Source organism: Strix uralensis, chromosome 18, assembly GCF_047716275.1.
Source record: "Strix uralensis isolate ZFMK-TIS-50842 chromosome 18, bStrUra1, whole genome shotgun sequence".
Taxonomy (NCBI): domain Eukaryota; kingdom Metazoa; phylum Chordata; class Aves; order Strigiformes; family Strigidae; genus Strix; species Strix uralensis.
The window spans coordinates 14,360,577-14,607,500 of NC_133989.1; the positions used below are offsets into that span (position 1 = coordinate 14,360,577).

General features: G+C 50.3%; 6 protein-coding genes and 1 long non-coding RNA gene across 14 annotated transcripts; 3 read left to right on the top strand and 4 right to left on the bottom strand.

Annotated features, from left to right (window-relative positions):
• The first annotated feature begins 46,441 nt into the window (after positions 1 to 46,441).
• MTCL2 (microtubule crosslinking factor 2) lies at positions 46,442 to 77,555 on the top strand. Of its 2 annotated transcripts, none has more exons than XM_074888030.1 (15): positions 46,442 to 46,837; positions 55,043 to 55,267; positions 56,839 to 56,997; positions 59,642 to 59,704; positions 62,638 to 63,870; positions 64,875 to 64,994; positions 65,179 to 65,304; positions 65,670 to 65,900; positions 66,078 to 66,185; positions 66,500 to 66,667; positions 67,743 to 67,994; positions 68,169 to 68,240; positions 68,599 to 68,669; positions 68,923 to 70,372; positions 70,468 to 77,555. In XM_074888030.1, exons 1-15 carry the CDS (start codon positions 46,706 to 46,708, stop codon positions 70,615 to 70,617), a joined length of 4,560 nt encoding a protein of 1,519 aa, XP_074744131.1. In that variant the 5' UTR covers positions 46,442 to 46,705; the 3' UTR covers positions 70,618 to 77,555. The 2 variants fall into 2 exon arrangements, with proteins under 2 accessions (XP_074744131.1, XP_074744132.1); XM_074888031.1 differs by having other exon boundaries at positions 46,465 to 46,837; positions 64,878 to 64,994.
• Positions 77,556 to 85,534: 7,979 nt separating this feature from the next.
• On the top strand, positions 85,535 to 120,592 carry ACSS2 (acyl-CoA synthetase short chain family member 2). 2 transcript variants are annotated; one of them, XM_074888737.1, is made up of 19 exons: positions 85,535 to 85,705; positions 86,012 to 86,207; positions 105,655 to 105,746; positions 106,299 to 106,402; positions 106,684 to 106,756; positions 107,521 to 107,596; positions 108,987 to 109,101; positions 110,681 to 110,719; positions 112,545 to 112,682; positions 112,932 to 113,102; positions 113,965 to 114,098; positions 114,663 to 114,795; positions 115,240 to 115,296; positions 115,579 to 115,659; positions 116,088 to 116,196; positions 116,331 to 116,399; positions 117,619 to 117,795; positions 118,595 to 118,669; positions 118,878 to 120,592. In XM_074888737.1, exons 1-19 carry the CDS (start codon positions 85,582 to 85,584, stop codon positions 119,003 to 119,005), a joined length of 2,091 nt encoding a protein of 696 aa, XP_074744838.1. In that variant the 5' UTR covers positions 85,535 to 85,581; the 3' UTR covers positions 119,006 to 120,592. The 2 variants fall into 2 exon arrangements, with proteins under 2 accessions (XP_074744838.1, XP_074744839.1); XM_074888738.1 differs by lacking the exon at positions 110,681 to 110,719.
• A 588-nt stretch (positions 120,593 to 121,180) lies between these two features.
• Positions 121,181 to 132,607, bottom strand: GSS (glutathione synthetase). 3 transcript variants are annotated; one of them, XR_012631482.1, is made up of 14 exons: positions 132,570 to 132,607; positions 132,009 to 132,145; positions 130,554 to 130,699; positions 129,062 to 129,137; positions 128,380 to 128,519; positions 128,108 to 128,224; positions 127,573 to 127,653; positions 126,275 to 126,352; positions 124,888 to 124,954; positions 124,057 to 124,251; positions 123,780 to 123,861; positions 123,366 to 123,555; positions 122,429 to 122,641; positions 121,181 to 121,429 (listed from the first exon to the last, which is right to left on the bottom strand). XR_012631482.1 is itself a non-coding variant. In XM_074888739.1 (13 exons), exons 2-13 carry the CDS (start codon positions 132,135 to 132,137, stop codon positions 122,518 to 122,520), a joined length of 1,425 nt encoding a protein of 474 aa, XP_074744840.1. In that variant the 5' UTR covers positions 132,138 to 132,145; positions 132,570 to 132,607; the 3' UTR covers positions 121,181 to 122,517. The 3 variants fall into 3 exon arrangements, 2 of the variants coding, with proteins under 2 accessions (XP_074744840.1, XP_074744842.1); XM_074888739.1 differs by having other exon boundaries at positions 121,181 to 122,641; XM_074888741.1 differs by lacking the exon at positions 132,570 to 132,607 and adding an exon at positions 132,432 to 132,548 and having other exon boundaries at positions 121,181 to 122,641.
• A 1,585-nt stretch (positions 132,608 to 134,192) lies between these two features.
• On the bottom strand, positions 134,193 to 136,308 carry LOC141951722 (uncharacterized). The gene is made up of 2 exons (XR_012631436.1): positions 136,226 to 136,308; positions 134,193 to 134,714 (listed from the first exon to the last, which is right to left on the bottom strand). It is a non-coding gene; the product is annotated as an uncharacterized LOC141951722 (long non-coding RNA).
• Positions 136,309 to 145,079: 8,771 nt separating this feature from the next.
• On the top strand, positions 145,080 to 173,427 carry MYH7B (myosin heavy chain 7B). Of its 3 annotated transcripts, XM_074888272.1 has the most exons (42): positions 145,080 to 145,235; positions 146,195 to 146,298; positions 148,056 to 148,199; positions 148,304 to 148,460; positions 148,564 to 148,591; positions 149,732 to 149,828; positions 150,681 to 150,704; positions 152,609 to 152,701; positions 153,458 to 153,521; positions 153,643 to 153,741; positions 154,800 to 154,903; positions 155,444 to 155,582; positions 156,563 to 156,681; positions 157,502 to 157,651; positions 157,992 to 158,162; positions 158,878 to 159,057; positions 159,145 to 159,277; positions 159,773 to 159,849; positions 161,290 to 161,377; positions 161,838 to 161,955; positions 162,575 to 162,698; positions 163,215 to 163,351; positions 163,792 to 164,047; positions 164,601 to 164,843; positions 165,232 to 165,408; positions 165,755 to 165,900; positions 166,484 to 166,574; positions 167,188 to 167,577; positions 168,013 to 168,139; positions 168,585 to 168,703; positions 168,951 to 169,147; positions 169,330 to 169,679; positions 170,238 to 170,362; positions 170,636 to 170,751; positions 170,879 to 171,071; positions 171,164 to 171,367; positions 171,472 to 171,597; positions 171,754 to 171,924; positions 172,238 to 172,342; positions 172,724 to 172,819; positions 172,977 to 173,114; positions 173,298 to 173,427. In XM_074888272.1, the coding sequence occupies exons 1-42, from the start codon at positions 145,139 to 145,141 to the stop codon at positions 173,304 to 173,306; spliced, it is 5,826 nt and encodes a 1,941-aa protein (XP_074744373.1). In that variant the 5' UTR covers positions 145,080 to 145,138; the 3' UTR covers positions 173,307 to 173,427. The 3 variants fall into 3 exon arrangements, with proteins under 3 accessions (XP_074744373.1, XP_074744371.1, XP_074744372.1); XM_074888271.1 differs by lacking the exons at positions 145,080 to 145,235; positions 146,195 to 146,298; positions 148,056 to 148,199; positions 149,732 to 149,828; positions 150,681 to 150,704 and having other exon boundaries at positions 148,348 to 148,460; XM_074888270.1 differs by lacking the exons at positions 145,080 to 145,235; positions 146,195 to 146,298; positions 148,056 to 148,199; ... (1 more) ...; positions 149,732 to 149,828; positions 150,681 to 150,704 and having other exon boundaries at positions 148,310 to 148,460.
• A 1,107-nt stretch (positions 173,428 to 174,534) lies between these two features.
• Positions 174,535 to 212,644, bottom strand: TRPC4AP (transient receptor potential cation channel subfamily C member 4 associated protein). The gene is made up of 19 exons (XM_074888152.1): positions 212,507 to 212,644; positions 202,539 to 202,667; positions 202,161 to 202,277; positions 199,134 to 199,191; positions 197,960 to 198,015; positions 196,541 to 196,669; positions 195,188 to 195,389; positions 192,969 to 193,157; positions 191,166 to 191,308; positions 186,746 to 186,877; positions 186,004 to 186,062; positions 183,502 to 183,603; positions 181,656 to 181,739; positions 181,225 to 181,315; positions 180,723 to 180,863; positions 179,055 to 179,163; positions 178,735 to 178,847; positions 178,261 to 178,467; positions 174,535 to 176,612 (listed from the first exon to the last, which is right to left on the bottom strand). Exons 1-19 carry the CDS (start codon positions 212,642 to 212,644, stop codon positions 176,475 to 176,477), a joined length of 2,337 nt encoding a protein of 778 aa, XP_074744253.1. The 3' UTR covers positions 174,535 to 176,474.
• Positions 212,645 to 217,259: 4,615 nt separating this feature from the next.
• Positions 217,260 to 225,551, bottom strand: EDEM2 (ER degradation enhancing alpha-mannosidase like protein 2). 2 transcript variants are annotated; one of them, XM_074888130.1, is made up of 11 exons: positions 225,422 to 225,551; positions 225,213 to 225,323; positions 225,034 to 225,073; positions 224,502 to 224,607; positions 223,357 to 223,482; positions 222,444 to 222,655; positions 221,257 to 221,398; positions 220,838 to 220,962; positions 219,971 to 220,115; positions 218,724 to 218,845; positions 217,260 to 217,899 (listed from the first exon to the last, which is right to left on the bottom strand). In XM_074888130.1, the coding sequence occupies exons 1-11, from the start codon at positions 225,526 to 225,528 to the stop codon at positions 217,408 to 217,410; spliced, it is 1,728 nt and encodes a 575-aa protein (XP_074744231.1). In that variant the 5' UTR covers positions 225,529 to 225,551; the 3' UTR covers positions 217,260 to 217,407. The 2 variants fall into 2 exon arrangements, with proteins under 2 accessions (XP_074744231.1, XP_074744232.1); XM_074888131.1 differs by lacking the exon at positions 223,357 to 223,482.
• Positions 225,552 to 246,924: the final 21,373 nt, after the last annotated feature.

Here is a 246,924-nt window from a genome sequence, read left to right on the forward strand (position 1 = left end):
AAATGCCACTTTTCATTCTTACTTTTATGATTCTTTAGCCAGTTATGGATCTATGTAGCTGTGCTTATATCAAAGCCAGTTTTAATTTATTTCGAGATTAAAATTTTATGAGAGATTGCATCAGATGCTTTTCTAAAATTCAAATAGACTACACCCACCACATTCCCTTCAGCTAGTAACTGTAATTCTATTTTAATAAGATATTGAATTTGTCTGCAAGATTATTATTTCTTCTGTACAAAACCACCCTCAAAGAAATATTTATCTCCTAATATTTGTTTCAGAATTAGAAATTCAGTGTATGGTAACTGACTGTGTCATTCTTTTTCTGATTTTCCGATAAGTAGGACAATATTTGCATTTCTCCCTTCTTCTGGTGCTCCTCAGATATCTACCTATAGTTTCTCAGAAATAAGTCAAGACAAGTAAGTGACTCCATCTGGTAGTTACTTTATCATCCTGGGATGCATATCACTTCTCTTAGTTGGTCTCTGTGCATTTTAAATTTTCCAAGGATTTCCTTAATTTGCCTTATCTCTTTTTCTTTTTTTTTTTTTTTTTCTCCTCTCTCTTTTCATTTATATTTAAAACCAGCTCTAAACTGAATCTGGATCCACTACACAGACATACACGTCATATATTCTACTACGCATCCTGCGCAAACCCGTGTACTTGCACAGAGGCGTTCATCGAAATGCAAGCAGTTTTGTTCAGCAAAAGGGATGTCCCTTGAGCTGTGCCACCTGCGAGACTGAATTCTCCCAGCTAGCTGGGACATCTCCATCTCGAAACAGTGCTCTCAGAAAGAGGCATATCGAGAATGTCACTCTATGGTAGCCTCTTACTGCCTGACAAGAGACTGTTTTAGCTGCAACATATAGTCTGCTGCTAGGATGTACATACCCCGTGTTGTAACACCTCCTCCACAGGAGCTGAACCACCTCTTTCCAGAGAGACTGAATATTCACCAGTGCGGAAGGATGTCCGCAGCCCAGCCTGTGGCCACCTCATACCCAATTCCCTGTTGCCTTGCTTACAGCAACATCTGCCTCATCTTAGTGTATTCTCTTCTCAGGCAGCCAAGTTGTTTCTGTCAATAATAAAAATAAGTAGCAGAGCATCCAATGTATTATTGATCAGATAAATATTTTACTGTTTTTCAATAATTCAACATTGTCTTAAAAAAAAAAAACATACCCAAAGCCCCACAAACAATGGAGAAAATTCCCCAAGTCCTGAGAGGGCTTTGGGAAGAATGTAAAAAGGATAAAATCTGTGTTAAAAGCAGATACGCCTCTCTCATTTTAAAAATGTTTTCAGATTTGATAAAATAGTTGAGGGTTTGATGCACTTAATGCCTGAGCTGGTTGGAAGGGTAAAATATCTTTCCTATCTCAATAATTTATCAGAAATAATGTTGCAGTGAGAAGTATACAAAGGGTTGCACGCTGATGGAGCAAAGCAGCAAGTACCTGCTTCAGTGCCGTGTTCGGAAGTGACTGTTTATTTTTATGTGCTACCTCTTTCTTTCCTTAAAGAAACCATGAGCTCCTTCTCTTACACTATAGCTTGTGCCAGATTTACTTATTTTTACCCCTAGGTGAAAAAAAACTCTCTTCTACTTTCAACTGCAATGGACTGTAAAAGCATACACCTGGTGACAGTTTGCTGAACATTAAATACTCGTATTGCTCTTCTCAGTGCATTTACGGGCAGAGCTATCATGGAAGCAGTGCAGCTCTTCAAAACTGTAAAGATCACAACATCTACATTTCTACTCTGAAACATGACTTTATAAAAAATGGCACCAAGGAATTCCACGGTTGCTGTCTTTTATCATATTTGCCCCATTTACAGCTCCAGAGGGATGGTTTCCCCAGCGCCCAGTGCTGCATAGTCATCCACACCTGATAATGAACTCCTTAGCTCTGAACCAGTAATCAGTAAAACCTTCAGCAGTGACTTTATTTAGATGATGTCTCCACTAGGGCAGGATTTTGTTTACTCCCTGAATTTCCACCAACAGTTGTGAAATGATGGAAATACTCTTTTTTTCCTCGTTTTTCTGCAAGAATTGTTTGCCTCAGCAGTATACACACTGCAATGAAGTAATAGGAAGAGGCAGATCAAGATACTCAGCCAGAGGTTTCTTTCCCGAGGTTCTTCTCCACTCTGCCCTGCTGTTCACGCTGCAATAAATTTTGCTGTCACTAACCCAATCTGTGCCCATTTCCAGGGAGAGTGGGGCTGCATGTGTGGATTTAGAGCCTGTCAAACTCTGGCTTGGGTGAACTCTCCAGTCATGCCATGAACGGTGGTCCAGGCTCCGACATCCACAGCATGCCTGGGGGGGCTGAAATCACCATCAGGGGATAGGGCTGAAACTCCTCAGCTTCACCTGAGCCTGAAACACCTAAAAAGATCCTGGGCATGTCCTAAGGGGGTACTTTTGTCTGTTGGTGATAGTTTTCTGTATAGAGATGATGTGGTGCTAATCTCCCATAACAGAGAGAGGCTCCATCACAGGGCTGATGAATTCAGATCACTGTGAGAAAAAGAGGGGAGATGTACGGGAATCATTCTCTGTTCTCTTCCAGTTTTCTAGCCATCACCCTTCCTTCCACGTTCATAGTAAACACTTGTGTATCTCCAAGAAGATGCCTTGACCCTGGAGAACGCTACAAAACATAGGTCCAGCTCAGTTTAACGCAGCTCAGTTCAGTTCTGGAGAAGCTGTGACAGTGCTGACACCTCCGGTGTCCTGGCACCTCATACTCTGCTTGTATGAGCCCACATTAAATGTTCACACTGCTGGGGCTTGACTGCTCTTATTATCCCTTAGCTAGAACAAAGTCAGCTTTGCTCTGCCCAGCCATTCTTAGAAAAGAAGATGTGATTTGATTTTATTTTAGATGCAGACATTCAGTTTATTAATAATTATGTGAGCTACAGCAGCATGGACTAGATCTAATTCCCATGAATGGCACGCTCATTGAAAAAAATGGCCTAGTTGGGGGATGAATCACCATTTTTGTATTAGAGAAGGGAGGTTCAGATGAAATGCGTTACTGATGCTGATTCTCCCCTCGCTGAGCTCCAGTTCCTAATGGAGATCAAAGATCCCATTAGACAGATTTGATGAAGAGACAGTCCCTCATTATAGACTTCGAATAAGCTGAATAAAAGCCCTAAAAAAAACCCAGGGGCTGCTCTTTCTCTTGGCACAGAACCTGGCTCTTCCTCCGGCAGACGTGTGCTCATCTGAAACATCCCAAGTAAAGATTTTATAAGCTCATTTCCAGAATTCACCAGCGTTCTGATGAATCTGTCCTGCTCTCTGACATGGAGGAAGGAATGCAGGAATAGCTCATTAGTTTAAATTAAAAATAAACAAGTGGGAAGAAAACGCTCTGAGAAGGAGTCATCAGGGCACTAAGGCTGTGAATGTAATGTAATTTAAATAACCAACTTCTATGAGACACAAGTGAGAATTCAAGTATTGGAAGAACTTGGGCTTTGGAGTTTTGAGGGGGGAGTTTTGGTTGCACACAGGGTCATCAGCCATGCTCTTCCTGCTGACACCCAGGAGAAAGGCACACTCAGAAAGGACTGGGAGCAAAGCATCAGGCAGGGGTAGATGTTCATTAAAGGCTCTTATTCAGGGCAATCCTGTTTTCACTGACTTCCAAAGAAGCTGCTACATCACCACTGAAGCCTGCACTTGCTGGCCAAACAGCTAAGTCATCATTCCAGCAGCATTAGTGTAGTCTACAGCATCTGGGAAGGCTCTCTAGTAGTCAAAGACATCATCTCAGGTACTTTTCCTGCCATTTCTTGGCTGCAGCATAAATATGTATATATTCTGCCATGCCCTGAGGTCCCATAATACTGGGATCCCCTAATAGTAGATTAACATACACCATATACCAGACCAGCTAAAAATCAAGATTTGTATTTCCATGGCAAGCATATTTAAAAACTTGGTGTCATCTTCGTTGCAACTCTCTTCATCTTCTCCCCATTCAATCAATATTCCTGGAAAAGGATAAACATATTTTTAAAGTCCACTTCAACTTGTTGTCCAAAATCTCTGGTTTTCATCAACAGAATTTTAGCCTGATACACTTCTGAATTTCAATGTGTGGAGTGTTTTAGCTGTCTGCTAGTTTCGTCTCCTGTTGATGACTGGACATGTCTTTCCCTGGAGAGGGAAGTCCTTACCATTTCCCAGCTTCTGCTGTTCTGCTCCTACCTGGAGAGAATGAAACAGAGAGAAATTCAGTGCAAGGAACCTCCTATTTGTTCCCCTAGTGCAGCCCTGTGGCTGCAGCCTCAATCTGCTACACATTAAACACCTTAGTTAATTGGCAACAAATAGGGAGATATGAGCTGATTGCAATAAATATTTTATTAATTTTAAAAAACAAAAGGTTACATCCCTTTTAGCCCGTTTGACTGTGAACAGTCACACATATTAATATATAATTGCCACATCAATTGGCAATTGTGGGCTCAGAAGGAGATCATTATGAAAAATGCTTATGCATGTATCCTCAGTAGGTGTCAATCAGCATCGTGCCATTGAGATCAATGGAGCTAGGCTTATTTATAGAGTTAGAGCTCCAACAATTCACCTGGAAAATAAACCCCACAGTATGTTCTCATATTTAAGCTGGGCAGAGGAAGAACAGATTTTTCTCTGCAGTTTTTATTTACATAAAAATGCAATTTTATGTATATCTATATCTCGCCTATGCTTAGAAACAAGTTATTTTTTTTGCAGTAAACCCCTCAACTAAAATACAAATATTCACACCCAATAATGTTATAGTTCTTCCCAACCCATGTTTGCCTTCTTAGTTTCGCGGGCTATATTGAGTTGCTGTAGTGCTGCCAGTGGGGCCAGGCTTATTTCCATCCCTGGCAGTGCTGCACCCTGCACCGACACAGCATGGGGAATATTTCTGGCCTGGGGGATGGGAACCCATGTTACGCTCTTTCCACCTCCAGTTTTGAGGTTTCAATGATAAAATCAAATGTGGTGTATGACAGAAACGTGTGGCAAAGCAATGACAAGAAGTGGTTGAATTATTCATGGGGAATAAATTAGCAATGAGCGCAGCCCCTTCCCAGCTCAGGAAGACTCTGTGAGGTATCTCTGAGCTGATGGAGCCTTGTGTAGATCAAGAGTAGCTCCAGTTAACTCAACAGACTTCTGCTGAGGGGAAACTGGTATCAGGATCACGCCCGTAACTTGCAAGCAGTCACTAGAGCTGTCGCGGGAGTGGTGTTTCATTAACAAATGTGGTTTTCATCTTCATCAAAATGTTGCACAGGAAACCGCTGATTTCCACAACATTTTTGATGGGGAAGTCAAAATAAAGTGCTTCTCTCTCATTTTGGTAAGGAAAAAACATTACAGCATCTCCTTAGCTGACTCAGTTCAGTTCTTTAGTTTTCTGCATGATTCTGATGTTCTCACATTTTAGAAAGAAAGAACCACAATAATATCAAATATTTTATTCTATTTTTTGTAACATTCTCATTTTATGGAAAAGGTAAACAATTTTTTTTTTCTCTTTAGTTTTTAATTCAAAGGTTTTCTGTAGAACAGATATTCCTTTTTCTGATCAATTTGTTGTGTGGATGGGATGAATAATTTTTCAGGCTGTATTTTCATCATAAGTTGTTTACTTTAACTACTTACTAGTCATTCTGTGGGATATTTGAGCTGTCACTGAAGTCATATTGGCTTTCCTTCTGCTCCTGGAACAGAGGACAAACTGTTTAAACAGAAAAATAACAAATGATGAACAGCAACTAAAGAGATGTAAATAATTCATAAATACTTGTTTCTGCTTGTCCTGGCATTCGTGCACGGCACAGCCGTTCTCAAATAGCTACGCAAACAGAAAGCTGTTTGTGCAATGATGCTCGCATCCCCTTTTCTGTCACTATTTGCAAACAGCAGCCTGAAAGCAGAGCAAATTGTTGCAACCAGTTGTACTGAACAGCACAAGATAAGGCACAGCAACAAATATTTTCCCGTCACAAAGAAGTGTGATTAGTCCGATCTTATTAGTATTTTATACTTTGTGTGAGGGCTTGGGACTTGCAGTGTGGTCATCTGCCTGTTCAAGTTACACATCTTAAGGTAATGCCATGAAGCTAATTCATCAGCTTTCTTAAAAGTTTGGGGTTTTTAAAATTTTTTTCAGATCTGCAGGTGGGATGTGGGCTTTACTAGTACAGTCTGGTATCCCAGGATACCTGAGCCAAAGTTGTGGTGAGGCTTGACTGAAGACAAAAATTAGCTTGAGATTATGAAAGAAAATAATGAAAAATCTTCAGTTAAGCCATAACAATAGAAAAAATATCCATGGAAGCATTATGTTATTTAAGGATAGAGTGCATAAAACAGCTTCTTAGGGCAGAAGGCTTTGCAGGAGTGGAGCAGGTTGGGGCCATGGACAGTTGTGCCTCCCCGGTGTGTGGAGCAGGGGATGAGCAAGCTGGACTCATGGTGAGAGTCCTTGCGGGACTAGGAGAGGTGGCCAGCTTGTGCCAAGGAAGGATGAGTCAACCCAGCCATCACACTCTCCAACACAACATCTCTGGGAGATTAATGTCAGCAGCAATTTCCCAGGGATGGATGTCTCCATCTCCATCTGAATTTCCAGAAGCATTGAATTTGTCCAAGAAATAGAGCCAGACATTTCTCTTGGCAACTCCTGCACCTTTCCCACGGTGCTTTGGTGCCTGTGAAGCAGAGAAGAGTTATTGCACAGCTGACCAGAGCAACACTGGCTGCTCCAGGCTCCCAGGACCTGGCTGCTCAGGTGCAGCCTCCAGACACAAAGCAGGATCTTCTAATGGTGGTGCCTGTGGTCCACCAGAAAGGTGCTGCACACTGGCCCGTGCCAGTGGATGGCTCCAGGAGCACTCAACCTTTCACTTAAAGATGTACTTGAGTAAATAAACAATGAAGAATAAAGTATTTTAGACTTTTTAGTTTGACATGGGGGCTAATGGTTTCTCTCATCATATTGCAATCTCCATGTTGTCAACTGAAAAAAGTTGACAATAGTGGCTAGATGCGAGTGGATAAATTTGGGTGACCTCCTGGAGCCCGCTCCCCAAGTGACTATAGATTAATCATTTACCTCCAAGAAAGTACAAGTTTACTATTGGCTCCCTTCCGACTCTTTTCTCCCTTAATTATTCTTTTTTTCACCAGCACAGTCAGTTGCTGTAGTTTCCTTCTCCTAAGCAAAGGACCATTATTTATGTAAGGTGAAACAAGAAGGGGAAGAGAAATGTGTGGCAGGAGTGCCAGGACTTTCTCATACTATGAGTTTAGCTCTCTGCAGTGTTTTATGGTAGGACAGAAAAAAACCAAACCAAAACAGACAAATCATGAGCAAACATCCTGCTCCACCACTCTTCCAGTGAAGGAAATTTCCAGCGTTGGTCCTGGGTGGATGAGATTTTTCAGCAGCCCCTGGCCTCACCTTGCAGAGAGCCGCCAAGCCCCCTCGCTTTTAAATCCCTCTTTGTGTTTTACGCAGCCTAATTAAGTTGCTTAATTCCATTTGTGGATACATTGTGGGAGCAAAGCTCAGTTCCAACAATGTTAAAGAGCCCGGGTTAGAAGTTAAAGCACCCACTAATGTGTTTAAATGAGTCCTTACTTGGAGCTTTACAATCAGCTGGAAGATGCTTGGCTTGTACTTTCGGTGGTGGCGGGACAGGACAGGGTCAGCCTTGGGTTAAGGTCCCTCTTCCCACACCTCAGTGCTTGCTCTGAGCTCCTCAGATTAATCACAGCCTGCTGAGACCACCTGAAGGAGCTGAAAAGTTCCCACGTACCTCTTGAGTTTTGCCCTTTGGAATATTTTTGAACATCAATGACTTTGGTTTTTCCTAGAATGGTTCTTCTTGGGATGCGTCTCCACCCCTGGGGGAGAAGGGAGTTTATTGCAGCTGATCCTCCTGCCAAGAAATCCTCCTGGTGCCCAGCAGCTCCTTCACACACACACACACCCCCCCGATCAATTCTGCAGAGATAATTGATGGCTCCTTCATCAAGTCTTTCTTCTCTCAGTAAATACACTTCCTTGTAGCTGGCATTAGCATGGTCAAGTGAACTCTTTGCAATCAATGGCCCAGGGTGAGGAAGTTTCTCTGAGAAAAAGATTGTGTTAGCAAACTTGGAGTCTTGCTGCTGGGGCAGAATGGGAGGACTGAAAGGAACAGCACTCGGCTTCTCTCGGGCTGTTTTATTCCTATACTTTTTGTGTACTTTGCATAATAATGCAATAGAGTTGACAAAAGATTTATTCCTGGCGCCTATAAAATGACACAATACAATGAGTTTTAAATGGAGAGGAAAAAAAAATCAAGAGAAAAGGTAATTATGCAGGCTCTTCTTAAAGTCTGTAAATGTTATGGACAGAAATTCAATTAGTGCAGAGAAAGCTGCAGAAGCATTCATTTTTTCTTTCTTTTTTTTTCAAGCCTTTTACTGTCCACGCAACGGGGCATATTTAAAAGATGCCAGTTGTGCCTGTGCACAAGCATGCAGGCACATATAGGCAACATACATCTGTGTGTGTGTAATCATCGCTGTTCTTTATATCCACACACAGATGTTGTGTTTTATGATGTAGCACCACTTGCTTAAGTAGAAATATTTTTATAGATTATGTATAATCTTAAACTGGTGGTGCTCAACCATGGGCTATAGTGTGTGCATATAGTTTATATAAATCAATAACTCTCACAGAGCACATTTTGGTTTGAAGTACATGTTCAGACTGAAAAGGAGTTGTTTATACGAGCACTGGGCACCCAAGCCTTTTACAGCATGCCTTTCTTTTTAAAGCCTTATCGAATTCTCACCTTGAACTGTAACAGTCCCCACAGAGGACTTCACACAGGTGTTTATCCTTTTGGAAAATATTTTTGAGGCTTTATCTTGTTTACCTGCTGATACATCCTCTCAGGCACCAAGTGTCATCAGCTCCCATGCAGCCCCTTATGGAAGTGAAACCTAAACATGGAAACTGTAATTGCTGTGATTTAAAATGTGTAGCTGGACAGAGCAAAGTGGTAGAGCAGCCCCCTAGCCCAGAAATGATGAGAGAGCCCCGTCCCTGCACCAGTGCCAAGGATGCGCTGTCCCAGCAGCGGGTATGTGTTCACCACCTCATCAAAATTCCCCAGCTCCATCTCAACTGGCTTGCCACTTCCTACGAAGAGCACAGCATAAAACAGGATCTTGCTTTATTTTTCCTGTCAAGAGTATGAACTGGCTGGAGCTGAGAAGGGTTTTGCAGAGCTGCAGATGCTGTGCTTGGCTGACCGGAGGAGCTGGTGCTCCTGCAGAGCACCTTTGCCCACAGCGGGCTGCAACGCCTGCCCCCAGACGCAGCCAGGCACGGGGTGTGCTTCAGCTTTCTTTTGCAGAGGGACCTCTCCAGGAGATGGTGCTTGCTAGGGTTGCAAGGAGCCGTGGAAAAGCTAGCTTGTTGCCTATACGCATACTTAGCCTTGGCATCTTCTTGAAGGACATGTCAGTGGACTGGGTACACGGTGATTTGGGGGCTGTGGCCATCAGGACACTTAACAAGGCTAATAAAATGCTCCAGCATCTCCAGCTTTGCTTTCTGAAGGACCGTTTCACTAGAGACAGACTTAAGAGTAGACCATCTCCTCGTGCTGTCACTGCAGGCAGCTAATGCAAACCAAGAGCACCATCTACTGTCGTACATTGCAGGATTATCTGTTATTGACATGTCTGGGGTTCAATAAAGGGGCTGTTATTACAGTCAGGTTTCTTGACTGTTGCACTGAACGTTGTTCAATAGCTTATTAGAGTTTACTAATAAGGAAACCTCACAGAGGAATGGCTTTTTCTATCCAGCACTTACACTGCCCGTGAAACTCGGCATTTACAGGGATACAGCAAGCCCCTCCTAATTGCAAGCTGTGGAATACCCCAGTAAAGTTAATTTTCGGGGTACAATAATACACATTATGGACTGTGCAGCCAATTAAAAGAATCGTAAAGCAAAACACTGACTTGCATTTTTCAGTGGAAGTAACAGGTTTGAACAGCAGCAAAAGGAACATGTTATCCCGTACTATGTCAGCCCCATACAAAAGAACTTTTATAAAAATAGTGTATGAATTGCATGGCCCAAGGGCTGGGTCATCATCACTAGGCTGTGCAGAGTGACCTGCCCCCAGCCCATCAGCAGAAGTCGGAGCTGCTCCTCCCCAGGCATTTTTCCACAGATACCCCAATTTCCCAGAAAACCCGACCTTTCTCCAGAGCATGGGAGCAGGACGAAAGCAAGAAGAAGTTATGAGGTTGTGGTCTGTGCTTCTGGCCAGACGGGTGCAGGACAGTGGTCATCAGGATGGCTGCTCAGCCCCCCCAGCCACCCACACCAAGCAGGGTCCCCTATCCCCCACCGACACCCAGGGTGCTGCATGGGACAAAGTGACAGCAAGTACAGTCAGACCAAAACCTTGCAGCATGCAACCCCCAGTTCAGGACCAAAACCTTTCCTTGCCTTCAAATCTATGAGCAATGACTTACGATTACTTTTAACAATCATTTCACTTTTTTGACAGTTTCTTTATGGGTCTTTAGTGCATGACATAGGCTTTGCAGGGCAGGAGATTCCTAGCATTTTTGTGGGGAGGGTGGTCTTTAGCTGTTTGTTCTGCTTTAATATTTTGCTCTGAATTTCTTGGGGGGCAGTATACAATTTATTTATTTATCGGGTGGGGGCTTGTGCATTTGTTTACAGGTTGGGGAGGGGGGGTTGTCCTTAAATCCAGATTGGTACTTTTAATTATTTCTGGTGGCTTATAGGGGCTTTTGCAGCCAGCAGGCAGATGAATGCCAGTGCAGCCCCATCATATAGCGGAGGATGGACAGGGGATACATGGGACAAGATCCTGTTTCATTTAATATCTTATTATTGTCCTGAAAAGCCCCTGTAACAGCCCTGGCTGGGAGTCCCTGCTGTGGTCACAGGAACAGGAGCAAATCAAAGGAAGAACTTATCCCTTTCTCAGCCATCATTAGACCACATCTGCACCCCATTTTGGGCCACCCAGTAGAAGACAAACTTTAGTGCAGGTGAGAGCATCAGGCACTGATAAGAGGCACTCTGCAGCTGGTAGCGAGTGTTGCCATTTTGATTCAGTAGCATTTTATACCCACTTTGATTTTGTGTAATAAACAGCCAAGGCACAGATCAACTGGCCTCATTTTTACAGGAAGACTTTTAAACCCTTCCCTGCCAGATCAAGAAATGCATCATTCGCAGTCACAGTTATCTAAAATAAATTTGTTTTGATGCATGCTGTTGCAATGAAGGTGGAGGCTGAATTCCAAATCTGAAGAAACTAAATTGCTTCATTTTCTGGTCTTTTCCTTTTCTTTTCCGCTTTGCAAATGTCCCAAGTTCCAGCAGTTCAGAAAGTGGCTGTAAGTGCTGGGGCCAGGCTGCGACCGCAGGCGTTTTCCTCCCAGCCCCGTAAATCTCTCTCGATGGGGTCTCATTTTTCTTGCCACCGCTCCCTCATCCCCCCTGGATATGGAGCAGTGGGGTCTGTCATGGAGACGAACACTGCCAGGGACTGGGCTGGGCTCACCAGCTTCCTGTGATTTGTGACTGGTACCTGCAGCGCAATGAGGCACTCCAGAAAGCAATCTCTTCGCTTTTTATGCGTTCTTAGAAAACAATTACCAGCAGGAGTGATGAATGCACTTCTAATTATATCCTCATTGTTTCACCCCCTCCTAGTCGTGAACTACTTTAATAGCAAAGGGCATTCAGGAAAATAATGGTTTCATTCAGTGGCGACTAACTCAACAGAGGGTTTCCACACCTGGTTTGTTCTGAGGGGACGTTCAGGGCAGATGTTGTGCAGGGCTGAGGGTGGAGACCCAGCGGCTGGGCTGAGCCCCCAAAATGTCTTTGTGGTTTCTGCACATCAACTATGTCACTGCTCTGTGCAGCTCTGTCATTCGCAGGTGGTATTTTGAGCGGTGTAGCATTTGGATGCACGTTTTATTGCTTTCACTTGCAAAAGTAGCTCCTAGCTCAAGCAGAGAGGCTCACGTGTTACGATACAGATGAGACAAACTAGCATGACCTTTTAAAGTGAACCACTTGCCCATGCTGTATTTTGACTGTAGTTTTTAAGAGAAGGGTGAAAGACACCCTGCAGCTGTTACCTTCTTGGATAAAAACAATTAACCGAGGACTGCCAGTGTTTGTAGAGGAAGCCTGACCAAATACCTGATTGGGCAGATGTGTCTCTGCTTCATCCAGCCTTGTAGATCTGTTAAACAGTCCCAGAGAGACCACAAAACCATGCATTTTTTGGAAGAGATCAACACTCCAGCTACCTGTCCCAGCTGTCAATCTGAAAGCAAACCACTCTGCAAGCAACAGCAGTGATGGAACAGTTTAGGTCTATTTTCCTTCCAAATTCCTGAAAAGATTTGCATCCATCTCATTTTAATTGGTCTTTACTGGGCCTGTTCATAGTTTCTCTTAGTTCCTCTTCTCATTTCATCTAAATTGTTTGCATTTCATAAAAGCACTGCGATGCTCAGCTTGTATTGCACAGGCTGCACCATGAGCCTGCCTTTCTCATGTGCAGCTATTGTATCAGCTTGCTATTGTCTCAAAGGACTTTTTTCCTTCTCCCTCCCGAAAGGCTTTGAGAAATATATAATACCCTCTTTAAAAAATGGCTCATCATGGATGTATCACCTGAGGATCTATTTCTAACTGAGATTCGCACTGAATAAGCATTATCCTTGATAGAATTTTTCATGCATTAGATTGGAAGCAAGCATTGATCAATGCAAGTTAAAATAACACTAAGCTACATAAATATAGAGCTCTATTTTGTAATTATTTGCAATATTTGACTATAAGCTTGAAAATAACATTTCTTATCTCATCAAGTGTGACCTTCTCCATGTGCCAAACACTGAGCAGCTTTTCTGCGGGAGTTTCAGACTTCCCTGCGAACAAGTAGCCTAGCCAGTCTTGGGAGAGGATGTGGTTTTGGGTGCCAGAGAAAATTCACCATTTCCAACCTGGGAGTGCAGAAGAAAGGGCAGCTGCAGTAATTTGACATGATACCCCAACCTTTAAGAAATGTGGGTGCACAAAATAAATTTAAAATGGGTTAATATCTAGACTGCCAAATGCCAGCAAATAAATTGAGCTTACTCTCAGGTTTGATAAAGGGCACAGAGCGAGGCAAGGTGGGATGTGATCAGAGATTACTGTACGCTGTGGCTCCTTGAAATGGTGCTCAGCGATCCCCAGCAGCAAACATAACGAGGATGCTGTAACGCTTCCACGCATCGGGGCGGGCTGAAGGTGCCTCAGCAGCACACAGCTGTCAGACAAGCATCTTCACATCTCTTTCTTAAACCCCTCTGATTACAGCTCTGTGGTGGCTGAGGCTACGACCACAGCTGTTTTGCCATCACCGAGGCTGACTCTGTATAATTTTAAATCTATTATCTAAAATACATGGCACACTGTCTTTTATACTGTAATTGAGACTTCTCTTTTCCTCTGTGGATTTATTTTTTTCTTTAGTTGGCTCATGGCAATCAGATAGATCGCTTCATCTTCCCAGGAAAACTTCCAGTTTATTAAAACCCATCATTTTTTTTGTTCTTTTTCTTTTTGTAATTAATGTGAGTCACAGAATATTTTATATTTGAAATCACGATATTTGTAGACAGTAGTCAAACGTGTTTGGTTAGCAGCCAGATGCTAAGCATATGCAGCAGAGGAGTGAGATGAAAGGATGTAGGTAAACAGGGAAGACACATGCTGATCGCAAGACCAACCCACCCCCCCCTCCCCGTGCTGCTGTACTCGCTCAAATAGATGCCAGTCTGAAAGGTAAATGAAAGCCAAATTCAGATGGAAACCAGAAGTAATTTGAAGGATAAATTTTTAATTAAAAAAGCAATATGGGATAGCAAGTTTAGAACGATTGTTCCTAAAAGCTTAAGGCTCTGTTTCTCTGCCCTCTATCTTTAGCTTTTTTTATTGATATGGAATGAGGAAAGAGCTTTTTCTGGGTGCATTGTAAGAAAGCACAATTCATGCTATAAGCATCTTTCTCATTTCCATCCAGTATTACTGATATGCCCCTTGAAATGTTGGGAGAAAATACAGATATACAGGAAAGGGGCTATCTGCTTGCCAAATTATGTATTTAAAGGAGGGAGTATGTGGATCCAGGGCTGTAATAGTTTCTAATTATCTTGCAGGGGTAATTTAAATTAGTTCAACTCTTATTTATGAGTGTGACATTTATTTCTTTGTATTGCAGCCATTCTTAAATGCCTTAATGCGGGATCAATATCACTTTGTACCAAGACAGACCTGCACAACGTGTTACTCCCCAGAAAGCATTTGTTTTCCTAGCCAGGGCTTTTTGCTTGACCCACCTGCCAGTGAAGAAGTGAAGGATAGTGCCCTGCAAGATGATATTTGCTTCCTGGCTCACGGCTGCTTGCCTGCGTGCAGCTCCTGGTGTCCAGCCAGGCATTTCTGCAGTGATGCCACCAACTCACCAGAGCACATGAGGCCTTTTGCCTGGATGGAGGTAAATAGGAGAGAGAGAAGAGATGAGTGTTGCTGGGTTTATCAGTACCGAGCGCAGGGAGAAAATGCAGAGCTGGAAATCTTCCTGTATATAAACTAAAGTAATCCCACTACTACGCACTCATTGCAAATTCACAATGTATATCTATATGACAGCGAATATGTTTTGAACCCTTTCTTTTCCTTTATCTTGTTGTTCCAATATTCCAGCCTGGTAGATGCTTCTTGGCTGATTTTATCTATGGGGTGCTCTCCAGATTTTCTCTCCGGAGTGCTGATGCCAGGTGAATGCACAGCTTTGCAAATCACATCTGCCTGCGGTCTGAAAAGTTTAAGCTTTTGATTTGCTTTGTGTAGCCACAAATGGATGAATTTAGTAAAATAAATTACTTCTATGTCATCACGTGATACAGGCACTGCATCTCAGCAGAGGCCAGGGGAAAGTATAAGTAATGGTTATGGTAGGAGAATAATCTGAAATCTAAGTCTTACTTAAGGTATGTGGTGTTGGAGACTGGAAGCTGTTATGTGTGAGACAGAGATCAACACTGAAAAATCTTTTTAGAGGAATTTCTTAGATGACAGGTCCCTCTGCAAGATGTCATGGTCAGAAATCTATGAGATTTGGTGCAGCAATAAGGTGATTATCAGATATTTTTAATCTCTGACATCTGTACGGGCAGAGATGAACTGGGGTCTCTACCCACTTTGAAATAAAGAAGGGCTGGAGCTCCATCCACTCTCCACTCATTTCTGTAGGATGCAAAACTAGATGAATACAGACATCACTATTTGTCTTATTTTTCTGAGTCATTTGCCTCTGATTCATTTTATGGTGAGATACCCACATGCACATGAAATGTTTTGGTCCAGATTCATGCTAAGGGAACTCCATGAGATTCAGGATGGTCAGGTCAGAAGTGAACTCAAAGCATTTTGTAGCGGACATGCAATTCAAGGCCTTTGCTCTTGGCTCTCATAAACGTACTCAATACCAAACAGAATATGCTCAAGGTACTTGCATGGAGGTTACATGGAGGAGTGCTGGGGATGGAAGTGATGCAGTACCTGGCAGCTCCAGCACAGGGGTCACTTATTGCTGCTGACACCAGCTTCAGTTTTGCAAATTGGCAGACGAGTTCCCAAGCTGGACCTGACTTCAAACAGCAGAAGACATGAAGGCAAGTGTAGAGGTAGGAATAAGGCAATTGTGACCTCTTTAAAAAAGATGAAATAAGAAATAAAAATGTTATCACATTGCTCTCATGCACCTACAGATGACAAGTAACTTTAAAAATCCAGAATCTTTACAAACTCAGAGACCAATGTTATATACTCTGGTCTCTTTTCCCAGTGCTGATTCGTTACACTGATGGAAATTCCTCTGCAATTATACATCTATGCCTGTCTGCAAGAATGGAGTTGGTTCTTCTGAAATTTTGGGGTAGATAAATCTAATGAGGGAGGCAAAAGCAGTGCTCGAGTTTGATCTGACTTTAACAGATAAAAATCAAAGCAGCTCCATCCAAGCTAGGAGCAATGCACTGAAATCAGATGAGCAAGTCAGAGAGCAGCAAGTCCAGAAAGTGCCCTTAGAGGACATTTCATAATGCCCCTGATGTTACTCTCCAGCATTACCCTCAAAAGCACCACAGTAACATCCTTTATGGCATAGGCAGAGATATTAGAGATCCAAGTGAATGTGGTTAGCTAATGCTGACTGCCTGGTCTTAATATTCACCCTCATTCAGTGGCCTCAGAGGACAGCTGATACAGCACATGATTAGGCATGACAAGCTGAACCTCAGAGATGAACAAGCTTGTTGATAAAGGACAAGCAAGCATTATATTTTAATGATACTAGAAATTAGCATATCAAAATCTTGTTCTTCCTTTCCGTAGCCCCTACTTCTGGAGAGGGCGGAAGGAGCTGCAGAACAGAGGGCTCTTTTGCATTGTAACATATGTTTGTGTCTCTGCTCGGCTGGCTGAAGTTCTTCATCAGAAAACTTTATTTGAATCCATAAGTAGCTGCAGTGGAAGAATGGTTAACAGTGACGTGTGGTAGTGCTTTAAGTTTGAGGACATAAACTTCATACAAGGTCTCTCCCTTTTAACTGCAAGGTATACACAACAGAGGCCACTCACTGTCACGGTGAAAAAATATAGTAGTGATTCCTCCTCAAGATTCCTGCTAAAACACCTTAGGCATTTTTCACTGTGGCTGTTTCAGGAGAGGAGCAATCACTGCTATTTAAGTCTATGGCGTAAAGCAAAGGCTGCTGTGAGTGAACCAAACCTGTCAGCAAATATTTTTGTAACTATCAGCTTTGTTTTCAAATCATATGTGGAATTAATTATTTGCCCATAAAAATAACATGTACAGAAGTGAAGGAGCTCTGATGAGGATTTGTTCTTTGTCTTGCAAATCCAGATAGCTTCACAGCTCAAGGTAAGTTGTAAAGGGCAGGCAGAAAAAGAAAAATTCTTGCTTTTGTGACTTCTGCCTGCAGAGCCTGAAGGGAGGGGATGAGTGGGTGGAGGGAAGTTATTGGTCCTATTAACTAATCTGCCAAAACTATCTCCATTTTATGTATTTTTTACTCTCTCACCTACTCAACACACAAAACTATGAAATGTGACTGATACAAGCTCACGTCTCACCAGCCTATCTTGACAATAGGCAACCTTGACATTCTACAAGCAATTTTAAAAACTGTTTCGAGTCAAGATTGGGGGGTTTTTTATTTATTTTTAGGTTATCCATTTAAAAGAAAACAACTGTGAATTCATTGTGTTCTCCAGGAAAGAAAGCTATCCGTTTCCAAGGTTAGGTTTACTGAGAACTTCACTCTAGCTGTATCCTACTGATATATTTTAATAAGAAAAGAAGGCTTCAAAGCTTGAGATAGAGTCATTGTTTGAGCTAAAGCTCAGCAGCTATCGCTACTGAAAAAGAATTAATTCCATCCACTTTCAGAGGGAACAGGTATGCCCATCCCAGTAGCATATTATGAAATTTGCACTGTATGCCCAGTTTCTCCCTATTTAAAGGTAGCTTGTGATATTTTATTTCTGTTTATTTAGAGGAATGTCTAAAGACAGCCATTAAGAAAGAGAAAGCACACACGAAGTCTGAATGTCTATTTGGGTTGCGGTGATACAATGGCGCCCATTGCTGCCTAAAGAGCTAGAGGTAGGTTTTGTGGGGAGGTAATAAACATCTGTTAGACAAACAAACACTGATACAAGCAAACCAGAAAACCAGAGGCACACAAATTACAAGCAAAAAGTGCTATCTATAAACCATGTATGTTCCTTTCTAGCAAATTTACAAAGGCAAATGGATGCACAAACATTTTGTTGTTTTATTCCAACATGGCCCTTTTCTTACTTTCTACAAAGAATCTGCTAAGCTTATTTACCACCAGATGCTTTAGCCTGCTACCTCCTGCTAGCAGAGCTGAGGTGTCTGGGACTTGCACTTTAAAGCATTAATATTGCTCTCTGATACGCTGATGGGGTTGCAAAAAAAGTATTCTGGTGAAGGCTAACTGCTATCTGCTCAGAATTTAAACATGGGAATCAAATGCACAGTGGGATGTACCAGCCATAAGAACTGTAGACAAATCTTTGAGGTCTTCCCTTAGACATGCTGGGAACATTTTTCCACTCAGCCTTGAAAGAGTCAGGATTGTTCCAAGACATCCAAGTAAAGTTAAATTGTTGATCAGCATCCAGAGCAGACCTGCCTGGTTGAGGTTGTGAAAGAAAAATGGCTTTATTAGGGCTTGTCAAAGCATAAACCTGATCCCATGCTGAAGACACTGCTTCACTGTCTGTGATAAAGGACCTCTGTGTAATGATAGGTTCTACCCCAGCAGGAAGATAAATAGGCAGCAGAGCCTGTCTGGGTGCACACCGCTGTCGGTGCTGGTTTGCACTGGATGTGTCCTCATCAGGGAGCCACTGCCGGGACACAGTAGTTTCAGCTCTCAAAGCAGCAGCTCAGCTGGGGTTTTAGGCTTCTGTGGATTCCCACAGCATGAATTTTCCCTTTATACACCAACACCGTGTCTTTCCTGACTTACTTGTGTGCAGGCCACTCCAGGCCACTTCACACCACTCAAGGCCACTTCATCTTATGGGAGAGGTGCACCCACTGAGCCATCCTCACTTGGGTGACACGGGCACTGCCTTCAGGGAGATCAGAGCGAGCATCTGCAGGATTAGACCATGGTGGACTCAGGAGCATGGCCAGCACTAAGAAGTCAGACTCCTGAGAATTAATGAGTCTCTGTGTAAGCCAGGAGCCTCTTCACTTCAGAAGGGACATGCATGCAAAAAAACCTGGAAATCCCTCTGCCCTGCAGACAGCAAGCTGCAGTTCCCAGGACTGCTTCTTTTTCTTTCCATAAATTCCTCTCCTGAGTAGCTTTCCTACAATTAAATGAAGCATTTCAGGGCATGGGCAAGCACTGTCCTAGAAACACATCGACTTCTGCTATTCTTTTGTCACATCAAGAGGGAAAATTAAAAGAGCACAACTTAGACTTGAGAGAAACACAGATATAACTATCAAAGCCTCATATTCATAGAATCATAGAATGGTTTGGGTTGGAAGGGACCTTAAAGACCATCTAGTTCCAACCCCCCTGCCATGGGCAGGGACACCTTCCACTAGCCCAGGTTGCCCAAAGCCCCGTCCAACCTGGCCTTGAACCCTTCCAGGGAGGGGGCAGCCACAGCTTCTCTGGGCAACCTGTTCCACTGTCTCACCACCCTCACAGGAAATAATTTCTTCCTTATATCTAATCTAAATCTACCTTCTTTCAGTTTAAAACCACTACCCCTCATTCTATCCCTTCGTGGACTCCTCTGGACTCACTCAAGCAGGTCCGTGTCCTTCTGATGTTGGTGCCCCCAGAGCTGGACACAGCACTGCAGGTGGGGTCTCACGAGAGCGGAGTAGAGGAGGAGAATCCCCTCTCTTGGCCTGCTGGCCACACCTCTCTTGATGCAGCCCAGGACCATGGTTGGATTTCTGGGCTGTGAGCACACACTGCTGGCTTACAGTCAGTTTTCCACCCACTAACACCCCCAAGTCCTTCTCCTCAGGGCTGCTCTCAACCCAGTCCTCGCCCAGCCTGTATTTGTGCTTGGGATTGCCCTGACCCATGGGCAGGACCTTACCCTTGGCCTCGTTGAACTCCATGAGGTTTGCATGTCCCACCTCCCCAGCCTGTCCAGGTCCCTCTGGATGGCACATCCCTTCCCTCCAGCATGTCACCGCACCACACAGCTTGGTGTCATTGGTGAACTTGCTGAAGGTGCCTCGATCCACTGTCCATGTCTCCAATCAAGATGTTAAACAGCGCTGGTCCCAACCCCGACCCCTGAGGACGCCACTCATCACTGCTCCCCACTTGGCCATGGAGCTGTTGATCACAAGTCTCTGAGTGCAACCATACAGCCAATTCCTGATCCACCGAGTGGTCCATCCATCAAATCCATGTCTCTCCAATTTAGAGACAAGGATGTCGTGTGGGAATGTGTCAAAAGTTTGCACAAGTCCAGTAGGTGAGGTTTGTTGCTCTCCCCTTATCCACCAGCACTGTAACCCCATCGTAGAAGACCACCATATTTGTCAGGCACCATTTGACCTTAGTGAAGCCCTGTTGACTGTCACCAATCACCTCCTTATTTTCCACATGCCCTCGCAGAGTTTCCAGGAGGACCTGCTCCATGATCTTGCCAGGCACAGAAGTGAGACTGACTGGCCTGTAGTTCCCTGGGTCTTCCTTTTTTCCCTTTTTAAAAATAGGTGTTATGCTTCTCCTTTTCCAGTCAGTGGGCTTCACCAGACTGCCACAACTTCTCAAATATGACAGATAATGGCTGAGCCATTTCATCCACAAGTTCCCTCAGGACCCACAGATGCATCTCATCAGGTCCCATGGACTTGTGCACCTTCAGGTTCCTTAGATGGTCTCGAACCTGATCTTCTCCTACCATGGGCAGTTCTTCATACTCCCAGTCTCTGCATTTGCCTTCTGTGACTTGGGCAGTGTGGCTGGAGCACTTGCTGGTGAAGACTGAGGCAAAAAAGTCATCGAGTATCTCAGCCTTCTCCACATCCCAGGTAACCAGGTCTCCCATTTCCTTCCAGAGAGGGCACACATTTTCCCTAGTCTTCCTTTTATCACCAACATACCTATAGAGGCTTTTCTTGTTGCCCTTGACATCCCTGGCCAGATTTAATTCTATCAGGGCTTTATTTTTCCTAACCTGATCCCTGGCTGCTCAAAAAGTTTCTCTGTACTCCTCCCAGGCTACCTGTCCCTGCTTCCACCCTCTGTAGGCTTCTTTTTTGTGTTTGAGTTTGTCCAGAAGCTCCTTGTTCATCCACGCAGGTCTCCTTGCGTTCTTACCTGACTTCCTCTTTGTTGGGATGCATCACTCCTGAGCTCAGAGGAGGTGATCCTTAAATATTAACCAGCTTTCTTGGGCCCCTCTTTCCTCCAGCGCTTTATCCCATGCTAGTCTGCCAAGCAGATCCCTCAAGAGGCCAAAGTCTGCTCTCCTGAAGTCCAGGATAGTGAGCTTGCTGTGCACCTTCCTCACTGCCCTAAGGATCTTGAACCCCACCATTTCATGGTCACCACATGGTCTTGCTTTTACTGGCCACCAAGACTGGGTAAGGTGAGGTGAGATCTGTAATGGTAGCCTCGTGCTTTTTTCTATCTGCTGGAGTGTTTGGTGTCCAGACAGAGGACATCAGATCTGTAGTCTTCTTACCAGAATAGAAATATAGTTCAGACTATCCTCAGTCCAAAATTGAGAGGCAGGAATGTTCTGCTCAGTGTCAGGTGTATCCAACCAACAAACTGCATGATGTGCGTCTATCAAACAAAAACCAGAATTTCAAAATCTGGTCACTGAAAGGTAACTGTGTGTTATATCCTGCACTATTGGTGCTTCAAGCAGGGAGTATTCTCTAGTTTTGGCAGGAAGGAATCATTGAACCTGGTATTTCAGGACCTACAGTGGTGTCAAGGATGCCATCATGCTCAAAGTATATCGGCATGGACAGACACAGACAGCTGCCTGTTACCACCATCTCTTCTCCAAAGCAGAGAGATATGAGACAACTCTAGACCAAATATTAATAGTCATGTTAGCATGGCATGGAGCCCAAGGTAATATGCCAAGCCTCTCAGTTTGTTCCTACATTGTTTATATGTGTTTATAATCTTTAAATCATAGCACTCTACCATACTAAAAGATCCCAAACAGATGCAACAATAAACTGAAATTCAACAGATTCTAAGGCAGAGAGACAGAGCAGAAAATAGTACTGGTGAATCACAAATACTGAAACAAAATAAATGAATCAGTCCTAAATAGTCTAATTAATAAAGGTTAATTTATTTATCATCCTAGCTAACCTGATATCCCTGAACTCATCTAAATTAATGCAAAATGAACAAAGCACAAAAAGGGCAGCAGTAATTGAAAAGCCTCAGTAGATACACCTTCCAGAAGCTTCTTTTTCTGCTACATAAAAAGCATCCTGGGTTCATCAGTATATCGGTGTGGTCAAGGTGCACAGACATGCTCACTCACATCCTGATTGGCAGCAGCATAATTAAAAGATTATTAATGGATTAACACTTTCTGAGTTAGAGACAGATCTTTCCTCTCTTCCCTTTATCATGAAAGGCAGACATGGTCACCAAGACCAGCTCTACCCACACACAAAACGGTGCCTCCATCATACCCAATGCAGCCTGCAGGGAGGAAGATTTCATCACTTCTGGAAAATCAAGCCTGGGGTACTTACAGGCTGAGAAATAAATGTCTACTGAGACTAACTACAAAGTCATTCACTGTAAAATGCTACTGCTTTTCTATGCCTGTATCTACCCCCACAATGGCATAAAATTCAGCATCTGGATTAGTGAAAACATCATTGCACTTGCTGGTTCACAGTAGTTGTAAATGCAGCTACCTACAGAAGTGCCATACGTATCGGTCCTCCCCAAGGTACAGTCCCCTAACCCTGAAGTCTTCTAAAACAGTCACAAAATTCTTCCTTAAGACTCAAAACTTAGAGAGATAAAGCAGTTTCATGGTTCACCAGGACAAAGTTGATGTGAACACTGCACTTCAGGCTGGCACCAGGAGTGCTCAGGGCAGCTGCAGGTGCCCCATTCCTCCCACCACCCCCTAAGCTGTCCTACATGTGGTTCATGCAGCTGAGGTCATTGTCTAATATTTCAATAGCACAAAAAAAAAAAAAATCTAATTTTTGTGCTTTCTGTTGCACCATTAAAACTCTTCAACATATGTTTGGAAAATTCAAGGTTCCCACAAAGCCATTACAATTTTTTTCATTTGGGGGCTTCACTAGGTTCTCTCCTTCTATTTTGGCTCCTTGGTATGTGAGTTATAAGACTGATTTCTAATATACTTAAAGAGGAAAAGAATTGCCTAGGTCTACAAAGACTGTTTCACGTTGCTGATTTCTGAGTTTGTTGGGGATATCCTGATATCAATCTTTTGATGCCCCTTTAAACTCCGCACACTCAATGGCTTCCCCAGGAGGTACTTTTGCCTTCCATCAGGAAGGAGAGATGTGGCCCTCACTAAAATGTTTTGGTATCAACCTATGAAACAGGGCTTGAAACATGGAATTAAAGAAATCTAATGGGGGTAAAAAAGTAGAAATTGAGATTATACAGCAGAGTTATGGTCATAAAGTTACTAATCTTCTTTCTTTTTAAGAGTCTTTCTGGATTACTGTAACCTATACAATGTAGATGTCTGTGTGTCATTTCTAAAGGCATAAGTGGCTGTCACTTATGTACCTGTGGGAAATAGTAGAAGAGCCTGTCAAAATGCTCAGTTTCAGATGGGCATGTGTATTTTTCATTACTTCTGTCCTTGACAGTTCTGCAGCTGCTAAGGAATTCTTTCCTCTTTCAGAAAGAGGAAAAAAAAAAAAAAAAAAAGATACTTAGGACTGTATTTTTCTGGTTTTAAAGCGATAAGTGCAGTTTTTGGAAGTAAAGATAGCTTCCCACTCTGTCCAAGCAGACCTGGGAGCTCTGATGTGTCACTGGAGAAAAAGGCAGAACAATTCTGGGAGGTTTTAAAGGTCATGGCTTAACTGAACTGTAATTGACTTTCAAACGTTGATCCATTATTATTAGTGTTTGTTTAAAAATCAAAGGTTATTTGATTTGAAGTTATTTTGCTGCTTTCAGAGGCCGGAAACCCTCAGTTTGACTCCACTAAATTTGATCGTTCCACCAAAACAAAAAATTTTAGAGAAGCTTTTCTTCCAGTAATGCTCTCTTCTGCCCCTCACTTAACTTTTTCATACCCAACTGCCCATGGAGAATTTTCTTAGCTCTAGAGCAGCTTCTACTTGGCTTTGGCTTCTTCCTTATTGTGAGTACTACCCATGAATATCTTCCAGCTTCCATATGTAGAAGGCAGCCCTGGCTGTGAGTCCTGGATATGGTCAGGAAGATTCTTCAGCAGCAGCTGCACAGTGAAAATATCAATCATTTTTTAACATGGTTTCTAGAGTTAAAACAGCTCTTTTCGTTCTTTCTGTGTTCAGTTATACTGACCCATAACGGGCAACCATGGGTGTGGCAGTAGCCACCAGAAGGTCCCAGGCTTCCATCAAAAGAGTAGAAACTCTTTCACATTTCATTTCCACTGGTCCAGATGACTTTACTACCGACATCTTGAAAGAACAGACACACCACAGCTTGAGTGCTGAAGTGGGTTAGTGAGAAATCATTTCCAATTGTTTATTCATTGACTATTGCAGGGAGGAAAGCTCCAGATATTTCATTTTACGAACATTATTTAATTCTTATTTTCAATTACCAGGTAAATAAGAAAACAGACAGTTTAAAAATTGTGTATAACTCCATTATGAATTACCAGACCCTCTTGGAATAGAATTGTGATTATTAGTCCCAATTCTCATCTCAGCCCGAGGTTGACAAAGTCAATGTCTTCTTAACCTTAATCTTATAAGAAATCTATTTGGTTTTCTGGGCCCACTGAGGTTTGAGTCTTTAGGAGGTTAAGTTTTCTTAACAAAAATTATGGTGATATAAACTTCCATTTCCTTTAAAAGCAATGATTTTCATATAAGCACGTGACTCCACCTGGGATTTGAAGAAAATGGTCAAATGCTGCAGAAAAGCTATGAGCCACAGTGGATTGACTAGAGAAAATGTATGAAGCTCCTGGGCCATTACTTAAAAAATACAGCCAGGTATTGAGTGTAATTGGTAATAACATGTATTAGCCCCCGGGGCAAGGACAGGTTTTGTTTGATTCTGCACAGTAGCTAGCACAAAAATGTCTTGGACCTGAGGCACAATTGTAGTATAAATAATATAAATAATTTGGACACTGACCATATGGGACCAAACCCAAAGCTAGAGCAAGATGAGTTGATCTGCTGTGGAGGATGGAATCATGCCAGTTTATGCTGAGGAAATGGCCCAAGATCTGATCATGTTTGTGGGAACCAGATGGTGGTTTATGATTTTTTTTTTTTTTTTTTTCATTTAAAATTCTTCAGCATGGCAAGGGGAAAAGGGAGAGAGAAGCAGTGTTTCAGCAGGTTGGTGAGTCATGTGGAGGGGGGAAGAAACGGTAGCATTTTCCTAGTTTTGTGGAGTATAACATAGAATGAAACAGCATTACAGAGTAACCAAAGTGCTTGGTACTCTTGGATATGAATATATATTCCTGGCATTGTATAGAAGGTTTTCCATCTTGTGTTCCACTGAAGCCAACACAGGACCTGGCTGGTTTACTCCAGCTGTGGGTCAAATCTAAGTCTCCTACATGTCCACCCTGTGCCCCTCCTCATTGGAGGCTACAAGGAGACTGCTAACAAACATGTGAACCCATCAGTTCTCCTGCATGTTGCTCCACTCAAACCTCTACCCACGCTTCCTACAAGGAAAGAGTAAACTACCACACTATACTCCTATCCTTTTTCTTTAAAAAGAGTTTTACTTGAAATACTGAAGAGCAACAACTCCACAAAGTGCAATGAGAAGGCCAAGAAGCTATTTAAGACCTTCCCAGTACCTTCACCTTTTGGAGAAAATTAATAACCTACTAAGCAGGCAGTAGCACATAGCAGTGACTGTTCAGAAGAGAAAAGCTCAGCAGCAGCTCTGCCTCGCTTTGCCAGGCAGGAGCTTCCCTGGAGAGCTTGCCTGTTAGATGCATGGCAGGAGCCTTGGTAGAGCTTCTGTCAGGTCACCGACAGTCCCAGCGTGAGTTCTCATTTGGGCTTGTGCCTTTCGTTCTCCGTATGTGTATATGCAGCTATATATATGTGCGTGCATATACACAGATACGCATTTATAAAATCTCAGTCAAAATTGTGGACAAAGGGTCTTCAAACATTGTATTCAACAATTTTGCAATAAAATGAAGAGCCATTTGCAGTCAACCCAGCTAAGGATTGCCAAGAGATTGTCACCTAAGTAGGTGCTGTGGAGGCACAGAGGCCCCTTGCAGGATAGCCTGGTGCAGATATCATCACTTCTGGCCAATCCTAAACTTGAAAGAGCAGCCAAGGTAGGCAGAGCAGTCAGAAGTTACACCAAGACACCCCACATAGTCAACCAAAACACAGTGGTCATGATCACCCCTTTCCTGATAAGAACCAGCTGATCCTCCAAATCATTTGGTTTTCATTGCTGGACTGGGTACCTGCCTGGTATGGGAATGGCTCCTGCCATTTCCCCTCAGCAGAGGACTGTAGGGAGCAGATCCGATTGCCACGTTAGCACCCCAGCACCTATTTCCAACTGTAGAGAGATTTGCCAGGTGGCAAAAACACAGTGGGAGCTGTTTGTTCAAAGGCAGGGAATGGCATCAATAAATTCAGAGCCTATCTGCTTGCAGGGGAACACTGCAGAGACAGTGATGAAACCTCTGATACTGCTTCTAATTGCAGCCTTTGCCCCTGGGAGCTGCAGTCTTTATTAATGCAATTATGATGTAGCCAAAGGCAGCGAATGCTTCTGCTGACCTTGGTAGGGGAATGGAGGCCTTTAGTCACCACGGGAAATTGCTTCCTCCCCTGGCAAATGGCACATAACCCAGTACGTTCCCATTCCTGCAGATGCACCATCTTGTCATTTGACCAGAGAGTATGTAAATTGCTGTTTGATGCCACCTCCCTTACCCTCGCAAATCAGAAATAAAATCCAACTACTTTCAAGTTAGTCTTTTGGTAAAGGAAAATAAAAAAATATAAAATTATACTAGAAGTACACTTAAATCTTGATTTACAAAGAGTAATAATAACCCTTAAAGAGTCCTAATTACAACCATTTTGAGCTCTGATTTAATTGTAATTTGATGCTTCAGTTCAATTAGCCTAAAGGCATTCAACATGGAGACCTGCTCTCAAAAAATATTTCCATAAATTTAAATTCTGAAACATGGCAAGAAGCTGCCATTAGCAATAACAATAGGGTGTTTGAGGGAACATGTCTTAATGATTCAACAATGAGATTTCTGACCACATGCTACAGACTTATAACCAAAGCAGGTTCTAACCTCAGAGCATCATCTACTCTTAGTCAAAAGAGCATTTCATGAGGTTACCATATATGCTTTCTAAATACAAATCTGAAAGAGAATTACCAGTTGTGCTTGGATTGTAAAGGACCAAAAAACCTCTTCTCCAGATATTAGTCCCAGCACTTTATCCCCAGTAGCTCTAAATTGCACTAACTACCACCAAGCTTTGAGTTTCCCCATGTAATAGATCAATCACAGAAGGAAGTAAAGGACATCCCAGAACTGGACATCTCAATTTGACTACTCAAGGCAGACAGCGAGTGGAAAAATGAGAACTGTTACTTTACATAAAAAGATACTGAGACCTGGAGGAGCTGGATGGCTTGGCCAAGGTCACTCAAGAAATAGTCCACACAATTATGGAATATCCTGGTGGCATTGGACCTACCTTTTCTGGTGCTGGCTCTGGCCCGAGGACAGCCTGTGTGCCAGCCACAAGGTCTTTGGCTGGGCTTCACTGCAGAAGTAAAGCCTCCACCTTCAGCACTTTTCATCCCTGAGACCTTGTTGAAGGTCTTTTGGGTCTTGTACGTCAAGGAGATCTGAAAGATCTTTTTTCAAAGTACCTGCAAAAAAGACAAAAAGACCTACGAGGTCATTTTGAAAAGGAGAGGATTGAGAATTGATAAAAAAGAATGCATGCAGAGGCAAGTTGGGCAGGTTGCTTGTACCTACCTAGAGAACACTTTTCCTTGGTGCAACTGGTAGATATTGTGACAAGGCCCTGGGGAACCGTGTGCCACCAGCTAAAAGCCCAGAGAACTAAAGACCCTCCCATAGTGTGAGGGAATAAGACATGGACAGATGCTTTTAGTCAGATGATTCATCTTCAAGAAGCCTAAGGGCCAGAGTTTTAGAAGACATTATAATGCATTAGTCAGCCTTAAAGTAAAGGCTTCTGTGAACCTCAATATCTTAAAATAAATATGCCTTAGAGACTTGCTCAAGGTTGTACAGAAACTCTGGCAGTGCAGGGAAACAACCGTGTTCCTTACAGCCCCAGACCACCAAGCTGCTCTTCCTCGGTACAAACACCCATTAATGAGCAAAGGGTGATTTGCATGAATTTTACTGTGCTGCTCGCAGCTCATGATAGCTTTCCATTTTGCATGATGCTAGAGTTTAGTCTCCTACTGTTAAGCATGAAAAACTGCCATAAAGCAACAGCTGGTGCTAGCAATATCTGCTCAATCCCTAACACCACCCAGCATGTACTAGTACTGAATATTGATGAAACTCAATCTTATTACCATGTAGCACAATATGTTCCTTGCCTATAGGTTCCCTTCACAGAGTTTTCTCCTTACAAAAAACCTGAGATGCAAAATGAAGATCCAGGTCAGGTCCAGGTCCAAAGATCCCACTTAACCCAGGGTTTTGTGAAAGGCCCATGGGTCTTGCTTGGCTCTAGGAAGGAGTGCTTGCTACCTACTGCAGAATTCTAACACAGCTGCTGAGTGAACCCAAAGTTGGGGGATGTCAGGTCTTGATCCGTCTCTACTTAAGAACACATTTTGATGCAATCTGATGTCACGTGTCTTGAAGAAAAAGGCAAATTAAGCACTTCAGACTAGCAAGTTTCCATGCACAGCAAATTTTGTTCGCTATATAGAATCCAAAATTAAAATCACTGTTTACCAAATTCAGTTTCTCATTTTGATGCCTTTTTCAAGTTCAAAACTGGAAACGAAAAAAAATGTTTTGAGCTGTATCAGTCCAGAAAAAGAAACACAAGTGTAAATTACAAGACAATGCTATTCCAGATACAGACACTTCTGAGAATTTAGTGAACTTAGAAGACCTATGCATCATTGATTCATTCTTTGGTAGTGGTCCAAATTACACAAGATCCACATTATTAACTTCTGTAGCTGATAAGACACGTTATGAATTCCCACATTCACCCCCTCAACCAAAGAAAATTGAAGAAACAGCAAAAGCAGTGTTTTGAACACTCTGGTGGTCTACAAGTCAATAGAAGCTGCTCTATAAAACAAGGAAAGGTATGAAACTCAGTGGCAGGGGAACATGCACGTTATTGCCTTCCAGCACCCACATACAGGGCTGGGTCTGGACTGCTTGTAGTGATCACAGACAGCAACCGAACAACCCTCGCCCACCTTACAGACCAGAAACAAGGAGGGAAGAGACCTCAACAGGCCAGCCTCTACACTGGTGAAGGATCACCATTACACAAACCATACCTTAATTTCCTGTTCATGCTTGTGCTGAAGCTTTCACTCTGCCCTGAGGCAAGCGATGACAGTACTTGGCTATCCTTCCTGTTGGAAAGTTGCACTCAGTGGTCTAAACAGATGAAAACTAAAACCATGACTACTTCTCCCATGAATAGTGGGCATGGACAGCATTTTATTCCTCGCTGCTTGGTTCAAAATAGTTTAAAACCCTAATCCTTCTCTGATATATTTGCAGCTGAGACCTTCTGTTTGACCTCATTTGCAGATTTAATAAGAACAATCTCTATGTCATCCTCAAGATCATTAATGAAATACTGATTGACAGTAAACCCAGGATAAAAATTTGCAGAACCCCACTTTGCAAAGTCTTCTGTTTTGATAAGCAACAACTTTCTAGCATGGCTTTCCTACCAGTTTTGCAATCACCAAATGAAAATTTTCTTCTAATGAGGTTTCTCTACCTTGATTATGAAAATATAATTGGAGAAAATCAAAAGCTTTATTAATGTCAAGTTATATGATATCCACTGCTTTTCTTTTGATCATAAAACTGGATTATACTGTCACAGGATAAAAATCAACATGTTTTGAAAGCCATTTGTTCTAGACAAAGCCCATGGGATGCTTCTGACCTCCTCATTATGTGCTAACAGTTTCATTATTTGTTCCAGTATTTTCCTGGCAGATAAAATTAAACTGCTGGTCTGCACATGGAGCTTCCTTAACCCCATTTGGAAGAGAATTATTTTATCTTTGCCAGGAGACATTACCCATTCTTCATAAGGTCTCAAATATAGTAGTGAACAGCTCTGAGTTTGCTCCAGGCTTTTCTCTACATACCCTACAGTGAATTTTCACTGCACCTAGATGATTTGAGAACAACAATCCACATTCTTTTTCTTTCTTTCTTCTGTGTTGGGTGCCTGGTGGCAGCTGCACATTTTAGTTGAAGCTGAAGCAATTCAACATGAAACACTCTAATGTGCTGGGCATTGATCATCCACAACCTTCCCTCTTCACTGAGGACCAGACCAACACTTTCCCATCTTCCTCTTGAATCCAACACACTTGTGCAGTAGATTCTTCTCATCCTCTGTATCCTTCCTAGTTCTCTCATCATTTTGTGCCTTGGTCTTTTGGTTCCATCCTCCCAGGCTCACACACTAGTCTTTTGTATTCCTCCTTAGTAATTTGACCCAGTTTCCATAGTCTGAACTGTTCTGCTTTGCATTTGTGGTGACCAAAGGCATCGTGACTGAGCACTAATAAACAAAGACTATTAGATGCACAGACAAAGCATGCCAGAGAGATCTGGGCCACCATCACCCCTGTCCAGCACACTGATTTCTCTCTGCATGCTGATCTGAGAGACTTTTGCTTGCAGAAAGATAGGAGACAGCCACTTTTCTTTGGGATGCAATTAGCAATTATTTGCACTAATGTCTGTAAAAACTGGCCTATGACTCAGTTGTTCTAGGCACTCGGTGTACAGAGCAAAAAGTCTCTTCCTTAGCTGATGAAGGTATCACGTGCAAAGCTGATGGGATGACAGAGAGAATTGGCAGGAGACCTCCAGGCCCTGGGCTGGGAACAGCGAGAGGCAAAGGGCAGGGAGCTAGTTTGCCCTCCTGCAGATCACTCATTCCCCCTGTGATCTACTGCTGCCTTCAGTAAGACAAGAGAAGCAATAAGGAATCAGGGAGACTATCCTGAGCAGCCCCATGGGCAAAAATCCCATGTCAGTGGTCTACCCGGTGTCACGATTTGAAAGTTCAAAACGTATGTTAAAGAAAGAAAGTAAAGGGCCATCGTGAGGAATTTAGCAAGTCTTTACAGGCAGTTTGTGCAGCTGTGGGACACTGCTTAGGAGAAGCCACAAAGATGCTTGTCAAGAGGGTAGATTGGCATCAGGGAAGGAATACACTTGAAGAGCCAGGACAACAGCTTTGCTGGCACGTCAGTGCTGTCACAGGGAAGGGGACCAACAGCGGTGTAGGCAGAGGAGAGGTGTCACAGCCCACTGGTAAAAACAAGATTCCCAGAGAAATGTTTTAACTGAGCAGAATGGAGCAGAACTGTACTTGCTGAGGCCAGGACAGGGCAGTAAGTGGAGATGAAGTCACAGTCCCAAGTTTCTGGCATGTCTGGGTTTACTAGTTGCGGGTTATTTTTTTTTCATCTGAATGAAAAAAATCTTGGTGAGGGGAAGAAAACAGGATTCATGACACTTTTCTAGGTTTTCTATTACTCTGGAAGCCCAGCAAGACAAGCGGTTGGAGTTGGCTTGAGGGTATCCACAAACCTGTCTATGCACAAAGAAAATCTCCATCAAACCTGCAATATGTTGGTCAAGATCCAGACCCACTGTATCTATGAAAGTCTTTAGTACCTCCCCCTGTACTGTGTATACCTGGTAGCACCGGAAAAAAACATATGAGCCCTAGATAGGCTGTCAGTCACAGACACCCTACCTGCATAAATGGATCAGAAGGATTGAATTATAGAAGTGTTAGGCAGAAAGTCTGCAAAATTTCGAAGTAGCTTCAACACAAGGACCCAGAGGGAAATCTGAGTCAAAGACAGCAACAGGGAGCTGACCTGAGTGATAATCATGGTATTGGCAGCTGATCAAGGAGGAAGACAGAGGGAAGCCCATGAGGAAGAGACTGAGGTCTCAGCCACGTGGAGATTGAGCTGATGGTTGCATCTCCAGAAGGTATTGAAGAGACAGACTGAGACTTTCATATGGACAGAAGGAGACAGGACAGGAGTGATCAGGCAGATATGAGTCATCAGCACAAAATCAGGAGTTGACTGTCTCTTTGCAGAAGAGGTTGTTCCCAGGTAAGGCCTAAGGAGAAGAACATGACTCAAGGGTGGGTGTCATTGCTACAGAGGGTCAGAGCAGGCAATACCGCATTGCAGCCTTGGCCCCAGGTCCTGCTGTTGCCAAATAACCCCAAGACAAGAACAAGAGCCCAGCATGACCACATCACTCCACCAACAGCAAGTAACAAATCACTGTAGTCTTAGAGCAGACACGTGTAATATCACAAAAAGTTTGTTAAAGATCTGGGGGAAGATCACACCTGGGTGACTGGGCTAGATAAATTAATAAAAGGAAACAATACTTTGGTGAAAAATACAACTCATCATCTTTCTTACCACTGTAGAAGCAAAGCCTGAGATCTTTGTTTGGACAGTAACGAAGAGCCCCGCTGATCAACAGGTAGCATGAGAAAAACCCCAAACCGGGATTATTTTGCTTTTAGCATGTTATAGAAATAGGTTGCAACTTGCAAGGTCATGCTTGTTACCTGGCCAACCTATTCCTCAGGAAAAAAAGCAAACAGAAAAAGACAAATTCACCTAATTGAATTAACCAATTGCACCGATACAAACCAGTGAAACCACATTGCCTCTGGGCTCTCCTGGGGTACAGAGACACAAGCACTACTGGGTGAGAGCACACACCTCTGTTCATCACCTACCTACACCCCCGATGGGACAAATCCCACACCACCCCCGTGGTGGAAACATGGACAAAACCCAGCAGCTGCCACAAATGAAGGTTTTGAGGACCCAGGCAAACTGGCAGTGGCTCAGCTGGACCCAGTCTGTGTATTGGAAGTTGAGGGCATCTCTGTATTCATGGACATCTCGGTGCATCCTTTGGCTCCCAGCATGTTTGGATAGTAAACACACAGCAGTGGGAATTTCTGACTAAATTATTTAACTTCTCTCAATCCAGTATTAACTGGTATTGAATCACTTTGAGGAAAAATCTAGTATTTTCCATAATATCTGGTTTCAGATTAAATAACCCAGGTGTTTGCTTGAAAAGAAAGAAGGATTCCTGTAGCAAATATTTGTTCATTTATTCGCTTTCTTTCAGTTTCTTTGTAAAATACCAAATCTTCCAAGAGCTCTCCACATTTTCCATGACACTGATCAAAGGTATCATTATTAATGAAGAACTCATTTGACAGAACATGTTCAGAAAAAATATTTTTCCCCCTAACAAGATATCTCAAAGATCAGGAGCTTGGCATCAAAAATGCCCCAAACAGCCCTCCTGTGCATGAAGGATCGTAACTGGAGGTAAAAGGCACCAAAAGGGCTGTGGGACAGAAATCCCATGCCTGGTCTCCAGTGCCTACACGGCCAGGGTAACCACATACCCTGTCATACAGCACTGCCATCGCCAGTGGCAGGCCATAAGCTTTGTACCAAGCCTGCAAAACCTCAGGACTGAAATAAAGACATGGGATGCAGCACAGGGGCATGCAGGTGTGGGGTGACCAGAGCTGGGGCACAGGCTGGCAGTGGGGACCCCACAGCTATAAACAACTCACCAATGGTCACTTAAAGAAATGCAGACCTGGAGCTGGGCTAAGTTGGTTTTAGGTGTGATAAAGAACACAGAAGCAGAACCAAACCTATGAAGAGGCCACTGCATGTGATAAATTTAGACGTAACACAGCTGCAAACCATGAAGAAAGAAGCAATGGTGTAAAGGCCTTTTTGCTCAATAAAGAAAAAGCAAAGGTGTAAAGGCATGTTAGCAAATATAAAAAAATTACCCCAAGAGGACCTAGAGCAAGCAAACCAAAATCACCACCAAGAACATCATGTTCTTAACAAAGGACTCAGGTGCTGACAACTTGCTGTAACATCCCGCGTTGCTACCAGAATGAAACCACCAACCTTGAGCCAGGGGAGCAGGGCAGGGATGAGCATAAACCCCCCAAAAAAGTGGTATAAACCAGGTGCATGTATAAACATTTTAATTGCATTATTTCTTTTTCTGTAACAACCTACCTTGTCTAATAAATATTAAAATATTAAGATACCATATATAGTAGCAATATGTTCTTGGCTTTACTTACACATAAGGTGTGCTTCCTTTTTGCCCATAAAGATTTTGAGCATAACATTAAGTAGCATTAAATTCTGACTGAAAAGGGGCTCAGCACAAGTTGTCACTTATACATATTTTTAATGGGATTTGGTGACTACTTTCCCTCTGATTGGGTTTTCCTACAGAGGGGCCTCTCCCAGCTGCAGCCGATGCTGTTCGCTCCCCATCTGTTCTCCCTGAAGAGACCTTTGCAAATACACTGTGAGAAATCCTCAGTTCCTCTGCTGAAGCCACAAATTAATTTTCTGTTATACCCAGTGCCATAAAGCCGAAGCAAGGGGCCTTGTAGTCATGTCTCAGTGACAGTGTCCCCTGTCCCACAGCACCATCTCGTGGGAGATTGCAGTTTGAAAGAACCCACCAGCAAAACCACCAATTTGGATTAAATCCACTTCCAAGAGTCCTGTCACTCTTCCCACAGCTTCAAATCCCTTCAGGAAGCTGCCATGGCACAGCAGGATCAGTGCTGCAGCTTTGCAGAGCTTGCACTACCTCTTGAGTGCAACTAAACCAGCAAGGAGCGACAGGGAGCCCCCCACCATGGCACCGCCTCACCGTGAGTTTATTTTTCCAGGAGGAAGCAAAGCACCCTGCATCGCATTGCAAAAGCCATGCCCTTTAACCTGCTGGGAAGGGTCAAGGCTCAGAGCAGGAGCAGAAGCGCAGCAACTATTTAGCCTATCCATAAAGTGCCCTGTTGCAATTCTCTCCAGAAGAGAAGACCTTCAAGTGCTGCCTGCTCAGGTCTCAGGAGATGATCAGTGGGAGGAAGAGCCCACACAAGCCCCCATGTCATGTGGTCATGTCCAACAGTTGGCAAAGCCTCCAACTCCACAGCTGCAACTACCTTCCTCCAGCGCCAATCAAATACCCCTGAAAAGTCTCCCCAAAGCCATAAAGAGGTTTCATAAACCCTCTCTTTGGGTAGTCTGGGAGATCTTACAATAGACCCAAAAGCGTATGTCTCAAGGATATAAGAGAAGTCTAGACCAGAGAAAGTTTTTATCATCTCAAAGATGTTTGTATTTGTGGTCCCGTTGTTTGGAGGTCGTGATTTAGTGGATCAGCTATTGCTTGAGTGATTTCCCCCATATTTATAAGATTTCCCACAAGAGGACTGCTGTATGTCAAGGAAGAGAAGAACCAGACCCCGTAGATGCAGGCGAGGCTCCTGCCCAAAAGCTGTGCCAGGCTCAGACTCAGGGCCCATCCTTCCTCCCAAGGTTTCCTGAAGAATATGTTGGAGGGTGGAATTACCACCCCTCAGAAACAAACAAAAAAAATGTTAAAACCAGTTTAATTCCATTTAACTTATTTTCTGCCTAGGTTTATGGGAAAAACATGACTTTGCCTGCCTTATGAGCCTGTCTGCAGCTGCAGGTGATTTGCTGGGATACAGGGAAAAAGAGGAAACAGTGCTCCCAAGCTTGGGTGCTGCAGGCCACCAGCTGGGTCCTGCCACGGGGCACAGAGACACCTTCCAGAAAAGCATCACCTGAGGCCACTTCAATGGCACCACTTTTCCTGAGGGGCATCCACACCAATTCTCCTCCCCATAGGAACAGCTTCTGCTGCCTTTTTAATGAAAATATCAGCCTTCTTAGCCAGCACTGCAGTGAGAAAATAGTAGGAGTAGCAAACAGCTGCTATCTGCTACAAACATTTGACATAAAGCATATCAAATTAGCTCTACAAATCAGCAGCTAATGCCTCATACCTACACAACTCAGCAGCACATCGCCCTCAGCCACGTGCTGGGAATCCCGTTTGGTAAGCAGCAGTCTGCACGCCAAGGCAGGAGCCCCAGATGTTTGGCTGCATCTCCCACACATGTACCAAAACTAGAATTTAGCCTCCAGCTTGCAACTGTAGGAGTTCCGTGCTCCCAGTTCCTTTAGATACCAGCCCCAAAGGGTTATTATGTGCTCGATTGATACCAGCACGTTGAAAATGTGGTGTGTCAGGCATCTATGAAGCTTTGAGGTATCCTGCTGATACATCCAGGCTGATTTATTTTTTCAAACGGAGAGAGATCTTGGTGATGGGGAAGCACTGTGCACGCTGGTCCCACAGCCAGTATCAGACACAGGTAGCAGAGCAAACACGTCTCTGAGGAGGGAGACAGCAGACCAAGGAGTCTGTGGTAGTTTTATCCATCCTCACCTTCTTCACTAGGCGCTCTTTACATTTCAGTGTCTCACAACCACTGCAAGTCCAGCCCTGTGGAGCTCAGCAGGGCAGAAACCAGGGTTCACCCTGCTGCCTTGTCCATCCCCTGAATGAACCACTCTTTGCAGTAAAGTTGCATTATTTCATGCCCTGGAGCCTGTTTTGCACAGATTGTCTTTTCAGCCATGAGCATTCTGTGCTCTCTCCCACCCAGGAAAGGCTGGCCTGCCCCCGGCTGACAGGGAGTCAGCTGCAAGCTTAAACTTCCCAAAACATCCTGAGAGTCCACCCTCATGGACTTTCTCCAGCATTTATTAACCTGTGTATCATACTATGAGCCCATCAGCTCCCCAGTGCTTCCACACCTCAAACCTATAGTATAATTGAGCCTGGCTTGTGCTTTGTTTTTTGAGAAAAGCATCTACGAGGCGAAGACAGGAAGGATTTGCTATCAGCATCCAGACCTTGGGAATTCAAGCCCAACATGGAAGAGCCTCAATCACATTTCAAGGTCTGCTGTGACAGGGCAGGAGACCAGAATTTCTACCTAGACTGTAGAACTTAGAGCTTTATAGCAGAGGCAAGATTAGAGATCAGACCCTCTATTTCAGAAGCACAAACTCTCAGCAATTAAGCTGAAATAGGTTTTCTATTAATGAGCAGTAATTAGGGCTGCTGCTCAGAGCCAAGCAACTCCAATTCCATCCAAAGGTGGTAGCTGTGCTTTTGTGCACTGGCCAATTCATTACAGGGACTTTATTTGCCATCTTCAGTACAGAGAGCACTGAAAGCACCTTACTCTCTTCTGTCACCAGCATCACCACCACGTTTCCCACACTGCACAGAAAAGGTGCCAGGTGGGCAGGATAGAGTAACATAGCTGAGACAGGCAGTCTAGGGTTTAGGCTATAAGTGAACTGGGAATCTACCTTATATTAAGTATTTGTTTCTTATTCAATATAATTCTTCTTCACAGCATCCACTACTTAAAAGTTGGTTTAATTTTACTGATACTGCATGCTCTGAACACCTAACTCTTAAAAAAAAAAAAATCCCATTTTGTTCAAGCTCTCAAGAAAAAGTGATGCCTGTGTAAATTTTATTTCTGACGAGGCACTCCTTTAAAGAAATCCTAGCTCCCCTATTTAATCCTGACCTGACACAAAGCTGCTGAGCTTGGGAGAGAGAAGCTGAGAGCAAAGAGGCGCAGCTACAGGGACAGCAGCATTTCTAGCTCTGCTCCTACAGTACCCACCTACTACAGAGGAGAGGGAGAAGAGGCACAACACAAGTTGCTAAAGATGGAGCCTTCCTCATACTCTGAATGTAAGCAGTTTTGGATACTGAGGCTGTTCAAAACTTGAATTCAGGGGGATTTTGTAAGTGGGCTATTCTCTTTTGGCTGAACTAAATCCCCTTGAACTCGGTCTCTGCACTGGCTCTCCTCTGGATTGCGCAGCCTGAGCTCCACTCTGCTAATGAGAAGTAGTCTTTAAACAGCACATGAAACAGATTTGAAAGATGAGGAGGAAATGGTAAATCTAGGGCATAGGGGATGGAATGGTGAAAGGCTCCCTCACTTGATTAAAGAGACCTTCTTACTGTTTTTAAAATTTAAAACTAATTTAAAGTTGTTGGCTTGCTTTTCACATATAGTCAGTCTTCTTTCTCACATGTGGTCACCCACCCCGACTCTTCTTCCTTGCAGGAACCTGCTGCCCCAGTCTTCATTCCCAGACCTTTTCCCTTCCCACAAGAGGACAGAAATTTTCTTCATTGAGCCTGAACAGCAACAGCTGCCTGAGCAAACAGCTTCACACAGGAAGGTGTGAGCAACCAGCCAACACTAACACAACAGGCCCTAGGCACAGACAAACATGCAGAACCACTTGCTCTTCTTCCAAGCCCTTCAAATTTGTATCCAGATTTCCCCTAGAGGAAGGTCATGCTGGAGAAGATTTCTGGTTGCCCATGCTACCACCAAGCCAGAGCAACCAGGATGAGCTGCCCAAAGAAATGCATCACAGCCACGTGCCAGAGCCACAGGGTGCAGACCCCAGCATGTCCTGGGGATCACTAAACATGGGAGCAGCACCATGGCAACCACTGGAAGTTTCCCATCAAGGGCTATACAACCTATTGGGAAAAATGCTGCTTGCAATGCAGCCCTCCTCTGGGGCTTTCCACCCCTAACAGAAATAATACAGGCCTGCACCCGCTTAGGGCTGGCAGCCACGCTTAGTGGTTGCAAACATTTCCTTTGTATGCCAAGGTGGCTGTTCACAAGCCAGCTACCAGATTGCAGAGCCATTGCAACAGACTTCACACTTACTGTCTTCTAGGGGATCAGGACTGCAGCAAAACATCCCAAGAGCATGGTCTTTGAGAAGCTACAAGAGGGAGACTGTCCCAGGAAGTGCTACAGCCAAGAACTAAGAGGGGCCTTGGTCTGAGCTTAAGTGGAGCTCCAGGACCAGAGGGGAGGGTGTGAGTGGGGTCCCGGGTAAGGCTCATCAGGGGTTCAGGCTTATTAGCGCACTTGGGGCACGCTGGTAGTAGCTGATTAAGCAGAGATGCTGCTTCGATGAGTTAAGCCCACATGATGCGTTCCTTCTAGCTCAGCTAATAGAGAATATTGACTAAATCATATCGGGAGGTGCAAAAGAGAAAATTAAACATGGGTGATTTCTCTCCTTTGTGTTCACTTGCTATCACTATCCTGCTACCAAATGTTGGCCTGATATTACCTGATTTTAAAGTTACAAAGCATAGTTTAAGCCTTGCTTAGGAGACCTTCCCTAGGAAAAGTGCTGATGGCTTCAGTAATTCTCTTTTTTTCTCACTGTTCAAGGCCTGCCTTGGGCTTCTGGCTACAAAGGCTTCTCTAAAGGGTGAGTACAAATATAGCTGGCCTTGCACTGGGGTCAAAGCTTCAAGCTCTGTACACTGCTATGGCTTCAGGCTTTGCTGGGTTTCTTTTTTTTCCTTTCTACTAAATATATTTTTTTAAAAGCTAGATATAAGTACCAGAGACTTCTTAAAAGACGATTTGTGGTCAGCACATCAATGTAACTGTCCAGTTCTGAAAACTTTCATATAGCAGGAGGTGATAGTTTCTCAGTGGCCAAGTTAGGAAAAGGGAAGAGTTTGTTTAGGCTTTTCCTTATGTATTCTTGAGCCTTTGGTTGAACCACAAAGTTGCTGTCCTTCCTCCCTCCCCAGCTTAGACCCATGGTTGAACATCCTCGATCGTCTTTGGTGGCTGTAGGGGAGATGTGCCCACACCTGTGCGCTCAGCTCAGCCTTTGGGCTGCCCTGACTAGGTTTTATACTCAAAATGTTGCTAAAATATTCTGCTGGGTATCCAGAAAAAAGTAATAAATGAATAAGTAGCATCCTATAAATATCATCTTAGCCTTTGCAGTGTCACAGTTTCCCTACCGCATTCCCATCAGTGAGATGGGAGCAAAAGGAAGACTTTTTGTCTTGCTAACATGTTGCTGGTAGTGCCCCAGATGGGATGCGGGGGCTCTGGGCTGTGGTCTCTGCCCCCCACTGCTCCCGGGGAAAGGCACAAAGGCGCTGAAGGCATGGGGATGTGAAAGAGAAATTAAAAAACTGGCTGACGACTGAAGCAACTTTGCATCACATTTATGTATAAACACAAACATGCTGACATTTATATGTATAATGCCGTAGAGCACTCCCGTCTCTGCAGGGCGCTGGGAAGTGTCCCGGTGACCCGTCCCAGGGCCCGTTCCGCGGGGGGAGCCGCCCGCCCCCCGGCAGCTCCAGGGCAGCTGCGCTATTTCCCGTGGTCACCAGATGGCAATGCAGCCCCGCAGCTCTGTCGGCCCGGCGAGAAATGGGGCAGAAAACACCGATTTGGATGTTTACTGCATAATTCTGTGCTTGCGGAGGACCTTGGTTTGCTTTGGACTTTTGGGGTGCGGGGCCGGGGGGGGGGGGGACCCGCGTGGCCCGCGGTGATGTCCTTGCCCTGTCCCAAACAGAGCAGCTCCTGTGAAGTTGAGCTGGGGGAGCAGGCGGCCTGGGACATGCCCTCAGAGTCTTGGAGGGCCACTGATGCCCTAAATCCCATGGCCACTCCCGGACCAAGGTACCATCTCCAGCCTGGGAGAGCCTGCTGGGGTCCTGGGTCACAGTGCAGGGGCACTTCCCGGGTGCCTGCGGGTTCAACATGGGTGAGATGTGTTGAGCGCTGTGTTGGGCTTCTGGAGCAAATGTCTCTCTGTTGCTCCTCATGAACACCCCCATCCTGCCACGCTGCAGTGTCACCAGTGTTGGGGACACCCAGGCTGGGGGGATCAGTGTGCTGCCTGTATCTGGCCCAGGACCTGGCTCTCCTGTGCTGCTGCCGTTGCAGAGTCAAATTGCTCAGCGTGCGGGAGAGAAAAGCTGTGCAAGGGGAGCGCAGCCTGGACCTGAGTGTGGTGGCCTGGTACCCCAAGAGCAAGTGCCCCTGCAAAATGCAGCTCCTGGAAGCCCTGCTGCGGAGAGAGGGGGAGCACTGAGCAGCAGCAGAACAGCCCAGAGCCCCACTGGACCATGCCTTAAGGGGAGGGTGGGCTGGGGGGGCTCTGCACAGCTCTGGGACCTGCACCAAGGGCAGGGTGAGGAACCACGGGCATCACCAGTGCTGATAGGAGAGCATGAGCTGCAAAGTCCACAATGCTGGCAGGTGGGATTGGCTCAGGGAGAGGCTGTGGGGCCTGTGGCCAGGCTCGGCTAGCATGGGCCAACGTGCCACAGCTGCAGTAACCCCAACACTGGCTGGTGTGGGAGTAGGAGCAGGTTCTGACCAGGGAAGAGGAGTCCAGAGTGGGTCTTGTGTTTTATTCATCCTTGCATTTTTTTAACGCCTTACTGCAGGTCAGTGAGATGCTAGTGTTGTGCTGTGGAAACCGGGTGCTGCTCTGACCGCAGGTTGCCCTCAGCATCTGGGAAGGCCCCTCTGACACCCTAAATCCCCATTCCTGGACCCAGGGTCCCCATCTCCAAACCCCAGCAGCCATTTTGGTAGGCAACACCATTATGTGCTGGTGTGCAACACTGTGCTGGCGCTGCTGTCTGCTTACAGGTTGCCACTGACCCTGGAGATGTTCTGGTGTTTCGCTCTTACTTGTTCCTCCTCCTTCCCCTTGTGGGATCCAAGCTCTTGGGGCAGGCAGGCAGTGCTTCCCACCCTGCTGATGCTGAATGGGATGCGGCTCAGGGCTCTGCAGAGGCTCGGGCTGGTGGAGGTGGGAGTGCCTGGAGCCTGCAGAGCTGCTCTCTGGGCCGAACACCATAGTCCTCGCCTGACATGGGGCCACAGAGCCCCAACCTGGGTACCTTCCCCAGAGGCAGATCAGCCCCTCTCTCCTTCCTGGCCAGAGGTTTTTTGCTGGCATCTCTCGGGCAGCAGCAAATTTGGGAGAAATGTGTATCGTTTCTACTGGGAAAGGTGGAAAATGAAGGCAGCCCCGTTGCTATGGTTGCCGCAGGCTGTCCTTGATGCAACATCATGACAAGCAGCCCTGCAAGCAGATGTGCCACAGCTGGAAAGCAAAGCGATTCCCCCCAGGTGTGAACATGGCATGGCAGGCCACACACACTGTCCCTCTGCTCCCATAGCCTCCCATGGGATGCTGGCTTGCTCTTGGCTGCATGTCCCCATCCTTGTCCCTATTCAGGACCCTCCCTGGCAGCAAAAACCCCATCAGTGAGAGCAGTGCTTGGGAGGGGGAAGCATGGCATTTACACTAAGCAATGCATGCAGGTGCTTAAAAATAACGCAATCAGAATATTTGTCATTCAAATAGTGTGTGTGTATATATATATACATGAAATGTTTAATAGCCAATTCAAATGTTGTTTGAACAACAGGGATGCTGAATATTGGCTAAGCATTACAACCATTTCTAAATCTTTTTTCCCTAAGAAATTATAGGATCATCAATCTGTGGGGTTTTGTCAGCTTTGGTCAATACAGTTTGGGCCAGCATGCAGGTTCACTGGGTCCTGCTGCACCCTTGGAGGCTGAGGGCTCAGGCTCTGCCTCCTGCCACAGTCCAGGCCTCGCTGCTCTTTGCTTTGTAGCTCTTTGCTACAAGGCTTTTAGCATCTTAACCCAAAATGCACCTGACAGCCTCATCAGAGGTCTGGAGTGAAGCCAACGCTGCCACCGAGAGCCAGAGGAGAAGCAGCAGACAGTGTGCAGGGCCCAGGGCCTGATCCAGAAAGGTGTTCCGGTGTGAAGAGCTGCTGCTGCTGCCTCCTCGTGCTCACCTGGGCTCTGCCCTTTGCACTCAGGACACCTCTTTAGGGACATGTCCCCCTGAGGTGCTTCTGCCCTTGTCCACACCAAGCATGGTGGGATCAACTCCAGCGCAGCCCCTTTGAGGTGGTGGCCCAGGAGGTGGTGGCTGGGATCTGCAGGGTCAGTGTCCCTGTGCTGGGAGCCACCAGGGACCCTGTGTGGTGCAGCGGGACGATGTCCCCTCTGGCCACCTCTCCTGTGTCCCCTCTCCCAGGCCCTGGTGGCCCCTGGGAGGGCAGGGGGGACTCCTGCCTTGCCCAAGCCCCGTCTGCAGTGGCGCAGAGGCCGACGAGCAGACCTTTCCCTCTGCACTGCTCAAGGATGTGCCGAATCCTGGCTCCGGCTGGCTGCCGGCCAGACCTCCCAAGGGCCCAGGGGGCTGGTTAAGCTCATTGCTTTTCTTTCAGAGGCTTCAGAAAGCCGCCCGCCCGCATTTAATTCAAATTTATTGAATAATTCTCCTGGGAGCAGCTAGTTCAAGACCATCCACTACAACAGACCATCAATGAGATCAGTTGGCACGGCCCCGGCCATGGAGGACTCTGTGTCCTCCAGCACATCTCCGTGGCCTTGCCAAGGGGCACCTGGCCCAGGGCAACACTGGCTCAGCTCTAAACCTGGCTGCCCTGCATTGCCTCCAGCCCCAGGGGATATTGTGAGGTCTGTTAACATCCCTCCCACTTCCACCTCAAACCTGTCTCTGCCTTTGAGCAGTTGTCCCCCAGGCAGCGGTCCCAGAACAGGGCTGGCTCAGCCCTCGCCTGCCTCCAAAGCCTGTTGCCGGCGCGCTGTGCTGCAAAGGTGGTGAGAGACAACATGCCTGGCATGGGATGCACATGCACTGCTGGATGCCCACCCTGCTGTGATGAGATTCATGTCCACCATGGGGTGTAGCAACCTGAGGCCACCTGGACAGGAGTGGGGACAAGCCAGAGCCAGGCTGGGAGCACAGGGATGAGTCCCCATGCACTGGGTGATGAGACCAGCCAGAACCTGGGACATGGGCTTCCCTGAAGGAGTCTGCTCTCCGGGAAAGCCACAGGGCTGTTCCCAGCCCTAAGCAGTTTTGGGGGCACATCATGTGCCCCAGCCTTATGGCATCCTGGGGGCTGTCCCCAAGGACAAGGCTGGGGACATGCTGCCTTCATCCCTTATTCCCCTGTTGCTGTGTGGCTCCATGAGGGCAGCCCCCAGCATGCCTTGTGTTACACAATTAACCACTGCTCGGAGGAAAAATAATGATCTTCATTAATAAGCGCAGCACTCATCGGTCAGGGCCTGACGTCCCGTGCAGGGGCATGTGCAGTCATGCAGCAGGACTGAATCATAATTTGCTAACGATGCTGCAAGGCCCGTGAGGAGAGCAGCCTTCCCGTTAGCTCTGGGCACGTGTTGCTCTGCAGCACGTATGGAAAGGCAGCTCTGTGCCGCCCTCCGTCCATCCCTCGTGCCTGGGCTGTGGGACGGGACCGGTGACAGCTCAGCCTGCTTCCCCACAAGGTGTGGGATCAGGTGATATGCCAGAGCCTGGAAAATGGAGCATCCATGGCTGCGATTCAGCCTAGGAGGGGCAGGAGTGCCCGGGGGGGCTTTGCCCCCGTGCAGTGGCTGTGCTGCAATGTGGGGCCAGGGTACCGAGCCCCCCTCACCTTCCTGGGGTCCCTTATTCCACCCATCAGCTGTTGACCAACTGGAGCCACCACCTAGGGATTTGCAAAGCCGCAGGAGAGGCTTAACAAGCCGTGTCCACAGGCATCCATCCGATTTATAGCGCTTGCTCAGGCCACGAGCAGCACGGAGCTGCAATAAAAGCCTGGGTTTGTTGTACAATCCTGATTTTCCTGTGCCGGATGCATGGCTGGTTTAGGGCAGAGCCTAAACCAGAGGATGCCCAGTGCCTGGGGAGGCTCCCCAGGGAGGGCAGGGGGCTGTGTGTCAAGCAGAGAGGGGTGTCAAGCAACGCCCTAATAAACCCCAGATGTGTTTATCTCAGGCAGAAGCCGACCAAGACGTGCGGTGGGCTCTGCACCTCGGCCAGGCTCAGGTTTTTGCCCCTGGAGAAAAGAAGCTGTTGCCTTGGGGTTGTGCTGCCCGCCATGAAAAGCCGGATCTGAGCAGCGTGGGGGTACGGGGGGCTCTGCACAGGCGGGGGAGCTCGGCTTCCCGCCGTGAGGCTGCAGCCAGCCGCGCTGCCGTGGGGGCAGGCACGGAGGAGCATTTTTCAAATGCAGCTTTCGGATGCTGGCAGCGGGTTTGGGGCCCGGTTGTTAACGTATGAGGGACGCGAGCGGGTGGGTGGGAGCAGACTCGCCCAGGCACTCGTGGCTGACGGCTTCCCCCCACAGAGGCACCGTGCGGGGCTGTGCGCGCCCCGGCAGCTGGAGCCGGCGCCGAGCACCATGACGGGGGGCTCCAGGGGACCCCCACCCATGGGGGTGCCTTGGGATCGTCACCAAGAGGGGCGCTGGGGACCTCGCACCCACCCATGGGGTACATGGGGGACCTGCCTCCGAGGATGCCCTGCACTTACAGTGGTGCCCTGGGGGACCCCCTCCCACGGGGGTGCCCCAGGGACGCGAAGGGGGCCCCAGGGAACCTTAACCCACAGGGGACCCTCACCGCCGAGGCTGCCCCCGGGGGACCTGTGCTTGGAGGGACCCCCAGGGGACTTGCACTGCCGAGGACACCCTGGGGACCCCCTTCCCCCAACCTGCCTTGGGAGACCCTTCCCCTCCAGGGGTGCCCCAGCGCCCCGCACCGCAGGGGACACACGAGGGGACCCCTGCCCCCAGGGACGCCGCAGGGACCCTCATCCCCAGGGGCGCGCTGGGGGGACCTGCGCTCCCCAGGCTACCCGCCACGGCCCCGCGCTGCTGAAGATGCCCGGGGGGTCCCCTTACCCACGGGGGTGCCCCCCCGGTCAGGGCTGCCCCGGGGTCCCGCAGCGCGGGGTGTGGGGGTGCGGCGCGGCGCTGGGCGGGCGGAGGGGTCGCTGTTGCCGCCAGCACGGCCGCCCCCCCCCCTCCGCTCCCCCCCCCCCCCCCCCCCCACTCCGCCGCCTTTTGTTCGCCGCCCGCGCGCGTCCCCGCCCGGCGGCGGGGCGGGCGGAGCCGGGGCCGCAGCCGCAGCCGCAGCCGGGGCCGAGCCCAGCGCAGCGCAGCGGGACATGGAGGCCGCGCCGGCGGAGCAGGGCCCCCCCGCGCCACCGCCGCCACCGCCGCCGCTCCCGGAGAAGAAGAAGAAGCCGCAGCGGGCGCCGTCGCCCGCCCGCCCCAAGGAGGTGCCCGGCTGGTCGCTGGCCAAGAGCCGGCGCGGCGGCGGCGGGGGGCACCCGGGCGCGGCCCCGCGGCTGGCGGCGGGCGGCCCGCACTCGCACCCGCACCCGCGGCGGGCGGGCGGCGGCAAGGAGGGGCGCCCCGAGAAGCGGGCGGCGGCGGCGGCGGCCCGGGCCGGCGGGAAGGGGCCGGCGGGGCGCGGCGCGGCGCGGGCGAAGGGGCGGTGCCGCGGGGCGGAGACGGCGGCGGCCGGGGCGCGGCGGCCGGGACCCGGACCGGGACCGGGACCGGGACCGGGGCCGGGACCGGGAGCGGTGCCCGGGGCCAGCCTGACCGACAGCAGCTCGGAGGTGTCGGACTGCAGCGCCTCGGAGGAGGCGAAGCTGCTCTCGCTGGAGCTGGGGCTCAGCGGCAGCGACGGCGAGTCCCCGGGCAGCGCCCCGCCGCCGCCGCCCTCGGCCGGGGAGGCCTCGCCGCTGCCCGAGGAGCCCTCGGCCGCCTCCATGGCCAGCAGCCGCCTGCAGCTCAGCACCTCGCTCGCCTTCTCCGACCTCACCGAGGAGCTGCTGGACGCCAGCACCGACGGGCTGCTCCGTGAGCTGGAGGACCTGCGCTCCGAGAACGACTATCTCAAGGTGGGCACAGCGGCGTGGCATCCCAGGGCACGGCTTGGTGTGGCACGGCATCCCGGGGCAGTAGCGGGGCACAGCGTGGCACCCCAGCGCATGGGTTGGCAAGGCTCGGCATCCCTGGCCGCAGAGTGGTTCAACATCCCTGGCATGGCACGGCTCAGCCCGGCACAGCATCCCTGGCCGTAGCATGGCACGGCGTGGCATCCCAGGGCAAGGGTCAGCATGGCTTAGCATCCCTGGGCACCATGCAGCATCCCAGGGCAAGGGTCATCACGGTGTGGCATCCCTGGGCATGGCTCAGTGTGACACAGCGTCCCTGGGCAAGAACGTGACACAGTGTGGCATCCCAGGCCATGGGTCACTAGGGCTCAGCATCCCAGGGCATGGCGTGGCATGGTGCGGCATCCCTGGGCACAGAGTGGCTCAGTATGGCACAGCATCCCTGGGCAATAGCACGGCTCAGCATCCCCAGGTACGGCGTGGCACAGCGTGGCATCCCGGGGCATGGCTGGGCGCAGGGCACAGCTCAACTAGGCTCAGCCTAGCATGACATCACTGAACGTAGCCTGGCCTGGCTCAGCTGGGCAGCACAGCATGGCATGGCTGCGTGCAGGGATTGGCACGGCTCAGCCCAGCACGGCATCACTGAACATGACCTGGCACGGTTTAGTTGGGCTCAGCTCAGCGCAGCATGGCCCAGCTGGGGATGGACTGGCATGCTATGGCTGGGCTTGGCTAAGCTCAGCATAGTGTACCATGACTGGATGCATGGCACGGCTTGCCTAAGCCTGGCATGGCCCAACTGGACATAGAGCACAGCTCAGCTTGGCACAGCATGGCCTGGCTGGGCCCAAGACCTGGCCTGTCTCAGCACAGCAAGGCCCAGCTGGGCATGGTCCAGCATGGTGTGGCGTGGCTGGGCGCTGCTTGGCTCAGCATAACGTGGCATGCATTGGCACAACGTGGGCCAGCTTAGCCTGGCATGACCCAGCTGGGCATGGCCAGCCCTGGCATGACATAGACGGTGCAGCATGGCCAAGCCTAACATGGCCCCAGCTTGGCATGGGTAGGCTCAGCACAGCCTGGGCTGGCACGGCTTAGCAAGGCACAGCTCAGCATGGCATGGCTGTGCTCAGCCCAGCTTGTCATGGCTGAGCATGGCACAGTTTGGCTCGGCCTGGTTTGGCATCCTGGGACACAGTATGGCATGACCTGACCCCACACAGTTGGGCACAGCTTGGCCTGGCACAGGATGGGGTGCTCACCACTGCCCTCTCTGCCTGCTGACACTGACAGACCCTGGGGAGATTTTCCAGCTCGCGTCTTTCCACTGCTTCCCCTGCTCCCCGGGGCCTTTTTCCGGGCGTGCAGCGTGGCTGCCAGGTTCAGGGTGCGTGGTGAAGCCAGGGCAGACATGCTGCGTGGGGACAGGGGCACAGAGCCGTTCTGCCTCCGTCACACGTCAACCTGATGCACCTTGGCACGCGCTGCCTGCTGTGGGGTGGGCATGGACACCCGCCAGGTGCCACGTCCCGGTGGGCTGCAGGCAGGCATTTTGCACCCTCTGCTCTTCTTCAGGGTGGAGCTGTGGATGAGATGCTTGTGCAGTCACCTGCTGGGGGGCTCAGGGGTAGGTACGGCGTCTCGCCGGCTGCTCTTCAGATGTCGCAGGTTGGAAATCAGGCCAGCTCTCAACCACTGGTGCCAAAGTTTGAAAATGTGTTGGGACTATAGCTACGAGGTGGGAGCTAGGTGTTGGGTGATGCGCTCAAAGATGCTCAATCAGGCCCTTTGTCCATTAGCAAAGCCCCAGTTCACAGCTGGTGTCCCAACTCCTGCCAGAATTAGCAGCAAGAGCTTAAGGGCTTTGATTTACTGAGAGCTGGAAAAATACAGATGAGGCCCCTCCGGTTTCCAAGAACACACGTGCAAACGCGGCCGTTCCTGCGGACTGAGCAATTGCTTCCTCCATTTCCACGTGATCTTCCCAGCAAGCTGCAGGCGTGTGGGGTGTGAGTATTTTACCTGCCATGAGGGGTGGCAACCAAAATCCCCTAGCCAGGAGCAGCAGGGAGAGTGGAGAGCTGCCAGAGGCGTGCACCAAGAAGCACCGTGGGGATGCTGGTGGCATCCTCCCTTCATCACCGCGACATCCCCTATGTGCGTTCATGGCAGTGCACGGGTCCCTCTGCTCACACCTCCCTGGCACGTGCATCCTGCTTATAATCATGTTTTGGTGTTGTAGCTCACTTCTCCTGACACTTGAGCAGGAGACTGCCGGGGTGGCACCCAGGATCCAGCTGGGCAGAAGCCACAGCCAGACACACACACCCCTTGTGCTCCAAAAAAAGATGGAAGATTTGCCCTGTTTTTCCAGCAAGGAGTGGAAAGCTGTGCTGGGCTGCAGCAGGGTGTTGGCTTGTGCCACCTCTGCTAAAAATTTGCGGATTTGGGGCCTTACAACAAAAATAAAGCCCTAACCCAAGTGATCAGCATCACCCACGCTGCCATGCAGCCCAGGTCGGAGAGCAGCATGCACCCTGTGGAGGTGGCCCCTGGCCTCGGCAACTCCCCTCCCCTTGGGTATGGATGAATCAGACTTATCAGAGGTGACTTATTTCCTAGGACTCACCCAAATTGCTGCAAATGAATGTTGTTTTTTTTATTTATTCATCAGAGCCAGCTAAAACCTGGTGTGTTTTTAAAGAGAAACGAGGGGTTTTGTGGGTGGGAGGGTTCTGGCAACGTTTTGGCACGGGCCAGACGTGCGTGGTGCTACTACGCCCGTGTGATGCACGCTGGAATTTGGAGCTTCCCAGCAGAGCACATCGCAGCCCTCTGTAGCAGTGCCAACTCACGTTGCATCTTTCCTCGACTGCCATAATAAAATGTACATATTTTAGTACACTTCACCCATTTCTCTTTGCAACGCAGATTTGTGCAAGGCTCTGCCTTCCCCCTCCTGCTCTGGGTGTACCGGGTAGGCTGGTGTCTCCTCTTGTCCCTGCTCTTGGGTGCGTGCACCTGCTGTGACCCCCCATTTATGGGTTATTTCAAGCGATTCCCCAAAAAGGGCTGTTTCTCGCGTGGGGGTTGGCAACTCAGCAAGGGAGGAGGCATCTCGGGTGTCCTCACCCCGTCTCGCTGTTGCCGAGCCGTGCGATGGAGAGCAGCTCCTGGCCCTGCTCAGCGGGCTGGAAAATGTGAGATGCGATACGGCAGCAGCTGTGGAGGGACAGGCAGACAAAGAGTGGGCACGGGAGAGGGTTTGGAGCGAGGGGAGGGGATGCCTGCAAACCCTCTCCTCTCCATGGGAAGGGGCTTAGGCAGGAGCCATGTAATGCCGGCAGCGCAGTCCTGCCTGCCCCCTCCTGCTGCCTGCCCCGTGTCACCCTGTGTCCCTTGGGGTTTGCGTGCGTTTCCCAGCTCTGTGGAGAAACACGTAGGGTAGGTGGGTGCCTCGTTTCCCCCAAGGTGGCTGGGGACTGGTGCACGTCACCAGTGAGGGCTCGCTGAGAGCATCCCGCAGGGGCACCGGGGGCTGCGTGGGGGACCTGGGGGTTGTGTTGGGGCAGCCTGGTTGGCACTGGGTCCCAGCTCCGCTGCTGCTCAGATCCTGCCCAACCACAGGGTCTGGGACCGTGCCCGGGAGTCCGGTAACCGCAGGCAGAGCCGGGGCACAGGGCTCTGCCGTGTGTCACCCCACCAGCAGCCACCCTGGAAGGGCCTTTGCAGCCTCTTGCCTTTTGGGATTGCTGCACAACAGGGGTTGGGCTGCAGAGAGCCCCCAGCTGTTTGCCTGTTAATTTATGGGGGCAGGTGTAAAGCTGAGAAATGTTGATTTTTCCCTCGCTGACGTGCTGTGCTCTCTGCCGAGCAGGAGCTGGTGTGCTGGCCAGGGGCAGCGCTCAGCGCGCAGGCTGCTGCACTGAGCTCCAGCATGACATGGAGGGAAGGATGGCGGATGTTTACTGTTGGAGCTGGGCTAGAGCTGCTGTTAACGCACCTAAAGAAGCCCCTGCGTGTGACACATGGGTGTGCCTTACCCATCCTTCGACACAATGCACCCCAGCATGGGCTCAGGGTGAGCTGCATTTGCTGGGATCCCCTTGCTGGCAGGGGACATGCCTAGACACCCAGGGCAATTTCTTTTAGAAATCCCCTCTGATTTTATTTTTTCCCTAGCATAATTCCCTCTTCTGTCTGGCGGGGGCTCAGAGTTAATTGAAAGCTGCTGCTTTTGTCCTGTAATCATAGAGGAAGCGGTGCTTGTTGCTCCTAGATGGTAATCCCTGTCTTTGCACCAGGGATCGCAGGCTCTCCCGCAGGCGCACCCGCACCCGCTGCCAGCGCGGCCCCGAGCTCCGCACAAAGGCATCGATGCAAAACCTACAGGCAGCTTCCACCCTTTCTCCTCCTTCCCATCTTGGGGGTACGGGTGGAGGGTGCAGATGTAGGCAGGGCTGTGTGCCCCGGAGAGCTGCCTGTCCCCCATGGGCAGGCGGCTGCTGCTTGGCTGCGCCCCAGAGCCTGGGGCTGCCAAAGCTGAGGGTGTATGTGCTGTCAGCAGCACAACAGCCAGCCATGTCATTATTTGCATGATCCTGTTTTGTATCCATTGGTGCTTTCTGCTTCTAAAAGATAGTGGGTCCTGCTGAGGAGCTGCCAGAGTTGCACAGCGCGAGTCCCCTGGTCTGGTCTGAGCTTGCTGCGTTCTTGGAGGTGCCTAAGCCAGTGTGTAACTCCCCTTGGGCAGGAGGTCCAAGGGTTTAACTCTGCTGCTACAACCTGTGAGGGATCTCATCTGCATTTTGAGGTGTGCTCTGCCATCTCCACTGGTGCCCCTCCTGCCATGCCATCATTCAGAGCCATCACCCTAAAACTCAGCCCCTTCCAGGTCTTGCCCTTCCTGGAGGAGCTGATGTGCTGCAAGCAGATGTACGGACACCACTGTAGCTGTTACCTTCTCCTGCTCTGAAAATGGATGGGTTTTTTTTCTAAGCTGGAACCAGGCAGTTTGCATCCCACCTTACCACTTCTTAGTTTCTTTTAATAATCTCCCCAGGGAGAGACAATGTCTCTGAGGTTTGCTCGGTGAAGCTTGAAGGTGTATGTTGTCTCTCAGGTTCCTCCATCAGGCGTAGCCTGGCTCCTGCAAACACAAGTGGGGTATTTGCTTGTGCACACTGTCGTCCCTCGTGCATTGCAAAGTCTCCCTGGACTGCAGATCCCCAGTGTCTTTTCCAAGAGAAGTGAGTTCTGGCATAAAAACCCATGGAAACTTTGCTGTTACAGAAATGGGGTGAGCAGGGATGCAGCAGCGGATGAACAGAAAATCCCAGAGGATGGAGGTGGTGAGCAGCCCATGGATATGGTCATGGTGGAAGGAAGTAATTTATCTCATCCTCAGTGTTGCCCACCTCATCTCTGTTTCACTCGTTATTTAGCATCGTTATGGTGCTTCGTGCTTGCAACACCAGCTCTGAATTTGGGATGTTTCTAGGGTATTTCTCTCTGCTCCTGGCTCTGCTCTCCCCTTTATCTAACTGGATCTTTTTTGCTTTGAATTTGCAAAGATGGGCATCAACTCCAGAAAAGGTGCAGATGCAAAGGGTGAGGCTCAGTGGCCGTCACAGGCCCCCAAAGTGCTCAGGGGACCTCTGTGCACCCCGTGTGCTGCCTCTAGGCACCGTGGGGCTCTTCTGCCCACAGCCCGGCCACGGAGGCAGTCAGGTTTGCCGCCCTAAGCTCTCTTCCAGTTTGCAGGCATTTTTTTTGCTCTCTGATCCTAATCCAGTTACTATGGCTTAGTGGCATGGCTCGCCTCTGAGGGGCCAGGCTGCGGCCGCTCAGAGGGTTTATTGGCGTTACAGGGTGCGGGTGAATTCCTGCCACTGGAGCGAAGGGAGGCACCACTTTCTCGGCCCTTCCAGTGCCAGCCCTGCTGCAAAGCCCTCCAGCCCCGCTCCCCGGGGGAGCACACTGTGAAGGAGCAGCTCAGGGCTGTGCCACTGGGCTTTGCCCAGGCAGCAGCTCGTGCCGGACACAGCCTCCCCTTAAACTAAGGGTTGCTACAACCCTTGGTATAAACAAGCAGGAGCTCTTAGCATGGCAAGCCCAGGCTTCCTTCCAGCAAATGTAAGGTTTGGTTGGGTTTTTTCCAAGGTCCCTGCTCCCTGCCCTGCTTGGCTGCTGCCTGGGGAAGCCACATGGCAAATGGGAGCCGGTGTGGTCAGTGCTGGAGCAGGATGCAGGCATCCCTGTGTGCCTTTACAATCATATTCAAGCCATGATTCATATGAATTCGGTGGTGAAAAGTTGTTTTCCACCACCCCGTTGCAGAGTGCCTGCTCACCTGCAATGCATAATGTATTTTTTCCCATGAAAGCTCCCAAGGACTAGATCCCATAAACCAGCTCCCCGGACTGGTTTGGCTTACGGGAGTTTTGCTGGTGTCCCCATGGCCGTGGCACTGCCGTGTGGGGTGGGCAGTGCTGGCGGTGGGTTTCCATTGGGTTCGTCGCCCCGTGGTGCATCACAGCTGATGCCGGGGCTGGCCGGCAGCATGTGGGGTTCATCCCTGGGGGTTTCATGACTGAGGTGTCGGGGGGTGTTTCTGAAATGTGCCTGCAGTGATGCCTCTTCACAGGACAGTCAGTGGCTGTCCCTGGAGCACCCAGACAGGTGTCCCTGTGACACCCCGCTGCCCATCTTGGTGCCTCGGGGCTGTTTCTGCCCAGCTCTTGTGCTCAGGACCCCCCAGCATGAAGCAGAGCGGCGGAGGGCAGCAGGACACTGGTGGCTGTGGTGCCGCCAGGCTCCAGCAGCCTGGACCGGGAGATAATCCGGGATTGTCTAATTGACGTTCCTTATTTGTCACGTAGTGTTTAAAGCCAACAGTGAGCGACTGTGACTTGTCCCCGCAGCTGCCGCCCCCCCTCCTCAGGCTCAGATTCGCCTTTCGGGGGAATTCTTGCAGCTGGGGCTTTGTCCGGGCCGGGCGAGTGCAGCGGCGAGTGTGCCAGCGCCTGGCAGAGCCGGCACAGTGCTGCTGTCCCAGGCTGTGGGTCACTGTCACGGGTGGTGTCAGGAGCAGAGGGATCCTGTCCCCCTCTGCCTGGGGTGAATGGGGGATGTGCCTCCCCGCTGCCTGTGCCCAGTCCTCATCTCGTCCCTCCCTGGGCTGTGCCGCCGTGCAAGGCAGCAGCGTGAGCCCCTCACCTCTCAAGTGGCAGTTGCATTTGGCAGCGATGAAAGGTGTTTGGTGGGTGGGGGTTTTGGCAGGAAAGCAGCTGCTCGATCCCCTCCCAGGAGCGTGCCAGGTCCACCAGGTCTTGTTGAGGAGGAGAACAGCCGGTGCAACGGCTGGAGCGTTTGCTTGCAAGATTTGTGTTGAGATTATGCTTGTGAGGATGTGAAAAGAGCTTTGGGCGGTGCTGCTCATGTGGGTCCCTGGGGACTGGAGGGGACAGTCTTTGAGCATCACCGGTGCCATAGCTCTGCGCTGGATGGGGAGGTGGCACTGGGGCTGCGGCTATTGCAGGGGATCCCACAGCAATCATGGAGGAGGCTTTGGGTTGGCGCTGGTGCCAGCAGGATGTCACCCTTGGCCCTGCTGTGACAGCAACGCTGCGGCCCCACGCCAGAGGCTCTGCTGGGCTGGGAGATTTGTCACCTTGAGAGCTGATAAGACTCGAAGGGGTGGAAGGGGGACCCAGCCCAACAATTGCTGCTTGCTGGCAAAACGAGGGGCAATCCCTGGTCCCCAGCACTGGTGGCATCTTGCTCATGTCCCTGTGTTGCCTCCCCTGTCTTTGCCTGCCGTCTCCTCCTTCCCTCGCCTGCCTCCCTGACACATCTTTTCCAAAGACGACCTACATTTTTCTCGCCGCGGCTGCTGCCTGTGCTGCTCCTGCAGCTCCTCTCCCTCCCCCACCTTCCTCTTTCTTTTACCGCAAATATTTATAGGCGCCCATGTTGGCTGTTCCCCCCCTCCAGGCGGCTGGCTCAGCAGTGGGTGATGGTGCCCAGCTGACTCTGAGCCCTTTTCCTGCAAGGATGGGGCTTGACCCGGGGGGGTTGAAGTCTGTGAAAATAGCTGGTGGGATGGAGGAGGGCAGGGGAGCCATGGTGAGGAGATGTCCCAGGGGGAGAAGAGAAAAGAGCAAGCTGTGGGGTCTGTTCCCTCTAACACTTGTCTCCCTGCAGGATGAGATCGAGGAGCTGCGTGCTGAGATGCTGGAGATGAGGGATGTCTACATGGAGGAGGACGTCTACCAGCTGCAGGAGCTCCGGCAGCAGCTGGACCAGGCCAGCAAGACCTGCCGCATCCTGCAGTACCGGCTGCGCAAGGCTGAGCGCCGCAGCCTGCGCGTGGCGCAGACGGGCCAGGTGGATGGCGAGCTCATCCACAGCCTCGAGCAGGACGTCAAGGTGAGGCCGGGAGCACGACGTCCCCGTCCTGGCAGTCCCCAGATCCCCCAAAGTGCTTTTTGGTGGACGTGGTTGCTGGTGAGGGGGGTGGTTGGGGTGCAGGGAGCTCAGTGGGTTTGTGCTGTTTATGGGGTCATTAATGGGGGAATCGTGATTCCCCGCTAGCGGTGGTGATAGGAGAAGTGGGGAGCAGTGCTTTCAGCTCACAGGTGTTTTGGGGGGATCCTGGGGGTGGAGAGGGCCAGTATTGCCCAAGGATGGGGGTCTCGCAGTGCCATATGTGAGGTTCATCCTGTGCAGGCTGGAGCCCAGCCTGGCCGTGTGCCCTGGAATCAAGCTCCCTTATCCTGCACCGATGGGGACAGGACAGGGCCACCGCCGTGGGCTGGAGCCGCACGAGTGGGCAGGGAGGGAGCATGGGGACTAGGACCCTGGGGATCTGGGAGCTGCTCCTCTCGGCCCTCGGGGAAACCTTGCAGAGCCCCAGGCATTGTGGCAGGCAGGCTGGGGCAGGGACAAGGGGATTTCTGCAGGGTGACATTGCCTGGCCCTCGCCAGCCGCTGGCCCTCGAGGAGCCGCTGGTGCCGGTGAGTGTTTGCTGAGGGCTCTTGCTGACACAGCCGCTGCCAGGAGCGGGGTGCGGTGGCAGCCGGGGATGGCTCAGCGGGGATGGGCAACAGCTCGAGGAGTAACTTAAAGTTTTTTGAGCAGAAAACAGCTGGTCCCGGAGCTGAGATGTGCCACAAGTGCAGGGCTGTGAACCCACCTTGCCCTGTCTGTCCTTGCCAGCGGCCCAGCCCCCTACCCAAACTGCCTGGCAGCACGGCTTGGAGTGCTGCTGCGAAAAATGCCCCCCTCCAGCTTCTCCCTTTCTGGGAAAGACAGCACAGCCCATCCTTGGGGGGAATGGGAGCCTGACACCATGGCCTGAGCCCCCACAGCCCTGCAGCGGGGCTTGCTGCTGCCTCTCACCCTGAACTGGGCAGGTACCAGGAGGACTGGGGACAATTTTTCCCTTCCTGCAGGTGCAGGAGCTGAGGCTTCATGCTGTTAAGCTCCCTTTATGCCAGGGGCTGCTCCCATGCAAGGATCTGGAGAGGGGGCCTCCGAGGCTGGGCCTGGGATGGACAGAGACACTCTTCACCCCGGGGGCAGCTGCCTTTTTTGCTGTAACGTGATGCAGCAGCTCGCCTTTCTCCCGGTCGGCACAGCTGCTGCCTGCAGTGAGAGGCTGCCTGCTCTGGTGCTGCTCACTGGCTTTTCCAGCCTTGGTGGGGCTTTTCCAGCCTCATGGTGTGGGTAAAATGTATGAAGAGGCAACAAGCATCCTGCAGCATCATATTAGAGCCGGGGAAGGCAGGGTTTGGCCAGGGGATGGGGATGCTGGACAGCCTTGCAACCATCAAGAGGACACACACAAGGGCTGGGGTGTCACCAGCATGGTGTCTTCTCTAAAGGGCCTCTATAACAGCCTGGTGATCTCTGCATGAGGATGGTAGGTGCCCAGGCACTGCGGTCCCAGCCCACATGCACTGCAGTCAGCCTGATGACAGCCCTGTTGTGTCCCCAGGTGGCCAAGGACGTCTCCGTGCGGCTCCACAATGAGCTGGAGGCAGTGGAGAAGAAGAGAATCAGGTTGGAGGAGGAGAACGAGGACCTGCGCCAGCGGCTCATTGAGACAGAGCTGGCCAAGCAGGTGGTGCAGAACGAGATGGACAAGCTCCGAGAGGTGAGGGGGGATCGGGAGGCGTCCCAAGGCTTTTGACCGTAACAGGTGTCCTGGCCCTGCACCGCAGGATCCCCCATCCCTGCTCACACCGCTGAAACCCAAACCCTGCTGCAGATGCTTGTGAAACCCAAGCAGTGCCTGCCCTTGGCGAGGCGTGATTCATCCCACCCTGTGAGCATGGGGTGGCTCTATCCCGTCCCAGGGGGGCTATGGGACCTCCCCCCCTGCACTAGAACTGCTTTATGTGTCCTCAGCCACTGGCTCAGCCCGGCCACTTGGGCCATGCCCAACTCCCACTGGCCAGAGCTCTGCAGGATGTGTGGGGTCCCTGGCACAGTGCCCGGTGCTGGCCATATCCTGACCACACACTGCTAGTTTGAAGCGGGCTGAGCCGTGGGTCTGCGTGGCCCTGATGTCCCGGTGGTGTCCCAGCGGTGCTGCAGAGCACAATCCCATCTGTGGAAGCTGTGTGCCATGCATGTACCCAGACGCACAGGTCCAGGGTGCTCCGTGCCATGCTGGGTTTGGGACCAGCTCCTGGCCAGGACCGCTGTCATCCTCGGTGACAGGAAAGGCATCCCGGTGACAGCGTGGGTTTGTGATCCATCGCAGCACTTGTAACCCACTTCCCTACTGCCCGGGATGCCTCTGGTCCCCGGGGAGCCTCGGGAAGCATTGCTGGCTGAGCCGTCAGGGCAGCGCGTGGGGGGAGACGTGCCGTGGCAGAGCGCAGGCCCTGCTCCCACCGAGGACGGGGACACAGCACAGGGAGGGCTCTCTCTGCCCCCAGCCATGCTCCCCTGCGTGGCAGGGCAGGGAGCCAGCACACGGCTCGGCATGTCCACGGCTGGCTCTGGTTAACGCCGGGGCCACCTCCTGGCAAGCCGCAGGACACGGCTGCAGTTGCACCCATCCCCTCTGCAGCCACCTTCTCTTGGGGTGGCACGGAGCAGCGTCACCCCAGGCAGGGTGTCTTGTCCCTCTGCTGCACAGCCTTCGCTAACAGGCGTGAAATGGGTTTCCCTGCAGCCAGCGAGCGCGCACTGAATAACAAATGGCAGCAGCGGGAGCTGAGCTCTCACGCTTGAAAAACAGGCAGAGAAAATGGTTGCGTGGTCAGTGCGCAGGGAGACCTGAGTGCCAGCTGCTGCCTTGCCCTGGCAAAAGAGTGTGGGGCAGGATACAGCCCCTCTCTGCAGCTGCCTGAGCCCAGAGGGGACACTGCCCGCTGGCAGGAGACCTGGCACAGCTTGGAGCACAGCTTCCTGAGCCTGGGGATGGCGTGTCCCCAGGCTAGCAAGGGCATTGGGGTTACTCTCCGATTGCAGAGCGCTAATTAGACAAACAGTGAGTTAACAGCCCTCCTCCGCCTCCTCCCTCCCTCTGGAGGGCACAGAGCATGGCAGAGCTTGTTAGCAGCCAAGCCGACTACTTGGAGTGGAGGCTGCGCAGGGCTGGGCTCACCCCTCAGGGATGATTATTTCTTCCTTCCAAGAGGTTTCTCCCATAATTGGATAATTGTCTGGACGGGCAGATCATCCCCAAAGGCGCATGCGTTTGCCCCTCTGGCTCTACCCCTCTGTGGTGTCTCCTGGGGCGCAGGAGAAAAGTGGGATTGGTCCAGGTACCCCACACCAAGCCTGCTACATCGAGCCTGGCCATGACGAGCCCCTTAGGCATGGCCACCCCAAGGGATGTGCCCAAGGTGGAGCGATGACAGCTGCTGTCTGGCCCAGGGTGCTGTGCTTGGGGCTGGGCGATGCCCTTCGCCAGCCCCGGTCCCCAGCGCAGTGGGGGTGAGAGATGCTGACGTGGCACAGCCAGCCCCCCGGGAGAGGCCCAGCAGCAGCTCCCACGATGGTCGTGGCCTTAATAGGAAAGCCTGGAGCCCGGCACCTTGGCACAGGCAGCAGCTTACATTTCACAGCTGCTTTCTTTGGCTGCTGGGCCTCAGCGCCAGCTTGGAAATAGGTCCAGGGCGGCCACATGGATCAGCTCATGGGGGGCTGTGTGGGTGTTCCTGGGGGAAACCCCCAACTCCCCTTCCCAGATAACTGGCCCTGCTCTGGGCACCCGCTTTTTTCCCCCCTTCCAGTCTCCCTTATGGCTCTGTCTGGCCTCCCCATCTCCCAGCTGTCCTCGCTAGCCTGGGGATCGTCCCTTGTGTCCCCAGAGACCCCAAGGGCAGAGTCAGCATCGTCCTGCTGAGGAGCTCTCCCCATGGCTGAGCAAACAGGATGTTTCCCTTGCTTGGGGAAGAGGCAATGGGGAACGTCATCATCTTACTGCTCCCACACTGGGATGCCCCGAGAGCCATCCCTTTGCCTGGGGGTTGGATTCCCTGCTCCATCCAGCCTGACAGGACCGTGACTCAGCCTCTCCACGGCTCATTTCCTGCTCACTCCTACTTTCTCACTGCTCACTTGCCTGCAGGGGGAATTTCTAGCCAAACCTCATGATACAATGCTTGCCAGTCCAGCTCCCCCAAAGCAAAGGGCCTCAGCCCACTGGGGTTCTGGTGTTTTCGTGGGGTTCACGAGTGACTGGAGAAGTCAGCATTGATGTCCACCCACGCTGGGTCTGTCTGTCCATGCAGGGGTGCCGTGCCATCACTGTGGGTAACAGCTCTCTCTTTTCTCTACAGAATTCCCTGAAGAAGCGGGGGTCTCGCTCCATCGGGAAGACCGAGAAGAAACCGTCTGTGCAGGTATCAGCGCCAGTGTGTCCGGGGCATGCCACGGTGACCCACCAGCACCCCAGGTCATGGTGCCAGCTGGAGGCTATGCCTGGCCCAGAAGTAAATCTGGCCATGGCAGCACCATCCCCTCCCTTGCAGGGCTGTCCTGCCTTTCAGAGACCCTGCATAAGGGAGGAATTGATGTGCTGGGCCATCCTCATTGTCCTCAACCCCTCCCTTGTCTCATTTATCAATGGAGCATCAGTGGCCAGCCAGTGGCTTTAACCCTTTCCGTGTGTCTTTAACCCTTTCTGTGTGTCAAGACTGCAGTAAGGAGCTGAAGGACTTTGGCTTTTACATTACAAAGCTGCTTCTGCTCTTGTGTTGTGGCTGTTGCAGCCTGGGCCCTCCTGCCTGTGCCAGCGGCCATGCTCAAGGGTGGCCTGGGAGCCCCGTGGGGTTTGGGGAGCTGAGGGTCCCAGTGGGGAACGGCTCGAGGCCGCGCAGTCCCTGCCCCACGCCAGGCTGCTGGGGCAGCGCAGGCAAGGGGGGATTTGCCAGCGGCAGCAGGATTTCAGCTGTCACTTGCTGTTGGGCTGAGCTGCTGTGACTCGCTAATGCTGTTACCACGGCTCGGAGAGGCAGAGCTGCTGTTGCGGGAATGCAAGTGTATTAATACTGGAAAAATCCTCTTTCAAAGGTGGAAGACCTGAAAGGTTTATTCTGGGGAGTAGATCTGCTCCCCCAAAGCTGGGGCAGGGAGGGAGACCCTGTAAAGCCACTCCTGCCACACGCTGCTGAGAGCATCTCACGGCAGGGACCCTGAGCACCCCGAGGCTTTCTGGGTGACCTGTGTCATTGCTGGCACAGCCCACTCTGTGCAGTCATGCAATGGAGATCCCCAGGCCCTCGAAGACTTTCCCTTTCGGTCTTTTATTTATGATCTACTTATAACTCCATCCTTGAGAGCCCTTTCAGGCCAGCTGATGGTCCCAGAGTCCTGCCCCCCATTTCCCCAAAGAGCAGGCCATGGCTTTGCACCTACACCCGGCTGCACCCCGAGCCAAGGGGGCTGTCCAGGAACCCCTTCGTCACACCCTTCCAAAACAGAAATACAGCCCCTCCTCTGCCTTCTTCCAGGGCAGGAAACAAACCCCAGCCCTGGGCCGCAGTAAACCCCCCCCATCTGCTTCCCACACCCCCGCGGAGCCAAGGCCCCTCAGCCTGGAGACGTGGGGCTGGATGCGGCCCCAGCTCTGCAGTGGGACCGATGCTCTGGGAAGGAGCCGGTGCTGGAAAGCAAACCCTGAGCTTCCTCAGGTGCAAATGCCCCTGGACGTGGCCCCCGCCTCTGCCTGCGATGCTCCCTCTCTGGAGCAGCCGGCCGTGGCCCGGTGGCCCTGCGGGCACAGATGCTCGTGACTCATCAGTGGCTTCCTGGGCCCCTTTCCTGCCCGGCTGTGCTGGGCGAGAATCAGTGCTCACCGAAAATGAAGCTGGGGGCGGGGACAGAGTCAATCCTGAGCTCTGCCCCAGACCCCAGGAACACTCGAGGTGGTCTTGAGTCATGTGTGTCCCTCCAGTGATGCCAAGGGGCAGAGGGACACACCGGGCTGCTGCTTTTTTTTTTCCCTAGAAAAACAGGAACTGAGGTCATGTCTGCCCCGCCGGGGAGAGCAGCCTGCGCCAGCCCTCCCCTGATCTTTGCAGCTAATTAGGGGGGGAACAGCTTTATTGCGCCTTAGCGAGGCTGTTTGTCTGTGCATGAGCGTGGAAGAGCAGCAGGGTGGTTCCTGTGGTCACAGCAGGGTGTTTGGGGTATAAAACGGCACCCCAAACTCATGGGACCTCCCCCCATCACCCCTGGCCTCGATATGAGCAGCCTGGGAAGTTTGCAGAGTAAATAGCTGCTGCAGGATTTGGGGGGTGTGAGCATGGACATGGCTGGTGGGGCTGGGGGGCCAGGAGCACACAAAACGGGGGACAGTTGGTTTTTGCCAGCCAAGGAAACAGGAAAGGGGATGAGTTCAGCCAGGCAGAGGGCTGCCGAGGCCAGTAGCCACCCGGCCAAAGGGCTCGGCCACCTCCAGCACCCGCCCAGGGCTCCAGCGGGTGTCAAGGGGCCAAGGTCACAGCCCGGCAGGTCCCCTCCTGGCAGTCACCGTGCCAGAGCTCGAAGCACTCGAGTGACCCCATGGCACGGGAAGCCGTGAGCTGGGACGTCAGGAAATCCTGGTCTTCCATCCAAAAAGCTTTCGAAAGCAGAGAAACAGTCTGCCTGGGCAAATAGCCGAGATCCTAACTGCTAAATTTAAAAAAAAACACGTGGAGAAACAGCCCCAAGAAGCAAAGGGGCTTGGGAAGGGACGAGCAGGCTGATGTGGGGGGTTTGCCTGAGTTTTCTGTCCCCTGGCAAGGTGGTGGCAGCAAGGATGGGTGCTGGGCGAGGGCTGGGACTCTGGGAGGTTTCCAGCCGAAACCAGCACTTCTCCACCCCGTGATGGAGTGTTTGGGGCTGAGCGGGAGGAGCAGAGCCCCGGCGGGGGGGTTGCAGAGGCAGCAGCACTAGTTGTTTCAGCGTTTGCCAGCTTTCAGGAGGAAACCTTGTTGCTGGCTTCTATTTTGCTCTGTGGAGTCTGAGAGCTTTCCCTCCCTCTCCTACCCACGGCGGATTGGGCTGCAGCGGGGCTGGGCTCAGGCCCCGCATCCCCGGCAGCGCTCGGTGTCCTTCCTGGGGTCGGAACCATGAGTCTCCTTGCCCGGGCATCCTGCCCTGTCTCTGGGCTCTCCCTGAAAGCCTTCAGGATGGATCTCAAATTATTTTTCCCCCTCCGTGAGTGGGGGCTGCAGCTCCCCCGGGCTCACTGGGATGGGAGGGTAGGTGGCATGTCCCCGGGGCTTGCTCAGAGCCACCGTGGCAGCTGGAAGCACGTTTCTAACGCCCATGCCCTCTCGGTCCCCAGGAGGACAGTGCGGACCTGAAGTGCCAGCTGCATTTTGCCAAGGAGGAGTCAGCCCTGATGTGCAAGAAGCTGACCAAACTGGCCAAGGAGAATGATGGCATGAAGGAGGAGCTGCTGAAGTACAGGTCCCTGTATGGGGACCTCGACAGCTCCCTCTCCGTGGAGGAGCTGGCTGACTCTCCCCATTCCCGCGAGGCCGAGCTGAAGGTCCACCTCAAGCTGGTGGAGGAGGAAGCCAACATCCTCAGCCGGAGGATAGTGGAGCTGGAGGTGGAAAACCGTGGGCTGCGGGCGGAGATGGATGACATGAAGGGCCAGGGGGACAGAGAGTTGCCCGGGCAGGACATGCGGTTCCTGGCGGGCATCTCGGGCTGCGGGGACGCAGGGGACACGGTGGCGGAGCTGCGCCGGCACCTGCAGTTCGTGGAGGAGGAGGCTGAGCTGCTGAGGCGCTCGCTGCTGGAGCTGGAGGACCAGAACAAGCTCCTCCTGAACGAGCTGACCAAGTACAAGTCGGACCACGAGCTGGATGTGACGCTGTCGGAGGACAGCTGCTCGGTGGTCAGTGAGCCCTCGCAGGAAGAGCTGGCCACAGCCAAGGTGCAGATCAGCGAGCTGAGCGGCAAGGTGAAGAAGCTGCAGTATGAGAACCGCGTGCTGCTCTCCAACCTCCAGCGCTGCGACCTGGCCTCCTGCCAGACCACCCGGCCCATGCTGGAGACCGACGCCGAGGCCGGCGACTCGGCCCAGTGCATCCCCACCGCTGGCTGGAGGGACGGGATGGGCAGCAGCGAAGCTGATGGGCAGGACAGGGTGCCTAGCGGTGGGAAGGTGCCCGATGGTCCTGCCAAGCTGCTCAAGCCCAAGGACCTGGAGACCTTGCTGGGCATCCGAGACCAGGCGGCGCTCGTCAGCAAAGCGATTGATGTCTTGATTTCGGATGCCAATGGCTTCACCTCTGGGCTGAAGGCTTGCTTGGACAACGAGTGCGCGGGGGGGCTGCTGGGCGAGGCGGTGGGTAGCGGCGGCGAGAGCCCCAGCGATGCCAAGCTGATGAATGTGCTCCTCATGCGGCTGGGCGTGCTCCAGCAGGACCTGGGCTGCTTCGCGAGGAAGGTGGACCACCTCACCAGCGGCCTCAAGGAGCACACAGACTCTTTCCCCTTCTCCAGCCCCAGCAGTCACGACGCCACCAAAGAGGGGCTGCAGAAGGAGCATGCCTCCGACTTCCAGGTACGGGCTTCTTCCCACGTCCCCCGCAGCAGCTGCCGCTTTATTTGCTGCCCCGTTTCCGCCCGCTTTAACAGAGAAAACCCCGATCCCCCACGTAACCTCCCTCCTGCCTCTCCAGAGCAAACCCCACACTAACACCTTGCTGCATGCCAGTGGCACCGGGGACAAGGTAGGACTCTGCTCCAACAGAGTGTGCCCAGGGCAGGAGGCCGTGGGCATCCTGGCGCATCCCAGCACGGGCTGGACGTGCTGAGGCTGCCTTGCCCACGGCCAGGGTCTCTTGGGTGCGATCCCACCTTAGCAGGGGCCAACAATTTGGCTGCTCTCCCCCAGCTCAGCCCAGCATCCCCAGCTTGGAAGCTCGCTCTTATTGGGGATGAGCTAGGTGGGAGAAGAGCAGCCTGCAGCCTCCTGAAAGCAGCCCAAATTTCAGGGACCCCAGTTGTGAGAAGCCTCAGTCCGCAGTGGTACCCAGGCAGGGTAATTTGGAGAGCAAAGGCCCCAGGGCAAATCTGCATCCGATGGCGAGAACCTTTGGAGCAGCGGAGAGCAGCACATGCCCTGCCATCCCCCTCCTCTCCAGGGGGCCCAGGTCATGCCAGGGACCGGGGATGTCAATGGTGGTTGGGGCTGTGGGCACAAGCCCCTTTCTGGAGCACACTCGCTTGTTCAGAGTCCTATTTTTCTGCATGTGATCCCACCAGCCCCAGGTCCCAGTCTCCCCCAGTCACTGCATGGCACCGTAACTGGTGTTTGCACATTTTTTCCCTCTTTCTCTCTTTTTTCCCCTTTCCCCAAACAATCCAGGCCACGTGTCTCCTCATCCTGTGTTTCCTTTTGGTTTCTGCATTGTCTCCTGCCATGGTGATGAAGCTCCTTCTCCTCCTCATCCTTTTTGTTGTCTTGTAGTTCCTTACTGTTTCGGAGACCCATTGTTTTGTTTTCTGGCTTTTTTTTCTTCCCGCTCTTTTGGTTTGTTCTCATTAACTTGCCCACGCATGCAGCAGCCTGATTTTAGGGACGCCGACCCTTACCGCATCCCCCACACCAAGGACATGGACCCCACGCATCCCCGGAGCTACAAAACCTGCCGGCCTGAGGAGAACGACTCCTACGCCACCGAGGTACGATGCAGGCAGGGAGCCATGTGCCCTTGGCCAGTGGGGTTGGAGACAGGGCTGTGGGGACGGGGCTGTCCCTCCTGAGAGCCAGGGACAAGGGAAGCTGCAGAGCCCCCTCAGGGAGGGACACGGGGAGGTGCAGCCACGCACAGCCCACGGTCCCCATCCCCTCCCTGGGCCGTTGCAGATGAAGGAGCTGCAGCTGGTGCTGTCAGAGGCCAACGAGAGCCTGCGGGGACTGCAGGAGCAGCTCTCACAGGAGAGGCAGTTGAGGAAGGACGAGGTGGACAACTTCTCACAGAAGATCTGCCAGGTGAGTAGGCAGCAGCCCTGATCCCTGGCAAACGTGTCCCCACGCCCATGGCCGTGCCACCTCCAGCCCCAGGCTGATGACTCACCTGGGGACTCAGGTGTCATCTGTGACCGCACACAGCATGTCCCATCTTCAAGGGGCACAGGGGCTGAGCACAATCCTCCTTGCACATGGGCATGCAGCCGTGCAGGGCTTCCACCCGTGGCAATGCCTGATGGCCCCAGGGTCCCCAGCATGCTGCCAGGGCATTGCAGCTCCCCAGGGGTGTTAAATAAGCCAGCACCAGGCTCAACCCAGACCCTGGGGTGGAAGCACCACATCGCTGCCACCAGCCCCTGTCTTGGAGCCCACGCGTCTCTCTGCAGCTGAAGGAGGACCACCAGAAAGCACTGCTGCGGCGGGAGTTCGAGCTGCAGAGCCTGAACCTGCAGAGGCGGCTGGAGCAGAAGTTCTGGAGCCAGGAGAAGAACCTGCTGGTGCAGGAGTCACAGCAGTTCAGGCAGAGCTTCCTTCTGCTCTTCATGAAGCTCAAGTGGTTCCTCAAGCTCTGGCGCCAGGGCAAGATGGTGCACAGTGAGGGCGAGGACTTTTTGGAGGTACTGTGGGCTGAGGGGCTCCCACCTCTGCTGCAGTGGAGGGGGGACCGCGCTATCAGGCATCCCCAGGGCTGTCCCTTGTGCCTGCGTGTTCCACTCAGGGCTGCTCGGGTGTCCCCCATCCCTGGCCGTGGACTGTGGGTCCCCTCATTTCCTCAGCTGTGGTGTCTCCTGCAGGTGAATAGCATGAAGGAGCTGTACCTGCTGCTGGAGGAGGAGGAGCTCACCCCGCAGCAGCAGGCGGACAACAAGACATGTGCCGGGGATGCCTGGACCCCCAACACGGTGAGCGGGGTCCCCACAAGTGCAGGGGATGGGCAGGATCAGTCCCTGCTGCAGCTGCATGGCTTGGGGTGGCAGCTCCTCTCTGGGTGCATGGCTGGGAGACGGTGCTCCCTGCTGGCATGTCCCCCCCAGGGCTGGTCCCCTGCCCTGGTGGTACCCCCTGTCCCTCACCCTGAGAGTGGGCAGCCTGTGGGGATGGGATGCAGAGATGGCAACTCCCACGGGGTCCCACCCCATTGGGTCCCCTCTGGCATGGGGCCCCAGCTCCCTCTGGTCACCCCTGATCCCTCCGCTCACCCCTGATCCCCTGGCAGCCCAACGAGTGCATCAAGACACTGGCGGACATGAAGGTGACCCTGAAGGAGTTGTGCACGGAGCTGCGGGAGGAGCGGCGCGGCGCCAGTGAGCTGCAGCAGCAGTTCACCAAGGCCAAGGCTGCCTGGGAGATGGAGCGTGCCGAGCTCAAGTGCCACATCGCCCAGGTGGGAGCCCCGGGCACCCTGCAGGCTGGCGGAGCTCCCCCCTTGCCTGGTGGGGATGTGGGACTGGGGGGCTGCCTGCACCGTGTGCCAAGCGCTGGCTGTTGGGCAGGGCTGGGAGGCAGGGTGGCACTGTGGGAATCTCAATTAGCAGCCGCTTCAGCAGTCGAGTTTCCATAGCAACGGGCTGGCACGAAAGTCTTGACTGTTGAGCAGCAGAGGATGCTCTTTATTCCTCTGCTGGGTTTGTCTGGGATGGGCAGGATGGTACCAGGGCTCAGCATCCCTCCCCAGGACTGGCATCTGGGAGCAGCATCAGAGCCCTCCTCTCCTCCCCTGGGTCACAGCGCAGGTCAGGGCTCTGCACGCCTGCGGATGCTGCAGGAGAGATGTACGGCTGCGGCGAGGGCAGGAGGTGGAGGGAGGGAAGCCTCAGCACTGGGGGAGGCTCCTGCTGAAGCAGTTCCATCAGTCCCCCAGCCCTGCCCGCACAGCGATGAGGTTTTTCTGCTCCCTCACACTGTGCTGGCAGCAGCCCGTGGCCATCCATCAGCTCCACTCCCCAGAGCAGGTGTCAGCAAGTGGGATTTTTTCGGGCAGAGCTCAGCGGTGGTCCCCAATTTCCCTCTCTCTTCTCCAGAAGAGAGCAGAGCTGCTGCAGGGGCAGCTCCCCAGTTTCAGGTGCCTTCCTGGCTGCCAGCAGCAGCAGCATCCTCGGGGTCCACTCTGCCAGCCCTGCGGGTGGTGTTGCACCTCTCCAGGAGCCGGGTCCAGCAGGCAGGATTGCAGGCAGAGCACAGCCGAACAGGCAGGACATTCAGCCTTGTCCCACTGGGTGACCATCTGCTGGGCCGTCTGGCACGACACGGCTGCAGGCCAGGGCTGGCTGCGGCTGGGCTGTGCCCATGGACGAGCTGTGCTGTGCAATGTGGCCTCGGGGACATGCTTATAGCCCAACCTGGGCAGTGTGGGCTCTGCACTGGGAACCAGGATGCCCACAGCCTTGTCCCTTCACTGGGGATGTCCAGCACCACGCTGGAGCCATGGGTCCCCCACAGCCACCAATGTGTCCCCGCAGCTGGAGTCAAAGGCAGGCAAAGGGATCGCAGAGCGTGCGCTGCCGGACTGGAAGGTGGCGTTGAAGAGGGAGCGTGAGGAGCACCAGCATCTCCTAGCCGAGTCCTACAGCGCTGTCATGGACCTCACCAAGCAGCTACAGATCAGCGAGAAGAACTGGAACCAGGAGAAAGTGGAGCTGCTGGCCCGCTTCAAGGAGGAGCAGCAGCAGGCAGAGCAGCAAGCGAAGGACCTGCAGAACAAAATCAACCAGGTATGGTGTCCCCCCATCATGAATGTGTCCTCCAGCATCTGCCACTAGCCTCCCATATGTGCCCCAAGAGTGTGAAAATGCTCTCAGGGCACACACCGGGGGCAAGCGGCAAATGCTTTTGCTTGCCCAGAGGGGCTCGTATTGCACACGTTGAATGACCAACACGTTCTCCAGTTGCAGAAAGGAGCCAACCCATGGGCATTGAAGCATTCTGAAATGGAGAAGCATAGCAGCAACTGGAAAGAGGTGGGCAAGAGAAGGCAGAGGGCTCTTGGGGTGCTGGGCTCATGTCTATGCTAAGGGTTAGATGGGAAGTCGTGTGAACCCCAAATAACACCCCCTTGAACAGCAAATGAGGCTGCAAGGGGAAGCACCAGGGACTGGGGAGAATGACAGTGGAGAATGTGGCTGAACCCCAAGGGCTTCGGTGGGGTTATAAAAAATTGATTTAAAATAGATGTGAGCCCCATGTAGCCCTGGGAATGGGTGCATGGGGGAAGGTGGTGGTGCTGGAGAGGAGCAGGGTGCAGCCCCTGCTCCAGCCCATCGGTGTACTTTGATCCTGTGCTTGCTGACACCAGAGCTTTCTTCTGTGTCCTCCTAGGCTCTCAATGAAAAAATCACAGACAAAGAGACAATCTCTGAAGCAGAAGCCAAGGGAACCAACCTCAAAAGGTGAGTGTGCTGGTGCCTGCATGGTCCCCAGGGTATGGGGGAGGCTGTGAAGGGCTGTCCCTGGGTTGGCAGCCCCGGCAGCCGGTGGGAGATGCAGCCACAGTCCAGAGTTGTCCTGGAGGCCAAGGGCTCCCATGAGGAGCAGGACCGGGTGCCCAGGAGGGTCACATTGGGGTGGGAGTGAGGTGCTTCCAGCTGCCCACCAACCCATTGCCCTGTCCCCTTGTGAACCCCATCCTCTGTCTTCCCACAGGACCAAGTCCGTTTCCTCCATGTCAGAGTTTGAAAGCTTGCTCGACTGTTCTCCCTACCTCCCTGGAAAGACTGCACCGGGGCTGGGTGACCATTCCCGAGGCAAAAAGGCATCCTCAGCCACCCAGCTGCTGCCCAACGGGATCCGGGACAGCGCCGGCATTGCTCCCTCAAACTGTACATATGTGAATATTGAGCAACCTGCCCCCGACAGCCTGGCCAAGGAGAAGCTGGGCATCTCCTCCTGGGACTACTCACGAACAAGCAGCTTCTCTGGGCATGACCCAGCCCAGAAGCAAATGCAGAGGAGCTACACGGCGCCCGACAAGACAGGGATCCGCATCTACTACAGCCCGCCGGTGGTGCGGCGGCTGGAGGCGCCTCTGGTGCACAACAAGGAGGGGAAGATCATGATCGAACCTGGTTTCTTGTTCACCATGGCCAAGCCAAAGGAGCCGGAGGAGTCAGCCAGTGCTGAGAGCACCTACAGCCAGTGGCTGTGCAACTTCTCCAAGCAGCAGCGGGAGCTGCTGGATGGTGGCACGGTGGAGAGCACGGTGCCGCCGGTGCCCCGCTTCCCCCCGTCGCTGCATGACCTGGAGATCTCCGGTAACATGAGTGACGACATGAAGGAGATCACCAACTGCGTGCGGCAGGCCATCCGCTCCAGCTCGCTGGAGAGGAAGGTGAAAAGCGCGTCCAGCCAGACGGTGGGGCTGGCCCACGTGGGGACACAAACCATCCAGACGGTGAGCGTCGGCCTGCAGACCGACCTGCCGCGCAGCAGCGGCGTGCACAGCAAGAGCTGGTCCCCGCGCAGCTCCTCCCTCGTGTCCGTGCGCAGCAAGCAGATCTCCTCCTCCCTGGATAAGGTCCACTCCAGGATTGAGCGGCCGTGCTGCTCCCCAAAATACGGCTCTCCAAAGCTCCAGAGGAGGTCTTCCTCCAAGCTGGACGCCTCCAAGGACAGGAGCCTCTGGAACCTGCACCAGAGCAAACAGAACGGCTCTGCCTGGGCCCGCTCCACCACCACGCGTGACAGCCCCGTTCTCAGCAATATCAACGATGGCTTGTCCAGCCTGTTCAGCGTGGTGGAGCACGCGGGCAGCACCGAGTCCATCTGGAAGCCAGGCTGCCCTGAGAGCAGCCGGGCTAAGCCCGAAGCACCCAAGTATGGCCTCGTGCAGGAGTTCTTCAGGAATGTCTGCGGGCGGGCACAGAGCCCCACCGCCCCCCCGGAGAAGAAGGAGGTCACTGGGGAGGAGGGCAGCAAGAGAGCCGAGCATCCCAGCCCAGCCACCCACCACCCGGCCGAAAACATCTCCCGTGTCTTGAACAAGAAAGTCCTCAAGCAGAGCAGCTGCGAGGACCCCAAGCCCTTGTCCCCCGGCCAGGGGAATAAGGACGCAGCCCTGCGGGACCCCGACCTCATCTCGGCCATAGCCAGCGAGGTAACGAGGCAGGGTGTCCCCCGGGGTGTCCTGCCATGGCAGGGGATGGAGTGGCCAACCTCTCTAACCCCCCTGTGCCCTGTCTATCTTTGCAGGACACGGCGTGTGACTGCAGCTCCCAGTCCCTCACCTCCTGCTTCGCCCGGCCGTCCCGCTCCGCTGTCCGCCATTCCCCCTCCAAGTGCAAACTGCACCCCGCGGACCCCCCCAGGGCGGAGGAGAAGCCGGGGGGCTCGAGTGAGTGAGGACGGGGGGCCGGGGGACGCAGCGTGCCTGCTTTCCACTCTCCTGCCGGAAGAGCGCCCGCGCTGACGCCCCGCGGGGCCCCTCTCGGAGGCGGCGCGGGCGCATCTGTCTCCTAACCGTCCCCTCGCCCCAGGGGACGCTTACGAAGCAGATGTGGAGCCCGAGGCGGAGGCCGCTGGTAGCCCCGGGGTATGCGGGGACATCCCGCCAGGGTGACTTCTTCACCTGCGCGGAGACCCACTCCCTCGGAGCCGCTGCCGGCACTGGGGGGTCCTCGCCGGTGCCCACCGCCCCAGGAATGTCAGCTGAGGCCCCGCCATGCCGAGGGCTCACTGGGGCCCCAAGAAGGGGAGAACAGCCGGGGGAGGCTGGTTGTGTAGATAGGGCAGGGCTGGGGTGAAGCGCGGCAGGGACGCCGTATGGATGCGATGGATGGAGGCGCGATGCCATGTTGGCCCCCGCGGGTGGAGGGTGCTGGTTCCGGCCCCCGCAGCCGCTGCCAGCGCTGCCCGCCCTGCCCGAGCTCCGGCACATCCCTGCCAGCCCCGATTGCGGCGCGGTTGCATCAGCCGCGGGGCCGCGTGTGCTTCCCCGGCCGGGAAGGAGGCGGAGAGGGACCCTGCGGTCACCCAGGCTGGGCTGGCTGTGGGGACCCTCCCTGGCCACCCTTCTGCTCGGGGCGGCGGGGGGGTTGCTGAGGTCCTGCGCTGCTGGGGAGGGTCCGGGCAGTGCCCCTGGCTTCTCCAGCTGCAGAGCCGGGGTCGCTGGGTGCGCAGCGTGGGGAGAGGCGGTGTGTGCCTGCGTGACATGCCTGCGTATCTCCCGCCACCATCCCGAGGGGCCGCGGCTGTGGTGCCCCCCTGGATTGCACCCAGCTCCCTGCCTGGGGCCACTTGTAGTTATTTGCTCATCCAAGTGCTGAATATACATATTTCTCTTTTTTTTTTTTCCTTTCCTTTTTTTTCCTTCCACTTTTGGCTCTGCCCAACTCCGGACAGCCTGCAATGTAAAACCAAGTGCATTTTAAAAATACCGAAATGAGCTACATTGGAGATGCACCAATTGGATTAAGAGATTGTGGGTTGGGAGGCTGCAGCGTGGCCCGTGGTCTGCGCCACACGTCCCTTGGTCACCATCAGAAAAAGCCTTATCGGTGGGGGGGAGGGGGGCAGCAGCCACAGCCCCCACGGCAATGCAGAGCTCCTGGGGCTGGGGGGCTGCATCCCAGCCCCACGCAGAGCAGCGTTGGTGCCTCTGTGCAGCCCCAGGAGAGAACAGCAATTTCTGAGGTGGCTGCCTGACCTATTTTCGAGCTGCCTGCTAGGGGCCAGGCAGGGAATCACCCAGATGGAGCTGCCTGCAGGTGCCCCCGCTTCCCGGGGCTCTGTGCATCGCTCAGGGGCTGTGTACCTTGCTCTGGGGGCTCCTTGCATTGCTCTGGGGCTCTGTACACTGCTGTGGGCTCTGTAGACTGCTCCAGGACTTCTCTGCATTGCTCTGGGGCTCTGTACACTGCTCCAGGACCTCTCTGCATTGCTCTGGGGCTCTGTACACTGCTCCAGGGGCTCTGCGCATTGCTGTCATCTTGCATCTTCGGTTTAAAAATGCTCCTGCTGCCGAAGCTGCTGCCCCCTCCCGTCCAGCCGCACGCTGCCCGCATCACTGCCACGTCGCAGCCTCCGTCAGCATCTCCGCGACGGCCACTCACTGCCTGTGTCTCCGGACACACCAGCATCAGCCAGGGCCCAGCAGGCCCAGCACCGATGGCCTTTTGCTCTTGCAGCGCCTGTCTGGCCCCACGGGGACCCTCGTCACCCGGGTGTGGGACGCGCAGGGCAGGCGCTGCCCACCCTCACCAGCAGCCGGGGCCAGGCAGCATCCCTGCCTGCCACGGAGAAGTCGGGTCCCTGCACCCCGGCAGGCGCAGCGCTGCCACAGGCAATCTCCTGCTGTACATAGATCCTTTCGGGGTGGTTTTTAGCATTTTCATTGATAATGGGGGTTTTGGTTTTGTTTGGTTTTTTTTAAAAGACTCTCTACTTTTGGAATGTGGTTTCTCATTTTTACAACTGCCTTTTAATTATTTGTAATATTGGTCAGTTCTGTCTTACTCTGTAAATAGTGGTGCTGGGCATTTCCTGCAGGGCTGGGGGCTGAGCCAAGGCCAGCAAGGGATTTGCAAAGGCAACGGGGAAAACTTGCCTGAGGTGTGGAGGTGGCTGATCCAGCCCCAGCCCCTGCGCAGCCTCTGTCCCTGTCCTCCCCCCACGCCAGTGCCCGGCCCGGGGTGAAGCCCAAGGTGCGTCGGGCAAAGCCACACTTGCCCCTGCCCTGTCCTGCTTCCTCTCACCAGCCCATGCCAAGGTCGCATGAAGGGCACCTTCTGCCCCGATGACAGGCCCCCTGCCCACCCCGTCCTGCACCCCTGTACCATGCCTGCTTGTTGTGTGATGAATAAAGGCCCTGCAACCCCTCACCCACGCCCTCGGTGCTGCCTTCCCGTGCTGCGGTGGGGGGACCGTGATGCCTGTCCTGTCTGGGGAACTGGTGCTGCTGCGGAGGGGAGTGTGGGGTGGCTGGGGCACCCATGGGTGGGGAGATGTATCTAGATCCTGACCCTCTGTCCCTGCTGTCCTGCCAGCTGCCCAACCTAGACACAGTGTCCCACCCTGTCCTCACCCGCCTGTCTCCCCTCGACACCATCCCCATGTGCTGACCCTGACTGTGCCATGCCACTGGGCTCCTTATCATCTCCCATGGATCCTCCATGGCCTTGCTGTCAGGGCTGTCACCTCACACCAGGCTCCTCTTGGCTCTGCCTTGTCCTTGTGATGCTGGTGTTTCTCATGCCTCCCCATCCCATCCCCTCCTGCCCAGCAGCTCACCCCAGCCTGCACACGGACCCCACATCCCCTTTCCCGTCACTGCCCATGGCTTCTTGCCCTTGTGCCCCTTATGACCTGCAGGTCCCAGCCTCCTGCAGGCTTACTACATTAAACTGTCCCTCCCTGAGGTCCTCCATCATGCAGTATGACCCACCTCTCCTTCTTTTGCTCCTTCTATCATCATGTCCCATCCCTTTCATCCCTGCTCTTTGATCCCATGTCCCATCCTTCCTTCTTGTTATCCTCCATCCTCACATTCCTTTCTTCCTACATGTGCTTTCATTGCCCACCATGTCCCATCCCTCTTTATTCTGCTCTTTCATCACCCACCTAACCCAACCCAGCCCTCCTTCCTGTGCTCCTCCATCACCCACCAACCCTGTTCCTCCTTCCCATGCTCCATCACCCACCATATCCCATCCCTTTTCCTGTGTACCTCCATCTTTCATGTCCCACCCCTTCTTCTGCTGCTCCTCTGTTGTCCACCCATCCCATCCCTCCTTCCTGTGCTCCTGTCACCCGCTGTGTCCCATCCTTCCCTCCCATCCTCCTCCATCACCCACCAGGTCCCATCTTTCCTATCTGTGCTCCTCCATCAACCACCATGTCCTGTCCCTCCTTCCTGTGCTCCTGCATCCTCCACCATGTCCTATCCCTTCTTGTGCTCCACTGTCACCACCTCCCATCCCTCCTTGTTCTCCTCCACCCCCTTCACATCCCATCCCTCCTTCCACACTCCTTCCAGAGTGTGCTGTCATCCACTATGTCCCATCCCTCCCTGCCATGCCCTGCTCCTCCATTACCCACCATGTCCTCTCCTGCCCTCTTGTGCTCCTGCATCCTACATTACATACTACCCCTCCTTATTTTTCTCCTTCATCACCCACCACCTCCCATCCCTCCTTCCTATGCTCTTCCATCACCCACCACCTCTCACTCCTCTTTCCTGTGCTCCTCCATTGCCCTTCATATCCCACCTTCCTGTCTTCCTGTCACACTGGCATTCCATCCCTCTCACCTGCTCCTCCTTCATCCACCACATCTCACTCCTCCTTATCCTCATCCACCTCCCACCATCTCCTCATGTCTTCCTTCTCCACCTCCACCCTGTCCCATCCATCCTCATCCTGCTTTGCCTCCAGTTTCTCTTTTCCTTTCATATTCCTCCTTATGTCGACATCTCAACATTCCTTCTCATCTTCTATCAGCTCCCACCATCACTGGCCTCTACATCTTACCATCTTTTTATCCCTGATTATCCTCCGTTAGCTCCCACCATCACCCCAAACCATTTCAACCTCCACTTCTCATCTCCCCATCTTTCTTCATCCTCTTCTACTTCCTCCTATCTCCTCATCCTCTTCATCCTTCTCCACTTCCCCCATTCCCAAATCCACCCTCACCTTCCACTATTGCCCTGTTCCTCCAGGTGCCAACATCACCCAATCCTGCCTTCTCCTCCACCCCCACATTTCCAATCACCGTTGTGCCTCTCCATTTCCCACCATCTCCTTATCCATCCTCTTCCATTGCCCTCCAGTCTTTGTCTTCCTCTGCCCCCTAAATGTCTCTTCATCCCTCCTGTCATCCTCGTCCATCTCCCGCTGTCTCCTCATCCCTCCTCTTCTTCCTTCATCTCCATCTCCCCCTCCCACCTTGTTCGCCACCACCTGCCATCTCATCTCTCCTTGTCCTCTTCCATTTTGCCCTTCTTCATCCTCCAACTCCCACTGTCCCCCATCCCTCCTCATGCCCTAACTCTGCCTGCTATTTGCCTGTTCTTCCTCGTCCTCCACTTTCTACCATCTTCCCAGTCTTCCTCATCTTCCTCCAACCTCTCTTTTCATCATCTTCACCTTTCCACCATTGCCCATACCTTATTGTCTTCCTCTTCCCACCATTTCCCATACCTTCTCCCTCATCCTCCATCTCATACCTCTTCTTCCTCCACCTCAGTCTCTCTATCGTTCCTGTGAACCTCCACCTCCCATTGTTCCCCATCCTTTTTCATGCTCTTTCACCTCTTGCTCTGTCTCTCCTCATACTTGACCTCTGGCTATCTCACCATCCCTTGCCATTCACCTCCCACAGTCTCCCTGTTTCTCCTTGTACTCCTCCACCTTTCCCCATCTCCCCATCCCTCCTTATCCTCCAAGTGTCCCACCTACCTCAGGTTTCCCCTTTACCCCTTCCTGACCTCCAGCCATCTTCCCTTACCTCACACCTCCCCCTTTCACTGTCCATTCTCCTTCACCTTCCAATTCTATCCTGACCTCCCATCTTCTCCCAGCCTGACCTCTCCCATTCATCCTCTCCTCCATCCTCCCTGCACTCTTTTACTCCCAGCACGTCTGACTCCTGCTGTTATTTTCTCCTTCGCTTCCTCCTTCCCCTGCCTTGCATCCCATCCCTTACCAGCCCAGGAAAGCCACCGCTAGCACAGCCACCCCTGATGCAAGCAGGAAGGGTCCTGACTGTTGGGGATGTGATGTGGGGGTAGGTTAGATGGAGAACCAGCCCCCCACCCCATCCCCACTACTCAGGGCACTTTAGTAGTGCCACAGTGCCATAGTAATGGCCACAGCTTGCAGGCAGGGAGATTCATGCTGGACATCAGGAAACACTTCCCCCTAGGGCTGGTGCAGCTGTAACTGGTCACCGGGGAAGTGGGAGGATCTCTGCCCTTGGAAGGTTTCAAAACTCAGCTAGAAAAAGTCACCGATGTCTTGGTTTAGCATTAGCAATAACTATTTTGGAACATGGTGCTTGACCAGAGCCCCCTGGGATCCCTTCAAGCACACACATCTTTGGGAGACCTCTGAGCAGTGGAAGATTTCCAAGAGGGGCAAGAAAGGCCAGACATGGCTTTGAATGCAGTGCTTGGGATGCTGCAGGACATGAGGAACTATCCCTGCCACTTACAGCTGCTTCATGGTGCTCAAGGAAGACCACCCCATGCTGCTCAAGCAGGACCATCCCATGCTGCCTGAGCAGGACCAGCCCACACTGCTTGAGCAGGACCACTCCATGCTGCTCAAGCAGGACCACCCCATGCTACCCCAGCAGGACCATTCCATGCTGCTCAAGCAGAACCACTCCAGGTTGCTTGAGCAGGACCACCCTAATGCTGCTCCATCAGAACCATCCCATGCTGCTTGAGCAGGACCATCCCACACTGCTTGAGAAGCAACACCCCATGCTGCTCAAGTAGGACCTCTCCAGGCTGCTTGAGCAGGATCATCCAATGTAGCTTGAGCAGAACCTTCCCATGTTGCTCAAGCAGAACCACCCCATGTAGCTTGAGCAGGACCACTCCAGGCTGTTCAAGCAGAACCATCCCAGGCTGCTTGAGTACCATAGGCCAGGCCAAAGTGGCTTCCTGAAAGCCTGCCAGTGAGCTATCCCTGAGATGACCCCTCAGACCCTAGAGCCAGGGATCCTTGCACCATCTTTGTTTTCCTTTCCTCAGGCTGGACCATGCAGGGACATGGCCATCCCCTTTCAATGACATTATGGCTGCACTAGGGCACAAGGCACTGCTGCCAAGGGGAGGACAGGTCTCCTCTCCATCCTGAGGGAGCCCCATGCCCTGAGGGACCCGTGTGCAGGGTCTATTCAGAGCATCCCACATCACTCACGCACAAGGGCCAGCCACCCTTGCTTGGCTGCACTTTGCCTTGCAACGTTGGAGGCTCCCAGCCATCCCATGGAGGGGACCCTGCCCTTTCCAAGGTGATGTACCTGAGGGACCATCCCACTGCAATACGAGCAGGGACAGCAGCCAGTGTCTGGATAGGGTGGGGGTGACATTTGTAAAGCATTCCTGTCCACATGCCTTCCTGGCTGGAAATCTGGGGGAGGGCAGAGGGAATTTGCTACCTGTGTTAGAAACTAGCTGAACTTACATGTCTCCCCGAGCTGGATTTCTTATTCCAAATGTTCAGACTGTTGTATATTGTACTGGGATTTTTACATTGAATTATTGTAGAAAACAAAAATTTAAATCAAGTCTGTTAAAAAACAAACATTAAAAATCTCTATGAAAAAATAAAGCTGTCTCCAAGTCCTCTTCTTACAAATGTGACAGAGCAGCGATGTGTCTCCAGTGGTGGCTGTCCTGTTCCCAGCCTTGCCTGTCCCCTGCCTGCCACAGCCCCTGGGGACACCAGCTACAGTGAACATGCAGCTCCTGTGGTTTTGTAACGTCCTGGGCAATGAAGGAAACAGCCCCCATCTCTCAGCATCTGCCTGGCTGTGCAGAGCCTGAGCCTCAGTGTGAGGCAGCAGTTTGTCAGTGGCCCCCTCGGGTCCCCAAAAATTGTATCCCTGCCACAGGGCAGGGCACAGTTGAGGCCACCAGTGAGCAATGCCTGCAGCCCAGTTTTGGGGTCCTGGATACTGAAGACATGGCTGGGGTGGGACAAGCTGCTGCCTGTCCCCACTGAATCTGGAGGCAGCTCCCAGCCTTTCACCCTGGCCCATGGTGCTGTGAGGTTCAACAGGTTTTCAGAGCAAATGGCCAGTCCCTGGGCCAAATCGCAGCCCGGAGGCCTGAGCAGCTCCGAGGGTTCGGTGCTGGGGATGCATGAGCCCACACCACCCTCTGGTGTCAGCACCGACCTAGGCTCCACGCCGGCCCTGCTTCAGCCGTGTCCCTTGGCTTCCAGGTCTGCTTGGCTACCAGCACCACCCAAAATACTGCACACTCGAAGCAGGCTCCATCCTGCTCCCAGCATACGGACATGGTGTGGGGCAGGACATGGGCAAGCCAGAAGGAAGCAAAGCAAGAGCAAAGCAGACTCGCTTTGCTGGGTGCTGTCATCAGCCCTCGCAGTCCCACGGAGCACTGGTGCAGTCCTGCTGTGCCCTCAGCTGCCTGAGTCTGGGATATGCTCCTGTGCCCACATCCAAGCCCTTGCCCTTGCCTGGGTTTCATGTCTGAGTGAGGTAGCAGGGCACAGGGCTGGGCAACAGCTTCAGTCCTCCCTGTGCAGTTAAATAATGGCTTTCTTGCTGTTGGGTACTGAAGGATCATCCTGGTGCAGCTCAGCTCCCAACTGCTCCTGGGCAGGGCAGAAGCAGATGGTGCCAGGGGACAGTGTGGGGACACGTGTGCCCAGTCCCCATGGCTGGGATGAGACCCAGCATGGCCAGACCATGAAACCTGGCTGCAGTGAATTCATGCCTGGATCCTGCATCACTGGCACTTTGCAGCCTGCATCGCTGGCACCTCAGATGCTGCACCACTGCCACCACAGACCTGCATCGCTGCCACCTCAGACCCCACATCACTGGCACCGTGTGCCCTGCATTGCTGGCACTGTGGGCCCTGCACTGCCGGCATCGCAGACCCCACGTGGCTGGAACTGGGGACCCTGCACGGCTGGCACTGGGGACCCTGCGTGGCTGGTGCTGGGGACCCTGCATGGCTGGTGCTGGGGACCCTGCATGGCTGGCACTGGGGACCCTGCGTGGCTGGTGCTGGGGACCCTGCATGGCTGGTGCTGGGGACCCTGCATGGCTGGCACTGGGGACCCTGCACAGCTGGTGCTGGGGACCCTGCGTGGCTGGCACTGTGGGCCCTGGCACAGCAGACCTGCATGGCTGGCAGCTCATCAGCAGAGGGCACGCCACTGCTGCCTGCCTGCCCAGGCTGTGTGGGCCTGTGCTGCCCGAGGTGCAGGCAGGAGCCTGCAGGATGTGGCTCCTCCACGGGCCACAGTCACTGAGCACCCCAGAGCTCCACATATCTCTTACTGCTCAATAAAACAGGGACAAAAGAAGGCAGCTACGTTTATGGGTGTGCAAGGACACTCTCCGATGCCTGGGGGCAGCTGTGAAGCCACATGGGGAAGCCAGTTATTAAACCCTAACATCATCTCTGACACCATCTCTCCTGAGCCCGTTTTCCCTTTCTCTGCAGCCCAGGCCTCTGCTGAATCTCTTACCGACCTGACCCCCTCTTTTAGAATGAAAATAGCAGCCAGCAGAACCCAAGTAAACAAATGAGGCACAGTGAAAGGAGAGTGCATCTTTATAAGGTTAATTGGCCCCATCTAGGAGACAGACAGACATTTTCTTGTGGCTAGATCGCTCAAAAAGCTCAGGCAAACAGCACTAACATGTCTCCTGGGTTTGATTTATAACCCTGATTGCGTTACTAGCTCATCTACATGTAAAATGATTATGAATATATTGTCTGTACTCTGTGGAGGGCTAAATTACCAGGCTCTGATATTCATCAGCTACTCTCTGACGCTTAAAACAGCCTGAAATTCAGAGGTATCTCTCCCAGTGACAGCAGAGGCAGGAAGGAAACAGCTGGGGCTTGATCCTTGTGTTCAGCACAACACGGCCTGTTTTAACACCCCAATACCCTGATAGCTGGGAGCAGGCGGCTGGAGGGGAGGGAGGCTGTCTGAGCCAAAGGGCTGTGGAGCTGGCATGTGCCAAACGCAGAGCTGTATTGCTATTGAGCAGTTACATTTACAAACAAAGGAGCTGATAACTCCCCGCAGGACTGAAAAGCTGTTATCATGGCGCTGATTAAAATTTCCTCTGCAGCCAATGCAGAGGAGGAGTGTCATCAGTGGGGAGACGTGCAATCCGATGTTTAACCCCGTTGCCGCTATGTGCTGATTCGTTCAGCACAAGTGAAGGGCTGCCCATCCCAGCCATGTGCTGAAAATTAGCATAGAAAACCCCAGTGGGAAGATCCACAGTCGGGTCACATCCTCCCACCCCATTTTCTCTGGCTCACTGTGGCCTCACTGTTCCCAGGATGCTGCTCTGGGGTTCCAGACTGCTTGAGTCCACACGGTACCATCACACAGGGCAGAAGGGGAGTGCCAGCAGCGTAGCCCACAAGTGGTCGTGGTGCTGCAGGGTGCCTTCCCTCCTGTCCCTGCAAGGCATGTTTGAGCCTGCCAGCACAAGCCATGCCAGCCTCGAGCTCTTTGCTAGCAGTCCTGCTGCTCACTTGTGGTGTCATCTCCCATGCAAGGAGCAGCATGGGTACCTGCTGGGGCAGGAGCACCACAGGCCCATTTTAATGTAGGTAACCTGGAGCACATTCCTTTGCCAGCACTGGTCAGGCCATAAACTGACCCTTGCTGTCAGATATCCACCCCGCTCCCTCCTTCTCTGCAGGTCCCAGGAGCGTTTGCTGGTGTCACTTGGGATTTCTTCCAGATCCTTTGCTCTTTTATTCTGCCCCTCGATTTCCTGCCCTTGCAGTCACCTATAGTTCAAGAAAACTTTCCCCCTTCCCGCTTCAGGATATTCTGATAAAGCCTCCCACTGCCTCTGGCATGTCCGTGCAAGGCATAAGCTTGTCTGGGCTGTAACGTGTTCACCAGGGGTTGGGTCCATGCTAAAAAGATGTCTTCTCTGATTACCATCACTGACAGCTGTATCACCAAGCTGCTGCACCTCCCCAGCCAGACCTGCTATGGCCTCGCCAGGCCCTGGTCCAGGCTGCCCTGTTCAGGAGACACTCTGGGATGAGTGGACAGGCAGTAGGAGAGGAGGTGGCTTGCTGTCCTCCTCCTCCATGCAAGCACAGGGGCCTCAGCCATCACGCTGACCTCGGTGTTGCTCAGACACCTCTGTGCCTTCCTGGGTTGCTTCCTCCACTGCTGTGGGTTGTATCCTTCCTGCTGTGCTGCATCCTGTACACCCAGATTTTCCCAAAGAAGAAAAGACACTCAGCTGCAGAAGAGCTCCTTCCACAGGTTTCACTTAGACCTGGTCCCAAAAGCAGCTGACATTGACAGCACCCCAGAGCTGACCCAAATCATCCTCTCCACAGAGCCCATGCTCAGCAGAGCCTCATCCCAGGCAAACTGAATACCCTCACCCAGTGCACAGCCCAGTGACCCAGACATGTTCTCCCATGGCAGGGCCGTGCCACAGCATGCCTGGTACGTGTCTCAGTAGGATCCCTGTGGTGGCAGAGATGGTGAGAAGCGTGAAGAGACCCTTCGAGGTGCACTGGCAGCATGCACTCAGCTGGACATGGAGATTTTAACCACTCTGAACTCACATGGCTTTTAGAGTAGAAGGCAGTTCGGATCAAGTGAGCAGGGTGAGGTGGGGCAGATGGAGAGAGGAGAGGTCTGCTTGTTTCAAGCTACCACATATCTGATACGCTCAGTTATTGGCATGAAGAGGGATGTGATTCACGCACATTTTTTGGCAATAAGGCCAGTCGAAAGGGAATGCCCTGTGGCCTCAGCTGGAGCCCCCAAGGTAAGTCAGGGGCTCTACTGGAGCAGTGCTTTGCCCAAATTAACACAAGTTTCCCATGCAAGCCTGCTTCCCATTCACCCCTCTGTACAGAAGGCCTGAGATGCACAGACTGTTTCTGATTTTCCAGCTTCTTTCCCCCACTCCCAGCATCTCTAGGACTGAAGTCCTGCATGTCAGGGAAGGTTTAGTGAAGAGTCCCACCACGGCCACTGAGCTGCTGTGGGTGCTGCACTAGAAAGGCTGTTTCCGGAGTACCCCAAGCAGACAGTGTGAGCAAGGCACCACATATCCTGGCCAGTATCTTTTTTTTGACCCTCTGAGTTTCTGCAAGATACCTTAATATGCATTGACGTGTACCCTTTACATACTTCTATTCCTCTACAGGAAGAGAAAATGAAGGTCCCAAAAGGCAGCTGATTTTCCAGGGCTGCCTGGTGAGTCAGGAGACTGGGAGCACCACACCAGCTCCCGGGGCAGGAGCCCAGCTGGAAGCTGCCCTGGGGTGGAGGGAGCTGGAGTAGTAAAGCATAGTCACACAGCAGGAGCCCTTTCCCTAGAGCCTATAAAATCACTGAAGGGAGGCCTAGACACATCCGTATTTCAGCTGTGGACGGCTGAAAGGGAAGTGTGAGAAGGGCTGTGTTTGTGCCATGGGGGGTCTGACTGGTGGTACCAACTATGCAGTTCATAGCCCTGTACACAGGTTCTTGGAGGTTTATCAGACTCCTGCAAGAGGAGAGAGCATGGGAAAACGCATCCAGGTGGCTATTCTGAGTTTTCCTCTTTGCAGGTGTATTGTGAGAGATAATGCAGCCGCTTCCCATCAGGCAGCTTCCCGGGACACAGCTGTGGACAGCTGGAGCACAACAACAGAATTCCCTGCCTGTGGCAGCCCACACCGGGCAATGCTGGATGGAAGACAGCTGACGGGCTGGTGGGACATGGTGCTGCCCCGGCCCCATGGCTCAGTACATCCTGCCCACAGCAGGCAACAGTTGCTAGAGAGAAATCATGGTGTCACTAAGCCTGGTGGAGAATTTCAGCTGGACAAATCACTGAAAGCAAAAGGCCAATAAGAAGGAAACCAGAGGGTGCCTCCCAGACCTGCAAACCACCCCTTCGTTGGCTCTGGGGCACCCATTCTGTGACAGGGAGAGTGATGAAGCTCTTTCCCAGCACTGGGGTGAACTACAGGCCCCTGCCTGGCATGAAGGGGGACAGAAGGTTTGTTAGCAGGCTACTAAGTGCTGCTGGTAAACGCAAAATCCTCAAGATGAAGGAGACTAAAACTAAGGGTTGGCAACTTGTAATAGAAAAATTTCAGTGTGAGGTGGCTTCTGAAGGACTTCTTAGAAGTACTGGGTTTCTCCTGCTTCTCAAGAGATGATCAGTGTGACTTCCAGTTAGGGTTGTTAAATGATGAGCCACATGTACCCCAGAACTCATGGGACTGTGCCTGGACCATGACTCCAGGGGGAGTGCTGGAGGAATGCAACTCCTGTAGCTCCTGGGGAGCTTCAAAAATATCCATGCCAGAGAGCCTAGGTTGCATGACCAAACTGACTTTTTCTTCAAAAACCTCTTTTTGTAATAGGGAACTTGGAGGTAATGATAGTGCTGGCTGGTGGATGAAAACACCTTGCAGGGTTTGGCTGTATCTGTACTATGTCTGTCCACGGAGCAAGCCTGGACTCAGAGACTGGTGGTCCCAGGCTAAAGCTCCAACAGGGAATGCGCTAAAATTTGGCTTCTGGATGGATATCAACTTCTGCTGGAGACTTCGCCTTCATCCATGTGGTTTGCTAGTAGAAACTGAGTCCCTGTACCCTAAGATCTAACTATTCCTTCTTGTGATTTTTTTTTGTTAATAACAAAGAAATGAATAATATGACGCCATGCTGCAGCTTTCCAGGACAGTGGTTTTATACCATATGGCTAAGGAAGCTTTGTTACATGTGCTACAGTGTGGTATGAGGGCGGCTGACCGATTTGGGGTGTAAAGCCTGCTGAGGTCGTGTTGTAGAGGTGTAGAGAGCATCTCTGGAGTGATGCTGCCTGCAAGATACAGCCCATGGAGGGAGGTATCATCTGAACTACTCCTGGGTTTCATCTTGGAGGAAATGAGCTATGTCCTCCCAGATGGAGTCACAGAAGAAACTTTGCCCTCAAGCAGTGTGGGCGGCCAGCAGACTAACACCAGAGCAGGGAGGTGCAGCATGGATGTGCCCTTCAAAACCGGGGAGCATCCTTAACAGAAAATACACACCAGCACCAGCTACTTTTGTCTGTAGAACTATTTCTGGCCTCTTTGGTGATGAGAACATTGCATGGAGTGGCAGATGATGCTCACCAGTCCACGGGTTTGCACCTCCTGCAGCATCCAGCAAGGCAACACTCCCAGAGAGTGCATTAAACCATGGAAAACACCAGGATCCCAGAGTAGGCTGTACCTGCTTGCTGACACCAGACCACTGCTCTCCAGCCTGAGGAACGCTATGCCAAGTTCAAGGTTGTGGACTTTTATCTTTTGAGTGCTCCTTGGCCCCAGCCCAAACTGCCACAAAAATTGCCTGTGGCTCCAGAGCAAGTGGCTCCCTGGGCAAAGCAGCGCTTTGCTCGAAGGGCTGATACTCCCCAGCGTAGAAGGGACATTCAAAGTTTCAGCAGCCTGCCTAGGCAGTGCCATCAGGGCAGCCCAACGCAGGAAACGTTAAAGATTGGGCTGACAATGGGTTTCCTGCGGGAGGTGCCGCCATAGGCAGCTCCTGCCTCTAAGGCCAGAGACTCACAGAATCACGCTGGTCACTTGGGAGACCCCAGATCCAACCTCCTGCTCCGAAGGGCTGGTTGCTTGGGGACTTGTCTGGTTGAGGTTTGAGTGTCTCCAAGGGCTGAGCCCCTAACCGCCACTCTGGGCCCCTGTTCCAGCATTTGACTGGCTTCTTGGTGAAAAAATTGTTTAATTTCTCACTAAGTACACAAGATCTGTAACATTTTTTGCAGGGGAAAGGTGCTCAGTGAACTGACGTGGCTCTGTCCCCACTCAGGGGAAGTGTTGTGAATCAAAAGGAAGGTTGTTTTCTGCAGGGGGCCAAGTGCCTCTGGGCCTGTTTTGGAGGATCTCATCGATGGCGCCCTCGGCTGTTCCCCTGCGCCTGGTGAAGGGGCAGGGACCGGCCCTGAGGGGCTGTGGCTCATGGGGACACCGCTGAGGGAGCGGCTGATGGGGCAGCGCTGTTAACGGGGAACACTGCTGGCACGAGGGGACATGGGCTGTCAGGGGGACACTGCTGGCGGGGGGCCACGGCTGCTAAGGGGAGACAGTACTCATGGCGAGGCCGTGGCTGAGCGGGGAACACTGCTGACGGGGGAGACACCGCTGACGGGGGCGGCATGGCTGACAGGGTGAGACAGCGGTGACAGAGGGGACAGGGCTGACGGGGGAGATACCACTCATGGGGGTGACGGGTGTGACATGGCTGACAGGGGACGCCACTGGCGGGGGGGACACGGCTGACAGGGGGGACATGGCGGCTGGGGGGAAACATGGCTGACGGGGGGGGTCATGGCTGACAGGACGGCACCGCCGGCAGCGCGCCCCGCCCGCCGCCCCGCAGCCGGCTGCTGGCGAGCCCCGGTGCCGGGCCGGGCTCCGCGGGCCCCGCCGCGGCGGGCGGGCGGCTCTGGGGCTGCGCGGCGCTCCCCCCCCCCCCCGCCCCTCCGCCGCCGCGAGGGCGGGCCGCCGCCTCCGGCCCCGCCCTCGGCTCCGCGCCGCTTTGAAGCGGGCTCGGCGGCCGCCTGCCCGCGCAGAGCCGCCGGCGCCCCGCCATGGTGCTGCCCGGGGAGCAGGCCCGGCTGTACCGGCCGCGGCCCGAGCTGCTGCCGGCGGCGCACATCCCCTCGCTGCCGCACTACGAGCGCCTCTACCAGCGCTCCGTGGAGGAGCCGCACGGTGAGCGCCGGCGGCGGGAGCCCCCTCCGGTGCCCGCTCTCCCCGGGCCAGGGCCGCGGCGGGGCGGGGGAGGCCGGCGGGCGGCGGGGGAGCGGTTCCCGCACGGCGCCGCCGGTTCCTCCGGGGGCCGCTGGCAGGGTGGGGGCTGCCGGGCGGGCGGCAGGGGGCGGCCGGGCCGCTGGGCCGCGGTGAGTCCCCACGCGTGGGGTGCGGGAGCGCGGGGGCTGCCCCGCTCGTTCCTTAACGCGTTGCCTTCCTTAGCCGTGCCGCTTGCTGGGCCGTGAGCTCTGGCCGTTGCCTTTGCAGAATTCTGGGGTGACATTGCTAAAGAGTTTTACTGGAAGAGGCAGCACACGGGGCCCTTTCTGAAGTACAACTTCGATGTGACAAAGGGGAAGATCTTTATCGAGTGGATGAAAGGGGCGACCACCAACATCTGCTACAACCTCCTGGACAGAAATGTCAATGAGAAGAAACTCGGGGACAAAATTGCTTTTTACTGGTAAATTTCTGGTTTTATTATGGTGTAGAAAGTGTGTAAATAGCATGGTAAAGTGTACAAGCACTGGTGATTACTACTGAGCTGAATGAAAACATGGTAAAAGCTGAGAGGTTTTAATCTTTACATAGGTACAGCAGGTGTTTGCTTTCTGTGTGTTTGAGAAGAGTTGGACAATGGAGCTTCTCTGCCCATCCCGGGATGCACAGAGGTGGCCCAGCGTAGCAGTGGGGAGCTCCTGACTTCCAGCTCTGCCTTTGCAGTTGCACCTGCTAAAAGCTAAGAGCAGTCAGACGGTATTGAGGCAGGTGCGACAATTCCCTGGTGAAGTTGGTAGATGTGGGTAGAGACATGGGATGAAGAACAGCTAACATCCAAGAGCAAAAAGCTAATAAACCCCAAATCTCCTGTCTCATGTTTTGTGGGTCTGGCAAGTTTCGGCACCTGTGGCAGAAAGGCTCTCCAAACACCTGAGCTTTTATATCTATATATTCCTTGCACTAGAGCGTGTATAACACTGTGCTGCTTTCAGGAAGGCTCTATGTTGTCTTTCAGAAGAAAAGTTAACTTCTAGCCCTATGTTTTGGTTTTGTGTTGTGGTTTGTTGTTTTTTTTCCCAGAGTGGTTACTAGCATTAAAAGCCATGTGAAACTTGAAATTTTCATAGTGATGCAAAATAGGTTTCACTGGTGATATCTGAGATCCAGAATTAATGGTCCCCTGCAGAACTAGCTCAGCTGGCACCACAGCTGTGTCCCCAAACTGAGAACGGTGCCTTGCCCACCCACATATTTTGCTGTTGCCCTTGAACTGGCATGCTTTTGTGTTGCATCGGTATGACTGTATGTGGCAGTACAGAAACACAATTATATGTACCACTTGTTAGGGATGCAGTAACCTGTTGGGTTATGGTGAGTCCCTTCAGCAGAGCAGCTGGAGCCTTACTGTCATTGCAATAAAAATACCAGATCCTGTAATGATGAACAGCTGTGCTGCTCTGAGTGATTTTGTGCAGCTGAGGGGTCCCCCCAGTCACCTGGTGTAAAGGTGACTAGGGGCTACCCCGCTACAGAGAAGAACTTGTTTATACCAGTGTGGTTCTGGCTGCAACTGTAAAATTGGGTTCATACTAGAGTTTGTATCCATAGAGCTTCAGTAAAAGAATTATGCTGCCTGGCATATAATCATATTGATAAAACACGGGTGAAATGGTGGAAAGTACTTCCCTGCTAGTTAAATACCTTCTCTAACTCACTCGGTGTAAAATGATTGCAGCTTCTGAATGAAAACTCTTTTGTAAACTCATTCAGGTAAAGGTGTGTCAGCAAACAAAGCCATTTGGCAGGCCAGCACTGGCAGCTGTGCTGGGGTTTATGGAGGGAGTGGGCACATCATTCTTCTTGCACATAAATCTTTGGGTGACAGCTAGGCAACAGCCTACGGCTTTAATTTGGTCTTGGTGAAGACTGTTCTTGTTAGTTATTATTCTGGCAGCCTTTGTGGGGGTATTTGTGATGCTGAGCAAAACTTGGAGTGAATAGTAAAATGGTGGGTGTCTGTCAGTTGCGGTGTTCACAGTGCTGAAAAATAAGGTCTCTCTTCCTCCTTAGCAGACAGTTTTCCCTGACTATTTTGGGATAAACTCTCCTAGCGTGGTTCTGTCACAAGTGACCTGGCACTGGGGTGTCTGGAGCTGCCAGCTGGGAATGTTGGTGGGAGGAAGAGGCACACTGAATGTGACGTGTGCGGTACTGACCTGCAGACTTGTGGCACTGAGGTCTTGAGGAAGAGGGGCTAAGGGTTGCCACTTGTAAAATTACTTTTCTAGGAGCGTGTGCATGCCTCTCTGGACACGTGTGGTTCTTCAGTAACAAAATGTAATTGCTGTTGTCTTGTCCTTTCACATACTGCGTTTAACACTATTGAACGAGCCCGCTTTCCTAAAACACTTGAGACTTGTCACACTGTATGAAAGGTCAAAAAAGAAATGAGAGCCTCTGAAAGCCAGCGGATTCCTGAGAAAAACTTGAAATTTTTTTTTAAAATACCTTGGCCACTTGCTTCTAAGAAAGTCTGTAGCCTGCTAGATGGGAAAAGGTGCTGAGCTTATACCAAGGTATCAGTGACTGCCCAGCTCTGATTGCTTTGAAAAGATACAAGACAATGGTCTTTGCTTTCAGAGGAGAGAAATCATGGAAGAAGTGAATAATACTTTGAGGCATTGCTGAGTGGCTCTGAGAACAGATGTGTCCTGACAAAACTGAGCTGCTGTGCCCTGCTGATTGTGGCTGCCTCAAGTTTTGCATGGGTTGGAAGGAGAGAGCAGTTCATCTGGATCTGTTGTGGCCAGGCTGCTCTGAAGGCTCCTGTACCATCAGCAGGCTAGGGCTGCCCACGCTGGCTCCACTCTGAGGGTCTAATCCCAAACCACGTGGAATTGCTCTTTCAGCACAAAGGGCAGTTCATGGGATTGCTTCACGCTGCAGAACTTGTACATAGGTGACATTTACTATTGTGGTACCATCCTCTTGGTGCTCTTAGGGCTATGCAGTTCAAAATGACCATCCTGAGTCAGTAGCGAACACTTGTATTTTCCCTGTTGCCTGTTTCAGTATGATAGCTCTTGCTGCTTGTGAACGTTACAAGAATTTCTGTTTTCTGCTGTTTTTGATTCCTCTTTCTGTTTGGTATTGCTGATGTGGCCTAAAAAGGAACAGAAACTCCAGGAAATGTTTCTGATAAAGTGCTGCTCTCAAAAGTGAAATCTCTTTCATAATTGCATGGAAAGGCTGAAGCCAGTAACACTGGTTACTGTGCAGGTAAGATACCTGCGGTGGTTTTCGTGGGCCTTGCGGTTGAAATGCACTGGACAAACTGGCTGGGATGCTGAGGGTGCTTGCAGGGGACTCGAAGCAGTGCCGAGGACTTTGTCAGTGGTGGGTAGTGTTAATTAGAGCAGGAGCACAGTATGCCTTCACCGTGCTGTAGGCATACCTGCATTGCATGGACAAACCCTTAGTTCTCTGCTGAAGTGCCTGTTAATAATCTCATATAAATCTCAGCCTGGGCAGCTTGTGTGGGTGAAAATATAACCAGGTGGGAATTCAAGAACAACACCTATGACAAAACTGTCTCTAATTAGACCCTGGGGGGCGAAGGTACCTGGCTGGAGCCTGCTCTCTGTGTAACCTGTGCGTAGCTGAAGCGCTAAGTTCTTGCCGTTGTTTCTCAAACCAGTCACCCTAGCTGCAGTACTGGTGGTGCCTGGTGGGACCAGGGGGCAGGGGCAGGAGGTAGAGCTTTGCACACTATTTTTAGCCTCCCTCCAGCCTAGGTGCCTGGGCTTAGCAGGGTGCTGCTGGCATCTGCCGTCTTTGGGAGACTGTATCAATTTTCTGCTTTCTTGTGTGTGCATATAAAATAACACATCTAGAAAGGACAAAGATAGTAGAGGCTGCCAGAGCTTACTGGAGCTTTGTTTAAACAAAAGAATAACTGCCTATGGTTCCCATTCTGGGGCTAGAACAAATGTGACATGCAAAGATAAAATGGAGGTGGTGGGATTTGAGGCTTTTTTAATGTAATAAAGGATTTAGGGACTTTTAGCTGTGAGATTTCTTCAAATAAATGTTTCTGTAAGGAAAAAAACAACAACTATAGAGCATGTTTAAAAACCAAACCAAACCAAAAAAGGTCCAGAGCACTTCTGGAGGCTTTTATTAGGAAACTGGAAGTAGTTTTTGGACAGCAGCCTTGCAGAGAGGATACAGATTGTCAAACACTGGTTCGGTCTAAATGTGCTGCTGGGACCAAATGGGACAAGACCACACCTGCTGGTTCCTGGGGCCCCTGCGTGCTGCCAGTGACTGTTTCTTGCCATGGACTGCTTCATTCTGGGATGTGCCATCCCAGAATCAAAAATGAAGCCAGATGAAACTGTGTTTCAGTTGCATTTCTGTGAAGTTCTGGGCCTCTTCTGTTTGCAGAAATAATCTTGCTGTAAACTGCTGAGAACAAAGTGCTTGGTCTCCATAATCTAGTTGAGCATTGTGTTTTGTTTTTCTCTTTAGATAACTTTGCAGATATCAGTCTTCCATTACTGCCATATGCCCAGGTTCTGTGACTGAGGATGCTGGCAGTTAACATCCAGACTTTCAGAAGTGCTTAATTGTGGCCAGCTTCTCCAAGATGTACTCAGCTCTGCTACTCCCACCAGCTTCAGGACTTCTAAGTGTCCTTTGCCACACTGACTCTTCATTTCTTTGGTAACTTCCTGGATGACTTGTCAAGCTTCCAGTGATGCAGTCTCTTTCAACATTGTTCTGGTAGTGAGAGCCCATCCCTAAATCCCACAGTTTGTTTAAAGAAAAAAATTCACCACTGGGAAGGCTGCTTTTACTGATGCACATTTGCAGACGGGTGCCTGCAGGCTGCTGAGAGCAGTCAAAGCTGTGTTGCAGGTGCTACCGAACATCCATACCCAATGCTGCTGTGTCCCTGTTACTACTGTGGAGGGATTGCTTCCACAGGGGAATTCAAGTGAGCTCTACAGCAGCGACAAGTGTTATGGAAAAGTTACCATGTGTTTGGTTTATGCTCATGCACCACCCAGGCTCAGAACAGCTCCTTCACCTGATGGGGTTTCTCCATGGGAAAAGGGGTGGCCACACTCAGCCCTGAAATTCAGAGAGGCTTTTTGGGGTGCATCCTCAGCAATCCATGTCATCTCCCCATTGTGTATACTGAGAGTGGAGTGATAGATGGGTTGTCTTGGCAGATATTAATTATTTTGGAAGCACTGCTGGACAGGTCAATGCTCTGCTTCTGGAAATCAGGCAGGTGCATCTAAAGTACGTAACAAAATACGTTGAATGTACTTGTATGTTATTACCCTCCTTCAAGGGCAATTATAGTTCTAGCTTTGCATCACAGAAAGTGTGTAGCTGTCTTCTGGGGGGTTTTGTGAAATCTTCCAGCCTGGGAGGGAGTTTTCAAAACTGGCTGCGTCTGCCTGAATGCTTTAGAGCAGTTTTTCTCATACCTCCAAACGAGAACATCTCTGCTTTGTGGGGCCCTCTGTGACTTGGAGCTGCATGAGTTGTGCAAGAGTGGGAATGGTGGGAGCATCAATAGAAACCTGGTATTAAATAAGGAGTAAAGGGAGTAGCTGTTGTGGCTCAGACATGTCCAGGTCATGTGCTTTCCTGATTTCTTGAGTGGAATTCTTCCTCTCCCAGTTCTGGGACAGTCACCAACCAGTATGGTTAGTGCTGTGGCAGTAGTGCAAACAGCTGCTGTTTGGATGCTTGTATGTAAGTGTTAACTGGGACAGGAGGGACTCATAGCTTGCCCTCAGGTGTAGCTCCCTGGCTTTTCTCCATTGGTGGATAGTCTCCATCTGCAGCTGTGGGCTGTTTAGAGCAAGAGCTTGCTGGACTCAAAATGAACCTATTCCATGTAATCACTCTGATTGTCCTACTGTGGGTCTGGTTGTAAATGAGATACAAAGATGGTGCTGCCCCAGGGCAGCATGGTGATGTCTGCTTAAGGGTTTGGAGATTCTTGGTTTGGCCTGAGGGGCTGGAAAACACAGGGATCATGGTCTGAAGCTTGTTTCCAAAGGCCAGTTTTCTCCTGTTGTATCCTGAGGTTCTTCTGTCCCAGGTGTTTCTGTTAATGACTCGCTCTTTGTGCTGCATCCTACATCCTCTCTATTACTAGTGAAATCTCTGAGATAGTTACCAAGTGAGTGGTTGTGCCAAAAGGATGAACTATATACGTGAGAGCAGCAAGATCCCTTCTCCAGGCAGGTGCTGTCCTGTGGGGTTCCAGTGTGTGGGGTATGCTTTCCTGGATGCTGTGAGTCAGGGTTTGAGTGCCACGTTACTCAGACAGCTGTCAGGCACAGAGTCACTTCAAATTGTTTTTCCTGTCCGAGGGCTGAATCAGAAGCAGAACTTGACTCACCCTTTTTTCAAGGGGTTGACTCCCTGGGAAGGATGGTTGGTTTGATGTTTTGGAGATATCAAGCCCCATTCGTGCTCTGCAGAGCCTTTTCTGTCATAGGATGCAGGGCAGGAGTGGGGAGCTGGCTAGTGCTCTCAGCCTCGAGCTGCTCTGCCCTGCAGGGCAACGAAGGAAGGGGACAGGTATTAAAGGTTGGTGACCCCTTGATTACACAGTGCCTGTGGTCTCCCGTGGTTTTGCCCATATTCGGAAGCACCCTGTGACTTGTGCCTCTTTGGGCGGGTGTTCGGCATTATTGAAGATTTTCACTGGAAGTAGCTTTTACTGAGCTGGAATAACCTGTAATCCTGCTCCTGTAGGCAGAATGGGACAATTCTCCTCTGTTAAATCAAGTCGGTAAAGAAAGAAGGCACTTAGCACTTGTGTGTTGCTCCGTGGCTGAGCAGTAAGGAGAGGGATGGTTCTAAGGCCTTCTGCTTGGGAATGCACATCAACAGCAGCCTTGAATCAGGGGAGCAGCTTTCATTTGGGTTGTCGGAGCTGTTGTTCACATCCTTTTTCTCTGAAACCCTTGGTAGCTGCTACTGGCAGGGATACAGCATCCGCCTATATAAATACAAGGGAATATCCAGGAAGTATTTGACCAGATAAACAAGTTGGATGTCAATAAGTGCCTAGGATTAGATGGCATGCGCCCCAGAGTACTGCAGGAACTTGAATGTGAAATTGCAGAGCTGCTGGCCAGGGTAGGCTGTGTGTTATTGCAAAGGGCTGCCGTGCCAAGGGCTGGGAGGTTGCCAGCCCCGCTCTGTCTAGCGAGGGCAATAGAGGGGGTCCTGGGAACCGGTAAATGCGACTTGCATCCCCAGTGGTACAGTAGAATAGGGTCACTATGTGCGTGGACCAGTGCAGTCTTGGGAAAGGTGATGGAGCTGCTGTGAAGTCCTGCTGGCAGACCCGCTGGAGCACGAGGCAGGTGGCACTGAGTGCATGGATATGGCTGTTTTCAGACTGCCTTTGTGAAGTTTCCCACAAAAGGTTGTTCAAGAAGGTTATTTAGCTGTGAATGGAAGAAAGGTCTTTCTATGGAGCCAGTTTAGCCTTACCTTTGCTTCCTTGCTTTTAATGGTCACTCTTCAGGACCAGCAGCAGGTCCCCCAAGGATCAGTGTTGAAACTGAACTTCTGATGGTGACCAGGCTTATGTGCTCTCCATAAACAGCATCTGCTGCTGCTCCTGGAGACAAAACACTGGACCCTGGTTCTGACCCAGCATGGTATTTTGTGTTAGTCTGAGAGGCTCTTGGCTGAGTTACTGTGAACATCCCAGTGCTGAAGTGCAGTACTGCCATGTAAATGAGATGGCTTTTATGTTCTTATTTAGTATTTTTTCCTCATGCTGCTCATTGTTCTGACAAAGGGTCTGGCTCTGTTGATTCAGCACAAGGGATTTAATAATTTTTCACTAGTTGCTTCTTACACCTCTGTCTTAAGATGTTGGCTTACACCCTGTCCAAAGCCGCCTTTCTGCATGGCACAGACAATAGCTCCCGGATTTTCTCACGTCTGTGAAACTTGTATCTTGTTACACTGGCAGATATTACAGCACTTTGATATGTTTTACGAATAGTTTGCTTACTGTTGGGAGGGGCATGGCAGTTATGCAGTCATGTCATATTGTGAATATTGGCAGGAGAGTTGAAACTTGGGGTGGATAAATGGAGTTCATGGGCAGAGAGGATGATGAATTCCTGTACGGATTCAGGACATGGAAGATCAGAGCCTTCAGTTTGGGGAAAACCTGATTATTTTATTTTAGCTGTGTGAATGGCTTGTGTGTTCTCCCCTGGCACCCTGGTGTGAATGGAGCAGAAGTGGACAAGGACTCAAGCTCAATGTGGATGAGACTTGCTCCAAGTAGTAGTGTTTACAGGAGACAAAGTGATGAGGCTTTGCCAAAGAGCTGCGAGCAGGTGCTTGTTCCAAGCATGGCATTTTTCCTGTGGGTAGTTGCATTTGTTGTGCCTGGTGGGCTTTCTGTGCCCAGAGCTGTTAGGCTGTAGTACTGATTGCCAGGGCTTTGGCAAGACCTCTTGACTCCCATCAGTGCAACGAGCTTGCCTTTTCCTCCTGTGCCCAGCCCTGCGTCAGAGCTGTTGCGCACGGCAGGAGCAGGGTTTCAGTTCACTATTTGCATTTCTACACATCACTTGTAAGTGTTGAAACATGTTGTGATATGAAATTGTGAGCCCTGGCAGTTCTCTGTAAATTCAAAGCCCATCGTTTTCTCAGATGTCACCTCCCTTCTTTAGGGGAATCCCTCAAGGAAATTGATGGCCTTCCTGGTTACTTTCTCACATCTGAGTACCTGATAGTGAAGCATGTTCTGCATTCCTGTTGCTGCTGACCATATTCTAAGAGATGTTCCTTGTGTAGAATGACATGACAGTCCAGCAAGTGACATCTGGCCATCATCTGTAGAGGTTTTGAAGGCATGAAGTTGAAATGTCCACCGAAAATCTGATTAAAAAGTTTAATTTCCTACCATGGCCTTGATGGATATTGTTTGAGCCTCCATTGAAACCAGTTTGCCTGGCACTCAATGTTTCTAGAAGGTTTTGAAAATTTGGCAGTATGTTCCACCCAGAGATGAACTATTTCCCAAAACGGGACATCTCCCAGCTGCAGGTGGCTTGTTGACTATTTTACTTATAGAAGCTTCACCCAGGATACGTTTTGTGGCCCGACTACAAATTGTTTAAACAAGGAATCAGCTGTGTTGTGCTGGAAATAAGCTCTCTTCCCATCGGGCTGGTAAAAATAGTCTATGCTTCTCTGCTACTTATGGTAAACATCTAAAATGTTACCTCTCATGTCAAACTCCCGCATTCTTCTACAGTGTTCTGTGGATTTGGCTCGCAGGGTTAGAAGTGCTGGCTGAGGTCAGCCAAATGCGGTGACCTACTGCATAAGTCTTGCATATGAGCTCTGTTGCAACACTATGTAATCATTTTCTTTAAAAAAAACTTAAACTTTTTTGGTTTAAAAATCTTATCTAAATAAAATAGGTAAAAAGCTATCACTTTTCTTCATTGGCTGTTCTCCTGTGTTAAGAAAGTAAAAACATAATTAGAGTTGATGCATATCCTTTTGGCTTGATGGTTACTCAATATCAACTGAGTAGGAAAAATCTGAAGCCACAGAGGAACAGAATTCCCCTTGCCACTGAGCAGACAGACGTCAGTGCAGAGTGGCTGCTGACACCGTCACCGGGGGATTTGCATGTGGTCTCTATTACTTGTAAACTCCCTTATTTTGTCAAATGTGGGAAAATAATAGTAGGTTTCCCTTGAAGAGGGGCTTGCTGACTGCTGATGATCCAGTCTTCTCTGAAACTATTACCCTTGGGTGTTACGGCTCTTGGTGTGTACAAACCCCATTGCGCTGACTTTACTCGTTCGCTTATGTTGGCTGATGAACCAGCAGCAATGTAAGCCAGGAGGTGTCAGTTCCTTTAGAGATGTCTGAGCATCCCCCCAGTCTAGAGAAAAGGGCTTGAAGTAGGTTTTAGGGCGTAGCCTGGCAGGTGTGTGGGAAAATTGGAGGGAATTCTGGAAGGTCAGTAAATAAACGAGTGATTTTGGAGCATTGTCCACCTCTAGCTGGGCTCTGCTGTAGGCATTGCTCAGGGTTATGATGAAGTGTTGTACAGTGGGTAGACTGCACAAGATAAATATTATTTCTTTAGATGCCTCTGGTACTTGTTCAGGTTCTGAAAGGCTGAAATACAAAGAGTAGCTGAGAATGTATTTAATGAGAAGGAAGGACAGCAAGATTGATGTGTTTTTTCCTATGGGACACTAGCAACCACACAGGGTGTTGGGTGTTTTCTTTGTGGGCTGTGTTTCCGTATGCCTATTTTTAAAGGTGATTAGAAGACTGATTGCCTGATCATAGACCAGATGGTGGCCCAGTTATCCATTTAGAAATTCACTCTATTTTAGCTGTTTTACGAAATACAGGCATGATAATACCTGTGTTTGAGTCAGTTGAGCTGGAGAGGATGGATGTTGGGGGCTGGACACAGCACATTGTTCTCTGCAGAGCACAGGGCTCCTGCTTTGGCATGACACATTGCTGTTTGCCAGCCTGGTTTGGGTTTTGTTACAGCAATAGAAACCTGTTCTTCCTAGGTACATGATCAACTGTTAGTTGAGATGGTTTGGCTCAGAAATCATAGAATAATAGAATGGTTTGGGCTGGAAGGGACCTTAAAGACCATCTAGTTCCAACCCCCCTGCCATGGGCAGGGACACCTTCCACTAGCCCAGGTTGCTCAAAGCCCTGTCCAACCTGGCCTTGAACACTGCCAGGGAGGGGTCAGCCACAGCTTCTCTGGGCAACCTGTGCCAGTGCCTCACCACCCTCACAGGAAAGAATTTCTTCCTCATATCTAATCCAAATCTACTCTCTTTCAGTTTAAAACCACATCCTATCACTACCTTCCCTAATAAAGAGTCCCTCCCCACCTCTCCTGTAGCCTTTAAGTACTGGGAGGCTGCTCTAAGGTCTCCCTGGAGCCTTCTCTTCTCCAGACTGAAAAACCCCAACTCTCTCAGCCTGTCCTCACAGGGGAGGTGCTCCAGCCCCATGATCATCTTTGTGGTCTTCTCTGGACCCACTTGAGCAGGTCTGTGTCCTTCTGATGTTGGTGCCCCCAGAGCTGGACCCAGCACTGCAGGGGGAGCCTCATGAGAGCGGAGCAGAGGGGGAGAATCCCCTCCCTCGACCTGCTGGCCACACTGCTCTTGATGCAGCCTAGGACACGGTTGGCTTTCTGGGCTGCGAGTGTACATTGCTGGCTCATAGGCAGTTTTCCACCCACTAATACCCCCAAGTCCTCCTCCGCAGGGCTCTTCTCAATCCACTCATGTCCTAGCCTGTGCAGGACTTTGCCCTTGGCCTTGTTGAACTCCATGAGGTTTGCATGTCCCACCTCTCCAGCCTGTCCAGGTCCCTCTGGATGGCACATCCCTTCCCTGCAGCATGTCACCCCATCACACAGTTTGGTGTCATTGGTGAACTTGCTGAGGGTGCCTCGATCCCACTGTCCATGTCTCCAACCAAGATGTTAAACAGCGCCAGTCCCAACCCTGACCCCTGAGGATGCGACTTGTCACTGCTCTCCACTTAGACATGGAGCTGTTGACCACAACTCTCTGAGTGTGACCATCCAGCCAGTTCCTGATCCACCGAGTGGTCCATCCATCAAATCCATGTCTCTCCAATTTAGAGACAAGGATGTCGTGTGGGACAGTGTCAAATGCTTTGCTCAAGTCCAGGCGTCAGTTGCTCTTCCCTTGTCCACCTTATCTAACCCTGTTGTAGAAGGCCACCACATTTGCCAGGCATGATTTGACAGTGGAGCTTTGTTAGGCCCTACCTATGTGTATGGGGGGCACTGGAGGGGAAAACCATGGGGTGGCTTTATTGCAGGTCTCAGTGTTAACTGTATGGTTTTAGAAGGTGATGCTGTTAAATTGATAAGATTTTTCTTTTCCCTGGGATTTCTATTGCCAGGTTTACTCAACAGTGTTCTCTCAGTGCTGCTAAGTATTTCTGAACATACTGGGAAAACCTTTTCACCAGCCTCTTCCAGGCTATGCTCTGTCATTACACAACTTCTTTCTTGATCCATGTCATGATGCAACAGGATTCCAGCATGACTGCAGGGACTGTAGAGGCTGAGCTTTCTGGGAAACCTTTTACTCAAAAATACTCTCAGCCTTCCCAGAACTCCTTTGGGTATTTGCTGCCATGCATTACTGTGGTGGGATATAGGTGATGTGAAGCATGGACAGGGCTGGGCAGTCTGTCCCATTGTTAGGAAATGTTCTTACGAAGGTGTTTTGCAAACCTGTTTCAGCTCCCTCCTGGTGTCAGTGGTGTAGACCCTGCTGGAAACCCTTCTGCTTTGGGCAGTGTGTCCAGGAGCATTTCCATATTGAACAATCCATGCAAATATAAGCATTTTTTTCTGATTATCTTACACATCCAGTCTCTCCAAACTTCACGTTTCAACATAATCTGTTTTCTCAAGGACAGATTTTAAATGGCATGCTCTACGCATTCCTGTGTCAGATGGGATAAGCAAGGCCGGGGGTAGAGGGAGAAAATGAATTTTTTTTTTCAGTTTGGGTGGCTGTTGTTCCCAAGCTAGCAAGCTGTCTCTAGGCAAACCCTTCTTCAGGCTGAAGGTTTCCTGAGTCTCCTGAGAACAGCCAAGGCCAAATGGCAGCAGGAGGTTTGTGAGCAGCTGGCAGCCGCAGTAGCTGAGCACGCAGCCCGTGTGTGCTAGCACAGGCGTTGGAAAGGCCCGGGGCTCTCGCTGCCCATGCGGTGTGCACGTGAGCCCCTTCCCCAGATGGCAGGAGCTTGGCCCGGCCGAGCTCTGCCTGGCATTTCAGCTGCTCTAATTCTGGACACGGGGCGGATCGGGAAGCCATGAGCCCGTCTGGCTGCCCCCAGTGACCTTGCACGTGAGGAGGTGCTACCGTGCAGGAGCCTGTGGTAGAGGAAAGCTCCTTCCTTCACCTTATACCGTGCTCTGGGGACAGGCAGCTGGTGGAGCAGGAGCTGGAGAACTTGCTGTCTCCATCCCGTGCTTCTCATGCACCACCTTGGTCCCATGCTTAGGAGGGATTTTGGTCTCTGAGTGAGTTTTAGTCTAGATGGCACCAGAGGTGTTTCAGGGCAGACATGCCCACAGTCTCTGTCTCTGCTCTACCGGAGGCTTTCCGCAGTTCCCCACTGGCCAAATTCTTCCTGTGGCATCACAACATTTGGGAAAGGGTCCTTTCCCTCTTCCAACACCTTTTTCAAACTGGCAATCCATGTTTTCTTAAGGGTGATTTCCAGCAGCTAAAATGCAGAGCCTTTTTCCTGCATTAAGCAGAGCTGCTCTGTGCTGCCATTGCTTCTCTGCCGGTTGGGGAATGAAACCTGGTGGCTTTGAGATGGTTTGCTTTGCTCTGAAGACTTACTTTCCAGGTGCCCCACAGCCCAGCTGAGCTTGGTAATTTTGGGTTAATGCTTTTATTTAAGGGTGATGGGGTCACAGGAGCTTAGAGGAGAAAATTAAATGTTCTTCAGCCCCTTTGGTCCTCAGTGGGAGCATTTACAGGGGTCAGATAGACTTTGGCTTTGTGCCCTAGTTTGCTTTGGTCTGTGATTTTTCCCTTTTTGACTGACTGCACATGGTCTGGCAGATCTTGAAAACTTGTAACACTTCAGTTGCTTGGCTTCATATCATCATTTTCTCCTGTACACCAGCTTTTCTTAGTGGTGTTATAACCCTTGTAAACCACCATTATCATTGGCAATTACCTTAAAAACCATAATTCCCACTGATGCAACCTGTGCTTCCTGCTGCTCCGTGCAGATGCTAAGGCAGCGTTGCACAGGGAAGCTCTATTCATCCATTACTCAAACAGGCTATACAAATAATTTTTATTTAGAAATCTAGTGAAAAGGAATAACCAAACAGCATTGCGATTCATTTTTGGGTCAGCTTTGCTGTGTCCATTTGGGTGCTCTGTGAAGTGTGCATCCCCTTGGCCACTGAGCTGTAGCAGGTTAAGAAGTTACCGCCCCTCCCTACTACTTGTTATCCTACAGCTGAGATGGGGTCAGCTTGCTTGGATGGTCAACATAACGCTCGCTTGGTTATGTGATGAGTGGCTGAGGCAGACCAGTGCTTTGAAAAGTCCTGATGCTTGGCAGAGCACAGTAACTTCTTAACCTGCTTTGGTGCAAATACCCAGGAGTGCATCTGGCCACAGCTTCCCTCTCCCATGCTGCTGCTCTGCATCCCTGACTGCTCCACAGGGTCAACACTTGAGTTAATGTGACTCTAAAGAAATGCTTGCCTGCTCCTACAAACTGCTTTTCCTACTACACAATGTATGTACAATACTAAATCTTTTGCTAATCCATGTGGTCACTCTAACAGGGAAGCTTAACCTTGCTTTAGCTACATGGGCACCAGGCGAAATAGGTCTGTGGCTCTGCATCTCCAAGGTTGAACTCCCAGCTGAGAAGGCAGGCAGTCCCTGAGCCTCCTAAGCATGGTTGTGCTGTGGTCACGAGTGGTGTCCCCCAGGGCTTGGTTTTGGGGCCACTCCTGTTTAACATCTTTACTGATGATCTAGACGAGGGGATCGAGTGCACCCTCAGTAAGTTTGCAGATGACACCGAGTTGGGTGGGAGTGTTGATCTGCTCGAGGGTAGGGAGGCTCTGCACAGAGACCTGGACAGGCTGGAGCGATGGGCTGAGGCCAACTGGAGGAGTTTCAATAAGGCCAAATGCTGGGTGCTGCCCAAGGGCCACAACAACCCCCAGCAGCGCTACAGGCTTGGGGAGGAGTGGCTGGAGAGCTGCCAGTCAGAGAGGGACCTAGGGGGGGATTGATTGATAAATGAGCCAGCAGTGTGCCCAGGTGGCCAAGAAGGCCAGTGGCATCCTGGCTTGTACCAGCAATAGCATGGCCAGCAGGGACAGGGAAGGGATCTTACCCCTGTACTCGGTACTGGTGCCAGGGCAGGGTTAGACTGGCTCTTAGGAAGTATTTCTTTGCAGAAGGGGTTGTTGGGCGTTGGAATGGGCTGCCCAGGGAGGTGGTGGAGTCCCCATCCCTGGAGGTATTTAAGAGTCGGGTTGACATAGCACTGAGGGATATGGTGTAGTTGGGATCTGTCAGTGCTAGGTTAACGGTTGGACTGGATGATCTTCAAGGTCCTTTCCAACCGAGATGATTCTGTGATTCTGTGGATGTGGCAAGTGTTCAGGTTTCCCACCTGAAGTTTTCTTCCTCCCCTGCCCAGGTTGACTTCTGCATGTGATCAGTTCTTGCAGAAATGCTGGTAGGGCCACCAAAGGCGTGTGTCATGGGGCTTGTGTGTGTACCGGTGCCTGTTCAGAAATGGAGAGCCTGTTATTTTAACTGCTGGCAGAAGGGAACAGCATAAGTGCTCTGCAGAGCCTGTGCTTCCTTTAATATGTTCTCAGGGATCTATTTTGTGCAGATCTGGGCACTACCGTGATGGTCCCTGATGCCCTTGGGCTTATCTGGTCCTGGCAATGAATGGCTGCAGGCAGCTAGAAAGCTATCATCTCTGCATGAAACCTGCCTTTTCCAACAAAGCACCAGCTTCTAGGAGAAAGCCTGCCTCGGAAGGTCCCCATTGTGCATCTGTGCATTTAGTTTAAAGGGTTTGCATTTACTTAGTTCAGCTGAGACCATATGGCCAAAAAATGCCTTTCTCCCGCTGAGCATGCATGCAACATGCAGTATGTAAAAACATGGCCTTCTTAATTGCTGAAGAACTCGGATACATTCCTGCTGTGACTGAGATGATACTGTAAAATTTTGGATTAGTAGTTGCTAAATTCAGGACTCAGTTTGAGGGAGATGAGAAGAACATCAGGCTCAAACTGTGTTTCTCCATGTATTTCCTCTAATGATGTATCTGGGAAGTTCAGGGAGCTGAAAATTTGTTTTTCCTTTCAGAAGAAGGCTTGCTGTTAGATCAAAGACTGCACACTAGCAATCGCAGCAGTGCTGCTGCCAACTATTTTCATCACCAGTTCTTAAAAAAAGGGTATATCTGGGGAATGTTGGATTCTCTGGGGCTTGGGCTACACATTATAGGTATGGAGGTGAGCACTGCATCAGTGTTTTCAGAAGTGTGAAGTTTTTTATTTCTTTTTCAGTTTAATTTGGACAAGTGAGTCCATGTGAGAGACTCGGGACTGACAGCTCTTGATTTTTATTTGGTGGGCACTGAAGGGAAGATGCTGCTCACAGAACTTTGCTGCCAGGAATTGACAGGCTCGCTTTTGACACACAGAGTACTTGGTAGCATGTGAGCGGGCATTCCTTTAAATGCCCTGTCTAAAATACATAATTCTATGGGCTTTTGTGCCAGAGCAGAGGACAGAGCAATCTCTGAGTGCTGCTGTAGCCCACTGAGTGTAGCTGTGGGCACACCAGACTATTTTCAGATGTGGGGAGACTTAAAGCAATTGCCTGCTCTTGAAAGACTGCTCGGAGGCCTTTGCCAGAGGTGCAGTGAAAGGAGGCGCCTTGTTCTGTAGAAATGTGGACGTGACTCATTTCCCATTAAGCACAAGATAATCTTGAATATCTGAAGCCTGATGTTTCCCCTGCTGATGCTAGTGGAGCTCTTTTGCAGTCATGCGAATTAATGGAAAGGACTTTGAAAGCCCTCCGAAAATCCTTGCAGAAGTTTTCACTTCTCTTTGACTTTGCTGTGTGTTTCTTCTGCAGTGTCCCATGTGTGCTGGCTTTGAGGACAAGCCTGGGTGTGTTCTGTGGCTTCAGTTTCCGTCCCAAAGCCTGGCAAGGAGGAGGACCTGGTGTATTTGAGAAGCGCTTTTTACGTGCAGAGAGAGCAGGAATGTCCGAGCAGTGCCTCGTACCTGGGTGGCTCCAGGCAGGTCGGGTACCGTGTGCGGGAGGCAGCATAGCTGCCCGGAGGGGTACGCAGGGCTGCTCACCCCAGAGCCACAGTCTGGTGTGGCCTAGCTGCTGTCTCCCCTCGGCTGCTGGGCAAGCGTAGGGTGCTCAGCGCAGCCTTTTACATAGGCTCTGTCTCCATCCCGCCATCAGCCCATCTTACAGCAGCAGTGACCACGCCAGCCTGAAGCAAATCGGTGCCTGCAGAGACCTGTTTGCAGAGCGGAGCACGGCCAGGCTCTGCTGGAATCTGTTACAGAGATGCATTAGAAATGCAGCCAGTGAAGGCTCGAGGCGGGGAGCTGAGCCTTCCTGGAGCGCGGGATCGCAAGACTTGTGTCAGAGGACTCCCAAGCTTTGCACACAAAGCAGAGCCTTCCTCTCCCTTCTTAGGCAGGTACTGCACCTTGGAGTTGATGGGCAAACCTGATTTCCCTGGCACGGGGAACCAACGTGCTTTCTTCTGTGTCCTTGCTGAAGTCTGCCGCTGGCCGAACCAGCGCTTCACCCCCAGCGCCCAGCTGGGCCCCCAAATAGCACACACGGCCCTGGGCTGCCTGCCTGCCTACCTGCCTTACATGGGGAGCTTTCCAGATGGGACAGCTTGTGCTAGTCTTTCCTTCTCATGTCTTTCTCTCTTAGTAAAGGTTGTAATTAGATCCTCCGCTGCAGCAGAGCATGGGCAAAGAGATATCCCTCCTCCCTGCCCTGTTCTGCAGGTTTATGCTGGGCTGTAGGCTGGGTGGCACAGGGCCTGCCCGCAGTGCCCAGTAGACCCCAGTGCAGAGATCTTCAGGTGTAGGATTAGTGGGCTGGGATTGCATTTGGAAGCATTATAATTGTCTCTTAAGATATTTCTTAGCAAGGCTCATTGGTGAGGGGCAGATCTGCACACACAGTGATGCTGCACGTCTGGACCCAAGCAGGTTTGCACAGCGCTAGCCTTGATGCTGCTGCACCTGCGGTGTAGATGCACCAAGGAGAACCTCTGCACGGTGAGGGAAGGTGCTCAGCCTGCAGCCAGGCACAACAGAAGCGGATGCTCTTCCTTCCAGCCAGATCAGTTACAGCTGCTCAGTCCAGCACTGAGATCAGCTTTTGGATCTTAATAAAATCAAAAAGGAAACTCTGATTTCCTGGCTTCTCTCTACTAGCCAAGTGCCCTGCTGTAAGGGAGCTTGTCTAATGGTTTCACATGTCATTTAGCTGAAAGTGATGCTCCTGGTTATGATGGGGAAAGGAAAGGAAACTGCTTGGATGCCAGGGCTGAGCTGCCTGCCCGGGCACTGGTTCTCATTCCTATGCTTTTGTTTGTATTCTTATTTCTCTCCCCTTTGCTCTTAAGGGGCCAAACTTGCATAAAGGATCAAGCAGGGAATCCCCTTTCAGGAGCCAGTGGTGGGAACATACACTGCTCTGTGCACGTCAATGTAGGTATTGATGGATCTGATTGCTGCAGTGCCAGGGAACCCAGGAGTACAACTCGGTATCAGGAGGGATAAGTCAGGTTTGTGGACAGCTGATCCATGAGCAGCTTTTGAATGGGATGATCCAAGTGTAATGACCAGTTCTGAAACCCCTGTCCTACACAGGGCAGTAGGCACAGAGCTTGTATCAGTGGGGCTCTCCCAACTCTGACTCTGTTTCCACCAGGACCATGTTTGCTGTTGGAGCGCATGGTCACTGTTATGCTGACACAGAATTAGAGAGAATTACACAAGAAATTAGGGTGTTTATGCATTTCTGCATCACAGGAGCCTTCCTTCTGTTTGTGTTGCTGGGAGAAGGGGGAGCAGAGGCTAGTTTTAGCTAGAATTCAGTACATATTTTTTGTATGCTCTGGACTGTTTGAGATGTTAAAGAAGTGAGGTTTCTGTTCCAGAGTTAGACGGAGCCTGGCTGCAGTCCTAGGGGAGGACACTGCATGGAGGTGCTTCCTGGCTTCTCCCCAGCACCGGTGTTGTTTTTCATTTGGCTGCACATACTCAAGGGGACACTTTTCCAGGGGGACTATATAAGCTTAGAGTGATACCCGGGTTCTTTAAATGATCACCAATGTCTCCATGCTGGCTGCCTTGAGGAGAGACCTGGGAAAAGTGTCTCCCTCCTTCCTGGGTGTGGGAGACCGCTGCTCTGCTGAGTGTGAAGTCATTTCAGATTCTTCATTCATCTCCTGATCTGCTGGGAGTGCCACCTCATTTGCATGGCTGAAGCATTGTGTCACATTAAAATTAACTGGTTTTTACTTTGGTAGCAAACTATTTCCCTGGGGATGTGACATTCCTGTTCCATGTCTGGGTGCAGCTCTTGGCTCCTCTTCCCATCGGTGTGTCTAATGGCAAGGTCCCACCAAACTGGCACCTGGGCTGCAGGAGCGTGGGGTTGGTTCATGGAGGCCACAGAGAGAATAATGCAGAGCAGGCGTGGCACTGAACAAATATACACGGGTATATTTATCTATGACCTTGGAAAATAAGACAGCCTTTGGCATCCCATCCCAGTCCATCAGTTGGTAGGTATTTAAGGACTGGGTGTTGCTGTACAACAACATTGGCCAACGTTTCATGCAGGCATATCTGCAGGCGTAAGCCCATGTGAGCAAGGGTGCTATGCCATAAATCCCAGCTTGCTCCTGAGCATGTGCACTCTTAGCTTTGGTTCTGTTGGACCCTTTTTGCCTCTCTGAAAGTACCATGTATTTCCACTGCATGCATTCAGTTGCTTTCATGTGTAGTGATCTACACACGGGTGGGGACTTTGGACTAAATTTTCCTACTGTTGGAGAACTTTAGTCCAGGATTGGATTTCTGAGGTTTGGTTACTTTGTGCTCAGAAGGGCAGGTGAGGACATACATGTTGTCCAAAGCAGAAAGTACATCTGAATTTGCAGTGTCACTCTTACCTTGTAATGCTTGTGCAGTAACAAATATTACCTTGCTTTCCCAGGGAAGGGAATGAACCTGGGGATTCTGCGAAAATCACATACAGCGAGTTGCTGCACAAAGTCTGTCAGTTTGCCAACGTCCTCCGCAGCCAAGGTACGCGGCTGAAGCAATAGCAGCGTTGGATACTGGGAAGACATTAGACCAGGGTTTTGGGGATTGGGTTCATTTGTTGTGTGGTTGCCAGTCTGTTGAGTAATTCTGTGCAAAATGCTTCACTCCTGTCTCTGCTTACATAGTTGTAAAGCAAGGGTGGGTGCAGATTTGCTCTGCAGTGTGCTTTTGGAGATTCATCTCTGACTCTGTGAAAACTAATCAATGCTGGTCGTGTCAGCATTTCAGGAAGAAATCTAAGCTCAAAACTTCCTGCTCTGGGGTTTTCCAACAAGCAGTGGGTACTGGTTACATTTCTGCCTCCTTCAAGGGCTGTGCCCGATGAAAACATTGGAGTGTTCATTGCAGTCATCTTACAAGAGCCAGAGGGCTTGAAAGGCAAAACCCAAGGCTGGTTCAGCTCTAAATCCAGCTGAAGCTTCATTGTGTGCATATAAATGTTGATTTAAAATCATCAGTTTCTTTCTATATACTGTTCTTTTGACATGCGATGTGTTCATTTTGACAAACGCCGTGTTCATTTTCCCTCCACAGGTGTGAAAAAAGGAGACCGAATTTCCATCTACATGCCGATGATCCTGGAGCTGGTTGTAGCTATGCTCGCCTGTGCCAGGATTGGAGCTCTGCACTCCATTGTGGTAGGAACAAGCCCTTTGCATTGCTTTTGGTGCTGAGCTTTTTAGGGGGAGCAGCTCTTGTTTTCAGGAGAGGAAAGGTGGGTGCTGACCATGAGATGGATGGAAAGTAAATTAAGGTGCTGCTGTTTCATAGCTCTTTTCTGCATTGACTGTGGAATGAGCTCCTTTAACTCTCTCCATCAGTGCCTGGTGGTATCACTTACCGTGGGTGAACTGTACATCTGCTGTTAGGTTGGGGTTTTTTTGTGTTCTTGCTGACTTGGTTGTGTCATCTCCATCAGTTTGCAGGTTTCTCAGCAGATTCTCTTTGCGAGCGGATTCTTGACTGTGGTTGTTCTCTCCTTGTCACGGCAGGTAAAACCTCCATCTGTGCCTCTGAGCCATTACTGCTGCTGGTCTGAAAGGTCATTATTTTAAAAGCCAGATGCACTTGAAAGAGGAAGGGGCAGTGCCTCAGCTGAGCTGCCGTGAGGCGGATGCACTGCTTGTAGCTGTGCTTGAGTACTGTTTTCCACTTCGAACGTACAGTGAAGCATCTAAGCAGCCCGCCCACTTTGTCCTGTAAAGCATGATGTCACCAGCTGCTAATAACATGTTTTGAAACACTTCTCATCCATGTTCCTCTTCAAAATCAGCCAGATGTTTGCAACATGTATCATTTATGAGGCAGTCCTAATGTGAGAATTCCCTCCCTTCCCAATTTCACGGAGATTTCTGCTGCAACTCTAAGCCTTGTAAAGCAAGGGATCAAGAAAGTGGTAGTGTTTGCATGTAAGCCCACCGCATTTCCCCAGTGGGTCCATGGCATGGAAAGGACCCACTCAACTGCAGTCAGTGTTCTGGCTGTGTTGGATTATTTCCCACAGAATATTCTCCAGAGATTTGTCGGGTCAAATTGGAACCTTTCCCAGGGAAAGAATTTCACCATTTCACTTGGCATCTGTTTCTCTAGGCTAAAAGGGTGTATTAGGAAACGCTTCCAATCAGCTGCCTGTCTGCTTTGCCTCACGCCACTGCATGAGCTCTGCTCTGCACTCCTGAAACTGCTTGTTGCTTCCAGCTGTCCCAGACTGCCTTGGCTGGGAAGACCTTCTAATGTTTTCCTTACCATTTTGCAGATGCCTTTTATCGAGGGGACAAGCTGATCAACTTGAAGCAGATTGCAGATGAAGCCCTCCAGAAATGTAAAGACAAGTAAGTTTGGATTCCCTTGTGAGAAGGGCATTGCTGCCAGAATCTGTTCCTTCCCAAATGGAAATGGATGTTTTCATAGGTGGTCAGACACGAGCTGCACTACATTTGTGAGCCTTTCAGAAGTAATACATGCTTTGACTCCCTCGTCTTAAAAATATTTTCTTTTAACTTTCCTCTTGTCCGTTCTGACCTGAAGGCCCACATATTGGGTGGGAGGATTTGCTGGAGACACTGATCCACCATCATTATGGCCCATGGCTGATCTCCCAGTTCTGCAGCAGCAGCTCTTGGAGTGGGAGGGAATAATGCTCTGCCACAGCAGTTGTGAACAGTTGGACACAGTACCGTGGAGCACGTCAAGATGAGACTTAAGTCTTGCTCCAAAGCCACTAATTCAACAATAATAAAATAAGCCAGAAACGATTCAAGTTTGGGAAGTGGCTGTGTAAACAGGAACAAGCACTCCACTTGGCATGCACCAACATGTGCACAGGATCAGGGACTGACTGCACACAAGTGTGTGGTGAAGCTGCTTTATTTTTTTTAAGCATCTTCACTGAGATACTGTAAACCATAGAGACAGATCTATCATCAGATTTTACAGAAGGGGAAATAATCATGGTGAAATGACTTTGCCAAGCTTACAGACACCGTGTCTCTGTAGCTTGTATGAGACTGTCTTGTAAGTTCGATCAAACATGAAAATTTAGGGCATGTTAGAAATCCAAACTCTTTAATAAAAAGCCAGTTAAAACTCTAAAACTTGAAAACATAAGTTTATATGTCTGTAAAAATAGGTACCTGGGAGGACAGAAGTGATCCTGAAATTGGGAATTAGCTGATGGAGATAGTGTGTTGGTACCCTGACAGGACTGAAGGGAGATAAGATTTTGTTTGCATTATAGGTAGGCTCTGTTGGCCCTCATGCTGGGACAAATGCCCACTCTTTGCCCTGATGTATAATCTGGCTTTGGAAACCTTTCCTCCTTCTGAACAAGACAGTTGGTCATGCCTAGGGATGGGAGCAGCCACCTAATATCTACTGGGTGCTGTGGGAGGTCTTGTTCACGGTCACAAGCAGGCAAATTTGGGATTTGTAAGGAATCTCCCCAGCAGTGACCTGTGTGAGATGCTTGTGGGATCCTCACTTCCTCCGTGGGAATCGGCCCTGATAAATCCCCAGTAAGCTGTGCACAGGCCTCTCCTATTCTCCTGAGGCTGGTGGCCCTTGGCAGTTCATGCTGTGCCTGGAGTTTGCACAGTGGCATACGCTCTAGGTCAATAAAAGCAGCTCAGGGCCCCTGCTCTGCCTGCAGTGCTGCCTGTAACACCCACGAAGGGCAGGCTTAGCCCCTGAACAGCCTGACCTGACAGCTCCTGCCTTTTACAGGGGCTCCCCTTTGAAAAAGTGCATCGTGGTGAAACACCTGGGGAGGGAAGAGACAGCGGTGGATGGGACATGCAGCAAGTCTCCCCCTCTCAAAAGGCTGTGTCAGGATGTACAGGTATGCTCCTGGGGGATGAGAGGGGGGATTTTATTGCTGTGGGCCTGAGCCCAGCGGATCAATTGGTGAAAAACCACTGTGGTGCTTCCCTGGATGCTCCTGTCCTGACTCCTGTACCTGTTTTCTCCCCTCCTTGCTGTTGTTGCATTGTGACTGGTCTGAAAAATGGTTCCTTTGCCTTACCAAGATCCTCTCCCTACTGCTTCCTTTAACACCATCACTAGCTGCCAGCCCACAGGACCCCTGAGAGCACAGCGGGGTACATCTTCCCAATCCAATAGGACAAGATGCCCATTTTCCTCTGCCCAGTGGAGGACTTTTCCTTCCTAACCCTGTATCTGTCTCCCTTTTTGTGCAAAGACCAATGCTGTCCTACACTGTAGCTGTGACAGTGGAAGCAGAAGAGGAAAACCACGAGATCTGTGCTCGTGGTGTGGGTTCAACACAGCCCCCCAACACGACAACAATCATCTGCTGAGAATAGTGCAGTCTCTGTGTAGCTGGCGCAGTAACGGAGTCAGCTGTCACGGCAGGGGCTTTCCCTTGCAACTGAAACCAGATGGAAGGATGTGGGACAGAGGCATGTGGCAAGACAGGGGTGGAAGGAGAAGGTGTCGTGGAGCCGTGGCTGCCTGCTGAGCTCCTGAGGCTGGTGTGCAGGCCTGTGTCCAGCAGCTGCCTGCTGCCTTCATCCACTTAAAAGGCAGGCTCCTTTCAACTACCTAACAGCTTTGTGTCTTGCAGTGGTGTCTTCTGTCCCTGTGTGTTTGATGATTATTTACACTGGGTTATCCCCAGGCTGCTGCTTGCACAGAAATGGGTTGTATTTGGGGAGCGCATGTGAGCTTTGGGCTCTGCTTTCAGAAGGGATGGTCTGTGCACATCCCTGAAACAAGAAGTCCAGCAGATTCTGATGCTTGAGTTAATTTTCCTCGTTCAGCTGTGGTAATTTTGTTGAGGTGTTGCTCGGTGTTTGCCGGTCTGGCTGTGTTATGTTGGCCTCCTCTGCCCCTTCTTTTGCAAGGGCAGGGTAGGGCAAAGCGGGGGGAAAACTGGAGCAGACCAGCCTTCCTGTGTGAGGTTTCCCCAGTCAGGTGGTTGCAGAGAAGCCTGTCCCTGTGCTGGTTGCTGTTGGTGAGGTGAGGTTATTGTGCAGAATGGCCCGGGAGGAGGCTGGAGGGGGTCTCTTACCCTTTGGCTGTTGCTGCTCTACTTGTTCAGACGCTTTAATAAAGATTGCCTTCCCTTGTGAGCACATTTTTACCATGCTGTTGGCTTGCGTGACGCTGTCGGACGGTCCGTGGGCTGTATGCCGGCTCTGTGCCTCTGTACCCAGCTGGCCACGTGCAGGGGGTGGCCTCTGCGACCTGCTGCGGAGACGGCGAGTACCCAGGGGAGGTGATGGAAGCGGGCAGGCTTTTGCTCAGAGGGCATCTCCTGGCCTAGCCCCTGTGCTCTCCAGCCTGCTGGGATGGTTTCCCAGCTTCTGGGCCTGTGGGCTTCCAGCTCCCTGCCTGCAAAGCCCAATGTAGATCCTCCGCTTCTCAACTTTCACACCCTCTTTGTGGATTTTTAACAGGAAAAAAAGACTGAGATCTCACAGAGACTCCATCCTAAGGTATTTACACACAGCACTGCCTTCCTCCTTGTGGCATATCCCCTCTGCTTCCCCCTCCGGCGCTCCACCTTCCTAACTGCTCTGACTCTGCACGGCCACACATGCCTTCCTAACCGGGTTACCAGCAGTTGCATGTTAGTGGTAGATACCACTCGCCGCTTGGCCGGAGCTCCCCACGGTTTCAGGGTGAATGCAGTGCCACCGACTTTCCTGCTGGAAGCAAATCTGCATTCATAAAAACCCCCGAGTGCACGTCGGCGTGCTGATGGGGGGGGAAATGCAGAACCACTGGGGTGTGCTGGCAGTGTCTGGGTGATGGTTCTCTTCTCTACCTTTTTAAAGCAGCTCTCACGAGGCACTTCCCTTTGCAGTGAGGCTGGCAGGGATCGCCCGCAGCTTCCTGGCTGCAGCAGTGTGCTGTGAGCAGCAAACCTGGAGCTCCAAACCCAGCATGTGGTCTCTGCCCGGCCCATCCAAGGAGCTGTGGCCTCAGGGGCTGTGTGCCATGCCGTGGGTCCGGCCTCCTCCGTGGGGCAGTGGAACTTGTGTGCTAAAATGGAGGGATCCTGGAAGGAGGGATGCACAAAAGGAACTGTTGGATGGGCTGGTGTGAGCCTACCTTGGGCTTGTTTGACCTGGTGCCTGGCTGAGAGCTTCCTGGTGGGACAGACTTGTGGAAACTGCTTCCCCAGGTAAAGCCAGGAGCCCTGGGGATCCATGAGAGCTTTCCAGGTGGGCTTGGTTGTGCCAGGCCGTCAAGCAGCTAGTGTCCCTGACACTGCGTGCGCAGGAGCTGCATGCTGGGCTGTGGGGTCTCGGTGCCTCCAAATGGCACACGCACATCTTTAGGGCTGCAGAGGGTCACTGTGTGACCCTGTGGCTGCTCTCTGTGCACCCCAGCTTTGGGGACTCTGTGCAGACTGTGCCTGTGCAATGGGCTTTAGCTGAGTAAGGAGGGGGCTGCAGGGCTCTGGGTCAGCATGCCTGCCCCCGCAGAGATGTGGAAAGTGGAGTTCTGCTGAGGCTGGGGAGTGTTGCCCACTCAGCTGCCCCCAAGCTCCTCTGAGGAAAGGCGAGGAGGTCAGCTGTTGTTATGTCTTGCACTGAACTGTGCCACCCTGGAGAGGTAGCCAGCCAGCACGAGTCTCAGGGCAACCTCTGCCCATCAGCCGCAAGTGTTGTTGGCTCTGTTACAGCTCTGGCATCCTCAAGCAGCTCCGCTGGGTGGCCGGTGCTGGGTGGCTTTGTGTTGGAGCAGTCACTTCTTATCAGGGTAATTACCTTAAGATCTGGATAACAGATTTTTTTCGGGTCTGCAGGGCCAAGCAGTGTGAGACCAACATGTTCCTGTTTGTCTTGGGCCATGTTGCCGCAGGGTCCCCGCAAGGCGTGGGGGACCGCTGGGCGTGTGGCTGTGCTAAGCCAGGCTTGCTGCTCTGCTGCTCGGCTGCAGCTCGGGCAGCCCAGGAGGGCAGGAGGAGCCTGTTCGCTGTGAGAGCGCAGAGCAGCTGCTGCTGCAGGCCCTCTCCTGGCTGCTGCTGTGAGGCATTTATCAGTGTTACCAGTGGTTTGGACAATCTGCTTCAGGTCTTGAGCCAGACCATGTTTAAAGGTTTTTCCTCGTGGCTGCGAGCTGGGAAAAGGAGCTTCTGGAGTGAGAGCTGCAGCTCTGGTGCATGGTTTGCAGCAAACAGCTCTGGGGCAGAAGCTGTGCTGTGAACATCTGCCTCGGTGATCCATGAGGGGGTGAGGTTGGGGCTGCACCCCTTGTCTGCCTCTGTCTTGCTTTTGGGAGGGTCTGTTTCTAATTCTCTACTTTTCTCAGACCCCCTGGAACCCAGCCATGGACGTGTGGTGGCACGAGCTGATGAGCAGTGCCAGCACGGAGTGCGAGCCTGAGTGGTGCGACGCGGAGGACGAACTCTTCATCCTCTACACAAGCGGCTCAACTGGGAAGCCCAAGGTACGCTCCCTGCTCCCCGCCGCAGGCTGGGCTGAACTCCAGCCACACCTCGGCTGTGGGAGCTGGTGAGGGGCACGCTGGGAGGCCCCAGTAAGAAGAGGAGCTGTGGAGGTCTTGGGAAAGGAGCTGTGCTGGTCACTCCTGTTCAGCTGCTGTTCTTGCTCAGTGGACTGATGATGCTCAGCTTGGCGGGGAGGGTGAGGGCCTGGTGGGAGCTTGCCCTGACAGTTGTGTGCCTTCTCCTCGTAGGGTGTGCTGCATACGGTGGGTGGATACATGCTTTATGCTGCCACCTCATTTAAATACGTGTTTGATTACCAACCTGAGGATGTCTACTGGTGCACAGCTGACATTGGATGGATAACAGGCCATTCCTACCTCACTTATGGACCCTTGGCAAACGGGGCAACTAGTGTGTTAGTAAGTGTTGGATGGCAGCGGGTGCTTTTACTCCAAGAAAGTGGAGATCATGGTGCTGAGCTGCACCCCTGCATTGCTCTGTGACGAGCGTGGTTCTCACTTGTGCGCAGTGCCCTGGGCTCTGTGAGGAAGGGTGGCGGTCCCCAGGGAGGGTGTGGGGGACTGCTTGGTGGCAGATGGGGGTGGCTAGTTCGTGTGTGGCTTTTGGGTGGTTAGTTTTTCAAATGCTCCCTTCTTTCCCTTGGAAGTACAAGCCTTGTGTACCAGGGGAGCCAGGGCTGCTGCGGGGTAATGTGAAAGCTGGATCAGGAGCAGGGAGTGATGTTTTCACTGCTGATGCTGACTTGACAACCTGCATTTAACTCCTGTGCCTTGGCAGTGTATGGCTGTGACCTGTATACAGACCAGGGAGCCAGAGGCCTGTCCCCAAGACTCCCTGGGGAAATGCAAGCAGAGGGATTCACTGTCATGTTGAGAGAGTCCTTGTTGGGGTTCTTGGTACTTCTGGTTGTGGTTCTGTCACTGTGTTTGGATCTCTTGCCCTGGACCGTGTGGGCAGGGTAACTTGGGCTGGTAGGACTGTGTCACTGGTAGCCACCCAAGTGCCCATGCTGCTGGGGTGTTTCAGGGGATGTTTGCTAAGACACCTGGGGTGGGGTGATACCAAATCCATGCCAAGGAAGCAGTAAGAGAAGTCCCTGGTCTGGGCTGGTTTCACTGTGTGGTGCCCCTGGCGTTCCTGTAAGGACACGCTGGGCTCCAGCTGCTGTTCCCTGTTGCTCTTGGCTCCTCCTGCTCGGGAAGGTGCTGCGGGTCGGCAGCAGTAAGGAACGGCTGTGTCACTGCCCTGTCTCCTGCTCAGTTTGAAGGTGTCCCCACCTACCCAGACGTCGGGCGAATGTGGAGCGTTGTTGACAAGTACAAGGTGACCAAGTTCTACACAGCGCCCACAGCCATCCGGCTGCTGATGAAGCACGGGGAGGAGCCTGTCAAAAAGTGAGTGCCAGTCCCCAGTGGCATGGGGATCCCTGGCTCTGGCCCAGCCTGAGGCTCCTGACTGGGGACCGGAGGCCCCAGCTTCCTCTGAGCAGCAGCTTCCCCAGCATGTTTTCTGAACAGACCAGGAGCTTCTGCCTTCTACACGGCAACATGCAGGCCATGTTTCTGCACTCTCAGCACTAATTTCGTTACGGCACTCCTGAGCAGGTCCTCCTCTTTCACCGTAAGCTGCAGCTAAGCTCAGAGGTTGCAGGTTCTCCCTGCTCCTGACGCGATGCTGACAGAGGTGTGTTGGGCAGAGTGCCCCTCCGTGTGCTGCTTCTTGGCCCAAGGAAGGGAAGGAGCAGAGCCAAGTGGGAGCTTGGAGTGGGAGACACCAAAATCACAGAGGTCTCCTTTCTTCCCCCCTGGAAGAGGGCTGAGAAGGGTCTGAGCCATGCCTGGAAGCCCCAAGAAACTTTGGTTAGCCCAGGGGTTCCTGCAGGCTTTGCTGTGCAGCAGGCTCACAGCTGCTGCTCTCCATGTCCTGTTGAGCCCCTGCCAGCCCCCTCCTCTCCGCAGGCACAGCAGGAAGTCTCTGAAGGTGTTGGGGAGCGTTGGCGAGCCCATCAACCCTGAAGCCTGGCTGTGGTACTACCGCGTGGTGGGAGAAGAGAGGTGTCCTGTTGTGGACACATTCTGGCAGACAGAGACAGTGAGTTCTCACCTGGGTGTTGCTGGGGCCCCTCTCTCCCTTGTGCTCCCTGCAGGGTGTCTTTGTAGGTTTGCCATTGTGTTTCTTTGGTTCTGTGTGGACTAGTTGTTTTGCTTGTCCAGGAGACTCTGGTGTGGCCCGCAAGTGTTGGTTCCCCTTCTCTTTCTTTATTTCCTGGACTTCAAACAGGCTCTAAGGGGAGACCTTTCTCTCCAAAGGGTCCCTGCTAAGGTCTGCTCTGGACCCTGCTCTCCTCACTCTCTTTCTCTCCCCAGCAGCTCCAAAGCTTTGCGCCCAAATGCAGCCTCCCTCTCCCTGCCATGTCCTTCCCAAGGCCCCATCAGCCTGTGTCTGTCTGGGACATGATGTGACCAGAGCCCGTGCAGACAGCCGTGGGATGTGCTGGCGTGGCCCAAACTTACTCATTTTTGCCTGTCTTTGCAGGGTGGCCACATGCTGACACCCCTTCCTGCCGCCACCCCCACGAAGCCAGGCTCTGCTGTGAGTACCGTGTTCTGCTCCCTGGGGCAGGGAGGGCTCCCTGGGGCCGTGGGAAGGCGCAGCAGCTGGCCCTGTCTGTACCATGGCCTGGTGGTTCCCAGCCTGCCGGGGTGGCCGTGGGATGGTGGTGCATGTGGGGAGGTGACCACCACCCAAAATCCCAGGCCTGGCCCCATGCAGCTGCGCTCACAGGCCTCGTGTGCCACAGCCTCCCTCTGCTTCGCGGGGTTTTAATGCGTGGGCTGACCTCCATGTCTCCTTGCTCTCTGGTCCCCATGGCAGACGTTCCCTTTCTTCGGTGTGGTCCCTGCCATCTTGAACGAGTCGGGGGAAGAGCTGGAAGGAGAAGCAGAAGGCTACCTGGTAAAGAAGGGCTGATATTCCCCACCCTCCCCTTGTCTGTTCCCCATGAGCTCTGGGACATTCCTGGGAGCGTACACACGTCTCTGCGTTCTCTGGGCCCACACAAGGGGCCCCGTTACTGCCATAACTCGCTGGGAGCTTCGTGCTGTAAACAAACTGTTCAGCCGATCGTTAAATGCGCTTGTGCACATGGGCAAAGCAGGACGGGAACAACTTTTCAGCCAAGCTCCTTCCCCCGTGCCAAGCCTGGCAAGACTTTCCCAGGAGATCAGCACTGGGCAGCAAGTGTCTGAGTGTCCACACTCATGGCTGTCTCGAGCACCTCTGCCACCACGTGCAAAGCCTGTACGTGTGTCTGTCGCCCTGGTGCAAAGCCTGGGTTACTGGTTTTGCTCTCACTGACTCCGGTCTGCATGTTTCACCATCAGGTATTTAAGCAGCCCTGGCCAGGAATAATGCGCACACTGTATGGAAACCACCAGCAGTTTGAAACCACGTACTTCAAGAAGTTCCCTGGGTACTATGTGACAGGCGATGGTAAGGTTGTCTGTGGCTGCAGAGGCCTGGGGACAGCAGTTTAAATTTTGCCACGTCCTGGCCTCAGAATCTCTTATCAGTTGCTCTGAGGGCTGGCACTGCTTCCTCACGCTGTCATTTCTGGTTATTTTTAGGTTGCAAGAGAGATAAAGATGGTTATTACTGGATCACAGGGCGAATTGATGACATGTTGAATGTTTCTGGTAAGAACAAGTTTTGTCTTCAGTGGGGACCAGTGTGCTTTCTGACACTAGTTAAGAGAGACACCTTGCTTTATAGGGGACACTTCTGCATCTGCTTCTGACACTAGTTAAAAAAGCTGCATTGCTTTATGGGGGATGGTTCTGCATCTGTGACTCTGCCCAGCAACCTGTCATCAAAATGGATCTAATTGCTGGGTCAGGTTTATTTCTGAGACAGACAAGTCTGTGACTTGGTGACTTTCTGTATCATTTCCTCTAGAGACAATGCACCAACCTCTGTAACCTCTTAGAGGAAGTCCTTAAGCAGCCAGGGTACCTCTGTGCTGAAGGATTTAGGGCCACAGGGAATCACAGAGGTTAGGCAGGACTATGTGGTCCCTAATCCAACCTGCTGCTCTGTGTAGGGCTAACCTTGAAGCTGGATCAGGCTGCTCGGAGCTGTGTCTACAGAGGTGGACGTTTTCCCACTTCTCTTTGAGATTCAGCTGCTTCTCAGCCCATCATTTTCCATATAGTGCATTTAATAGCTCCCTCCCTCCTTTCCTGAAGGCTGTAGCCTACAGGCACTTACTGCTGGCTGTGAGATGCTGCTGTACTTGTCCTTGGATCAAACTAGATCCTTTCATCTGACCAGCACTGCTTGATCCTCTACCAGCTGATCATTCTGGGAGTTGACCACCCTCCCGTGGTTTTCTGACGGCAGTCCCAGAGCGCAGGAGCGGAGGAGGACAGGAGTGAGTTGTGCCCCTGCCCCAAGCTGTGGAGCATCGTTTCATCAGTGCATGGCAGGGGAGGTTCCTGGGTTCTTGCAGATCCAGCCTCTTCCTCCTCTGCACCTTCCAGCTGACCCTGTGGGCAGGTTTCCTCTTACCAAATCCAGCTCCTCCTCAGCCTGTGCTTTGTTTAATCCCATGGCTGTGAACAGTTCATGATCTATTAAAGAAAGAAGCCAAAAGGTGGGAGGGAGAACAGCCAGGGGAGGTGGCCCTGCTCTGCAGGGCAGTGATACCTGGCAGCCTTTGGAGCAGCCCAGCCCCTGCACTGCTGAAACGAGTTTCTCCAACTGTTGTCTTTTCTCAAGCAAATGAAATCGATGCTCTCAGACCTATAGTTTAGGGCCTTTTAGACCTGCAGACCTCCTCTTCCTCCCAGCTGCTGGGAGGCTGCAGGACCCCAGCCCCAGGTGGGTCTGTAAAGCTCTGCCTCTCCTTGCTTCCAGGCCACTTGCTGAGCACTGCAGAGGTGGAGTCGGCCTTGCTGGAGCATGCTGCTGTCTCAGAGGCCGCGGTGGTCAGCCACCCACACCCCCTGAAAGGCGAGTGCCTCTACTGCTTCGTGACCCTGAGAGATGGCCATGAGTTCACCAAGAACCTGGCAGATGAGCTGAAAAAACAAGGTAACAGCAGCCAAATATTTGGGAGGTTACGTGGCAGGGAGAGGCAGAACAGTGCTGGGCGGGTGATGGAGGGGTTAAGGGCTTGGGTGCCTAAACGAGGGTGCGCGTAGTCTGGGGAATGCAGTGTGGACAACTGCGACAAGGTGCCCCCTCTGATTAGAGAGCACGGCTGGCAAAGACTAAAATTAGTTCTCCCAGCCTTTGACTGCTCATGTGATGCCACCTCTACCTCTTGGGAGCTGGCAGCCATGTGAAGGACTGGGGTACCTGGCAGGCTTTTGTTTGCAGCAGTGCTCTCCTGTGGGGACATGGCTCCCACGGCTCTCCCTGGCAGATTGCAGCTTGCTGTGAGGGTTGTTTGGTTGCTTTGGGGTAACGCTCTGGGTGTTTGTGCTCTGGTCTCAAGGGAGCTCTTTCATTGCCACAACAGGCTGCAGCATTTAATACATGAAATGGACCCATGGCAGTCTCTTCTCTGTAGGAACCCAACGGTGAATCAGCCCTTGCTCTATCAAAATGGCAATAGTAATTGGTGTAGCCATTACAGGGGTCTCTTGAAGGTGGAGAGAATTCAGAAACGAGCACTCTTGCCTTTGGGAAGATGTGCTTACAGCCCCATTGGCATTGCAGGTCTCGCCGCCCGCTCGCACAGCCCGGAGGCTCGGATGCAGCAGCCCTAAGTGGTGCCCTGCCATGTTCCCTGGGTGCTGGGCTCTGCATGTCTTAACTTGGTCATCCTGCCTGAAAAGGACATGTGTGGTATCTCCTAGTACCTACAATGAAAATTTTTTTTTTTCAGTCAGAGAAAAAATTGGACCGATAGCAACGCCTGATTACATCCAGTATGCCCCTAGTCTGCCCAAAACCCGCTCAGGTAAGGGGCGCAGTGACAGTGCTGGGGACGACTGAGCAGTTCCTGCCGGGGGGGGGAAATAGGCCCCCAATTGCTTGTCCAGGGCCACTCAAATTTAGGGGAGAGCAACCTCGGGGCAAGCAGGATGCTGCAGGTCTGGGCACTCCCCACTCCTGCTGAGGATGCTGAATTGATCCTGACTCCTGCTTCCCTTCGGCTGTCATTACAGGAAAGATTACCAGACGGATATTACGGAAGATTGCCAAAAATGACCAAGATTTGGGGGACATCTCCACCTTGGCAAACCCAGGCATCATAAAACATCTTTTCAACAACAGATGTGACACAAAACAGTAGCTGCATGACCTGTCCCTGCTGAGCAGAACTGTAGCAGCAGCAGTGTCCTGAGGAGCAGGTCCCTTGAATAACCGCTGTTTGCCCTGGGAAGGAAACCTTCACCTCTTGGGTTGAATGTATGAACGTTATGAATGAGGGAGGGCTGGCTCTGGAGGCCATGTCTCTAGTGTGTCCATGCCTCGGAGGAGGGTGCGCCTCGTGTTCCGGATGGGTGTCATACCTCTGAGGTTCAGCCTCGTGCACAGAGGGATGACTCCTCCTCCCTTTTCAGCACCTCATTCTTGATTTTTAATTTTATTTGGGGGGGGATGTTAATTTTATGTAATTGAGAGGCCCTGGCATCTTGCGCACAGTGGGAAGGAACTGTGAGGGTTGGAGGAGAAGTGGTGCTGGAGTTACTCAGTGCAGGCAGGAAAGGGAGGTGCAGCTGCCACTGCCCACATGCCAGCTAAGCTTGCTTTTCTTTGTGGAGCACTGCAGGAGAACTTAAACACGCTCACATCGTAAGTGTACAGCTGAGTTTTAGTCTTGCATCCACTGTCCAAGCCCAAGCTAGCAGAGGGAGTGGGGCAAGGCTCAAGGGAGCACTGGGCTTTAAAGAGGGTTTTTGAGCAATTTAGTACCAAGATTTGTTGCTTCTGAACTGCATGGTGCCAGCTGGTGTGTTTTCCCCAATCCAGGGCCCTTCACTGGCCCTGGACATGAGAGGGACCCTACATCTGGTCTGGCTGAAGAGTCTTGGGCTGATGTGCTCCACTGCCACCAGCTGAGGGCTGAACTCGGGGGCTGTGCAGCTGGATGTGCTGCCTTTTGCGTCCTGGGGCTGTTGATGCCAAAGGAGGGAGGGGAAACCAAGCCCTGCAGAGGCCCCTGTCCCACTGCAGGTAAACCATGGGCTTGGGTTATAGTGCACCATGACCATTGCTACAGCAAAGAAACCAAGGCAGGCAGGGCTGTGTTAGTCCTAGATGATGTTTTCTCATCAGGAAAAAAGTGGTGGAAGATGTTTAACATGGCTTTATGATGATGAGTGGAAAAAAACCCTAACCTCTAGCCCAAGAGCCTGAACAACACAAGGGTATTGCCAGAGCCCTTCTTCAAATGAGTTACATTTAACTCCAGTCAGGGAGTTACCTCCTTTGTACTGTCCCTATGAAAACTGCATGTGAGCTGTTTGATTTTGCACTTAAACCAAAGGAGAAATGGGCTTTAAAACTTGCTGCAACAGCTGTTTTGGTGAGTGCCAACATCCAGGCTTTACCTGCAGACTGAGCTGACTTTGGGCTGGGCTGGAAAGGTTGAGGCAGTTGCCTCAGGGGCTGGTTGCTCAGGGCAGGTGTTGGGTTGTCTCATCTCTCACCTGCTGCTCCCACCAGCACAGCACCTGTCTGGGATCTAGAACCTCAGCACCTGCCTGTGTCCCCTGTGCCCCCACAGCTCTGTACCAGTGGCTTGGCCACCTCATTCCCAAGGATTCCTGCATCATCTCTCCTCCTCTGTTACTTTTTGTTCACTATGTAATTTTGGCTGGAAACAGCTGGAATTTTATGCAAAATGGAATAAAATTCAAGGAAACAAAATGGAAAACAGGCTTAGAGTGTGCACATGGCGCTTGTCTGCTGTTGAATCAAGCGGCAGTGGGTGCTCAGAGTGCTGTACTGTAACTGGGGTAGGCTGTTGGGGAGAGGTGTGTTACTGCTGGGGTGGTGATTTTTCATAGACTGGGCCTTGCTCTTTGCCTCAGTCTGTGCTGCTGCCCTGCACTGGGGAGAGGGCAGAAGCTTAGTGTCAGGCTGGAGCCTGTGCCTCAGTTTCTCCCTAGTCTCCAGCCAGCATCAGTCCACAGAGGCTCAGGGAAAGCATCATAAACCCCCTTGTCTGGTCTCCAGTGTTGCCTCAGCTCTGCCTCCTCCCAGGCTGTGTTCCAGTGCTGTCCTGCTCCTCCAGCTGCAGCTCACCTTGTGCTCTTGGTGCCCGCTGCTCCAGCACAGGCAGAGCCACAGCCCTACGCTGGGGGTGCCTTCTCCCTCCCCGGCTGTGCTGGGGCTGCAGGGCCAGGACACATCAGCAAGGAGAGCAGAAAGCAGGGGTGCACGGCTGCCACGCCTGGCCAAGGAGGATGCAAACACCTGCCCTTTGTGTCTCATCTCTCAGAACTGGCGTTAAGAACAGCAGTCAGATTGCACATATGTTTTAATCTCTAGCTGGGCGTAATCAACCCCCCAACAAAACACAGGATCAGTCACACTTACAGAACTGAACTCCTCCCAGGGTGAAGCACAGTGCTGGCAGCAAGGTGCTCAGCACAGCTCCACCCTGCTGCTCGCTGGTGTCACGGGAAGGGCAGAGCTGAGGCTGCCTGGGTGCTCCACCATGGCGCTGACAGAAAGATGCATCGTTTATGCTTCCCCTTGACCTGCTCAGCTGAGAAGGAAGAGGCAAAGGACCTTGGGAAGGAGACCCTCACACTGCTCCCCAGCCCCCACTGCTGCACGTGAAACCTGGAGGGAGACATCTCACCATCCGCTGGGGCTGGTCCTGCTCCACCTCCAACTCCTCTGCCTCCTCACCACAGAGCCCCCAGTTCCAGCCCCCACCCAGGCCCAGCACTGAAGTCAGGGCTCCCCAACACCACTCCGGGGCTGTATGTGCCACAGGAGAGGCCCAGTGCAGGACTGAGGTGCAGTGGGGTGCACTGGCACAAGCCCTGGGGGACTGGGGGTTTCTCCACACGCTGGCTATGACACAAGGCTGCAGGGGGGGGTGGGAGCAAGCACAGCACTCCTATTCTGCGCTGCTGCCCACCCTGTGCAGCACAGGCACTGCCAGGGATGGGTACCCAGGCCCACAAAGCAGGAGTTGGGTAAGGCAAAAGCAAGCAGAAGGCCCCTGAGCAAATTCCACCAGGGCAGCTGCCCCTTGTTCAGGAACCCCAAGGATCCTCCGGGCAGCAGCAGCAGCTGAAGGAGGGCAGGAGGGGCCAGGGGCAGGTGAAGCTGGGTTCCCCTCTTTAGCCTGGAGGCACTGAGGTACTGGGCTACAAAGCCCACAGATGAAGGGTGGTACTTGCACATCCACCTTTCTCTTCCCATTCCCCAGGCTTTGGGTTTCCCTGTCTCCAGAAATAACGCAGCATCAAGGAGCACAAAACTGGGAACAGCGTGAGTGCCTGTGGTGGCACATTCCCCCTTCAGCTTTGCTGTACATGCCCCTGCCTGCAGGCCAGAGCCCAGGGAACACCCAGAGCACCGCAGTCCGGGGGTGGGGTGGGGTGTGTCAGCGGGACATGCAGGGGACAGGGCCACCCGAGCAGGCAGAGCAAGGGGGTCCCTCCTTCCTGCAGAGGAGAAGCTGGGGCTGGCACGCAGGACATTGGAGCAGTCATGTCCACACAGTCCCTCCTCAGCCCCCAACACATCAGACCTTGGTAAGCACACCCTGCGGAGAACAGCCCTGGGGCAGAGCAGCTCTTGAGGCAGCAGAGCAGGGTGGGTGGCAAAGGCATCACCTCCTCACACCAAGTACGGAGTGTCCAGCACCGCCACTCCCGCCGCCACCCCGCCGTCCGCATGCTCGACCGCCTTCGTCCGCAGGAGGTGGCCAGCAGCCCTGTTCATCACCATCTCCTTGCCCTGTCTGCAAAGAAAAGGGCAACTGAGCACCGGCACAGCAGAAAGCTCACGGCATTTCATTTTGGACAAGGGGATTCATGTTCCCTGCCACAGCGCAGGGCACGTAACCAACACAAAAAAGCCCCAGGGCTCGTGCAGGGGCCTCTCTGCGCCTGCCAGCAACAGTGCCCTTCCTCAGCTGGGCCGTTCTGGTCCGATGTCAAGCTCTGAACACTGCCAGAGTACATTTGTTTCTAAAATTGTACAATAAGGACTTCAATTTATAAACTATGCAAACATTTCTATGGGCCTATGAGGGTTTTAAACAAAAGCAGCAGCTATTCAGGGTTGAAGACGACCCCATTAAGCCTTCAGACATTTCTGAGATGGCCAGGGCTTCAGAAAAGCATGTGGCTGCATCCAGAACCCGAGAAGTGCTCCCAGAAATCAGGAGTGAGACACACCAGTTTCATGTGGCCATTACACCAGTATCTGCCAGCACCAGCTCTGCAGTTTTTCACCAAGTTCTTTGGCAGCAGGTACGGAGCAGCAGTTCAGCATCTGAACACAGTGCTCAGAGCGCTGCTGACAGGGGCAGAGACTGAAGGGTCACGTCTGTCCCCTGTACCTCCACCTCCCCAGAGACATCTGCCTGCTGCCGGGCTGAGCCATCACAGAGAGGAAAATGCTCCCAACCCAAGTGCCCGCTGGAGCAGGTAACCACCCTGCAGCGGAAGCACATTTCTCACCTGACGTAGACACCAAAAATACCGAGCTCTGAGATGCACTCGGATGCTTGTAGGGGACTGTGAGCCCTCAGCAAGTAATTCATTGCTGGCTGTGGTTTGATCTTATCCATCAAGATGTAGGAGGTTCTCTCAGGGCTGTCTCTGATCTTCTCCAGAACCTGCCTGAGCTCTTCACCATAGAGGTTGTTCCCTGACAACAAAACCACAAGTCGAGCACTTCCCAGCACAGCAGAAGCCCTTGGCCCCAGCTATGCAGCCCCGGCAGCTCAAACAGACCCAGCCTCTGCCTCCCCGTGTGCTGCCTGGGCACCTTTTATCCCTCATCGCAGGACCAGGAGCCATCAGAGGTACTGCCCCTCCTGGATACAGCACGAACCGTGATGAAAACCCACAGGGACCCCGTCCAGCTCCTACCTCCACCTTCTCGCTGTGGCTTCAGCACAAACCGGTCGGGGTCAGCGATAGCCGTAGCAGCTATCTTGTCACCCTCTTCACCCTGGCAGGAAAGGATGAAAACAGCAAAACATCAGGGAGGAGCAGCAGCTCCTCAACAGACCCCTCTGAGCGGGATCAACAGGGTCCCCCAGGGACCACAACAAAGCCCCCTCATCACCTTAATCAAAGAGAAACATCACGCAGGCCAAGCACACGCCTGCACATTCGCTCCTGCTCCAGCCCTGCCCACACTCACCACGTCCAGGGAATAGAGTCCAGCAAATGTTGCTCTTATTCGAGCAACAGCCTCGGCACGGCCAGGCAGTAATCTCTCCAGCGTCCCTGGCCGGCTCAGCTCCTGCTGGACCTTCTTGGTGCCTGCGAGCTGGGTAGCAATGTCAGGGCACTTCACCGCCCTCGATCTCTCCAGCAACAACCGTGCCTCCCAGTTCTGAGACAGAAAGAGATCAACCATCCCATCAGCAAGGAAAAAACCAAGTTTTCTCCACTCTGTTCATATGATTTGTCTCCTCCCTCCCTGCCTGGCCAGGATGAGGGGTGGAACAGCACTCCGAGACAAGCAGACATGCATACACGGATTTCCCACCACCTCTGGAAACAGCACAGCCAGGTTACTCCACTGCCTTTGCCTGCACCGCCTCCCCAGCTTGTCCAGTGCTGCCACCTCCAGACAACAGCAAGATCCGGTCTGTATTATTATTACGTGCAGCCTAACAGTCCTAGTAGAGGACAGCGTGTGATCTGTAGATCAAGCCTAAACCCTTTAAGCAGGTGCTAATACCTGTGTTAACTCATATTGTACAGAAGCAATTCAGTGCTGTGGTAAGAAGTCACCACAGGAGTGGTTACTGGAGAAGAAAGCCACTTATTTTTCTCACTGCACAAGTGCCAGGGACATCCACACGCACTGCAGAGTCACAGCTTCCCAGTGCTACCAGCCATGCCACACACAGGACTAACCCCACCCAGGACAGGACTAACCCCCCTGAGATCACAGGGCGTTTCAAAGTGGCCGGGTAAGGCCGCAGCGCGGGCAGCTTCTGGGAGCAGAGCGGTCAATACTGACCTGCTGGTCGTAGTTCTTTGGCACGTAGCCCTCTCTGTAGTACACCACTGCTACTTCCTGGCCGTCCCTGGAACAGAAACCAGAAGCATTTACAGAACCAGCTCAGTCCCTGCCTGCCTCTGCCCAAACCCCCCCAGCACCAAGGGGGCTGCACCAGGGTCAGGCAGGCAATGCGTTACAGCATTTGCCTCCTCTCCTTGGCCTCCTGGGCTGTTCTGCTCCGGGCCAGCTCTGCCAGGGAAAGAGGAGGACTCCAAGACCTGGCTCTGCTCCACGGAGCCCCAGCTGGCTTGTCCTGTCCCGAGACACAGGGATCTGACACCTGGCCTCTGCCCTGACTAACCAAAGTCTCAATAATTCAGGCACCAAGCCCAGCAGGGAAGTAAGAACCTAATTTTTTTAACAGCTTTTGCCCCTGGGAGCCAGGCCTGGGAGATTCTAGAAGCTGGGAGGGAACAGGGTGCTTCTCTGGTGACAATTCAAGGCAGGACATCAACTCAACCACCTGCCCAGACACCAGCACACCCCCAGCACCGCACCCCCGAGCTTTGGCCACAAATCTGTGCGTGTGGACAGGGAAAGCAGCACAGAAACTGCTGGCAGGCAGGCAGTGTAACTGTAAAGGCATTCACCAGTAAGAGGAGGGGATGCTCTGGAGGAAGTACAGTGGATACTTTCCCCTTAAATGTCTGGCAATGACAAATATATTTGTTAATTCAACACAGCAGAGGCACCAAAGGTCAAACCGTGGAAAAATTAGCCTAACTACAGAAAAAACATTGGCATGAAATCATGTCTTCCTTTAGGTTGCACAGCTCCAAGCACATTACCCTGGAAATAGGACAAATGTCACACTTGGGACCAACTGGGATCACTTGGGAGCCTGCGACCTGCACGCCCTGACCTCGACAGGGAGCGGGCAAGATGCTGAGTGCATCCAAACCCAACAGATACCACACGGACATGTAATACCTCCTCCTCTAGCACCAATAACCCAGCCCAAGTCCCGCTGGCAGAGCATCATGTGAATGGTAAGCAGTAAACATCTTTGTGGGATGTTTCATCCACAGCCAGGACTTTTCATAGCAAGTGTATGTGGAGGAAGTAAAGATCCTACAAAGCTCCGAAGGCTGCAGCTTGAAGGAGGGAAATATGTTTCCAGCTGTAAGGGACTGATGTGTGCATGCCAGATCTCACCATTGTGAAAACAAAATCACTTCAGCTCTAAGGGAAAGCAGCAGCAGTCTGGAGTACAGAAGAGAACTGCTTTACTCAGAAAGTCACTATTTACACTCAAAACATACCACCAGCTTTGGTTGCAAATTCCTATTTGCAGCCCTGCGTGCCCAACACACGACCAGGAACGCGCACCTTGGCTCATACTCACATATACAGCCTCTTGGCGTCATCCAGAGACCCCTTTTCAAACACATCTCGGAATCGCTTCCTGATGACCCGAATATTCCTGTGAAGAGAGGAGCAGGAGAGTCACCAGGCTGGGCAGTTATTAGAGCTAGAAATCACAGGTGGAACCAGGGGCTGCAGCAAGGAGGGTCTGTAGGTTCCTTCACAAATAACCTCAGGCTTTGTACTATGGAGCAGGAGGCATCCTACAGGCTGAATCAGTCCCTGTTTTCAGCACCTGATCTATTCTCCAGCCCAAACACTGCAGGAAGCAGAACATGTGCCCAAACACCCTGAATTTTTCCATACTTAGCTTTCATCTGCTGAAGTGTTTCTAAGAGAAGTCAGTATTTTGGGTTTTTTTTAATCCTACACAACAGATTCATTCACTGTTGGCTTCAAAGCCACAAGCTGCAGACAGACACTTCCTGCATGTTTGATCTCCTTCACGCTTTACAGTCCTTCCTCCACACAGCGGCAGTGTGGACTTGCTGATCTGGAGACACGGCGAGATGCAGCTCCCACTGCTCAGGCTCAGGGCTAGATCTTGTCAAAACCCTTCCTTCTTCCAAGCTCTTTACCCCACTGCCGCGTTGCTTACTTTGCCCAGATCTTTCACAATGGGTTTGAAGCTTCATTATTAAGCTTTTATGAAACACCCTGTGTCCCAACCCAAGACAGAGAGCAAGCAGGACGCTCATTAATCCCACTCTGCTCCTTATTGTCTCGTCTAAGAGACTTGGCCCACAGAAGAGCTACCACTGGTGCAGCTCTGAGGTCTACACAGGCACAAAATCAGCAAGGAATCAGCCCTGGAGATCAGAGGCTTTGATGGCTGCTGGTATTTCCAGCAAAGAGCTGGTGAGAGGCTTTGGGAGGTTGGTGAGAAGATGAAGGTGGGTGCTGAGGCTAGGCAGGAGGCCAACGAAGGAACACTGAAGACAGCTGTATAACAGAGCACAGAGAAATCCAAGATAAAGGCTGCCCTGTTACATACCACAATGTGCCCTCGCACAGTCCCAGAAACTATAAAGTGTTTTGACTTTATCCTTGAGTAGGTGACAAAGTAAAAAGCAAACGGGTTCCGCACACCTCCATCTTTCCCCAGCCTGCTCCTGCGCTCCCCTCCCGCTGCCACGCCGTGCCTGCTGGAGAGCCTGGAGACGCCCCACAAGCTGCCTTGAGGGAACCACCACGATCTGGCAGCAGTTTGCTCTGCCTCCCTTCTCCAAAACTGTACCATCTCCTTCCTTTCCCATCCCAGAAGAATTCAACCTTTACCTGTTCCAAAGCTCATTTTCTACACATCGCTGATCAAAAATGTTCCTCTGGACTTCCTCCACCAGAAACATCACCACAGCACTGGAAGAGATACCAAGGACATCATTGAACCCTGAAACACTCCACACGCACCCAGAACCACCACCTTTTGATCTCTGCGATTCAGGCTTCCTGCACTGCTCCTGCTTGTTTTCTGCAGTGTTTCTAAGGGTCAGCATGCAAATGGAGAGCAGTACTGATCCTGTGTAATTACTGAACGAGTGCGGGGCATAAGCACAAGGGCAGGAGGAAAAGCTCTGTGCAGGGCTGTTGAAGCACACAACTCCTCCAGGGTCCCTCTGCACCTCTCTGCCTTTGCGACACAGCAGCCCTGCACGCTAAGACAACCACACTGCTCTTCTCAGGGTGCCACAGGCTTTGAGAGCAGCTTGACTAGCAAACAGACATTTTTCAGAAAGTGCAGTTTCAAAGCCAAACACGTGCATCCCCAGGGGAGACAAGATAACCCAGCCTCCAGCACCTCCTCTCTCCTTACCTTTGAGAGCCGTAGAGCTCCCAGGCTTTCGCAATACCCAAGGCAAGGCCTTTCGAGGGGTTGTTGGGCAGCAGGTGCGACGCCTCCTTAGACTTTCCCAGCACTTTCAACACCTGCCTGTGGGGGGGGGAAAAAAAAAAAAAAAAAGCTGTAAATGCCATGACAGCCCCCGACCAGACCTATGGAGCAGGAGCTGGGAGAGCACACAGACACGGAACGCAGCAGAGCATGCGGTACAGCTGCTGCAGCGCAGACCAGAGACGCTCCCTTACCCGTGGACAGCCGCAGTGCGGGAGGTGAGGCCTCCAAAGCTGGCAGCAATGGTGTTTATTTCTATCTGCTTCAGAGCCGGTGTCCCATCTACCCCACAGTCAAACATGTAATCAGAGCGGTTTATGCCTAAAAACACAGACTGAAACAGAGGGGAGGTGAAATGGGTTCTCCTGCTGCCTTTAACTGCAAATCCCTCTGATGATCTAATTTCAAAATCCTCCTAGGGCAGATCCAGTCACCTCCATTTTGATAAAAACCTCTGCAAGACGTGCCTGTGGGTGCTTTGGCCCTTGCTCAAGGCCCACAGCCCTCCTCAGTACGCCAGAGGAGTTAACAACACTCACGAGAGTAAAGGAGCCTCTGCAGTGACAGCCTGTCAGACGCAGGTCCCGACATGGCACACGTCCTTGCACTCTCCCGAGGCTCCCAGAGGACAAGGACAAACCATATTAAATCCTCCCAGTCAAGGCCACCAGCACTAACCAAAGGGCATGACTGTCAAACAGGGCAAGGTCCTGAGCTCACAGGCTGTAACCGAGACATTGCAGTGTCAGGAGCGACCAGCCTGACTACAGGACGGTTCAAAGCCCACGGCAGCAAGCTTGCAGACAGAGGCCAGGCAATTCCCCTGCCATGCAAAGGGGCACAGCAGTCCAGAGCTGGGGTCTCCTGCCAAGGTACCTGAGCCAAGCCTTCCTCCAAAACTTGCATGTGGATTCTGAAGAGCTGAGCTGTGAAGTCGTCTACCTTGATGGTGCTAGAGAGAAAGACAGAATGGATCAGACCCCTTACACTGTCACACAGGAACAAGAAAATTAATTCCTCTCCAGAATTAATAATTAATTCTCAGCACAAATAGCAAGGGCTGTGGCTAGACCTACAGCACTGTCAAGCATCTCACCGTGAATGCACTCTTCATCAAGGGCCACAGCACATAACCATAATGCAAATCCAGTTTGCTCAGCACAGCCACTCTAGGAAAAGCACTGCTGCACACAGGTGACTTTCATTTGCAGGGCAGAGAGACAGCACAAGCAAAAGCAACAAAACGCAGAATTCTGCAGATACAGGAAAGAAATCAGAAGCCTCTCTGTGCATGCACACACAGTTCACAGAAAAAGCTTCACAACCTTCATCAAATTCCCCCTGTTCTGTTCAGCTCCAAATCCCACAAGCTGCAGTGCAAGTGCTTCAGTGGCCCTGCTAGAGTAGGCCTGACTTTACTGCAGGGTCCCAAATCCCCGAGTTAATTGTGAGCAGCACCTCCAAGGAGCTGCCTGGAGATAGTGTGCAGGAGGCGGCACAGGGCAGGCACCTGAGTGCACACAAGCCCCAGGCACTGCATTCCTCAACCACAGGTATAAACATGACCCCACAAGCTCTGGTTGCAGCCAGCTCTGGAACAGACGAAAGCATTAAACCAGCTCTGAGGGGCCAGGCTTTAGCAAAAACAAAAAGGACAGTGGAAAACAGCCTCCTTTGCTCTGTCCCGGTGCCAGAGTACCAGCAGCACTTGCGCAGACAGGCTACACAGAATGGGCAGCAGGAAGGGAAATGAGTTTTGTGGAAGCATCAGCCCTACAGCCAGGGATGGCTGCTCCAGCCACAGATAATATACCCAGCAGAGTTCACGGGCCAGAGCTGACCAGTCCTCCAGAGCTTGCAGGTCACCTCCCCGGCATGGCTGGGAAAGCAGGGGACATGGGGCGACTGCTCAGAGGTAGGGGTGGGGGAAGGAATGAACACCTTCCCTTCATAACTGTGGGCAGGCAGCAGAGCTGGTGGTTATTGGATAGTCACAGGCAGATGCAAAACGAGAGTAAAAGAGACTACTAAATCCAGGACTCAAAGAAGACTCTGGCAATTTGAATTTAAGGCCCAAGCTCACAAGTAAGAATTCACAAGATTGAAACACTGGCAAAACTGAAGATCATTGCAGGGAGTCAACTCTTGGCCAGATGTCCCATCTTCTGAGGCTCAAGCAGACCTCAAAACAGAGACTTGATGGAAATTAATCTTAGGAAAAATAATGCAGCAAAGGAGATAATGTCTGCAGAGGACAGAAGCACCCACGTCAGCTTGAAGGACATGAATGGAGGGAAGGTAGGAATGCCTGAAAGGTGGTAAATGCTTTGCATTTAAAATATTAAAATGCAAGGTGCAAGAAAGTTACCTGGCCAGAGTATGTTCCAGAAATTCTTTGTTTTGACTAATAGCATCCACCAGCAGGTTAAAATCTTGCTGAACAGCGTACGCTTGTTCAAACAGGGCACTTGGTACTGCAGATGGGAGCAGCGTGAAGGGAGCATAATTCACCACCTGCAAACAAGGATGCAGCAGCAGAGCAGTCAGGTCTAGGCAGTTTATGTGGGGCTAAAGAGGTGCTTCCTCTGCTTGTCTGAAGGCTGAAGCCACCCCCAGCCCTCCTCAATGCACCCTGGACAGACAGATGGCCTTAACCCCGCTGACCCCTGACTTTTGAGGGCTTTGCTTTACGAGCCACCCACGGGACTCTGCGGAGGCAGGAGCAGCTGCTGCAGAGCTCAAGCTCGGCTGAGTGCTTCACTCTGAAGGACACTCTGTTTCCATCTTAACTGAAAAGCACTGTCTCCAAAACACCTGTTTCAGAGAAAAGGTGAGTTTGCCAGTCCTGGGTTTTGGCCATCCTTTGATCCCTGCCTACTGAGGCCATGGGGTGACTCTGGACCCCTGGCTCACTCCACAGCTCAGGCACAGAGCCACTCTCAAAGCCAAAACATTACACAAGAGAAAAGTTCCCAATTCACCTTGATTTTTACATGAGACATGGGTCAGCAGCAGCGTGTTTCGCCTCTCCTCCCAGGCTCCCTCTTCCTCTCACCCTTCAAGGTTCCCTCAGAGCCCTGATCTGACCGTGGCATTGACACCAAGGAGCAGCCCTTGTGGTGGTGCTGATGGTGAGACAGAGACCTCTCTCCTCCTACCTCTGCCAGCTCCCAGCACAGCTGCCTGCTTGCCCCCAGACTCCTTAGGGACCCATGCCCAACAGTGTCCCACCCATCTTGCATGTGGGTACTGCGTCCTCTGAGACCCCTCACAGCATCCCCCTCCAACATGCTCAGCACCCCAACAGCACCCCCAGCCCTGCCAGAGATTCACCAGGGGCAATCCCACACATCAGCCACCCCCATCCTCGCCACCTTGTCCCAGGTATGGGGCAAAGGCTGACTTTTAGCTGGGAGCACGCCAAGACCAGAGGCCTGTCTGAGAGACACTCCCCTGGTTCAAAGGATCATACAGGTGGTGAGAGGCTGGGACTGGGATGAATTCCCACCACCACACACATAGGGCTCCTGGCAATTTCCCAAACCTTTCCAGATCTATCCCCCTTCTTGGAAAAGGGGAGCTGTATGGCAGGGCTGCCTCCTGGGGAGATGCACTCATCAGCAGGACAGGGTGCGAGTTACAGCCCCCCAGGCTGGTCATGCTTCAGCCAGGCAGCTGGGTGCTCGCTGCAAAGCAACGCACGCTGACGAAGGCTCGGCAAACCCGGGGATGGCAGCCGGCTCCTCCCCGTGCTCCTCTCGCTTTGCTGACTCACACCCTGGCCGGGAACGAACACGTCCCGTGACTCCGCGCTGGCACTCACATCCGAGGCGTTGGGCTCGCCCTCGGTCCGCATCAGCACGCCTTCCAGGAGCGCCGCGTCCACGGCCACCGACGCGGCCTCCCGGATGGCCGGCTTGTCGCGCAGGACGTCCTCCCACGGCGCAGCCATGGCCAGCGCTAAGGAGGCAGAGCAGAAGTCACCCACCCGGCCCCCGGAGCCTCGCCCTCCCCCAGCGAGCAGCCGGGCCTCGCCCCCTCAGCGGGCGGCGGGCAGCCCCGCCGGGGCACACGGAGCCCAGCACCAGCCCCGCTGTCCCGCTCAGACCGCGCGCAGCGTGAAGGCGCCTCCACACCCGCAGCCGAGCCCGTGGCCTGTCCCGGCCAGGCAGGGCCGAGCACCCGGGCCGAGCCGTGCCTCAGGAGCCGGCACGGCGGGCTGCCACGGCCCCAGGCTGCGGCTTACCTCAGGAAGGCCCATGCGGCACTGCAGGGCCGGGCCGCGACACCCCCCCACCAGCGCCGCCCGGCGCGCCGGGGCCCGGTCCCCCGCCCCTCGCTGGGCCACGGCCCCCGGGCCCAGAGCGGCCTCACAGCCCCTCACCTGCTCCCGCCGCCCCGGCCCGCCGCTCTGGCACGCCCCGCCCGCCACCAGGCGATTGGACAGGCCCTCCCACCCTCGCCCCGCCCCGGACATGGATTGGCAGCGCACGCGACCTATCAGCGCGGGGAGGTGACATCACGGCGTCCCAGCGCAGCTCGCGGGGGGCGGGGATGTGGGCGGAGTCGAGCCGCGCATGCGTGTCTGCAGCGGGGGCGTGCGCGTGCTGCCCCAGAGCGGAGCGCGTCGGCGGGGGGAGGTGTGACGTCACTCTGCGACGTCAGGAGAGGCTCGGGGCGCCCCGTGGGGCTCGGGGAGGGGACACCGGGGGTTGCCGGCCCCGCGGCGGGGGGTCAGGCTGGTGACACCCGCCCTCTGCGCCCAAGGGCGATGCCACCGGGTGCTCATCCGCGGGGGGGGAGCTCAGAGCCCCCTGAGCCACCGTCACGCCGGCGGTGGAAGCCCCAGCTCGCCGGTCCGGGCCTGACCCCCGCGGGCAGACCCCCCCTGCGGGGAAGGGTCAGGGCTCCACCGATTCTGACCCGCTGCTCAGCGCCGGGCTCTACTGCCCGTTCGGGCAGGGGGGGACCCCCTCAGGCCTGAGCGCCCATCTCGAGCCGCACGTTGCAGGGTCGCTCTAAGAAAACTGAACTAGGAGAAAGCTGCTGTGTGTTGTGAAGCGAGACGTCTGCCGTCACAAGACCTCAGTCGGTGAACTGGGAGATTCCAGTTGGTGTTGTCCCTCGGAGGCAGCGTGCGGCAGGGCGGGCAGAGCGCAGGCAGCGGAGCATGGCGCTTTGCACGTCGGCTTGTTGGCGCTTTCTCTGGCACTGGAGCTGTGTCACGCGGCGCCTTCGCGGGAGCTGAAATTGGCCCTTTGCAGGCTGTGGCGGACAGAGGAACCGTGGGAAGTTAAAGCACCTGGGCTGAACTGATACTTGAACAACTCCATCTTTCTGTAGCTCGGAATGCTGAGAGCCTGGGTGCGGCTGGGCACGGGGGGCTGCCACCACGGTCCTTCCGGAGAGCCCCAGCCTCTGGAGGAGCCACCACAGTTGGTGACTGTCCCTCCAGGGAGCCCGCGGTGCTGGGGCCCAACCTCGGGGTGACCATCAGCATCCTTGCAGACGCACAAAAGGGAGATCTTGCAGACCTCTGCCTTTCCCACAGGAGGGAGAGGCTCCTCTGGAGGAGAGCTGAGGAGACACCCCCGCTCCATTTGATGCTATCCAATTCATTTGAAATTATCCCGTCTTGGAGGGACCCATCAAGCCTGACAGGCAGTCCTGAGGAGCTGGGCAGGCCAGCTCACCCCTGCTCTGCCTTTCCTTTCCTAGAGTGTCTTGGTGTTTTCACCATGGAGAACTTGTAACCTGGACCTTGGTTTAGCGTACACTGCAAACCACCCCCAGAGTACCTACTGCAAACCCCAGCATCATTTCTGAGGCTGCTGTGAGCCAAAAGCAATGAAAAACACCTTCATGTTAACTCGTTAGCACTTTCTCTTGTACTGGAGCTGCCTCATCTGTTGCCTTTGCGGGAGCTGAAATTCGCTGTTTGCAGGCAGGGGAAGACAGAACTGCAAGCCTGGCTTTGGAAATTAAAGAACCTGAACTGAACCAATGTTGGAAACATCTTCATGTTTTTCATTTCTTAAACATCTTCATAGCCCACATCCCTTTGCTGCACTGCACCAACAGGACCTGGAAAAGGGGGTGGCTGGGGGTACCTAGGTGCAGCCCCACTTCAGATGTCCCCGCCTTGTTCCCAGAGAGGCTGTTGAGTGCACCTGGGTGTCCCCAGGGGGATGTCCCCAGCCATGTGCTGTGCCACGGTAGGGAGGCACTCCCGAGTCCCTGGCGGTCTTCGGGACACCCTGCGGCATAATGCAAGCTGATATTTTTCTCCCACTTTAGATGCGTATTTACACTCACTTTGTCTCAGTTCATCAGGAGATAGGGTTGCTCTCTGCTCTCGTTTTGGATAGATCCAAGGCTGGGGGCTGTTCTGTGCCTCTTCAGTTGAGTACATCTGGTAAATCTCAGATTTCAGAACAGTTTCATGTACTTGCAGGACATTCATTTCCCAGCAATAGGGCTCGAAATGGTGGTGTGGCAAATCAAGAGGGTTATTTCTGCAGGAATGTGTCTGTATTAGGAACAGATAAAATTTGTTTATGTGTAAATAAATCCAAACCAGGTCCTTCCTACTTTTTTGTTTAAATATACAGAGGAACTGTCAGTCATACCTCGCTCTGCCCATGCAATAAGTGTAATAAAATGAAACAACCCTAACATGTTTGCTAGTAAGGTACCATCAACACAACAGCATACGTAGAAAAAATATTTGTTATCATCACAAGGCAATCATTTGTGTACCTACTGGAGTAATATAGTTACTTAAGCATTTTCACAGCGCATTGATGATATAACTGTGAGGCTCCAACAAAAGCAGTGGGGCTGGACTTGGTTTGTGACCTGCATTATGAGTGTTTGAAATTGTCAATTGCCGGTGAAGAGAGGGTTGTGTGACATTTGTGTGTAGCCAGCAGAATAACAGCTGAACACCAGCCTCAGATCTGCATCTTTATTTGGACTTAATTTTTCACTAATGCAGCTTCGGGAGCAGAACGAGTAAACCAACATATGATGTTTGGATCCTGTGATCACAAAACTGGGAAATTGTGAATTATTTCATTGACTCTAGTGTGTTGCCTGCCGATACTAATTTTTCTGTCTGCTCTACCACTGGGCATTATCTCAGACATTTCCTCACACCAGGGAATGAGAGAGGGAAGGGGCTGGTCTCTAACCCAACCTCCTGCTTACAGTGGGACCATCCCTAGCACAAGATCAGAGTGGCTGTGGCTTTACTTAGCCAAGCCTTGAAAACCTCCCAGGATGGAGACCTCTCCATCTCCTTGGTGACCTGTCCCAGGGCTGTAAGATGTGTCACTGGACTGCCTGAGAGGAAGAGCAGATCCTTTCCTTGCTTGGCTACTGACTTGAAGACTTTTTGCAAGTGACTTTATCCTTTGCCTCTGTTTCCCATCTGCCCTAAAGCTACTGTTATCCAGCAGCAAAAGCAGCACCAAGTCTGGAACTGCACCAGGGCCAAGCCCTGCACAAAGCCCTTCACCCTGGAGCCTGTCTGTGTGGGAGAGTCCCAGACCCATCTAACCTGCGGCGAGGCTGTGGGTGGATTAAGACTATATATATGCATACATACATATATATTAGCCTAGAGCACGGCAGCTGGGGAGGGTGCCAGGCTCACACACACACGCAGTGCTCATACGTGCGCTGCTCATGCTCTCACACACACCTACACCCTGGGGCAGCAAGGGGGAAGCCCCAGGCAGGGGCACCCCGCAGTGGGACGCACTAAGGGGCGGGTGCAAAGACAGCCTCCCACCCCGGGACATGCCCGCCCACGGTGGAGGGATTTCTCCAGCAAGCACTGGGCAATGCCTGTTGTTACACCCGGTCGCCCTCCACAGATGGATCATCACGGGTGGCCAGGCCAAGCTGAGAGACAACCGGCTCTTTATCCTGTTACCAGCGCCAGGAGTTGTCCAGGTCATTGCAAGCCTCTCAGCTCTGCTTTGAGATCTATCTCTGAAATAAAGCTCTGTGACTATAGCTCTCTAATGCACCCACCTTGTCTCTTTTCTGGACTTGGGAGTTAGTCCTACTGGCTTTTTCCTCTCTGTCGTCCCTTTGATCAGTAAATGTGGATTCACACCTTAATTAATACAGATCCAGGCTGTGAATTTGGAAGCGGTCTGGTGATCCAGTCTTGTCTTGCTGGAAGACTGCTCTGTGCCAGGAGCCTGCTTAGACCCCCCGCAGGGCAAGGGCTGTTCGCCCACGTGTTGGTCAAGGGATGGAAGTGAGAAACAAAGTCCAAGAGTTTTAATGACTATGCAGAAGGACAGAGTTAGCTCAAACAGAAGCATTTTTCCTCTCAGTCCTCGGTCTTGGCAGGGTCCTGAGCCCCCCCTCCTCTCTGTTTCCTCTGAGAGTCTGAGAAATGGCATAAGAAGCTTGAGTTTCTAAGCAAAAGATTGCAAAATACGGTCCGGTTTCATCGCAAAAAGTTGGAAAAAGGTGCTGCCCTGTCCTTGGGAGTTCCCAGAACAAATGCACCCTGCTCAGACTGGGAAAAGTCTTTTTATAGAGCTGTGACTTGCCTTTTCTTTCTCCTTTCCAAATTCAGTCTGGAGAATGAGATCTTTTCAAAGTAATCCAGTAGCCGGGGGAGGATTTGTACATGCAGATAGCCCATAATCTCTGCTACAGCGTAAGAGAGCTGCAATGCAGCTCAGAGAAGGTTAAATGATAAAAAAATATGGCAGACATGGTAAGTATTTGGCATGTTACATGCAACAAAAGATGAACAACAGCAACTGGGACATTATCTTTATTTGCTAAAAATAGAGTCCCACAAAGTTTAAAGAAAAGCACTTTATACTTGTAAACCTCTCCTCTGGCTGCTAAAGAGCCTTCAAAGATGGGCTTTGTGGCTTTGGGATGTCGCGGCCCCTTTCAAAGGCTGCTCAGGGCTCAGACAATTGAAACTCAATACAACATCAGCCACAATGGGGGGGAATAAATAGTTCTGACATGACCCTGCTTTTCTCGCTCAGCAGAGACTGACGTGTGAACAGGACCTTTGTGACAGGTACGTCCCACACACAGCCATGTCCCGCAGCTGGGATGCCCAGGGCACAGCCCAGGTCCCCCAGCCGTGCAGGGCAGAGGCAGCCCAGCACCGAGGGCACTGGCAGAGCCACCAGAAAGCAAGCTGATCGTTGCCCACAGTGCTGCTGAGCTATGCACGGGCATTTGATACACTGCAGCTGACGGGCCGGTTGCAGAGCTGGGTGCCTGGCTGCCCGTCTGCGCCCTCAAAGAATTGCTCATCAACCGCACGTGGGCACACTCGCTTTCCCTGGTACCCTATAATGGAGGCAAAAAAGACCCAACCCAAACCCCAATTCTCCTTTGCTCTTCCAGCTGCAAAGAAACCAACTTAGCCAAGTCTGAGGTTTTGGCCAACTCTGTTGTATCTCAGGATATTTGTGCATTAATGCAGAAACTCATTTTTTGCAACAGAGTAGTACCAAAGCCATTAACTTGACCCCTTGAGTGGAGGTGATGATGTGATGTTCGTCACCAGCCAAATAAAGAGAGAACAATAGGGCTATTTTCATGGAAGAGAGTTCAGAGGGCTCCCCGGGGAGCCAAACCTCTTGCTGGGCCATCATGCACAAGAAAAACAAGGCAGAGCTCTTGCACCCTGGCTTCTCTGTCGTACAAATACCAGCTTCAGCCAGGGCATGAAAGAAATCTATTGTCTCTAAGGCCGTATTTCGATGCGAAATGCTCTGGTAAGGCCAGCAATCTTAAACCCCCACATGTGTGCCTATTGTTTGAAGTGCAGAACAATTGAAGAGTGCTCTCATGGGCTAAAGATAGAAAGGCAGCTGGTGCTGTCCTTTTCCCTGTAACTGAGAATAAAACAATGCCCAAGTATTGTCTGCATTGCTGGAGCGATGACATTGGACTCTCTGCCAAGAGAGCATCTAAAAGATCAATGAAACCCGGGTTATTTATAAACGGGTAGTGTCATTTCTTCCCCAAAGTAATTTCACTTCCTTAGCTTTTCCAGCAGGCCTTTCTGTGCCATGAAGTGGCCATGGAGTGAGGTATAAATAACACCGAACCAGGCTGCAAGAGAGGCAGCAGGACCAGCTGGTGGAAAACAAAGCTGCCGTGCTGAACCTGCATTTGGCTGCTCCTTCACTGCCTCGAGCTGTGCCCAAGCTTCTGCAGCACCGAGGTGAGGACCAGCCACGGATGCTGATCCCCTTCTGCCGGCGGGGAGCAGGTCCCTGCAGATGCAGCCCCAGCAGCCACTGTGCTGGCTGTGCATGACCCAGCAGCTGGTCCCCCAGGGCCAGAGTTCCCCCAACACCAGGACTTGCTTCCTTCAGGAGGTTTTAGGGAGGTTTATTTCATGCACTGGCCAAGAAACAGGTGGTAGCACGGGCTGTGTGTGTGTGCCCAGCTCAGCTGCTGTGCTGGGATGCTTAGGGTAACCCTTGAGCCCAAATGCCATGGGACAGAGCCTTGCTTAGGGACAGGGGACATCTTGTAGGGGAAAGCTGCTGTCTGCAAGGTGGAAACCCACCAGGGTGTATCCAGACTATAGAGTGGAAACCTGGAATCGGACATTCATTGCAGTTTGGAGAAAGAAAATCCCATCTTGTCTGATGGGCCACAGTGAGGTAAGAAGGTGTCCTGTCGTGATGTGAGGACATGCAGGAATATTGCTCCCTCCTAGGTGACAGCCAGTCTTGAGAAAGGTCCAAGCCTACCAGATCCCATGAAGAACTCTGTCTGTTGCCACTCCAACTTGAAAAATTGTCCCTTGCCATGAGATAGACTGAGCTCGATCTGTGAGACTTGATGACCAAGTACAGTGGGGAGGACAAGCGGAGCAGTGTCTGAGCCTGCAGTGGGCAGAATGCTGGGTCAGTGGGCCGGGAGAGCAGAGCCACGTCCTTCATCGGGCCAAGGAAACAACTGCTAAAGGCAAACAGGTCCCAGCCCAGCGCTTATGTCCTCAACACCACCCTCGTCTAGTTTCCCATGGAGCGAAGGAGAAGGTGCATGAGGAGTGGAGAGAGCAGGGGGCTGTGATGGGATTGTCCCAGGGACCAATGCTCTGTGAGCGGCTGGTTGTGTGGGCTTGGCGTGTGTGCGCAGGACACCACCCAGCCTCCTGCTCCCAGATCTCAATGTAGATGAAAACTGATGCAAAACCAGAACAGCGAGGGCACTGCCAGGGCAGATCCTGCACACGGACTGGCAGAACCGCATCCTGGCTCTGGTTCTGATCAGTCTCTGTGCTTCCCTTGCAGCCTCCAAGGCAGCTCTTGGTCATGATTTCCAATAGCAACTGTATGCCAGGGTCTGTCCCGGCAGGCCAGCTGCAATTAAGGTGCTATTATGTATTCAAATGAACAGAGCAAGATTTTCTTTTCTCTCATTGTTTTGAAGTACATTGCCAAAACCTCAAGCATCTTCACTGAAGGCTCACATGTCCCTGTAATTTTTGCAGTGTTCAGTACCACCTTCATTCCTAAACAGATGCTTTACAGTGGCAATTCCCAGAAGAAAACCCCTCAAACATCAAAGCTGGTAAATTCAACATGAACAAGCAAAACCTCTCCAGTTTTCCCAGTCTCCAGGTGATCTCATTGTCTCCATGCCCACGTGTGACCTCTGGACACTAATTTGTCACGTCCTGTCTCTTCCAGGTACTTTCTCAATCCCGATACACTCATTTTGGAGCCATCCTGCATGTGGTGTAAGCACAGTGCCTGGAGGGTCAGCCACCAGCATGCCCATGCTGCCCAAGCCTCATGCCATGGTGAGCTGTGTACCACTGCACCGAGGAGCTCATGGTGCCAGCAGCTTTACGCATGTTCATGAAGGGTTATAGAGCAGCACTTCACCCCCAGCCAAAACACAGCCAGTTCAGGACAGCGGGATGTCTGGGCATCAGGGCACATGTGCTGGGAAGTGCCCAGGGACCTGTTAGATGAGGGGATCCAGTGCTCACCCCATCCCAAGCCCCACAGGAGCATCTGCCTTTTGGGGTCCCTGCAGCGGCATCACTGCTGCACCCATCTCCTGCTGGTGTCGAGGGGTGCGTGGAAAGCTGTGATGTGGTGGTGGCTGCTGTCTCTCTTGCCCTGGTGGAACAGGGCCGTGGGGATTTAGGGGTTTGCTTTGACAGGGCCAGGCTGAGCCAGAGGGACGCTGTCAGACAGGCAGCGCTGGCCTGTCACCTCCGCCTGTCTCACTGTAAGCAGACATTCTCACTCGATGGAAATATGCCTGAAATAGCCCCTCCACAGATTGTCTTTATCTAATCAGCTGCCTTCGCACTCCCCTCCAGTGCATTTCAGGGAGCTGATAGCAGTGATATGTTAAGTGTGGAAACCTCTAGCAAACTGCCCAACACATAGAGTAATTCTCCTTCCTGCCACTTATCAGAGCCTGCTAATGGGAAACATTCCTCCTGGGGGTCGGGGAGCAGCTGGGGGATTTCTCTGGAGAGGACGGCTGAGCCCCTGTCACCCTCCTGGCTCTCCAGGGCTGTGTAGGAGCTGATCCAACCACAAAATGCTCATTGAAGGGGCAGCTCTGCAGTCTGGTGCTGGTGGTGTCCTGTCCCATGAGGACAGGCTTGTCCAGTCCTTGGGGACATGGCTGAGGAGCCCCATCCTCTTCCATCGTATCATGGGACACCAACATCAAGCACAGAGCTACAGGGGGGAGAATGGGGGTCCCTCAATGGTCAGGGAAGATATTCCCACTGCTGAGGATGGTTGTGCAGAGCCGGTGGGACCTTTGGGCAGACTGTTCACTTTGGGCAATAGTCACCTAAAGCAAACTCCCCTCTGCTCAGGCTAAAGCCATGGGCTCCTCATTGTGCCCATGAGGTTTTGTGGGAGGCCCACAGGAGCCCTCTGCAGCCACTGCCCCACTGAGGATGCCCCGCCACACCTGTCTGGGCAGAGCACAGCTCAGGCCTTGCCAGCAACATGAGGATGAGCTTCCTACCACCCTGAAAGCCACATCACAAATGCCAGCCTGAACCCAGCGGAAGTGCACTTCAGCAGCTGCTGGAGCGACCATTCCACATTTCCCCTTCTACAGATCTGCTCGGCCTTTGATAGACCCTGCTGGAACCTCTTCAAAGAGGGAGAGAAACTAGGGCGAACAGAAGGAACTGCAGAAGGAATCTCCGAAAATAAAATCGCTTTAAAGATAAGGCAAGGGAGGGGGTGAGGAGAGCGCGGGGTGAGTACATGCCCTGAGAAGAATGTGTGAGGCTGGGCCAGCTGGTAGGTCTGGGGCCGAGAGCTCGTCCCACTCCAGGGCACTCATGGCAAAGGTACTTGGCACCGGACCTGCCAAAGGCCTCGGGTCCCTCCAGGGTGTGGGTGGAAACCTGACTCTGAGCCCAGGACAGAGAGGCAGAAGACCACCAGGGTAACCTCAGAGGGACCTGTGGTCCACCAGTGCCTGTGGCTCTTCAGGACACTGAAACTCTGCCACCTCAGCATGGCTGAGCACCTCTGTCATGCCATGGCCAAGAGGTATCTCAGGACTGGTGTCCCTCTGATGGTCTCCCCAGGGGAGTTGCAGTAGACATCTGCGGAGTCCAGCTCCGCACCAGCTGCTGCCAAATCCCAATGACGCCCTGAGCTTCTGAACAGCAGCCTGGTGAGACAGTGCCCAAATGGGACATGGAGATGGGGGCTTGCACCCTGTTTTATCCTGATGTACTCAAAGTCATCTTCTTCATGCTACAGGCTCCCCTCCATGGGAGCATTTTAATTCATGGGGAAACATGGCACAGTGCAAATCCCTTACCTTACACCACACAGCCAATGAAGGCAACATCAACCCATCCCTGAGCCCAGCCATCCTCTCTGCTGGGGCAGAAGCCACAGGGGACAGGTCTGGAGTCCTCCTCCAGCCCATGAGTCTCCCAGACTTCACTCCAAAGCAGGGAGGAGGGCAGAGGACCCACCTGTCAGGGGGGTGTGGAGGAGATGGCACTGGGAACCCAGACTCACAGGGTGTGGTAGCAAACCATGCCTGTGTGCTGGGTGGAAGGACTGACCACCACTGGGGTTTCAGCAGAAACACCCTCCAGTGCCTGGCTTAGATTCAGGGCAGGTCCTGGGGCTGCAAAATATCTCTCTGCGCTCTGGGCTGTGTGCCCAGGCTGAAGCCACATGCCCTAAGCAGCTCACGGTGCTGCTATTCTGGCTGTGGAGAGGCCACGCCACATCCAGCTTGGGCACAGCACTGTACAGCTAATCCTAAATCACCCCATGCCTCAGTTTCTCCTACTCTCAGGAGGATACAACAACCCAAGTTACCCTGGCGTGTGAGGGGTACTGAATGGGGAATAGCAAAACCCTGCAGCCATGGGCCCTGGTTGCCCAGTATCACCTTGGTGGGTTATATCTAATTTCTATGTCCCCAGGACATGACCACACAACTAGGGACCCAAGAGGTGGTTTGGCACCAAGGCCCCCCCCGCAGCTGCATGTGGGGAATGCAGCCATCCAGACCATCTAGGGGTGCCAGATGCTGCCCCTCCCTGCACATGCATGTGGGGGTCCCAAGTCACCCAGCTCTAGTGAGGCTGATTTCCAGCTCCAGAGGCAGCTGCAGCTCATTTCACACAAGTCTGCACTGGATCCAAGCAGCCCATGAGTATCCCTGGGGGGCCATGGAAGGAGTAGAGCAGTGATGCAGAGAGGTCTGGCTGTGTTCCTGGTGGGTTGAGTGGCAGTAGCCCACCCTGGCAGGGCATGCACATCCCAGCTGCCCAGCTGGGCTTCTGGGGAAGGTGTGTGCTGGTCCTGCCCTTGGCAGAAGCATCTCCTGGCCTGGTGAGGGCAGGAGGGAGATGGGGTGCAAAAACCATCCAGCCCTGCTTTGCTTTTTAAATGCACCAAAGCAAAGGCAAAGAAAGGAGCGGAGTGCTTGGTGGGCAGGCATGAGGGTCCTTCAGGGAGGCAGCAACATGGCCAGCCCAGAGTATAGAAACCTCACTACAGTTTGGATGTAAAATGGCTTTTCCTTGAGCCTAGCACAGAAATCCCCATGACATGGCTGTGGGTCCAGCTGGCCCCCGCCGGGTCCTGTTCCCACCTTGGGCAGCCCATGGTGGTGCTGCTGGGATGGAGGTGAGCTCCGGGCTGAGATCACCGCGTTGTACACAGTGTCTTTGGTTGCTGTCCGGGTAAAACGGTGTGGAGGAAAGCCAGCAACCTCTCTGTTGAGAGATTTTGAATATGGCCTAGCCATGAACCAGGCTCCCATACCAAGGTGAGCTCTGGGAGCAGGACCTGGTGCAGAGCTTGCCGAAGGCAGAGCCCATCCATGGCAGTGAAGCAGAGGAAGGGGGCTTGACCGGGCTGCCCATCAGTGTGCCTGCCCTGGGGAGGGCTGCCCTTGAGCCACTACAGCTCAGGGGAGCATCAGGCCCCTCTGACAAAACTGTTGAATTTCATCATATAACCAGAAAAGTAAATTCTGGTGTTTGTGGTGGTTGGTGTTGAATGGTCAGCATCTGGTGTGCATCGGGAAACAAGCCAAACCCTTTGAGAAGAAGACAACAGGGTAACAGAGACCAAGCCCCAAGGTCCTTCCCTGGTCCTCTGCTCCCAGTCTGTCCAGGGAGAGCTGAACCAGAGCTGAGTAAGAGGTTGGGATACTCCAGCTTGGAAAGCCAGCGGCCGCACCCCACCAGGCAGCAGCTCTGCTGGTGGGGTGTGGGGAAGAAGCAGAAGGACAGATTGCTCAGGTGCAGGAGGGAATGGTGAAGTTCTCCTTCCTCTGCTCCCTGCCAGAGCAGGCAGCACAGGCAGGCTTGGAGAGCTGCGCTGCTCCCGGAGCAGGAGCCTCTCACTCTGCCTTTGTACTTGCCTGACAATACAGGAATAAAAATAACCAGGCTGCATTTGCAGAGAGATAAAAGCGAAGTTTGCCTTTTGTGTCTCTCCGGGCAGTGGGACAGCAGCACCAATGGAGCTGTGTGGACATGACACATGGGAATTTCTGACATATCTTTTCCCACTCTGACCTTGACAGACACAATAAAAAGGGGCTTTGCTGCACGCACACAGCCACTCAGTCCTATCACCAAGGTTAGTAATAAAGAGCATGTCTGTGTGCACGCTTGTCCTCTGCTACTAACCCGCTTCACCTCCGCAGGGTGGATGTTCCTGGAGGACAGGGGCTGACTCTGGCAGTACAGGGGAGGGTGGGACAGACCTGGATTGAGAGAATTTTTGCTAAGGTCTGCACTCTTTGCCAAGTTGCTGGCTACCAGCCGTGGCTACATTCATGATAACTGCAGCATTTTGGAGCTCTGCTGTGTGATACGGCATTAGATGGATATTAGAAAGCACTATCGTAAAAGTGCTTTTCCAAGCAGCTGTCACGGCGGTCTTCTAGAAGGGGTCTTCCCAGGGATAATACCTCTGATCTTGCTTTTATCTTCCTGCAATACTGCTCTGCAAAACAGACCCGGGTATTTGCAGAGGTTTTGTGCAGAGTACCAGGGCTTCAACAGATCTGTAAAGCTGGAAGAGGTTTTAGCTGAGTTTATCAAGAAACGGGGTGTCGTTGACGATCTCTGGTGATGTCTAAAATGCGAATGTGGATTTTGAGACCAAAGCGATGCTGGCTTACCCATCTGGGACTTGCAGTGTAGGGCTGATAGCAGCAGAAGGGAAAGTGTTCAGTAATTGTCTTGTTATTATAGTTATTATTAGCTAGTATTGTTGTCGCTGTCTTCTCTCACTCTCTAAATTAAAAGCACGTTTGGTGACCGTGTTGCTCTTGCTTAGCAGCCCAGCGACGGGTGCTTTCCCCATGCACTGACTCCTTGTCCCTTCCCTCCTTTTAGCGTTCAGGTGTCTTTCACTCTTCCTTCACTGCTGCCAAGTCTTCCTCCAGCCGGGCAAGATGTCTCTGCTGGACATGACTGAGTTTGGGGAGGCTGCTGAATACCTCCGGAAAAGCTACACAGAGCAGCTGAAGCTTCAGACAATCCCATTCGATGGTAAGACCCCAAGGCAGCTCTCGGCACAGCCCTATGTGTGTGCCCCAAGCCAGCCTCTTGGCCATGGCTCTCTTTGGAGACCATCCCTGTCCCTTTCCCAGTGCTGCTCCTCATGGTATCACAGGTGCTACAGAATTGCCTCCACCACCCTGGAGGACAGGAAGATCTCAGAAGTAGGAAAAACAGGTTTTTGACTTTCCCCTTGTTTGCTGACGTGTGGGTGGAGATGGCCCTTCATCTCCCCCAACCCTGAGGGGCAGGAGGACTGAGGGAGATGGGCTGAGGGACTGGTATCAAAACCTTCTCCAGCTCCGTTTCATTTTGGAGGTGTCCACTCTGTCCCAGCCACCCCACTATACTTGGCTCGCTGTGCTCGGGCTCCAGGGCTCAACTTGCTCCTCTTGGTTTGGCAAACAAGGAGAGTTTTGCTTCCTCTCACCATCCTTTTTCATGATGGTCTGAGTGCAAGCACACATGAAGCACCAGACTTCTGTCAGGCTAAAAGCTGAGCCTGGCAAAGTAAACAGCTGCCAAACATGAAGAAGACAAAGAAATTCCAGCTCCTGTGACCAAGAGCATAGGAAGGAATAATCACTGTCCTTCCATGTTATTGGACTGCAGTCATGTGGCTTTCAGTTGATAATTTCAAATGGTTTCCTACATTTCAACCTGGTTTGTCTCTCCTCTCCTCTCCTCTCCTCTCCTCTCCTCTCCTCTCCTCTCCTCTCCTCTCCTCTCCTCTCCTCTCCTCTCCTCTCCTCTCCTCTCCTCTCCTCTCCTCTCCTCTCCTCTCCTCTCCTCTCCTCTCCTCTCCTCTCCTCTCCTCTCCTCTCCTCTCCTCTCCTCTCCTCTCCTCTCCTCTCCTCTCCTCTCCTCTCCTCTCCTCTCCTCTCCTCTCCTCTCCTCTCCTCTCCTCTCCTCTCCTCTCCTCTCCTCTCCTCTCCTCTCCTCTCCTCCAGGAAAGAAGCGATCTTGGATCCCGGATGAGAAAGAAGCTTATATTGAAGTGGAAATCAAAGACATCTCTGGTGGCAAAGCCACTGTGGAAACCAAAAATAAGGAAGTAAGCAATTTTCTTTACCAAGGGAGAGCAAGTATGTGCGGAGGGGGGATACGTGTGACAAGATCACATCTGAAACTAGCCAAGCTCTTGCTGATAACCCTTCCACACTTGGTGATCAGTCATGCCCCGAGGGGACACACACCGCAGTGTGTCAGGACACGTAGGCCAATTACTTGCCAAGAGTGGCAGTGGTTCAGCATCCCCCCATCGAGTGTTTGCTTTCAAACACGATTTACTGTGCGAGACAGACCCAAGGGGGACAGTTGGGCTGGGCCAGCACAGCTCCTGGCCACGGGAGGAAGGGCTGCCTGAAGGCAGTGCCTGCCCCAGCACAGCCCTTTGCAATGCTGAACCTCTGCCCGGCTCATCTCAAAGCCTGAAAGAAGAGGTAAGGGGCCAGTTGGCCAATTCCTGCTCGGTTTAGCTGGGATTTGTGGCAAAGTGAGAGGTGCTGTTGGGGGAACAGGCGCTGGACAGAGGGGTAGGACTAGCTATGGTGAGGCTCCAGCTTCCCAGCAGTGGGAGGGAGGCAAAGCAAGGAAGGATCAGCCAATATTTGTCAAGATAATATCCAATAAAAATAGCTTCAAAGGCACTTAATTAATACTCCTTTGTTGGCTGTGGGAGTTGCATGGTCCTGCAACTTCATTGCAGTGCAGAGACTCACACTGGTGTAAAACTGGAAAAAAAACCAAGGACCTGACCAGGCAGTGAATGGTAGCCTTTACTATTGCCATTTCTCGGCTAGTCAGCATGGCACTGAGAAGTGCTCGTCTGCCAAATTTAAAAGAAATATATGTGATTATCTTTGAAAAGTGTCAAGGCTTTGAAAGTATTTTTGTCTGAAACTGGGAAAAAATGTGAAGAAATTTGCCCTCTCCAAAATAAAATTCATTGGGGAGAGGGTATAAATTTAAAAAGGCTACTCTGATATTTAGATCTTCAGCTCCTGTGAACAAAGCAGTGTCCAAAGCTTTTTTGCTGTTCCCTCTTGAAACTGTCTTTTTTAACGATTTGTCATGGATTTACAAAATCTGAAACTATATCTGCTCTCCTTGGATCAGCTTTTCCAGCAGAAACAGTTTCAAGAGTCATAACCCCACCCTTATCCTTCTATCTACTCTCCTGCTTTTAACACCTAACACCTTTTAACACTTCATATTCACTTGTAAAAAAACCCCAGATATACCTCTTTGAAAGGTTTATTTTAATCTTTATTAACAAGACAATTTGCTAAATCCAGCTTCTTCCATTCAGGCCAGATATGTAATGCAATAGTTTCCCAGTGCCTGGCTTTGTGGGATTAAATAAATCCAGTTATAAGTGATGGGGCACAGGCTTCAGCTCTTTGCCCAAATAACCAGGGATCTCTCTGGGCAAAAGCCTGTGCCTCCACAGGGTTTTAGGCTGTGAAGAAGAGTGCAGGATGGGGGTGTCGAGCATGTTGTGGGGTGACGTCTTGGTGCCCCCCAGCTTGATCCCCTCTGTCAGGCTCAGCCATAGCCCATCTCCCTGGGGAGGGAATGGGTCTGGGGCTTGCTTGTCCCAGCTGGGCTTTGCGGCTGGGGTGCTGGTGAGGCTCCCCAAGCCCTGTCACCCCAAAATGGAGGGCAATCCTGTGGGGAGGACAGCAGGCATGGCACCAGGGTTGTCCCGGCACTGGACTGTCAGTATATCTGTCCACTGGGCAGGTTTTGGGGGAGGGGGTGTTCAGTGGGGGCTGGGGTCCATCTGACGTGTCCCCCCTCCTCCCGCAGACACGGGTGGTGAAGGAGGATGAGCTGCAGCCCATGAACCCCCCCAAATTTGACATGATCGAGGACATGGCCATGCTGACACACCTCAACGAGGCCTCTGTGCTCTACAACCTGAAGCGCCGCTACTCCCACTGGATGATCTACGTAAGCCGACATTGCCAGGGGACGGGGGGGTCACCCTGTGGGGTGGGGAGCTGAAGGGGTGTCGGGGCACCCCCATCCCTCATCCGCTCCCTTTCCTTCTGCAGACCTACTCGGGGCTCTTCTGTGTCACCATCAACCCCTACAAGTGGCTGCCCGTCTACACCGCGCCCGTGGTGGCAGCCTACAAGGGCAAGCGGCGCACGGAGGTGCCCCCGCACATCTACTCCATCGCCGACAATGCCTACAACGACATGCTGCGCAGTAAGCCCTCGCCTTGGGGACCCCCATCTTGGGGGGGTCTGGGCTCCCGGGGCAGGGGGTCAGGTGGGTGGCACTGGCCTAATGCCTGCTCCTTCTCTTCCAGACCGTGAAAACCAGTCCATGCTCATCACGTAAGTGCTCCTCCATGCCCTCGCCCTGCCCAGTGTGAGCAGTCGAGGCCCCCCCGCCCTGCGCTCCCGGGGAGCCCTGGACAGGCACCCCATGTCCCGGGAGGGCCCCCCGGCTGTGTCCCCCCCCTGCCTGAGCAGCTGTTGGCCCTCCTGTCCCTTCCCGCCCAGCCTGCCGCAGTGCCAGGTGACAAAGCCCCGCTCAGGCCTGGCGGGCAGGCTCCCCCGCACCCCGACAGCTGCGGGAGCTGCCATGGGGCGCCCCGACTGCCGGCGTCCTCCAAGGAGCGAGGTGGAAAGAGGGATGGAGGCCAAGGCCAGAGGGAGATGGCGGCGGCCGCTGGAGGGGCGGCGGTGGGGGAGGAGGGTGACGTGGGAGGGTGTAGCCAGGTTGATTTCAAGTGACATATAGATAAGGGCTATATAAAGGACTCTAAAGGACCCTACGCCGCTGCCAGGGGCCACGGACATTTTTAGCCTCGGCCATAGCCTAATTAGGAAAGGCAGGGGCTGCGGAGAGATGCTTGGCGCGTGTCCGGTGGCGGCTCTGCTCCCCGGCTCCCCCCCGGCTCTTTGTGATCTGGGATTACAATAGGAGAGCAGCTAACTATAGGGATGAGCTCAGTGGGGCCACCGGCCGCCCGTATCCCTCGCCGGGCACGCTGGCCCCTGTGCTCGCTCGGGCAGAATTCACCCCAGCGCGGTGCCACCACCATCTCCACGACCCCCCAGCAAAGCGGGGCGTGCTGAAACTCCCCTGTGGGAGCAGGCGAGGCTGGTTCCTGGCTGATCCCCGACAGCTGAAGCCCTGGGGCCAGGGCCGTACAGCCTTGGTGGGCGCTGGCACCTCCCGCCATATCTGCGGAGGGCAGCTGACCCCCCGCGGCACCTTCGAGGAGGCCGGCAGGGCCCGGGCTCGCAGCCGGAGGACATGGCGAGGATGGAGCTGGGTTTCGCTCCAAAGACAAGCACGTACAGCCCCAGGCTGCAGGGGATTGATACTGCCGGCCTAACTGTCCCTCCAATACTTTGCTTCTCCCTCCTGGCATGATGAGTGGGGTGGCAGGTCGGCAGGGTCTCTGTTTGAAGTGTTGCCTGTTCTTTGCCTCATGTCCTTGATCTGTGTATTTCTGTTACTCTAAGCGGAGAATCTGGTGCTGGTAAGACTGTAAACACCAAGCGGGTCATTCAGTACTTTGCCATTGTCGCAGCCTTGGGCGACACACCGGGCAAGAAATTAGTAAGACCCTCTTTTGAAATGAGTTCTTGCTGTTTTCTTCCTTTCTTTTTTTTTTTTTTTTTCCTCCTCCCTCCCCCTTTCTTCTTCTTTTTACTTTTTTTTTTCTTCCCCCAACTTTTTGCATTTGGAAGCGTGTTTTGGTCTGACCCACCCAGGGCTTGGCTTTTCCCTGACTTTTGAACAAGCAAGGCTTGAAATTATTCTGCTCAAGGGGAAATGGATTTTTTTTTCTGTGGCTGCTCAATCTGTGCAGCTTGGAAGAGGTGCTTTATATGCCCTCTTTGTCTTCTCTTCCTCCTTCAACACCCCACAGATCTTCCTAAGGATCATTAAAAGAATGGAGTAAACCTGCCATTTCCCACCTTGCCTTTTTTAAGCCTTGCTTTTCATCCTTTTCTCCTTTTTTTCTCCTCTTGTTCATTTTGACCCTTTTCTACCTTGTGCTTTTCTTGCTCTTGTTTTGATTCTTGCATTTCTTTGGTGCTGGTTATTTTTGAGCTGCCCTTGCAATTGCTTATTTCTTCTTGATACGCTGAGTCTCCAGCCTGCTTTTCCCTTGCAGAAGCAAACTGGCTGCTTTAGGTGTCATACAAGCAATACTTCAGCATTATTTTCTTTACTCTTCTTTGGGTTTGGATTTAACTGTTCTTGCTTTTTGATGCATTTCTTTATTTTCTTGAGCTAATCTATTTAACAACTTTTTGGCATCTCTTCTAAAGTTTAATCCTCCCATTTTTTTCTTGGACGTTTTTTGGCACTAAATGGTCATGCCCTGCTTTTCTGACCATGCTTCTTGCGGTTCTTGCCTGGCTTTTCTGGATTTCTAAAGACAATTTTCTTTCCTTTCTCTAGGCAGCTATTGCCACTAAAACTGGGGTAAGTGTTGTAGACTCCTAATCTTTAATGCTGAGGACAGAGTTCTGCTGCACCACAGAGCTATGGTGGGGTGATGAGGAATGCCGGTGTGGAGTCTCTGCCTCGGGTCTGGGAGCAAGGGCTGCCCCAGCACCTGGGCAGCGTTTAGTTACCTGCTTGGCTTTGTATCATCTCCCACCTTCCCATAGTTTGAAGCTTTGGTGTTTCATCTCTTAGTGACTTTCTACCTTTCTGACTCCAACCTCTCCTTCAAGGGATCATTACTCTTCAAATGCTCGTTTCTAACCAGCAGTGTGTTTGCCTGGGGGTGGCGTGGGCTCCTCCAAAGGTGAAGCCTCCACTCTCTGAGCCGTTTGTGTCCCCCCAGCCTGGAAGCCCAGCTGAGGGTGGTGGTGCTGAGGGGCAGGGGAAGACCCTCTTTGCCACGGGCAGCACTGTGCTCTGGCTACAGACTGGGGCCCTGATGATACCTGGACATGCTACCCTCTGCAAAGACCTGAACTGGCTCAGCCCACCACATTGCAGGCAGCTGATGTCCTTCTTTGGTGCGCATTTCTGAGGTGCTTGCTTAGCTCCAAAGAAACAACTGAGTGCCTTCAGAAATCCAGCAAAGGGACAGTCCCTGGCACTCCCAGCACCCCAAGGGCTCAGCTGTGTCAGCAGCTCGGTCGTATGTCCTTGGCCCCCGGTTTCTGTCTGAGCACTGAGGGACAGCCTTCAGCTGATGCACACTCTTGGTTGTGGGATGCTCATTAGCACATGAGTCTCAGACCACTTGGGCAAACTGACTAAGACTGAGATATCTCTGGGGCTGAATCTGTGGGTCCTGGGGCAGCCCATGGGGCAGCCCCCATTGAATCTCACAGGCCAGGCAGTTTTAGATCAGGCTGAATTTAAAGATGACAGATCAAAGGATATCCAAGTGACAACATACAGTTTGTCAGTAAAGCTGTGATTCACAGCTGCTCCCTGTCCCTTTTGCCCTTCACACGCCTGGAGCTGCAGAGGTGGGGAACAGTCGTGGGCCCAACATTGAACAGACAGTTCACCTCTTGGTGGGCAGAGCCCAGAGCTGGTGTTTCCCACCTAAGGAAAGCCCTATGGACTGTAATGTGTCAGAGCATGGGCAAAAACTCCCATGAAAAATCCTGCAGGTGCCTGTGCCATCAAACTCTACTACTGTTGTCAAACCCCACTGTCCTTCGTGTGGCTTGGCACAAGTCTCTTGCTTCTCTCCTTGAATTCTTGTCCTGCTTTGCCTGCATTAAGTGGAGGCTGTCTCCTTATCTTTGAGCTGTGCATGTGAAACACGAATGGAAAAACAAGGTTAGGGGAAGATTAATCTTGGGGCTTGCTCAGGAGAGCTCCAGTGTCAGCAGATCACACCAGCTGGGACCTGTGATGTGTTCCCCTCACACTGTGACCCTGCTGTGCATGTTGTTGGTGTAGGGAGTTGTAGTTTCTGGATTTCTTCGTTTGCAACATGCTCTGATTTGAACTGTGGAAGAGGAAATGCCTGGCAGAGTCAAAGAGCCTGAAATGTTTCAGACTGCTGTGGTGACAGTGTGCACTTACTCTTGGTTTACATATTGTAGCAGCCTTAGAAAGGGGCTAAGGACTGCTGTGTGCAGAGGAAACGGTAGTCTGAATCTTCAGAGGGACAGTTTAGGCAAGGAGAAGCCCACAGAGAGCATTGCTGCAAAACCTAGTTCTGCTGACCTCTAAACCGAGCTGCATTGCTTCATGAGCAAGGAGGTGCCTCAGGAGCAGCAGGCTCTTAAAGACAGCTAACGAGCAGAGCAGGCAGATGGTGCAAGGAGCCCCACTCTGTTTCCCTGTGTTGTTGGTAACAGATCCCCTCCGGTTGGGTGGGAGCTGACACTTCCTTTGGTTTTGTTTTCCAGGGCACCCTTGAAGATCAAATCATTGAGGCTAACCCAGCTATGGAAGCTTTTGGCAATGCCAAAACCATAAGAAATGACAACTCCTCGCGTTTTGTAAGTGTCTTGGAGAGCTAATGTGCCGAGTTTATGTAAGCTGAATGCATTGCTTGGGGTATTGTGCTTTTGTACAGTGTGAGCCAAAGGCAGGAAGCTAGCTCTGCTTCCTAGGGGGACTGGACTTCTGAGGCCAAGCTTCTTCTGGTTACATCAGTGCAGTAAATGGTGCGCTGGTCAGAATGAATCGCCCTGGTGCCACAGCCTGTGGCTGCAGAGCAGTTCCTTACAGGACCAAAGTTGAGAGGGCCGGTAAGCACGGCCTAGAGTGCTGGAGCTGGGACAGATAAGCATGCCTCTTCCAAGGAACAGCATCTTTTTTACTAAGCCCAGCTTGGATCTGCTGTGGGATGCAGAGCTCACCAGCCACAGGTGGCTTTGATGTCTGTTGTTGTGCCTTGGAGGGAAAGGGTGAGACTTCTCAGCACACCACAGAGCAGGAGACTGCGAGCAGACTCAGTATCATGCTTCCCCACAGAAGTGCTTAGCCAGGACAGGGATTTGCCTGCTGTGAGTGAAATTTCTGCCTGCCTAGTGTTTAAAACCTTAGGTGATGCTGTCTGACCCTCTGTACGTTGCAAACCAGAGAACTCCACCCAACTACCCCTCACAGAGCTCAGTATCTTGCCTGGCAACAGCAGAAGCCTAAGAAGTGGGAAATTACCTGTGTCTTGTAGTTGTCTGAGGTTTCTAGGAGTTGTTCAGAATTGTACCTTGGTAGCCAAGCCCAGCACTTACTTCCTTGCATGTTTTCAGGGCAAGTTCATCCGGATCCATTTTGGCCCCTCAGGGAAGCTGGCCTCTGCAGACATTGACATCTGTGAGTAAACATGTGCCAGCTGCCATGGGGAGGGATTTCATCTCACTATTTGTGCCGGTGCTGGGTCGGCTCCAGGAAAGAACAAGCCCTCCTTTAACCCCTCTGCCCTGTTTCATTCTAGATCTTCTGGAAAAATCAAGAGTGATTTTCCAGCAACCCAAAGAGCGAAGCTACCACATCTACTACCAGATCCTCTCTGGGAAGAAACCAGAGCTGCAAGGTAAGGCAGCCAAAGCTGCAGCATAGCTTTTATAGCATGATGGCCTGAAAATAGCCACAAGGAGCTCTGTTGTCAGCTTTGGGTCCACAGGGAATGAGCAAACCCAGCTCACCATGCAGATACTGCCCTTGAATGCTTTGCTAGCTGTGCAGGATCATAGGATTGGCAGATAATTCAGGGTGGAAGGGATTTCAAGAGGTCATCTAGTCCAGCCTCCTTTATCCTCACAGACTGAGAACCCAGACTTTCTGCAACTGTCCAGGAGCAGAAAAGTGGCCACTCAGGGTCTATCTGCAGGGTGGGAGTGTGTGCATAAGCACAAAGCTGCCTATGCATGGAGTACTCATAGCCTGGCGGGTGCAGCATTGACCTCAACATGTGCAGGCTGGATGTTTACTCATTTTGGGGTAGGGGGAAGCATTTTGAAGCCTATTCTGAGCTGCTTCAGCCACGCTGGTAAGATGACCTGTTTCAGGTGAACTTGAAAACAGCTGCCCAGCTCAGTTGCAGCAGCAGCCCTGGTGTAGACATATCCTAGATGTGTTCCCCAGAATAGCGCCAGCTGATCCGAATTTGCACAGGGGCAGTCCTGTGCCCTGAGCAGCCCTGCCCTCCAGGTGCCAGGCGACATGGAGTGCACAGGAAACCTTTCCACACTGCAGAAAGATGGCTGGCACAGTCCCCTGGGGTGGTCAGCCTCTTGGCTGCAGGCTCTTGATCTTGCTGCTGGCTGGAGAACAATACCTTATTAGGCAGGTCTGGAGAGCTGTGCAGAGCAGTAATCTTATCTGGTGGTCACAAGGACATGGATGGCCACTTTTAAATCAGTCTGCAGCCAAGCCATATCCCAAGATAGCAAGTAGGAGGCACATCACAGAAGAGATGGACCCATGTGTGGACCTGCCTGGGCTTGAAGAGGCTGTTCCTCCCACTGGCTGGTGCCCTCTAGTTGAGGCTGGTGAAGTGTTACCTCTTCATCTGTGTCCAGGGTTGCCCCTCTGCTCCAGCTTTGTCTCTTGTCAGACTGGCCTCACCCTCTGCATGTCTTCTCCCAACAGATATGCTGCTGCTCTCCCTCAACCCCTATGACTACCACTTCTGCTCTCAGGGTGTAACAACTGTGGACAACCTGGATGACGGCGAGGAACTCATGGCGACAGATGTACGTGTACTTCCTTCACACTGCACAGCCTGAGCCAGGGGCCTGGGAGGGGACACAACCTCCTTCTGGGCAGACATGGGGACATGTCCTGGCTGTTCTGTGTCACTATCTAATTTAGCAGTGAGTTCCCTCCGGTTTATTTCTCTACACATGCTGTGAGCCTATGAGAAAGAGCAGAGTGACTCTGATCCCAATTAACAGCCTCCTCCAGGCAGAGAAGGAAGAGTAAATCCCTGCATTAGGAAGGGGCTGTAGCACATGAGCAGTTCCCATGGCTCCCATGAGAAGATGAGACCTCAGCTCAGAAAACCTCCTGCTTGTGGATGCTAGGCTAGTCCTTTTGCTTTCAAATAGATCTAGTGGGAGCTGGATTCACATTCAAAATCCCACAGACAGGATTCTTTGGCTAGGTGCCCACTGGATAGAGCACCCTACCTAGAGCCCCAGCGTAGGTAGAGTGCCTTAGGAGATGGTGGGAGGACCAACCCTCACCTTAGAGTGGTGATTTAGTTCTATCTATACTGCTTTGTCTCTCCTCAGCACGCCATGGACATCTTGGGCTTCAGCAATGATGAGAAATATGGCTCCTATAAAATAGTGGGTGCTATCATGCACTTTGGCAACATGAAGTTCAAGCAAAAGCAGCGAGAAGAGCAGGCAGAGGCTGACGGCACTGAAAGTGAGTTTGGCTCTGTGTTGCCACATCTGCCCAGCCTGGGCTGGGCATGAAAATTCCTCCAAGGGCAGATTGTGATAACTTCCCTGGCCTGGTCTGTGAAGGTCAGTGCCCATGATCCCAAGGAACCACACTGCCTCAGGACCTGCTGTAGGTGCACAAAGGGGTTTGCCTTGAGTGGGCATATTTAGGACAAATCATAGATCTAAGAGAATAGTCAGGCTGCAGAGCAAACCTGAAAATTCAGACAAGTCCATTGCTTTTGCACTGCTGCATTATGCCTGGCTCCCAGATGTAACAGAGCAAGCTTCGAGGAGAGGGTGACTTTCTAGCATGTGGAAGGATGAGAAGGGTGAGCCCTATCACTTAACTGGAAGGCTTAAGCAGTGGCTGTATGTGAGCTGAGGCAGGAATCCAGCAGAAATGATTACCTGGATCAGGCCTCGTCATGCTAACATTAGGAAGGAAGAGTTCCTCTTGCCTGAGGAATGTCAACACAGGATTCAGCTGCTCTCTGGTAATTAAAGAAGATTTTGGTCTAGCAGTGATTTCTCTCCAGTGATATTTTCTAGCTGCAATCTGCTATTAGGAGTCTATGAAAGATAAACAAGAAAATCACCTCTCTTCTGTTTGGTTCAAGTTCACTGCATGGGAATCCAAGATTTCACTGGAAAATGCATAAAGATCCTCAGACCAAGAAAACTCAAAAAGCTGATAGATAGGTGCAGATAAGGTGCAGCAGGTCTGCTATGGCCATCTCCTCCAAACAGTAACTTCTCAGGCAGGAGGCCCAGACTTTGACACCATCACACAATATCCAAGATGGGAAATCACACTAGACACTGGAGGAAGACTCTGGAGCAGGTGGAAAAACAAGTATAGTTAGCAATGATCAGCAGAAGAGCTGTTTTGGTTTGTTTTGTTTTGCTTTTCCTTCTTGGTGCTTCCTTGCTGGCTCCTCCTACCTTTGTACTGTTTTACAGGTGCTGACAAAGCTGCCTACCTTATGGGAATCAGCTCAGCTGACCTCATCAAGGGGTTGCTCCATCCCCGTGTGAAAGTGGGCAATGAATATGTGACCAAAGGTCAGAACGTGGAACAGGTGAGTGTGCTGGGACACGGGGTCCCTGCTCATGCTGGTATGTGACTGCTCTGCAGGCAGGATCATCGAGTAATGGTCTCTGCACAGGGAGACTGGTGCTTCAGTTCACTCTCTTGCATTTAGGAGGAGACTCCAGAGAACATGATAACATATATCCATGGTTACTGACTTTTAGCAGCTGGGAAAGTTGGTGGCAGAGCTGGCAGATAACTTTGGATATTAACCAAGGCTGGAGGTTCAATTCAGTATCTTTGAAATGTGGGTTGGATCACAGCCAGAGGAGGTCCACTTTCTATGGATCTGCTTCAGAAACAATCGCATTCCCATGCGGAGTTCAGCTCTGGAAAGTAGAAAACGCATCTAAATACTCATCTAAAACTAATCTAAACTGATTTTGTGGGAGACTCAAATGCACCAAAAATGTATCTTGCCAGATTCCAGCCACATCACAGTTAGGAAACCAAACCTGGCCTGAATAATGCAAGCCAGTCCTCAAGTAAAATTCAAGAGAACTTTAGGAGCTGGTGTCTTATCCAAAGTGAGCTGTAGACTCCTGCCATGCACAAGGTTTCTGAAAATGTCGCTTTAGACTGAATCTGTATCCTAAGACCTGGAGGCTAAGACCAGGCGAGGGACACAAGAACACACTTGTGAGCATGTGAAAACTAATCTTGGAGCATATATTGTAACCATGAACTCCCTGGATCTGTCTGTCTGTCCTTTCTGTGCCAAGAGGAGCTCTCTTCTTCAGCCTCTAGTCCCTACAAAAGCAGGGAGAAGCATAAGTGCTCATTACCTGCTCTATGGTTTGCTTTGGCAGGTTGTCTATGCTGTGGGAGCCCTGGCTAAAGCCACCTATGATCGCATGTTCAAGTGGCTGGTGACTCGGATCAACAAGACCCTAGACACCAAGCTGGCCAGACAGTTCTTCATCGGAGTATTGGACATTGCAGGCTTTGAGATCTTTGACGTGAGTTCCACAGGCTCCTTGCAATGGGTTTGGGGGAATGTTGTAGCTAGACAGCTCAGTCCCCTAGTGTCTCACAGATCTATGTCCTCCAAGAAACTGTTGGCCTTGATAAGAAAAAGAGCTCTTGTCTGAATTAATTTATCTGAAGCAAACAGGCAGCTCACAAGGACTGTTCTAACATTGCTGTGAGCACATCTCCAATGATTCCTGCCTACCTGCTTTGGTAGCAATTCAGCTGAGCCTAGCAGAGATCACTTTTCACACCCAGACAAAGCAGAAGAGTGAATCCCTTAATGTCTGGAGCTCCTCCTTCTGATGCAGGTTTGTTTTGTTATTGCAGTACAACAGCTTTGAGCAGCTGTGCATCAACTTCACCAACGAGAAGCTGCAACAGTTCTTCAACCACCACATGTTTGTCCTGGAGCAGGAAGAATACAAGAAGGAAGGCATCGAATGGGTCTTCATTGACTTTGGCCTGGATCTGCAGGCTTGCATTGACCTGATTGAGAAGGTAAAGCATGAGTCAGGGCACAGGAATAGTACTTCTGGTAGGTAGCTTGTCTGCAAAGACTGGAACAGTGAGAGGTTCTCTGCTACCAGGAATGAAATTATTCCCTCCTCAGTCAGTGACAAGTGCCCAACTTTGTTTTCCCCACACTTAGAGCTCAGAGCCTCCAGCCCATTGAGTCCTTTTTGACACAAGGTTTGAATTTATGAAAACTCAGAAATTCTGTTCCTACCCACCAGTGAGCCACAAAACCTGGTGCAGCCTTTTCCTTCAGAGAACAGTGATCTCTGACCATTTTTTCCTACCCATTTGCTGCCCCTTATTGCCTCTTGAGTACTTGCTGATTCAGAGCAGTTTGTATAAAAGATTTCCACCATTGCCTGGAGAAAACTCACCTTTTTATTGGAAAGGTGCAAACCTGTCAGGATACTGAAAAGGATCTCCCCTTCCCAACAATCTGATGGACCTGGGGAAGCCCCCATGTCTTGCAAGCCTGGCCAGTGCCACTTGGACTGGCTGGAGGTCAGATGCAGCCTGGAGTACACCAGTGATAGCTTGCCCCATGGTCAGTGTCTTGCACCATTTCCCTGAATGAGAACGAAGCCTCCCAAGTCAAGCCTTGCCTCACCTTGCAGAGTGGCACAGAGAATCCCCCCATTCTGGGATGGAACATGGCTACGCTGAGCTCAGACCTCTTTATACCACCTTCTCCCTGCAGCCACTGGGAATCCTGTCCATCCTCGAAGAGGAGTGCATGTTCCCAAAAGCCTCCGACATGTCGTTCAAAGCTAAGCTCTATGACAACCACATTGGGAAGTCGCCCAACTTCCAGAAGCCCCGGCCAGATAAAAAGCGGAAATACGAGGCCCACTTTGAGCTGGTGCACTATGCTGGTGTGGTATGTCCCTTGTCAGCTCTTCTGCAGCATTCACACCTTCTCCCTTGCAAGGCTGTCTTTACCTTTGCCTCTCTGCTCTGGTGACAGGTGCCGTACAACATTGTTGGGTGGCTGGACAAGAACAAGGACCCCCTGAATGAGACAGTGGTGTCCGTGTTCCAAAAATCCCAAAACAAGCTCCTGGCCTCCCTCTATGAGAACTACGTGAGCTCTACTTCAGGTGAGGAACAACCTTACCCCTTTTTTGCCTTCGGTCTCTCCCTCCCTTTGCAGCAAAGCCTCTTCACCCCCATGCCCAGCTGTTGGTGCAGCATTCCTGCAGCTAACAGCCTGGGCAAAGGGAAGACCCACATGGACCCCTAAAAACCTCTCTGACCTGAGTAGGTGGGTACTCTGGACATGCAGTGCTGACCTAGGGGTTTTAGATGGGTGGTTAGGGCCAGGCTGAGCTTGTGTGGTGCTGTAGAGCTGTCCTGGTGGTCCTGTGACGTGGGATGTGTGAAGGGGTCTCCTGTTACCAAGAGCTGAGGAGCAACACCCGGAGTTGGGTGCTGTGGGAGATGTTTTTGGTGGTCTGCAGCTTTGCAGACTACTATCCCTGCTTCACAGAGCTCAAGGGCTGTGGGTATTTCAGGGGTGCTTGGGGGTGCTCCTGAGTCCTTGAAGCCAAGCAGATGCTTTGCTGACGTAATTAATCAATATTTCAACCCAACAGAGGAACCTCACAAGCCAGGGACCAAGGAGAAACGTAAAAAGGCAGCTTCTTTCCAAACAGTGTCGCAGCTGCACAAGGTAAGAGCCAGCCCCTCATCCAAGGCCATGAGGGAAGCATGCTCAGAGTGTCCCAGTATCAGTCCCACTTCCCTGCCAAGACTCTGGGGTATCTTGCGCACGAGCTCCTGAGGCCTGAAGGGCCACCACTAGACAAAAGCTCCCAAGACCCTCTTGTCCCTGGGCAAGGGGCCTGTGCCTGCAGTCCCAGCCCTGTCCCCATGCTGCTAGGGAAGGACACGAGGCTCCAGGCTGGGAGAGCGACAGCTCCCTTTGAGCTGGGGCTTGTACTGCTTCTGCCCACGTGATGCTTGCGCTGCTCGGCAGCTCCTTCGCCTTTGAGAGAGCGGCAGTTAAGACTTGTAGTGATGTTTAGATAATGTATTACATGAACATCACTTTAAGTCTGTGCTACTTCTCTCCTCATTCTTGTCGGCGGGAAGGACAGCCTTTGGGCAGAAGAAAATGGAGGAGGATCTTACAGGTCTCTGAGCAGGCAGCTCTCTGCTGTCCTGTACAGGGAGGTGACCTGAGCTATTTTACAGCTCAGGATAACTCAGCCCCCCCATTCCCATGCTCACCACAGGAGTTATTTGTCCACCCCAGAGCTTAAGCAACTGGAAAACAGCACAGAGAGGTGTGTGAGCCCAAAGCTGTGTCCTGCCGTGACAGCCCTGTGGTGACAGGGTGCTCAGAGGGCAGCGCTTGTGTTGGAGGCCCCGTTCAGGGAGACATGTGACTTTCTTCCTCCTGGACAAGTCACGGAACTTGGGGAAAGGTGTCTGCGTGAAGCTGTGGGAAAGTGTTCCTTTCCCTGAGCTGGTCCTGGACAGGCTGAGTCTGCATGAGCAGTGCAGACGCCTTTCCCACAAGAAAAGGCAGGGCCATGTCTTGGCTTGAGCCCTGCCTTGGAGAGAAAAGGAGGCCCAGGCTGGATTGGCAGGGCCCTTTGTCACAGCCAGAGGGTGTGGGCAGCACTGAAGAGGTGCAGGGAAAACCTGATGAGATGAGGACTGCAGCCAGTGTGGATGCCAGCACTAGATTTGCTGGTGGAGCACAGGGCTGACGGGCACCAGCAGAGTTGTATACCAGGAGTATGCTCAGTCCTGTGTTCCTGGCTCTCCCCTACAGTAAAACTTACCTACAAATACTTGGGAAGCATCTGGCTCCTCTCGGGCATAGCAAAGCCTGCAGGTGCCATTTGTCATGTCTGCCAGCCCAGTCCCCTCTGCCATTGCTCCATTGCATCCATGGTCCTGCTACGGGGCTGGGGATGGCCCGTTGACAGGATAGCACAGAGAGCAGCCAAACAGGAGGAAATTCCCCCCTTTTCATGAAGAGTGGTAAGGGGCTCTCGGTGTCTGCTCTCTCCCTGCCTGTGGGGGGAAGGTGCTGGAGAGGAGTTGTTGTAGGGGAGTAGAGCTGTCACCTTGTTCCTCATGCCCCGTTTCTGCCCTACAGGAGAATCTCAACAAGCTGATGACCAACCTGCGCTCCACTCAGCCCCACTTCGTCCGCTGCATCATCCCCAATGAGACAAAGACCCCAGGTATGCATGGACTGAGACAGCACCCTGACAGTTCCCTTGGGTGACATCCACATGTGGGAGCTGGCATAGACACTTGCACCCACCTTCTTCCCAGCCTTTTTCTTGGAGCAGTTCAGCTCCCGCTGAGACCTGACCCCATCTCAGTGTGGAAGCCCCTATGACCTATGCCAGTCTCCTCTACAGGGGAGAGTGAGTTTCGCCAGTCTCCCATTTTGGCTATGCATTGATGGTGGGGCTGCCTTGCACTTGTGTATTACTGCAGGCACAGATGAGTCTTTCAGGCTGACTAGCACCATCCAAAGCCCAGGCTGCAGCACTGGTGCTCAGCATAGGCCTACAGGACAGGTTAACACCCATTTCAAAACCACAGGCTGTTTCCAGAGTTCAGACCCATGCTGCAGCTCCGTTTCCCCTGTCCTCTTGGGCTGAGTGTCTGCTCCATCTCTGTTCTCATCCATAGGAGCCATGGATGCCTTCCTGGTGCTGCATCAGCTGCGGTGTAATGGTGTCCTTGAAGGTATCCGCATCTGCCGTAAGGGATTCCCCAACAGGATCCTCTACGCAGACTTCAAGCAGCGGTAACTCCCTCTTCTCCCTTGCTCAGCAGCCATCACGTATTCTGAGAGGACACAGACTGCCCTGGCTCTGACCTGCTCTCCAGCTTGTGCATGGCTGGTCTGAACCATCACAATATGCCCAGTGCATGTGCAGTTAGGGATAGCTCTGCTGCTGCCTGTATGGTGCCAAACGTGGATAGTTTGATGCCAGACGTGATGAGACATCAGGGCTGGTGACGTCTGAGATGCCGAATGCAGGGCTGGTGCAGGTGGATGGTGGCAAGGCGCAGGTTTTCCAATCCTGGCTCAGATTTCTCGCTGCCCTTGGGATCCTTTCCATTCTCCAGGCTGGTCCTGTCTACCCTGCTTGGCCTGGGCCTGAACCAGGCATAGCGAGACCAGTGGCCTCCTCCTGCACAGTCTTCCTTGTGTTCAGGGACTAGTATCTGGCAGGGTGTCTGCTCTGCAGAAGAGCCCCTGCTATGCCTTAGAGCTCCTGGCTCGTACATGGCTTCAGCCTGTGCTGCAGCGACATGCTTCCAGGGGAACCTGGCATGACTGGGCTACAGGGATGATGATGGAGCCATCAATGCTGTGCTGGGATTCTCTTGCATGTTGTCCCTCTGCTTTGTCCCTGCAGCTACCGTATCCTGAATCCAACAGCCATTCCAGATGACAAGTTTATGGACAGCAGAAAGGCCACAGAGAAGCTGCTGAGCTCCCTGGAACTGGACCACTCACAGTACAAGTTTGGTCATACCAAGGTGAGACCAGGCAGCTGGTCCCTTGGAGAGAGACATTGCCCCTCCTGTCTCTCTGCAATGCCAGTTTGCTCTCCATGCCCAGCTTACTCTCTGCCTGGCCACAGCCCTGCTGAAACCCTGCGCTCTGCAGGTTGTGCGTGGCCTTTGAAGGGATTGAGGAGGGCAGAGAAAGATGCGGGCTGGGAAGAAGCAGGTCTGAGCAGAAGGTCGCTGCTGCCTGACCTCATACCACCCAGCACAGCAGCTAGCCTGCCCTGGGTAATGCGATGTGCTCAAGGCAGCGAGATCTGGTGCTCAGCTGTGCCTGCGCCTTGTGTGGGTGCACCTCCAACCAGTGCAGAGAGTGGATCTGTGCCCATGCAGGGAAGGCACCTAAACCTGCAGAGTGTAGTCCTCAATGCTCTGTGTATCTCTGCTTCAGGCCACATGTAGCCCAGGTCTGCCTGGTAGGTTATGTTACCCCTGAACCCCCTGTCCTCTCTGCTGTTGACTCTGTTCTCACTCTCTTGCCTGCAGGTGTTTTTCAAGGCTGGTTTGCTGGGCATGCTGGAAGAGATGCGAGATGAGCGTCTGGCCAAGATCCTGACCATGCTGCAGGCCAGAATCCGTGGGCACCTCATGCGCATTGAGTATCAGAAGATCATCAGCAGGAGGTAGAGTGTGAGGGGGGAAGCGGCAGAACTTCGTGTGTCTCTTGTTTCTTCTGTACAGTTCAGTGGGTTTGACCTGTGGGGCTTGCCCACGGCTGCCAGTGGTTGAGTACGGCCCTGTCCTGAAGGGATGGAGGCAGACCTGTAAGGTCTGGCAGAGGCCTGGTAGGGAGGGTCAGTGTATCTAGGTGGGGGGGAGCCTTTGGTTTCCACTGAAAGATTCAGAGAGATGCAGAGTGATAAGACCTGAAAGCCAGGCAACATCACCCATCCCACTAGGGCCATTACAGTGTGCAGACAGTGTGCCATTCATTGAACATACTGCCAGTTGTGCTGATGGTGGAGAACAGAGGCATGTCCAGGCCTGAAAAAGCCTCTGCTGCAGGGAGGGTGGGACGTGGGGAATCTACACCCATGATTATGCTGTGCTTGAATCCCTCCAGGGAAGCCCTCTATACCATCCAGTGGAACATCCGGGCCTTCAATGCTGTCAAGAACTGGTCCTGGATGAAATTGTTCTTCAAGATCAAGCCTTTACTCAAGTCTGCTCAGACTGAGAAGGAAATGGCCAACCTGAAGGAGGAGTTCCAGAAGCTGAAGGAAGCTCTGGAGAAGTCCGAGGCTAAGAGGAAGGAACTAGAAGAGAAGCAGGTCTCCATGATCCAGGAGAAGAATGACCTGGCTCTCCAGCTGCAGGCAGTGAGTGCCTCACGGTTTCTCTGGAGATGTAAAGATAGTGCAGGGTCCTTTGGTAGAAGGAGCAGAGTGTGCTAGATCCCTCCTTGCAGTTCTGAGACCCTCTCGTTGCCACAATCTGCTTGAAATGCAATGTTAGACTCAGTGCAAACCTGAAGCGATGCCAGAGACTTGCCATCTCAGGGCTGCTGTGGGGATTCATGCTCCCCTGGCTCTGGAAAGGGTGATCTCACAACGGGGTGGGAGGGATGGCAATGTTTGCTCACCAAACTGTGGCTGATCTGTGCTGTTCCTGTGCCAGGAAGTGTCAGTCCAGTGTTTCTCGATTTAGCTGCTGTTAGCTCTTTGGTCCTTGTTAGTTTTAGTGGTTGTCCCATGGACCTTGAGAATGGGCAGTGGCTGAAGCTGTCTTTTTTTATACAGCTGAGCACCTTGGGCTTGCTCTGCCCCTTCCACAAGGAGAGCTTCAGCTCTGGGCCAGGATAGCATGGCTGAGAGCCTGCTGGTATGCTCCTGGGGCAGTGCATGAACACTGGCTCTTCTGTGCCTGTCCCAGGAGCAAGACAACCTGGCAGATGCAGAGGAACGCTGTGACCTGCTGATCAAGTCCAAGATCCAGCTGGAGGCCAAAGTGAAGGAGCTGACAGAGCGTCTGGAGGATGAGGAGGAGATGAACTCGGACCTCACCGCCAAGAGACGCAAGCTGGAGGATGAGTGTGCAGAGCTGAAGAAGGACATCGATGACCTAGAGATCACGCTGGCCAAGGTGGAGAAGGAGAAGCATGCCACGGAGAACAAGGTAACTGACCCTCCCTGCAGAGTACAGCCTCATTGCCCTGGGGCCTCAGTGCTTCTGGGGACACCAAGAGAAACATCAGAGACAAGGCTGCTGATGTGTGGGAGCTGGGGCAGGGCAGAGTGCGGAGGTGTGGGAGAGGGCAAAACCCTCTGGTGTCCTGCCTCATTGCACAGAAGTGGTATGGGCAAACAGTTCTGTGCAATGGCAAGTGGTTTGGAGCGTTGACAAACCACCTGGTTGAACCAGTCTGGCCAAAGGGGAGAGGGGCTGGCTGCTGCTGTGGTGCCAGGCTGCTGCTGATCATGGACTCCAGCCTTTCATGGGTCAGGCTGCTTTGCATCCCCTCTCTCTGAGAAGATGCACTCAATTTTTGACATCAATGATCTAGGTTAAAAACCTGATTGAAGAGATGGCTGCTCTGGATGAGATCATTGCCAAGCTGACGAAAGAGAAGAAAGCATTGCAAGAGGCTCATCAGCAGGCCCTGGATGACCTGCAGGCTGAGGAAGACAAGGTCAACACGCTGACCAAAGCCAAGGTCAAACTGGAGCAGCAAGTGGATGATGTGAGTCATAGACCAATGACAGTGAAGCGAGAGAGGTTTGAGTCACACCTCCAGGAGACCCCAAAGGCTGTCTCTGAGTGAGACCTGGAGGGTGGAATAATTATCAGATCCCCATTTAATATGGCCAGTTGATGAATAACCCTATTGACAAACTGCCCCTGAACCAAGCGGTGGTCTAGAGTACCTCATGGAGAGCAGTTCTGGGCTGAGGGAATGGGACTGGAGACAACTAGGCAACAGCTCTGGCTCTCAGGGCTGGTTAAAGTTCCCACAGCAATGGACACAGGGAAGGTTGGGGCTACAGAAGGCCCTTTCCCTCCCTATCCTGTCTCCTTTCATTCTCCAGCTGGAAAGCTCTCTTGAACAAGAAAAGAAAGTCCGCATGGACCTGGAAAGAGCAAAGCGGAAGCTTGAGGGAGACCTGAAGTTGACACAAGAGTCCATAATGGATCTGGAGAATGACAAACAGCAGCTGGAGGAGAAACTCAAGAAGTGAGTGTGTGATATGTGCCTGGGCTGTGTGCTTGCTCTGCCAGGCCAGCGCCCACCTCTAAATCTGCAGGGGCTGCTGGGATGTGGCTTTGACCACTGCTGGTGTGATCAGTCCAGGCAAAATGAGGGCTTGGTTTTCCTGGGTGCTATGCAGAGATGCTGAGGAGCTTGTCAGCTGCACAGACTAACAGATCAGGGTGCTATAGACCTTCCTCTGTACATGGGGTTGGAGGGGAGAGACTTGCCTGGCAGGATCCTAGCGCAGAGCTGGGACCTCAGCTACAAGTACAGGCTTCATCCATCACTCATGTCCCATTCTCACTGGGAAACTGGAGAACAACACCTAGGGACTGCATAGGGAAAACCTCAGAGCCAGGTTGTCTGCTAGTTTGGCCACTCTGACCCTCCGTCAGAGCAGACCCTCTGCTGCTTCTTACCCCTGCGCTCCCTTTCCTCTGTGGTTTTGTTTGTCCTCTGGACCTGGGTGTTACAGTGCAGGGAACAATCTTCCTCTGGTTTCAGGAACCAGAGGGACTTGGCAGGACAGTGTTTGAGCCAGAGGCTCTGCCTTCTTTCTGTACAGGAAGGACTTTGAAATGAGTCAACTGAATTCAAGGATTGAAGATGGGCAAGTGATTGAGGCCCAGCTGCAGAAGAAGATCAAGGAGCTCCAGGTATGGTGGGAAGAACTGTTCTCACAGCCCAGGAGTCCTAAATTTCCATCAGATGTAATGTGCTGGGCAATCTGCATGGGCCAGTCCCTCTCTGAGCACAGGGGCATCTCCTTGGCAGAAGAGTGATGAAAAAAGCTGGCATTGTTAGCAGAAGCAAAGCCCTCTGCCAGATTGTGGTGGACTGAAAGTTAAAGAATGAACTACTGAGGTGAATGCAAGCACCAACATGAGGAACAGCTTCTAGGATGTAATTCTGTGTCCCATCTAAAACCTTAAATCCAGCGCCCAGACTCTGAAGATCCAAATCTAGTATGTTGGGCTTCTTCGTGGCAGAGACAGGCCCCCAGGTTCAGGCTGTTTGTATGGAGGCTTCCCACTGAAGGGAGGCTAGTATCAGCCTGGGTCCTGATGGCAGGGTACAGAGGAGAGCTGGAGCTCTGCAAAACGGGCTTCCAAGGAGCACCAGGCATGCCAGCCCCAGAGAATCCCAAAACAGCCCAAGCATTTGCTCCAGGCTGGTGGCCTGTTGCTCCCCAGCATCAGAGGAGACACTTTGCTCCATTATGGGGAGCAAAGATGCTGGAGCTTCACCAGGTTATTCTGTCTCTGCCAGGCCCGCATTGAGGAGCTGGAGGAGGAGCTGGAGGCTGAGCGTGCTGCCAGGGCCAAGGTGGAGAAGCAGCGGGCAGAAGTGTCGCGGGAGCTGGAGGAGCTGAGCGAGCGGCTGGAGGAGGCCGGTGGGGCAACAGCCTTGCAGCTGGAGATGAACAAGAAGCGGGAAGCAGAGTTCCTGAAGCTGCGGCGGGACCTGGAAGAGGCAACCCTGCAGCATGAGTCCACAGCGGCTGCCCTGCGGAAGAAGCACGCGGACAGTGTGGCGGAGCTGAGCGAGCAGATTGACAACCTGCAGCGCGTCAAGCAGAAGCTGGAGAAGGAGAAGAGCGAGATGAAGATGGAGGTGGATGACCTATCATCCAACATTGAGTATCTCACCAAGAACAAGGTAGGTACGGGGTCTGTATGGGGCAGGTTCACCTCTTCTGTGAGCATCAGTGCAACTGGTTGCAGTGTGTTCAGCACAGCCATATCCAGGGGATGTTGTCCTAGGTAGCTCTTTGCCACGGCAAAATCCGTCTTCACTAGGTACAGCTTGTCCCTATGTCACTGTGGCTGTGCTTGCAGGAGGCTTTGCTTGTCCTAGTCAAGTCTGGAGGATCTGGGAAGACATTTCCTGGGAGAATGACTACAGAGAGCCACTGTTAGCTTAGCGGAGACATGAGAGCTCTGGCAGACTCCTGCTCTCTGCCTTGTGTGCACAGGGGATCAGCTGAGCAGGGCACTGAGGTCGCAGGGTGATGCAGTGGCTGAGCCCCTCCTGGGGTAATAGTGCTCTCTGGGCAGAGCTGGCTCTCATACAGGCTTTGCTTGGTGCCTGCAGGCCACTGCCGAGAAGCTGTGCCGCACCTATGAGGACCAGCTGAGTGAGGCCAAGTCCAAAGTGGACGAGCTGCAGCGACAGCTGAACGATGTGAGCACGCAGCGGGGCAGGCTGCAGACCGAGAACGGTAGGTGGGGGCAGCAGCCAGGGGACACGTGGCTGCCCTGGGACTGGTCTTTCACTGGGGCATGTGAGTGGGGGAGCTGTGGTTCAGCCTGGCAGACTGTCCTCCTTCTCCCACGGACAAACAAAAATAGCAGGAGCTCCATCTGGAGTGGAGGGCAGTGGGATGTCTGTGTTATGCCTCCACTCAGGCCTCGCAGAGGTGCCGTATAGACCTCTGTGGTGATGCTAGTGGTGCAGGGGATGCGCTGTGCTCTCAGGCATGGGAAGGAGGGGTGCCTTTGGCTGCTGCTGTGGACCTCTGCCCATGGGCCCCAGCTTGCCTGGGTGGGGATATAGCTGGGACTGCTGGAGGGCTCCGTGCAGCTGAAGGCTCCGGGGGGTGCAGGCTAATGCAGATTGCAGCCTTTAGGCCCCAAAGTAGCTGTTTTGGCTCTGTTTGAACCCAGGGGAGCTTAGTCGGCTGCTGGAAGAGAAGGAGTCCTTCATCAATCAGCTGAGCCGTGGCAAGACCTCATTCACACAGAACATCGAGGAACTCAAGAGGCAGCTGGAGGAAGAGACCAAGGTGAGCCTTCTGGGGCATGGTTGATCTCTGAGTGATACAGATCTCAGAGAATGCCTGGTCCCTGTCTCAGGGATCACAGTGTCCCACTGTGGCAGTGGCCCGGATTCTTGGACTGGGGAGGTGGGACATACCATGCACACAGGAGCCTCGAGGGCAGTTCCCTCCTGCTGCCCCCAGTCCTGGCACCATGGCTCGTGTCCTGGAGCCTGGGCCCAGCTGCTCCTTTCATGAGCTCTCCCCTCCTCAGAGCAAGAATGCCCTGGCCCATGCCCTGCAAGCCTCCCGGCACGACTGTGACCTGCTGCGGGAGCAGTATGAGGAGGAGGTGGAGGCCAAGAGTGAGCTCCAGAGGAACTTGTCCAAGGCCAATGCGGAAGTGGCCCAGTGGAGAACCAAGTACGAGACGGATGCCATCCAGAGGACAGAGGAGCTGGAGGAAGCCAAGTGAGTCCTTGCAGGTGGCAGGTTTCTGTTCAAGGATGAGGCTTTCCCAGACCCCAGGGTGAGACTGCACCCCGCTGCCTGGACTTGAGGGCGTTTGGGCAGGCTGTGGCCTCCCCTCCTTAGAGCAGCGGGATGGGATGACACTTGGGCTGGGAGCACTCACCCCTTGCTGACATCCGCAGGAAGAAGCTGGCCATCCGGCTGCAGGAGGCAGAGGAGGCAGTGGAAGCTGCCCATGCCAAGTGCTCCTCGCTGGAAAAGACCAAGCACCGGCTGCAGACAGAGATCGAGGACCTCTCGGTGGACCTGGAGCGCGCCAACTCGGCCTGTGCTGCCCTGGACAAGAAGCAGCGCAACTTTGACAGGATCCTAGCTGAGTGGAAGCAGAAGTATGAGGAGACCCAGGCAGAGCTGGAGGCATCACAGAAGGAGTCGCGAAGCCTGAGCACAGAGCTCTTCAAGCTCAAGAATGCCTACGAGGAGTCCCTGGACAACCTGGAGACCCTCAAGAGGGAGAACAAGAACCTGCAGGGTAGGACTGGGCTCAGGCTCTCCCCTTGATTCTCTGCCCAGGGCCCTGCTCTTGTGGGCAGTGTGTGGCTCCCCTGTCCTCAGCCATGTGGTGGGATGGGGGTCCCTTGTAGACAGGGAGCAGACCTTGCTGCTTGGCCAAGCCTGGTCCTTTTCCTTCTTGGAGGGATGCAGCAGCCCAGGCAGGAAGCCAGCGTGTGTCCTGCCCTCTTGCTGAGGGCACTCTGGGCAGACAGGCAGTGTCACTTGTCTCTTGGTTGCAAATGGTGCATGTTTTGGTGCCAAGAGTGCCATGGCTGTGGTATGACACTGGCCTGGGGTGTTGCTTTTGGACAAGCAGGTGTCCATGGGTCTCTAATGCCTCTTCCAAGCCCTCTCCTCCACCCAGACTGCACAGGAGTGCAGCAGGGCTCAGAAATGTCCTCAGGCACAACCTCAGCTGCTCTCCAAGGGGCTGGGGGGACAACAGCCAAGCCTGGGCAGGGGGATGGGGAAGTCACCTGCGCGGGGCTGGCCCCACAAACTTGTTCCTGACCAAACGCTCTTCTGTCCCTGCCAGAGGAAATTGCTGACCTGACTGACCAGATCAGTCTGAGTGGCAAAACCATCCATGAGCTGGAGAAGCTGAAGAAAGCCCTGGAGAGTGAGAAGAGCGATATCCAGGCAGCTCTGGAGGAGGCTGAGGTGGGTCCCACTGATGCTTGTATGTGCCTTCAAGAGCCACTGGACCATTCTGCAGTTCCGGTTGACAGCATACTGGCAGGATGACAGTCCTGAGCCAGGCTGCAGCCCCTGGTCACCCCACCCATGGGGGTTGTGCAACCACAGCAAAGCACTGGGGGGGCTCCACCTGCCGTGCTCCCCACAGCTCTGGACTGGGGGGCAAAGCCAGGCTGGGGTGGGTGGCTGGGGAGGTGCCCCCAGGGGCCACCTTCTCATGGCTGCCTCTGTCTCTAGGGGGCCCTGGAGCACGAGGAGAGCAAGACACTGCGCATCCAGCTGGAGCTGAACCAGATCAAGGCTGATGTGGACAGGAAGTTAGCAGAGAAGGACGAGGAGTTTGAGAACCTGAGGTGTGTGTGGCGAGGGGACAGGCTGGGCCATCATGGCAGGGTCAGAGCTGGTACTATGGCCCTGACAGAGCTGCTCCAGAGTGGGTGTCCCTGGGTGGATGGAGCTGATGCATCATCCCTCCCGCAGGCGCAACCACCAGCGTGCCATGGACTCCATGCAGGCCACGCTGGATGCGGAGGCCCGAGCCAAGAATGAGGCCGTCCGACTGAGGAAGAAGATGGAAGGAGACCTGAATGAGATGGAGATCCAGCTGAGCCACGCCAACCGCCAGGCCGCTGAGTTCCAGAAACTGGTTCGCCAGCTCCAGGCCCAGATGAAGGTTGGATGGCCACGGGCGGGATGGGCTCGGTGCTGTCCCTGCTGCCAGCCCCAGCTCCCTCCTGTCCCCACTGACCCCACGCTGCCCGGCAGGACCTGCAAATCGAGTTGGATGACACTCAACGCCACAACGACGACCTGAAGGAGCAGGCAGCTGCCCTGGAGCGCCGCAACAACCTGCTGCTGGCAGAGGTGGAGGAGCTGCGGGCAGCACTGGAGCAGGCAGAGAGGAGCAGGAAGCTGGCAGAGCAGGAGCTGCTGGAGGCCACTGAGAGGGTCAACCTGCTCCACTCCCAGGTGAGGGACCGCTGGAGCCCGGGTCTCTGCTGGCCCTGGAGCAGCAGGAGCCTGTCTGGCAGTGAATGGCCGGTCCCTGTGGCACTGCCCTGCTCTGTCTGCAGAACACGGGCCTGATCAACCAAAAGAAGAAGCTAGAGGCCGACATCTCACAGCTGAGCAGCGAGGTGGAGGACGCAGTGCAGGAGTGCCGCAATGCTGAGGAGAAGGCGAAGAAGGCTATCACGGATGTAAGAGCATGGTGGGGATGGTGCTGTGTGCCCAGCACCCTGTGGGGCTGGTGGGTGAGAGGAGAGGGGCTGGTCTCAGAGCTTCTCCATTGAGCCCTGTGTCTGGCAGGGGTGCCTGGTCGTGTGGTGATGTGCTTTGTGCTCTGGGCCTTGCAGGCTGCCATGATGGCAGAGGAGCTGAAGAAGGAGCAGGACACGAGCGCGCACCTGGAGCGGATGAAGAAGAACATGGAGCAGACTATCAAGGACCTGCAGATGCGCCTGGACGAAGCGGAACAGATTGCTCTCAAAGGGGGCAAGAAGCAGATCCAGAAGCTAGAGGCCAGGGTGAGGTGGCAGGGGCAGATCCCTGGCTGTGCCACCTAGGCGAGGGCTCCTGGCACTGCCCCAGCCCCTGTGGCACCAGGCAGGGCCCTGGCACTGTCCCATTGCTCTGGGGCCAGGCTGTACCACAGCGGGGCTGGGGCAGGGAGGGGCATCACTGAGGACCTGCAGGCCTGGGGCTGGCTCCAGGCCTTTGCTTGGGGTGGCTTAGGCTTGGCTGTGGCTGCTCTGATCTGGGGAAAGAGATTTGGCTTCAGCTGGGGCTGGTGCTGGCCCTAGGGAGCAGAGTGCTGAGCTGACCCCTATCCACCCACAGGTGCGGGAGCTGGAGGGAGAGCTGGATGTGGAGCAGAAGAAGATGGCTGAAGCCCAGAAGGGCATTCGCAAGTATGAGCGGAGGATCAAGGAGCTGAGCTACCAGGTATGGCAGCTCCAGCCCAGCAGGACTTGGCCCAACTCTCCCTGTGCTCAGATCCTTGTGCAATCCAACACCCCGCTCCAGCCCAGCACAGCCCTGGATTGTTCTGGGTGCTGCACTGGGACCAATAAGGGCAGGACAGGCTTCTCCCTGTCCCAACATCCACCACCCCCTCCGTGTCCCTGTCCTGCCCCTTTGCTGGCAGGTCCTAAGCTGGTGCTGGAGGACCAGGGGGCACGGGGCTGGCGGCTGGGGCAGTGGCGGGGGGGGGTCGGTGCTCTCTGTCCATGAAGGGCCCTGGCACCACTGGGACTCCTGGGCAGCCAGAGCCTGAGCTGGGGGGGTCTGCTGGGGGTCCTGCTAATGAGGCCAGGGCACTTACAGGCTGAGGAAGATCGGAAGAACCTGACACGGATGCAGGACCTGATCGACAAGCTGCAGAGCAAGGTCAAGAGCTACAAACGGCAGTTTGAGGAGGCGGTAAGTGCCTGTCCCCGCTGCCGCTCTACCCCTGGGCTGAAGGCAGTGCTGGCCTTCCCTGGGAGGGCTGCAAGGGAAAGGGGCCACGAAGTCGGTGTGGGGAGCTCGTAGGCTGGTGTCCCGGCTGAGCTCCACACACCCACCTCTCCCCATCCAGGAGCAGCAGGCCAACTCCAACCTGGTGAAGTACCGCAAGGTGCAGCACGAGCTGGACGACGCCGAGGAGCGTGCCGACATCGCCGAGACGCAGGTCAACAAGCTGCGCGCCCGCACCAGGGAGGTCATCACCTCCAAGGTAAGGCCACCCCGCTGCGGGGAGGGACAGCGCAGGACTCCTGCCACCCCTGGGGCCTCATCCTGCCCAGCGCCACGGTGGCCATGGTGTCACCTGCCACCGGTGCCAGGACCTGAGGGGTGGCAGAGGGCTCCTGCCTCCAGGCCAGGCTCTCACCAAAGCCCTTCTGGGTTTTTTTGCCAGCATGAGTAGTGGGAGCCCGGCTGCCTGCCCTGCCCGCTCGCCAGCTGCCTGCTGCTGTAGGTTGGAGGGAAATGGCTGCAACAGCCACGGCCAGCTTTGCACCGTGTGAATAAACGTAGCTCTGCCAGGACTTGCTCTGTTGTGTCTGTCACAGGGTAACCGGGGCCTTGGCCTCTGCCGCAGGAGAGGTGGGGGACAAGCTGGGGTCTTTGGGGGCATCTTTCACAGCCAGGCAGAGGCAGGAGAGGGGCACAGCCCCCCCGCCCCGCTCTCGGGCCCTGGCTTCTCCAGGCTTTAGGCACATTTTGGGAAGCCCTTTTGTCACAACACTTCAGCCCCCTCAGCTGAGGGGGGAGGGCAGAAGAGACTTCATGGAAACCATTACTCTTGGGGAGAACATAAACCCCCCTCCAGTCCTGCAGGGCAGAGGGAGGGTTGTTATGGCTTTGGCAAAGGGACTGCAAAGAAAGACATCACTCATTTCTTTAAAATAGATTTCTTTAATAGTTTCCATTTAATATGTTTATTTGCAGTTAGTAAATTGGCATTAATCTGGGCAGCACGAACGTCAGCAACCCCTGGGGATAGTGCAGACTTCCAGAAGTATTTGTTAGTGACAGGGGTCCCCCCTCCACCCCTGTCCCAGCGTGCAGCCTGCTGCAGCCTCCGCCGAAGACAGCGAGCTCTCCTGGCACCACGCAGGACACCTCCTCCCCGTGCTCTCCATAAATAAGACAAAACAAAGATGAAGGACAGAGCTGCCTGGTCCCTCTCGAAATGATTGGTGAGGCATCTGGCATGGACAGATGAGCCCACAGGAAGGTGGCCCCCAGTTAAAACGTGCCCGTGACCCTCACTCCAGGCTCCTGCCGCTGTAGGCAGAGCCCTTCCCCAGAGCCCAGCACCCTCCCTCGGTGGAGGGGCGGCCATGGGTTTCCTTTCCGTGCCCTTCTCTGCAGCCAGCTCGGCCTCCTGCGTCAGCCCCACGGCCACAGCAAAGCCAAGCTGCCTCAAGCAGGCGGGGACCCAAAAGTTACCATGCTCCCACGCTGGGGAGGAGACCCACGAGCCAGAAGGCAGCTGGCGTGCCTCCCGCTCAGCCTCGGGCGGGCCCAGAGCCAAGGACAGAGGCAGCCTGGCCACTAACGGTGACATAAATACAGAGAGGTAATGAGACTCTGCAGGTTTAGAGCAGCAATCACTGGATGCACCAATTAACTAGACTAGGGAAAAGGCATCCCTTAACTTAAAAGCCTTTTAATTTGAAGCATTTATTTTAAGTGTACATCTATTACAGTTAAGAAGAAGCAAAGATACACCAAAAACACAAATACCCAAGAACAAAAAAGTACAGATGAGAAAGAAATTAGCTCAGGGGAGGGAGGGTGCAGGGTGGGGGTGACCTGAAGAACAGAGTTGCAGCTGCCGTAGCGAGGAGCTCCCTGACACAAGGGGTGCAACCGGGGTCACCTCCCTGGAGCCGGGCAGAGCCTGCCCAGGGGATTCAGCCCCCCAGGGAGGGACACAAGGAGCCCCAGGAGCTCCTGCAAGGCTCCAGGTTTATACCCAAGCTCAGCAGCTCTGACCACCCCGCAAGCAAAGTACTGACTGCAGGTCTGTAGCGGGACAGCAAAGTCTGAGATAAGCAAGAGAGGGGCGACTGTCAGAGAGCAAGTCCTGCCCCTGGGGCTGGAAGCCTTGTTCACTCGCCCAGGCCCGGCACAGGGAGCCTCAGAGCGGGTTTCATTCCGCCAGCAATGATCAGAGACAAAACGCTACAGCTCTGGGACATCCTTGCCAACCGGTCCCTTTCCAGAGCCTGGACAGAGCTGAAGTCAAGTCATCTCATCAAATAAGTTAAGAAAATTTTTAAAAAATTCAGATGCATGTTTCAAAGAAAACTAGTTTCTTTTAGCTGGAGCTGCAAGGCGTGTATTTTTTGATTTAAATGCAGTGGCTCAGGACTTCAGACTGTATTTCATTCCTGGGAATCTGACTGTTTTCGAGCAACACAACTAACATGGGTGAGCAGGAAGGGCCTGTGCAGGTCTGGCAGTCAGGGCTGCCAAAACCCAATTCCCCCTTTCCCAACATATTCTACAAAGTTACTTTCAACCAGGAGTGTTTATTCCCAGCATTTAACACATTCTGATTAAAATAGATCCAGGAAAAAAAAATGACATCTCCAGTAAATATTGCACTTCAAGATTAATGTGTGTGTTGATATTAAGGACTGAAAGCAGAGACTGACATAAGACTTCCAGGCATAGCAGGTTAGCATGAAGAGCAGTGGTCCTGAAAAGGATTTTAAAACCAGATTAGTTACCCAAGAAGGGACAAGCCGCAAGTTTAAAAAATTAGTACATTTTAATGCTAGTGCTCCGTGAAAAAGCCAACCCCTGTTGCAATTCCACCACTGCTGAAATGTCTCTGTTCTCCGCAGCATTGTAAAACGCCTTCAGATGGGAAGGATCTGCAGGAAAGACAGCAGGAACAGAGGTTCTCTCCTAACGCACAGACAGATTTAGTACCAAATGATCCAAAAGTAGATGGTAAAGAGGTGACTGGAGCTAGGGCTCTCAGGAATTAAAAGCACACACACGCACACACACACACTCACACTCTAACCAACCCTAAACCCCTGATTCCAAACCCCAACAGAAGAGTTACACCTGAAGGGAGTCATCGTGGTGGCTCTGCATGTGGCTGGTGTGTCGGGGTCCCAGTCAGACTGGCTCCTTGGACCTCACATTTGGAGGGCAATTTCTGTGCTTTTTGACTTGCTAATTCTGGTAGCCATGAGAGAGCGCCACAACTAAATTGGCACATACAGAGTATCCTCATCTGTCAGCAAAAAAATCTCTGACCAGCCACACTGGACTGGGAGAGAGAAAAGGAAGAAAAAAAAAAAAAAGAGGCTGTTTTTTGCAGGTGATTATTTTTATCCCAGAACAAGTGGAAGATGCATCCCTGAATGTGTTGCCCAGAGAGCTTTCAAAGTCTCATCCGTTAGAGATCAGAGATGGGGACCGGGAGGGGGCTGGGGTTTTGACAATGCAGTAACGCTCCACGGTTCCAAGCCGCACACGCACACACACACTACACAGCGTATCCCTGAAAATCCACGGGCTGCGAGGTACCCTCCAAGCGCTGTCCATCGGAAGCCAGAGCGAAGAATTACTCCTCAGAAAAGTCTCTGTCAATGTCCATATATGCCTCGTCGATGTAGCTAACTATGGCACAGGGGGACGTCCGGTCTGGACTGAGCAGTATAGATACAGTCTCTTTCCAGTAGGTAAAACTAATACATGAGCTCTGTGGGAAGAGATGCAGAGGCTGGTTAGTGCGGTCCACAGGCACCAACAGGCAGCAGAAGACACATCCCAGTGTCTTGCAGTGGAGAACTGAAAGCCTGACTTCCCCAGCCACACAGTTTAACCCCGGTTTCACTGTCCAGCCCGTCCTCCCCGGGGTGTGGATGCTGAACCAACTGCACCTTCTAGAACCAGCCTCCCGCTGTGCGGCCACAGGCAGCACCCCCAGCACCCACGGGAGAGCAGCACGGGGCGAGCACCGCCCCAGCACACCCGCCCGGGCCAGCAGGCAGGGCTGCCTGTAGCACCGCACACACACAAGCCCAAACGTCTTCGCTGTCCACTCCAAAACCAAACTGGGACACTGCGGCGCTGCAGATCAAGCCAATGCCAGCAGCAGCTCTCACTCCTAGGGCAGACACAAAGACTCGCATCCCTCCTGCATCATTCTCAAGGCCAAAAGGCCTCTCCAGCAGCCCTACACCACATCAGGCATTACCCAAAGCCTTAACACACTGGACAACTATTTCCACCCCACCAGTGGCCCGTGACAGAACCAGTACCGCAGCGTGTGTGCACAGCAGGATGTGACCCTGAAACGCAGCAATGGCTGAGAGCTTTGGTCTCGGCAGCACCTCCCCTCCACAGCCCAGCGTGCTGGGGACACCTCAAGCCATGGCACAAACTCTGCGACACAGCGCCCGGGTGCTGCAGGCCCCGCACCACCCTGCCCAGCCCCAGCTCTGGCTCAGCCCAGCACGGGCCCAAGCAGGACACATCCTGCACTAAGTGAGGCCGTGAGAAGTGTTGCAGGTCTGCACCGTTCATGCAGCTCTTCTCTCCCATGCAGACTCCACCCATCACACTCCTCCTTTCTGGGGAACCAAAGCTCCTTATTTTAACTACTTTGAAGCATTAATGCTGCTCCTCTTCAGGCAGCTCGTCTATAGCAGACGGCCTGCACTGCACCCGTACCACAGCCACGGGGCTGTGAGCTGCACTGGACACGCACACCACAGCAAAGCACTTTTCCATGAACACATTAAAAATCTGTTAAAGCTGCCGCCCAATCACTGAAAAGTCAAGGAAGAAACCTGCACAACCTCACTTCAGCCTTCTAGGGCATATACAGGGAAGTGTCCTCATCACAGGTCATTTCTTCCTCTTCTCAGGGCCAAGACAGACCAGCTCTGGAGTGGAAACTTGCAGGCTGCTTCCACAGGGCAGCTGCCTTCCAGCAGCTACACCAGATACTCTTCCTGCACTGTTTGCCATGCCAGGAAGAGAGTGGACAGTCTGGTTAAGGTGCTATCTAGTCTGGAAGCCAGATTCTGTCCTGCCTCCACACCCCTGTGCAGGGCTGGCCATCTCGCCAGCCCTGCCTCCCAAACCCAGCAGCACCAGCAAGTCTCACCTAAGGTCTTATTTGCAGGGAAACCCAGCAGCTACCCAGCACCAGGTAGTCTGACTGCCTGCGGAAGGGACCTGACAGGGTAGAATGGTGTGAAAAGCACTACAGAACGTTATACTGGGGGGCATAACTTGCCCCCTTCTTTCCCCTCACCACCTCTCACTGCCCATTTTTGCTAGGTGACTAGTAGACAGATATTGCTATGACTGATTCTTGCTATGGTAAAAGGTTCACATACATTTTCTAAGCAGGTGCTGTCTTTATCCTTGTTGAGGTAATGCTGTTGCCAGAATCGCAGGAGACTGTGGAAGTTGTTCAGGATGAAGCCTGGGTATTTTTCTGTATATTCCATCTGTTGCAAAGTGCGCAGATAAAAAGGTAGCTTTTCTTTCCTTCGGGCCAGCATTAGGATAACTAAACTTGTGTTCAAACAACTGACATTTTCCTAAAAGCAAAAATGACACAGTAGGTCAAACAAAACAAAACCAAACCAGAAAAAAAAACCCACCAGAAAACCACAATCAAGATACTGGTTGTACACATGTCCTTACAAAACATGCTCAAGGTAAGCATGCAGAGGTGCTCCTACGTGTATCACGGAAGAAGGGACATGGGTCTCCTCAAGAGAAGCCAAGTTCCTCCCTGCTCCCAGCCCAGCTCATCACTACACAGTATCAGCAAGAAAACTGCAAAGTTACTGTCAGCTCTTTACCTGTGTAAGTGTCTGTACATGAATAATATTAATGAGACGGAAAAGAAAGGACATTCTCATGGACATCTGGGACATATATGATAACAGGCGGCACTCTGACAGGACTTCTGCAACTGCAGCAAGAGGAAAAAGACAATCATCAGGTTCTTGAAGTTCAGACACATTGTTCCAAGCAATACGGCAGTCAGAACTAGTGCTCAGACTATAGCAACAAACCTGCAGGGTGGCACACCTCTGTCTAAAAAAAAAATTTTCAAAACCCAAACTTAAAATAACCATTATCACTACTAAACACACACCTCCCATTTCTTATTCTTTACCTTTAGCATCAGACTGATTCTCAAATCGGTCCAGGGACAGTGTAATGCAGCGCACAAGCATGTTTGAGTCAACCAATGAACTGTTGATCTGATTTAAAAATATCTGGAACTGAAGAGAAATAGTTTTTAGTGTTCATTAAAAAACAAACAAAAAAATTCATCCTATATGAACACTCCCAGATGAGGTCTGACGGAACAGCACTTCATACCCTTCTCAGAATGCCTGTGGCCAAGAGGAGTACTGAACCAATTACTCTGTTGGCACAAGGGGAACAGGTCGGTGAACCCAAGTAGGAAGAGCTACGAACAGGGTGTGGAGAGTAGGGCAACAGTAAGTGTTCTGCAGATTTTCAACACCGAAAGAGTACAGTTCTTGAAGGTTATTGGAGAAACCACCTTGAATTCTGAGCACAAGCACCTAAGACATGTACTTCACCAACATAAGGCTTCACAGACATGGACAATTTCCCCTTCCCTTCAGAAAAGAGTTAGGTTCTGAATGTCAAAATCCTCTGGGTCATTATCTTTTTGTTACCTCTAACAAGAATAAGAGGAGATAGACACTCCTGGGCCTGCCTCATCCAGCCCAAGCCAATACTGGCACTGAGGGCTGACCAAAGGATCCCTATAGCAAGTACTTAAAAACACTATGGAACAGAAAAATGTCAACGTCTTGGCACCACTAAAATCTCTTTTGAAGCTGTGTCACTTCAATGAGACCAAGATTTCATACACTACTTGTCTGGAAAGAGGGAGATGAGACAGCATGGCTGCTGGCCTCTGTAGTTCTTCCAGCTCTGTTTTCCTATGCTTATTTTGTACAAGCAGACAGGGCTAGGGAGGAATACAGTAAAGGATTCATACAGAGGGAGAACTTTTTAAAGAGTTACAGATCAATAAATAGGAAGCACACACAAAGTATAAAGGCAGATTCTCTAGAATGTGTGAGTTTAAATACATCTTTTTTTTAAATGTATTTCTGCTTCTATTCTCCAAGATCTGCCAGACCTAACAGCAATCAGAGAAAAACTACAGTAACATAAGCAAGAGTATGAGGTAATTCAAAACCTACCCAACAACTGATGTTATATGCACAAACTGCACAAGAGCATGAAACCAATTTGCATAGAGCTGCTCATTCTTGATCTACATATGCAACCAAGTTTTATAGGTAATTACATCAGCCATGACTTCTTACAATGTAAGTTCAAATAACATCAAAGATAAGATATGTCTTTTTGTAGTATCAAATTGAGTATTTTAAAGTAATCTCCATGAAGAATTCCCCCCCAGGCTCCAGTAAAAGACTTTCTGGAGCCTGTTTCAGTGTCCACAACTATCAGCTTAACCCCAAACTCAGTGACTCCACACCACCTTCTACCATCTTTGAGCCCTGACCTTAGACCTGCCTGATCATGTAACAGGGCAATGTTTTCTGAACAGCTCAGTGCTCGCTGACTCAGAACAGCTGGGAGCACTTCTGAAAACACGAGTGTACGCAGCAACATACACGCTTGTGAATAGACTTTGGCAGCTCACTCCTTAGTGTTTCTTGTGCACCAAGCTCAATCACACTAAAATCAGCAAATGAATCTGAATTTTAGTGCCATGTTTGGTTATAAAAGCATGTAATTTGACCCACTGGGGACAGCTTTTACAAATATTTACCTTTTCATCTGTGTTGATGTACTTGTTGAACCTCTTGAATGCATCAATATTGAATTTCATCAGTTCTCCCAAAAGGTCAAAGTAACTCTGAAGCACATCTCGTGATTTGCACTCACTATCAACAATGCAGTAGAGAATATGCTGGCACAGGAGGAAAACATGTTATTGCCACAGCTCAGTCCGAGCCAGCACTACAGCACAGACTCTGATTTAATCACAATTTAAAACATTTATCTGCAGGTTTAGTTCTTAGATGACAAAACTAAAGACAATAATTCACAGGAGTCTTCTGTTAATTTAACTTCCCAGTGATGCAGGCTATACAACTGGCCACCCCACACCTCGTTGCCACAAGCAGAATTCCCACATAGTTTTCCAAAATTGCCCTATTCCCAGTGAATATCTAACACAACATATTTACCCCCTTTTGAATTAATTACAGATAAATCCTTGATTGCTTTGGAGATACATTACAGAGGAAGCTTGACATATACTTCATTACCTCCAGGAGTCCTCTCTTTAGGAGGAACATCTGGTCTGCGTAGGAGGTGGTGCCTCGCAGAAAACTTTCAACTGCCCTTGCTTGCCAAAACCTGAGAAATAGAAGAAATGAGGTTTTAATTTTGGAGCAAGGGGGGTATTTTAATCACAGCTATAATTTAAATCAAATTTCCTAATCTGTTTCATTCCAATCTGAAGCTGGAGCCAGACCTGTTGATCCTGCAGATAATCACTGACTATATGGGGTCTGAGGTCCAACGCAAGCTTCGGCATTCTCCCTCACCTGCACTGCCACTGCAGCCAAGTGCAACAAAGCCAGATCTTATCTCAGCTTATTATTTTCAAGCATTTACAACTGCTATGAGCTGTATGAAAACAAACCAACTTCCCAGTCAACTCAAAACAGCATGTTACAGTGCAAAGTGAACCCACCTGAAGGAGGATTCAGCTGGTTCCTTCTTCATGACCTGAAGCAGTCTGGTTAACAAACCTCTTTTCCCATCACAGACGAGACTCCTGGAGCATGTGAAGAAATTACAGCATGAGTGGAAGGGCTGGCAAGCACTGTACCTTGTAGAACACCAAATCCAGTCTCTTCTCCAGAGCTTTTAATCCCAGTATTAAATATACAGTACAAATATTCATTAACTTTCATTACGAGTTCTACCAGTGGAAGAGTTCTCCTCACTGCCTTTGGTAAACATCTACAATACCTGCAGCATGACTTAAGTAGTCATGACTTCAACCCTAAAGAAAAATTATTCATTTTCTCTTAAAATTTTAATGATTTCAGAAACACCAATTCACATCTTGTAGGACTTAAGAGATTAGAATAAAAACCATATACCACATTTGAATTTAGGAATGAAACACACACCTTTTTTGCTCAACAAATGTAAAGGAAGCTTCAAGTTCCGTTTTGAAGGCAGAGTATGGAAACCTAGATGCTACATGAGGTAACCTTCTTCCGTATGTACTAGTGAAAGTAGAGAGGCTGCAGAACTGCAATACTACTTCTATTAAATAGCATCTTCAGTGGAGTATCTGCCTACAGTAAGCTCATGCAGAAGCAATGCCTTGATCTCATATATCGAGCAACATGGAAACAAAATGCTAAGGGTGAAAAAGAAACTAAGTTTAGGCCAGAAACTGAGCAATGCTGCCTGTCTGGCTACACACCATCCTGCAGAGGTAGCATAAGATGCTTCAGGTGGTGCTCTTCTACCCAAAAAACACCCCAGCATGCATATCAGCAGATGTACCCACATTAATGGCTACGTACTGTATCAGCACCTCTGCTGATATAGCAGCTCACAAAGCCCTTGTGGGAAGTGTTTTTCTTGCAGCATGGTAGTCTGTTCTTACTAACAGTCGAGAGATGAAAAAAAGCTGTTTATACCCTTGACCCACTTCCTTTCAGTGTGCTCCTAAGAGGGTGAATTCTTCCCCCTAAATACTTACTCCTTTTTAAACAAAGCCAGAAACGTACCTGTGCATAGAAGGAAAGTATCTGAGTAATAGAAACACCATTTCTTCCCAATTAGGCACAGTGTTATGATAATAATGATAATCTAGAAATCCTCTTAGAGAGGTCCCTTTTGAAGCGAGATAAATCTGCTCTGTGCAGACCAAGTCCCTGCTGATACTCTAGGATTATTCTGACAACTAAATTCTGCAAACAATGTTTCACATTGTGAAGTTTGTACATCACAACAGTGTATTAAAGAGCTTATTAAATCAAAATAGTCAATCTAACAGATACTCGAATAACACTAGAGATTCTGTAAGTGGTTTAACATGTTAATCTAATTTAGCTTATTCTAGTTATTAGCTGCTCTTAAAATAAAGACTGAGCAGACACACTTAGATCTGTTTATGCAGACTGGAAACGGACATTACGTGTGTACAGACTGCTCCTGAATCTCAAAACTAGGATTATTAGTATCAGCAATTCATGCATTGGAGGGATCCCAACTTACTTGCCAGGTCTGTCTGCAATGCCTGCAGTGACAAAGGCAAGACAAACAGGCAGACCTAGCACATCATAATGAAGTCTTTTGCTTTGTAAAGAGTCTTACTCTGAGCACAAGCACACTTTAGATTTGCTAACGACCACGAATATTGTACAAACCCAGACACTTCCCACTGAAATACGTCACTGAAATTAAAGCAAGTGCGGTGGACAGAAGGACCTCAAACAAAACATGACATCCAACCTGAAACGTAAGTGCTTGCAAAATGCTAGAAGCTGCTGACCTAAAACCCCTACCCCACTCACCTGTCTGTGTTGACAACTGCATCAACTTCAGGGATGTTGGCTTTATGGGAGATTGCACTCAGCTCATTAAGTTCTTGGCTGTTTAAAAGGAGATACTTGTTCCTAAAGCAAGACAGTTGGGGAGTAGGGGAGAAAAATATGATGTATTCAAGAGGCAGACAATGTGCAATTCCACAAAGAGTAAAGCCACGTGCCCGTGAGGACTGCAGGACAAGGCAACCAGCTTTCACCCCTCTGGCTCTTCACAGCCGTTGACACTCTACTCCCCCCCACCACAGCACGCTCCCAAGGTAGGCCAGCCAGCTGCTGCTTTGTAAGCCTCCTCCAAAATTTACACAATGCAAGTTTCAACGCTGACCAGCTTTGAGATCGTGGTTCTTTGCTGACCTGTTCAGGATCTTATGGTTTGTTTTGTAAATATTTGCTTCTGAATAACATTCGTTTTCTAAAATTTCAGCAACATTTTGCTGAATTTCAGAAGATTTAAATAGCAAATTTTTTCACAGCTTCCTACAGTTTTTCTCTGCCTTATAGTGATCATGCTCTTTGTCAGCAAAAATTCTCAGTTAGAAGGCAGAAACTTCAAAAAAAGTTCTCAATCCTCCCAGTATTTTATTACTCTGAGCAAACTGTTTACTCTGGAAATAATTAAAAACTTCATGAAATGTAGAAAACAGAACAGGAATGGATATAAAACCAAGGAATTGGCATGAAATGCTTTATCAAATACAGAACTTTTAATAATGGAAAGCAATTAATCTATAAAGTAAATTAAATGCAGAACAAGTCTGACAAAGTAGAAATGTAGTCCAAAGGCTCCCTTTGACAGACTCCCTGCCCAGTGTCAGCGTGCTCCCTTAGAGCCCTCCTACTTCAAAGTGCTCAGAATCAGATAGCAAAGATTTATTTTCAGGAAACCTAAGAGAACAGAGGATGCAGAGATGAGTGTGAGGGTGTGCAAAGAGAGCCTGTTCATCAAAACATAGCAGCTACACAGAAGATGAATTATTAGACCAGAAAGGTGACATGGATACCCTCTTGCTTCAAACACTGTCTTCCAGATTAGTGCCCACTGAGGCTGTCATGTGAAGATTCTTTTGATCTGGATCAACAGGTTTCTGTAATGAAAATACAGCCCCCCTCTCCATGCAATAAACAGCTCCGCAAGTTTGGTTTATACACAGTTTTACTGAAGTTAGTATTAGTATGTAAGTACTTGCTCTCATTTTGTCCTCAGCTAAGTCAGCTTATCTGTGATTTCATGGAAAGTTCATGTAACTATTTGTTTAAAAACCCTAACCAGATTCCACATGTTCCACTTGCTCAACTGTTACAGCTGAAAGCTGTTTTCTGTTTAAACAAGCCTGAGATCTTTGTAGTAGCCACTTAAGTAGGAACATCATCTAAAGACATTTTATTGGAAAACCTGGCATGACTCCTGGGCAAACAGCGTCTCGCATGGAGGATTTACAATAGGTCAGCCTTCCCTTTATGTCTACAGCATGTCCAGCAGCTCCCCACTCTTAATGTTAATTCTCCACAATCAAAAAGGCTGATACTTCCAATATGCATATCTAGCAGTACTAGATAAAACCTACGCAAAAAGGTCACCCTGGCTGTAGGTATGACCAGCTAGGCAAGGAGTGCAACATGCCTCCAGTGCAGATGTTTGTAAGGAACAGGACACCATCCTGCAGGACTGAATTAGAGCAACAGGACACTGACAGAATGCAAGATATGATTCTACAAGTCAGAACAGAGCAAGTACCTCTGTATCAGCAGTACAGCATTAAAAAAAACCCAAGCAAACTGCACCACCCCTCAACTACTCCAGCAGAGTCAGGCTTTGTAAGTATGCCTTTTGAAGGCAAACAGAAGCTTTCTTCCCATCTCCAACCTAGCTTCCCAATGGCTAGCTGACAGATAATTGTTTCCCATCCAGTTTAATCAGCTCTTCTCCACTACTGGCATTTAGACAGCAGTCATGTCTTCCCAGACTTTTTACAAAAGCAAAAAGAGTCCTGATTAACCTTTTCAGATGTACACTGTCTTTCACCCTGATCTTCCAACAGGCTTTGTTTCATGCTTGTTCCACTCTGAATTAAACCTGAACATGTCCCCACAGGCTACATGAGCTCTTGTGAGCACACTGGCTCACTACCAACTCTCAGGGAGAAGACAGATAAACAACATCATGAAAGCTGCCTTCTTTCTTCAGCCAGAAAGTGTTAACTCACCATATAAATGTTTCAGTTTGTTTCAACATGAAGCAAAACGGACTATTTTTAATAATCAGACATACTAAAACATGCCCACTGGAGAGCATATCCTTATCCTTTTCAGAGCAGGAGCTGAAAGGCACATGAATATCTGAATGGAGTTCTAGGACAGTACAAGGTTCCATTCCCATGGAGCCTGCACCGTGCCTAGGACACCTGCTGTAACTGCGACCAGGCAAACAACACCGCCGAGCCACAATCTACCACAGCTTTTCATACTCACTCATGGTGATCACTAAAGCTCTGAAGAAGCCTCAAGAACTGTATCTTTAAAGTAATGTCCTAAAAAGAGACAAGAAAGGTAAAAAAAAACTTTGTTTCAGTATTTTTGGATATCACTGGTTACCAAGCTGACATGAAACAGATGAATTGAAAACCTATCCAAATCAAACCCATTTGGACAGCAGAGCCAGTGACTTGCATAAATGGAGAAGGCTGCACTTTGCAGGCTTCCCAAAATAGAACAGAAGTGGAGACTGTCTCCAAGCCTATGCATGGTTAATAATTTCTTCTCACTGCAAAGGCAAAAAAACCTCATCACTATACTGATTGATTTAGAATATCTAGGTCTGGGGAAAGAAAAACTAAACAAAAAACCAACACCCCCCCCCAAAAAAACCAAACCCTGACGGATCCATTTTTCCTTCTGTGCCTCTCCTTGCTAGACCCACTAGCTATCATTTCCTTAAGTTTTGATTGTCTTCTACCTTTGGTCTCCAGGGACCACAGAATTTATGTCTCTCCCAGTTCCCAAACTAGGAGTGAGGGGAGAGGCTAAATTGCTCTCTGCTAAATTGCTAGCATGAACCAAAGATAAAGACTGAACTGAAAAAAATAATTCACAAAACCCAGAATGCTATCACATCTCAATTAATTTATTATACAAGCACCCAGTTACTCAACAGAATTCCTCAGATTTACACAATAGGATAAAAATCCAATACAGAATTTTAGAAGTTACTCACTGGGCTACAATCACAGTTTTGATTGTGTCCATGCAGAACAAGGGCTGATGCTGAGTGCTTTCTCCAGATCAGTTTATCAAACAAGTTATTGAGGCCAGGAATCAGTTTGAACTCCGCTATCATTTTATGAACCTGGAAAACAGAAATACATACTCATTTGCTGCAGCCTCAAATACGGATATAACATAGTCTGGTAAACAGATGGGCACAATTACATCATCCTCTGACAACAGAAAGAGTGAATTTGTTTATCAAACAGCATGTGTTTGTGTTAACATGCACACTAACCATGGGGTATCATTAGGGTAGTTTCCATTTGGTGGACATGGATAGAAAACAGACATTTTGGGAGAAAGCTGTTAGCCAGTACTTCAGTTAACCACCGTGTCTCTGGAAGCAGCTCTGGACATCGGGAGATCGCTTACAGCGCATAGAAAATACATCTATACCCAACTTCAAGGTATCACAAAACTCAGCTGCGAATATTTGCTGCCAATCTCCCACTGGGTATCCTTTGCCTTTCTATTTCACACAGCTGAAGCCGAGGTAGTCCTCTGAAGACAACACAAACTACTGATACCGGTTTTGTTCAAGTGCCCTAGGCAGGAGTTCTGAGCAAAGCAGAGTCCAGCAGTAACACAACCACACTGCAGTTCAAGTGCTGCTCCTTCAGGTTAAGGGCAAATTGAACTTCTTTAGAGAACGCTCAGAACAGAAGAAAATGCCACATTACTCAGGTTTATCCGCCTGCCTGCCAAGCCAGGACACAGTACATCATGATGTTTGAAACAGATTATTAGAGTTACTCATGTAAAAAAACTAATAATTTTGGTGTGAACAGCTGTTAAATACCTTCAGTCCAAGCTTTGATACTTTTGATGGAAGCAATTTGGAAGATGAGGAATAGGAGAAATACAAAGTGGGACTCTCATCAGCTGTAGGCTTATGACAAGCAGTATCCCTTGAGATGTGGTGCAAATGAAAGCCACACACGACTGGGAAGCCCAACATGCTGTAAAAATTAAGTTCCCAAAGCAGTAATAGACATATTTCTTAAAGTCAAGTCACCTAAACAATAACCTAGGTCATCCCTGAGATGCAGAATTGTAACTAGTATTATTTCAAGCAGATCACTCCATTTTGTTCTACTTCTTCACATAGCTGAATGAATCAAACATATTTGAAGCCAATGCTATTTTACAGCTCATTCTTGTTTGCAGCATAGCTGATGGCCTTTTGCATTCCTCTTGGCTTTAGCCACCAACTTCCCATCTATACGGAAATCACATTCCCGCTGCTGGGCATCTCTGAATATCACACCCGAGGAACCAAGCAGCTCCTTCCCACCTCACCCATACTATTGACAGATTGCAAAGCTCGGAGTCCTTCAGTGCTCCCTTACTTTAAAATGCTTTCAGACACTTTGATCTAGTCACAAGCCTCCAACAAAAACAGCTCTGAGGAATCTCTCCAAACAAAGCACTCCCTGTAGTCCTCCTGTCCCTCCGTGGCCAGCATGGCACAAGCACAACAGGATGAAACCAAGCGTGCCAGCTGCCTGCAGGAGCCTCGGCCCCTCGCTAAAAGAGGAGCTCTCTATGCTCATCCTTTTAACTCGTGAATCTGCTCCTTTCCACACAGAGCATAATCTGCTTATTCCAAATGACTCATCCCTAATTTCCAATGTGTTCAGTTTACTTTTAGCTTGCTTAACTCTTAAGTTCTCACCTGACAGACAGCTGCATGACAAAGCTCCTGAGTCACAGTCATTGTCTTTCGATCACACTCTCTCCCAGACCCCAAACTCATCATAATTACTCAGCCTGGGGGTGCCAAGACAATCCCTGCTCTATACTCAAACTCCTTTGACTTCTTCCTGATGCTGTCCAGCTTCACATAAATTGCTCTATTGCTTTCTTGCTACTAAAACTATTATGAGCTCCTGCCACGTGCAGTTTGGCTCCCTATAGAAGGAGCAAGTAAATCATCTGATTGCCTTTCACAATACAGATGTGCAAGACAGCCTAGAAAAATATGTAAGGAGAGTAATTTAGGGTGTGACCATAATGAGAAGGAAGCAAAGACAGAGATCTGCAGTGAAACACCACTTGGCCCCAAGGGTGTGATCATCCCAACGCAGCAGCAGGTGGGAGCCAAGTCGCTGCTAGCAAGGCTTTCAATTTGTGCAAGTTAGCCAGCAGTCAAGTTTAAACCAAGGATTTAGAGTAAACATTCCGCAACAGGTTGAGTTTGTTAGGAAACCATCACGCTTCAAGCAAACGCCAGACCATTATGTTGATTATCATAGTGGACTGAAGCAGGTTTGCGATGCCCTTTAGAAATTCTATGCAAAATTATTCCAATATAAAACCAGTAGGACCTTTAGCTGCTCAGACTGGAAGACTGATATCACAGATCCCATGCTTTTATTCCATCATAGAAAAAGAGATACCATCAAGCAGCTGCAATGCTTGTCAGCGAGAGTGCTATTGCACACTGCCATTCCCTGCTTATTGGAGTAGAACAGCTCAGCTCTAGTTCTTAATCTGACTGCTGCTCAGGAAGGAGAATGGATTCGCATCTGCCACACAAGTCTTTGAAAACATTATGTAGATTAAAGAATGATGGATATATCATGTGTTTCAAAGGCAGTGGATTTTACAGAAAGACATAGCTCTGGACAAAAAGTGTTTGGGAATGAAGTAGCTCAAATCTTTCAAGGATTCAATTCCAGTCCTGAATCAGCCCTGGAGAAGTGAAACTGCAGGCCAGCTTTATTTTTAGGCAGCTTCCCTGTTTGCATGGGGGCAGAAGTAGCAGAGGAAGAATAAAGAGCTGTCTTCCCAGGAAATTAATAATAATTAAAAAAAGCTAGCTTCAAAGCTAGCTATTTCAGCAGCATACTTTCTACCTTGTCCCATTTGAGAGTAACACCCTAGAACTGACCCGGGAAGGTAAGAGAGCCAGCACCGCCAGCTCCCTGAACAGGTGGCAGCAGGATCAGTGCAAGCTGCAAGTAGTTTCTGCAATATCTATAAAACTGCATTCTTGTGGTGAAATCAGGCAGGGATGAATTATCTGACTTGATACAATGGAAAAAAAAAACTCTTCCTAACAGATCCATGTTCTGGTAGTTCCAGTTATGTCTTAGGCTTTTTTAAAATTTTGTTTTATGCCCAGTAGAAACCATACTTCTAAAAGGAATGAGAACAGGATTATAAACTTCTTGTGGTAGTGATTGTGGTTTCTGCAAGAATTGCTAGTTTCCTCTCGTTACTATTACACAGAATCTATTTCTTTTCAATGCCAAGCATCTATCTGAATGTCACGTCCTGCTCAGATGAGGGAGACAAGTGACTCTGTAGGTTCAGAGTGAACAGGTCATGTTTGGACCGTACTACAAATGCACTTCTATTTTAAATTCAGATTAAGAGATATAAGAGACTGTCTGTGGCAAGTGTTTGTGACTCCTATACAGTGGGAGGTTACTAGTAAAGACAAATGTGCTCAAGCAACAACCCCCAACACGGCTACTCTTGTCTTATACAACAGCCCTTCAACAACTCAAACCAATTTGATCCTCCCAGTCTCTAGGGCATCCGAATGCCCCTGCTATTCCAAGCTGCTCTGCTGAGCTGAGCAGACTGCCAGTGTTGGAAACCTGTCAAAACTGCACCAACGGATTGCTTTTCTTTTCCCTTCACAATATGCTTTTGACCCATTTAAATCAAAGTACAGCCAAGCTGCAGTGACTGGTTCTCCACAAGCCTATGTGAGGCAGGGAACAAATTATTTTTCGTTTCAAAAGCAAGAAACACAAAAGGAAGAGATGAGGGGGATTTCTAGGCAGCGCCTAGTGCAGACAGCACTTAAGGGTATCCTCCCATCTGAGTTTAACTACACGCTCACACTCAGCTGAGACATGGGAACCTACTGCAAAAATCACCCGTTCACATACCCCCCCCAGGGGATTTCCAAAAGTGAAAGCAGCCAAAGAAGGGGAAGGCCTGAAGAGGCTTCACCCAAGCGGGTCACCAAGTGCACCAGGAGCAGGGGGAACTCCTGGCTGCAGCTCCTGCAGCACCCAGGTACACCCACAGGCTTCCTCACACTGAGACAGGGCACCTCACCCCGGAGACATCCTCCCGCATCCATCTCCCACCAGAGCAGCAGCTCTGCAGAGACTGAGCAGCCCCGACACTGGCCAGCACCACCTGTGACAAGCCCTGCCCAACAGCTCATTCTGGTTCTCAGCAACGAAAAACACTGCCTGGCTGTTTATGCAGCGCTGCAATGATGGGATTTGCCCAGCTTTATGCCCTGAGCTTTGCCCTTCATGTTTCTGTGTCCGTGACCTAATTAATGAGCACTTAGGTTTAAAGAGACATCAACTTCTGCATGCATGTTTACAAGCGCTCACCTGATTCCTTTGTCTCCCCATGAGCAGCACGCAGAGAACATACAACACCTCCAGCTTATACATAATCTCGTGCATGATCTTCATGGACTGTGGAAGCTGTGTTCGTGTAGAGGTGTTGGCCAATCCACTTTCATCCGAAGACTCTGAACAAGATGGTAAAGATGTGAGCCTGAGGCAGCTTCAACAGGAAAGGATTTGTTACAGTTATTACTTTTATACTGAAACACTGCAGATGTAAGACCAGCACGTCTGCTTGAATCTTCTTCTCAAATAGCGATGTACAACAAATAACCATTTAAGTTAAATGCTACGGAAGACAAAAAATATAGCTGGAACTTTAGAGAAGATAAAATTAGACCTTAAACAATTATTTAATTTTTCCATAATAAGGCAAATGGCATCATCTACCTAAAGTAAGTAGGATCACCTATATGAATTAATAACTATTGCAGCATAAAGGACATGGCAGAAAACATAATAAAAGTAAGGGTGAGATTATCAGAAGCGTTTACTATTAGTTTACTTTCATTTCATACCTCAGTACCAGTACTTAGGCCACAGTTACATAATTTTCATAGCTCCATCTAGATTTATACTGCTAAGAGCAGAAACAGGATATAACACGCCATGATTGCAAGTGGAAAAATGGCAGAAATCATGAGTGACAGAGAGAAAGTAGGAACATAGTGCAACTTCTAGGCTGCAGTTCAGAAAGGAGTTTGCTCTCGACACAATACATAACTAAGTGGTGAACTGCCCTGCCACAGGAGAGTGCAAATGCTTTTTGAACACATGTGAAGAAACAGTAACTAGGCAAACACACAGAGGAAGGAAACCATCAAAGGCTAAGCACAGACACCACCTCTGACTCAGAGGTCCCTAAGCCACAAGCACTGGAGACTGAGGCAGTATTCTGGGAAAGTACATCTAGGTTTGCTTGCTAACTGATGTTGTGGGTCAAGAGCTGTGACTGGGCACGTTTCACCGCAGCAAAATTGCCTTGCAAATTCTCTTCCAAAATACCAAGCATTCTCTAGTTTCCACCAAGTTGGTGTGTATAAAGGTATGTGCGAGATGCTGTTGAAGCATTCACTTATTTCATTTTTTTGGTGTATTTTCAGAAGTTTTACCAATTAATTGCTACAAAACTAATGAAGCTGGATAAGGAAGAAAGTTTTCCAAATAAGCACAGACGCAAAGATTTAGGTATTAAAATTCTGGGACAATTCTCATTATGTTACAGAGTACTTTGAGTTCTACAAGACATACTGTAATATTGAAGGATGAAGGAAACAAACCACACACTTGCTTCAGAGCATTTTCCTAAGGTTGTATTAACACTTCCATATGCTCGCCTGGAACAATTATTTTTTTCCAATGAACTTATCTAATTTTGCTGGAACTACCTTTCCGTTTTAAACAAGGGACAGCTTGCTTGCAATGAAGTATTTAGACCTAAAGCCATCAGCCTAAGTTTTAGAGCAAAATGCTGGTAGTCACTTACCTCAGGTGTGTGCAGTTTTTGTCACTCCAGGGGTGATTAGTGCTGAGGATGTACAGCTTTACAGTGTTATCTAGGTGTGCAAAGGGCACAGTTTGCTGTAGGACATTTCCTTTCCCTAACTTTAGTTCATGAAAAAAATCAGTGCTACACGAGAACAAAACAGGAGTCAGACCTAAATGCTGACATGCAAGAAAAGGGGAATGGGTACTGCTTGAAAGGAAAAGCAACATGTGGCAAACGCTGAGGAAAGTCAAGATATGCATCAGCTAATGATGGCTAAAGGAATGCAGTCCAGATACCTGTACTGCTCTGCTCCGCCTCTTCGTTTGCCACTCTCATCAGTGCATCAAGTACTAGTGCATTGTCCAGCCAGGTGTACCATTCTTCCAACTCCTGGAGGAAGCTGGAAGTACCTGTTGTTTCAGACACCTTCCGTGTTGCCAGTTTGCACAATCGCTCAATGAAGCCTGGAATATTCAAAAGCGTAGCTGAAAAAGAAAAGTAATATTACAATTTAAATTCACCAACACAACAGTCATCAAATCCTCTATACCACAAGGTACCAAAATATCTGCATTACTAATACAGAAGAGTGCACAGAAACAAATTCCATTTGGTTAAAAAGATCCAAAGATGGAAGAAGTCAGTGCACTCTCCTATTAAGGACTGGAAGAGAGCGTACGTACCCTAGGAATAATTCAATCAGTGTTAAACTGGTTTGTGTTGGACTTACACTGGAAAAAAATTAGTTCTACCCTACTCTAACTGCTTGTTTCTAGCCAATTCCCTTTTGCTGGCACTGCTATTTTCCAGTCTTCAGTGAGTCAATATCAAGGAAGTGATCTGGCTGAAAATTAAGCAGGCAGAAATAAAGCAGCAGCCCTTGGAAGGGGCAGCTCCACCTCCCCTTTCCTCCGTGTGATGCTACCTCTTTCATTTTACCTCCTGTGGTGTCTGTCTCATTGCAAACTGAACTAGCTCACTTCAGTAGCTGGGCAGAAAGCTGTTAGCTTTTTAAGTAGTAGTTTCCTGAACTGGTTCATCATGAAGAAAAACAGATGGGGAACACATGACAGCAGCCCCAAGTTAGACGGTTTTAATTGTTGTGGAACTGCACCCTTATTAACAGCAGTTCAAGAACAGAAGTCACTGGTCTGCAAAATGACTGGGGAGGTGCTAGGAACTGCATTTTGTCCTAAAGTTTTCACAGAATAACTTCATTACAGGACCTGTTTATAGATACATGGCTAAGTCTTCACTTCACTACACACTTGCAGATGCAAGTAGAAAAGGACAAAGAATTTGGCCATGAACACTACGTGAAAGAGTTTTGAGATTCTGCCCACTGGTACCATCTCTGAAAGAATAATCTCCCTGATAAAATTTTTCAAAATGGAATATACTTTACAGTCTGAGATACAGTCTCTAATTGTGCAAGCAAAAAATGATTAGTTAAACATTTGCTTGGCTAAGTTCAGCTTTGAGGGACCCAAGCTTATTCAGCTCAACTAATTTAAATTAAACTTTGTACCCACACCTACACATACATGTCCATTCTCTTTACAAGCAAGTTCTGGCAATCACAGGGCAGAAGACCCCCCTTTAAAGTTTCTCAGCTTCTACCTCCTGTAGTATTACGCTCTCCATCTCTCACTGAATGCTGTAGAGGTGGCAGTGGTTACAACAACACAGCAGAGCTTTGCTGTTCATGGCTAACAAAATCTTAGAAGATGGAAGAACCAGCTCCAAAATCCCCTTTTGCACTTCCCAAAATTGTTTGGCATGGGCCTATGCAAACATCTGCTTCAGAAGCTCAGAGGATTTTCAGCACAGCAAGAGCTGAAAACAGCAGATTCTACATTTGAGGGTATTTAAATCTCTCAAACTCATACTCATCCTTTTAGGCAAGACTGCTGCATCTGAGAAGTACTCAGCCCAAACAAGGAAACCTCCACTGTGCCCAAAGTTAAAAGTTGAGATTAGACCCATGGATTTCCAAGGCTGGTGTGGTAATGGTGGGCAACACAATTAATATTAAGCACACTTTCCTTGCTGATAAAGACAGACATCCTGCTCAAGACAACGTCAGACAAAATCAGAGAAGGAACTCCTCTGACAGCAACCACGCTGCACGTGTGGAGTTTTAGTTCAGGAACTCATATCTCAAGAAGGACACCGAATTAGTCAGAGTTGTTAAAGGGAAGGCCATGGAAGTGACTGAGGGATAGAAAACAAACCCTATTATTTTAAGCCACTCAGTTCATCAGAGAGGCTGAAATGACAGAAATTAACTTACCTACTTACCAACACCATATGAAACTGAAAGCTACAAATTAAGTTTCATTAACAGATTGTTTCCAGGAAACTGCTTGAGGAAAGTGAATAAAGAAAAATGCTTTGCAAGACAGAATGCTTACAATATCCTCTAGAAACCTAGGCTACAGAGGTGACATTGAGAAGAGGGAAACTTTACACACCGTTGAGTTTCTTCTGTGTTTGGTCACAACATAACAATTACCTTGATTAATTTCAGCTCGAGAAGGACCCAAGTTTTTTTTCTGCTGGGCATTTTTGGCAAGAAGTGTGTGCTTGTCATCACTTCCTGTGTCAAGCTCAGAAATTGTGACAGCAAGGATCCTGCAGAAGTTCGCAAGCTGCTGCTGATCAAAACTGGACACAAGGCTCGCAAGATTGGGAATATCATCCAGTTGTATCATTTCCTGGAGGAGGCAACATCAACTGAGTAAGTTGCATGTGACATTCAATAAGTGAACGCAGACACAGCAGAAGGCTTCAGCTACAGCTCTTCCCTGGGGAGATGTGTGTCTTATTTCAACGTTAGTGAAAGAGGAGCAAGCAGGCAGTGACAAGTGAAGAGTCTGAAAACAGCTGTGATTTACAACTGGTGTCACTTATCAATTCCAAAAGTGTAGATACCCATATTTTAAAGACTAAGTATTTACATAAAATTTGGGGGCCTTTTAACTTAAAAAAAACCCCAAAACACAAACACCACAACTTAATTTAACACACAAATTACATTTAGGTATTAGAAAGTTTCAATTTTGTTTTCCACTTCTGTATTTTCTATGAAATTCACAGATGAGAACCAACTTCTAGATTATTTTTCTCAGTCTTTTTCATCAATCTTTTTAATAAAAAGATGTTGGTTTTCAGCAAAAAGCATTTATGCTCACATAAACTAAGCTTGTTTCCTATGTCAGAAAGTACACCATCCTCAACTTCACCCTAACAAAATCATAGGAAGTTATAGAATCCTGAACCTCTCCACAAAATGTACACAGACACAATTCATTTGGGGTTTTCCCAGGGTTACACCTCTAATATTTTATTTGCATCACATCAGGGTGCTAAGCTGTAATGATGCTGGAAAGCAAGTTCAGAAACCTACTTTGTGCAGAAGACCTAAGTGCCCCGGTTCCCCCAGCCTACAACTTCTCAGAGAGGTGACAAATCCCAAGGTAAGAGAGAAGCACGATAAGCCTTCCAGATGTCAGGAAGACTACTAAAATATCTGAAGTGTAATCAGAAGGCAAGGATGAAAAATGAATTTAAATTTCTTTATTTGAAATACTGGTTATACTTTAATGACAGCTAGGTACTCACTCCCCATCATCCTCTGCAAGCTATGCAAAAGCATTACAAGTATGATACCACATGCATAATTTGGCTTCTTTATGAAATGTGATTGAAGTTAATGATCACTGTAAACAGCCAGGTTTCAATTAAGCTACAAGCAGTGGGAATGCTAGCTTAGACTATTATCTTCAGCAGCTCTTCAAAGCAACAGCTGTCTTTCCTCTACTGGCCTGAGAGGCCAAGCAAATAAAATTAAGAAACCAGTACTAACCTTTTTAACTCCCAGGATATCTTCAATGAGCGTTGCAGTTTGTAGGAATGTCTTTTTGTTTGTCATCAGTGTAAACAGGAACAACACAAAGTCATTTCTTTCTGCCAATCGCCTCGTGACTCCTTCCGTCTAGAAAGCAGCAGATGCACACACAGACCCAGAGTCAGAGCCCACCCTGAGAAGTTGTATGTTACATGCACATGCAGGACAGTTTTACAGATGATGTGTTATTCAATCAGCTATTCCTGAAACCAGGAAACATTGTGTTTACGGTGACCAAAACTAACTCCAGTCCTTGTCTGAAGTTATCATGACACTTGCAAAAACTGCAGGCTCCATGATGAGAGGCTTTATCTCAAGGCAATTGTTTACTTGCCTGAATCAAAAGTAAACACTGCATGCCTGGAAATACGTCAGAGAGGTTTGTCCCTGGTTTCCCATACAAATTGTAACCAGCTCCATTTTATGGTATGTAAATGCAGTCCCCAGATTCCTCCTAAACTGCCAGCATTGCTCACAGCTGGGCAGAGTCTGAGCAACCAGAATCAAGCATCAGCCTTAATGAACTCGGTGATGAACCTAAAAGTCATGCTAAAGCATGAACTCGGGTTCATCACCAAGTTCATTACGGCCAGCTTTCATGCTCTGATCATTAAAGACAGTTTTCATGCTCTGATCTCTGCTGAGAGCATGGCCAGTCTTTTCTGGAATTAAATGTAACTTAAAACTACATCCTCACCACTTGCAAAGCTGTCTATTACATATGACCGACATTACCAGTGCTCACAGAACTAGACTAGCTTAGACACTTCCTGAGTATTTACACGTAAGCATAAGACCAGTTAATATTGCACATTTCTGTGATCCTGAACACTTCTCATTCAAGAGAGAGCAGTAATACTGAATTAAAACAGCAGCTAGTCTATAAATTGCAAACTTGTTTCTTAACATATTACGCTATTCACAGTTGGCAAAAGTTGCATTCCATATAGTTAAAGAAAAAAAAATAATCATGTAAGTCAAGAAAAAAATGTTCCCTCTCTTCCCTCTCCCATGTGTACACAGATACTTAGTAGTGAGAACATGACCTATTAAGACTCAAACTCTTGAGATCAGGTTGATGTCTTTGGATGAGCTCCAAGTCAGTAACTGTCTTTTTTAAAAATTTTCGTTAAACAGTGCTCCCTAGGTTATGACATAATAAAATGTGTGATTAAGTAAACGATCCTGAGGATGTTCCCTGCATGCATGATCTGAGGCATCCGCTTTTGGTTTCAGAATTTTAATGGCAAGGTATTTCAACAGGCCTTTAACACAACATCTTCCCTAGCACTGATCTGCTGTCAACTGAACTGAACTAATAGTCAGCACATGAAGGAGCTGCAGGATCAAACTTATTTCCCCAGCAGTTGTACTTACACATATACACGTGTTGTACAGTATGCTTAAACAGTCCTTGATGAGGTCATCGCTTACTGCAAAGGAGAAAACAGACATTCACTAGCTGTACCTTGCCAAGGAACACTAATGTCCACAGTAGTGACATGAACAGCTACAAGACAGGTGAGAATTTCAGGCTAACTGCTAGCTCAGGTCATATATACAAATGCCTTGGAGGACAGAAACCAGAGGAAGAAGCACTCTATACCTGACCTGTTCACATGCTTTCTTCCAAAACTACTATCAGCACTGCCTAGGTCCACAGACAGATGTACTTGTGGTCTAGTGCACTTCCTAGTCACACACAAAAGAAAATGATAGGGGTGTAAACAGTATTTTAGGAAAAATATCATAGATCAACTTGAAATTTGTCAGTATGAGAAAATGCTAAGACATGTACTAGTTCCAATTATTAAGCATGGGCAAAAAATAAAGGACAGTTCATGCAGTTTTCTCCACACAGCATCAGGAATTCATAAAAAAGCTTTCTACCTGATTTACTCCCGTGTGTTAATATTTAAAATATGTTTTCAGCACAGACATACCACAGCTGCCTCTAGCTCAAGTTCAAGTGACTTCACCTTTGAAGTTCCCTGGCTGATGGGCATGGAGCGTACCATGACATTTCCTCTCCTCAGAAGGGTTCAGGGAACCAACAGAATCACAAACAGGAAAAATGAAAACAATAAACCAAAGCTGCTCCAGCAGGAAAGCTGTACTGAAGCTACTGCACCCCATTGGCAAATTCTCCTTATAGCAGTTTGGAAATTACTGGTCACTATGAGTAGGTCAGGAAAACAGCACACTATTCATTGTCTCACAATCTCTATAACTCCTATTACATTGTGGCTTATTATTAATAATTGTTAACTGTAGCTATAGCAACAATTAAAGTTTCCAGTGACTGCAGATTTACTGCATTGAGAGAAGTATGTTATGCTGACTGCATGAATACTCCTGAGCTGTGCTTTCCAACAGGTGACCATCCTAAATCCCATCATGAATCAGTACTACAGAGAACAAAGAAACCAATGATTCATTTAGGAACAGGAAATTGCTGGTATGGAAAGAGGGTAACAGAAAAATAGAATAATTTCAGTTTGAATAAGGACACAAGGCAAGAATGAAAAAAACTATACAACTATTTACTTACTTTTCTGTTTCTTTTTCTGTGTAATAAGTGTTGGTCTCATGAGAATTTCTACTAAAAGCTGTAACAACAAGATAAAGAATTAAGGGAATAATCACTGAGATACAAATAACCACTTAATTTGTCAGTGACAAATCCAAACTTAGTCCTGTCTCTGCTGAAGTCAGAGGTGAACAATGGAAGCTCTACAATCAAAACCCTACTGGTGTCAAAATTACATTGACAAAAAAATAGTGGTATCTACCCTGAAAAAATAACAGTTGTATAAAACAATCTCCCACTGGCAAGTTTTAAATTTGAGTTTGCAAAGAATGTAATTCCACATGCATCCAGATAACATCAAGGATGGCTATCACACATCTCCCAAAATAATGAATTCTTTGCAGTAATCTACACAGAGATGCAAATTTTGCAAAGGCTTTCCCTAAATCTTGCTGGGCTTCAAAATACATTTCAGGTCCAGACATAACAGAATTTAGTTTCTTCAGATTTTAATCTCACCAGCAAAGAGCAAGCCACTGCTTGTGTACATGCACCTTGTATGTATACTTACATATACATTTACAGATACGTAAAGTGTCTCATTTCTATTTAAGGAATGCAACAGTCAGCTTTGCAATACTAGGACTACAGTTCTGATAGATCTAGAATTGATCTTTAGATGTTCTAGCCTATACCACTGGTTTATTTTAAAACATTTAAAAACAAAGTTTATCTAAAAATGAGTTAGCTGCTAGAAGGAACTGATCACTTCTGCAAGAAGTATTGCAAAAAGCCCTTAGTTTTGTAATTCAGTTTAAAATTGTTCAGAGCAACGCAGACATCACCCTGTCAAATCATGCCAACTGACAATACACTTACATTGTACAACTTGCTCTACTTGTCCCAACTTTACCCTTCCTTTAATAAACTACCTACCCAGACACAGAGGAAAACATCTGATAGCACTAGAGGCACTGCCTACATTTTAAGCGCTGACAAATAAATAAATAAATAGGCAACTTTAAAGAGGAATACACGTTTTTCAGCAATATTTGTAATAGTAGGTGTAGCCTCAATAGGGTAGAGAAAAATGGCTGCAGCAGTAATGTAATGCTCATGTTAATGGCTTACGTTTTAGGAGTAGAAATGCACACCTCAAGGTTTGGTACCCGAGATAAGTATCCAAAGATATCCCTATGCACTTGGGATGCAGGCCACCCGCTCTTCTCCTGGGAAAGAACACCCACTGCAAGAGGTCTGTCTCTTAAGGGTGGCCACAGCCATGATCGCTCCTGCCTTGCCACAGAGTGGATTTTTTCAGCTACTATTTATTTTTCCTGGTCAATACTGTAACCCACCATGTATTTATCACCTTATTCTTGCAGAACTGGTATGCTCCTCACATACACTCCAGGGACTGGACTGCAGTGGTGTGAGACACTCCTTGGAGAGGGCTTTCTTCAGCCATCCTACTGAAACTGCAACAGTATGCAGCAAGAAGCGCAAAAGTCCAATGGCAGAAAGAGAATAGGTAAGAGGGTGCCCCACCAGAGGCAGAGGGAGCAGAAAGGGAGTTATGAGATCTTATTTCTTGGAATGGGGTTGCATTCAAGTCCAAAGTCCATGAGGCTCGTGTATCAGTTCATGTGTTTGTACTCTTGGGTAATACTTTACATGTTTTCATAAACAGGGAGAAGACACAAATGTGCTTTTGTTCTTCCTTGACGTAAAGGCTGTTAGAATCCAAAAATATTTTAAGGAATATACTATCACACGTTATAGCATACAGAGTACACTGCAAATTTAGTGTCCTTCAAAGTTACTCATGCTTCACAGTTCAAAATACTGCAACACAGAATCAGCACATGGCATACACAGAACCCTCAGATTAGACTACTTCCCTTTCAAGTCCTAGAGTAGGATTTTCAAAAACACATAACACTGGCTCCTACCACTGTCTTTAACCACATTAAACCCCACCTGTATCGGCCAAATCTCTGGCCATAGTACCAGGTAATTACAGTGTATCTGATATTTACCATCTCCAGCCCAAGAAAAACAAAACAAAACACCCAACCAATCAAAAAAAAAAAAAAACCCAAACCCCAACACACTTATTCTGTGCATTCTTACGTTAAAAGCGCTTCTACAGGAAGTATCAGTACTTCCCTTTAAAAACAAGGGAAATTTAGAACATTTTCATACGATGTTCTAAATTGCTTGGGTAGCTGAAGACTTTTGTCCTCAGTTGACAGGATACCAGCAACTAAACCAGTGCTAATTTCAAACCAACATAACCTAAACACAAGTTTTACTTAAGTAAAGGCATGCTAAGTGTAACAAGAGAGAAGTAGCAAAGACACTGTTTAGTCAGACTGGAAAAAAAAAAAGGAAGAAAGCGTCAATTAGTTCACTGGAAAACACAAATCATACGTTTTGAATGAAAGCGAAGATCCCAGAGTCTGTCACCATAAAATTGAGCAAACCTCTGTATTTGTGTAATGTAGAATTAAAACAAATAAAAACATAAACTGCCAGAATGTCTACAGAAACCTTGTAGTTATGTTTAAAAAGTTTTCCATAGATTTCCACTTTTCCATTGCATGCCAGCAATAAACAGCCTGGTTAAGAGAGTGCCCTAATGTACTTAAAAACCAGCCACATATCCTTCAGTGCTAAGTGAAATTCTCAGTGCTCTCGTACAACTGTAGTATTTAATCTCACAACTAGAAGTAATTTGAAACGTTCTTCACTGAGAACCTACAAGTCTCACCTTTTTTGAAGTTAAAAACAGACTGCCTGAAGAAACAGCCAAGTTTTCTATATCATAAAAGAAAAAGCACCTCACTTTTGATGATGTAATACCTCGGAAAATACACCCTTTTCACATTTTGATGGACAGAAACAGGCACAATTCTAAAGCTTAACATCAAATTCTGTAGCTTGCATTTAGAAGCTTCAAAGGTCTCAAAGACCTCATTTACAGATTTCTCAGTGGTATGACTATCATGCAGAAATCTTTCGATATGGTTGAAAAAACACACTTACATCGACTCCTCCAAATAAGTCAAATGTGTATGTATTTGGGAAAGTGGACTCTTGAGCAGCTTTTCTATCTTCCGTAACAAATGCCATGGCTTCCATTGAAAGAAGTGGAGAAATTTCCTGCATGCAGTCAAAAAAAAAAAAAAAAAAAGATGGTTCAAAAAGAAAACTGTTCATCAGTATAAACACAATTGTCTCCAACTATCTGTGTGATCTACTGACTAATCAATTACATGCATTCCCAGCTCTTATCTACCAGCCAATTCACAGATACCATCATGCAAACAGTTTCAAAAATCAGGTAGAATATGATCACAGTACTTTAAAGAAAGCAACAACAAAATAACCCCTAGCTTTCAGGAAGAACAGCGTAGACAGTACCTTTAAGATGCTTTGGCACTGGGAGAAATCGCTGTTTGGGTGGCTATGTTCATACAGCTTTTGCAACAGTAAGGGAATCCCGTTCCATTTTGCTTGTTTATCTCTTTCCTTTAACAAGGCCTCTGTGATCTGCAACAACAGAAGAATTTAATTCTCATGTGTCCAATGCTTTATGACCAGGAAAACAACCTTATCACCTCCCAAAATATCATTGTCAGAATATAACAGAAAAATAGTTTATTGTAGAGTGTACCATTACAAAATCCAGTACCTCTTTCCATGCAGCAATTTATCTTGGACAGGTAGCTGCAGAATTTTACAGACGGTCAACTTATCTTAAGCAGGACAGGGCTTTAAGCTGATGTTATCATTTAGAGTACTTACTCCATATTTTTATATTGATCGTACGTTTTAAAAAGGGAACACATTAGTCTCTAAATAATTCCATTATTAGAACTCCAACTGACAGGTCATTGAATGAGGAAATGGGTACCCTTGACACTACCAAAAATTACACTAGTCTAAGGTAGACAGAACACTGAAGATGGAAAGGCTTCAATACTCATTACGTTCAGCTAGCAATCAGTATTTCCTCAGCCAAATCCCCAAAGCCATTATGGGTCATAGCAATGACTCAAACCACTAAGATTTACAAGCAGGCTCCAGAAGAAGGTATCAAAGATACAATGACAATTTCCTCTGCAATCTTGGGCTTGTTGTAAATGGAGACCAACAACTAAATCAGTAGAACACCACCACTGGCATTACCCTCTGGGAAGCAGGCTGCAACCACAAAAAAGAATACCTTAGCATTTGCTACTACATTTGTGCAAACTTTCTCCAATTTTCCTCCTTCTCCCCAAAAATCAAACAATTTTCTCAATATTCACCACTATATATTACACCTGAAAAAAACCAGAAGCATCAGCACAAGACTAATAAATATATTCTGTTTAGAATCCACAAAAGATGTTTTGAAGCCTAAACTCTTCCAGGTTACTGCCAGCAGATGCTGTAAAGGAAGGTTTCTTCATTAAAGTTCACCATCCAGTCAATGTTGACCAAAAGTTAACTTCTTTCCTTAATGATAATTCACAGGTACCTAGAACAACCCCAAAATAGGGACTTACCCTTCTACAGAAAGGTAAGGCACACAACAATAATTACAGCCAGCAGGATTTCTGGATGGTTTTACAAAATTTTTATATGTCCTTCAAATAAAAAACAAAATAAAGAAAACCCCAATCCTCAGGTCAGCAAGATTGCATCCCAGTGCAACATTTGTAGATTTTCTCTTACTCCTAGGCCTAAACCTCTGAGCTGCTCTCATTCTGCCTAAGTCACTCCCTGAACCTTCCTGTGGTTAACTGCATTGTTTCCCTCCAGCCTGCTTAAATGTTCATTGTTAATAGTTAACAGCCAGGAAATCTTGCTTCCTATTGTTTCAGCCAAGACATCCTTCTCAGATATACCTCAGTGTACAATTCCAAAGGGCCATTCAATTCCTGGTTAGACAATTATATGCAAATATACTCCAATTTCTGACTGAGAATTTAACCCTTTTCTCTGCTTGTTAGCATACAGGAAGACCAGAAAACCAGACACAAGCACGTGAAAACTCAGACTAGCAATGTTAGCTGCCATGGGTCCTCACCTTTCTTCTAAGCTACCCAGATACTTAGGGTTCTTTTCCTGATGAAACACCCAAATTTATACATAACTAAATCTTCAAGGCTCTTGAAGTATCAGATTTTCTTGCTACAAGGGGTGATTGAAGCAGCATGAGCAAACCTGGGACACAAAACTCTCTCCAGTTTTTAACTTTTCCCTGCTTTCTGACTTCTGAATAAGAGTAATCAACCAGCACTGCTGGAGAACGACACAGAGTTCCTTCTGAGGCAGCCATTCACACGAGAAATGGCAGGACAAAACCAGAAAGTCAAAATGGCTTCCCATTGTTTGGACTGTGAGTAGTGGGTCAGGCCCCTCTGAAGTCACAAATTTCCATTTCTTCTTGTAATACCCAGCCCAGAGAGAGCAAGAGGAGCTCTCCCACTATTCCATCTCAGGTGTGGGAGGAGTACACAACCTCACAAGTGGCAGGAGGAACCAGATTAATTGCTGGGTAAAGTGCAAAGCATATGCAGCAAAATGCCAAGGAAAGAATCCAACTCTCTGACTCCAGCTGATGTGTAAGATACCACAGGCAAAGATGACGTGCATGGGCTGCAATCTCAGGTTCCAGCAGCACAAAGCAGAATTCAGCATCCAAGTGCTCTCAGAAAAGGCCAAAAGCCCTTAATCAATGTTAAAACCTTGTCCTGGGCTTAATACCACATCTGTTAATTGCACGTACGCTTCTTGGTTTGGGGCAGGATCCATCTCCATTCCCATTTCTGTACTAGTATAGTAGGTCTTCCTCTCCCTGTCCCGGACTCTGAGAGGCAGTCACTTGTGCTGATCTGCAGAAAACTTTCAGAACTGAAATTCTGAAAGAATGAAGCAAATGTTTCCTTGCTCTCATCTTCTTTTAACTGCTTTCAAAAAAAAGAAAAAAGAAAAAAGTTTTTCTTTCTCTTGATTTAATACATGTCTTTGGTTTCATTGCAAGCTCTAGCTTGTGGTCCCTATTCTGTATTTATGAGGCTACCCTGGCTCTGAGTATTTCCATTGTGGCGGGGCGGTATTTGCCAACGCAAAGATTTTGGATTCTGTGGAGGGATTAAAATTCAATTAGGTTGTATGGAGCTGTCTGTCTTTACAGCCATTTTGGTTAAAAACTGCATCTCATGATTTCTGTAATAGCAGCTAGTCAATGGTTTTCATTTATAAGCAAAGCCGGTTTCCTTCTTGCTCTTTTTGGGCAGACATTATTGAATAGTCATCAAAATTAGCACCGGGTCTTTTGGGACCCCCTGCCCCCTCTAGAATTTTTTTGTCTCATCCAAGCAGGATAAGTCCAATCCAACACTGATTTCTCTGAAATTTTCATTATTTGCTGAATAGCTCTGGATAAAATATCTGAAATCTTGCATACAATGTTTGAGCTAACTTCTCAAAGTTACTATCTAGCAAGAAGGGGAAGTTGCAGAAGCCCAGCTGCAAATGGCATCAATTAAAAGAAAGTGCCTACCTAACTGATGGTTATGAACCCTCATGCCTTACTGGCATTAGAAGACAACTGAGTAAATACCAATTACTGGGAAAACAAAAGAACCAGCGTCAAAACTTCCCTACCACCCAGGTACAGTAAACCAAACTGGTACAAACACTAAGACTCCACACAGTCATTTCTCAGAACTTTGCCATAACGCATCCAAGTTTTGAATCACAACCCGAGAAACCCAGGGGACGGCACGCTGTGGCTCCCCAGCAGTAGTTATGTTCCCAGCAGGCCTCTGCAGCAAGGCAGCAGCACAAGCTCAAGCCCAGGCACAGAGCTCCCAAGCCATGGCACAGTCCAAAGCGGTCTGTAGTTTACTGGATGCTGCTCACCAGCCAGGTGATGAGATCAGAACCAGCCCTCTCCCCCTCCTCCAGCTGTGCTGTTGAAGCCATGGCGCTGTGGTTTTGCAGGAAGGGCAATCAAAGACTTTTGAGAGGATTTAAGTACAGAGTTAAAAATGTGTCATCAAGCCCATCCACGACTGCAAGGCAGAGTGTACCGAGGGGTTTTCTCTTAAACTCTCCCAAAGGACTGGAGCCCAGGATTTCCCAGATTACTTCAAAGACTGATAACTACCCTATGAATACTTTCCTACCACAGAGTTAAACAACTCTTCTGCATATTTTTTCTTGAAGATATACAATGGGCTGAACAAAGACACTACACAAATCTAAATATTTCTTTTCAATTTCTTTCTAATCCTCCTGGGTTATAAATCCTTTTAAAATGCCCCAGCATCCATTAGCACAATAGTCAATAAATATGAATATCGCCTATATCTTCATCAAATTATAGTTACATGTTAATATTTACCTAAATCCATCCCCCAATCAGTGTAGGTCCACTTTCCTTTCTCCCCCTCCACTTTGCTATAGTGTTTGCTATTGATGTTCCTCCCCGTGACTGCTCTCCTCCAGGCACACCCTCTCCAACAGAAGTGGCTGATCCTCCCGGCTGCTTTGTGCCCGTGCCCCTGCACGTGGCGAGAGCTCTGTTACGAGCATTGCTAATACATGTGTTACTGGCCCGAGATCTCTTGTAGTTATGACTGCTTCAAAATCCCTGCCCCTTCCAGTGAGGATTTTCCTTTCCAGTTGCGTTCCTGCCTTGTGACAATTTTCACTGCCCTACAAAGCAAACCTTTTGTTTTCCTAACCTGGCCTCCACCACTTTTCTAAGCTGTGGTCAGTGACACATCTCCATGTCGTCCCATAGTTGCTGACAAACTGAAGGCCCATGAGGACATGACAGTAGCAGAAATACCATGAGCTAATCCTCCCCTTTGCTCTCCAGAGTAGGGAGTTTTCTAATAAAATTGTGTCTCTATTTCACATTTTAACCTTCAAACGTTTCACTGTCTTGCTAAACACTCTCTACAGGAGGGTGTTTTCTGTGATCTTTCAAAAAGCAAAAAACAGTGACTCAGGTGTCCAGGCATCCTTTACAGCACTAAAGGATTCACGCTGTGACACATCAGCCATAATTTTAATTCAGTTTTTCGTTGCAATCATGCATTAAGATAAGACTGGAATTGCTTTAAAAAAAGCAGAATTCCCATTCTCAGTATTTTCCTTGATCACTTCTGAAGTATATATTCAAATGTTCTGAAAGTTTAAAAGGAAAAAGAGGCACAAGATTATGGATCTCAAGAAAACAGATGCAGGCACATGGCCTCTAAATATTTTTAATAAAATCGAAGGCTTTCCATATCCTCTCCTTCAAACCTTTAAAAAACAGGAAACTAATATTTGTGCAATTAAATATTTAATTTTCCTCTGAACAGTAATAACTTAGGAAGTCATCTCTGACAGACTGCCAGGAGAATGATTATTCAGTATTTTGGGGAGTGCCCTGTCATCCCAGCTCTTTATTATTAATTTTCCTTTTCTGTCACTAGCAAACATGCATCAGTCTGGCTAAGCTGTCTCCTTCCTCACACAACTATTCACAAAAAAGCCTACAACCAAGGTAAATGACATCCCCCCCCCCAAGTTTTCATTTTAACACAAGGGCATATTACAGACACACAACTACTGGCCTATACAGTGATTCTGGAAGGCGTTCCAAGGGAGAACCTGGGAACTGCTACCCTGCAGCTGCAGGGCAGTAAACAACGCAGCCAGTCACCAGCTGGGTCACCTGCACGTAGCTCTGGTCTCTTGACCTTACGTGTCAGAGTCCCCCCTATTTTATTCTTAAAAAGAAACCTCCGTTGGTGATATTAAGCTGGGAGAAGTCCACATAAGGGTACCTATTTCCAGCCTCTCTCCAGCTCCTAGATTCTTTGAAGTGCAGATCAAGTTTCCTATAACTACTGTTTCTCCATCCTCCACAACCTTGGATGGAGCCCTCCATCCTTTCTCTCGCCAACCCAAAAGCCAGGCATGAACCCAGGGATATGGTGTGCTAGGATAAAACCTGGCATAGCTTCTAGCCAGGTCTAACCATCCCCGTGATTCCAAAACTACTCCTCTACTCACCGTCACTGGAAGAACACCCAGTCTAGCGAGACAAAGAACAGGTCTCATGAATCTCAAAATCCCACAGTGTTTCTGAGAGCAGAACAACTCCAACACAGATCTTGAACAGAATCTACCAAATATCTACCAGATAATGTTTGCTTTGATGATCTTACTCTCAGAGAAAAATAAATCAACCAATACGTAAAATTATATTAACTTCTCGGTGATTACTTTTTCCTTGGAACTGCCTGTTTCTTCTTTAATTCAGTTTGAAAGAAAGCAAAATCTGTAGGGATATCTAGGAAGAAGCAGAGGGGTAAGGAATAGCAGCACATCTACAACAGTTTTCCCACTCATCTTCAGTCACACAAAATAAGACTACTGAAGTTCAACATTACCCCTTTTTGAGCATTTCTAGTGTATGACAGAGCACTGGTCCCTGTTATATAAAAAGCATGTCCAGACTTTCCAATACTTGCTAGCTGTCCTCTACTGAAGAGGTATAAGCCTGCTAAGACCCATACAATCAGAGCTACTAAAGTGGATTATATTCACGTGAATGTTTTTTTGTTGGTGGTGTTGTAAGGAGGAGACAAAACTGATTAGAAAACAAAATATTTTCTCAGAGTTAGGAAACTATTACAGACTGATAACCTGGAATGGTAGGAGCTGGAAATCTGGATGTCTGAGGCAGAAAATGTTTTCCTTCCACAAAGAGATTTTTTTTCAGAGTGGATAGGCGCTACCCTGCTAAGGGAAGCATCTATTTGTAGGGATAGCAGATCGTGAAATACAGCTGGAAAAATAGACTCTTTTTTTCCATTCTGATTGTTTCAGCTAAGCCTTGGCAATCCTGTGAGAGTGAGACCAGAGCTGACGATCTGCTCTTGGGATTGCACCAGAAGCACGCTAGTTTGCCAACAAATCACTGGTTAGTCCATTATTATACTGCTCTGTCTACGGGGATTCATATCTTCATACCTAAATATCTTCTGGTTTCATGTTATATACATGCTTTTCAGAGTTGGCATGCAGCAGATGAAGTGTGTGCCCTCTTGCTAAGGGGATCTGAGCTTCATCAGCTGAGCCAAAATGTTCCTTTGCCTTCAAGGAACCACAGCATAAACCCCGTCAGTTCTTATTTACAGGGCCTGTGTGCACACAGCAGAGCTGTGCCAGGAGAGGGACTACAGACCAGCTAGTTCAGAACCAGTATGTTTCCTTATTAGAAAATGTGTGTCACTTCTGGAAAGTTGGTCTGCTTCTAGTTTACCAATATCTGAAAAGCCCCTTTCACTTGCTCTGTACTCAGTGCTAGGGCAAACCTTGATACAAGGTTATGCAATCTGATACCAACGATTGAGGCTTGCATCCAGGGCAGCAGCTGATGCTAGCAATATGGCTAAAATGGATATATGAACAGATAATGGCAATATCTACCAAAATCTGCTTTATCCATCAACCCTCTTATTATTAATAATAATGCGAAGAGACCAACCACCAAGAAAGCTATGGCTCCTGGCGGGTGAGTACAGCAACAACACACAAGGATCCAGATTTCAGAGCCTTAGCTGGCCTCAAAACTGCCAGATATTCAGGCGGCTGATGATGTCAAAAATATTTTTATATCCCTGTAAGATCAGACTGATGAACTTTCAGATGTAGGCCTGTCAACAATTATCCTTACCAATTCAAAGATAAGCCCCTGCTTTCCCCATATAAAAATGGATTCTGAGATCACCCAAAAATAGTACACAAAGCTTTGTTTAAGAATAAATTCCACTGCTGCCCACAGGAGGGTACTAATTGTCTCCTGGAGACCAGACGCTGAAATAGAGTGACAGCAGTGCGGGAGAACACTGCTCAGATGGCAGGCACCACAGCAAGGGACGGCGTTTCCCAGTCTCTCTGAATTAAGATCTTGAAAAGGGTTTCTCCTCCCCACAGGATGTAAGCAGTGCAGTCCATGCAGCATACGACCCAAAACTTCCTTGCAAAGAATGGGAACAAACAATCTGAAGGACGTTCTTCCAACTTGTTCTTCTAGACCCCAACACAGCAGCTTGGAAACTTGATCTTCTCTCAGGCTTTTCAGGAGCAAATGAGTTGAGAAACTTAAGCAAGGGCTACCATGCTGCCACTGAGGAGTCAACTGCAGAAAAACTCCAAACACTTTGATAAAAAAAATAGAACTTAAAAAAGAAAAGCACCCAAAACTGCCTCATACTTCTTTAAAGGTTATATCAAAGTGGTTTATATTTAGATCATCTACAAACAAAAAACTGCTTCAAGGTAAAAGTACAGAGACACGTAATTTGCACAGTTCAAAATGATTCAGGGAGTTGGTGTGTGTGTCCATTCCGTTCTCCCCCCCTTAGCGTAGCTGACTTAAAAATGTATTCCTACAGCATTTGTGAAGCACTGGGAGCTCTACGCATCCAAGCTTTTAAGTCTTTTGGGGCAGGACAGCCATACTGAAATTTATGAAGCAAAACAAAACAAAGAAAACCCCTGCGACAAAAAAAACCCACCTCAAATTTGGGCATTACGAGAAGGAGGATTATAATTAGCAGAAGTTTCCTCGATTACTGTAAAAGCTTGGTAATTTACTTCAGCAGTTATTTCCAACAATTCATAAAAGCCCCAAATGAAAACACAGCACCACTGCATTTCTCAAGAAAACCAAAGCCCAGCATAGAGGCACCATCCTAACAGATCACGCTGGTGCACAACGTTGTTACAGGTTTATCTGACTTAAATCGTTGGGGAGCAGCGAGCACACAAGGGCATAGGGGTGGGCAGGCAAGTTAGTGAGACAACATGTCGCTTTGTCTACACACCTTACGAAATACACTCCTGAAACAATCCCACAGAAATAACTTCCTTCAAAAGAGACAATATCAGGTTTAAACTCATGCAAATGATGTGCTTTTTCTTAAGTAGTAATGAAACTAGTATCTGAGCAAGTGGTATAGTAAGGACAAAAGAGCTGTTAAAAATCGCCTCCTGCTCTTTCACCCATCTCAGCTACAGAATGAGGCGTGGACATTTATGAAGCACAAGTCTTCTCTTAGTAATTGCTCAGAATCCTTGTTCATCAAGGAAAATACTGTTGTCTGTACTAGTGAAAACCACTTAAAGAAATCCCATTTTTTATTCCATTTCAATTCCCTTAAGACACTTTAGCTCAATAAATCACCACCTGAATGCAAGTTCTTTATCCCACACTTCAGTTTCTAAGTCTTTGCACCATTTCATATATAATCTGTAAAATAAATGCCCATTATTCTTAATAAAACTAAACGAATAGTCCATTATCCGTGAGCAGCTTCTTAAAAAGGCCAGCATAAGCACACAATAGGCACAAGCCTAAGTTAACGAGTTCGTTTCATTTCTCAGTATTTCCCAGCATCATCAACTGGGAAAGATGACAAATTTGAAACAGACCTGGCATAGTTTCATGGAAAACCACCAGCATAGAGCCTACCCCATTTCAGAGCTAAAACGTATCCTGAGCCTTAATATCATGAGGTTGCCTTTGTCATCAAATACGTTAAATTTTGATGCTGCACTATTATGGTTCCAAGCAGAACTTCCTTTCTTTGCAGGAGAAAGCCACAACCTCTATCACCAACCGAAGCAGCAGAGGACGGCTCTTTTACAGCATGGCTAATGCTCATCCTGCTCCACAGTCTTTCTACAAGGAAACCGAAGACGAGAAGGAGGGAAAAGGAGCAGGAAGGCACAGAGGCATCCTTCTTCCCACCGCGTGAGCCTGCAGGGCCACCGCTCCGGGATCAGGACCAAAGCCGGGCTGGCGGAGGAGGACGGGGAGCCCCAGAGAGCGCTCGAGTCCGGATGGAGAGAGGCCACTTCACCAGATGCTGCCTCCGAGCAGAGCTGGCGGCAGGCCCCGCTAGGCCAGCCGGGCTCTTCCCGGCCTCGGGGCTCCAGGAGAGGCCTGACAGCCCCGAGCCGGTGCTCAGCCCCACCGAGGGGCCGCGAAGGCCGGCAAACACCCGCTCCCACCCCTCGGCGGCGCGGGGCCTTACGGGCCAGGCCCCGAGGAAGATTTACAGGCCCTGCTCAAGGCCGGCGGCGGACGGGGGGGTGGGCTCGGGGCAGGAGGGACGGCAAGGCCTCCACCAGCCCGCCCCAGCCCACCGCCGGAGCCCAGGTCAGAGCTCTGCCCTTCCCCGCGGGAGCTCCCAGCTGCGCCGACCCCCGGGCCCAGCGAGCCCCCGCCGGGCTCCACCCTCCACCCCCCCCCAAAGGTCCCGCCGGAGCGGCGTCCCCCCCAACCACGGGGCCGTGCCACCGGCCCGCCCCCCACCCCGTACCTGCGCCCCCCGCGTCAGGCCGCAGCCGCTGAGCTGCCCATGCCGCAGCTGCGCCAAGATGTTGGTGGCCGCCGCGCGGGCGCCGCGCCGGCCCCCCCCGCCGGGCCCGGGGCCCCCCGCCGCCGCCGCCGCCGCCATGGCTGCTCCTCCGCTCGGACGGAGACAAACAGGAAGCGCCCCCTCCCCCCGCCGCTTTGTACGGAGCGGCGCGAGGGACGCTCCGCAGCGCCCCCGCCCGGGCCTCGCGCGCACTGCGCCGCCGGCGGGCCGCGGGGGGCGCTGGGAAATGTAGTCCGTCGGGGGGGGGGGGCGCGCATGCGCAGAGCCGCCGTAGGGCGCGGAGCATGCTGGGAAGGAGGAGGACCCGCCGTCCACCCCCCGGCCGCCAGCCCCACGGCGCGTGGGGAGGTTGCAGCGGGACGGGGGGGCTGATCGCCACGGCCGCGTACTCGCCAGCCCTTCCCCCGCCCCTTGATCTCTGCCCGGGGGCTGCTGAGGCGGCAGGGCCCTGACAGGAGTCGCCTCACCTCTACTCCCAAGTTTATTTCCATCAAAATACCTACATGTACCTTACTTTTCTTATTAATTTACTATCACCAGCTCGAGGGGGCAATTCACACACGCAGCAGAACTAAAATCCTTAGCACTGCGCCCAAGGAGCTGTCCAATCCAATGACAGAAATGACAGAATAGAGACTCGTGATCACACGAAGAGCCACCAGACAGACCTTTACCACACAGCTGCTCTGCCCCGCTGGACTCACACAACCTGCTGAGGCAGGTGCTCTGCTCCACACCAAAGCAAAACAGTGTAAATGCCTCCAAGGGTTTAGAAAAAAACAAACAAACACAAAGTCAAAGGAGACACAGTGTTGGGAAGATGAGTGCTGGGGAGCAAGTTCTTGACAAACACCCAGGCAGCAGCTCAGAGGGACCCGAACACCCCACTGTCATCTAGAGTGGCTGTTGCCTGCCCCAGGGAGCAGCCTGGCTCCGATTCTTGGTGAGACAGCAAGGACACAGCATACACTATGGATGCCCAAAATCATGACTGCTTTAAAGGCAGGCCTTAGTTCATCTTCCATTTTACCTGAAAGGAGGGTGCAGAGAGCTGGGGATGAGCCTCTTTAACCAAGTAATTAGTGATAGGACAAGAGGTAATGGCCTCAAGCTGCACCAGGGAAGGTTTAGACTGGATATTAGGAAGTATTTCTTTACAGAACGGGTAGTCAGGCGTTGGAATGGGCTGCCCAGGGAGGTGGTGGAGTCCCCATGCCTGGAGGTGTTCAAGAGGCGGGTTGGCATAGCCCTGAGGGATATGGTGCAGTTGGGAACTGTCAGTGGTAGGTTAACGGTTGGACTGGATGATCTTCAAGGTCCCTTCCAACCTAGACGATTCTGTGATTCTGTGATTTTAACTTCCCTTTGTTGTACAAGGAACAATACAACGCAATGGGGACACTGGGGATTAACATGATGCTTAACAGCACTGCCTAACCCATGCTGTGATGGCATCCAGGTGATGCATTTGGAAGTTTTACAGTATCAGGTTTTACATCACTTCTCACCACCATGAATAATGTGTGGGCCTGATGATGATCACAGTTTTATTTGTAAAAAGCAAGATCTGTTAATGGATGACTTGCTGTTTAGATAAATTGCTGTTCACAGAAAGCCACTAAGCACTGCATTTGAAGAAATGCAAACGTAGCAATCTTTTCACTTGCACACTCACACTGACCCAAATACAAAAGGCTGCTCTGTCCCCTTTCCTAGTGCTTCCCCTGCCCCGCCTCCCTTGCTTTTTGGTATGTTTTTTGCCGTTTGCCAGCAATTCATGCGAAGGTCTGACTCTTTTTCCTCTACCTTCTCCTTTGTTAGCCCCATTAAATTAGTCTTTCAGAAGGTGTTTGACCTTCCATCAATCCACAGCCTCTCCAAAGCCAAACAATTATTTTTGAAATACTTCAGAAAATCTGGCCTTATGGGTTGGGCTTTGCAGGCTGCTTAGAGTGGAGGCAAAAACCAGAAAAACAAACAATTACAAGGACAGCCTTGACAGAAAATTCTAAATTTGGTTTCTGTGCTATCTTTCACAACTCGACAAAAATCCAGTTTCCTTCCAGCCTTTGGCAGATGCCATGAGTATGCGCTGTAGGTGGGACCTTTTGAGTGTTGACCTGCCTCGTTTGGAAGCCATCCAAAATTGCCACTACCCATCTGTGTTTCACACACATCTCATTTTGGATTCCTGACAAAAACTCCTCTATGTTCTGTTAACATGACCAAGCGCTCACCATATTGCTTGATTGGAGCTCTCCCTCCAGCTGGAATACACTAAAATAGATCCGCCATCTCTTCCCACAGATATCCTTCATTGTGAGGCCCCTGGGAGGAGTGGCAGCAGGAGATGACAAGTTTTGGCTTTATTTTTTTTCCCAGCTGACTTGTGATAGTAATTTTGAATCCATCAAGTTCTCACTAACAGCAGAACCTCTTATGTTATACATACACGGAATGGAATCTGATCTCTTGTGGGACAGCCAGACACTGACGATTTCATCCCACCATCCCTTAGAGAGATTCCCAAACATCTGTCCTTCACCACATTGCCTACGAAACAGCACAACTTGTACATGTGCCACTAAGGTTCAAGCATGCTCTCTGCCCTTCAGCAGCTAGGCCAAGCCATACAGTTTTCCATTTAAAGAAAAGGCTTACTAAGGATCCAAAGAAATCATATCACAGTTCTTTCTGTTAAAAGAAAGTCTTAGTAAGATGGTAGTCGCTCTCAAATACTGGAACAAACCAAAACTAAGGCTGTCTTGTGTTGTTCTGACTCATCCATCCTGTAGCATTAATCAAGATCCATCCACACTCACTGTAGAACTGTGGACAGATCAGTTCTTGCAGCTCCAACTGTGCTTTGGAAAGATCGTACCTCCTAAGGCTTCTGCTACTGAAGCCTCATAGGTGAGGGTACCAAAATGCTGTGGTTAGCAGAGATCTACTGTGTTGGTAATCTGCAGCTTGTCCCATAAATCCTTGTTTTCCTCTACTTCATGGGTGGGGCAATACTGAGAAGAATCAGGACCGAGCACCGAGCTAAGCCATTGCAGAAGGCCTGCATTTTGTCTACAGATTAGACAATGCATAGTGTATGAGATACGAGCAGCTGGAAAAGAAAAAGATAACATTATGGTTACAAGGAGCCACTGACAAATGCTCCATCTTTGGCTAAGAATGCCTCAATTTTAGGGTGTTCCACTCTTAGTACCTCCCCTGCAACAGCTGTCCCACCTGCTAAAAGGAAAGAAGTACAGAACTGGAAGGGCCTGTAGAGGTTATCAGTCCTTCCAATATGTCTGTCTGTCCAAAGTTGCAAGTGTCTGTTAACGCTGTTTACTCACAACTGCAACAGGATTTCCCTCCTGAAGAGTGCAGATTTTATGTAACTTTACAGCACTAGTGCAGATCGAGACAAAACCAAGTTTCTCAAATCATACCAGCAAAGACTGGGCATTCACCCAGTTGTATTTAACTGTTTCACTGGCCACATGGATTTATATATCCTGTATCTCTAACCCACTCAAATGACTACAGCTTGTTTGTGCTTGCTCCAGACTCCTCACTTTCCAGTGGGCTTGAACAAAGTCCATCACTCTTCTGCCCCCTTTTTTCCTTTAGAAATAAAAATTCTTTGTAACACTGCTGATTTCTCTCTTTCTGTAATTGCATACATCTGTCAAAAACACTGATAACACACTTAACAGTTCAGATTTGTCAAGTCAACTGGACATCAAGAGGTTTCACGCTTTTCACCTGGTAAGAAAAAGACAGAAATGAGAGGAAGGGTCACAAGGAGTTCTCTCACTGCCTGCTGCAGGGAGCAGCTTATGAACATCTGTTCAGCTGTCTCCTGCACCAAGGGAGAGCTGCATTTCACTCTGAACCAAGTCCCCTTCCATCCTACCCTTATGCACGCTACACATACGGCTCAGCTGGTCCACCCTGAGGCCAACTTCACTGACCGGAGTGGCTGATGCGGAGTTACACAAGCGAGGCCCCAAAGGGAAGTTTAAAAGAGGAAGGAAATGGGAACGTTTCATAAGAAAAGCATGTTACATTCTGTAAGAATAAATCAAGCTCCACTGCAGGGTAAATCAAACCTTTGCTAGTCTACACTCCACCTCAGTTTACAGATGATATTACCTGGCTGCTTACTAAACCAGTTTCAGGCAGGTGGCACTGACCCCCACTGATTCTACATCCAGGGGAACCGAGCACTCTTCCGTGTTGCAAGTGCTCTCCTCCCCCCAGGCCATCCTTCACGCCCAGCAGAATGCTAGCTCTACAAATCTGGGCCTCCACCTCAAAATCAACAGGTTTTCTCGACTGGTCATTAATCTGTCGAGCAAACCACGTGTTCCTAAAGAGGCCAAAGGGAAAAGGTGGAGCACATCACAAAGAAAACTTGTAGGCTCAGAAGTGAAGTCACAGCTAGCAATCCCTGCTTTTCCCCTTATGACAGGCAACTGCTCAGGCTCATTTTTATAGAGCAAAGTAAGCTGTGGACTGTGAGTAAGCCTGTAAAACTTCCAATACGAACTCACAATGAAATAAACAAGGTACCTCTGACCTGTAGACTTTTCTTTCTCTTTCCTAATACCTGTGTGCTATTCAGGCAACCAACTGGTTTGAGATTATCAACTTTACAGCATTAATAGCTGATACCCAAATCACACCTCATGAATGAGCAGTAGCAGAATTTAATGGGAAGCTATTTCACTTCATAATACAATTCACATTGTGAGGTACGACACTTCCATTATGAAACTATAAAAATATATTCCCAGAGTCTGAATCAAGTTCAATAATTTAAACTTATCATGAAAACAGAATCAGGTGTTATCTAGGAAGACCTGTCCCAGTACTGCAAGTTTAGAGTTAAAAGATTGACTTGGGCAACTCAAGAGGGAGTGTGAGCTCTTCTTAAAGTTCCTCTTTTCTCCATCTTTCTCTGAAGAGGCATCTTCAGGGTCTTTTGCTCTTTCCCCTTCACCATGGTCAGAAGCTCTTTGTAAAGTGAATTTCTTGTTTTTCTTCAGTGAGTAAAATTCCCGCATCAAGTCTTCCACCTCCCACTGCTCTTCCTTACGCTTCCTACAGCAGTGTAGCGCAGCAGGGTCTATAGGATGAGCTTCAGTGTTGAAGACGTATCCTCCAGCATTCAGGACACATTCCCCGTATGGTGTAATCACCACATCAAAGACTGATCCATCATTGTGAATGAAGTTGTCTGGGTCAAACAGCAGGTACAAGTATTTTACTGTTTCAGCCAAAAAGAAGGATTCCATGCGATTATCCAGCCTGTGATCTCTCAAGTCTTTGATCTACAAGAGAAGAAATACAGTAAGTTACAGTTATATTTTTAGGGGGAAAGGTAAAACCAGCTTGCAATTAATTTCAGTTAAACAGCACAGTATGGCACCAATTCACCCTGTATTTTAAACAGCTGTATGCAAATACATCAACAATGTTTTAAATTAGCATAGTCTAGTGATAAGGAACAGGAAACCAACAATCAGGAGAAACACATTTCCTACCTGTGTGAGGAGAAGAAGGGTAAGTAAGTTTTCCATCATTTCCCCCACTAAAAAAAAATCATAAGGCTATTACCTACTTCCCAAATAACAAGGCCTAATTCCCAATACTTATAAGGAGTTTTTTTGTAAACTAGAGATTGATAGTATGTTTGAAATCTTCTACTAAATTATTTTAGAGAAATCACTCACTGCAGTTCTCCTGTGTTTGATCAGATTTGCATGGCATAGCAGGAAAGCACAATCACACAACTGGCAGGCAGAGTGTCTGCACATAAGCCTTCCCACTGAGCTGGAACACCGAGTACCGACCAAGGTACTGGAGGCAGGAGAAGCTTCTGATGCTCTCCCATGTTTTGAGTTCTGGTGCCACAGCAAGTGACAGAATTTGTCCCACTGTTCAGGCTGCGAGGGAAGTTACTACCAGAAACATGACCAGCAGTTACCCAGATCAGCTTCACAGAGAAATACAAGGGGTTTGTTTGAAAAAAGAAGTCATGTTCCAACCACAGTGATCACTTGACTCAATGGCAAAACATCATTCATGAGAACACTTTCTAAAAGCTGATTTTTTGCAGCCACTTAGCCGACTCAGCAGTTGACTCAGCACTTACAGTTGCAAATCCACAGTCCACCTTGCTGATTTTCTCTATGGACTCCACTGCATCTCTTCCCAGTTCTAAGAGCGTGGGATCTCTCGTAGCACGGTACAGATACATTGCACTCTCAATCAGCTCTGCAAAAAATCCCCAAACATTTCCAACCATAAAGATTACCAAACCACGCACACAGGGAAGATGAGATATTCCTTGAACTAATTTAAAAATACTACTTCAGGATGATCAGGAAAACAGTCTAGCTTGCCTTGGATTTCCTCTGGCTCAAAGCACAGATACTTGCTTTTACTAAGGATGTGCTACAAAGAAATTCACTCTAACCAGAACGCATCAGCTCAGGTAAGAATGAATCATGCTCCCCTCCCACATTCAGGGAGTGGGAGGGGAGCAAGAGAGAAAAGGATTAAAACTCAGTTGTCAAAGGAAGAAAAGAAAGATGCTTCTAGAAAGGCTTGCAAACAAGAAATTCAACCCCCCAAATACAATTTTTAAACAACATCACAAGCCTCTGAAACAGGGGTATCTAAGACACCATGAAAACAGGCACTAGGGAAATACTCTATATAGGCAACATATGCACTGTGTTGTGTTTACTTCCTAAAGAAACAGGTCTTTTTGGTTGCTGTAATACCTCTGAAAGTTAATGCTGATGAGTATTTTTGGTAGAAGTGTCCAATGTGGGTGTCACCTGAACACTCAGACCAAAAGGAAATTAATTATCCTCATTTACAAAGTTTTACTGATCAGGTGCGGATTTTTTTAATTGCAGTATCACAGACATCACATAACCCATCTTATAGGTTGAGCTTTACTAGTGCAACTGGAATTAGTTTAATTCAGGAACTCAACAGAACTAGAGTGGTCTATTCATACTCACTTTCACTTCTTAAATTTGAAGGACACAGGCAGCACATTAATGTTTTGCATGACTTTAAAACATCCCCTGTCAGACAGTCTAACTCTTAAACATGTCAAATCCTACATCGTCAGCCCAGTTCATTAACAGGCCCCTGTTACATAGTAACACTACAGTTTGCTTCCTTTAAAAGGTAGCCCTGCCCTTGTGAAGGCAGAAGGCAGAATGTGTAGCTTTGACTGTGGAAATCACTGGTAAAATGCACACAGGAACTAAGTCAAAGCAAAAGTGGGGAGGAGCTTTTGGAAGGCAGGTGTTGCTAACATTTGATCTTACCACCAGAGCCAAAGCAGCACTCCATGCTCCTCTTTATTTTATTTCTGCTTACCAGGCCTGAGTGGATATCCTTCCCTCTTGTCCACCGTGTAGCCCTGGGGAATGTTGTAGAACTCAGGCAGCCCACCAAACTGCTTCCAGACAGTGTAATAGTTGAGGAAGGTTCGCATGGCATTATCTACATCCCCAATTAGGCTCTGAGAGAGAGGAAACAATTAACAAAGCAACATCTGGGTGAAGAAGAAACAGCCCAGGAATTGATGCAATAACACTGCTATAGTCAAAGCAAGAGATAGTGACAGAACTGGGCTGTTCAGCAGGTCTGAGCAGTGTAACTAATACTCAGGCACGATGCCTTAAGAATAGGTAAGACTGAAGAGGAGACAGATGCTGCTTTCTGTTGGATCACAATCCGCACACCTGAAATAATATGAAGTCTCTTTGATTTTTAGTTTGCAGAAGCTTGCATTTCTTCAGTCAACATTTCTTTTAGTCAGTCACAGCATCCAGTCTATTTCAGTAGGGATAACAAAGACCCAGACCAAACCTAAGCACTGATGAGAAAGCAAACCTCTCAATGGGAAAGCATTCACACAAATAAAGCATTTATGAGGTGGTGGAAAAAGAGGTGTGATTGCCTTTTTCCTTAGGTTCCCACCTGGATTATGAGACCACTGTCAGTGGAGTTTGCTACAACAAAACTGCTCTCCCATCACGGTTAAGCGGAGACTTTTTTTATAGACCATAGATAAAGTCAACATCTGCTCTTCTACAGGCTCAAACTACTGTAGATTTTACCAGAGATCAAAACAAACTTTTAATCAGCACATACCCACATACGTGGGTTATATTTGTAACTTTTATATTAAAGGCTGACCCAAGACAGATGACCATATGCTACTGGTATGACAGCTCTTACCTGTAGGCCTGGCCAGTAGGCTTCCAGGGACTGAAAAACAGGCATGGACACTGTTCCTTTGTACATCTGAACCCAGAGGTACCAGTCATCAAACTTTGTGTAATTTTTGATAGCTTTGTTATATTCTATAAAGAAACATAGATGGGTAGGTAATCCAACAAAAAAGTCCTTTTTTAAGAATGAGAAGCCCCTTTTTCACTTGAGCCATGTCAAGTGAATGACTTCTCAGGATGCTCACTTTGGTAACTCTTTGTTATCACAGGTTTTTCAAAAGTATTACAACAAATGCTTCAGGAACAGTCTTGAATGTACCCTATTAGGTTCTTCATCTTCTTCTTCCAGTCCCACATGCAGAGTTTTCACAGGTGCAGTCAAGGAGGCATTCCTGAGACCCTTCACACAGAAAACAAACTGCTCACCTAGAAACATGGACATCAGCTCCTTGTCCTGCAGGAGAATGGCTCCTTTCACAAGGTATTCAAAGTAGGAGTCCACTCCCGCCCCAATGCCAGCATCTTGGGCCACCCACTTGGCCGTTATCACATCAATGTGGTTACCGACCTGGAACAAAGTGAGGGAGGAGGAAAGAGGGAGTTAAAGCGGGAATAAAGCACTACTAAATTATAATTTAAAAAAATCCCCACAACACCACCACACAAGAAAACGTTGACCTTTTTTCAGACCGTCTATTTCCCAGATTCACAATGTCCATTCCAACTAGCATTTACTCCATTACAAGCCAGATTTATCAGAGAAGTACAAACTGCAGAAAATATAACTTTGGAAATTTATGCTCATGATATAAACGCTGCACTGAACAAAACAAAACAAAACACCACTATGCTACTGTAAAAATGCACAATTTCAACATGATGTGTCTGGTCCTAATTCCAATCTTACAAAAGAGTAGAGAAGGATGAAGAGGAAGAGATTCAGAGATGGAGGCCAAGGATGTCAAAGGCATGAGAGCTGCCATGCTAATAATTAAATAGATCCTTTAATCCTCAGACTCTTCAGCCTAGAAACAGACCCAGCTGATGGAGAACAAAATACACAATCGTGACTTGCTTAGCAAAGGAAAAAAAACCCCAGCTATTCAGTTTCTTGAACAAGGATTAGGCGTATAGCTATAGAAATTAACTGAAGAAAGACTGATCAGGAGAGAGTAAACACAGAAATAATGCTTCTAGCTCTGGATATTCCTAAAACACCAAAGCTGTCGACTGGTAAAATATCCTGGTACACTTGCCATGCCCTTATTTTCTTTGATAGGCCATTGTCCCACGAGGCATTAGACAGACCTTTTATCTGTTACAGCTGCTGTTACAAAAACTGCAATACCCAGCAGAAGGCATTTGTCTCCCAACCGCATCTGTTACAAACCAGAACAATGGTGTCATGTTGGATTGTACCACTGAAGAAGAGATGTGGATGCTGCAGGTGTTCAGGAACAATGTCAAACAGATGCCTTCAGCCCAGTTATTAGCACTGTGGTTATTTATCTAGTTCTATCTCATCTCTGTTTATGCTCTTTTATGCTTAGAATTGCATCCACAAAACTATAGAAAAAGCAGGCCAGCAAGTTCAAAGTCCATTCCTGACTCACCAGCCCAATATCTGACCGATTTTTCCACAGTGCCTTCAAAGCCTTCCTGGCAACATCTTCAAACACTGGGTCACCAGTAAGGTGGCTTAAAGTGGCAAATTCCACTATAAATGTACCAATTCCAGCAGTACAGGTAACTGGGGTCTCCCCGGGGTTTACTCCATGCAGCAAGTTCACTGTTCCATATGGCATCCCAGTTGGGGTCTGAAAAGCTGAAACAGTATTTTTGGTTCACAGAAGCGTTCACTGTCATGTTTGACAGACTGTCAAGCAAACATGTGCCTCACATTCCACTACACACGGGCAAGAAATGGGACTGGAGCAAATGCAATAACTGCAAAGAACGAAATGAGTAGAGTGTGATCGCGGGAGGGGCAGGGAGGGTACCCCCAGTGAGACACAGTCCTGGGAAGGTACTGCAGATCTTCTCCACCCTGCCCAGAGCAGCAGAGCGCGGCCCTCTCTTTACAGCACAAGCAGCGTAGTCAAAATGCAACTAGACACACTGGTCAGCAAAGTGCAAACACTGAGCTTGTGATTACTCCATGGCAGCCCAGGGTGCACACCACACAAGGGAACAGTGCCATGCCCGCAGGGCAGCCCACAAAGGAGTAGATAAGGCTGCATCTTCTTGTCTTTACAAGCTGCTGTTTCAAAGCCTTTATTTATTATTTATATTAAATATATTTCCCCTCAACAAACTAATGTGTTAAGAGCATACAACATTTAGCATGCATAAATACAACTGGTATCATGCCCTTCACAATGTTTGCCCCACCAGCTAAACTTGCTTTGAGCTCAGGGAACGCAGGAGTGTTTTATGAGTTCACACACCAAGCAGTGCCACCTTCATCAGACACACCAGTCCCCTCAGGAACCACGGTACGATGACACAAACTGGACAAGTTCTCACCCGGTAGGAGTTTGCGAGCTGCTTCCTCCGCCATCCTCAGGAGAGGTCCGGAGCACGGCCAGCCCACTTCTACTTCAACACCAGCCTTCTTCGATAGCAAGTGAGCGGAGAGGAGACCACCCACCACTGGAAGGTGCACAGTAAGAATCCCATTAAAGAATGTGGGGAGGAATAAAATCTGATACCAGCTGTATTTATCATGATGCAGAGGCAGCATTTACGAGGAAGAAAAGTGAGATGGCTCACCCTTAACAGCCTAAGAATGGTTTGCTTCTTCCAGCCTGTTTGCAATGGGTAGCAGATATATTTCTTCCACTATTTTAGAAGCATCAGATCCTACTGGCCCTACTACACCTGCACTGTCCTGCAGACAATCAGAGAGCTAACAGTATAATGAACATGAACCTCTATGAGAGGAATTGTTTCACTTCTTCCAGACAGCTCAATACTATGTTTGTGTAAAGTAATACAGCATACCTTCTTAAATTCCTTGGAGAAAAGTGTCTAGGCCAGAGTCAGGAATTTCAGTGTGACTGACAGAGGCAGGGAGTTATCAGCCCTTTTCACAGGCTTGTCTACTGTCTCATAACAAGCACAAACAAAGAAATTACACTGCTGCAAAAATTGGCTTCACGATATTTGACAGGAGAAACAAAAAAAAAGCACAACAGTCTTGTTCCCTGACAGTGTCTTTTAGTTGGACAGCACTGAAGCAGTTAAGCAGTTAACCAGGTATAACACTCCAAAGACCTTTTCGATTTCCAAGAAAAAGACAAGTTTTACTTTATGACGCTAAAGCAAGAAATTAATAATCTCTGTTCCAAAACAGTATGTAAAAAAAGGTAGTATACAATTTGTACTGTTTCAGTGGAAAACATGTTTATTCCAAAGCTCAAAACCTGGCACCAGAATATTGAAACTGCCACGTCTACTTCTATGTGCATTGAGGCAGGAAGCAAAAAGGTGAGGTGCAAAGACAAAACGGAAGTGACATTTGTTTGGGATTTTGCTGTTTGTTTACGTGTCCTGTTACACTGCCTTACAAATTCATTCTGACCACTACCTTGCAGTGCCTCTGTGTACAGTTCGGAGACTCATATAGGAAGGAAATCCAGCATGAACACCACGGAAGAAACCCACCTCACCTCGAATGTTAGTTTCAAAGACAGATGCATTGACATCAATATCAAAATCCACCCCTTCCTGCAGCACACTGACAACTCTCTGGAACTCAGAAACATTTCCCAAGATCTGCAGAGGGAGCAGGACAACAGAGAACAAGGCTTAGAGTTCACACGAAAACAAAGGTGCAATTCAATGTTAGGAGCTCATTCTAGTCTTGTTTTACTATTTTGTGAAATCATTAATTACAAATAACACAAAAAAAGTAACTGACAGTTTAATCTCCTTTCAAAGCAATTTCTTCACACACTTTAGGTCTTTATTGCAGAGTTAGGAGGTGTCAGGGGTGGGGAGCTCTGGCCACCCGCCTCCCAGGGCTGGAGCAAAGTGAAGTGCAAAAGCTCCCTGGTCAATTAATAACCGATTTTCCATCACTACCGCGTAAAAACCAGGTATGAAGGAGGCTGGCAGCGGCCCTGCGCGGGCTGCAGGCCGGGCTGCTGCCGCGGGCGTGCCCAGGGCCGAGCCCCGGGGGTGGGGGCAGCTCGTACTCACTAGCAGCGTGTCCAGGGCGTCGATCAGCGTGAGGGAGAAGCTGTGCGAGGAGAGAAGCGCGGTGAGGCCCGGCAAAACGGGGCTGGGGGCGGGGGGGGAGCACGCCCAGCAGCGGGGCGCCCCAGGCCCGGCCCCGCGGTGAGGCGGGGACAATGCCCCGTCCCGGGGACGGCCCCTACCTGCCCCAGGTGTCCTGCCCGTCGCACGTCAGCGGCCGCAGCTCATCGTAGGGGAAGGCGCTCTCCAGGTAGTGCTCGTAGGCGTGGTAGAACATGGCACGCACCCGCTCCCTGAGGCACAAGCACAGACCGCTCAGGCTCAGCCCCGGCCCCGGCCCCGGCCCCGGCCCCGGCCCCGGCCCCAGGCTCGGCCCCGGCCCCACACTCACCTGTAGGAAGCGACGTCCAGCCCCGGGGCGACCGCGCCAGTGCCCGCCGGCGGCGCCGGGAGCCGCAGCGCCCAGAGGCAGAGCAGGGAGCCGAGCCAGCGCAGCATGGCCGCGCCCGCCGCCGCCCCGCCCCGGCCGGCCGCCAGCCAATGGGAGCGGCGGGGCGGGCGGCGCATGCGCATACGGCCGGAAGCGGCCCGCGCGGCACCTCTGCTTCCGGGCGCTGGGGGAGGGCGGCAGAGAGCGGCTGGGGCGGGGTGCGGTGCTGTGCTGTTCTCTGCTCCGCTCCGCTCCTCCGCCGTCCCGCCCTCCTGCGGTAGCTGTCGCCAGGACGGGAAATAGCTGCAGTTACCTGGGCACAGATGGGGGAGCTTCCTGCGCTCCTTCACCGGAGGCCGTAGCTCCCCGCCGCAGGGGCCTGGGGGGACGCCCGGGGGCAGCAATGAGCCTCCTGGGCGGGGCGAAGGCGCTGGGGGAGCTGGCGGCACTGGAAGGGCAGCTCGCACACCTGAAAATAAATGTAATAAATACTATGGTATTTTTATAGCAGTGATGCGTTACCACTGATGGTACCAGCTGCTTGGGAAGCACTTGTCCCATTGTTACAAAATTATTTTACCAAACAATGTTTAACTTCGTATTTAACAAGGCCTGAGCAATTAAAGCGTAGGGAGAAGATAGCCTGACCTTGAGAATAGATACGTCCTGGCAGAATTGCTTAAACAAGGTGGATAAGAAAGAACAGCTTGGTCAGACAACAGAGTTGGAAAACATCCAAGGAGAAGAAACTGTGCTTAAAAGACTTGTGACCATAAAAAGGAAAAAGGAGTTGGGGGATAACTCCCCAAACAACCACCCAAGACCCCTGCAAATGTGTAGTGTAGTTTTGCAATGCCAGCATTATGCAAATGTAGTAGATAGGCAGAAAGGCAGAGATTTCTTGGAAAATGTATGAATATTCATGTCTTTAAGGTACATAAAGGATGAACTTTTGTTTCAGTGCATACACGTCAGGTGGAGCAATCCTCCGCGCATCCAGTGCTGCAATAAAGAGAATGCCTGCTTCTTACTGCTTTGCTGGTGGTAAGAGGTTTATTCCTAGTTTTGGTGACACCGTGTGGGAAGAGGAGAAGGTGCCTGGCACTGCTTCTGTGCAATTACTGTCTGGCAGTGAGGCTGGAAATGGCCCAGGGTATTTGTGAAGCAATTGGGAGATTCCTAGCCTGTAAGCCTTCCTCCTAACAAACCATCCTCATGCTCTTTCTCTCTCTAATTCAAATCCAACTTGCAGTGAGTTTTCTGTGATGCATCAGGACCTGCTTCAGAGAAGCCAGCGTCCGGACCCGTGCGCGGAGCCGTGTGGTGGTATCGCCCTCCCACGCTGCAAGTGGGCTTCAAATCCTGGCGTATTCCCCCGTGTCAGAGCAGGACTGGCTCGGCGGCAGCTGGGATCGAGCAGCCCAGTTCGCTGCAAGAGGAGTGAGTCCCTGGGGGTATCGGTGCTGTGGCTCATGTCAGGGAAGATTTCCGAGCCTGTACTCCCAGCGTGATTACATTGATTTTAACACCCTGCTGTCTAACCAGCAGGTTGCATTTTAACATCAGAGCAATTGGCAGGGCTCTCTCTACACCTGCATCTTCAGGTTTTGATTGATCCACAGTAAATCCTTCCCTTTCTCCCGCATATGTGCCCGTAGGTGAGGAGGAGTGAGGTGGGACCCTGGCAGGGAGAGCAGAAATGAGAAGCGATAAGCCAGTCCTTTGCCTGGCAAAGTGGCAGCGTGTAGAAATCAAAACTAAACCAGCTTGCTTGCAGGAGAGGAAGGGACACAAATAACCCAACACTTCTCATCTCATGCCGGCGTTGAGCATCAGGGAGGGCTGGCTGTTGCTTGATGTTCTTTGACTAAATAAACCCACTTTTACCCCAAGGCTCCTCGCCCGGGGCCATCCCACTAGGTGTCAGTGCACACTCGCGTACCAGCGTGGCTGCACGCAGCTCTGCTCCGGGGAGGCAACAAAAAGCCACCGAGTAATTTCGATGTATTGTTCATTTGCTGCAGCTGTAATTTAGGTTTCTGGGGCCATTTATCATAAAGCTGTCTGCTTTCTTATTCCATGGCTCAAGGCTGCTGGAGTATATCTTGCTGTGTTCCTGGGAGAATCAAACTATTGGAGCTGATTTCACTAAAAGCTGTCACAGTACATTACTGGAGCACATTTTATTAAAGTTCATTTTCCAGACTTAAATTTAACAGTGTTCTAGACCACTGTCATTTACCATATACTGGAACAGTAATTTCTCTATCAAAGTCAGTTATTGAATTCTAAAAGTTGACTGAAGTATTTTTGAAACAGATACAGTATGTGAGTTGAAAGAAAAACATGACAAGACAGAGGCAGAGCTGTGTCCCTCCACCAGCATCAGAGGGAGAGCGGGAAGGTGGCAGCGCACTGCCACCGTGGCCACGGAGGAGGCGACTCCATGGAGGCAGCATCACGGGCACTAATTGCACAAATTGAAGTTTGGTAATCAGTCGCTGCACCCCGCTAAGCACTTGTAAAATATTTACACGGAAGAAATGCAGCTAACTATAACAGAGTTGAGCTGTCCATTGCAAAAGAGCTTTCTGTCTCTCGACCTGCAAGCGCTGTGAATAAGCAAAGACCAAAACAAGGGATGAGCTGAGGTTGGTGTAAATGGGCCTGAATCGCTGCTGCAGGGACTGACAGGCAAGAGAGCAGCGGCTGGGAGAGCCAGCTGGATCAAAACTGAGTTGGTTGTGAGAAAGCTGCTTTTGGTGCAGTGCTCATCACCCTCCTTACTGCTTCTGAGAGCACTTCAGGCAGCTGAGCACCCTGGGGTGGATTTGGGAGGCAGCCAGGGCTGTGTCCTCCCAAGCATGTGCTGCTCTGCCTCCGGACATAGCCACAGGTATATGGCAAGCCCCGCTGAAGCAAGGTGACTTTGTTGTTGCCACCACAAGCTGCACCACAGAGGGATGAGAAAACTGGCTGTTGAGGGCCGGGTGAGAGCTGCTGCCATTGCCAGAGGGGAGGGCACCTTGTTGGAGCTCAGGGTGTCGCACAGCCCCTGTGCCTGGGATGAGCAGCGGCTCCCGGGTGGTGGTGTGGCAATCGCCTGTGTGTTTATGAGTAAACACAACTACAGCTGGTGGGATGGAAATTACTGGGGGGAAAGGGTGGTTTTCAACGTGGCTGTGGCATATACTAGAGGAATATTAATGTGGTCTGTACATAATATCATACAAGTTACATAAGCTTTGATGCAATAAATCAAAGAAGATGTAGGGAGTGGTGCTTCCAAATGGACAGAGCACGTTACTAAAATATTTAGGCCGCATCAGAGTTAAGTGCTTCTTCAGATGCCTCACTCCAGCTTGTCAGGCTTTCCGTCTTTATGAAAAGGCCACTGGCAAAATAATACAAAGTTTCATTTGGATGTGGGAGAGTCTGTAATTATAGGGGCGTTTAACACTTTGGTTTATGACATCTTCAGGCTGAGGACTTATTTACTACTTGCTATTACCATAAGTGGTGCTGTTGCCCTGCTTGCAATTTTGATGCCCCATTAAGATGGAAACTATGTAAATCAGGATCGTCCATTAATATTTATAATTCATGGTGGAATGTAGGAGTTTGTCTGTAATGAGAAGAACCGTAAACAGGAGTTTTATGAACACTGAAAACTGTTGCTAAGGTGGTTCTCTTGAAATAATTTTCCTTTGCAGCCGAACATCAATTCTTAATTTTAGTAGCATGCATAGCAGGATGGAAACGATGATTGATTTTTCTCCAAGTGCTGTGGGCTGCTTCAGTCGAGATTTCACTATAAAAGACTAGACATTTCCAATTGCTTTTTATAAGTTCAGAATTGATTTTATTTGTTTAGCACCCGACTAACATAATAAAAGAAGAGACAAGAAATACAGTCAAACACAAGACACAGAACACCTATGGGCTACCTGGTTTCTCACCTTCCTTTGGTGCCATGATTTTAAGCCATGCTGCAATTTAAAAATAGAGCTCGACTCGTAGCTGCCTAGCTGTGACTGGTGAGGTGTCCCACTGCTTCACAGCCCTGCTCTCCCAGGCAGGGAGTATCAACAGAGTAGCTCCCGCCAAGGTGGCACTTAGCAAGTAGAAACGACAACAAAAGATGAGAAAGGAAGAGCTGATGTGGCATCACTCCACCATGCAGCTTCCCTGGCTTCAACTGGTTCTCTTTAAACCTCTTACTGATTTTAATTTCACTAACTAATTTAACTAACCAGCATAGTTGCAGAAACTGTAGGTAAGCACCACCCAGAGAATTAATGCAGCGAGAGCTCCTATTCCAGACAGGTCTCTTCCAAACAGGGTCATGCAGAAGCTGTTTGCACTGTGTTCACAAAGAATTGTGGCTCTTCATAGAGTTTGAATATTTTATGCAAGTCTGTCTTGCCGTTGGGATTTTGACAAGTGAGAAAGCAAAAATAAAACCGAGCTAGCATTGATGTGTCTTGGTTTTTAGTAGGGGGATTTATGGCACCCACATTACATGACATCGATAAAGTCCAAAGCTGCCACACTCAGGTGAATGAAGTTTCATTTTCTTTATCTGAGCTGGGATTTTCCCATAGGGACTGTGACTCTGATATTTTTTTACCACAAAGGTTTAGAGGTGTTCAGATGATTGGTGTCTGTAGAATACAGATAGGTGAACAGAGGATAGGCAGCATTTCATTTCTCTTTTACATAAATTCATCATGTCCCCAAGGGCCAGGGAGCGGGTATGCAGCCTTTGGGTGCAGGCAGGGGAGAGGTGTGGGTCTGTCTGCTGTCAGCCCCTTATGCCACGAGAGTCAGGGATATCCGCAGAGGGACTGCCTTCTGCATCTTTTATTTTTCTTGGTGGGCTTGCAAAGATAGAAAAAAAAAAAAAAAAGAAGGGACAAGAAGGATTATTCAGCCTTACGCATGGTGGGAAAGGGGTGGGAAGTTTGGTTATCAGCACCAGTGCAGCCAGGATTTTGACCCTGAAGTTCAAAAACCTTGTATGTCTGGGAGAACCCCCCACCTTTCATATTTGCATGGAGAACATGGTAAGGAGGACTGAGTTTACAGCTGGAGAGAAACAATGAGAAAACCCTCCTGTGGCTCTCTGGAAACACAGAGAGATGGCAGAGACATTTTATTCCCTAGTTTTTGACCGTGTAGAACAAATTCACCGAAACTTGTCACTGAGCAAGGATCTCCTGCTGTTAGGTAAAGGTTGGAACAGAGGTGAGTTTGTTTCTCAAAGCAGGAGACAAGGACTGTGCTGGAGCGTGTAACTGCACTGGTAACTGCTGCCAAAGCGGGTGCGGGACCAGGGGGAGGTGGGTTTGGAGCTGCTGTGGGGCTTCCCCTTGTATTCGGGAAAAGGGAATTCTGTCCAGAGGTTTTGGGGTGGGGGGGACAGGGGAGGAAGGGGGACACTGCCAGCAGCCACGCTGGGACAGTCTGGGCTCAGGCTGGGGCTTGCACAGGAGCCCGAGTGGCAGAGAAGACAGCCTGCTCCTGGCTGACACCTTTCTGTGGTGTGACCTGAGTTGCACGGAGATGCACTGGAACAGATCTGGAGGAGTCACTTCTCTGAAAGCAGATCTTTGCTTTCAACCTAAAGCTACTTTATTGCCACTACACAGTGTGTGTCATATATATGACATATATTAAGGCAGTCAGGTGACAACCCTCATGGCTACCTTCTGTCCCTAGGCTTATTTTCTGATGTCATATATATGACATATATTAAGACAGTCAGGTGACAACTCTGATGGCTGCCTTCTGTCCCTAGGCTTATGTTTTGATAGGGGTAAATAGTAAGCTCCTCCCTGGTACTGTTGTTTCAGTCTGCTTGGGGTAATAATCTGGCAAACCCTGAAAGACATTGTTCTCTGTGAAAATTACTTTGATAATTGCCAATTTTGTGACACTGAAATTACCATTAAAACAGCACAATCAATCTCTGTAAATGGTCATCAACAGAAGGGACCCCCCTGCAGTTCTTGGGAAGGGGATGGTTTGCAGTGGGAAGCCAGAGCAGAGGGAAGCCCCATCCCTGCTGGGATCTGTAGGGTTTTGTCACTGGTTCCAGCGACATCTCCCATGGGGCTGTCTGCTCCTCAGGGCTGGCTCACAGGAGCCAAAGCCACATGAAGAGCACCGATGCCTGGTCCTCGCACAATCTGTGTGAGACCCATGTGCTGGCTGCACCTTGCTCCTCCCTACAAGAGGATCTGGGCAACTAAATACAGCCAAACGCAGCTCAGGCTTTGTTAATTCTCAGTCTTTCAGGGATCCCATCAATTGCCTGAGAGAGAAATCACAGTTGGGTTTTCTGGAATAAATACCTGCTTTTTTTTGTCCATGCTGTTGGCATGTGCCTTCAAAACTTACATCCCTCTTTCTGCACTCACGCTGAATAGAGTAACCTCCTCCTTGTGAGGTCCTGGCCTCCTTTCCTGGGCATCTACCATAATGGCTTTTTCAGTGTCTCATCCATGTTTGATGAGAAGGATTCAAGCAGCAAGCTGATTTCGTTAAAAGCTCTCTTCTTCCTGTAGGTAGAGGCCTCTGAAGAAGAGGGGAGTTCATTAGCAAAGCTGGAAGGAAACCTTTGCATGCTGGTAGGCTGGACTGGACCCTCCTGGAGAGCAGGTGAGATGTGCATTGTAGGAACCCCCTCTAGCATGGCTGAGGGTCAGAGCAGAGCCCGCAGAGCAGCAAGGCATGGCGACTGGACCCATCAACACGTTGGCCCGTTTGCGGGGCTGGCCCATGCCTTGGAAGCTGAACATGTGGGGTGTAAAAACAAAACACAAAGGTCCCTGGATTAATCTTGGCTTCATTATTCCATTGGCAGACTGTAGGAGACATGGAGGGTTTGCTGGCCGTGCTGTGGAAGAATGCTCTTGGTGGGGGCTGTCATCTGTGTGTCATCCATGGGGGGGCTTGGCCTGATCTTTTGTAGCCTGGTCTGGCGGCCTTGTCACCGTGCTGCAGCTCCACTCTGCAGGTGAGGAGATGTGGGCTCCTGACCCCGTCCTTCCTGACACTTGTTCCTACAGAGCCATTTTCCCCTCCTGAAGTGTGGAAGGAGATGGAGGGGACATCCTTCCTCTCCTCTCCACATCCCACTCACCAGGGGACTATGAAGGCCAGATGGCTATGAGTCTTGCAACAGGACACCCACCTTGCCTCCCAGCTGCTGTATGCAACAGACTAAGGTTTTCCTTGGTGCACTTGTGGCTTCAACAGGATGCTGTGGTAGCAGATCAGCTTCCTGCCAAGCTTCAGCCTCCATCCTCCATCCATGGATTCACCCATCAAGCCATGCCCACTCCATTGCTTCTGCCCCAGACAGGAAAGAGAGAGGGACACGTACAGGGTGGGTTTCCTTAGTGCTTCTGGTCCTGCTCATATTGCATCTCTTGGCTTTTCTGTGCAACCCCAAAGGCTTAGGAATTGCAATGTGTTTATAAGCAAGCTGAGATTCTTGGAGACCGGCAGATTCAAGGAATGGGTCATTAAGGAGGGAAGAAACCCAGTGCCCAAAACTTGCTTGAAGGTCTCCAGTAAGGGAGGGCTGCGGCTGCCTGATCTCCTGGGCTTGGTGTGGGGCAGTGCTGTGCTCCCATACACCCCCAGTGACTAAAGGAGAGCCCCAGGAAGGCGGTGGTGAACTGTGGGGGGGGGGTGAGCTGGCAGGGGGTAGCATCCCCCATCCCAGCACCCTGCGGCATCTTGGTGCTGCTTCCACGTCCGCAGACTGTCACTGAAGGACTCCCCTGAGGCCTTGGCTCTGCAGCTCACAGCAGGACTATAGGGACATTTTGATGTCCCTTTCTGCTGCCTGGCAAAGCCGTGGACAAGGACAGCTTTCGATGGGGAGAACCAGCCCAGAGCTGGCCACTTCTGTGACAGCCTGGTCAGAAGTCCCAGCCAGAAAGCGAGATGCTGGTGAAGATATTTGTGTTGAAACCTCTCTGGCAAACATTTGGTGGTTTGTAGAGAACTGAAAGAATGACAACTTTGCTTTAAAAACAAAACTTTCAGTTTTCAGTTGTTAGTTTGGGATTATTGATAAAAATCAAGTGTGTTTTCACTGGCAGTGACTTTTCAGAGCAGGGTTTGGTGGCTAACCACCTGCTCCCTCTGTGGTCAACCAGAACTGTATCAAAGGCAGTTTTGCACCCCTGAGTCCCTGGTCTGTATCCCCAGAGAGCTCCTGCCCCTCTGGACAGTGCTGTGAGACCCAGACCTGCCACCACAACAGCATCACAGACATTCATCCATGTCTGGCATGCGAAGGGATGCCATGCCTTTCTGTCTTCTGGACCTCTTCAGTGATGGGGCTGTTCAGCCAAGTTCCCAGTAACCCACCCCTCCGGGTTCCCAAAGCTTCATGTCTTCTTTCATTCCTTAGCTTCTCATCTGATCTGCTCCTGTTTTCTGTCAAGAAAGGGCATGGAGCTTCTCACTGGAGTCTCTATAGCAGCACTGGGGAAAACACCTTGCTGTCCAAACTGGGCTTCAACCGCCCTGTTGCTCTTTGTGTCCCCCCCCAGGTAGCTCCTGGGGCCCTGGCACCATGGGAGCCCCTGGGACAGCTACTGCTTTTGCTGGGCCCTTGTGATGCTCTGGTGTCCTCCCAGGGAAAAGCCTGTTCTGCTGCTGGCTGTAGGCAGGTGAATCACCACAGCGCTGCAGAGAAGTCAGGCAGCTGATGAAGCTGCCAACATGGAAATTATTTTTAAAGAAAGCTGTGTGCCTTTTTTGTTAACAATTATTATGAGTCAAATAGCGTCTGTGTCACAAGAGGACTGTTTTCATGGCAGTTCTGCTGCTGCTGTCTGAATCCTCAGATGTCAGTGGGCTGGAGGGCTCCTTCCTCTCTTTATTTGAAGATGATATTTATTTCTTCTCTGTTAATGTTTTTTAGAGCCTGCTAGAGAGTCTCAAAAACAAGTGTTGGCCTTGTTTTCATGTCAGACAAAATGCATGTATTGAGGCATTCTTCACCACTCCAGCTGTGAAGCTCCTTTGAGGCAGTGAGGTGACTCGGTGGCAATGGACTCTGAAAGGACAGGCTTCCAGATGGGAAGATGACAGGCTGACAGTGCAAAACTCCCTGCAATGACCTTCCAGGTCCACCAAAACAGAAACAGGTTCCCCTTGATGTCAGCATGGCAGGAGATCTCCTGAGCTCCAGAGGTGCATGTCCACACTGGGAGTGATTGAGCAGAGGACAAAACTACCACAGGCCTCTGAGCTTCTTGTCCTTGGTGAACCCAACTGTTTTGTTTACTGGTGTACAAATAAGAAACCAGCAGTGGTACAAAGGGACACCCCAGCCACTTGTCCGTCATGACATGGTTATCTGCAGCTCAGAGTGGGTAGAGCATGCCAGGTTGGTGGGTGAGCAGGACCTTCCCTTGGACCTCTCCTACAGCACTTTGTGGGTGCAGTGCATTTATAACTGATCAGTTGTTGCCTTCATGAGCCCCCATTTCAGCCTGTGTCACATCTGATTTTCAGTGCCAAACATATTAGTGCTGTGGCTTGTGCATCTCAAGTTTTCAGGTGTGATCTCTCAAAAATTGCATGAGTACCAACAAGAAAATAACGACAACAAGGTACCACCCTACCACAAAAATACACTGCAATTTTGGGACCAAGTTTGATAGGATTCTGCCAACAGACCTGAGTTGAATTTTGGTCATTGTAGGACCTAGTTGTTGGGGTTTGTTTCCTGCCTTTTCCCCTTTCTTTGTTTTTTGTGGTGTAACAAAACTCTGTGAAGCTTAACATTAGAAATGGGTTAGGACTTTGCTGAACCATGCTTGCATGTTTTAAAGGCATTTTGTAGAACATCTTCTTGTATCATTCACTCAAAAAATATAGTGAACCAAGTAAAATGTAGTTAAGATTCAAATGACTAAGCTTATCTAGATTTAAATCTAACAAGTCTTTGTGGCTAATGCCATATACCAACACATACTTTCTGAATTTGTATACATGTATACAGGTGAAAGAGCTGTTTTCAGAGCTGGAAGGGGAAAATATGACCTTTCTGAAATTCTGAAACTTCACCTTGCTCTCTGAAAATAGAAAAAAATCCAATGAAAAACACTCTGAGAGATTTCTTTTGCAGATTACGGAGGCATCGTTTAACCTATAGTCGAGGGAAGCTCAAACTGTCTTCTGCAAGAGTCCTCACTGTTTCCTACAGCAGATGATAAATGATCCCTGTATTAGGTCTGAGGACTCAGCAGGACTCTGCAATCAGGATATGGGCTGCAAAATTATGAGGTTTTAAAACTTGTGAGCTCCGCCTCTTTGCCTCCTTGTTTCAGAAACTTAAAGGGTCAAAGACCTTTTAAAACTTCCTCTTGCTTCCCTTTGTGTTAGCAACATAGCGTTCTTCTTACTGACAGCTGAGATTTTTAACTGAACTGCATGGCTTCAGGCTGAGATTTTAGGAAGCAAAGCAAATCTGGGAGCTGCTGGTGCTTGGCCAAAGCAGTGGAAATTCAGGGTACGTCACATCCTTCTCCAGGCACTGCCATGTGCGGCGCTTGGCTCTTCTCGAGGTTTTGGACGAGTTCGGTTGTAGTCAGGCTGACACCCAAGCAATGTTGGCATGAGCACCCATGCTGCCTGCACTGCCTGCGCTGCCTGCACTGCCTGCATGCCAGCTGGGGCTTGCTGGGGTAGATGTGGAGCAACATTACAGGCCAGAAGCACTAGCCGAGTGGTGCAACAGCCCAGCCTGGGGTCCTGCCGTGTCCTGTGGGGCTGACCACCCCACAATGGTTGAAGTCATGACTTTTTGGGGGATGCTGGTGTCACCTGAACCGCCCAGCTTGCCCCAGGAGTGCCCTGTGGCTCTCTAGCCATGCCACCACTGAAGCCGCCACAGGTGCCATGGAGGTGAACTGGCCAGCTCATCTCGTAACTGCTGTCATCACAGCGTGGTGTTGGGAAATGAAGCATCGCAGCGATAGAGATCAGAGGTGCTTATGCTCCATGCCGTGCACCACGAGAGGTGGGTGAGGAGCGGTTACTCTCTGCAGCACCGGTTGTGATTACAAACACGTTCCCGCTATGGGCTGCGGTGGAAATGTGGCTTTCTGATATTTCTCATGAGAAGCAAGACTTGCCCCTTCCAGCCCTTGGCATGGCTGGTAGCCAAGCTGGCTCTTGCCTTTGCACCCATACTGTCTCCTGCCTCCTTCCAGACCCACCTGGGAGCAGATGCTCCTCTTATGGTCCTTCTCCACATCTCCTGGGAGACTCGCTCCCATCCAACACACACTGTGGCAAGGATGTCCCAGTCTTTCCACTCACCCCTCTCCATTTGAATAACTAGACGGGGTAAATGCTCATTTACTGGAGCATCCAGCTCAAACTTGGTCATCAGCCTCCTTACTGAAAGCCCCTAAGCACTGGTGATTTTGTTTCATCACTGATTTTAACCAGCTGTTCTTCCCAGACCAGAGAAACCTTTTTCAACCCAACTTTCAGAAAACCTAGGACACTGAAGGGAAAAATTCCAGTTTTGACAGATCTGTGTTTTCCAAAGGAGAGTAATTTTGCCAAATACTCCGAAATAGAGTAATTAGGAAATTTTTATTTGGCTCCATCTGACCTGGTCTTACTAAAATAGAAAGCCCTGATTTTGCATGTTTCCCCCATTGAGAGCATGGCGGCTGTCAGGCTCCTTCAACTGCAGTTTGCTGCTGTGGCCGGCTGTGCCACCAACCATCTCTGGATGATGGCATTGCAGGGGCTGATGCCGTGACCCACTGCGGAGCTGAGCTTTGTTTTTAACTGTACAATGAGCCACACTTGTTTTCCTGCCTAAATGGGACACAGGAACAGGTGGAATTAGCTAGCGAGGTACATATGGTGAGCTGTGGAAAATGTTACCATCAGAAGAGGAGAGAAGGCACTAGGGAAGAAGAAAGGAATGTTTTGTTTGCAGTGAAGCACCTCTTTGTTCGCATGGACTTGAGCTGAAACCTGTCCATAAGCTCTTCATGGCTGTAGAAACCTGCCCTTGGAGCTCATTTCCAAGCTTTGCTATGGAGTGTGAGAGCTCTACTCCTGTGAGGACAGGGGTGTTTTGGGACCATTGACCCCTTAGCACCTGGAGGCACACCTGGAAGGGCTGGCATGAACCCCTCACTGCTTTCATGAGCAAAAGCCTCAAAGTTGGGTTGGTTGGGCATGTCCAAGCATCTGCCCTGCTCTCCCCTCTGTGCGGACACAGGGGCTGGGGCAGGAGGCTCTCTGGCCTGTGGTGGGCAGAGGGAAGGGCAGAGGGGCCCCTTGGCCATGGACACTGCCAGCCCATGAAGAAGCCTTATGCTTGTACTGTGCCCCTCAGTGGGCACAGGGCGTGACAGGATGGCTGCTGAGGGGCCGAGATGTTCATTCTGCCATGTTGGTACCAAAGGGTGGGATTTCCCCTGGGTTTCTATGGGTTTCCACTGGTAACCACAACCAGATTACTCTCCTGTCAGAGAGAGGTGTTGGATATGTAGAAGAAAGGTTTTGGAGCACTTTCCTCAGCGTTGTGATGCCAGGGAGAGCTGCCTGGCTCCTACCTGCATTTTTTATCAGCCTCCCCTTCCCCACCTCAGGGGCAGGGAGAGATGTCCATCCAGTGTAGGACATGGCGACACTGTACCTGCATGTCTCCTGGTGAAGACTGGCTGGGATGCTGGTGCGGGCCCTGTGAAAGGGCCTTTCTCCATAAGAAGGATCATGCAGTGCCTCTGCCTAAGTGATTTGGGGACTGCTGACCAACCCAGCCAGTGCCTAGGTGGGAAACCTCCGTTGCTCACTAAGGAGAAGTGACAGGGGGTGACTTTTTCTCAAAAGCCCCATGAAGACATTTGCCCTTGCAGTCTGTGTCTTCAGCCTTGGTGGACATGTGTTCAACAGCCAGCACAGCAAGACCTTTTACTGCACTGCCGCGGCCTGACACTGGTAAATGCAGTCATGCATCAAATCCAGCAAATATGAAATAAAAAAAAGGATTTTAAAAAAGGCTACTGAGGAAACAAAGCTTCCAGATCTTGTATAACACCTCTTGTCTGGTCTGGACAGCAGCATTTGAGCTTTGGATCCTTTGACCACCATTTTTAAGGCATAGGAGAAAAAGATGCATTACAAAGTCATAATGATGGAAAATCTTAGTAAGGCTTTGGAGCCTGGGAAGGGATGGCCATTTTGCTATGGGGATGTTTTGCTTTTCCTATACATGTGTGCCCCAATTTGACTGTATCACAAACCTTTGGAGAAATCTCAATTAGCATACACTCAGTACAGGGGTCAGTAATAGTTTTGCATCTCCCAGCTACGCTGGCCAAGGCTGGGAGTTGGGTTCCCCTGGGTGCTCCATGGCCCTTTCTTGAGTACTGAGCAGGGGAGCTGAGCTGCAACAAGGAATAGGGCATGGGAAGGGGGTCTAAGACAAAGATCCCAAAACTTGTGAGAAGCTGGGGCTGGAGCGGGGCAGCTGGGAAATTGCTTGGCTAATAAGCTGTGGTTGGGGTGGGAGCAGTGCCGCATGGTTTGGTGAGACCCACAGCTTCCTTGGCAGAGATTTGTGAAGTTTCCAGCCCTGCTAATAAATCACATGGGTATGATTATAATGACAAAGGAAATAATTACTTCATTGCATTTTCTTCTTAAGAAACTCATCTCATCGCACCCTGGTGCCTGTGGGCAGAGCAGTGAGGAGTTTGCAAGTCCAGGGCGTGGGAGTGGGTTCAGACTTGCCAGAGCACAGGGCGTCTGCACTGGATGTGAGTGCAAGAGAGTTACAGCAGCCAGGGCTCGAGTCCTGCAGGTTGAACAAGGTCATTCAAAAGTCACTGTAGGGTAAAAACCTGTGAGTCAAATCCTGCCTGGTGCTAAGGCCTCTCTTCGTTATGTGGCTAATCCCAAATCGCCCTCAAGTCAGCCAGCGGCCTGGGAAGACCTGCTGAGCACTCGAAGTCGGTAGGTTTTGGCCATGAACACCATTACTAAGCCCTTAGTGGGACAGCAGTTTCAGAGAGCTGATCTAAGCCTGGCCACTGTATAAGCAAGGGATTTATTTAGTACGTGTCTCTCTCAGCCCACTGTTAGAAGTTAAAATTGTTCCTTACTGATGGGAAACAAAACACAGCTTTGAAAAAATATATCCTGGTGATGGGCTTTGTTTTGCATTTCTTTGTGACAGAAGTGATTAAACTGCTAAATCACAGCTGCTTTTCTCATAAAAAAGACAAAGCATCTTTAGATCCCTACATCATTTCAAGAGTTGCAGAAAGCTCTAGGTAAATGGGAGTGATTTGATCTATCTTGGTTTTATCACTGTATCTCCTACACCCACAGGCTCCCGAGCAGGGTGTATTTGCTGTCTCATGGCCTAATAGCTTCCTGTGTTACTCATAACTTAAAAACCAAGAGAGAGATAAGGAATTGGGTTTGGTTTGTTTCCTTTAAGGAGAAATGAACATTAATAAATATCTCATTACCAGAAAGTGTCATAGTGAAAGTACAGAGCTTTCTCCTGTTCCACAGTTGGCTCTTTAATTTTCACCGTGGTTAAAGAGAAACATGAAAACCCTGAAAAATGATCCTAGTCACACTCAGCTGAGTTTTCAATAACTGCTGGATCAGATAGGGCTGAGCACCTATCACGGGAGATGATCAGATAGGGGCAGCAAACTGCTGCAGCCTTTGCTCGCCACAAATTATTCCCCAGTAATGTCCACTGAAAGGGTGAAAATTTGCCATCACAGCACCCATGATCTCCAGTATTTCAGAAAGCTCCTGAGCCCTCAGGCCCCGAGGTTGGTCATGAGGAGCCCTGGTCCTGCTCTGAGCCACTTCCTGCGACACCTCCTGTCGCAACTGTTGCTTCAGCTTGTCTTGCTCCAGAGAGAGCCACTGACAAGGGTGTCCTCCACCAATGTCGTTTCAAGGAGAGATGGATGTTGATACCCCAAAAGCACGGGCTGGCTCTGGAGGCGGCCAAAGGATCCGCTGCACTGGAAGGCACTTGTGGTGGCTGGCAGTCTGGTCTCTAATTTTCTGGCTGTCAGGCTTCATTCATGGTCATCTCCCAGGTGGGAGTGAAGATGCCTCTGCTGCGAAGGATGACTGAAAAGGGCTCCAAGAAGGGCTGCCCAGAAGTGAAGCTGGGGAAGCAGAAAGAGAGTGGACCATCAAGCTTGGGGTTGAGAGGGAGCAGTGCAGAGGGTGGGAGAGAAACAGCGAGTCGTGACTGTCCCCAGGCAGGGGATATACAATACCCTCAGCAAGTAAACTGCCTGCTGTGCTGGCTTCAGCCACACATTGGATGTGAGTGTCCCTGTGTCTATTCCCTGGAGCAGACAATGAGGGTCACTGCCAAAATCACCCCACAGAGCCTCGAAATATGACATAAACCAAAGAGGCAACACAGGCTGATAAACCCCAACAAATCCACTGCTGATTGGAGAAAGCCAGTGACAGAGGGATTCTAGAGAGCCTGGGCATCTCTGCCGAGTTCCCCATCGAGGAAGGGCAATATCAAATCCAAGAAGCAGCTCCATGCTGGGCACTGGTGTGGGGGGGTGATTTGATGCCTGGGTTTGGATGGCAAATGGTTATGGGCAAACCGTGTTCTCCAGCACTGTGACAACAGGAGAAGGGAATAAGCAGCGTGCTGCTCACGTCTGAAAGGTTCAGGTACAGGTCTCGAGAGATCCTGGGGGAACACCAAATTCCTTTTAAAATACAGAACACTCAACCAAGAATGGGGAGTGGAGAGGAAAGCTTGAAAAATGGGTGAGTGAACAAGAAAGGGTCAGAAAGCACAGGAAGGTCCACCTCCTAAAATTGCTAAAAAGGAGAGATCTCGTGACTTTTAGGCCAAACTCCTGACACATGACTCCAGATTTTAGAACATGTGGGGTTGGCAATACTGTGGATTATTTGTTACAAATTATTTACAAGGCCCTTCAGAGGGAAATAAATTTCACAGGACAGTGCCTCCAGGGAAAATAATATGTATTTGGATGGGTGATTCATCATTCTGCATTAAGCCCATAAGCTCAGATGACATCGAAATATACCTGATAATCTCTTATCTAAATAATTTCCCCTTGAAATCCTCCATCTGTGCAGCTTTTTGCTGTTGATGTGAAGATAAACTGTTGGACTGGAACTTCTGCTGGGGAAACTGGTCTTGTAATGGCACGTTCAGGATGGAGAGCTGCTGAGTCCTCCCCAGAAGACCCCACACCATGTTAGGTTACGTGGAAGGCACCAAAGGTGCCAGATAGCCCCAGAGCAGTGGTAGAGGGTAGGGGTAGAAGCTGGCTCTGCATTTTTTGGAAATCTGGGTCCCCTTAAAGCTTCTGAGGATCACCCACCCAATCATGTCTTGGCTCATGATCAGTACCAGGGGAAGGCTAAGAGCTTTCTGCAGAGCCTTCATCTAGCTTGGCCAATAGGTAGTTTTTCCCATTCTTCAGGAGATAGGAATTGTTTACATCCTGAGACATTTCACCAGATTTCTCCAAATCTTTTTGTTGCTACTGTCAATCTTGGTTATCTTTGTTAGCCATCCTGGGAGGAGGTCAGGCCCAAATTCTGGGATTCCAAATCATCTTCCACTGGTGATGCTGAAAACATCAAACAAACCCCAGCCCCCAGTAGCCTCCCCCAAGCTACTTTTTTTTCCTTTCTCTCAGCATCCTTTTTTTTTTTTTTTTTTTTCTGCTGTTGAAGACAGAGGGATTTCTCCATCACAGGGCTCCAGGGGCTCTTTTTTTGTGGGGTATGCTGGCCATGTGTAGGTTGTCATTGTTGCGTGCTGTGTGTTGGGACAGGACAGCTCCAACTATGACAGGAGTAGAGCTTGAAAAGGTTGTCATGGGTCTCAACATGGGCCCTTCGGGGGTCCTACAGCCCCATAGCACCTTCCGATCATGTGTCTTTACAGCTGTGCTGCAGACCAGAGGCACTCACAGGGGGATGTTAAAAATGCAGAGTTTCATCCGGCCAACATGACACTGTGGTCTGTGCATGGACGGCTGGGACCTGGTTTGGCAGGGTGATGTGATGCTTGTGCTACTAAATTCGAGAAATTCACTAATTATAGTAGCCGCCCACAGTGTCCCCAATAATGTAGTATCTGAGAGGTCATGAACCCCGTGAATCACCTGTGAATCCACATGTAACTCCGGTAAAATAACAGGAAATATAGGCATAATGAGACGTCACCCCATCACTGATTATGCTGATAGTATGTACCGTGCTTGTTCCTTTGCCATGGAAACAGGTTTGGATGGGACCCAAAAGAGTGAATGCTCTGCAGCTGCCTCTCTCTTGAATTCAGGCTGCAGGTTTGCCTCCTTGCCTGGTTTACAGGGTTAGCCAGAGCCCCACACCAGCAGCCCCACAGCTCACAGCCTGCTGAACCTCCACTAGCCCTGGGCAGCAGGAGGACATCTGCAGAAAACTTCCATCCAGCCTCCATCATACCCCCATAGTCCTGGTCAGCCCGGGTGAATGTATGGAGCCCCATCCCTCTGGCTTGCCACATGGGGTGGGCAGGGACCCATTCACCCTGGACAAGCTCCAGGATGGAGAGGTCTTCCCACAATGCCAGCAGCCGGGTCCCCTTCCCAATGCAGCTCGCTGCTGCTGACACAGTTTCTGTGCCAGCGTAGCACGCGGCAGCAGGGCATGGCTGCCAGTAAGCAGTGTAACTGGACCCTCTCAGATGTGGTTATTTTGTTTTTCTCCCATCTTCTCCACAGGGGAAAGCTGCGAGCAGAGCTCACCGCCAGTAGTTTTGATGCGTCAGGAGAAAGGGGCTTGCACGTCAGGGTGCACATCGAAGTGTCTGCATGGCATGGTAGGCAGCAGGGATGGGTCTTCCTCTTCCACCCAGCAGCCATCCTGCAGGTGGTGGGCACAAAAACTGTGCCTGACCCTGTTTTGGGCAGGATCCTCTGCCCATCAGTATCTGTGATGCTCCCTCTGTGCTACCTTGTGAGCCCCACACTGCCTGCACCCATGCAGCTGCTTGGTTCTCCAGCTCCTCTCCCTGCTGGGAGCTCCTTGCCCTCTCCCAGTTTCTCCCCACCTTCTCCTCACCATCCCCACCACCCCACAAGCCACTGCCCCCTTCACTTTTCCCTTTCTGACTCCTCAAACCCCATCTTGATTCCCCTCATCTTCCCTGCCCCTCGCTCAGCCTGCATGCCTGCACTAACATCTCTCCATCAGCATGAAATTCAGCAAACCCAGGGCGTTTTGGAAGGGCTGAAGGGATCTGTGAATTTGCTTTGAATATAGCAATGTGTTTTGGCTAAAGGGAACAGGAGAACATTTTGAAAATGTCAAAATATTTTGTTTAGGCATTTTTTAAACAAAATGTTTCACTTGGTAGTTGACAAAATAAAAAAAAAAGAAAAAAGAAAAAATTCAGTTCAAAATCTCCAAAGCGAAACCTTCCCCCTTTTGTTTTGAGACAGCACCTGCATGATAGAATTCAAACTACAAAGGCACAGAAGCTGTTTTCAATATTAAATAATGTCCAGACATCCATGGGAGTTTCTTTGGGGGAAGTCAAAATGTTTCAAAGGGAGTCAAAACATTTTTTGATTTTATTTTGTTGCCCTGTTTCACTGTGGGTGAAAGAGAAACCTGTCCTTGCTGGGCCTGGATCAAGGACTCCTGTTCATTTTTATGTTGGCCGCTAAGTAGAAATATTTATGACAACACATGCGGCTTGCTAGGGAACTCCAGTCTCCTTCTTGCATTAGAGAGGGAATTAATGCTGGGGTCGGGTCCTCTGCAGTGATCCCCTCTCTCTCTGCCACTCTACTTTGCCTTCTCAGCTCACAAGACGAAGGGGCCAGAGAAAATCTGTTTTCTCCATGCCTAAGTTTGCCCCAGCCCGTGCTCTGCCCTGGAAATCTGTAGCTTTTCTCAAGTGAGGCTGCAATTTCTTTGTGTTTTTCAGAGACTTTCTTATTTCCTAATGTGGCTGTCTGACCCTTGTCCTCCTGTCCTCTCATCTCCATCTCTTGAACACCACTGGTGGGAGAGAAGCCCCGGGGTCATGAGCCATCTCCCCCCGCCCAGCGCTGGCTGCACTGAGCCCTTTCTGAAAAGCCTTCAGATGACACACATCCCATTTTGTGCCTGGTTTTCTAAGGCAACGATGTGCTGCAGTCGTGCCAGCTGCCTATTTGTCTTTCTGCCATCTGTCTGTCAGTCCCCCACAGAGCTTTTAGAACTGATGACTAATTTCAAGTAAACTTGCCCAAAGACTTGAAGGTGGGAAGTTCCTACAAGCACAGCAACAACTGGGAGTGGGGCTGGGGGCACCAAGCGGGAATGGGCATTCTCATGGTGTTTTGCCTCCTGCTGGCACCTCCAAGGCTTGGGTGGCTTTTCTGATCCTGCTCACTGTGAGCTGTCAGATGAAATGTACAGATGAAACAAAACTATTCAAAACCAGATATTTTTGATAAAACTAACTGTTCAGGTTCAGCACAAAGAAGAGAAGAGCCCTAGGTAAGGAAGCCAGGCTGATGGGTTTGTGCTGTTTTCACACCAGATGGGTCAAGGCTGTGTTTCTGTCCATAATGACCTCCTGCTATTTCACCACATGGTGGAAGGGTGGAAATCAGCCAGCGGCAGGGTGTCCCCACCTGAACCCTGAGCTCTGGGGCTGGGTGGGTGCACGGCTGCGGTGGCTCAGCTTTCTTTTGGAGTGACAACCCAACCCTTCCAGCAAAACCCACAGCTGTCCTTGCACAGCACCTTTGCGGGGTGGTTGGAAAAAGACCTTTGTGTTGAGGTGAGCAACGTCCGAGTTTTTCTGGGGCATATGTTCACTGTTAGAATTGCAAACGTTTTGATCAATATTTAATAGTCACCAGATTATAGGGCCCCACAGATTTTTATCTGCTGTCTCTTGTGGCGTTTAGGGATTTTGCAAAAGTTTTGCAGATCACAGTCTGATGTGTTATGGCTTGTCCTTGGGTCACAGTGATGTGACTGTAGTTTTGAGTGTGAACTCCCAGGCAGACAGCCCCATTTTTCCTATCCGTCTATATATTTGGTCATTTGAATTCTTGAATTGTCAGGGTTGTCCAGCACATGGTATCCAGTGTTTTTCTTATAGCTGCAGCTCCTGAAGCTGCACTTGTACCAAAAATTCTTATACAGTTGGACAAAAATATTCCAGTAGACTGTGGTGAATGTTTTTGCACAAAACTCTCAAGTGATGAAATTTTCAGTTCATCAGAAGTGCAGCTGTTTTGTGAAGCAGAACAGTTCGCTAAAGCGTCAGGGCTGACGTGCACCACAAAGATTCAATTTCTTTTCGGCATCATCTTTGTGTCCCAGTGTTTGCAGAGAAAAGTTCAAAGTGATGTGGATATAGTCTGAAGGTTTGGAAACCAGAAGATGACCAGAGGAAACTCAAAGGATCTATAAGTGTGAGAAATGTTAATGTATATACCTCTAAGCAGCAATCAGCGGTAGACCATATGAAGTTTGCCATCATCTTTGATTAATAAGGATAATTAATTGGCACAGTGATATCCAGACAGACTAATGTGCTGTGGTTGGAAATTTTTTTAATTTCTTAGGCCTGACGTGTATCGTGTTTGGAGGGACACCAGTGATGAGCTGAATGACACCAAGATCTTCCTTGTCACAGGGGAAGCTTTCAGAGTGAGGGAACGGTCTCTGAGATAGCTGGGAGAGAGGGACTCACTGGGACAGGGGCAGGACTTGTCTGCCTGATCAACATCAACCCCATTTATTCCTGCTGGTGACATCCAGCACCTTGAACCGTCCCTGCAGGCTGGTCCCTGTGGCCTCTCTCCCACAGGTCCCAACCCTGGCGAGCTTCCCTCAACAGGAGATGGGCCAACTCTTCAAGCTCAGCCCCAACTTTAGCCTCACCATCCTCAAGCTTGTTCACACCCTTAACCCTGCACCTGCAGAGTGCTGGGATTTGGGTATTTTTCACTCTCTGCCACTTTTCACATTGGGCTAAAGTGGAGGACAGGGCAAAGCCCTCAGAAAACACCATCTCAGCACAGTGAGGAGGAGGAGGTGGCCTGGACACTTGTCGGTGTGTGCACAATAACAGGAAGAAAAGTGCAAGCACAGCCCTTGCACCAGGGTGGAGGGCCGGATACAGCGATGAGAGTAGAGTTCTCTCGGTTTTGAAGTTGCATGAGGAGTGCTACTTTCTTCACACCAAAGGTAAAGGGAGAAAATGTACAGAGGAAATTTGGCCCAGAGATGTCTTCAATTTATGTTCCAGCTCACAAAGTCCATGGTTGCAGGAAATAAACAGTTGTGCCCAAAGCTTCCATCTTTGCTGTCATGCAAAGATAATGTGGAGGGTCAGGTGGGTTTTCCCATGGGAGAACAGC

What these genes read in the sequence shown, in the direction of transcription:
- GSS (XM_074888739.1), bottom strand. Translation starts at nt 132,137, where the DNA reads ATGGCTGCGCCGTGGGAGGACGTCCTGCGCGACAAGCCGGCCATCCGG. An exon ending in TGGAGGAAGGCTTGGCTCAG is followed by an intron (nt 128,520 to 129,061) that starts GTACCTTGGCAG and finishes CCTCTGTTTCAG; the next exon opens with TCTGTGTTTTTAGGCATAAA. An exon ending in CAAAGAACTACGACCAGCAG is followed by an intron (nt 124,252 to 124,887) that starts GTCAGTATTGAC and finishes TTTCTGTCTCAG; the next exon opens with AACTGGGAGGCACGGTTGTT.
- MTCL2 (XM_074888030.1), top strand. Translation starts at nt 46,706, where the DNA reads ATGGCCAGCAGCCGCCTGCAGCTCAGCACCTCGCTCGCCTTCTCCGAC. An exon ending in AGATGGACAAGCTCCGAGAG is followed by an intron (nt 56,998 to 59,641) that starts GTGAGGGGGGAT and finishes TTTTCTCTACAG; the next exon opens with AATTCCCTGAAGAAGCGGGG. An exon ending in AGCATGCCTCCGACTTCCAG is followed by an intron (nt 63,871 to 64,874) that starts GTACGGGCTTCT and finishes CCACGCATGCAG; the next exon opens with CAGCCTGATTTTAGGGACGC.
- TRPC4AP (XM_074888152.1), bottom strand. Translation starts at nt 212,644, where the DNA reads ATGGCGGCGGCGGCGGCGGCGGGGGGCCCCGGGCCCGGCGGGGGGGGC. An exon ending in GCCTGACGCGGGGGGCGCAG is followed by an intron (nt 202,668 to 212,506) that starts GTACGGGGTGGG and finishes CTGTTGTTGCAG; the next exon opens with ATCACAGAGGCCTTGTTAAA. An exon ending in ATATCCTGGGAGTTAAAAAG is followed by an intron (nt 195,390 to 196,540) that starts GTTAGTACTGGT and finishes TGCCTCCTCCAG; the next exon opens with GAAATGATACAACTGGATGA.
- EDEM2 (XM_074888130.1), bottom strand. Translation starts at nt 225,528, where the DNA reads ATGCTGCGCTGGCTCGGCTCCCTGCTCTGCCTCTGGGCGCTGCGGCTC. An exon ending in GGGCAGGACACCTGGGGCAG is followed by an intron (nt 225,074 to 225,212) that starts GTAGGGGCCGTC and finishes CTCCTCGCACAG; the next exon opens with CTTCTCCCTCACGCTGATCG. An exon ending in CCTACTGGCCAGGCCTACAG is followed by an intron (nt 220,116 to 220,837) that starts GTAAGAGCTGTC and finishes CCTCTCTCTCAG; the next exon opens with AGCCTAATTGGGGATGTAGA.
- ACSS2 (XM_074888737.1), top strand. Translation starts at nt 85,582, where the DNA reads ATGGTGCTGCCCGGGGAGCAGGCCCGGCTGTACCGGCCGCGGCCCGAG. An exon ending in GCTCAACTGGGAAGCCCAAG is followed by an intron (nt 112,683 to 112,931) that starts GTACGCTCCCTG and finishes TTCTCCTCGTAG; the next exon opens with GGTGTGCTGCATACGGTGGG. An exon ending in TCTGCCCAAAACCCGCTCAG is followed by an intron (nt 118,670 to 118,877) that starts GTAAGGGGCGCA and finishes CTGTCATTACAG; the next exon opens with GAAAGATTACCAGACGGATA.
- MYH7B (XM_074888272.1), top strand. Translation starts at nt 145,139, where the DNA reads ATGTCTCTGCTGGACATGACTGAGTTTGGGGAGGCTGCTGAATACCTC. An exon ending in CAATGAGACAAAGACCCCAG is followed by an intron (nt 161,378 to 161,837) that starts GTATGCATGGAC and finishes TCTCATCCATAG; the next exon opens with GAGCCATGGATGCCTTCCTG. An exon ending in GAGGAGCTGGAGGAAGCCAA is followed by an intron (nt 169,148 to 169,329) that starts GTGAGTCCTTGC and finishes TGACATCCGCAG; the next exon opens with GAAGAAGCTGGCCATCCGGC.